The following is a 288,358-nucleotide window of genomic DNA, read 5'->3' on the forward strand; positions in this document are numbered from 1 at the left end:
TACTCACAATGATCCTCTTCTTTCCTGCTTCAGATGGTTGAACTCATGTACTATCTGTTTGATTTTAACTAGTGTCCAAAATCTTTTCGTTATCGCTTTCTTTTTTTTAATTGAAATAGTTCCTATTTTTTCTTTTAATTATTATTGTTTTTCTCTATGTTAACGATTGATTAATTGATGTTGAAATTAACTTTTTTTCTCCATATTATTTCATTTTTTTCATTTGTCCATGAGGTTACCTGAATACCTCAATTTTGTATTGGACTCCAGGTGGCCTCTAATTGACTGCAGATGGGTTTTCAGGTCGGATTTTGTTTATTTGTTTCATCAGTCCTATATCTGAGGCTTGAACCCATAATGGGCATGTTGTTAGGTCACTCGAGTTGACGACCATACCATGGAACCAGTCTTTATGCAAAACATTAACGTGCATATAATAAGATTGTCTCGCCGACGTTGCGAGGCGTCCAAAGGAATACTGGAGTAAATATAGCAATTGTTGCGAAATTTGCACTTGAGCTACTATGAAGCTAAATAGAACTGTAAAGAAGATACATATAACATGCAAGTATTGAACGTGATTATACTAATCAAAATATATTTAAAAAAAACTGTTCTATGACTTTCGATTGAAGTTGAAGTACTAAGAATGTCTTAAAAGCACATCATTTGTCCTTACAATATCTTTAGTTATTTGTGAAATAAATCTTGGAGGATGGACGGAATGTGGTATTGATTTTCGGTTTGAATAACACCATTTTAATTTTAACACCGCATCAAGAGTTGTCATTTATTTTGCATATATTTACACCTCAAACTCCACCGTATATCTCGCTCAGCACAAAAGTCCAGGAATAATAAGATGATATTAATGTGATTTTGATGTTTTCCCAATCCCTAGTAAACACTAAGAGGATACATTATCCACACTATTGGGAGCAAAAGAATAAGAAGGATCGAAAGGATAATAAAGCAACACTCCAGACACTATTGCCGTTTACCCACAAGATTCAAAAGCTAGATATTAGCATTAATGTGGTAAGTTCCGGTGTGGTCAGCAGCGGAGACTTTGGACTGATTTATGCTACCGTGCCACAGTCGGTTTGGTGGGTGCAGTTTGACGCGTTTCACAAAAAGTTCTGCTGGCGGTACGGTGATGAAGTTGAAACGCTCGCCAACCCAGTGCGATGTTTATTATTTATTCATGCTGAGGATTATTTTCGCACGGGCAGCGTGCTTCGAACGAACATCATTAGACGAGTTTGCGTTGTGCGAACGAGGAAGGGGTAGTGATGTCACTGATGACAGTAATGCTGTTAGAGGATTAGCTGGTGCAGGTTCTGATTCTCGAGTGGTCAGTTAGCTCGCTTTGGGAGCCACTCAGCAGCCGATCAGTTTACTTGGAGCTGGGTTCGGTTGCATTTAATATCTTTTGTGGGTCGGCAATGTGCCGAGTGTAGGAAATTAATGTTGAAGGATCAAGGGATCCACATTATGATGAATGGAAATAAAATTCATGAGGTTTTCATAGATGGAATGTTGAGGGTTTTGTTTCTCGTATTTGTTTTTTATAAATTTCACTTTTGTTCAGCTTTCCTAGATTGATTCCGTTTGTAGTAGTGATGCACCGAGAGATATGCCATTTTGTCAGTTTTAATGAAATATCGTTTTCATAGTTGCATGTGTCAACGTATAAATTAATTATTACTTAAGTTTTTTTGTTTAATTAATATTAATTTGTTTTAGTTTAAATTGTTGAAGAATTCAGTTAAATATGTTTTGCATTATCAGTTTAGTAAACAGCTATTAGCATCCCACGTTATGTTATTTCTAGTAAATAAAATTATAACAATTTTATCGGATAAAATCCTCCAAATGCAAAATTTAATTGAAAGAAAAGCCAACATTTTCAACACTCGCTGATGGAGTAAATGACGCTGCAAAGAAGCATTCAAACTTTGCTGCTGAATATTTCATCAGCTTAAGCTCCTCCCTGCTCGCCGTGAAGTGGTGGTTGGGCTTGGAAAGAAAGCTTGCAAGTACTCTTCCACACCATACACACACATACTTTTACTTGATTGTGACGAAAATGTGAAAGTGAAAACTACTTCCTTTCAGCATTGGGCGCTCGCCTTGAAGCGCCTGCTCTTACTGACTGCACATTGACACATATAAAGACACCGTACTTCGCTTCACTCACCCGTGGTAAATAAACTACCAGCAGGGTGTAATTGAAAGGAGCAACAGTGCAACAGACAAAAATAAATCAGCAGCAACACACGTGCTACCACACAGCCAAAGACGTGGGGGAAGAAAAACGTTTGCAGAAATTCCATTACGGTTGCTTGACGCGGGCACACGGGCTGGCCCGGTGACGAAAGAGAACGCAGCAGAGAACGAACGAATGTTTTGAAGTCATTGTGTCCCGTTTCTTCCACATTGCAGTGACACATTCCATTTCCGGGGGGCGGGGAGGGACACACAGCATCCGAGCCGAGCTGGCGAGCGCTGAAATGGTTGATTGAAGTGCCAACTGAATGCACCGTGTAAGTGCATATGCATTATTCGGTCGCTGTTTTTCACAACGACTCTCACGCCAATTGCGCCAGCGTCTGTGCTGTCCGGGGGCTCATCCCTTCACATTAGCACTGGAGAAGTTCGCGTGAACAGTGTACGCCGCACTGAAGGATGCATCAGGGAACGCTGCTCGTACGGCTGGATGGCATCGGCAAGTGTTAAGCATTCAATTTGAATATGAATATTTAATAATGCCGCTCCGTGTTACATTATTCAGCAAGTGCTCTTCGCTCCGGAGAGAATATGGGGACACGTTAAAAGTGGACGAAAATTGTAAACTGCTAAACCTTAAAAAAAAAGAGCATGAAAAGCGTGCGTGAGATGGGGACATGGTTGGCTTTTACAATTTACAACCATTACAACTGGCCACTTGGTCAAATAAGTTTTGGCAGGATGTGAGAAACAATTTTAGCTTTTCAACCGGCAAGCTGAGGAAAATAATGGTTGTTGTGGTTACTTTCTGGTGAATAATTTAACTGCTTCGAGTGCAATCTGCTACGCGACGGAGTTTTCGGCTTCGGCTTATCTAATGGATCTTTGATTATTCTAAAAAAAATGGCATTTTTTTACATGTTCCAAAACTAATTACACGTTACTTAAAATAGTGTCTGTGGGTAAATCAACTGAAAGTTGCTTAAAGCATCTCTTAAAACAGCAAAGAAAAATAAAAATACTAAAATAAGTGAGTGCTTCTAAATGCTTTGTTACACCATGACAAAGGAACGGCAGAAAACAAAAATTCGCAGTCGTTGCGTCGTCGTCCTGTCGATCATGGTGTGGCTACAGCTTCCGGCTGTAGTGCTGCAAAACATGCACATAATTTTCACCAACTTTGCGCCTGCATTCGACGTACCAGCGCTCACTTTATGGTTTCCGGCCGAGACCGAGCTGAAAGCTTAGTCGAGCAGGACGAGCTAGAAAAGTGGTGTTGTTTCTTGCGTTTCTGCTCATATGCATGGACTGCTCAAGAGTTGGTGGTAAGGCGTAGCCGAGTAGGGGGTGGGTGGGGTTTCTTTCTTTTCTTCTTTTACAATCCCTGCGAATAACAGCATAAATTCGAGCTGCAGATGAAACAGTTGCATAGCGAGGAAGTGAAAGTTTGATCATCATTTCAATATAAAGAATGGCATGGAGAGAATTGATTCGTAAAGTTCTTACAAACGGCGTCATAATTTTCCAATTAGTGAGGATTTGTGCGTATGAGAGTGTTATATTATGGAATTGATGCATGTTTTGTTAGATAGTGCTTAAAAACTGAGTGGTACTAATAAGAAAACATTATAGTTCAAAAATCTAAATAGGAAATCTAATATATATGTGATGTATATGTATCAAAGATAATTGAACGATTAACATAATAAAAACTTGAAGATTGGTAAATAACAATGCAAAAACAACCTCTTCAATAAGAAAATACGAAAAGTAGTGCAATATACAGTCGAATTTAGAAATAAGCCTTCTAAATACTGTAATTAGAAAAAGAGACATGTAAGCGTAATTAAAGCACAATCGAAACGGCAAATAATAATTCATAATCGTGAGAAGTATAACATTGTGTTTGACGGAAGCTGACTATCGTGAAATAGACCACAGAAAACTAAATCTAGTAGATTTTGTCATTCACAAAACAATAAACTGCCCAATATTCTCAGATATTCCTAGTGAGAAAACAACGAACCTTGCACAGCTCCAGTAAGCTTGAAGCTAAGAAAGCTGAGAGTGGCAAAGGGTTGGAGGCCACTCTAGAAGTTTCCCAACCATAAGAAAGGCACAAACAAAAGAAGAAGAAAAGAGAAACCCAACCTGAATGACCCTTTGTGCCGTTTCAATAGCATTCCTTCAGATGCAAAACGAAGCCGGCTGGTTCGGGAAATGGGTCCACTTAAGGGACATGCGGGATGCACAAATGTTGCAGTTTTGAAATCGAGTGCACTCGCTGCCAACACCATCCAAGCGGCACCATCCAATCCCGAACTGAAGTGTGTCAGTTGCAGAGTGCAGTGCCATCAAACGGCGGTACGGATTTTTGCGGGGAGCACGGGACGAATCGAGTTGCATCCTTTCCGGTCGGGTTGGTCCTGTTCGCTGTTCCTGTCGTTTGAGTGGACGCATCGATGCATGTTTTCGATTGTCGTCAATGTTCGTTGGTGTGGGTGTTTATGTGTGTGTGTGTGCTTCTATGCTGGTGAACGTGCACGTTCAAGCTTGACAGCATTATATGTAGATTTCTATGTTACAAAGTCAGCAGTATGAATTTGCAATGGTTCAATAATTTTAGTAACTGATTGGTAAAAAGGGAGTTCGCTCGAGAGGATTCCTATTCGATACAACTGTGCAATCTTGTAGTTATCTTTTATTGATAACTGCAACAGGAACTCGTTTGAATGATATTGTTTTCAAAGATAATGGTATCGTGTTAGGGTTAAAGCGGTGATTGGACATTTTTTTAAACCTAAACCTCTTTATTATAACATTTTGATGTGAATGTTTTACTCAAATGTTGGACCATCACCGTGGACCCCTCATTGAGCTTTATACTTTTTTTAGGCAAAGGTTGTTTAACGTTGGTGTGTATTGGGGGTGTATACAAAAATATATAATTTTAATTTCACTTGTATATGCATCAATAGCTCCTGTGTAATCAATACCTCACGAAATAATGCATTTTTATTGCTGAAGAATTAATACTGTATCATGAAAGGTGAAACGTAGTTTGGATTGATTATTTTAAGTTTAATAAAAGTTACTCATTACCAACAGAAAAAAAACAACAAAAAAATGAATTGGAAAAGCACTTTTTTCTACACAAATGATATGATACAATGTGGCGGACCGTAACTGTCAAATGGATACAATCTGGAAGATAAATACTGTTCCAATACTGTAAATACTGTTGTTTGTTTGAAAGCTAAATATAAATAAATAAATGGAAAAAAGAGAATAAGTAAATAAATAAATTATTATTTAAATAAATAAAAAAATAAATAAATACGGAAGTAAATAGCTAAATAAATAAATACTTAAATAATAAATTAATGAATCAATTAATCATAAATAAATGATAAATAATAATAAAAAAGTACATTAATAAATAGAAAGATATAAATAAATAAACAAAAAATAATAAATTTAATTATTGATTAAAAACATAATAAAAGAAAAATAAAATAAATAAATAAGTAAATAAATAAATAGTGACACAAATGCATAAATAAATGAAACAATAAACGAAATAAAAGACTTAGTAATGTAGATAAATGCACTCCCTCTACAGTTTAAAGATTTTTAATACCTAGCATTTTGATTGTGATGCTTAGATATTTTTTTTTCTGTAATTAATTGGACTTTGTTGTTGAAAGCCATTTCTTCACATATATTAAAATAATTTATAAATGCCAGTATAGTTTCACTGTATGTGAGTGTATTTGTTTTTTGAGAAATCTTTTTGTAGGAAAATCCGGTGAAAAAGAAACAGCAATAAAAGCCATCTTTATCTTTCCTTCCCATTGGAGTAATATTGTTCCGGTCCGATGTTTAGCGGTCGAGTTTTCAGCAACCAGCAACCAGAACGCAATTACTCATTGTAAAATCCGATTAAATGGTTCCACGCTGTACCAAGCACGATCACTAAAGCCCGACCCGTCGACTTATTGAGAACGGTAGCAAGTAACAGTGCATCCTGTAGTTTGGTGTACTTGGGTTAGGAGAATGTTTTGGCGAAGGTCAAACCACCCTCTCGCCTTTCCATTCACCTTCCACTGATTTCCACCCCCGTGAATAGAAGAATAAATAAGCAGAAGAATTCAAAACGGGAACGGGTGCATGAAAAATGATTTCCGCAGCGTTTGCCATTTGCGTTGGTCCGTGCTGCCACAAAAGTGCGAATTTCGCTGTGTGGTGCGTTGTGTGCGTGTTGCGGTGGCACTTAATCATGCTGCAAACCCGGGGCGGGTGGTTTGCCCTTTAACTTTCCAGTTGTTGTTATCCGTTTCTGCACGCTGCTTAAGCAACGTTCCAAGCCCGACCCAACGCAAAATTACGTCCACAAAAAAAGAAGCTTGCAGGGGACGGGTGGAACTGCCAAAAATCGACTAAACCGCTAAGAGTACAATGAAATTGCCGGATATAGAATGGAGTGGAAGAAATTGAGTTTCTTACAGCCGTCGGTACACAAACGGTTGGAAAGAAATCTCTCGTAGAGATCGCTCGGTTGACGGTGTTTATGTTGACTGTTTGAGGGGTTTTCTTGCTTTCCCGTTCCGTTAATGCATAACAGGTTATAGGTTTGTTCAAACTCCCCCTTTGAAAAAGGTATGACGCAGCGGGAGCTCTGCATTTGGTGCGCGCGGCTGTCGTCAAACGGGCATCGTTTCATATCACTCCACGGGGAAACATCATAATCATCGCCGTCATCGTTTTCCAGCGGCGGTACGCTAAAGACTCTTAAGAGAGATGCTCACTCGCTTGCGTTGCGGATTAAAACGGACCGGTCTCGTAACTGCTCGACCCCATGGGTGTTTAAGTGATATTTTAAGACGTTTTAATGGTTTGCCAGCGCCGTGTGTGGGTGTGCGTTTCATCGTGACTGTGTGCACCCTTTAGCTTCGAGGCTAGGCGTCGGTACTTTTATCGCCACTTGAAGTGGAATTAAGGCGTACGAGCAATAATAATTTACGCATGATTATACAAGCGTGAACGATTATAACATTCAAATCGGTGAAAGGGAAGGGAAAAAAAGAACACCATCCATGTGGCAGCAAACCACAGCATTAAACTGCATGTCCAGGATTTTGTAGCATGGGGATTTGTGCAGGAGCTCATACCAATTAAAATGTAACCGCAGACGAGAAGATACAGCTGTAATTGGAAGCGGTTCTACTCAGGCGGGCCCACCGTACAAGTCAGGTTGGAATAGGACATTCCAGTTGGAAATGTTTTCCCAATCTTTATGTGATGGATGATTACTACTTTCTTGGAATTTGTTTGCGTCATTGGGAGGGAATATAATGAGGCACAGGTTAGTCGTGGTGGTGGTGGTGGCAGTAGCAGTAATCATAATCAACTTTAGCTTCCCGTTGTGGCGTAAGGGAATGAATTAAAAGTATTACCATGAAATCATTGCACCGTGCCAAGCGTGCGGTCAAACGGCACTGGGTGGGCGGTAAAAGGTTATCCCGGGTTTCCCGTTGCGGTTTCTCCTCGCGCTCTGGCAACTGGGGCTCAAACCGGCCAGGGAAAACAAATAACTTACCTTTGTTTATGGAGCACTCCGAGCAGTTCGGGCGTAGAAACGGCATCCGGTTTGGTTTCGAAGGATACCAAACATTCGCCCTCTGCCCGCTGAGGGATATCTATCTGTTTATTAGAAAATGTATCTGGCAACGAAAAGCGATATGTGCGCACTGTGTCTGCATATAAATTAAGTTTCACCCGGCCAGCGAAAACGAGGTGCACGGCACTGGCGGCACATTCGGGCCGCACGGGATCTCTGTGGAGTACGTGGCAGCGCCGGAGCGCATGCATTTTGTACGGGAGTTTTAAAAGAAAGTCATTCCTTTCCGGCTGTGCATGCTGGGAATATAGATATCGCGATGTAATGTGCAACGGAAATGGAGTGAAAATGTACGTGTACGTGTGTGTGTGAGAGAGAGGAGAAAAAAGTGGAGTACAGTGGTGCATAGAATCGAAAGATATATATTTAATGATGAAATGCATTTAATTTGAATAATTTAATTGAGTATAAAAAAAGTTATTTGAAAGTATTTTGTTGAAAGAAAGATATAAGTTTTGAAAAAGAAATCCTTGTAAACCCTTAAAAAAGAAAAGAAAACGATTTACATTAAATATTTGACAAAATAAAACATTTTGCTACGCGCATTGCATAACTGTAGGCGTTTAGTTCATTTTCATTTTTTTTGTTTTTACGCTTTTTTTGTTTTTGTGCATCACATCCTTGAAGATGCATTTGTCCGTCACTGTACTAGTAAAGAGATTGATTTTTTTTGGCACATTCTCACTACCCACGGTGGGTACAATGGTTCATTTGACTGGGAAGCACTTTATTTCTCCCGGGGCAAGCAGCATGTGCGGCGGTTAGGCACTGTCGCCACCGGTCGTCGATCGACCTACGGCGAGAAACATAACCTCATAAACACGACCGACTTATACCGGCGTCCCAGTCCCACCCGAGCGGCACCCTGTCGAACGGGAAAATAGAGTGGAGTTTCTTGGCAAAAGCAGCCCTAACCTTTCGCTGTAATTGCAATTGCACGCCGTTTGAAAAATGGCATCACGCTGCACGGTGCAATGTGCGATTTAATTTCGATTGCAGCGCTGCGCATCCAGCGGAGGGAAATTATGATAGTGCGCTTTTATGAACATGTACCGGGTACGTGTCGGTTTTTTTTTTTTGTATCCCTCCCATGCGGGGAAGCGTTCGGGGCTGAGTGGATGAAGCCGCGAACGTTGGCAGAATTAGAAACAGGGCAAGTGAGAGTCGCGGCTGTCGGCCATTAGCGGATGTACGGCCCATTGTTGTGCGAAAGCAAACGCCGGTCGTGGGAAGATACCCGCGAGGCTTTGGAGATTACGCTCCCCGCCCCACACAAGACACACGCTGTGCTACCCGTGGTTAGTTTTAATTACCAACACGCAAATTTATACGCCCTTGCCGCACGTAAAAGTATTAATTGTGCAACTGGCTTCTACCGCTTGAACGTGGGGCGCTTCTTCGCAGCAGAGGGCTCGGTTGGAGTTCGATTTTGCACCCAAGCTGTACAGCAAAACTTTTGCCCTGTCCTGTTTAAGTATTCCACGATCGCTGTGCTTCGGGGCTTTTGGCAGTATTTTGCGTATCGTAATTTAACTTTTGCGCGGCCAATTTACGATTCCTAAGGCGGTGTGGGTTGCGAAAGGAGGAATTGTTCCCCCAAAACGGCAAACAATCCAATCGAAACTGGGCCACAGCTGGAAGTGGATAATCTGTGCTTTTGTTACTGTTTGTGAAAAGTATAGCCATGGTATGAAAGTAAAGCTAAATTAGCTAAATTTTCGAGGATGATCTTGTCTAAAATTTATTGGTTTCGGTTTTATTGTTAAATGAAACAGAGCGCTTGGTATAACGCGAATAGAGAGCAAATGAATAAATATTGCATACCTTTAGGCGCTATGTAAGATCCAGCAAGGGGCTATAAAAAGCTTTTTACATAGTTTTATGATTTTAAACAAAAATCTTTTTTTTATTTACTTTAGCCCAATAATAAATATCGTGTTGAATTCGAATTTATGTAAAAATTAATAACAATAAAATAGAAATTATGTCAACAACATTTGTTAATCCTAAAATTGAATAAAAAAATGTTTAATTAATTTAAACATTTTTAAACATAAAAAAACATTATATAAAAATCGTACGATTGGAAATACGAACGGTCCATAGCAAAATAGAGAAATATTTTCTGATTTGTTAACTTCTTACTATTGTTTCCAATTTTCTATGAATTTTCGGGCGCCGCAGATATGTTTGATTCTCTGAAAATTGTAGGTTCACAATGAAGTTGTATTTGTATAAGAATGCATTTTTTTTACTTATGTTGTTAAGTAGAGAAAATAAGCCAAACCATTTTAAAATTATCACAAGACAAATTCATTTTCAAAACCAATTATTGATCGATGCCCCTACTTAGTCAAATGCTAATCAACTTCATTTTTCCTTGGTCGTCGGCTCCTGTCGGCACGAAAAAAAGTAATGGACATGATTAATTGTACCGTGATGGCACGTAATATTTATTGACAAAACCTATTACCCGCCATCAATCAGCAGACATTCCAGTTCCAGCGTTGCAAACCGTTCGCTTTCTTTGGTATTGTGGTGGGTTTTCCTTTAAAGCCGCCTACCAGATGTCCACCCAGCAGCAATAACGGTACAAAATTTCCATTTTTTAGCTACAAATAATATCCCCCGCTACGGTACGCTCAGTTGCCAGTTGAAATGCGAAGAGGCCTCAAACCTCCCGCGCGTGCGGCTAATCGTAAATCAAATCAAATCCCGTGCTTCATTTCCTTTCGCTGCCAAACGAGAAGGTACCGCAGAAAGCAAATAAAAACACAATGAAGGAATGCTCAATCTTGCGAGATAAAGAAACGAACAACCCGGTTTGCCCAGGTTGAGAGCAACAATCTTGTATCCGTTTCCCGGTCCTCTCGCTTTGATTTGTTCGAAACTTCACGATAGAGTGTTGCCTTCGTGTTCTTTCCCGCTTTCGTGTTTAAGCGGTGGTGGCGAGGTAGTAGCAGCAGCAGCGGTGGTTGCTGACAATTTCAATCAACCCTTCTGTATACAAAAAAACTCCTCCGAGCGCTAACAAATTGATTTCCAATTTATTTCACTCGCTCTATCCCTACCGCACGTTTCGGTAAGCGGTCGGAAAGTGTGCAATCGAGTCGTGGCTGGTGGTGCAAAAATGGTGGTAAAAAAACATATTTCGGAAAAGCAAAATCTTCACTCGTTCTTTGCATTATGCTCCCGTCTCGCTTACATTGATAACGGCCACGGATAACGGAATGATTTGGTTGGAAAAATGTGTTGCAATTTTTCCTACCATTGATCACCGTGCATTCCACAAACTGGGCGGCGTTTTTACGATTGTGTGTGTGTGTGTGTGTGTGTGTGTGTGTGTGTGTGTTGATATGCGCGCTTTCACGGCGGAAGCATGTGAACGATTTATGCACAGCTTCCGGCACAACAAACAGCGCAACCGGCTTGCCTTCGGGTACCCGGTTTCCGCTGAACCGGCTCGAGAAGTTTCACTCGGGCTGATAATCTTATCGATGAATATATATCTATATATCCTTTCGCGCGCTGTGTGTACGTGTGTTTTTTCCTCAATTTTGCTTACTGTTCACGCTTCCCCCCCCCCCCAAAACAGCGACTCACAAATGGAGGAAATTGCAAAGTTTGTCGTTTCGCGGGAGTTTTAAGCGATGATTTGCATCCGTTTTCAATTTGGGGCGTGCTGCTCCGGTGTGATGAACTGCTCCCGCACCGCTGCCTCACCGAATCAAGGTGACGAGTTTTGGGGCTGATTTCTTTTTGCTGCGGTGTGGTTGACAGTAGGCAGTGGGAAAAAACAATTTAAAATTCATTTTGATGATGTTTTCCACCTCATTTCCTGTGGTGGCAAAGAAATGCAAGGAAGCGATTCGCCCTAAGGCCTTGGAAATGACTGTTGGAACAAGGGTGGCAGAATGGGTGGAAAACAAAACATCCCACCTGGCAGAAACCATCTGTCGCGATGCCTGATTGTCCTACAGCCAACCAGATGCTGTGCTGGTGTGCTTCCGGAGAAGGAAAACAAAACTGCTCGAAGTTGTTTTTGAGCCGATTTGCACCTTGGCGCGCGTTGCATCCTGTTGCCGGAAGTGTGCGAATATGAGCGAACGAGGGAACGGGATTTGTGGCCGTAGGACAGATTGTAGTCATCCGATATCCGGGGTTTGGCTTTTGCCCCTCACTCAAGGAGTAAAAGCGCGTGCTCGAGATGTTTTCTGATTGGAGGAAAATATTGTCACGGCAGTGTGGGGTTCTGCTGTCGGAAAAGGAATAAATCTTATGGGAAAATGGTTGTGACATAAAATGGTGGCTGGTTAAGCATGATATAATTATTCAAAATAAAAGATAGATGTTTTATACTTTGCGCTGCGGCTAGGTCTATAATTTCAATACTATGTTTAAATTACTGCTTGAAAATGATTGATGATATAACTTGCTGATTTAAAATGTTTATTTAAAGATTTTTTTGCTATTACGATTGCATGTTTTGATATATTTCTAGACAACGTTAATTCATGAGTTATTTATTTTTCAACATCTGAAATGTATAACTATTAATGTATCAAGAGCAATTTGTAGCGGTACATATGTGTTTGAATGAATTTGGTAAGAAGATGCAGGGTTTCCAAGTCAGTTTAGAATGTAAACATTGTTATTTACCGCGTGCAAGATGTTCATCCACATTAATCTGATGTTTCATTGACATCACCATAAATTTCATCAGCATGATTTTCCACACGTCTCTTGCTAGATTGAGTTCGACAGATTTTTGTGGTCTGTTGAAACTCATGAGTAAAAACTGAAATTTCATTATGAAGCAAATATACCATTTGACAGCTGTTGAAAAACATATTGGAGGTGGAATTTCAAAAGTGACTTGGAAAACCATGTATGTTCTTGTATCTCAAATGTAATTTTAATAGGAATCTAATTGCGTTTACAGTTGTTTTGGACAATGTGTTGATAGTATTGTCATAATATAGAACTACGGTGTACATCAACCATCAGAAACGTATAATGATGAAATGTATAAAATGTAAAATGTAGTTGCCCCCAACAAATACAATGCTAGTGGCCTAAAACATCTTGAAACATCTCAAATTATTTGCTGAATTTATGCATATGGCCTCTAATACTCTTTCTAATATGGCATATTGTTCCATTGGAGCTTGTTTGATGTAGCTATAAGGGAATAAATGTTTTGCTCAGAGTTTTCCCAGCACGGGGCCACCTCACGGGACTACCCGCTGTAGACCAACTCTTCCCTCTAAATCGACCGTCCAGGCCGACTATCGTTAAATACGCCACTGGCTATCCATCAACCAGAACTCAAAACTATTCACGTGCTTAAATTATTTTCCACTTCGTTTTCTAATAGCATAATTATCTTCCAGCAATAACGTAGCAGCTTATTTGTAAAGTACAATGAAAAACCCACCCGTGTTCTACATTGTTGCCAGTCGATCGCTAACGCAACCACGAGCTGTCTATCGCAGACGCTAAACTTTTGATTGACTATCCCTGTCTAATTAGCGGCTGGACATTTCAATTTAATGCACCCGCTTGCCTGGCACCTTCACACAATCATCCTTCAACTAGTGCGCTATAATTTTTCGCACTGCATCGGTGCGTGAACTTTTCCATCTGCATATAAGCGGCCCACTAAACTCGCTCTAAACGCTCACGATGTGGGGTTCATGCAGCCCGACAATGCGCAGCACGGCTAACGAGTTGCAAACGCTGTGAACTTTCCTATCAGCCCCCCGTGTAGAGCGTTTTGTGGTGAGGGCGGTGGACAGAGTTTTGCATTTGCCAGTCGCAACAGAATGCCCTTACACCGCTAACTGTTATTAGTATTATTAGTTTGAAGTTGTCCGAACCAAACACGCCCAGATAGAATCAGTGACCATATACCGATGCACGATGCAACGTTGCCGCGAGGATCGCATTTACTCGCCACCCGGCCGGCTTACACCTGCACACTAGAAACGCTCATACACATGCGCCTTCAAGCCCTCGTTTCATCGCCAATACATACAGATTGGCTTGGGTTGAGTTAAAACCCAAGCAAAAGTTGTGGCAATCGGAAGTGTCGATCGTCGAGTTGAAGCATGTTTCTATTTCCACAGCACATCCTTCTCCTTCTTCGCCTATCAGCATCATTCGCTTGCTATCCTGCCACTGGCATTAGGTCAGTGAATTTTCATCGCGAGTTTATCTCGAGCTCGGTGTGGGAATAGTCGGGCAAATGCAAAAGTTGTCCGTCGGGAGCTGAGGGCACTCATTTGCTATTTTGCGAGATACCTTTGGACGAAACAATAGCACCAGGAGGTGATGTTTGGTGGTGACTAGTTAGGATTTTATTCCACTCTCCTGCCGGTTGTGAGCAAAAGCGTAGGATGGTGGTAAAAATGGCCAACTGTTAGCGGGAACCGAGAACTGCATCCCAAGCTGCGTTGTTCTCACGGTGTGTCTGTTTTTTTTGGTTGCTTCTCTACGTTATCCACCCCATTTTCAATTCAATCCCACCGGTACTCGGGCAAACTCAAGAAAACTAATCCTAGTTTTGGTTTGTAGATGTGTGAACGAAAGCCGGGAAGGGGATGCATTTTATTTAATTTATATTTCATCAGGGGATTATGGTGATGCACAAAATGGCAAATGCTAAATAAGGCAATTTGTATTTATGAGCAAGGAACGGCTGGGCGGTGGCTGGGAGTTTGAGAAAGCGTTATTTCCATTGTTCCCACTGAATCGAAGCGTCCGCCCGCGTGTACCGGTTGTCCAGCGTTTGGGCGAGCGTTTGGGATCAACAGGACCCAGCGGACCAATCGCGTGGAAAAAAGTTATCACGAGTGTGAAGTGAGAAAAATTGCTTATGCCAGGGGTAGGCAAACTATGTTAGCTGTAAGGAGGCTTTAAAGTCAGAAAGGTTTAATAAAAGCTTTACGTGTAATGTTGCTTATCCGGCGCTACAACCGCTTTGCGGTCTTGGCCTGCTTAAAGAGTGTCCATTATTCATGACTTTTTTTTAACTGTGTACAAAATACCACTGACATAGCCATGACTAATTCCGACTGAAACAAAATCATGTCAGCGTTATGAACTCAGAGGCGAAACTCAAATAATTGGTAAGTAATTGACTGACCAAGCGTTGGATGCTTAAATGTTATCAAGCATGTATTGGTCACACTAACTGTTTGAGCATCACCTCTGATGATCACAATTAAGTATATGACGCTGACATGGATTGTTTTTCAGACAATTTTTTGTGTGACATTTATCACTCTTTAAAGGATATGTAAAGTGTCTAATGGTATGCAAGTCGTTAGTAAAAATGTTGTTTTTTTTTAAATAAATTATAGTGAAAAATATACAGTTGCAATGAATGGAATAATGCTGATTATAATGGAATGGAATTGAGACAAAAGAAAAAGAAAGAAAGAAAGAAAAGACATTTATAAACAAACCGCAGTCACAACTAGATCCTGCTGGATCATTATAAACGCCAAAAACATTATTATGTATCATAGTTGCATAACTTGAGGCGTTTTGTAGACCGCTATAGGAGAAATGTTTACCTTCGTCAGCAACAGGTGATATGAATTCAGAGATTGTGTTAATAAATCAATTCAATAGGTTCAAATCAATGAATAAATGAATTGAGTGCCTTCCAGTTGTCCACCACTGCATCAAGTACAACGCAAACGGTGCGACATGATGCTACATTCCCTGACCAGCAGCTACTGACGCCCATCACTGTGTCAACTGGTAAGTGTTGAATGGAAAATAAATAAAACTCGTCGCACGGATATTCATAAACGTCATATCTTCTGCCGGATGGTCTACTGGGATGGTTGGGAGGGCGTTTCGGCAAGTGTCCCAACAAAGGAATTTTATTTTACTTTCCCATTGCCACCGTAGTAGATTAGCAGCAGCAGCAGCAGCAACGGCAGCAGCAACAAGCGCTTGTCCAGTTCACGTTCCCACTGCGCGGTACATCTCCATCAATCCAGCCCAACGGGGCCAGCATTCGATGGTGAAAGGCTGTGCGCCCAAACAACTCCCAGTGAAACTAGTTTCAAATTCAATTTACTACTATTTCCTTCCTACCTCGCCCGTGGCTCGACCCCGAGCTTCCGGCCTGTTTCGTGTTTTCAGCCGCAGCGCGCTCCTGTGTTGCATGAAAAGCGTTGGAAACCCGGTGAGAACTTTCCCAAAAAGCTCATCTTAAACGTACCGGCATTGTCTGCAAGGTTTTGTGTTACGTTTCGTGTAAAAATGGGAGGGTATTATTGAAATTTGCATTATTTTCCATTTGTGCGAGGTAAGTTTTACGGTAACGGTTGCTTTCCTGTTTGCTGCTCGGCGTTCTTACTGCCTAATGGGAGGGAAAGTGAGTGAGCAAGACATGGACAGCAGAAATGGAAGGAAAGGCGATGTTTTGTTTGAGGGGGGAATTGTTGCTTGCTTGGTCGAAGTATGAATGTAGAATTAGTTAAGTTTCGTGGGCAGTTCCCGGGAGGTTTTGATTGGAATTAAGTATAAATTAATTCGTCGGCAGGCTAACGTAAACTTGTTAGTTTGTAAGTTTCCAGGTAGGTTGTGCTATTGTTTGCGGTAGTTTATTTATTTATTGTATTGTTTACATATTTGTTCACTGAAAAGAAAAGGGAATGGAAGCTCAGAGGGTTTATTAAATAAATAACGTAAGGTAATTCATGGAAATTGAATGTTATTGAGCTCCATTATTTGAGAAAATATTTCAGCAGCACACATTTTCGCTCAAAGGTAGATTCAGACGTAAAACATCTTCATCCTAACTATTATCAAAACTAGATGGTCAAATAACCACCTCCAGCCTGAACAATTCCGACCATCTAACCTTCATTTGAGGTGGATTAAGAAGGTTCTGCGCAATTTCGTTTCACCCCAATGATAAAGGCATCCCCGTGCGTGTCGGTGCTCGTGCTTTCACCTTTAACGTTCGTCCAAATTGTCCAAAAAATGTCGGCGTATCCATCTTACGACGGTGAGGGATAGGAAAACAGATGGACGGTTGGTTTCTTCCCTACTGCTTCCCTGTCATGACGTGAAGGATGCTTGTTAAGCTTTTTTTGTTTTGGTGTTGTTATTTCCTAGTCCTCCGGGTAGAGAAATTGTTACTAGAAATTGCTTTTATCCCGCTTTCATCGATCCGGTCCGATCCGGTGGGAAAACGCCCAAACAGTTGACCGGTTCGGAAGACGGTATTTTTGGGACGACCGTTAGACCTGCAACAGTGTGCGGCTTTTCTATCCCAAGTCTGACCCTATTGTTTTGCACAAAAAACTTTGGTTGGTTTCGGTACCATTCGGACGACGGCCCTTTAAGCGACTGCCCTGGTGAGCTGTGCCTACCTTCAACCGGGTTGCAGCGTCAGAGATAAGGCAGCTTCGAAACTGCTGTCGTTTGTTTACACTCACATTATTCTTCGTTAATAAAATGTCAATCATTTCTGCCATCGGTTCGGTTTGGTGGCGTAACGGACGCAACGTGCGAATCGTCTTCGTAGGCTTGATTGAAGCGTCTAATGGAATCCTGAAAGACGTTCACTTTCTCCAGGAGTGCGGCGTGCCTGAACGTGCGGGAATGTGATGGCATATTCTGTGAAGCGACCAATCTGATATTGCTGATCCGGATGCCTTGGAAGACGTACACCACCGGTGACATTGAATTGCCATCACGGTACTGTTGAGATGATTACTAGGAAGAAAAGGGTCGTATTGAACGGTATTGAAATAGACGAGAGAGGTGAGAAGGCAAAAGTGAACCATCGTTTAAACAAAATACAGGGTTTCCCACGATTTATTGGTCAGTTCCCATGATTTTTTGGTGTGTTCCCACGGTTTTTTGGTCGTATCCCATAAATTTTTGGTTCGTTCCCATAATTTATTGGTATTTTCTGATTGGATATCAATACAATTGGACCAAAAAATTCTGGGAAACGACCAAAAAATCATGGGAACGCACCAAAAAAATATGGGAACCCACCAAAAATTGATGAGAACCAACCAATAAATCGTGGGAAACCCTGTAAGACCAATAAGCAAACAGGAACGAATGAAAATCAACCACAGGCGGATAAGGTGAGTAAATGGCTTGTAGAGATGGAATTGTTTGTTTTCCTAAGCGTGTAAAATTAAATCATTTATTTACGTTGGTTGATGTACTGAGAAGTATCATTGGTTATATTCTTGGAGCTATTTAAAAGCTCTTTTTAATGTGTTTTTGTGCTGTAAACATATCTTAGATTATATTTACTAAACATCGCCAGCAAACAAACCGAAACGAGACCGATCTTAAGATTGTATACTGCTGTAAGTAAGTGGCTTACGGAACACTTGCAGACACGCAGTGCAGATAACACCGGATCGGCCGGTGCGTGTGAAAGCTTTTGACTGTAAACATCGGGCTTGCTGTTGGGCCGTGGTCACGCGCGCACGATGAAAGCTGCACATAAATTGCATACTTTCCGGCGCCACACCATTCGAAAGCGGGCGAGGGGAATGTTTTTAACGTATCTTTTCCGTAAAGAAAGACAGAGCTAGACAGTGCTAGAGATAGTGAGTAGAAACTGGGCAATAGTGTGCTAAGAATGTTTTGCGTTGGAAGTGCGATAAACCCTTTGCCTTTCCGCTTGGCTCCTACCATTTCAAAAGGTATGCGTTTGCTTTTTCCTTTCTTGCCCTCAAGAGCTGGGCGATGCTTACGGGATGGGATTTGTTTTTCCGGAAGCACTCGGTAACTTCTGGATATTGTGTGCGTTCCCGCAAATCGATAGCCAAGTAAAAAGCGCGAGGTTTCCGGATGAGGAAATGGAAAAGCGATGTTTTGCGCTAAGGAAGGGATGGCTTTCGATGGGGTAGGATCAAGTGCGCTCACAATAATATAGCTTGAAAGTGTATTTGAAAGCGATTAGAATGCGGATGGAGAGAGAAAGAGAGAGAAAGAGAGCAAAGGTAAGTGGATTAGCAAAGGCAGAGCGATGTAAGCCAATGGTTTGAAAGTAATCTTCACGATTAGTGTACTTGTAGGTGTGAAAAGTTGTTCAGAAGATAAAACCTATGCTTTCAAGGGACTTTTTCTGCTCGGTATTCTTTGTTGCCAAATAGTTGAGGCCGTACAGCACTGGATAACGAGAGATAGTGACCACATTTGTATAAAAATACATACCTTTAGGGGTTTTACTTGTAATTTTTTTAAGCGCCTGAAGTTATGCAATCGAATATGAGAAACATATACACACTTTTATTCTAATTACAAACTTTTTTTGTTTATAATGGAGAAGAAGTTTATAATTGAGTTTATAATTGAATTTGAAATTATTTATTATATTACCAAGATAACATAAAGTTCAACAAACGCCACGGCGTTCCTTCTAAAATTAAAAGTCTTTCGCTTCCCCCTTAAATCATAATAACGCCGGTGATGCTGCACTGACTAATGTTTACCGCTCTCTGCGTTCCAACTATTAAAAGCACTTCACCACTTCAAACCACACACGCTGACTTTCCTATTCCAGTCATGCACACTGCACACTCTACTACATTGCATTATCCACGGTGGCTCCAAGTTTGACTACCGGCAAGGTCTCGTCTGCTGCAGCCGCACACGCAAACAAACACGAACGGTCTCGCACACGGTCTCGGAAACCCCTTGTCGATGAAGCGTAAAAGTCGTCAAAGCCGTGATCCTTATTGAAGCCGGGCATTAGCGTCACATGCGGAAGCGCACCGGTTTTGTTGACGAAAGTGATGAAAAGTACCGACGCGGTGGTAAACAAAGTGCTTAGAACGGGCACTCGTTCGGTGCGCGCTGTTTTATCCTTTCACCCAACGCCGTTTGTTGCGAGATGTTGCGAAAACTTTGCACAAAACTTTCACACTCTTTGAGCCAGGGGAGATGCAGCTGGGCATTGTTGCCATTACTTTGGGGCGATGGTTTTGGAAGGTTGAGGCCCATACCCGGTTGACGAAGTGATGACTTAAGCTGAGCTCGATCGATGCTACCGTACAGGAGTCGGTGGTGTCCGCTGGTGTTGCGGGTTTGTTTTCTTCGGCTTGAAGAGTTTGGTACACTAATTACTATTTCGCCGTCAAGCAGGCAGACCCGTCGAGGGGGCATAAGTCTTCTGGGAATGTTGAGTATGTTATGGTTGGGGTTATTTCAAGATGCAAGAGATTAATAATTTTGTTACCAAATAATGAATTATGACAAACATGAACGAAATTTGAATTTCATATTTTACACATGACATAATGTGTTTTAGCTCATGGAATGGTACATGCTTAATCAGTTGTACAAACATATATCAGTTCAGTGCAATGCATAGTTGGGAAATTAATTTTGTCTACTTGTAATCGGATACATTCTAGAAAAGTTAGCGCCTAAAGCTATGCAAGAAATGTAACAAAAAGGATTTGTCTAGAAAATATGTGCTTATGGAAAGGAAACTTGCATCAATTATGCCGTTTTTATTTTTAAGTTTTTTGCCCTGCTGGTGTTGACTTGTTTACTTAAACTATATTTCGCATCTAAACGCAAAAACATGAAAATGTGCCAGAAATCAATTTGCATAGATCTAGGCGCTTTTTTGCAGGGTGCCTGAGATAACACATTTAATAAGATTTTATTAAAATAATCTTAAAAATGTAATGTTTGGAAATTTGACTTTTCATTCCAGGAAAACAAGGTTTAGATAAGCTTGAGTGAAATGTAAAACAAAAAATATGGTTTGCTGCATTGCTATTTCAACGCAGCATACAACTATGAATGTTTATTTATGTACGTTCCGCTTCACGAATGAATAAAGCACCGTTTAAATCAACGGAAATAAATTAGATCAAACAAACGAGGTTTCAGGGGGCCATATCATTCACGCCCGAAATAATCCCGAAACGCGCTCGCTGCTGCTTAACGACCCATCCACGGCGAGCAGCACACAAAGCACAAGCCTTAACTCATTGCCATTGTCATTCGTCATCCTTTGCGGGGTTTTCGCATTTCGGTTCGGTTTGTCTTAAAACCGAACGACCGGCCCCGTGTCTCCATCGGGCACCAGGGCATCGCAATGTTGATGGCATTTAAAATTTATCATACATTCCCGGTGGTAGTTTACCGTGCCCGGGAGCCGTTTTCCCCCATTTGCTCCTCCACTTAGCTCGCATGGCACAAACGGGTCGTTCAAATGTGGTTTGTTCTATTTGGAGCTTTGCAAAGGAGGCAGAAAAATAAAACAAGAAGCACAACGCACAAAGAATCGAGCGTACCGGAAGTGTCCGCGTGGGTTTTTGCCTCCGCACGCTGGCACACTCGACGGATGGTAATGAAAATAAATATTTATCACCAACACCACCAACCATCATCATACGCAGGACGTAAGCATTGCCGTGAAATATGACATCCGGGAGGCAGGCGGAAGTGAACGAGGTTAAGCCTTGAACGGTGTAAGAGCCCCGTTCCAGGTACGGCTGTTAGGGCCATTTTGATGGTCGTATTTTCATCACCGGGCAGGTAAATGGTGGTGGGAAATGGTTGATGGTTTACCGATTGTGTGCTGGCTGGCTGCCTGCCTGTAGAAAACCCGGACCACTATCTCTCTTTATCTGGTAGATCGGTTAGGTCCAGGCCCTCGGCAGACTAGAGGCTTGTTTTTGTTTGCACCCGAGCTTGACTGATGCTAAAAATTAAATTTTATATCCTTTTGCCAGTGCCAAAAACGGTTTGTTGTTGAGCTTTTTAGATTTTTAGATGAGCGCACCCACCGCACAAAGGCACCGAGCGTTGACAGGAGCTCGAAACAAGGGCATCATCGTGTGATAGTAGCACCGCATCAGCCGGCTTCCGGGTTTTCCCCCTTCACTTGGGGTTGAGATGTAAGCCTTTCGCACAATTTGAATAGACAACGGGGAGCGGGAGAGCCAGAGCGTGACAGCTGCTGGTGGTGGCGTAGCGTAAAGTAGTGCTCTTTAATAATAAATATGATAATTTAATGATTATTTTATGACCCGAGCCAAATTTGCATACAAACGAGATAGTGGGCTTTGCGATAATAACAATAATAATAACAATAATGGCAATCAAAACCGAATTAAGCAGCGGGCCGGCCGGGCGCAGAAGGGTAGGGCATGAATAAGAGACAGCCCATGCAGTCGGGACGAAGGGGCACATCACTTGAATGTCACTTCCACATGATTGAGAAGGGGGGGGGGGGGGGCGGGAATGTGAGGCAAGCAGGCAGGCAAGCAAGCGAGTTGATGATACCATCAAACGGAATCTTCAAACCCATATCGTCTCGCATAGTTATATGCAAGCGTTCGCCTTGAAATGGCGCTTTGAAAGATATGATTTTCATGCTCTGTTTCTGACGCCTAATGGCCGGTCGTTCCGGGGCTGGTACGATTTGGCTGGGAAACGGTTTTGCAACGGTGCAGCCTCGTTGCATTTCAACCTCATAGCTGCACCACCATCGTACACTTTAAACCGGCGCTATCATTTAATGGAAATGTTTATGGTTCGGTCGGCTGCATCAAACGGCTGGGTTTGGCTGTATGGGATGCTCGGATGGTATTAGGATCTGTGAAATGGAGAGCGTTTAGCAGATTTTGTCATGAATGTGTTTTTGGTGATGTTTTAGTCCTCAGCCTGCGGTTATGTTTTTTGAGGGGCACTGGTGTAGGCAGTGCAGTTTAGAAGTTAATGAGAAGAACGTTTGGTATGACGTGAGTGTATAAAAGTAAAATTAAACAGTACACTTCTAAAGAATACAGCGTTTGTAGTCCACGAGTTGAGTGAGGTTTCAAAATATATATGTACTACATTTCGTTAAATGAATAACTGTTATTTTATGATAACTAATAAAAATGTTTTTTTGAATATTGCATACATTCGGGCGTTTTCGAACACTGCACATGGTAAAGAAGGCCCCTTTTATATTTTATAAAAGCTGATATTTCAGTCCGTTAGTGGAACATTATTCATCATACTTTAAATAAATAAATAAATCGATTCAGACAGTTTGAACCTTTTAAGAATAAATGTTTTTGATTCGAAAAAAAAAAAACATAAAATCAATTATTCATGAGCAGATGTAATCGAACTTAAAATACACCTGGCTTGTTCTGTAAATTTCCCGATATTTGTGTTTTTAAATCATCTGGCTGCAACGAGACTTCATAACTATACATGCCAAATGAAAAGTAAAAAAATAGCCAAAATTAACATGGTTGACACATTTCACGCCTAAATGTATGTACCCACATGCGATGACATTCGATGACGTCACGTGCCCACACATGGTTTGAAAATATTCGAAGTGAAACTGATTGTTTTTGTACGGACTTGTCATCGAATATCATTGATTTTCATCGAATTTGTCTTCACGTTAAAATAGTCTTGTAAATTAATTTTCAAATTAACTCTTTCGCCATCATCTAATGTTATGGCAACATGTTACTTATAAAATAACATGTATTGCATATTTGCAAACTATAAACTCATCCTCCTAAATAAAATCTAGTAGAACGATGCTATATAACTTATATTGTGAGGGTAATGCAATTTTCGGATAGCTTCTTTGGACCTTATTCTGAAAGTTATGATAGACCGACAAAAAGCCAAAAAATTATACAAGAAACCACCATTTCCATTAAAGATATAGGATAGGATATTTAAAAAAATGAATTTGCAGAACACCGCTAGGCTAATTTCTCATATTTAAATGAATAAAAAAAATTGGTAAATTGCATCCGTTACAGCAAAAATGTAGCAAATGAAAACCAATTCGGCCTAAAACATTCCTCGTGCCAATTGGCCAATCGCTCGTACGGTCATCAGCAACTGCGATCAAAAGACGCTGACTTTAGCCACACCTTGCCACATCATCAATGGGATCAATCAAATGCCACTTAAAACATTACCTGCCGTAGTAGCCGCACCATACTAACCATGGGCATGGGCACCACCAGGGTACGCAAACATCCGCTCCCAAAATCGGTAATCTTTCAAATGCCGAGGTTGGAAAATTCCTGCCAATCATAGTACCGGCAAAACGGTATTCACCCTGCATTTGTAAAATTCACCCCCCCCCCCCCCCCCCCCCGGTTTCATGCAAATGCTCAAGTTCAATCGTAAAATCGTTCGGTGTTGGAATGTGCTGGGGGTTGGAGAAATTTTGACTCTGATCAAAGATTTTGCCGCCCGGTTGAAGGGAATTGCACAACGGCGATGGAGCTGCGGTGGTGCGCAATCAACATACGATTTGCTTTTTCGCCTCGCTTTCCCCACATACGCTAGCCCTAGTGCAGTGCGGGAGAACACACAGGAAGGATTTCACATTTCTTTGTGTAAACTTGGAAGCCCCCTTCAGTTGAATTGTTTGTGGGTGTGTGTGTCTGTTAGCTTCTGATGCGCTAGGGCGAGCTGCATTCGCATACCGGTACGTCGTTACGACGATTGCGAACACTCTCCGTCTCCGTGCAACTACATGTAACGAGTGCCTTCGCTTGAAACAATGAAGCTGCCTCGTACGAGAGGAAAACTAACTTCCGATTAGGATCGTTAAATCTAGCGCCCGGCTGAAAATCGACTCCTCTGCAAAAGTCTTGAGTTTGTAATCAAAATTACGCTTCACGCGAACGCATCGCAACCTCGCGTCAGTCGACGTTAGACTAACGGGCAGCCCTTGATTCTAGACAGGAAGCGCAAAGTCGAACCGGCTTTGAGCTAGCACTTCACATTCACCGACGTTTTCGGGACTTTTCCAGCTGCTTGCGTACTCCAATCACCAGGGGTGCCAAGGGGTCCAAGAGCCGGAAAAGAGTTCGCCGGCGGGGGGTGGAATCGGTTTAAAAAGGTGCACAAATATTTGCATAACATATTTCAAACTTCTCGTATTTAACTTTGTTTCTACAGTCGGTGCGTTTTTATCAACCCTTGAGAAACACTCCTTCTCACACGTGCACTACCGGTGTGTGTGTCCGAGTACGCTGTCGAGCCGGTATTGACTGTCTGCGCTCCAGTCCAATCAGTGGAGATCCGTTTCCGGCAAAATTCGGAGTGGCCGAAAGATTCGGTCTGATAGCAGCCGAGAGTGGCAGCCCCCAAAAATGTGACCATCTGGCACTTCGCCCGGAAGGTAGCGTGATGGATTAGCCAGCGGATTCTAGCCACTGAGACGTATCAATCACTCGAATCACCCCGGGTCGTAGGTCGGTCCGTCTAGGACCGGAGTGTACTCGAGTTCAATAAATCAAGTACCAGCCGCGAGGCGGCAGCACAGCAGATCAAAGGAAAGACGAGTGGAGGTGAAAGCACCGGCCACCGCCATTTGTTGCTACCCCTCGGTGCAAGTGCAAGGGCCAAAGGGGAATTTTTGATTGGGTTAGAGTTTCTGTCTGGCGTCCGGAAGTTGTTGAACATTGATTGTTTGTGGAAGTAAGTAAGGTGCGTCTAAATTGAAGGTACGTTGCGATACAGATAGATGGGCGAAAGTATGATTCTAGAATGAAGAAGAAGATAACTTGCAATCGTGGCACACTATAGGATGTAGCAATGAACGTGAAATGCAAAACTGGCATTAGATGTGATGTTTAGGGTAAGAGTTTTTCTTCTTTCCTGTCGTCTTTCTACAGTCGTTGAAGCAGTATCGGTATGTCAGCGGTATAAATACAGTTCTATGTAATCAGCACACGAGTACTATAGTGCTATTCGAGAAGCCAGATATTGACTCTGGGATCAATTCTTAAATATTGGATCATCTTTTTAAATTTTTCAATAACTGTTATCTTCAATTGAACTTTGAGCATTGTTGACGGATGGTTTAGTTTAGTCATGAAACACATCAGCAATTCAGGTTATTAACAATTAAGGGGCTCATTCTATTATTTTACTACCTTTGAGAAGAGTCGAGAAATTGGACTTAATTGCTTACGGAAATATGCTTGTTGTTTTAGAAGTCTGGAGAAGAAAATCAATGGAGATGGGTATCCCATCAAATACGGCGAAAGAGCCGACATTTTCAACGCTAAAACAAGAGCAACTTCTCTAAAAAAAAAACGTGTAATAATTATAATAATAATAGTATGTCTTGCACCAAATTATTAACATAGTTATTGGAAAACATATCCATGAGTTGGTCTGGCAATTCTTTAATTATTGCCATTTTTAAGACCCATTGATACCCATCCTCTTCTATTTTAAGAGAATGGTTGTATCCTCCTATGTTGCTCAAACGTTTGTTTGAAACGGCATATTCAGAGGCTTACTCTCTCTTTAATAGACTTCGACTGTCTAGAGTCATATGTGTTGTAATTCGGATTACCGAGCAACTATATTTGGTAATACTTCCAGTAGGATGAGTCTGATTACCGAAATATCAAACAAAATAATTAAAAATTACAATACAAAAATTAAAAAAAAATTGAAACACGTTTTTTATTTCGACCCACTTAATTACTTTCAAAGACATTGATGATATTCTCCTACTTACCATTCACAATAACTTTGTATTGACATATTTAGTAGTTGAAATTTTTACGGCCGCGAAAGGGTCAAAATGTACACGTGCAGGGTGCAATGAATTTCATTATAATTTTAATGATGCTCCCCCATGTGGGGCACCTTTTGGACATGCAGTGGCATTTGTTTACTGCAACCGGCATACGGAATGCGGCACGTATCGTACGGTGGTACCGTTGATTGCACGGCAAATGTCTGTTCTCGTTCGATGGAATGAGAACACCTCGCCGTCGATGCGTGCTGCTAAATAAGGCTCGATTCTTGTGGGAAAACATGTCGATGGGATGCAGTGCTGTTTTTTATGTTTTCCTTTGATTGCAATCATGATTTATGTACATTGTTCTTACCTTTCGGCTGCCCCTTCACGCGTTTCCTACAGTTTTGGTGCAGTTGCAATCGCAATCGTTAATCATTTGCCCGGTCAATTATGCAATGCAAACGATTGTCGATGCCGATTATCATAGGTCAACAGATAATGCTATAAGTAAATGAGGAATGTGGTACGAGAAAAAAAGATGCGTGAAATTGTTGGCAATATGATGGATTTGAATGCTTAATTGGAATTTAATGCACACATATTTGTCACTTCACGTGAGTCTCAGCTGCGCGAGGAATGTTCAGCTGCCTGCACGATGCGTGTGATCGTATTCAACGAAACTGGAGCAAGAATTAATTGGAACATTGGATTAAAAACCACTGGAAACAGGATTCGGTGTTTGATATGGAAACTAGTGATATGTGATGTTGTTCAAAACAGGCTTAATGTGAAACAAATATCTAAAAAATTCAACATAAATACTTTCATAGTACCAGCGTTTTAAAATTAGTATACATTTAGGCGTTGCACAACCCAACGATTTCGTAATAATGAAAAAAGACAGTTTACGGCCCTTGGCAAACAAAATGTTCGAACACGAGCTAAAATCTAACAAACTACAGTGACTTCACTTTCAGAATGATAAATCTTAATATAATTTTAGAAGTTTGAAATACCCACTTTACAGCAAGCAATTTACAGTAGGGTCATGTTTTCTCTTCAATGAACTCGTTTGTTCCACGATTTCAACAACATCTTATCCACGCTAAATCGTGATGGATGACTATTTTTGATTTTGACAATTCATACTTTGCTGTCAGTTTATATTATTGTCAACAAGTTTAAAGGTTAAATGCCAAGGTTAAATTATCACAATACAGACATGGGTCATGGTCGGTCTCGTGGTACAGTCGTCTACTTGCGCGACTTAACATCATTTCCGTCATGGGTTCAAGGCCGTAATGGATCGTGCCTCCATACGTAGAGACTAACTATTCTGGCTACAGGTAATCAATAAGTCACAGAAAGCCAAGCGCACTAGTGGTACAGGCAGCAGGCCTTGATCGACACCGGTTGATTGTGCCAAAGAGCAGAAGAGAATAGACATGCGTCTACCAGACGATCACGCAATACAGATGTTAATTGATAGTATTTATTTTTCGCTTAATGGTAAGTATGTTTCTAGTGTGGTTTAAAGCGTCCATTTCATTTGTTTCATATTCCAATGTCTCTTGCTGCTTGGCAGGGATCCACAATACGGGGTCGCATTATGAAGATGCTGTTGTTTTGTTCGTTAATGTTGCCCTACAAACATCCACTTGTCGCCTGCAAACGTACACTTCATAACCATGCACGATCTTCACGGCAATTATGCTGTCGTCGGAGCAGCCCGTGGCCTTCGCACAGCTGCTCGCGAGTAAGACTACATCCTGTTTGGCTGTGCTGTTGCAGGCTTATCCAACAGCAGTGTGCGCACGTCACACATGAAATTAAATAAAATCATATGGATCGTTTCATTGCGCTGTTTCGGTATGGTTTTGAGTTGACGTCACTGCACCCTGCAAGGACCTTGAAGACACCCGGCACTAAATGGTGACTAAACTCGCTTCGCTTCACATTTTATAAGCTTATGGTAGGGACTTTCCTTGCGGCAACCGGTGGTTGGCAGCGTGTTGATGTACACTCGCAACTCGTTTTCCCAGCCCGGACGGTATGTCCGAAGAATAAAACTAAAATTCAATTAAAGCCACCACTGTATCTTCTTAATTATAGTTTATTATGTGGGTAGCCTTGCAAGCGACGAACCTGCTTGCAACAGGGCCAAAGAACAATGGGTGATGATGGTTGATGGTTGGTGGCTTCGGCAAAACAAACGCTGCATTATTTTCCACTTTTCACAGCTGGAGCGTGCGAAAAACGGGACAAGGCAAGGAGGTTCAGTTTTGTCCGCAGGATAGGCGAAGAATTAAATTTGCCACTGCATACATTCAGGCGTCGGAGGTGGTGCGACGGATTGCATGTGCATCGTCCGGACGCTTCCGGGTCGGACGATAAATTACGACGACAATCATCGTCTCAATATTGCCCTTTTGGCTTAACACAGCGGATCACTTCCTTCCTGGGGATGCGTCGGCCCGAAGTACGTACGGTGTCGAGACATGTGGTTTCACGCTGCTTCGGGTTTTCCCCGCAGCCGCTTGCTTTTGTCGCCGAGCATCGGATATTCAATTTATAAAGCTTATAAATGTTTTATAGCCTTATGACTATTTCATTATAAGCCGTCTTCCATATCGCGCGAGTGAGTGTGTGTGCGGTATGTTGGTTTGTCGTTTTGCTTGCCGTTAGCTGCTGCGGAAGGCCAGTCCAGTGGGCCCGTTAATTGGTGAAAAGCAACGTGAAAAGGAAAACAAAATACTGCCGCCAGAGTGACAGAGGATATCTTTATGGAGCGATCATAAAACCCGAAATGTGTCACATTCGGTTCTCCCCTGGTTGTCTCGCCATTGTTTTCCCAGGAGCGTATTAATTTCATTGCACGACGCCCGTGTTTAGCCTTGAGCCGTCCTCAACTGTCGACGACCGTACCGTGCTTAACGTTTCGACGACGACGATTTTCTTCAAGCTTTCAAGCGCTGACGAGTGCCGGCGCTGTGGCTCGATCTTGCTCGAGAGCCATGATAGCCGATGGCAATTTCCTATGCTTCACTCCTGCCGGGTTGGCATGTCCTTTTGCATAGCGCACGGGGAGAACAGGGAGAAAAAGCAGCAAGCACTCACTCGTTCAAGCTCGCTTGTCGGTTTCCTCACAGCACCACAACTCCGCCCGAACAATGAGTGCCGGTTTCGGTCCATTAAAACAATAGTCTCGTGTCTTAAGGGGGGGGGGGGGGGGGGGAAGCCCACCTCTTGCTCGCGGGGCTGGTGAAGTAGCGCTGGCTCATAACCAATATCAGCGACAACGGAGATAATGATGAGCTTTGATAATGAACAACAATGATGCTTGTGATGAGCGCAGAATGGAGGCCGATAGCAGGGCGAAAGCACACTGCTTGACGATGACAATCACGCCAACGAAAGTAAAGCGCTGCGAGCATAGTACCGACTCTACGGAAGGGAAAATTCAGTATGTTTTCCTTTTTTTGTTGCTTCTTTTCTTGATAATGAGAATAATGAAAGACGACGGATGGAAAACAAAGATGATTTCTATTTTTCGCTTCGTTTCTCCCTCTCCTACGCGTCTCTTTTTGCTTGTCCTGTCTTTTACGTTGTCGGGGGGTGCTGGAAGTTATTTGGAAAACCTCACGCTGAAATAATTACGTTTGAAGCTCACCTTGCTGTTTGTTTTGGGAACGGCTGCCTTGCCGGGAGTCGGATGCTGTTGTGAGGATAATTAAGCGATGAAAAATAAATCATCGCAACGATTGGCCGTGGCGTGTAGCGCGATACCTGCGGGCATTATTTTTATTAGGCCGAGAGTAGCAGCCATATGTTGTGCTGTGTTGTTTCTCGAGGTGTCATTTTAAGCTTGTTATTTTCCTGTTGTTGCTACTGCTTATGCAATTACCTTTAGTGTAGCGGAAGGTAGGTAACTACGGACACTTAATATGGGAAAGATGAACACTAGGAAAATTAAAATAGAAACACATAAAAAACGTTGAACATAGAAATGGTCAACTAAATTTTAAAATCATCTTTTTGCTTTTCACTTCGTGATACGAGCATAAGACATTATTTGCCATTAACATCGATGGTACACATGGTAGAATGCAGAATCTAAAGCATCATTGAAATATCGAAGAATAACAGCTGACGTTGCTAGAGCATACAAAATAATAGTTTGAAAATTCCTATTGGAAAATTACACGATTCTGCGACCTCAGCAAGTCCATTTTTTCACCAATTCCACAGTGTTGTCATACCTTTTGTTTGGATGCTACATTGTTGAGTCATTCAATAATTACTTTCATCATATATTTGTGAGAAGTGTCCATCTTTCCCACAGTGTCTGTCTCTATCTGTTTCTCCTAATGTGTGTGTGTGTGTGTGATTAAACAGCTTTAATATCATGCTTTGATTATGTTTGCAAGGTATTCTATTTGTTAATTCACTTGCTATGAAAAACCGAAACGGGCTCCCCATTCATCATCCCGAACAGAACAGATAGTGTTCATGCTATGTCGTTTACACTTCCTTGTCTTAGAAGTAATATAGACTATTTTCTTCATTAGACCGACCGTAAAGTAGGCCCTTCCCCTGTACCGTTGCCATAGTTTCGCTGTCTTTGATGAATGTTCTTTCGACGTGAGGAATTCCAACATTGCAAAATATTGTAAACAGAAAATAAAACTCTCCGGACCCTATGTCTCATGAGCTCGCGAGCTAAACCGCCGCTGCCACAAATTCTCGAACCATACGGTGCTGACGCCAGGCTGCCACATTCTGCCCGGATTCGGATCATTAAAGGCAAATGATGTACAGCCGACAAAGAGTGGGCCGGCTGGCATGAAACAACCTTCAAAGAGCGTGATAAAAAAATGCGGAGAATAGAACGCAACCCCGTTCCGTTTTACAAAAAAAAAAAGCCTACCAGCGTGGTTAGGAAGCAGATAATAAAAGTTGGCAAATCCACGGTCGGCCGGGAGAAGACACCAAACCCCGGAAGTTATTTCGCTTACGGTTTCGATAAAAGATCCAGCACGACCAGCGGGGATTGAAAGCAGCGAAAGGGCAGGAGCGCATAGTTGTCGAGTAGGCCGTAGTGGTCGGCATTCCGCGTTTCGGTGCGTGCTCCGTTTCCGGACGGAAATAAACCGGAAAATGTCATCAACTCAACCAAACGGGCTGAGGGTAAGGGGTGCTTGCCGGGAGCATTTAGTCCTGTTGTAGAAACATTCATGATTGTGCATGACTGCTTGCAGAGGCTTGTGTCGTTTTAGCGAAGTGCTGGGAAGGAAATTGGAAAACAATTTTAATAAAGTGCTCCTTAAATCATCCGCTGACCACGTTAGTCAGCGGACAGGATCCGGATGGTACTGGCAGGATCCAGCAGGCACGAATAACGTTGGGATATCTTTCGTAAACTAATGCACTATTTGCAAACACGAAGAATTTGCCGGTTGATTCCCCTTTTTTTTGTTCCTTTATCTGAAAAGAGAACCTTACTGTTTGGGAACAATCGGCCGTCGAGATTGAACTTTCTGAGCTGCGCAGCAATTTCTGTAATCTGAAATAACTTTTGTCGCCAAAGAATGCCCGTTTTCTAGCCCCTTAGCCGGAAGTGGAAATTGTAAGGCCTCTCTCTGTGCATGTCTGTAGGAACTGTGCAAGCGTCGGAACTTGTACGAGAAAATCATTCGAAAGTTTTCACTTGCATGGACCACGTGCCAGCCGTCGTTAAGGAAGTTGATGCTGGTTTGCGCGTGGTTTGCCGAACAGTGCGTACTAAACCATTAGCATTGACAATTTAGAGGAGTAATGTTGAACCATTGCATACCTTTGGGCGTTTTCGTAGCCAATGTGTGCAACTTTTCATGAACGTGTAGCTAGGGGTCTATTCAACGATATTTGCGATAATAAATGAATGGCCAAATACTGAACTAACAAATTATTATCTAAATGTGTAACATTTCTTTTTCTTCATTTTTAATTTGAAATTGTTTACTAATTTTTAGAAATAAAAATATTTCATGAGAAATCGTTAAGATTGCAAAAGCGACCCGGATTAATGAATCGGATTGCTTAAACTCTGTACTTTGGTCATTTAATTAATGTGGTTGATTTTGTACCTAACTGTTATTCGACTCAAATATGAAAAATGTATTTTTTATAGAATGGCTAGTTCTGCAAGCGTTTACTTAGAAAACCAAATGATCTACAGTAAAAGTTTGAGAGCATTCGCTCACATTTCGGCTTACGGTTTCGTTGAAGAACTATCAGTTGCTGTTACGTGCTATCGTATCGTAACTTTGCGTCTAATGGGGTAGTTCTTAAAACTACATAACGATGAATAGCGCCTTTGTACATCGAAGAGGATATTGTTTGTATAACAAGGTGTAAAAAATCGGGTACATATTGAACAAAAAAAAATCTAATGAAACATCTAGTAGAGTCATTTTAATATTCTTAAAACTAGGGTTCTAAGTTTAAGTTATTTATCACGTACATAGAATATGAATGCAGTGTATAAGGCTTACGATGTGGAATTACACCTTCAAAAATTCTATTGATTCCTTCTTATGACTCTTAACTATAATTTCTGAGCCATGATGGTAAGCTGGGTGATTTTTATAGAGACAGTGATTTTTCCTGTTTCCAAAGAACCTTACAAACTTCATTCATCTTTTAGATATCTACAAAGTTTTCCTAGATTGTTTAATACATCAGTTTGTCCGGCATAGCTTAAGAGGACTCTCAAAACTGTGATACATGATTTAAGGAAATATCCAGAAAGCCACAGATGCTGAAAATAAAGCACTGTTTCTTTGGAGTTCGGATACAGGTCACTTATCACAGGCCATAAAACGATACATTTTCAACATAAAATAAGTTTTTTGTGTCATATGGAAGATAATACATCTTCATTTCATTAAAAAAATATTTACAAAATTTAATGTTGATGTATAAATTAATGCAAAGACCCTTCGATGCCACTCATTACATTCCGCACACACGATATATCGTCGTTTTTTCAGTAGTAAGCAATTGGTAAGGCTCTTCTCTATCTTTGTAGTTTCCTCTGTCTTTTTCAATTTCTTTGAATTATTGACCAAACTTTAACCTAAGGATAGAATTCTGAACAATTATTCTGCTGTATATAACAGTACTTTATAACTTCTTCCTACTGTAGTGACGGCTGACCAAGTCTGGTAAATGGTTTTCTGAGCAATTACGAGGCTTGATGGTTAGCAACATACATTTTTCGTGGCATTTTATTTATTTATCTGTTTGTTGCAAAATTCGATAGTTTACTCCAATTCATAACTATCAAAAGGTTCTATAGAACATCACCAGTGAACCCATGTAGCACCATTAGTGAACCTACTACAAATAAAACTAAATATCTGAGATTCAGACAAACAGCTTTATTGAGTGTAGCCTTTAATTTTATAAAAGTGAAGCCTTGTAAAGGTACTACGCTGTGTTTAATGTGCATACCTAACATCCCTATAACTGCAATACAGCTTTTGGGTGCGATAAGTAATACAATAACATTTCTTACTGATGATATGTTGATGTTGATGTTGATGAACGGTTGTAAAAAAGGCTTTTAAGCTGGAGTTGCTTAATCAATGTAAATGTTTTTGTGCAACTGGAGGGACGTCAGAAATGCGAAAATGTCCTTTCGTTAAACGAACGTGGTCAGTCGTTTTGTGGAACATCTTAGTTTTGCTGCCAACCCAATCGCTCTGTAAACCCTGCTTAATACCACTAACAGTTTGAATTTTTCTAATCCTTTCCCCAGCATGGGAGCGTAGAGTGTCCATTCATTTGGAAAAGGTATTTCAACCCATTCAATCCAAAAGCGGTAAACGGGGTGGAATTAAATTTTTGGACCGGCCATCCGCACCCAGACGAGCGAGCGCTTCCGGGTGCTCTATTAATCAAAAAGTCAAAGATTCGGTTGTCTTCACGGACGATTACCGCCGAGTTCGGGGCTCTGCGGGAAAGTAGATGTAGCATTTTTCAGACCCGTAGCGCGTTAGGAGAGCTGAAAGGGGAAATAATTAAGTTTCGGCTGCTGCCGGTCGAGCTGAAAGCATTCGTGGTTGACAATCGTTGGTTGACTGGTTGGCTCCGTAACCGGTCTGATCGACCCTAAATAAGCTGTCAGCGGGAAAAGAACGTTGGAAAGATTTGAAATTAGAATGGTTGACGTTCAGTCACAAAGACACGCTCAGCTAAATGGTTCGGGGGAGTGTTTATGCGTTTGTGTAATGAAAGTTTTAAATGTCAGTATCCGGATGTTGATACTTTATTCCACTTGTGCAAGATGAACTTTCGACAGTTCTTCAACATTCGGCTCCAATGGAAAAGGGCGTAGACAGCTTGAGAGGCGTTTTCGCTTTCTGGAGCAACAATGCCAAAAAAACAAACAAACAATCAATTGAAAACTTTATCAAATCCACCGTTTTGTAATGGAAGTTAGAAAAGCTCATTTACTGGCTCAAGCTCAACCATCGTGTGGTAGCGTTTCGATCTCTAGACAGAACCCCTCCGGCAATAGATTGCAATTGTGTTGAGTTTCTCGCGACAGCTTCCGCTGAAGTAGTTTGAACAAGTTTTAACATGGCAGTGGCATACGGAGGATCTAGTCGCCGCTACACGGTACCGTTTGTTCACGCCCAACCGTCTCCTCGTCGCAAGCAATTGATGCCTAGCATCTGTGTGCTTAAGTGGGAAGCAAAGATTGAGCGACGTTTCATCAAATATTCTCTACCGAACGCGGCTAGCACATTGTACCGCTTCACATGCTTCAGTGCGAGAAACAATTTGTGTCGATGAATATTGTGTTAAAATGGAGTGTGTGTGACACGAATACGGTATTGCTTTAGAGAGCCCACCCCAGCTCCCCACATTTGACAGCTGTCAGTGCGAACGAAAAGCGCTCTGCTCGGCTTCTCCGTGCGCCAGAAGAATCCAAAAAGGCGACATCAATTAGCACACCGGCTTACACATCTGATAAACGTTAATTACACTCTAAACACCGAGTCACCGATCGGTGCTCGGTGTCGAAGGACGGTCCTCGGAAGAATCGGTCCATTCTCGGCCATCCCCGTTCAAACGCTCAACGTTTGTTTCATTAGCAACGAAATCAGCCCATCCGTACCCGGGACGATGAAGATCCGCATGCAATGTGTCGCACCGTCGTTGGACGTTGGAAAAATCTAATTCCTTCCAATCGACATTCCCCGCCACCGACGACGACGTGAGGCGTCCTGGAGACCTGGCCGCTTTCGTGCCAGTCTTGTGTGTCACCGTACCGAGGCACAATTAATTCCCGGCACAGGCCACTCGGCACAGGCGGGCGCTTTAAATCATCCGCCGGGCTGGCTGGCAAGATGGCTGGCCGGCGGGAAAAACTGTCACACGCATTGGCCAGGAGGGGGCTCTGTACCCCCGCGCGGGCTGGCAATGATGGCAAACGATGCCAGGTTGACACGCGCAAGCAAAATAGGGAAGCTGCACTGTCGTCTGATGGCGCGGATGGCGTAGCGAAAGGCGCTCCGAAATTCACAACACGTTCTCCCGGGACGCCCGGGCAGGACGGAAATGATTAAAAAACGAAATTAAAATCTGTTTTCCTTTCCCACCGCTTCAAGGATCTGCCGCTCGATGCCGTTCCGGCCATGGCTGTGCGTGTCTGTCAGTCGGTGTGGCAAGCGGGGTGGTAAAATATTGAAGGATGTGTCAAGAAAGGCCGTCGGACGACGCTGGCGCCCAGGAAGCGCCCAAAGGGACCAAGCCCACCACGTCTCGGGCGAGCACAGATACAAACACAGACACACAGAGCAGCATACATGCTGGGAGCCTCGATCTGTCGAAACCTGGGAAGGAGAGGAAATAACATCCAGTCTCGTTTGCGTGCCAACCATTTCTCATCGGGCAGGAAAGGCGTCCGGGCCTCTTGAGGACGAGTGTGCCGAGCCTCCTTCCATTTACTGCTGCTACTACTGCTGCTGCCCCTCCGGGAGATCACGGGCAAGCGGGAATGCGAATTCGAACATTCGAATGCGAAATCATCATCAGCGTTCCGGTTGCGTCCTTTATCAAAATCATCACCATCTGTCTGATGTGCGTTTCGGGCTGTGGGCGAAACTCCCCCAAGAGCTGCGAAAACTACATATGCATAGAAATTGGATGTTTGAACCAGGTTTGGCAGGGAAGGTTGGGTTGGGTATCTCATACCAGCCAACGGACGAAAAGCGGAACCCGAGCATCTTTCTATCGACTCGCACGAAATGCAACCTTGCAATGTGAGCTACGCAAACAGCACCCGGTAGCACCCGGTACCATATTTACCCCCGCTCTGCGGTCGAAGAGAATGGAATATTTTAGCAGCTTCTTTTGGGACTTTTCAGGGCAGGGTTGGGGGAAAGTAGTTTTTCGGTGTCGAAAATTGTGTGTGCAAGAAGTTGAGCAAACACGAAACACAAAGTTGCCAGATCGATGTTGCTGCTGCTGCTGCTGCTCTGTTTCTTTAGCACGACGGACTGGCACGACGGACTGGACCGAGTATGTACAGCTTGGTTTTTTGTTTGCTCCCCCCTTCATCTAACTAATCAAAAACATCATCCAGTTGAGATGGTTCAAAAATGGGGCGTTCGAAGATTGGAGGTCAAACCCGGAGCAGTTAAAGAGGCAAGCGTAATCTGCAATTTGTAGACAGTTTAAGTCTGGGCCTGCAGCTCAAACACTGCCGAGTGTGGTTTGGAAGTTTTGGGGTTTGGATTTGTCGTCATCAGTGCGATTCGATGCGGCAAGTAAAGGGAAGGGAAGCGCACATGCATGGAATGGGAATGTTTCTTGACTGTGACGATACTACTGCACTTCCTGGCTGCAGCGATTCCTCACCTTCGGACGGGTTGACATCTGTTCGACACGAATGCTTTTCGCATCTGTAAGGGACAGTTGGCATTCGCTTGTATGTCCTTTTTTTGGTATTCTTTCACAAAATTGTGCATCGCTTTGGGTTGGGAAAGCATTCTGGCCAGTACTCTTCGGCTTCAGGGGGATGAGATTTGATTTCATGCAGGCTTTCGGTTTAATGTTTATTTGCCCTGTCTGGTCAATGTTTGCATAGGAAATTGAGTTTGCTATGAGAGGAATCGATTGACTTTGTGGAAAGGTTAGATTTTTTAGATGACATTGCTATTTATCCGAATTGATAGTCTTAAAACTTGTTTGTTCAACTTCATGGAAATCATTGAAACAAACATGTCGTGGAAATACGTTTCTGAATTGAGTCTAACATTTACCGGAACTGTCTCAACTGTCCATACAAACTAGCCTCCGAGTCTCATCCAAAATTAATTCAACCTCAAAAAATTAATATCATTTTGGCCTGCTTTCAACAAATTTCATCAAAGGTCCATCATCCATATTTCAAAGTGTTATTTAAAAAACGATGAAGAAAAAGAATATATATAATTGCTGATTCTTCTTGAGTATGCAAAACATTTGTTAATAAAATATATTAACAAAAAACCAAGATAAAGAAGAAGAAATTCGATGAAAAAATTAAAACCTGTTTCACAAATTGTTCACTCATAAACATGTAAATCGAGTAAACTAGTTATCATAAATTTGTTTTACTCTAATTTTTATAAGTTTTATAGTTCTCTGTTTGACTGAAATGTGTTTTTTGGTATGTTTCTGGATAAATTTAACTTGTTGATCATGGGAAATAAAATTTGGTCTCTAAGGAGGAATATTCAACCAATGAATATTGTTTGATTTTTTATCTTGCTTCTGTGATACTTTTCGGCTCAAATTTAAGAGAATATAAAATATTCTTCTAATTCAAAAACGCATGCAATACCTAGATAGTTTGTCAGGTACTTACTTACTTATCCAGCGCTACAACCGCTTTGCGGTCTTGGCCTGCCTCAGGAGTGTCCGAAACCGCTCACGGTCTCGCGCCTTCGTCTGCCAGTCCGTTATTCCGGCCTTAATGGCGGACGCCTCCACGCCATCTTGCCACCTCAATTAGGGCCTACCACGCCTCCTCTGTCCTTGTGGACGGCCTAAAAAGACTTTAGTTTATCAGTAAATGACATCAAACTTTTCAGTTTAACTTAAGAGTTATACAGAATATAAAAAAAAAACTTACGAAAATATTGGCAAGTATCATTACGATTAGCTTTGGAAAACTTGATTGTGGGGCAAAATACTTCAGTAGTTTAGAGAGTAACATGATTTGAACGATAAATAACAATAAATTAGTAAACAATCTATACATCAAATACATTTTAAGGCCAATATTACACTTAAAAGACTTTACGAAACATTCCACCACCGATTCGTTCCCTGATTTGGTTTACTCCGACACAAATTTCAGCACAAAATCAATTGATTTGCTCTGTGTGCACGCCTCAGCACGCATGCTGGCAAATTGGAATAACATTTCACGGGGGCGGGGAGATGTATAGCGTTTGAAGGGTTTTATGAAACTCTTACCCTGACTGATTACCCTTATCGTGTACACCCCTCACGAGCGTTGTCTGTGAAACTTGTTATGCGCGGTCCGTATTGCAGCGGTTTAGAATGATAATTAAAATGTGGTTCCTCGTTTTCGGTGAACTGCATCATTACACACCCGCTGGCGGTACAGGCAGTGCAACCAATCGGTAGGTGGTCACATTACCGCACTGTGGATGTGTGAAGGCACACCCACATGTTGGAGAAAGGGCCCCGTTGGGTGATTATTTAAGCGAGAGTCAAAAAAAAAAACCAGGCAGCACTGGTTCCTCCGCCAGACCTCACTGTGTGTGCAAAATATTTTAATAGATTCTGCAACGAGCAGCATAAAATGCATTTAATTGCGCGATAAGCAACGCAAAATTGATGCGTAATTATGGCGCGTGCTTAGCGCTGCAAGGTGGTCAAAAATTTGCACCCTGCTTCCGGCTACTGGGCGCTTTGCGCGGTTTATGTATGCGTGCGCGGAGATGTGAGGGCAAAGGTAATTGCATGTGATTAAATACATGTTGGGTAGGGCGAATTTAGCATGTGCCGTGCGTTAAATTCTTAAATAATATTAACAGCGTGGTGCGGCGAGCAGTTTTGTTTGGCATAATCATTACAATTGACAATAAAGGTAATAAAATTAAATTATTGTAAACAATCTAAAAGACTGATTTGAAGCAGTTGTTATGATGACTTGCATTTGTTACAGTAACTTTGTTAAAAGTTTTCAAAATATCAAGGTGTTGTACTTAGTAGCTGGCAAAATAATGTTATAAATTACATTATGTTCGATTATTTCTTGTTTGAATAAGAATGAACCACTGGCAATAATGTTTCAATGTCTTAAGTGCTAAAACCAAAATAAGACAACACCAGACGGCACGCGATCATAACCAAGTAGTATGAGATTAAATAGTAGCTTCAAAAAGGATTCCTACAAATATAATTCCTTTCATACCCGATCAATTATATGCATGTAAAAATGATTTTATGCTCTTGCAGCTCTAAAAATGTGTAAATTTGAAAATACTGCAAATTTAGCGTTACGTAATCAATGGATGAAGCCTTATCGCTCAGAAGCTGGAGCAACAAATCTTTCCATAGAAATTAATGAAAAATCAATTCCTAAAAATCAACTCATCAATTTACCATTCCAAGCTGATGTGCAGCGTTGCACACATGATAAGCCGGCTAACAAACTAACGCTTACCTTCTGAGTGCCATTTTACAGCAATACTGTAACGTTGATTACCCTTACACAGAGTGGTCAAGATCATCCGAATCCAACCATTTCCAGTTTATCTAAAATATCTTCCCGACCCGATCATCATTCCCGACCTGCGTTGCGCTCGGCTAGCAATAAAATCACGACAATCAAATTTATTTTCCTATTTACCACTGCCTACCGCCTACCATCGCTGGCCGATTGCTCTACAACCATTTGACCCACATGAGGTGGGCCAACTCAATTCTGTGCCGCTTGGGCTGGAATGCTGCAAGTACCGCTGGGTCATAACTCTCCGCTGCACGAACCGCAAAAGCTTTCTTCGAAATTGCAGCCCGGGCGATAGCGAATCACTTCCGACATGGTCAGTTAACGGGTTGGCGAGCGTTGCGCCGGCAGAAACGGGACGATGGACGATGGTAGACCTGGTAGACAGTAGTTCGGCCCGGGCAGTTACCAATCCGGAAAAGCGTTCCCGAAACCGCTCAATGAACCGTAGCGAAAACCGTTGAGTGTTGTGCTGCTGTGGGAACTGAAATTTATGCTAGCTTTCCTGCATTTTGCGAGTGTTCGCAAGCTGAATAGGGGAAGGATGGAATAAAGGGGGTCGTTTGGGGCGCGTTAGTGCATTTCGGAGGGCTGTGCTGGTTGGTAGGGTTGTGCTGGCAGCGTGCGGTGGAAAGGGGAAACGAATAGCCGACGGGTAGTATATTTTCCTTACTTTCCAATCGACAGAAGCTGCGATTGAGGACAGGATAGGGGAAGGCTTTGGACGCCCATCCGAAGATGCCGACACTTTTCCAGCATCGTCTTTAGTGTATTTTTTTTGTTCGCCAAGTTGCATTTTCTTTATGTTGTTTTGCACGCCACGGCCCATTGGCGTCCACTTTTTATCTCTTTCTGTCTTTTCGGTTTTATTTTTCCTGGTACGGGGGTAAAGTGTTGTGATTTGTGGTGTGGCTAGGGGTGTTGGCGAGAAGAATCAATATCCTTTTGCGCTTCAGCAGCCCCGAGAGCTCAGTGTGCGCTGTTCCGGCTGCACTTCTAGGATGGCTTTGATGTATAGCATACCTTTAGGCGCTTCGGTTGAAGCGTGCTTTGGAGTAGCTTTCGACATTGTCGTAACGGGCTTCGAGCATCGAACGGTAAATGGGAACGATTGTACAAGCACTTTGCTACCATCTGCTCCGTGAGGATGCTATTCCGGATCAGTGTCATGCGACCAAAAGCTAGAACGTTCGTATTACAACCAAAGTTTAGCAAAATGTTTGATAGCAAACTCGGAACAGATCCCCTTTTCCCCGAAGCCCAAAGAACCGAACCATTGTTGTGCCGTTCCGTCCGTCCCCCGAGGGGATCCCGCTACAAAACTCAACAACCGACCAAATATGTCCAATAAGACAACACAACACCGCAGCTAGTCCTCCGTGCAAAACTGCACCTTCTTCGCCGTCGCCTTCAACATAAATAATTGAGGCGCCAGCCTGATTGGTAAATAGATGAAAATTTATTGAAGATGAAATCGAGCCGATCGTCTTGGGGTTTGTTCGATGGGGCCGTTCGTTTTGTCTGGAGAATTGGACCCACCGAATCGTTGGATATTCTAGGCCACAACCACGTCTGTCAGCCCCTATAATGTAGTGGTTGTGGAAATGGGCCGGGAGCCGGAGGCTGGGATCTGTAGTTAGTAATTTATATGTTTTAGAGTGCTCAACCCGGCTGACCCGGCATACGAGCATCCGTAAACATTCGCAGGAACGGTACGCCTTCTTGTTTGAGTTCTTGAGCTGTTTCCGCTGCATTCCAGCTCGATCGGGAATCGAAAGCACCAAGTAGATCCTGCAGGTCAACGTAGAGTAGTATACTTTGCCGCCATTTTGCTGCCAAACAGTCGATGATCTGTAGCTTCATCCATATTCTGGCCAATTGAGCCAACTCGGTGGAAAGGTGTCCAAATGCGGGATTCCTGGACGCCTTCGGTGGGAAGCAAAACAACGGCCGGTCGGAGAGAAAAACGGAAAACAAAAAAATGTGGATAGAAAATATTATCTTGCATTCGTACGTGACCAGATTTACTACCGGATGTGGTTACGGGTGGGTTTAGCCCTTTTTCCGGATGGTATGAGTTGGAGAGCGGAGAAGAGAATGTAAGATAGGAGCAAAAAAAGGTGAAGATACAACACGGGCAGCTCGTTGTGGAATGGCAAAATGAATCCTGACAGGCTCAGAAAGATTAGGATGGATTAGGATCGTTTTTCAGTTGGTATGTTTCTTGTATTGGAAGATGGTTATGTGAGGTTGGTGAAAGAATACCACGAAAACAGTTTGATTGAAGGCTATAGTTTTTCATACGGATGTTTGCTTCGAGTTGTTTTTGATATACTGTTTTTTTGCGGAATTTGTATTGATTCTATTAACCTGTAAAGTCGTTTTAAAGGCTTTAACAATTTTTAGTTTGTGTTCTAGTTTATGTATAACAATTTTTACTTTTAAGTTAAAGTTAAAGGTGGATTTTAAAAACTGCAAAGGCCAGGGGACACTGTCCGTACTCGCTAGTGTAATTTTGATTTTCACTAGCGCATCTGGCGGCGACTGGTGAAAGCTTTTTTTGGTCATCGAGGCAATGGTCATGCCGGATCTCAAAATTAAGTAGTTTTTGCATCATTTTTTTTTGTCATTAAAATGGATTCAATACGTGCAGGACATGTGCATCTAGCTATTAAAAAAAATCTGAAGCGGCTCCAAATTGTTTGTCAAAATGCTTCGGTTAGCCGCCGCCAGATGCGCTAGTGAAAATTGAAATCACACTAGCGAGTACAGACAATATACCCCGGCTTTAAGATATTTTATATTTTTAGTCAATAAAAACAAACGTTTGACAAAAGTTTTAACAAAATAGGTTTCTTAACGATGACTTGGAGGAATCGTTTATCTTCAGTACAATTGCTACTATTAAGGCCGGGCTACATTGATCGTACTCGCAAGCGTAATTTTGATTTTCACTAGCGCATCTGGCGGCGGCTGACCGAAGCATTTTGCCAAACAATTTGGAGCCACTCCAGAAAATACGTTATTTTTTATGTTTTTCCTTAAACCAGGCAGGAAATGTATTGTAATTGATAGATAAGTATGTTGTGCAAATATTTCAGCCATTTTTGCATCAAAAACGGTTAAAAAAACTACTTAAATTTGAGATCCAGCATGACCATTCCCTCGACGACCAAAAAAAGCTTCCACCAGCTTCCGCCAGATGCGCTAGTGAAAATCAAAATTACACTACGGAGTACGGTCAATGTAGCCCGGCCTTTAGTTGGTAACATAAAAGCATAAAGGCCGGGCTACATTGATCGTACTCCGTAGTGTAATTTTGATTTTCACTAGCGCATCTGGCGGCGGCTGGTGGAAACTTTTTTTGGTCATCGAGGGAATGGTCGTGCCGGATCTCAAAATTAAGTAGTTTTTTTCATCGTTTTTTGATGCGAAAACGGCTGAAATACTTGCACAATATGTTTATCTATCAATTACAAAGCTTTTCCAGTCCAGTTAAAGTAAAAAACATGGAAAAATAACATATTTTCTGGAGCGGCTCCAAATTGTTTGGTAAAATGCTTCGGTCAGCCGCCGCCAGATGCGCTAGTGAAAATTGAAATTACACTTGCGAGTACGATCAATGTAGCCCGGCCTTAAAGGCCGGGCTACATTGATCGTACTCTCTGGTGTAATTTTAATTTTCACTAGCGCACCTGGCGGCGGCTGACCGAAGCATTTGGAAAGTACGATACGCTTTAAAAGAGGTACATTTTTGCCTGTCAAATGGTTTAGAAGGAAAACTCCAATTTGGAGCCGTTTTAGAAAATATGTAATTTTTCCATGTTTTTAACCTAATTTGGACAAGAAAAGTTTTGTAAAAGATAGATGCACATGTCCTATAAGCATTGCATCGATTTTCATGGCAAAAAACGATGGAAAAACAACTTAAATTTGAGATCCGGCACGACCATTCCCTCGACGACCAAAAAAAGCTTCCACCAGCCGCCGCCAGATGCGCTAGTGAAAATCGAAATTACACTTGGGAGTACGATCAATGTAGCCCGGCCTTAAAGGAATGGTCGTACCGGATCTTAAATTTAAGTTGTTTTTTCCTCGTTTTTTATGCGAAAACGACTGAAATACATGCACAACATATTTATCTATCAATTGCACAGCTTTTCCAGTCCAGTCAAAGTGAAAACCATGGAATAATAACGTATTTTCTGAAGCGTCTCCAAATTGTTTGGCAAAATGCTTCAGTCAGCCGCCGCCAGATGCGCTAGTGAAAATCAAAATTACACTTGCGAGTACGATCAATGTAGCCCGGCCTTAAGTGTTGAGATTCAGACCAAACTGAAAATATATCATTTTGTGCATATTTACATTGAAAAAGTAAGCATTCTTGGCAAGATTCAAAACAACATTGATTTATTGCCATTAAACCTATGTGCAGAGAAACTTAATTAATACATAAATAAGGCATACAACAACATCAAATGTATTCTGTTTTTAATCAAAAACTGCGACAAAAATTTTTTTTGTGTCAACTGGTGTCACTGATCCATGTCTACGAAGACAAAAATGGCAAAGGTAACACATTAACACATAGTTTTATTTTACGTACATATTTTTCTACTATCTTTTTTCTTTCCTCTTCTCATCGACGTGACGAGTTTCTGATGCAGAGAATGATTCACTGGAACGGATCAAACTGTACGAACAAACAAACTGTTTACTTTGCTTTATACTTCACGCGTAACAGCCAACCAGTGTATCGCTTATGTAGCATGAGTTAAGATGACAAATTGTACTCTTTTTTCAGTTCACCTGAAATCAAATAATCTGAGTATATTAATACAAGCATATTCAAATAAGGATTCAAATATTATTGATTTATAAATAATGCAAAAACACACAAACACAGTACAGAATAATACATCTTGAATAACCTGTATGTTTATCGGTAATGGACACATATTTTTCTATAAAAAGCTTACAGCTCGTTGATAAATTATTTTTATGAGGAAAACAAAACCCATAAAAAACGAAAAAAAAAGTTTACAGTTGAATTTAAAAAAAGATTACAGTGTGACTGTGTTGGTCGGGCTGGCACTGGCAGTCCACTCCGGGACGCGATCCCACTACTGCTTGCCGCGGAGACTCTTAGCTGCTGGTTTTCACCCCTCGCTCGGTGTGTCTCTCCTTAGCCAACCTGAATGTCTCGGACTCCTCCGTGACACCCATATTGACGGCCAGCTTAGTGCGGACGCCCCGTCAACATGGCCTGGTCCGGTGCACAGTTGGTCCCGCCCTCAAATCAGTCCGTAATCCGACCCACGGGTAGCCGCGTTACAGGAGGCGCCACGCTCCCAGTCGAAAGAGGTGAAGTCGGTAAGCGTGCATACTGCGATAATCGGCCAGAGCTTTCCATCGTTCGCGGCGTATCGATGCGTGACGCTGTGGTTGCGTGTGTTATTTATAGCTTAAGCTTTGCTAGCGCCATCTGGTGTTCGGTGCTGATGGGTTTCTTGCAATTGCATACTTTTGTTAAAAAAGTATAATATTTTAGCGTGTATAACGACACCCCTTTTGGGTCCAAATTGGGCAAATTCAGATTAAGGGCGTCGTTATACATGCTAAAATACGGTAATTTGATATTTGTAAAACTCGTTTACGCATAAATAACGATGGCCTGAATGATACAAAGTTGTCCATAGGCTTGCTGAATGTTTGGACAGTGTTAATGAGATTGATCAAAATTCATCAATATTGAACATCAGAACAGCACATCTGTACCAAAACCCAAATTTTCGCTTTATTGTCTTTCTAGGAAGTACGCTCGAATTGCACTAAATTTGCCTATCACATGTTGCATACATGCAATACTGAGCGTTGAGCAAACTCACGCCATCTGGTTGGCTCGGCTGACACTATCGATTGAAGAGTATGAATAGCAACATAGTGTACGGTTTGCGGCAAATTATTTCACCTCCCAGTGGCCGCTGTCATAATCCACCGCTTCCAGCACCCAAATGTAATGCACCAAATGTATGCAGAAGCCAGAGCGTTTCGTTTCGAGGAAGTAAAATTATGCATAACTTACTGCATTACTGCCTATTGATCTGCGCTAGATCCCCGCCTCTGAAATGTAAAACCAAGCTCATCTCCATTCGGGGTGCGTTTTCGGGCGAATGAACCGTTTCGTGGAAGCTTGATAGGCTACATTTGACGTATACATATGACATGGCCTGTTTAGGCGAGACGGTAGGAAAAAGTAGGTCCTCCCATCCAACCAACAATTGGCTCCAAAAGCGTTACGTATTGCTAAGATTGGGAACAATTGCACATCAAATCGAAGGGAAATCATACCTTGCCAGTATGCAAAATGCGTATGAAAACGCCTGAATGTCACGCAACTCGCTCGATATTTACGCTCTCGGTTTGCTGACAGCTTTTCAATCGCTCTTTATTAGGGTTTGAGCTTTCGGGAGGGTAGGAGTGAGTGCAAAATGTGGAAGATAATCTATTTACATCGTCAGATTCCTCTATGTTGCCCAGAGATTGGTCCTGCAGTATCTGATTGCTGTCATCCTCCCAGTGCAGAGTGTGCTGGCTGCTGCCGGCAGTACGTTGGAAGTAATAAAATGATGAGCCCGGGGAACAACAAACCCAAGGAATAATGGGCTCCGAAGCCGGACTGAATGGTCGGTACCCGTGGCACCCGGATATCCTAGGGAACACATTTCATTTGTCTTTTTAATCAACCTCATCAGAGATGTTGCGCAATGTTTAACATTTCCCATGTCCGGTGGTTTTGGCGTGCACTCATCCCGCATTGTCCCGGCCACGCTGTGTGGAGCCCGGTGCCGTGTTCGTCTTTGCCTGGTGGGTTCCGGTCGCACAACCCGATTCCTGCACCGATGTGGAGCCAATATGCTGCCCGCCCTTGTCTCTCGTGTTTCTCGAATGTACACAAAATGTAATTAATCAATCACAATCAGGTGGAGCAGGTGCGACTGCTGGGGTTTCTGCAACCATACCACCCGTACCATTATCAACACGCTTTCCCTATCGCATCCATCGCAGGACACCCGGGTGCTGCTTCGGTTTTGTGTGTTAACGCACGCACGCAATGCAACCATAGGGACCACAACTCACGTTACTCGGGTTTTTGCATTTCCTTCCCCTTATTCTCGCAACTGAATGAGAGATGGAATATAATTTTCCCACCCAGCGCCAACCAAAAAGGGGGTAGCATGTGTTGTCGGGCACTTTCCGCCGCTCCAGCAACAGCTCTACCCTGTATGCATAATTTCTTCACCATCCGGTGCGCACTTGATGGAAAATGCATCGAGTTGATTGACGCATTGCAAACGGGTTGCCGCCCGGGCAAGTGTCTGGGCGAGATGAGGGTTTGCATCGCGGGAGTGCGCTTTGCCCTGTCCATCATGGTATGTAATTTCGTTTCATGATTTTACAATTATGGCACCACGGAGGAGGCACCACACACGTATTCCGATGATGCATTGCGAGAAGACGACGCGCATGCAACTACTGGCTAATGAACTAGTCCCAAAAACTGACCAACATAATGCGAAATCAACAATTGGCCGGTATCACTTTGCCAGCCTGCCCGGGTTGGGATTTTATGTTGCAGCTTTTGCTGCAGTTTTGAGTGCAGCATCCTTTTCCGGATGGATTGCAATCGCAATCGATCCTCGACAGCACTCCATGGTGCAGCACAAATTTATGCACGCACGCAAGCTAATTGGGATGCGGTATGAATATTTCTTTAATGCTTGCCGCTTTTGACCCGCGCCACACAACCGCCCGTCGCAGAAGAGTGCTTTTGATGTAATGAATTCATTGCGAGTCAAATGTATGTATGGGTGTGTGTGTGTGTTTTTTTTAAGCAATCAAAAGAATGATTGTTCAATCAGTATCGGTTCGAGTGGTTGATGCATTTGTTATGCGCGACTGATACGGCACACATGCTGGGCAGCAAAAAAGAGTGTTCTTTTTCGCAGACAAAAACAATGCTGTAGTGTAGGGGATGTTTGGAGTACTGAATAGTAAATGCAATGTTTGTTTTGTTTTTTGTTTTCAATAGAAGAAGCTTTTCACGAATACTCTATGCATATTGAACGAGCAATTGATGCGTAATTTGGATGCAAATATTGCTTTGAATGAAGTTTTTAGTTTATTCGAAACATATGTTTTGAAATACTGTGAACCGCAAAATGCATTTTTATTACATGTTGAGTTTTATTGTCATAATAAAACATGACAAAGAAAATAAAAAGAAGGTACGATTGACAAATAATCTAAAAGGCTTAACTTCATGCTGAAAATTACGTATTCAATACAAGTTTGGACTAGCCTTCGATAGACTTTGAAGCGCCTACAAGTTTCCAATCTGAACATTTTTTGGATGAATTCAAGCCAAAAACCCATTGAGAGATATTGAGACAATGACCTGAGAAAAGCAACGATGGACCTCAATAAATTTACTACACTAGGGCCAAGGGTTTTAAGCATAACGGATCTAAGAAATCGAATAACTCGTTTGTAAAATACAAAAAGCCCTTCGATATTTGCAGATTGAGTGATCCATCAAGAAGGAAATTTTTAAACAACGCCTTATGCTGAACTTGGAGTCGCTGTGGTTAATCCTTCTCCTCCAAAATTCATGCTCGAACACACAGCCAAAGATGGTCCGGAGGACTGGAGGATGCGTCGCTGAAACACATCCTCCGCATTGAACATTGCATCCTTCGCTCGGATTGTCCAGGAATCGTGTCCGTAGAGGACCACCGGGCGAATCGATGTGCGATATATCTCACATTTCGTGTGGACTCGAAGTCTCCTGGATCTTAGTAGTCGGTGAAGCCTTAGTTCGCTGCTGATGTCGTTGTCCGAAGTAACGACCGTCCCGAGATAGCAGAACTTCTTCACTACTTCGAAATTCCCAGAGAGGCTGACTCTCCGGCAAGCAGGTACTTCGTCTTCGTCGCATTGATTCTTAATCCAATTCTTGCTGCTTCGCGTTTGAGTCGGGTGTACGCCTCACACACCTTCGCTGTCATCTTGCCGATGATGTCGATGTCATCCGCGAAGCCAAGAAAATGGAGAGACCGGTAGAGCATCGTGCCATGGATGTCGTTGTCTCGCTCAACACTTCTAATGACACCTTGCAGTGCGATGTTGAACAGCAGACAGGAGTGTCCGTCACCTTGCCTCAGACCCCTGTGAGATTCGAACGATTACGACATCAAGTTCGACACTATCTCCTTGCAGTGCACCCCGTTCATGGTGGCCTATAACAGCTGGATCAATTTCCCAGGGAAATGGTCCCACTGCATAATGTTCCATAGCTCACTCCGGTCTATGGTGTCGTAGCCCGCCATGAAGTCGATGAACAGGTGCGTAGGATTCTGACGCTTTCGATACTTCTAAAGGACCTGCCATAGAGTAAAAATTTGATCAGTGGTGGATTTCCCTCCTACAAACTCAGCCTGGTAGTTGCCGACAAAATTTGCAAAAAGGGGCACAAGTTTGAACAACAGCATCTGGGACAGAATCTTGTGGACGGCATTGAGGACTGTGATGGCTCGAAGTTCGAGCCTGTCGTCCTTTTTGTAGACTAGGTGAATGACACTCAGCTTTCACTCCTCCGGTAGTTCCTCCTGTTCCCAAATTTTCACGATTAGCTGATGTATTTCGACGCAAATCCGGTTAGCCATGCAACCCATTACCGAGAGGTTTTGGATTTCCCCGTATACCCCCCGTATTGTGTAGGGGATAGAGAGCCTATGTTAATCTTCTAGAGGTTTCGGATCCACTCCATAAGCGAAGTATGGGTACAACACAGCCAACAGAACTCAACTCAGAACAGAGCAAGTAACTCTTACAAACATCTTAAATTTAAAACATTAGAGTTGGACATTAAATTTAATTTAAATTTTAATAACAATAACAGGCTCTTTTACTACAAAGCAGTAAAGCGATGCAAATCAGAATAATCAGTCCAATAAGATCGTTCGTTCCATACAGTGTACATCTTGGGCCGGAGCATATATGTTAAGTTAAGAAGCAGCCAAAAATGCATTTTATTATAGTTAATAGTAAAAAACACGGCCGAAATCAGTATAAGGTACACCAAGTGTAGAAACTGATTCGAAGTTGGATGACTTACGATTGACAATATACATGAGATTCGTGGTAGTAGATTTATTGAGAGTTGAAACACAACTTGCTGTTGTAGGGTAGTAGTGGAACGAGAGTTTTTAAGTCTGAGCATGGCTAACCGTTTCAAAGATACTAGAAGGTGCACATAACACATTAAAAAAAATACTTTTCTATGGAAAGAAACAAGTCAAGCATGTTTCAATGAATCTGGGAAACAACATGTAGTTAGCACGAGTCTATGTTGAGAAATGTAGATTAAAGTTTAAAATAATTAGAATTTTAATTAAACTAATGTAATTCATTGCAATATATTGAAAAAAATCAGGAAAAACAAAACTTTAAAAAGCCTCATAAGAGCTGTTAAACAAAGTTGTATTGCAAAATCAATAATTTCATTAAAATATTTTTTCATTATTTATTAAATCATCATTTTTACATGGAAACACAATGAAAGTTCCATAATGGAAGCTTTTATTAAATCAGTTATTTAAGAGCAAACTCGTTTGGTAGCGTTACAGTACTAAGAGGCGTAGTGTTGCGCAAAAGAAGCACTCACCTCCTATATCTTTATTCACACAAAAGCCACAAAAAGGTCAAATAAAACACTAAAATGAAAAGGAATGCTACACCGAATCGCACAAAATATAGCTCAAAGTAGAAAGGAAAGCCACCGTAGAACCGTGTATGATACACACTACGAGCCGTTCCTAGTCACATCGGTACGCTCTTTCGTTGCTTTGGCCACCGATTTGTTTGATGTCCACCAGTGTGCTGCCGCCATAGTTTGCGCTCTTTGATTTGCTTTCGCTCGAACGGTAGCCGGGATGAGTGCATTGTTTCGTGCTCACTGCAACTGGCCAAAGTGCGATAAAAGCGAAGATGAAAGCAATATGATATTCTTTCTTAGCATTCCACAACCATCGGGTAGGACGATTGTTGGGCGACGTTTGCGTCTTGAGCTCTCTTGAGCTTCCCTCGAGTGGTGTCAAGTGTCTGGGTATGTTCTTTGCGGGTTTTCTTGCGGGTTTTTTTTGCCGAAGACATTCGGCGTGAAGTGGAAGCATGCAGTCGGAAAAGAAATTCAGCGACACTGCAATACAGTGCTTCGAACCGTTCAAGCTATGCTCCTTCGCTTCCGGAGTGGATGGGTAAAGTAATGGTTGAGTAAATTTTGATCCACCGGTAGATACTTTGGCTGTGGTCGTAAAAAGCAAAGCTTCTGTGGCGAAAATATTTACTACGGAAACAAAAGCACGTTACGCAAAGCAAAACAAAATTGTATTTAGTGGGGGGGGGGGGGAGGCAAACGTTGTAAAAAATCAAACGGTCAACGGGATGCGACTTTTTGGTGGACAAAGACAGCATCAGTTAAGATGGAGCTGTCAGGAACAACTTTCTGGGATTTCAGGGCCATTTTGTTCGTGAGCGTGGACAACATATTTTTGTATTCTGCTCTTTTTTACAGTCTACTTACATTGGTAGAAAATAGAGTTTAAAAAAAACCAATTCATTGTTTGAGGCAAAAAAGTAACAATCCTGCTGTTCTCGACTAATACAAAAACAAACTTTTCTTGCAACAGCCCGAATGAATAGTCCCGTGCCGAAAGACTGTCTCATTTTTTGCCGCATTTCCTTTAATGAAATTCAATATTCTCTTCTTCTTTCGAAAACATTCCCCCTCACACACCCTCACTCCTTAGCGAGTACTCGCGCAAGACTATGCAAATTTATTTTACATCCGGTTTCAAGCATCTATTTCCCGCATTTGCTTGGGTGTGCACTTCCATGTACACTTCTGTTATTACTTAGTTGACATTACATTCCATTCCGACAGTTCCCGGTCGTCTGTGGAGTAGGAGAAGGAGGTAGAGGGGAGGTAGTGCTGTCTGTTGTGACAATAGCGTTCGGAATAATTTGCCCTAACTGTAGCCGACAGGGCAAATATCCTTGAAATTGAACCATGAGAGGGGAAACCGAACCGTGCCGAAGTGCGGCTCAGCGGTTCGGTTTCCCATCGAAACCGGCTGGCCAAGCCAGGGGCGTCTGGAAAACGATCAAGAAATTGTGCCGCTGGGTAAGGATGAGTGGACTTAAATCGAATCAATTTTGCAAATTGAATCAAACGAGAACGTCCTTACCGCGGTGAAAAGAGAAAGCCCTCGCTGGGGCTGTTTGTTTTCATATGTTGTTGAACTGCTTGCCACAATGTGAGAGCAATGTTTGAGGAAACACAGAAAAATGTCAGGTTATTTTGCCACAATAACGTGATGCTCAAATTTTTGAGTGAAGAGAAGCAATATGAACAGCTAATTAAGGAAAATAAAGGGTGGGAGTTTTTAAAACAATCTGCAGAAGGTTTTTGGCAAGCGCCTAAATGTATGCAAATGAAAAATTAATTTAAATGTTTTACGAAATTGTTACTTATCAATGAAAACATAGGTCTATTGGTTACTGCGGATGGCTTTTAATGTTGCCTAGAAGAAGATTTAAGGATTATTACGTTAAATAGTTTTCAAATAAATCATTCAGCAACATTTGTAATGCATTTAACATACTTTAAGGAGTTTATACAACGCTAAGTAGCTCATGATGATCAAGCTTTTGATACCGTCAATCGCCCAGTGCCTTTCTTTAATTTGTCTTTGCGCAGATTTATTCTGTATTGCATCGAACTACAGTGTTTTTTACTGTTTTAGAAACACCCAAAAACTCTCCCCCACACACATTAACGAGATGCTTAATTACCTTCACAAATGCTAATGGCGTTCCACCATCGATTGAAAGCTGTTCTGTAATTTGTTCGACACAATTCCATTTTACTGCTGCTTTGCTGCCAATTGAAACAAACGAGTTTGCTAACCAGTTCTTCAATCAGCAGCATTCCTTCACCCTCAGTGTGAAGAACGGAACTGGCACCGTACAAGCAAAGAACAATTAGAGCACAATCGGAGGGAGGGCACAAATCGATGTGGAAGTGCAGTGGCAAGCAGTGTTCCATTACAATCGACGCTTTTCTTCATTCTCGCAAAGACGTAACGTTAAATGTAATTACTGCTTGCTACGAGCTTGCTTTCACTGCTTAGAGCTGGCATGCAGTAGCCGTTTGAGATATGCTTCCGGACGGTGCGCTAGCTGGCCTTGAGCCGAAAAAGGGTTCATTTTCTTTGTTTTGTGGTGCTTCGGGTGAATGTTTTAAAGAAATAAAACAAAACACAAAAAGAGGTTTTGAATTTGCTGGTTTTCTTTACCCTTGTAGCAAATGGCTTTTGTGTTGTTGTGTGCTTTTCAATTTTCCTTTCGATCAAACGGCAAAATCGAACTGCATTCTCCAATTCCAGTTTGAAACGGGGATAGAAAATGATGTGATTTTAATCTTGGAATGATCGCACTTAATTTATTTTCAATCAACTCGCCTTCATCCAGCGGTGCATTAAACTGGGTTTCAGCAGCAACAGCAGCAGTTCTTACACTTCGTCAAAACACTCCATCACATTGACCTCAATCCCCGTTTTGAGTATACCTTGCCGTACGCTCGCATACCGTACGTGCAACTCGTGTTTATTCGATTGCATTTTCTCACTGTACCAGCAAGAAAAGGAATGTCGTTTTTTTTTGGTTTACTTGGAATTGGTTGGCATTATTTTTACGTTCCCTTTCCTTCGATTTGTTTTCCCAAGACGTGATCCTGACTGTAGCAGCAGCACTCAAGGGTTGATTTTTTATTGTTTTGTTTGAAAACATGAACTTTTTCCTTGCGCAGTTGCAACTAATGGAACGCGAAATAGAAATGCGAAACAATCAGGCGGAGTGAAAATGCAACCGAACAAAACAAACGACGAACGGCAGCGTGCAGAAGGGATCTATTACGCGCCCGTTACACCAGCAAGTTAATGGGGGGACACCGGTACGGTGACAGCTTGCTTTATCTACCTTACGATGGAAAGCTTTCTGCTGCTAATGACGGCTGACGGAGGGGGCTTTGCTTCAATATTTTACATAGGGAACCGTTTCTGGCCTGCCGGCACCAGGCGTAACGGCAGAAAAGAATGTTCCGAACTTGCAGTGCATATTTTTATATGCCGTTTTGCAAACGAGCAAGCCTTACCCGCTCCGTTGTCCGCACCACTATGGCTCGTTTCCCTGCCTGTACGTCACTCTGGCCATACGATTTCGATGCGTGCAAGTCATATTTCGCCTTTCCTGCCTGCCGCTTTGTCCGGGTCCGGGTGGTTGATAAAAGCGAAAAGTTTGTCGATGGAACAATTGCTGTCCCCCGGTTTGACGACGACCAGGACGACCAAACAGCAAGACGACGACGATCAAACCGACAGACGGTTGACGGTGATGACAGGCGATTTCTTTCGTGTTCCGTGCCGTGGCAAAAATAAACGGGAAAATGTTTTTTTCTGCTCCTACCGCTGCCACGAGCATACCTTGCCGCCCTTGCTGTCCCTAGGAAACTTTTCACTAAAGCAATAATCCGAAAATTTTACCCAACATTAACTGCCTCGGCACGGTACTGTGCCCGTTTTTCTGGCCGTTTATGGTTTGTCTAGGAGTTTTTTTTTGTTACTTCTTTTTTCGTTTCTCCTCGAACGAATGTTTTAGTTTGGGCCTGATTTAGCGCACGGTGGGTAGTATGATGGATGTTTTTGGATATTAATTCTGTATAAGTTATCATGTGAAAATCATGTGAAGCTTATTTTCAATAGAATGTTATAATTTCTTAAATTGTATGACATTTTTTTTCTTTTTGATTGCTACAGAGCTGATTTAGTGACTATATTTCCTTGTTAATTTACCCAAAGCTCCACCAGCTACTTTCAAATTTTGTTAGAATGGATCTCATCACCATCAATTGAAATTGTCTCAATAAATTTCGATCAAATGATCGAATATAACTAGGACAAAACTTAAAAATCAGAAGAAAAAAAAAATAAATAGTGTTGAAAAAATGGAAAATAAAAAAACGGATACACCATTAATCCTCAAAGCAGTGCATATTTACATATTGGCTTAACATAATTTCGAGACCATGGATTTACTGTTTTTAATTATATTATGTTATTTTTACAAATGAGATTGATAATGTCCGCTTCTACAATTGCAGCCTAATAGCTGGAATTTCAGCCTGTCTGTGGAACAATAATTATCTCCTGTGTTGTATCTATGTTTTTTTTTTAATGTATCCGCAGTTTATTTGTCAAAAAATTTACATAGTTAACATACAACTGCGCGCACCTTCCGATGGGGGTTACCCGTTAGGGATTTACCCACCGGATAAGACCGTCCGATTGGACCTTCCTTTTTTATTATTAGTATTATTATTATTACGAATTTATACACTATTGTGCCTTCATCCTTTATGAGAAAAAAAACCTTTTGACCTAGCTTAAGCCCTTCCGTTACTCGCGTGGGAGTCATCCTCTGTGCCTTGAGCAGCTCTCTTAGCGCCCTGATGTTACTTGAGCGGTAACGGCTGCTTCTTCTTCTGGTGTTAGGCCAGTACGCCTCTCCTGTCTCTCGCCCGATGGTGGCGGTGACGATGGTGTCACCGTAGCTTGGCGCTGGTCCATTTCCACAGTAAGTTGCGCTGTGTGACCCTGCAGCCGACTGTCGGATAGTTGTTGTTGTCCGACCCTTCTCTGCGTTCGCCTCCGGTTGCGTTGTGGTGTCGGTGGTGCTACTGCTGCTGTTACTGGTGCTGGTGTGGCTTCGGCTGGTGCTGCATCGCTGGCTGCTGGCATGTACAAAAGTCGTAACGCGGACGCCAGTTCCATGTCGCCAAGCTGCTCCGCGCGTAGCCGAGCTCTACGGGCCCTTGTTTGGCGGTTTCGGGCCGCTCGTCGTACTGCAGCCTCGTCCTGCGCCTGCTCTGCGTTGACTGTCGCCTCTTCGGAGGCGGAACTGATAAGCGCGTTCATCGCTGCCTCATCCTCTCTCCAGCGCAGTTGCAGAACTGTGGTTATGCGTTGTGCCGCTTCCTTGATTCGGGTCCAAGAATCTGAACTTTGCAGCAACCTCCGCCCGATGTTCTCCTCGGTAATGGGACCGTCCGTTCCCAGCTCCAGTAGGTCGCGCCGGACTTCTACAAATCTCGGACATTGGAACAGCACGTGAGCCACTGACTCGACCGAGCCTGTGCATTCCGGGCATTCTGGAGATGGAGCGAAGCCGCAGACGTGCAGAAACTCTCGGAAAAATCCATGTCCCGAGAGTATCTGGGCAAGATGAAAATCCACCTCACCCCGCTTCTGTACCATCCATGAATGCACATCGGGAATCAGGCGGTGTGCCCAACGTGCATAGCGGCTGGCTCCTGGATTTGCAGCGTTCGCGTCCCACTCCCGTTGCCATGCCGCAAGTGTCACAGCACGTTCCTCGCGTCGGATGACCATTCGACTCGCCTCTGTGTCGGCGAGGTATCGCTGGTGGCATCGAGCATCCTCCCTTATCAGATGGTGATGTGGAATGAGCCCGGCCATGAGTACAGCAACGCTGTAGCTCATGGAGCGAAATCCGCTCACCACTCGCTGCGCCAGGTGTCGTTGGGCACTTGCTAACATCCGCCGGCACCACTGGCGTTCCGTGGCCTCAGCCCAGATGGGTGCACCGTAGCGGATGATTGACTCCGATACCCCGGCGAGCAATCTCCGCTTGGCTACCTGGGGCCCGCTGTGATTTCTCATGACGTTGGTCACTACCCTCACCACGCGACTGGCCTTGTCCACGACCATTTTCACGTGCGGTCGCCACAAAAGGTGGTCATGAATCATCACCCCCAGGTAGCGAATCGCCTGCTTGGAGCGAATCTCAACTCCACCCACTCGCATTGATATCTCAGGATGCCCTCGGCGGAGGCTGGATATCATAACGCATTCCGTCTTTTCTGGAGCCAGCTGCAGATGGTGTTGCCTCATCCACGCGTGCACTAATTCCACTGCTTCCTCTGCAATTCTCGCCGCGTGTTCTGGCGTTGTTCCTGCCGCTAGAATCGCCAAGTCATCGGCGAACCCAACTATCTGAGCCCCTTCAGGGAAGTCCAACCGCAGCACGCCGTCGTATCCGACGTTCCATAGTGTGGGACCCAGAATAGATCCTTGCGGACAGCCGGCCGAGACTCGACGCGTCACGGGACCTTCTGCAGTGTCGTAAGTCAATTCCCTGTTGGTGAAATAGTCCTGCAGAATGCTGCGCAGCTGCAGAGGAACTCCTTTCTCTCTCAGCGCCTCCGCGATGCATTGCCAGTTGGCGGTGTTGAACGCGTTGCGTACGTCGAGTGCAACAACCATGAGACATCGCCTGTCGCGGTTGTTTGTGCGCCCAAACGACATGGCTCGTCGACCCGCGTTCACCACCTGTTGGATAGCCAGCAATGTTGATCGTCCGCGCCGAAATCCGTACTGATGCTCAGACAGTTTTGGGTTCTCCGGATTCTCCAGGTGCTCGTTCAAGCGGTTCAGCAGCAACCTCTCGAACGCCTTGCCCGCGTTGTCCAGAAGGCAAAGCGGACGGAAGGATGATGGGTCGCCCGGTGGTTTGCCCGGCTTAGGCAGGAGTACCAATCGCTGCTTTTTCCACTGTTGTGGGAAGCAGGACGTGTTCAGGCACTCCTGGTACACCTGTCGGAATGGGCCAGGGTATTTCGTTATGGCCACTGCAAGAGCGGCATTTGGCACCCCATCAAGACCCGGGGCCTTCTTAGGATGCATGCTACTAGCGATGGTTTGCAACTCCGGATCGGTAATCTCACGAAGCGGCACCATGTTGCCAGCTTCGTTTCCGTCTATAGTGGGCCACTCTGCTGGGGGATGCTCCGGGAACAACGTGGAGACCACTCTCTCCAACACCGCTGGATCGCGCTCCTGTGCCGTACGTGTGGGTTTCATACGATAAAGGACCTTACGGAAAAGTTGCCCCGTCTCATCGTTGTGCATCGCTAGCACCATACATTCGAAGAATTGCTTTTTGCTAGCTTTAATTGCAGTCTTTAATTCATTTCTCGTCTGCTGGACCTCGGCTGCCACTCCCAGATGGTTGGGTGATATGTTGCGCAGCTGATCTGCCTCGCGGCAAGCCTCTACCAGGTTCGCGATTTCCGGGGTCCACCAGTATGCTGGCCGGCCTGTATATTCCTGCGAAGGGAACACGCGTGACATAGTCTCGTCACAGGCCCGTGTCAATGCCTCCACCAAGCTTTCTGCACTCGTGCCTCGCTCCTCAAACTGGGAAGCCCGCAGCGATGACTCGAATAACTCGGAGTTGAACTGTCGCGTGTTCCATCGTGTCCCAGTCAAACGCGCTGATGCTGAGCGTTGTCCCCGTGGTATCCCTCGTCGATCCGTCGTTGGAAGCTCGCCGATTGTATAGCGGATGTACACATGGTCGGAGTAAGAGTAGCTCCGCAAGATCCGCCAGCAAGTGGCCGGGTTTGTCGCCAGGTCCGGACGGCAGATAGACGGGCTAGCAAACGCCACGTCAATTCTACTGGGCCGCGCTACTCCACAGCCCCGGAAAGTGGGTTCGGTTCCGACGTTAAGGACTTCGAGCTGGAGACTGTTGGCCAGCTGGAGAAGCGCCTCACCTTTCTGGTTGGTACGCTCGCTCCCCCAAGCGTTATGCCAGGCGTTGAAATCGCCTGCCAGCAGCACCCGTGGATGGCCTTGGGCCAATACGAAGATCCGGTCTAAGATCCCCTCAAACTCCGCCACTCCGATGTGAGGTTGAACGTAGCAGTTCACAATCGTTACCCCATTGACGTCTGCTACCACGACGCCCGGAACTCGGACACTTCGGATGCGCTGGATAGGGTATCGCACTCCGCTGGTTACTATGGCCACCTTTTTGTCGCAGTCAACCACCCAGTTGCCGTTATTTTGGGGAACTCCGTAGATTTCCGACAACAGCATAACGTCCACTTTTTCTACCCGCATCGTATTGAGCGCAAGATCTTGCGCAGTCCTGCTCTTGTTGAGATTTATTTGTAAAATATTCATCAACAAGTCCGTGTTGTTATCGCACAGGAGGCGGCGGCGATACGATGCGGGCCGCCGCAGATCATGCATTTTAGGTCGTTATTGCAGTTGGCTGCCTTGTGGTCAATCGCTCCACAGCGCAGGCACATGCCGGATCTGTCGATCCCCTGGCAGTCGCTGGACATGTGGCCGCGTTCCAGGCACCGGAAACAACGGCGCGAATTTGGCAACGGTTTCGGTGCTTCTCGTACCATGCAGCAAGAGTAGCCAATTAGGAGCCGCTTATCTATCAGATGGTTGGCGTCGCTGCGTGGCAATCGCACTCGGACACGCTGTGAACCATCGCGCCGCTCCCAGATGTTGATAGTGGCCAGCGTCGCCTCCTTCTCTAACACTGTCTGGAATGTCTTACGGATGTCCTCCTCCGTGGCCAACATGTCAATATTGGTGATAATTATCTCCGCCATCTCAGTGACAACCCGCGCAGTACCCATCTCACCTAACTCTTCCTGTATTTTTCTCATGAGGGCTACAGCGTCAGCGTTGCGCTCCAGTTTAAGGCGCAGGTGGTCGCGCGCCGTTCGATGTCCCCTTCGAATCTGGCGATTTTCCTCAGCCAGATTCGGGTTCAAACGAACTTTTTCGTACAGCGTTTGATAGGTTTGACCCGTACCCGGTGCCACGAATATTTCATCTGGCCTCTTCCGAGCAGAGCGTCTCTGCAGGTTTTCGCACCGTTGATGTTGCTGACCAGCTGCGTCTGTTGTCTGCAGACCCGCCCTCGGCTGCTCCTGCTGGTGTTGTTGTTGTTTCCGCCGCTCCGTCCGCAGCTCCTGCCAACGACGCGACTTTCGCTGGACAACTTCTGCGAAGGAATCCTCGAGTGTCCCCGCTGACGATGAGGCTTCTTCTATCAATTCACTTTCCTGGTGCTGTCGTTGGAGCTGACGTAGTGACGGTTGCAACTCTTGCGACTGTCGCACAGTTAGTGACTGCCGTGATGGTTGTCGGTGTTGTTTTCGCTGCTGCTGCTGCTGCTGCTGTTGCTGGTTGCCTCTTGAATGGCTGGGTTTGGAACTGTTTCCCATAAGCAATGAGATCAGCTCCCGATCGCGCTGGGCCTCTTCGCATAACGCCTTCGTGCGTTTTTCGGCTTCCTCTCTGAGGGTGTCCTCGCGACGCCTGGCATCTTCCCGCGCCTCCTGTGCTGCGCGTTCTACCCGTTCAGAGCTTTCTGCAAGCTGCTGCCGCATAAGCCCGAGCTCGACTTGGAGCTGGGTAATCACAGCCTGCAGCTCCGTTTTCTCTCTGCGTGACTCCTCAAGCAGTTCCGCTTTTTCCCTGCGCGATTCTTCGAGCAGCAAGCGCAATTCGCTCACATCGCTTGAGCGTTTCGTGAGGCCCGTGTCAATGCGAGCCTTTGTAGCTACAGCCATAGCATTTGGCTTTTTTGGAATCGCCCCGCTGCTACAATCCATTGGGATTGTTCTCGTTCGGAGCGTCTTCGCGGTTCCATTCATGCTGTTGCCGCTATCATATCGTCTTTTTTTTTTTTGGTATGTACCGCTGTAAACTTTCTGAGCCGCTGTACTGCTGCTGCGTGCCGCTCCGCCGTCTGGATCCTCGGATCCGGCCGTCTAACCGCGCTGACACGAGTTTTAGCTGTTTTCAATCCTTGAATCCTACCCTATATCCCCCCTTTTTTGTTTGTTGTCACGCTTCCCTCTGCTTGTGCGAATTGCGATTGTGTGTGAGACTGTGAGCCGACGACAATAATTTTCGCTTATTTCCGCTGTGGTTCCTGTGGTATTCGAGAAAACTTCACTAAATCCTTGTGCAAATCACCCACTCCTCTCGATGTGTGCATCTGAATTCCGTAAACTTTGTCAATATCAACTATTTTATGACCGATCCGAGCTTGAAGCTACACGAACACATCCGATCACGCTGAACACACACACAGCCTCTTGTTGTATCTATGTGACAGTTCCGGTCCGCCAAATTGCATTTCAGAAATAGTGTACACACAATGATGCATTGGAAACACGATTTGTTTTCTTTTATTTTCCTTTTTTCATGGAGTTTTACTACTTTATTTTAATTATTTATGTTTATCAGTTTCATTTAATAATATTTGATTATATAATCAATTATAAGATTTAATTTTTCACCTTTCTTGACACAATATTTAACCTTGCTCAAAAAATCGTATCCTTCATGAGCTAACCTGATCGATTCTACGACAAATCGGCGTTTGTTTACATCTTATTTAGGCTAAAATAATCTCGGCTTAAATACTTTTGTAAGTTTTGCTTAAGGTTTGTATGGATTATTGACATGATTTCAGCAGCCAAGTGTCAAATTCCACGTAAAACAATTGGCTGATATTATAAAAGCTCCGAATATCTGATAATTTTTAAATCCATTTTCTATAACAATATCTGCCGAATTTGTCCACCTCTTGCTACACTGTGTTCTATTAGTGGCGAGCGACAAGAAATGCCTTGTGCCAGCTGCAATTCCATCCGAACACTTGTGCCTGTGTGTCCTGGGCATCACGAATCCGTATACTATAGTCCTTCCCCTCCGATCTCCAACGCGAAGCGAGAGAGAGAGAGAGTGAGGGTAAAATTGGTTTTTTATGACAAATTTTCCATTTCACCATTGCTGATGACGGTAGTTTTTCATTTACTTGCCACTTTTGCGCTGCGTGGGTACGGCCTGTTCGCAGCAGCGAGCAAGCAAAGCGTCTTGAAGCGTTTGTTTATCGTTTAGCCTCAGCGGTTGTTGGCGGGGACACGAAAGACGATTTCTGCTCGGCGGGTACGCAAGTTTCGTACGAGACGCTGGGCAAAAACAAAAAGGAAAGCTTGAGTTAGCACAAGAAAGAGAGAATGTCGTATTTCACTTTAACTTTGCCGTACCTGCCTGCACGCACACCGACCGACCGACCCACCGACAGCTCGTGAAACCGTCCACACAAAGTACACACGTGTGTAGTTGCATAAGATTCCGTTTTTCCGGCCGACCGACAGATTTGTGCAGCTGAGCCACATATGGGTTCGAGTGTGTGTGCGTGTGTGTGTTTAGGCTGATGAAAGGCAAAAGTAGGTGAATAAATTATAAGGCTTACTTAAGCTCGGCTGGTACGTTTGGTTTGTTCTGAGTAAGTTTTTTTTTCTCCTTTTTGCTACTGCTCGCTTTGCTTTCGCTGCAAAGGAAAATGTCTTTCGCATTTGAAGCGCTCAAGCAACTCACACAAGATGGATGAAGACATCTAGTGAGATTGAGTTTGTTAGCAATCTGTTTTTTGTTGTGCCTCTTCCTTTACTTCTTAACCAACGGCTGGTGTTAATCTCATAACGTCGGTGACACATGGAGAAATTGTTGGCTGTTTTTGTTTGTATATATTTTTCCATTCAAATCATAAACCTAACTACAACACGGTGAAATGGGTTCGAATAAAATTGCCAATTTCACACCAGCTCCAGCGCCAAATGGAGAATTGCGCTACAAATGTAAAACGAGATAGCATACACGCTCGGGTAGGCACCTAGCACCTGGCTTGATATTGGGCAAATGAAATGATAAAGAACATCGGTCGTTAGGGTTTTTGATTTGTTTGCCATGATTAATGTTTCCAGCAGCGGTGGCGAATGTAAACCTTTGTTAGCGTGCGGTTTCACCCTCCCCACACTCCCATGATAGATGTGACACCATTTGGTACCCTTTATCATTCATTTTTGATAGTCTCTGCCGCTTCACCGCGTATTCCCGGAACGCGACTAGATCGAAGGTTAATGAAGTTCCCACCGGTGTGCGGTTGTTGGATGCGGAAAAGAATTGCGCAGTTGATTTGATCGATTAAGCGCGTGGCTGCTTTTGTTACGGTATAGGAAGGCTGCTGCAAAATAATGTAGTATTAAATGGGTGCTATTAATTTGGCTCAAAATAAGATAGGAGGTTATTAAATGAAGCATTTAATGGGTTTGAAAAATTGGTAAAGATAGAGCAACGATTTCTATGTTAATGGGGTCCTTCGCGATTCTAGTCAGATTTTTATACGGAGTTTGACAGTTGGAGGCTGAAATCATATTAACACTCTACACAAAAACCGCACACAAGACTAGGCTGCGATTTTCAGATTAGATTATTTTAACCTAAAAGCTAGAATTAGATTCGAGTTCGATAAAATGACAAAATCCCAAGGTTCAATAAAAAGACCTGTTCAGGCTTAGGCACGGAAGCCCTGCCAGTTGATTCGTGTTTAACGAAACACGAAGATCATTCGTTGAGTTCGGAGCGTTCGGGCATGATCGATTAGTTTATAAGTATAAGTGAATTGCGTGAAATAAACTCTCTTCTAATTGTGCAATACAAGGAACAACACCCGGTAATTATAAAACGCTAGAAAAAGTTACACCGAAACGCGAAAGAACATTATCCGAAATCGTAAGATTGAACATTGGTGCCGTGACCAGGATAACGACGGATTCTGGTTGAACTAGTTTTACGGATTCTCGCGATATTTGTGATTATTGTGCGTGTAACTTTGCTTTAGTCGCAACACCGTCGACCGAGCTCACTGTGTTCGTGAAATTTAGCGTCATCCTAAAACCGAACTATGGCAACCCAACAACGCATCCTATCGTCCAGAAGGACAGCGTTGCTAGCGATGTTACCGGATTACGAAAAGTTTCTCATAAACTTTTACCCAGAACGGGATGCAATGCAGATCGACCCTCTCATTGCAAAAATCGAACTGCTTTCCATCGACTTGGAAACTGTGCAATGCCAATTAGAAGACGCAGCAGTCACACACGACGAAATTGTGCATAATGCCGTTTTACGCGATGATTACTATGACCGTTTGATACGCATAGAAGCCGTGTTAAAATCAAACAAAATGCATCTGCCGCGAAATGAAAGCGCAGGCATAATTTCTTTGGCAGGGACAAAACAGCCCACCATCGCGCTTCCCGGGTTAGCTTGTGGTTACACTCGTGTAAACAATACCGCGGCGACACCTAGCGGAAAACAAATGTCCTACCAGCATAAAAAGGCTAAACCTTTACGCGAAGCTAATTCTCCGGCTACGACTTACGCACACTCACGCACATGCCCTATATGCTATTCGCAACACTCTATAGCGCAATGCCCGCAATTCATGCTCATGAATTCGGATGAACGATATCAGAACGCAAATACACTCAAGCTCTGCCTAAATTGATTGCACGACAATCACCACACGCGTGATTGCTCGTCGCAACACAAGTGTAAGCACTGTAGTTCAGCACACCACACACTGATACACACACCGCACTACACCAGCACATTTGCCACTGCACCGAAGCCAGCTGTGCCAAATGCTCCTGCGTGTAATACACAAAACACCGACACATTTTCCACTGCACCGACGCCAGCTGCGCAAAATGTTCCCGCGTGTTACACACATAAAATCGGTGCATTTTCCACTGCAACCAAGCCAGCTGCGCAAAATGCTCCGGTGACACACACACACAACACTGACGATCACACGGCAAGCACTCAAACAAACAGCGAGGCAGCACTGAGACAAACTTCTGAGAAAGTTCTGTCTCAAACTGCGGTTATGCATGCTAGCGATGCACATAGTATAATGCATCCTACAAGCATACAGTTAGATGGTGTAACTCAGCTTATTCCAATCATCGATCGATTCGCTTATACATCAAATACAAAACATAATTCGATCGACATCACTCTGATTAGTGCGGATCAATTTTCCATCCCGGTGCAAAACACGGTGCTTGCGAAGTTTGCGTCCAAAGCCACCCACTACGAGCTGGATGTTGATGTTTTGATGATCCCCAAATTGTTCGAAATCTTTTACATGCCATCGGTAGCATGCATGACATCCCGAAATGAATCCACCGAGCGATTCTGTAAAGAAGAAGAAGCACATGTTAATGATAGATATTCACTCAAAGTACGAAAGCACGAAAAGTTTCACGAAGTGACAAAACACCAAGCTGTTCACTTACCTATTGAGCTACATTTAGATAAAACGTATGACGTATCCAATTCACTTAATGCACTTTCGCACCAGCGATCGTGGAAGCATTTATCCTGCGCGTATTATCCTGCAGATTTCGTTTCTCACGGTATGTCAGCAGAATTCCTGAAAAGTAAGCTGCGGAGCTTCGGTCCGGATTGGTTTTGTCTACCCGCTTCCATCTGGCCCAACTCTAACCCTGAACCAACCGAAGAAACAAATCTTGAGATTCGTATGGTGAGTGCTACCGTAATGATAACGCCTACTAATTTTCCTTTGTTTACGTGTTACAGCTACATGCGATTGTCGCGTATCGTTGCATACTGCATTCACTGCGCACGTAACACTAAGGAAAGGTCACGCACTCAACGAACAGCAGCACACCACCACGCACCTTTAATCATCACTACCGAGCGCATGAAAACTGCAAACACTGTGCTACACCATACAGCGCAGCTGGATGCATTTTCAATGGATCTCGGGCAGCCCGAAAAAGGCAACGTGGTGACGAAACAAACACCCTGGCGAACACTAGCTTCACTCCTAGACCCTCTAGGAATCATTCGAGTAGGAGAAATATTACGGCATACTCAGCTGCCCTACCATGCAAAGCATCCTGTCCTGCCTCCTAAAATACAGCCGTTTACGCACATGATCGACAAGTGCCGTTACACGGAGCATCAGCGAGAAGGAAGATCATTGCTCACGACGGTACGGGATGAGCATTGGCCGTTAGATGGAAGGCAAATTCTGTGTGGTTTTGTTGTGAAAGATTCCCCTCGATGTATACGCAAGCAACCAACACTTTGGCATTAACAACTTTCATCACTACCACGATTGACTGCGCGACGCGGTTTACCAGCACACAACGCGAGTGCTGCAAGCGAGCTGCATGAGCTAGTTAATCTGTTCCGCGGCGAACAACTATACTTATTCGTTACAGATTGCAACCGAATTTGCACTTGGCACTTTCCTCTACCCACACCACCACCCTCTTGCGGATTGTGGAAGGCAGCAGCGAAGACCGTCAAGCGATAACCACCTACACTGCAGCTTTCACCTGCACTACCGGTCTAAACTTAATCGAAGCAGCGACGCGTTCGCGTCCTCTTCTATCGATGCCTGATGACCCTATCGATTAGTCGTCACTTACACTTAGCGCATATCCTAGTCGGCACATAGGTTCAGCATTTGTCGACGGCTTGCCTACAAGAAGTACAACGCGTTTATTCTATGGCGATGATGAACAACAGCTTAGCTTACCTGGCAGACAGATTATCCCGGAGATCGGTTTGCTCCTTCGCAACACCACACGGCATGCGCACACCGAAGACGATAAGCTGGCACGGGTAGTAAAGCTGAAAATAACGAAAGGTATCGTAACATGCCCCCTCTTAAGAATTTGTATCTTACCTGCATCTGAACGCGAAGGCACATACTTTTAACTTCCGTTATCTTTATTTGTTATTATTTTGATTATTGACTTGCGTCAAGGGGGGGAGGATGTTCAGGCTTAGGCACGGAAGCCCTGCCAGTTGATTCGTGTTTAACGAAACACGAAGATCATTCGTTGAGTTCGGAGCGTTCGGGCACGATCGATTAGTTTATAAGTATAAGTGAATTGCGTGAAATAAACTCTCTTCTAATTGTGCAATACAAGGAACAACACCCGGTAATTATAAAACGCTAGAAAAAGTTACACCGAAACGCGAAAGAACATTATCCGAAATCGTAAGATTGAACAAGACCAGATGGTGGAATCAGAATCGAAGTGTATGTAGACCAGGTAGAGCCAGGTCTCGTTTCATGTTTTAAATAAACAAATTTGAACGTCACTTTTAGACAGGACGGGTGGAAACTTTTTCTCGAACAGACTTTCTGGTAGCTTGACGATTACACAAAACACTCTTAAAATCTTCATTCAGAAGCAGAAGCGACAAAAATCAGCCTTCTAAATAAACACACCTTGGGATAAGCCCACCTGTATATTATACCCACTTTGATAGCTGCTCGAAAGCTGCTATATAATGCAAACAGCTGACAGTCTGAAATTTCAGCCTACAGTCTTAAAACGGAAAGGGATTTCAGCCCAATATCACATAACTGCTTGACTAGCGTATTATTGTATTACGCCTGAAAGTATGCAATATTTATAAATCATTAGTTTAATGTAATTGTTTCGAATTATTTTTTAAAACTATTATTCTGGGATAGTTTTAGTTGTTTCCTAGAGTTTGATTGGTTGATTTACTATTTAAAAGTTACTAGAGCTTGCTAGCAACGTTGGATTTCAAATGTATTTTATAGGAACACATTTACTATACATAGCTATACATAGCTTTTGATGATAATTTTTAGATAATTGTCTTTTTTTAATAAACACAACCGATGAGTATGCTTATCGCTATGTGAAGACGGTATTCCAATACACAATTTATTCAAAACTATCCAGGAAGCCTCAAAGTTACCATATATCTAGAATAATGCTTAAGAAAAATTAGGTAACCGATTTAAGATGAGCGTCATTGCACTCACTTTCTCAGCAAAAAAAAAAGGCTTCAATTGACTTCATTTTCATACCACTCCTCTACAAATGCACCAGTAAGTCATCTTTCTTATCCTATCGAACCAAATGTTCTTTCCGATTCCAAACCAATCAAGCCAAGACTTCCCGTACGGATGTGAATGATTTTACTGTCTTTTCATAAATCCATCGATCCATAAGCAACTTGCCCGAAGAGCTGCAGAAAAGATTACGATACAACGCTCTGGCCCAGCCAGTAGCGTACTCGAGCGGCCGACAGCATATGGTGCATGGTCGGAAGACATCCGCTGGAAGAACCTAAAATGGTTCGGCACCAAAAATTACAAATCATCCTCAACACCCCAAAAAATTGCACCGGAACCGGAACAGATACAAACACACGCACACGCACAGGAGCACAGTCAAAGGCATGCAAAGTTGGAGACTGATTGAAGCGCTTGCCTCATCAACCCTTCCGTGTCGGCAAGCGCCATCGAAAAGGAAGCTGCCGTAGGAGCGCACCCGGCTAAAGTTTTATCAGATCTTGGCTCCCATTTTCGGCATATGGCGCTTCTTGTGCGGTATGCAGAGCGTATGCGTTTGGCGCTCGTACGCCGCGCTAGGGCGTAGATGGGTTGCGTCATGTTGAGGTGCCTGTGTTTTTTTTTCGACACTCGGTGACAATTTCCAATTTGCATATCATACGCCATCCATCTTTTAAGGTTTGGGGGCCTTGCGCTTTTTGCGCCTCGCCACGGGTAGAACGGGACAGGAATGCTTCTACGTGGGGTGGTCTTTTTTGCTGTATTTTTGGTAGTAGTTTGCTCGTTAAGAGCAAGCTCTTCCGGGGTTTTGGGGCTCATATTCGCGCTGCTCGCTGTTCCTTTCATATCCTGAATAAGTCGTTGATTTTGTGTTGTTAATTTAGAATAAATGATCGTCGGATGATAAGAAAATGACGGTTTTAAAGACAAATCGGTCACTAAATTAATTACACTAATCATAGGTAATAAACTAAGTTTTAGTTCAATTCAAAGTTTTGTAAAATATAACGAAGAAGCATTGAAAAAAATGTATATTTTTTGTCTAATTGGAATAATATCCTAAATAATATTGCATCACTCCAAAATATTCTTAATAAAATACGTTTAAAATTATTTGAAGACTTCGTATGATCTGTAAAAATGCTTTCAAACCTTGTTCATAGCTTAAAACTTCATGCAAAACAAAATTGAACCTGACAATCCAAGCTACGCATAACAATTGTGTTATAATATCAGAAAATAATTAAGAGCTTTGGAAAATTTTAATAATATTGTTTAGGTAAAGTAATGAAACTCGAAACCAAAGTAAAATATCTCATATGCAGCAGTTTTAATGTTGCTTCGCTTTTTTTCTCTAATTCTTCAAGCTGTTTTAACTAAATTTAGCTCTCATAGCTACAGTAAAGTGTAGCATTTCCTTGAATTTCGCGAAACCAAATCGCGAGCCAAAAACACAAGAATGCACCACCACGCAGCAAAAGTGGTGCGTGATTTGCTGTCACGATCTTTGCTTCGCCAACATTTCCTCCCAGCCAACAACCACATCTGAAATGGAGATCTCGAGCCCCGGAAGCCAGATCCATCGTTTCCGCGCGAAGTGTGCTTCACGCGAGCGAGCGAGTGAGCAATGTGTAAATAAATTAAGCCACCCGAATTGTATTTGCGAAATGTAATTTCCTATGCAGATGTTGTTGATGCGGGCGAGTTTTTCCTAGGTGCCACCACCGGAAGCACACCGCCGGGCGCGCGAAAGGCATCGTGGTGCTTGCAATTGCAGCACCCTACCTCTCCGCGGTAGGATGATAGCGATGGTTGCTCACTTCTTCGACGGTCTAAAATTCTTCAGCCTCAAAAACACATCTCGCCAAGCAGTGCCACGCTGCCGACAAAACTGTGCACCCGCACACCCGCGAGCGAATGAGTAAAGTGACTGCAAAGTTTTTTGATTTAGTTGTAAACAAAATTTGCGGCACTGAAGCCACCACTTCACTCGGTTTTCGCGCGAGTCGAGGTGCCTGTTTTATCCCCCAGCGTTGTTCTCGCGCCGCACCGAGCGATGAGTTTTATTTAATTTATGCAAGCAAAATAACAAGGGCGAGTGGGAGAGAGGACGGGTAAGAAGATCGAAATAGCACAGGGTACGGGGTAGGCCTTTTCTGCAAGCAACCCAAGCGAAAAGCACCGAAAACGTTGAGTGTCTTTTATTTAATTTTTAAATTCTATTCCACATCGACGGAAGCATGTGCGTTTGGCTGTTTCTTTTTTTGTATTTTTGGCTGTTTTGAGTGAATAAGTGGTAATTTAATACAAGGGAAAACAGCTCGATGCTGGGTTTTTTTTCGGGTTTCGGAGCAAAAAAGATCCTTAAATAGATGTTTGGCAAAGCGGCAAACAATAACAACATGGAAAGGGTTGGACGAGTGTGAAAAAAGTTGAGGTGTTTTTCTCACCCGGTGTACTGTAGGTGTGGACAAACGAAGGAATTATCCATGAGATTAATGCAAAAAGCATTTTCGTCCTTAACCACACTAGGTGACGAACTGGAATGGACTGAAAAAGAATTAAATAGGGGCAGCAAACTCTTCGCTGTAATGAAATTATTAGCTGGTGGATTATAAAAGGAGGATAAAGATAACATACACAATACATGCGGATATCATCACATTAAGATTGAATGACTAATTTTACTATAGTTTAAACATTGATAATTTGTATGAAGAATGCGTGTTTGAAAGTAATTTTGGAATCATTTTGTAACAGCCATAAGCAAAGGCTTACATTTTTCTTATATAAAAATCTAATATGATTCCTTTAAATTAAAACCATGGTAGGAATTGTAGTAAAATCCTTGTACAATAGGAAAACAAAACTGATGTTTCCCACAGATTTGGGAACTTTTCTTGGGTTTTTTGTTGAGTTGGTGATATTTAGTAACTATAGTAACTAACTCGTATGCTTAAGTTAGTCCCAAGAGTTAAAACCTGTACAAAACAGAATGAGTGAAGCACCTCATTTTATCGCCAAAAACACATATAACCAATGGCTCTAAAAAGAACCCTCCTGGCCTATGGAAATTGGTAATTATTAAGAAGACATGAAACATAAATCTCTGCAAAATCTTTAAACAAAAATAAGTTATATAGAAAGACTAAAGGATTTTGAAACCTAAGCAATGAAAGAAACTCGATTCATTCTCAGGAAGGAAGGTACATCCTTCATTTGCATAAAACAAAAGATGAAAGCCAACCTACATATACACACACCCAAAGAGGATAAAGGGAAACAATCCGTATGCGATGTTGCGAAAGCCTACGGGTGTACATCGTTTAAGAAGATTGATTGGATTTTGTGCGCATAGTTGGATGCATATTAAAACATGATAAACCACTCCTTGCAAGACCGGTGCGCACCGATCCCTTGCCCCAAAGCAATAGAAAATATTGTCTTTTACGCTGAGAAACCCTCGCCCGGAAAAATGGTAATCCACACAAGATGGGACAAGGTAAATCGTTGCCCAGCCCAGAACCTTGCGATAAAATCTGTCCCGAAGATGCATTGTAAATTCTGCATCAAATTTACACTCACCTGTACTGTACAGTGCATTTGTATTGCCGGTGGAAGTGTGTACACTGTGTCACACAGCCCTTGCTGTGTTCGAACGTTACAACCTATAAATTCAATCGCTGTATAATATATGTACACACACATACTTTTCGCTTAAGGCTAGTCGCTTGAAATGAATGCACTGCAATCTGATCTAATCTTTTTTATTCATGGTGCTCGTGTGCTTAGCTTTAACGCCTTCCGTTTGCGAAAGAATGCGGAAAGTCGAGCAGCGGTGCAGGGAGCGGACAATCTTAGCCCGGAGCAGTTTGATTCTTGCAACGCTTGTTTAATACTCAACTGTATGGCTGTGTGCCTTCCGTCACGGCAAGCACACGGAGGCCGACTTCAAACTGTTCAAAGTCCTCGGCTGTTCAGGACCTATTTCCCAAGGGAAATTTAAATATGTGTTTTGCATAAAAGTGTTGGTCACAGAAGTACCCAGGTACCACCCGTGAACATAATTAAAATGCTGATAGCATTAAAATTTAAATTGAACGCTAACGTGGCGAACGGGGTACTGGTTGCAAAGTTATCCTTTGGGAACGTCTGATGACGTGTGGTTAACCCATTTGCAGAAAAAAAACGAACAGCTTCGCTCTGCAACGTGTAGCAAATCTAGTTGGATAAAGTGTACCACATCGCTAGCAGCAGTTGCACTTCAAGGTGTACACAATCTTGGACTGACGTGTCTAGTTGACGTAAGTTTAGGATATATCGGGCCTTTGGAATCGTTGCCGGTTCAAAATAGCAGCAAACATTAATGACAGTTTAAAGAAAACTACTTTTGAACACACAGCTGTCCAGGGACTTCAACGACACAGCCCAACATTGCAGAGCCCTATGCGAATGGCTCGAGTCAACCGCACCGATATCACGGTTAATATCCTGATTAGCCACCAAGGACCGCTCATTTATTACTTCCGCCCTTCGTTGCAGGATTTATGTACACGGCATACATTTTGAGGCGGTAAAGTTAAATTTAAACTTCCTTCATAACGATCCACACACTCGATAAGGAAACGGCAACCATCGGGAAGATCGATGGATGCCCCGGTGGAAGTTTCACCCGTTCGTGGTAGTGCATCGACTTTGCTTAAACTTAAACCCGGAGCGAAAGCAAGCTTCCTTAGGTGCGAAAAGGCTTGCGGATAAAATTATCCGATGTGATGGTTTAGATCGGGTGGAGTTTTTCCCACCAGCGAACGGGGGAGGTGCAGCTGGTGAAGGATACGTTTTGAGACTTCAGCAACATCCGGAGCGGCGACACGGTTGTAAAGGGAGCGTTGCGATACCCATCGGGGGTGTTAGTGGTGACTTGTTCTGCACCAAAACTTTCCCGCAGCCGGAAATTAATGGTCTCCATTTCGCTTCCCAGGAACTCCACCGTACCCGGTGATTTCGATCTCGAGTCGAACGGGTAAGCTTGATTTGAATATTATGTGTGGAAATTATTATTGGAAGGATAGAAGAACGGCGATAGGGAGGAGCCGTAGTTTTGTTAATATCTTTGGGAGTGAGTTTAAGGGGTATGCGATCAACCTGGGAATGCTGCAAGTCATCGTAGTTCGGGAAGCTGATGAGTAGTAAGCAGTTGAAGTAAACTAGTTTGATATGTGCTAAATTTATGTTATAAATAATATAAAAATTACATTTCATAACAGTTGTACGTCGCTGAAAGCTCAGCTTATGTTTATATTACTTAGTCTTCTTTGTGTGATTGTTCGTGACGTACAAATGTGTTGTTTATCACGGTTTCCAATAGAGATGTCGCGAGGATATGTGAACCATTGTTTCTAACGTGTATTTTGAATGAAACCTGTAGGATCTAACACAAAATGGCTTCTAGGATGGGCAAATGATTCAAATTAAAATTTCAAAATTTCAATTTATAAATCTAGTTTGTAGAGATGAGCTCCGATGGGAGGCCTAGGTAGAATATTGTTCAATAATGTGCGTATAATTAGACATACCCAGTTATAAATAAATCTCTTATTATAGAATATATTGCTGTCAATTCTTAAATTGAAACTGAAATTGCTGAAGACATCCATGACTGAATTCAAAGAACGATCAAATGAAAAACAGGAGTACTCTAAAGATGGTGTGTACTGAATTTAGTTGTACTAAGAATAAAACAGATGGGATTTTCACAACACAATGTAAACTATAGATTGTATGTAAGCAGATTTAAGAAAAAGCCATCTACATAAACTACAAACATTTGACTCATTAAATAACATAAACTAGGCAAAAATCAATGCATAACTTGCTGCATTGTTGAGATAATCCATCTTTCAAGTTTAGCTCTTCGAGTACCTGTGAATTACAAGAGGACTCTTATGCAGCAACACTTCACTCGAATTCACAATAAATACCTTTCAGTGATTAAGTGTGACAGCAGCAAACGAACTTCTCAAACGTTCAAGCATACAGCAACGCATGTATAAACTATTTCCTACCAACTCGTTCAAACGTACCAAGTGAAGAATCGTTCTACGAGCCACTCTATCCTTTGCATGTCTCAAGTCTTGTGCTGCCTTTCCCTAGACGCTTGTATGGTGTATGTTTTATGATTGCTTTTAGCATTTTATTGCACCTCACATGGCGCTGCAATGGAAGGAGAAGCACGATTGGGCTAGAGCTGCACGCTGAGACAACGGTTCACACGCACGAGGTCCTACCTAAGCCATGGATTTTCTGTGCCTAAAGATGCATGCGGAGGAAAATGGAACGTTTTTTTCCTCCGTTTTTCGCCAAATCGCCAATGTTTTAAACCATGCTGCCGAATCAGCACCATTTGCTCCAGTTTTATAGCCGATCACTATGTACGTGTGGACACATGTTTTGTTTTCCGGGTGATTGAAGTACCAGTACCACGGGCTGGCATCAAATTTCGACAAGTGTCGTACTGTGAACGGTATTATTGAAGGGAAGCTCGTCAAACGCTCCGACTCCGGAGCACATGTGCTGAATGTGCAAGGGCGCGCAAACATTTTACGCGTCATGTCGGCTCTACACTATATCTGATGAGTACGAGCAATTTAGTTTGTTTTTTTTTTCCTAATCAGTTTTATTCTTACCCTCATCGAATGGAATGCGCTGAGTTGTGCTAGAGTCACCGGGGCCGGGAGGACGGGGAGCGCTTAAAAGGATTTTAGGAATGTAAAATGAAACGAAGCGGAACATTGCAAGTGTAATAGTCGAAACGGTGCCCGTGGGTTGGAGTAGATTGAGTCGTTTTGCTACTTTGGGCGTGATTTCAGGATTGCTGGCCCATTTTATGGATCAGCAGGGAGTGAAGCTTTGTGCACTCGTTACGTCCATTTCGTCTTCTAAGCTTCTAAGGAGCGGAGTGGAATTACTGTTCGCCTGAAATAGGACAACAGTGATGGTTTAAGGTTTGAGTCACCGAGTAATGGCCTTCGTATCAACGTTGATAATGACTGCTGATAGGAGGATGCTTTTTAAAAGCTTAAAGACGTTTCACGAACGAACCAGCAATCCCGCCGAATCATCTGTTAAAGATTAGTTTATTTAACGAATCGTCTATGCTTTTACTCTTTCATCTCTGAGACAAGAATAAACTAAAGCTTCTTAGAGATCAGTTGCTTCTCGGGGGTTTCTCTCTCAATATTCACGCTTCTGGTGTATCACGCTGGACAATCTTCGCACCGCATCCCGGCCAGGATCTTAGGGCAAACACTTTCTCAACCAGACGCCAGAAACTGTCCAAGAATAATGTGACTTGTTTTTAGTTTGGGGACAAAAAAAAACTAAAACCACCAAGTGCTCCATTTTGTCCGTGAGGCGTGTGCGGCCAAACGAAGAAGACGACAGGCCATCGGACGTGCTCTAGTTGTGAAACTAGTTTTCCAATTGACCACCAGAGCTCCCCGAACCCACCAGAACGGGGAGACGTGTCCGTGGCATTCAACTTGTGTTGCCCGTGATGTTTCGTGTGCACACAGTCCAAATAGCGCACGACACCAACCAAAAAAAAAAACAAAAAAGAACGAATCCAGACTGAACCTAAAACTGTCCACTGTGGTGGTATTGGCGACGACGAGCAAAAAAGAAATACCAAAATAACTTCAAGCCATCGCCCAACAAACACGATAAGAGGAAACCAAGTCTGACAAACTCTTTCCCCCCTCTTAACAAGCCTTCTGGGTTCGTTTGAGGGGAAAAATTGTGTGACTTCTCTGTGTGTGCGCCTGCTGTCCAGCGCTTCAGATTGGGACCGTTGTCGCCAACGGTAAAAGGGTGGAGAAAAAAAAAACGAAGCAAAAACTACGCGCCTACGTACATCGAGATGTACGGGTTTTGTACGGTGTGACTTTACGCGTGAGGGCTGGAAAGTACGGAAGCAAACAGTAGGGCAAAAAAAAAAAGAAGGCAACAGCTAGCAATCCACTAGGCAGGTAGTGGGGACGACTTTCCCAACAAACTACCGAGCGATAAACTAGCAGCAAAATGGATAAAACAAGAGACAGACAGGCTGGCTTGAAGCAAGGAAAGAGGGGGAGTAAAAGTAGCAGAAAATGGTTTGTTTCATTTTTTGTGTGTGTGTGTGTATGTATCACCCATCCACAATCTTGTTTCAACATTGCTGGGGGCCAATCGTGGTTCAAAAGTTTGGTTTGGTCCCCATTGCCTTGCACAAGGGAGGAGGCAGAGCATAACGATTGGAAAGCAATTTTCAACTACTCAATACAAGCTTTGCCAAGAAATCGGAAGCGGGAAGGCATAGGGAAGCGATAGTGGCAGAGAATTACATCGATTATAAGCTATCTCAGACGTGTTTCCTGTGTGTACGAGTCTAGGGAGCTAAAACTTTAAAAGTCTGCATACAGCGTCACACGGGAAGAGAAGTGTTTTTTTTTCTCTCTTTTGGCTGATCACCTTTGTTTTAGTTCCTTTCCTCCGATAAAGGAATAGTCGGAAAAGCTGTTGATAAGAGGATCAGATCAAACGAGAACTAATCGTGCATGGGAAAGTGTTGAGAAAGACGATTAGAGCTAGTTTGTTGGTAGTTGGAACAAACCATAAAGGAACTTTACACCCTTTTTTAGCTTAGTTTGTGTTTCTCTTCCATTTTGAGGTTCTTATAATTGGCTTTTAATGTACTGTGAGCTGTAGAAGTAAAAACTAATATGTATTGTATCGACAATTATTTTGAATACTTTCATGATAACTATCTAAAACATCTTAAACATTATCTCATTCCCTTTCATGCTGGATTTTATCTAAAGCTTGTGTTAAAATATCCTTTCAACTGATGTGTTGAATAGTTTTTTATGTTGTTAAAGTATGTGTCTACGTATATAGATTATAATTCAATCGTATTTTAACCTTAAACATTGAAGTAAGGAACAAAAAGGTGTTGTATTTCATGGGTATTTCAAAGCAAGGAAGAAATCCAAAACTGAAGGAAAAAAACTTGATGACCTGACTAGTGAATCCCTTTAGTGCTGAAGATATGCAATTATGTACTGTAAATGGGCTTCATCGCTAAGCGTTTAATTTTATCTAATTTTCTAGAACGTGGGGCAGCTTCATTTGTTTTCCACAAATTTAATGGCAGTGGAATAGGGCCGAATAAAGTATTTCGATTTGTTTTTGTACCTCATTTGCTGGTATAATTTTGTATTGTTTAAAGTTTTACAGATACTGACTATTCAGTTATGGATATTCGATAAGTCACTCAAAGTCAAGCCTATTAGTGGTACCGACAGATCTTGATCGACAACGGTAGTTGTGCCAAAGAAGAAGAACAAGAAGAAGAACAAGAAGAAGAAGAAGAAGAAGAAGAAGAAAAAGAAGAAGAAGAAGAAAAAGAAGAAGAAGAAGAAGAAGAAGAAGAAGAAGAAGAAGAAGAAGAAGAAGAAGAAGAAGAAGAAAAAGATATTAGGCTTTCATAAAACAAAACAAATTAATGATTTGACTCATATTTATCGCCGAAAATGAACTCTTATATTTTTTTAAGATGTCATCAAATTTTCCTGTTGAAATGATTATTTTATTGAATAGTGTTTCAAGTACTGTATATATCCTCTATAGATAAATGCAAAAGCTCAATTGGCTACATAAGAATAAAAACAGTGTAGTATTAGATTCATTAGCCGGCGTTGTCACCATCTAGGTAGTATTATTTATGAAGCTAACCAAATCCAGGCAGGTTGTGCTTTGGGAGTTTTTTGTCCAGCTTTTTACTTTCATTTTGTCTAAATCCCTATTTTTGCAGTTTTTTCTTTGCCATGTAGTGTGTGTTTTTTTTCCTTTTCATTTGATTCTATTTTTTTCCCACTTCCTGTTCTATGCTCTCTAGTTTCCTACCCAATGTTCTGCGGCTCTTTTTACCATTCAGCTGAAGCAATAAATAATGCGCAGCCGGCCATATCTCTAGGGTTTTGGGATAATTTTTGCGGCCAAACACTTAAACTTCATCCATCGTTTTTTTCCCCTGCTTTTTCCGTATTATCTACGCCCACCCACCGGAATGACCCATTCAAATTAGCTCCCGGGTAAACAGAGGCAAAACGGGAACACACATAGTAACGGAAAGGGTGGAAGAGTAAACTACCTTCACCTTTGCCATAGCTCGGAACAATAATTCAGTGTTTCGTGAAATGAAATAATGCTTTATTTCATTTCGGTTTCTCCTATGGTCTGTCTCGTGGGACCTGACCTCAGCCCGTGGAGGCGCCCGGTGTTCCGTTTTTAGTGCTTGGACTTTCTTCGTTGCGTTTGCGTTGGATACTGCTCGTTTTTTTTTGGCTACGCTTGCCAAAAGCAGGGCCATTCACTGAAACTATTCCATTTCCTTTACACGACGTTAAGCTTTCATCGGCAATTTTGCTGCACAGGGTGGTGCGTTTTCGGGCGGTCTAGGACTAGGATGATTGATTGGTATTTTCGTTTTCTATGGCAGGAGCGGTTTAGAGATAAAATTTAGAAATTAGTATTAAGGAATGATATACCATAAAGTATCAGTTTTGTTACAACAAGGCAATAGGACTTTTCCTTTTAAAAGTGATAACTATCATTGGAAACTGAACAGAGTCACTATCTCTTTTGCAGCTAGAATCCTTTTTGTAGCTAGAAAGCTACAATACTGCAATGCTCAAATAAATTCAGCCAATTCACAAGCCTCATGCTGCGTACTGACCTATCTTTATGGGATTCATGCTCAACTCGTGGTTGGATTAATTCCACCACTCCTGGCCCAACATGCTCTCTAATACATTGGTGCATGAACAAAAAAAACCTTGAATTGCTCACATAACAAGCAGCCCGAACGCCGATAGCAAACGTACAAGGATACAAATGTTTGAGTTTATACTTTGAAGATTAAGCGAAACGAGGGCAGGAAAAGAAAACAAAAGCGAAACCCGGCAGCAATCGTCACGGGTGCCGGCTTTGCCTTCGTCGTGAGCGTGACTCTTCGCGAGATCATGTGTAGGATGCGAACTTTTCCTCCATCTTCCCGCTCATCCCAGGCAAGTTTCTTTACCGAAGTCTTTATCGTTCTTCTTCGTCGACCAGCATATCGCTGTCGTGCGCTATGTTCCACGAAGGATCAGTCCAAGTTTGGAGGCTCGCTTGACCATATGGTCGATGCTTTGCAAATTGGAGAAATTGAACGAAGGAAAACTTTCTCTCTCTCTCTCTCTCTCTCTCTCTCTCTCTCTCTCTCTCTCTTTCTCTCTCTCTCTCTCTCTCTCTCTCTCTTTCCAGCAGCATCCGTCTAACGTCTCGGAAGCACACTGGTAGATTTTATGTAAACATTGCTGGGAAGCGTTGCATAAATCATGATAAGCACAGTAATAAAGATAAAGAGCAATCGGGAAGCCGGCGTTTGTGCGGCAGATTTCCGGGCAATTCCCTTCTGCCAAGCCACACTCAAAAACACAAAACAACCACAGACTGTTCCGAGATTCGCATCTTTTTGTTTGTCGTTGCATGTGTGCGCTGGACCTTCCTTTTACGATTACTTGCGGTTAGCTTCTAATCGTGCCAAAGGGAATTTGTTCGCCACCTATTGGAAATATTATAAATTCTTCATTCATTCTTATGGGGATGGAATTTCTGGTGTATTTGTTGTAGTGTGGCAAATGAGTAAGCTTAAATTAATCATACTTTAAAATTTACTGCGAATAATTTTTGTTAAATCAATGATAAAAAAATAGTTTTTCTTAACTTTTCTTTAAAACTGTCTTAGGTTCTATTTGTTTAAGTATTAAACAATAATTAAATTACAAAACTTGTTTGAAGCTGTTTGCAACTGTTGGTTTTTTCTTTTAGATTTTTAGATATTTATAAAAGGATTTTATTTTAATTTAAAAAATATACATAAATATTAAATATCATTTAACGTAGCAAAATATTGTGACTATGGCTCATTGTGCTTCTCTTCTATGATATGATAAAATACGTGTTGGCACGAAAAAAGGCTTTCGAACTTACAGAAGCACACTGTAACTTTATCCTCAGTTTAACAAACGTTGCAATCACATGCAACGTTTTATTCTATAACCATCCCCATACGAATTCACCATTTTACCCAGACCTAGACAATCCGGATGACTTTTGGCTGCACAACAAAACTCTACAAAAAAAAAACTGGCCCCAAAACCGAGTGAAATACGACCGGCTATCAGTTGTGCGAAAAACGGAAACTTTTCACTGTCATTTGCGATTGTTTAATTTTTGATTGACGAATATTTATGGTGCACTTGTTGCGATCGATCCAAACAGGACGGCCAGCTGCAATCCTTGCCGTGATGCCTGTTTCTGATTCTTCCTGGCCATTCGGGCACCAGTCCCTTCGCATCACAATCACGTTGTTTACTATCCAGCGCGCAGGGTAGGCGAAAGTTCACGTCAACCCAGGGCACACTAGGGCGAGGATCATCCCCCGACCCAGCTGAGCCAACTGAAGCGTACGCGAATGTGTCAGGAAAAATGAGCGTTCATCCATTACGCCAAATCGGTTAGGAAAGATTTTACGCACTCATTTTTCTCGCCAGTGCTGTTGTTGTTGGTGCTGTTGTTTTGCAACCATTTCTTAAAGCAGTTCCGGCACGCTAGGCACTCTCGCAATTTGGTCGTTCCAGATCCGACCAAATCCACCTTCCGTAAAACCTCGAGCAACCTCATTTAAGGATAATCCTACACTCATTTTCAGCGTCGCCAGGCACCAGCTTGGCTTGAACTGGACCGAGAAATAAATGTATCATGAAGTGGGTCGTGCATCGGCGCAGAAAAGCAGAGAGACGACAACGGGACAGCAACAAAAAAAATGCACCACACAAAATTAGATTTATTTCCGGCTTATCTTTATAGAGTGCCGGACATCATTCTCGAAGGGTGGGCGAAAGCACCCAAAACAAAACGGGGCTGGAATTTCATCAACTGGCCAGCTGGCCGTTTAGGGTGACATTTTGGGTGTTAACTGTTTTCGTTTTTTTTTGGGAATAGGTTTACGGATTGTGAATGAGAATTTCACGCAAAGTGTTGAGCTCTCTATTGATGTTCAACTTGTCAGGGAATGTACAATTGATGCGCTGTTGGTGGATATTTATCATAAGGGAATCATTTCAACTAAGCAAAGCAAAGCATTTTTTCGAAAGTCGTTTGTTTACCTTATGATGAGAATGATCCAAGCTGCAGTCCAAGGTGTGCGGAAGTGACTGCTCTACAGAATCGCCGAACATGTCTATAAATAGTCTAGAAAGTAGACTTGAAAATTCTGTAAATTTGAATTCTTACACAATTTGTCATCTCTAGTTGTAACAGTAGTGTCAATATGTCGGGAATAATATGTCAAACCTTTACGAACAGCTTGGTATTACATTATTCCATACCGATGCATTTTAAATCAGACAAAGGGGCCCTTCACGATACTAGCCAGCTTTTTTAAATGTAGTTTGACAGCTGGCGGTTGAAATCTTGTAAACACACCACACCCAAAACTAGCCTGCGATTATCAGGCTAGATTATTTCAGCCTCAAAGCTAGAATGAGAATCGAGTACCTGCTCGAAAAAATGTCAAAACAAGGTCGTGTTTACATTTATCCCAAGGTGCATTGAAGAGACCAGGTGGTGGAATCTATAAACAAAGTGTATGTAGACCAGGTGGTCTCATAGTCTGTTTTTTTATAACCCAATTTAATTTAATATAACCCAATTTTTTTACAGAACGGCTGAAAACTGTTGCTTTGTGGTAATTTGACGAATACACAAAACACTCTTATAATCTTCATTCGGAAGCAGAAGCTATAAAAATCAACCTTCGAAATACATACACCTTGGGATAATCCCATCTGTATATTATACCCACTTTGATAGCTGCTCGAAAACTGCTGTGCAATGCAAACAGCTTACAGGCTGAAAAAGAAAAAGGGCCCAAATTTGGGAAACCATTTCTTCAATATGTTAAAGCAAACATAAGATTTATGTATGCTTCTGAAAATTAATTGTAAACTTAACACTTTACAGCAATATGCGTCACTTTTAATTAAGACAAAATTGACAATTTTATCTGTCCTCTAACATGACATAAGAAACTCAAAGATTCATTAATTTACTCATTTAACAATAATTTGAACATGATTCAAAAGAATGAATCCAATAATAAACATGCGTGCTTTGGGACAGAATGATCAAAATTGTTTTTTAAACAGTACATTTGCTCCATTTGCTTCTCCACTTGCATGCTACAATTTTTATTAATTTTCCAAAATGTAGCCCTTACAACAAGCCTGTAATCTTGTTTGGATAAAGTGTAAGAACAGCTTTGAAAAAAAAAACAAACTTCTGCACACACATACCACAACAAACCATGACGTTCCGGGAAAACACTCCAATTTATCGTGGCATCGGAATCGATTACTCGAATGAAAGTTTCCAGCAAAAAGCACCGATGGAAGTTACGTGAAGCCATGGTGCACTTTTTTATTCATAGTTTAACACTTCCCGCTCAGCCCGCTTGCCGGCGGGCATACATGGAAAAGCTGTTCAGGCAGACACGGACACACACCCAGACACATATAAACCGAGAACCGAGGTGTTTGTTTTCCATCAAAACGACCATGGTGACGTGGAGGCCATGGTGTAGCGAGAAATCTCTAGCTCACTGCCAAAGAGAAAGTTTATGCCGTATGAAAAATCAGCGTGAGAAAATGGATGGTAAAAAAGTGGACAGTTTTTTTGTACATTCAGACATGCACAATAAAAAAAAAAAAAACAAAAAAAAAAACGAAATCTCAAATGTCACGAGGACGCGGTTGAGTGGGACTGATTGATGTGACCCGGTACCTGTAACGGCGAGACGGTACGTTTTTTTGCGTTGTTGCGCCATTATTAGCCTTGGTCAGCAGTGCTGGCATGGAACCGAACCGAAAAAAAGACGATCGCTTGTCGTGCTCGTGTGGATGGTACGGGAAAAAAGTAAGCAGCAGGTCCTTCCCCGAAAGCCAAAACCCAACCCGGAAACGGGCGCTTAGGAAACGTAACCTGTTCACGCACTTGGCGGCGCTGGTCTCACGCGTCCCACCGGAGTTCAGGGGAGGTGAATGGACCGGCCAACCAGTACGTCATGTTGAGGGTTAAACTTTTCTCATTAAACGGGTCGGTGCCATCGGTTTGGTAGGACTGTTACCCTCTTTTTTTAACTCTGTCAGTCTCTCTCTCTCTCTCTCTCTCTCTGTCCTCTGTGCTGATGATCCATCGTGCAAAAGATGAATAGAATAGATATATACGTGTGTGTGTGTATACGTGGTGGAGGATGTGGGATGCGGGAGTTTTTATTCCATCCGTGTGTCTACGTTTCCGGTGGGCTTTTCGCTCGTTACGCCGAAGGTTGGCTATCGGTTTACCGGAACTGTGTGGCCAAAGTGTGTGGTCTGCGAGAAGGTCGGTTTTGCTAGCTGTTCCGGGTAGTTATAGAGGTAAAAAAATGAAATATGAGCATGATGGATTTTTTTTTTCAAACTGATTCATTGGCCCTATAATATGAAAGGTTCAATTTGTGTAATTTAATTACAATATCTATGGCGAGTTCAGCAGTTAAAGTTAGCTTGCAAAGCTGTGGAAGTAATGTGAAACCATTTAATGCATAGCTAGATAATATCTTATTTGAAATAAAAAAAGACAATTATCCAATAAAAACACAAATCCAGTTGTAATATTTCAGTTTTAATCCATTGGCACCAACATGATAGGAAAAATCAACAAATTTGACAACTTGCATACCTTTAGGCGCTTTAAAATACTGGCAAGGATTAATATTTATTTTTTTATCATGCTTGCCTATTCTTGACGTGTTTAGCACCTGTTTTTTTTTCTCACCTTAGTGTGTAACATCCGCTTTTCATTAACCACAGTCCTTTCCCTTTCCCTTTCCACCCAACTGATGAATGCATCTCAATCCCTACCGGAGCCGGTTGCGCTTGACATCATCATTCGTTTGCCGTTGAGGCCTCTTCTGCCTATAGGCCTAAAGCTCCTATAGAACAAAACAAAAAGGCATACCATCGTGTAATGAGAAAACGTGGTTGTAAATGTGGCGAGAAATTCATCGTGTGAAAAAACCCACAACACACGAGCACAACATTTCGAACGAATTACCAACACGCTTCAGCGTAACTGCGTTTCAACATGTGAAAAGTGAAGCGCAAAAAAAAAACGTACCTTTCATATGATGTGTTGCAACAGAAAAAAACGACCTTCCCACCAACAGCCACAGTAAGCAAATTGTGTAAGCATCGCTTGTTTCATTTTATTTCCCCATTTTGCCATGGATGGAGCCTCACCGGGCGGCACGTGGCGGCACACGGTTTTTCGGCGTGTGTAAAAGTTTCCCACTTTTACATTGCCACAGCCGCCGGTTCGATGGTGTATCCTATGCCACACCCTGGGAATGATGAGGTATGGTTACAACGGGAGGTCAGCTCTCAACTCGCACAGAGCACCTTCTCTCGCGAATTTCCAAAAAACGGCAGAAAGGTCGCGATGCGGTGTGGTTTGCTGTGGATGCTGAACCGAGGGGGGATTATGGGGAGGGAAGCTCTGTCTAGGCACCGTTACGTCCGGGCGTTGCTGAATGGCAGCGAGAAGAGCATTAACGAGTTATAAATTATACATAAAGCATTAAAACTTTTCATAAAACATCAACCGTCGCCTCCGTTCGTGGGGTTGAAAGGTGCCTTACGCTGTTGTGGATTGGGCGGGCGCGCGAGTGCACCCTCAAGTTTAAAGAAGCGCTGCGTTGGGGAAGGGTTATATTTTCCTGGTCCACTGCAAACCAACCACCCGAGCCCGAAAAGCGGGAGCGTACGCCTTGCCACGCGACGACTCTCTCTGGACTGGATGCTGGCTCAGGACTCGTCGGACCGACTTTAAGACTTTGGCTGGGTTGGGATCCCTTCCCGTTTCTTCCGGGTGTGGCCGTTGAGTGCACGGCCGGCCTTGTGATGGGGTTTTTCGATCAATTATTAAGCGAATGATTGGAGGTTTCCAAATGTATCGGGTCCGAGTCCAGTGGGCGGAGGGACGTATTTTAGTGAGTGCTAAACAGATTACGAATCGCCGTTGAGCGGCGATGAAAAGTTGCCTGCTATTAAGCGCTAGTGATTGAGCTGTTTATGGCAAACCGCGATGGGACGAGGTAACAGTTACGCTTGAGTCATTTTTAATTTAGCTGAAGCTCGCTTTAGTTTAGTAGCTCGCTGTAGAAAGAATATTAATTTGGTGCTGGTATCAGAACTATTTAATGTTTTATATTTTCTGAATGTTTTAAATACGATATTTCGTTGCGAACGATAATTTTGAATTAATATTTCGAACACTGTTTTGAATATTTTGAAAGTGTTTCGGTATTTTGTATACGTTTCTTCAGTTTATTCTCCGATGAAATTTGGGTAAAGTTTACAATAAATTATACATGCGATGGAGTGTTTAGAGAGTAATTTCCCTTCATTGGGGCCCTTTCCGTTTGAAGCTCGTAGACTGAAATTTCAGCCTGTCAGCTGTTTGCATTGTATAGCAGTTTTCGAGCAGCTATCTAAGTGAGTATAATATACAGGTGGGCTTATCCCAAGGTGTATGAATTTAGAAGGCTGATTTTTATCGCTTCTGCTTCTGAATGAAGATTGTAAGAGTGTTTTGAGTATTCGTCAAGCCTCCAGAAAGCTCGTTGCAGCAAAAGTTTTCACTCGTTCTGTCAAAAAGTGATATTCAAATTTGGTTATAAAAAATGCTATGAGACCACCTGGACTACATACACTTTGATTCCAGATTCGATCACCTGATTTCTTTAATGCACCTTGGGATAAATGTAAACAAAACCGTGTTTTCGAGCAGGTACTCGAATCTTATTCTAGCTTTGTGGCTAGAATAATCTGGACTGAAAATTGCAGGCTAGTTTTTTGTGTGGTTTTGAATGGAGTGTTTAGATGATTTCAGCCTCCAATTGTCAAACTCCATACAAAAAACTAACTAGAATCGTGAAGGCCCCCATTATTAGTATTCAATTTAGTTTTTGTTGAAATAGTATACAGCTTCATCGTACATTTTCAAAAAATTACAACTTTAGTAGAATTTTGATTAATATAACCAAATTATTGGTTATAAGCATGAAATTCACGAAACAACATTGAAGGAAACATACAAAAGTTGGTACTTTAATAATGACAATAATTGATTAAAGTGTAGTAAAAAATTATTCTATTTGCAGTGGTTGAAGATATCGTGAAAATAAAAATATCCATTTCTATTACAGGGGTTTGCAGAGGTTCTCATAGTTGTGGGACACTTCATTGACTCTTTCTTATCGGAAGTGAATTTCATATGATGAAAATTGGATTCTATGGCACCCTTTTCAGACAGGCGCCTTGTAAATTCCTATTGGATTTGTCCAACAAGGATGATATGGAGTCCAATTTCCATTACATTAAATTCATTTCACGTAAGAAAGAGTCAATAAAATGTCCCATAGCTATGAGAACTCCTGGAAAACGCTGTAAACATATAAATTTTTATTCCAAATTATTATCAAAATCGGAAGTTTGCTTGAAGAAAAAATAATTATCCAATATTTGTCAAAATCACGCTCATTAAGTCTTCAGTTTAACCGTTTCAAAGAATTTTTGAATAAAAAAATATAAAAAAATATAAAAATGTACCCCTCTATCATTCTCTAAAATGATAAAGTCAAATAACTGTAATGAAAAAATGACAAGGTAAGATAACTAACCCATTGAAAGTCATTGAAAGCCAACCCTATATGTGGTACAGACAGGCCTTGGCCGACAACGGTCGTTGAGCCAAAAGAAGAAGAAGAAGATACCTAAACACACACATAACTTACTGATCAAAATGTTTATACGGCGTTGTGTTTATTTGAAGTTATTGAAAGTTTTACAATTTCATGAACATGATAAAAAAAAAACCAAAATTAAAGACAAATGTCATATTATTTTTGTGTGTTGTTGTAAAACAAATCGAGACGTTTTAAGACAAGCACACATTACATATTTGTGTTTCGATTGCTAAACACAGCCACAGTCCAAAACCGAATGTCCTTTTCATGCGTTGTTTTTACAAAAAAAACGTCACCCTTTCAAAAATGGCCCCCTATTTTCACCCTGCAAAGCTTGTAAAGGATCGAGCAAAGCTGGGGAAAAAGCTACGCTTTCCACATTCGAGAGCAGTACTCCATGCCAGCAGCGGGACGATTTGCTTGTGTGTTGTGGCAATATTTGCAAACTATTCGCGTAATCACATCGCAACCAACCAGCAGCTTCTGTACAGATGTTACGCTTGGCGGAGTGGAAAAAATACAGCGTCCCGCGTGCATAGTATCCTTTGTTGTGTGTGTCCCGGGGCTATGATCGCGTAGTTGCGCTTAAAATCACATGCAGATAGTCAAAACTGAGGCCCGGAATGTTGTTTCTGCTATACCGAGCATGGCCTGTTTATTACATAAATGGTCTTAACATATTTTTGTGTTTTTTTTTTAATATTGGAGCCTGATAAATAACTTTAACCTCAAATGATATTTTAGGCGGTTGATATTTGAAAGCTTGATTATTGGTTTTGATGGAATTTTTAGGAAAAAAGCTCTTAACATCGCTACAAAAAAGCACGCTTATCAAACGATACGGTTGGATAACTTTTCGGAAGCAGCAAACCTGTGTACCGGAAAGAGCGGAAGCGACTGTACGGGGATCAGTGAATTTTACGGTACAACACACGTGCTTCCGCTGCACGCCGTATTAGTTCATTTTTTGATATCTATTTTATTCTCTATTTCTCTGTTCGCTTTCCACTGTCGTCCCCGTAGTTCTGCCATCATTGTAGCGAAATTGTTGAACCCGAACAACCCGCGACAAACACTGCGGAGCATAAAAATGGTAATGTTCATCGACGCATATCGATGCGCTCGTCGTAATACTCACCACACCCTACCCCTACCACTACCCAATAAAAAAGGGGGAACAGAGGAGAATTCCTTCTACAAACCAAGAGGGCGCACCAAAAATAGACTGCCGCGCAATCATATCGTTATCGTGCGCAACATCGCCACATGTTCCGCATGCGGCGTGCGCGTGGACGATTCTATGTTTTTAGCACGATGACAGCGTTCAAACTTGAACGGTTCTAAACTGAGCATGGGTGTGCGTGTGTGTGCTCGTGCTGATGGTGATCGTAGTGCCACGGGCGTGTTTGAATTACAAATTCAAATGAGCAGCTGGTTGCATCTTCTTTGCCTCGGCAGAGTGGGTGCCGTACTTTGTTGTGTTCTGTAAGACTTAAGAATGCGGTGTAGCGTTTGCCTTTTCGTTAATCCTTTGAGTGTAAAATTGTGAAGAAATGTTATTATGTTCTTTTTTGTAGTTTGATTTCAGTATACAGTTTACAGACAACGCATAGAATATACTAGTCAATATCAATATTATAAGAACATCACAGGTTAAGGTTTATTATAACAATTGTTAGCTTAGTACAGTCAGATTTACAGTCAGATATGTCATGTTGCAAGCGAAACTAAATCCACTGCTTCAAGGGTTTACGTATATGCAAAATTCTGGCTTCTTTCCCCACGCCACTCTGGCTCTTTTTAAATAGGCAACTCTCGACTGGTGTTACAACGGGTGCGATTAAGACCGCCGGACGATATCGTGAGTCAGCATAACGCATTCGTGTTTGTACACTTCCGGTCCCAGCCGACAGTTTGTCGCACAAACACTCGCGAAATGGTTATAGAATGCGCTTTTTTTGGTTTTATTGTCGCAAACTGGCCATGGTTCCAGTTTTGGACAAAGCGACATTCGTGCATTTTGCCTTTTGCTACTTCAGTGGTGGTAAATTTCGGAATTTGAGCAGTGTGCAATAATTGCGAAATTTAAATAGCATTATGATTATGATTGTTGATGATCGTTTCCGTGAGTCATCGTTTGAATTGATTGCACTGGAGATAAGAAGGGTTTAACAGACATGAGCTGACATGGGAAGCAGTTTTATTGGAGGCAACACAACAGGAAATATAAAATAAAACATGTAAAATGATGCACACATAGACCAAAAAAAAAAGAAACAATAAATGTGATATAATTCAGAAATATCCTTCAATTCCACACTTTTCCAGCATTATTCATATACATCTTTGTTAAGCTCGACATACTAGATAAAGTTGTGCTGTTGTGTAGAGGTCGGCATAATTACAGGGTTTTCTAGGGGTTTTCATTAGTGATGGGAAAAATGAAGATTTCGTCGGAATCAATTCCGGCTAGCTCCGAAGTTTTCTGGAATCGATTCCGGGTAGTAGGTCCGGAATCAGTTTCCGAAATCGATTCCGGAATCAGCTCTGGAAATGGTTCCGAAATCGGCTCCGGAATTGTTTCCGGAATCGGCTCCAGAATTGGTTCTGGAATCGGCTCCGGAATCGGCTTCAGAATCGGAATCGGCTCTGGAATCGAATTTGGCTCCGGAATCAGATTCAACTCCGGAATCGGAATCGGTTCCGGAATTGGCTCCGGAATCAAAATCGGCTCCTACCTCGGAATTTGCTTCGAAACGGAGTGGGTTTCGGCATCTTATAGGCGTTTGGGTCCAATGATGCTACGTGTTGATAGCGGCAAAGAATCAAAATTTACTTGTAAATGAATTCAAATGGAGATTCCCGGATACATTTCGCTTCCCACACGTATTATTTCAATTCAAAAGCAAATTCTCATTCCGGAGCTAACTCCATTTCTGGAGTCAAGCCCTACTGATTCCGTTACCGGCGCAAATTGCGATTCCCAGGTCGATTCCGATTCCGGAGACGATTCTGATTTCGGAACCGATTCCGATCCTGGAATCGATTCCATATCCGATCCCGGAATCGATTCCGATCCTGAAATCGATTCCGGAGCCGATCCCGGAAACGATTCTGGAGTCGACTCCGGAATCGGCCCCAGAACCAACTCCGAAATCGGCTCCGGATTCAACTCCGGAATCGGCTCCGGAACCAACTCCGGAATCGGATCCGGAACCAACTCCGGAATCGGCTCCGGAGTCGACTCCGGAATCAGCTCCGGAGTCGACTTCGGAATCGGAATCGATTCCAGAATCGGAATCGGCTCCGGAATTGATTCCGAACACGGAATAGGAATCGGGTAGGTCCGATTCCGAGCTCCCACCACTAGTTCTCATAGTTGTGCGACACTTCCTTGACTCTATTTAATAGGAAATGAACTTCGTATGTTGGAAATTGGACTCTATGGCACCCTTTTTGGATAGGCGCCTTGGAAATTCCTATTGGATTTGTCCAACAAGGATGCGACAGGGTCCAATTTCCATAACATTAAGTTCATTTCACTTAAGAAGGAGTAAATAAAGTGTCCCACAGCTTTGAGAACTCCTGCAAAACCCTGTAAAGGCGTTTTTTTATTCAGGTTGAACGGCGTTTATATTTTTTCAAATTCACTTTGTTTGCTAGTTTAGTGTGTTAATAGTATAAATATTAATGAGTGAATAGCTAAGGAATAGTACTTTATGTTATAGTATTATCATGAAAAAAATATTTAAGTTTTTTTCTTACCTTTTCAAAAAGGTGATGAAAATACTTTAAAAAGGAAAGCAGATATTTGATCGTTTTGCTAAGCGCCTGAATGTTTGCTTCATGTAAAGAATTTCAATTGAAATATATTTTTATTGAAATTACAATTTCAATAATTATAGCTGATAATTATACGCGTAATGTTGGACATTGATTGATAGTTTAATAAAAAAAAGGTAAACTCCACTTTCCAATATTACTCTTTTAAGATTAAAAAAAAATTTGCAGTAATTTATAGGGTTTTTTAAATATATATATTTTTTATGTGACTCCATTTTATGTGACTCCATGTTCGGGTTGAAACAACATGTTAATGTTTGCCTTCTGCCTATGTAATTGCTTTTCGATAACAATCAATTAAACGCCATGAATCAATCTAAAATAACCCTTCCCAATTATGGTTATGACAATTATCTTCATCGAACCTCAAGTTAATTAACCAAAACAATAATCCTCAGTGCGAGACATGGCAAATGAAAAACCCAAACCATTTGAGCGTTCATTTCTCCCCCGTCCTCTCCTCTTTCCCTGCCGACGGAAGTTCACTCGAGGGAACACCGATCAGGAAGCTACAGTGACAAACAAATTCCCCCTTTATTATGCCACCTCTTCCAGCCCGTTCCAAAGCATTGCATTCCCGCAAGCGCAAGAAAGTCATTAGAATTCATTGCACTGCCGGCTAGCCGCTGTTCGTCTAGCCATGTATAATTACGAGAAGGAAGCTGATTTCCGGTCCGGTTGCACTAGCGCAGCGCCTGTCATCGTAGTCCAAAAGCCCCGTCCGTCCCGTTTCAACCACACGTCCCCGGGTGTGTGCATGTATGCATCGGGTCGCGTGACCGCAGATCGTCGCGATCTTTGACTCACCCTAAACACAAACACACACACACACGTACACGCGTCCCCATGTTGCTGCCACATGTGTGTGCCTTCCGCTGGCCGGTCATGGCCATCATTCAAATTAATGCTCCTTCACTCTAAATTAATTTATGATTCGCCGCGTTGGTCGCTCCACTGGCCGCCGGGTGGGGTCAGTTTTTGCCCAAAGGACCGTTTGCCCCGACTCCCTGCCCGCCTAGCTGGTGGTGGTTTGGGGGAGCCATACTCTCACAGTTGTGGTTGAGAAACCGCGAAATTAGCCGCGAACACACATGCACGATGTGATTCTACCGTCCGGCGTTCTGCGAAAAGCGAACGTTTTCGGTGCTGTACCAAGCGAAAAGCGCCTCAGCGATAACGGCATAAGCTTTACTTCCGCCTTTTTTCTCGGCAGTGGGAAAAAGGGCGAGCAAAAGCAATACAATTTGAAGCGGCTGGGGGGGGGGGGGGGAACAAAGGAGCGAAGCGAACAAAGGGGGAACAAACACATGCTGACGGGCATGCAAAATGGCAATTAACATTTAGCTCAAACAAAACATTTATCGCGAATCTTTAACACGACCAGCGGCTTCTTGGTGAGCGTTATTATACACCTCAAACACTGGGTGGGGTAGCAGGGAGGGAAAACATTATCATCAAGCAGTTGACGGGGTTCGGTGTGTGTGTCGTGTGTTGTGATGAAATACCTTTTACAGTGCATTTTGTGTGACTTTCTTACCAGCCCGGACTTGCTTATCGGTAGCATCAACATGCAACAAAATACATACAAATTTGGACGTGCAAAAATGGCATTTTATTTGCAGCATGAAACGCTGCGCATGAGTAATTGTGAGCATTTAGTTTATTGAAACCAAATACATTATTTGCATGGTGCGATAATGTAGGTTGTAAATACACATTACCTATTTTTTGGGTTTAAAATTGAAATTTATGTAAGCAATACAAATATTGCTATTAAATTGTTCATTTTTCCTGAAGAATGAGAGGAAGCAGAAAAAGAAGATCTTTTTTCATACAATCAAAGAGATTCAAGCAAAACGATTTAAACAAAATCTAAAATGCTTAGCACAGAACTTTCTGTGACAGCGCATGAAAACCCTCAGCAGCAACTTTCCTACAAGCTGTTCGTAGATAAAGTGCAGTACACTTTAAATAATTAAAAAATACACAAAGCAAAGACAGAAACCATTGCACCACCGTGTATGCATGATTGCAAATATTTAAACAAACGAACTTATCGGCCCTCGTATGGCACCGGCAATTGACAGGCAGCAGAAAAGTTTTGCAGTTGATGTATTATTCATCGTATTTGCCTCAGTTTACGCGAATCGCTTACCCCGACTGTACTGGTTGCCACCCTTCCTAACTCACCACTTCGGTTCGCTGGCGAGAGAGAAACAAATGCTGACAAATGCACTGCAAAGCTGAAACGCCGGCACTTTTACCCCCCACCAGCTTTGAAGAGTGTTTGTGCATGTGCGGAAGAAGCTTTCACTGAGGACGCGCTACGTGGAACGCTTCCAAAAAGGGGAGGGGAGCGCAAAGAAGCGTATAAAGTAACGAAATTTCTGCACAACACACACATTGCGATGTCACGAAGCTGCTGCTGACACGCGCCTTCAGGAAAATGGCATGCATTTGTAACAGGGTCATAGTTGCCATGGTGAAGAGAAAAAAAAACAACAACAACGACCCCGGGTCGTGCAAAGGACGAAATGAGGAAGTAAGAAAGTGAAGCGATCCTTCCCATTCTTTACGACAGCGCGACTGGAACGCGAGCCAGCAATGGGGCAGGATTGAAAAAATAAAACCCCACGGATAGTGTGACGTTACCTCATCGGTGCGATATTCACACCGCGAAGTCATCCTTCAGCAGCGGGTGAGCAGGGTGAAATGAGATGGCGAAAAATCTAGCAGTCACGCAACGCTGCACTTGGTATGCAGCGGCGATGGCATGCAGCTGCTTTGTCAGGAACTTTTGGGGGCACCGTTTGCCGGCTAGTGCGACGCCGTTGTACCGAAGTCCTTTTGGGTTTCGGAGGGTTACCGATCGATCGCTCGGTGATGTATTGTATTGAATTGAATTGGACACTTTCGGGCAAAACGTTTTCTAGTTGACAGCTGTACAACGGTGGCACAACAAAGCGCTTTCTGCGCGGGTGATTGCATGATTTCAGGCGTTTTGTCGGTTGGTGTTTTTTTTCTAAGCTTTTGCCTGAATGTATGCAATATGTCATGCTTATTCTATTTTTGTAATCGAGATGACTCGACGTCATGTTGAATATTGCTAAGAAAATCAGGTTTAATCTGCAACTGAACTATCTTGTTTCTAATTGCGGTTTCGGGGCTTCCATAGAAATAAATTCAAAGCCGATTTAAGCCTATCGCTCTCGACATCAAACCTCTATTCGGAAATGGATCAAAATCAATGTTTTGAGAGTTTTAAAATAAATTTATTTCAGTTTTTCTGCTACGAAAAATTATTTGATCATATGTGTTAACATTAAATCAAGGACATCATTTCATAATCTCTAGTATAACCAAATGTGATGGGATAACATGAAAACAAACGATAATGCAATGAAATTAGATCATAATAAATCATTTGTTTTGATTCTCAATAAGGAAATTCCTTATATTGTTGGATAACATTTTAATATTGTAAGCGTATTTTAAAGTCAAATCCAATAATTGGTATGGATAGTTGTCGCCTACTGTGTTGTGGGCTTTCAGTCTCGAGTGATTTGTTCTTGTCCCTGCGTTAACAATGTTCGTAAAGCTAGGTTGTTCCATTCTGTGGGATGACTCAAAGACTAAAATACGTTAAGCGACAGGTTTAGGTTTGGCAGGTTTGGGATGAAGAATATTATTCGTATGAGATGTTAATTAATTAATTATCCGCTTTATGCAAAGTAGTTTCTTATTAGAAAATAGGATACATTGTTTCAAAAATACCTGAAAAAGTTCAAATAAACATTTTACCTGAGTTTTAAGTAAGAATAACTCCAATGTGTCCTTCACAGTTGGAAAAGAATTTATTTTCTTTTTGCGGCTATATTTTTTACAATTCGTGTTAGTTTGCTTCTGCTAAAAGATATATTCATTTCAAAACTAAACCTGCAGCAATTGTTATTTATTACATATCTTAAACAATGTGTACATACATATTCTGATGAAAAAAATATTGAAACATTCTCAAACTAGGTGAAGTTTATTACGCTTTACTGTTTTTCTACTAATTTTCATCTAAAGCTCTGGAATTATCGCTTATCAGCCACGGTACAGTTTCCTAGAATTTCCTCAAACGACCAATTTGATCATCAAATAAAAACAGCTTAAATGCCATTATTGACATTCCTTTTACAAAAGCGAAGTGTATAACCCAGAAGAAGGAAAAAAAACTCCTGCAATTGTTGAATATACCCTGCAAATGATCACTGCTCTGCTTAAGAGCGGCGTTTTATCTACAGCACTCACACTCAGGTTAGGTGTAATGGAAAGAACGCAAGCCACTGTTACTCGGGCCGAGCTTTACAATTCGCACGCGCCACCGGGATAAGAACCCGGAAGCCCGCGAACTGCGCAACATTGTCGCTGCCGTGGTAAGTTATTTGTTTGGCGTGAAAGGGAAAATTATCTTTCCCACCTTTATGCTACTGCTGCTGCATCACGCTCCACAGCCAGCGCAGACGTTTCGCTACCGATTTACTGCGCTTTGCTTTCTTACCGCGAAACTACAGGGAAGCTGTGTAAGCAAGCTGCAACCGCGTGTGGCTAAACGAAACGGGGCTGTATCTTGCACTTATCATAAATCCTCCCGAAAGCAGGCAGGGGAGGCTTCACCGTGCCCGCGAACACTGCCCGGCGAATGCACCGAAGCTCGACGAATGAGCTGAGAGAGTTTGTCCACCGGGGATAGGTTCTTGCTGGGGGGGAGGGGTGAAGACATGTGAAGAAAGAGTGGAAGCGAAACGAAAGACAGCAAGTTTCTCCCGAAGGTAGATGCTCACTGCAGGTACAAAAGAAATGACAGCGGGAAAGAAAGACATCTTCCTGCAGTGGGAGTGGGGTTTCCGCGCGGTAGAAGGACAGATGAAAATTCCCACCGGTTCCCACTCACGGTGTACTGGGTTTCTGGGATTTTGCAAAACCAGAAGCCGCAAGCATTCCATTGCCGTGTCACTTTCCGGCGTGTAGGAGAGAAGTCTAGCGGCTAGGACACTTTGACCAGGGAGCGAAAAGGAAAGGTGAGAGTTTCTCAAGCAAGAAATGTGGAACAAAATGAGCCCGTCGGTGTCGTGTGATAGTGGCGGTGGCCGGGTTTAGCCTGCTGTTAAATTTATGGAAAGATTATGGAAATTATTGTCGAGCCAGGAAAATTAAGTTTTTAATTCCATTAAGTTCACTCTACCGGTTTCACACGTCGAATGATTAGGGGTGGAAGTGCAGGGTAGCAGCATGGGATGCGGCAAGAATCACAGTGAAGGTAGCCTTCTTTTCGAGCTCCTTTGCGAAATTGTTTCACTAGGTAAAGGGGTGTTCGCTCGACGTAGTTTAGCAACGACATTGTTTCAATTCAGTTCTAACGAATTGTTAATTATGCATGTAGCAAAGTGCATTGCTATGAGATTGTGCAAAACGTGAGAAAATAATTATAGTATATTCACATTTCTACCTTTTGAGTAGTGAGTATTTGAGATCAATGTATCTTGTAAACTGTAATTGGTTTATTACTGTATTGTGTTTTGTTAGGTTCCTTCATGTTGAGGGAACAATGATATAATATTCCTATTTGATTTTTAAAGCAGGAATATTTTAAGCCACATTTACAAACCAAAACGGTTATTAAGTAATCTTATCGGATTGTTTTATCATTCTTACGAGTAAACAGCTGCACAGTGTTTGCAATAAATATAAAAATCTGAAAATGTTGCCATTGCCATGTTAACATAATATATTCATAAATCATTAACTTAAATTAGTGTATAATGGTGAAGAAGAGAATTACCGCACAAAGAACGAATACAACTTTCATACAAAGAATGCAGCATGTTTAATCATGTCAACAAGTCAACATGTTGGTAAAAACCCTGATTGAATCTTCCGACTCATTAAAAGAAATGAATCAGATGAGCTAAAATGTGTGGCGCGCTTCTCTATATTGAGTAATGCTTTAGCGCGGAGCGATATCGGTGGTATTTACAGTCCGACAAGCAACCGGATATCAATATTTTTAGTCAAGTCTTGATGTAAGAAACAGTCGCTGTGCGTTACAGTTGTGTTACTTTAGCGATTTTATACGCAGTAGCACGCAGCGGCAAACATAAATGGAATATTTGGAGTATCTAGGACTCCAGTAAGAGAGCATGCTGATCTAAGCCGTAGTATGGTGAATATTGGAAGCTTGATGGTTTAGTAGGCTGATCTGATGATTTTCCTAGAGATGATGCACTCATGCTGGTAATGGAAGCTTAAATGTTCATCAAGGAGCCTCTTAAGGCCGGAATACATTGTCCGTACTCGCTAGTGCAATTTCGATTTTCTTGGAAGCTTGTTTTGGTCATCGAGAGAATGGTCCATCCGGATCTCAAACTAAAGAATTATTTTCATCGATTTTGGCCACGAAAATGGATGCATTTCAATCCAGAATATGTGTATCCATCAATTCAAAATCATTTCCAGTCCAGTTCAAATAAAAAACTTGGAAAAATAACATATTTTTGGAAGCTGCTCCAAATTGTTTGGCAAAATGCTTCGGACAGCCGCCGCCAGATGCACTATTGAAGATCGAAATTACACTATCGAATACGGACAATGAACCCAGGCCTTTAGATCCAGATTGCCGCTGTTGCACTCAAGGAAGGAGTTGTCAAGTAAATGATCATATCTTAGTGCGGTGAATCTTGACACGGTGAATCGTGACATAGCACACCGTAAGATGTTCAGTTTATACATTTAAAGAACTCGAAAAAACTTTTAATATTCAGTATCTTTTAATGCGTTAATGGAATTGAGAATCAGCCCCTGCAAAAGGGAAAGGACATTAAAAAGGCGTGCGATACACCTTACAGATACAGATAGAACCTGCGAGTTAAGAACTCCAGTAACGAACTATCTGCTAAGCTGAACGTGATTACATCCACCGCACAATGCCGACCGTTTTTCAGCGTACCTTTCAAGGAAAACGGCACTATTCCCACCATTCCGATTTGCCCATTTGTTTCCTCGATTTCAGTGCTGCTGTACCAACAAGTGCACTCTACCTGGTAATGGTTGCACACCACACGCTTGTGCGCTGGTACACTAGCAATTCATCACAGCGACTACTATTCATTTGTGTGCAGGCTACTGTCCGAACAGGCTGGCCTCCTGTGGGGTCGGATGCACCCGTGCCAAACATCCTGTTTACATATCGCTGTCAATTACAGGGGCCTAATTCAATTATGCAGCTCGAGCGGGTTTTCCTGCATTCGCCTGCCCGCGCCGAAGGAAGTAGAAGTGGGCAAAATTTATTGGCCGGGCAGGTTGGTGGAATTTCCATCCCACAGCAGGCCAACCGTTAAGCCGTCGATCTAAATTCGCTTTTTAGAGCGTTGTTACATCAATCATTCGGTTCGCGGTCGGAGGTTCGGTGTGGTGCAGGGCGCAATGTGGCAAAATGGGAAGCGAGAGCGAAGGGAACGGAGGGTTTCATCAAATGTTCACATTAATTCTAATTTGATTGATGGAAAGGCATCAATTCCAAATGCAGACCATCGGCCGGGTCGGGCTGTACTGTTGTGGGCAGGTAGTTGCGTTATGGTGTCTGTTTCAATTGCCTCCACCCATCCGCTCGGTACCGGTCCGGTGGCTGAGCAGCGCTCAACGTGTTCCACAATGGTCATAAAAATTGCTCGCCAATAAAAGAAATACCAAAAACATGATTACAAGTAGTGACGGGTATGACAACGATCCTTAGGCATAATGATTATGATGATGGCTTTAGCATACAATCTAACTGAGCGCACACACGCACACACACACCACATGTACGTATCGACAAAAACAAACTGTGATCGATGCGACTAAGCAAAAGGTTTTTGTTTTGAATCATAAATACATCCCACCGGTGTATGCGGTTTGCCAATCGGTTGCAGCGATGCAGGGGAAAGATACGTACACAGTGTATAATTCACCTGTCAATCAATCAAACCGGAACATGCTACGCACTTATTCAACAGATTATCATTCCCACGGTACTAACCCACCGTTAGGAAAGCGTTGGTGTGGCGGAAAGGCCTTTTTTGCGGTAAAGCACTTGTGCACGGACTCTCCCGCTAATGGATTGATTGGATGGAATGCAAATGCATTTTCCAAGAAAAGGCTCACCGGGTTGCTCATCCGATTAGCATAGCTTTGGCGTGGAATGGAGTTAATTAAACGATGAAATAAGTGGAGTAAAGGTGTAAAAAGAAAGTGTCAATCGATTCGAGACGAGGTGGGATGAATGTTACAACAATCCTGGCATTTTCATTGTTTTATAATAGATTTACAATTTGGCGAGTTTTTGCAAAACGGTTGCTACGACAAATAGAATCTCTTGAATGATAGGCTTTAAACAGAGATAAAAGAACTCTCAAAATGTTACACCAGATACTCGCTTATGATATCAAAAAATCCAAAAGGAAAAACGTATTAGTTTTTCACCATAATCTCACGCAGCAATAATGACAGTGATTAATAAAGTAGTTAATTTTAAATGATCAATTTATTGAAAAAAAAAAACTATTTGTCAAGAAATATCCGAGCCAGCGTGACTCCTTGATTCATATGCCTTTATGCCCCGGTAGCAAATGCGATTAAACGTTTCTAACGGTTGCAAACCACGAAAGCGACAAAAGAAATGCACCAACAAAGAAAGTCAAACAAAAGTGACCTTACATCGCAAAACGTCCTTATTGCCTCAGATTGTCCGCAGCGTACAAACCAGACGCCACGCCACAAGAAAAGGGGCTCGTGCCAAGCGTCCGGATCGAACCGACCAGCTGCTACAGTTTCCATCCATCGCTCCTTCCTTGCTGTGGTGCATCTTCGGGCCCGCTTCGTTCTTTCGACGTTCTCCCTTGTGTTGCTTGTTCCTTTTTCCAATCCAATCCCTCCCATTGATTTCGTTCGTTAGCGGGACCTGTGTGTGTTTCATTTACGCATCGTTGCACCGCTGCCTGCGGGAGGAACTATGCATGCAGAAGAACTAACGGCCCTCAACCGGAACCGGTGTCGGCCGGAGGTGGATAAAGCGGTTGGTCACGTGCTTCGGCTTCGTACGCGCGCACATCCTTTACGCATTCCCTTACACGTACATACACACACACATGTACATATCAGTTGGCTTATGAGTTGTATGAGTGACGAGGGTGGTACGTTTCATCAAGCAGAACGTGGCCTGTTTGCGGGAGGACACAGCAAAGCCGTCGCTTTTATGAGGGGCTGTTTGTAATTTCCATATCACGCAACTAGTTTTTAATCGCTCAACTGGAAGCACTATAATGTACCCGCACTCACGCACAAACTATTCTCTTTGCGTAACCGTTCTTTTTTGCAGGAAATAAAGTAAGTATGCATTCTTGGCGAAACGAAGCATAATGGTTTTCGATTGCGACTATAAGCAAAGTTAAAAAATATAATTAAAATTCTAAAATAACTTTGCAACGTTTCACACATTTTTAAAATAATTAAAACGTTAAAATCGATGAATAAATTATAAAAAAATATATTTTACAAAAATCTTCTTCTTCTTCTTTTGGCTCAACAACCGTTGTCGGTCAAGGCCTGCCTCTGTACCACTTACTTGTGGAGTTGGCTTTCAGTGACTATTTAATCCCCCGATAGCAGGATAGTCAGTCCTACGTATGGCGGCACGGTCCATTTGGGGCTTGAACCCATGACGGGCATGTTGTTAAGTCGTACGAGTTGACGACTTTACTACGAGACCGGCTCAATTTAACAAAAATACACAATAATAATTCTTAAATTGGACAAGAAATTTAATAAATATTTATCGTCTATCATCTGATTTATTATAGTTTTTTATAAATGTATTCATCATTTTCGTTTAACATTCGAAATCATCCTCATATTTATTCCTTACTAAGAATTATTGCATTACTGCAAGCTCAACTTTTGAACACATTAATCTATACCTATAGATTATTTCTAGGAAGAGGTATTAAAACAGGCAAGAATTCACAATAATATTCTCTAAGAAATGTTAAGGATAGTAGACAAACAGTAAAACGTGGATCAATAAACAAGTAATGAGAAAGATACCAAAAATAGAATGTATTGTACCTTTCACTCCTAGAAAGTAGACTGACCAAATCAAAACTATTATCTATACCTAAACCAAAACCGGTTTGTACAGAAATTAATTGCATTTTTTTTAGCATAGACTTGTAGTCGATACTAGCAATATATTTGGAACTTTCATTGAAACAGCCGTTCCTAAGAACTCATGAATAATAATTGGAGCAACCGTTCCTGAGAATTATTATTTAGAGCAGGGGTCTCCAAACTTTTCAGTTTCGCGGGCCGCATTGCCTTACATGTAATGGTGTTGAGGGCCATTTTTCCGTTGCCTGTATCTAATACGAACGTTTCAATTTCATCTTTATAAGAAAATACTAGCATAATGTTCAAAACTCCTACAGCTTTCTATTATATAAGCTTGGTCTACGTCTAAAAAGCAACAATAACATTTTCTTTAAAAATAGTTACAATAATTAACTATTTATTTTAACCATCACAAAGTTGCCACGGGCCGCATAATAAGCTCTTGAGGACCGCATGCGGCCCGCGGGCCGTAGTTTGGAGACCCCTGATTAAGAGTGATTTGTTGTGGGCTCGACAATAGAGACATGTAAGAGACGAATGAGGCCAATTGGCTTAACGTCCTCTTAAAAATAAAGAAGAAAAAAATAGAGATATGTTATTCTGTTGGCAAGAAATTTAGAATAATGAGTATCGTTTCTACAAATGGTATTTTCAAGTGTCATCGGGTTTACTCCATCAAATGTATCTTTGAGTAACGCTTTGAGTGTTATGCTCTTGCATTCATTAGCTAAACAGTCACCTTTCACAGCCAAGAAATCATCAACTTTTTTGGAGAATATTCTGAAGAATATTCTAACTCTCCTACCATTACAAAACCTCCACACCGATAGCAAATATTCATGAGTATGAATTTTCATGAGCCGCTAGGCTTTCGGGACAAATTTTACAGCAAAGTTCAACACCGCCCTTAGCTGCGACAAGTTGCATATAATTTACGGTTCTGCAGCGAAAAGTAACACTTTTACCTGCTTCACGTTACGCGTTAAGCCCCTTTAGTTGTAGATGGCCCTTATCCGTGGATCCTTGGATCAAATTTGCTGTCGTTAAGAAGAAGCAGGCCTAACTGGCTGCTCCTTGGAGCTTTCTTGTTGGTTGTGTTTTTGTTTATTTTATTCAAAAAAAATCCTTTGAAAGGATCAAAATTAATTCTGCGAAGGTAACAGCCTTTCAAGAGTTAGCCTTGCCAAACAGTTGAGAAATTATATTCTGCTTTGCTGTACATCAAAACGAACAAATGTGAAGTTTTGAAAACCTCCATCGTTGAAGAATGAATTTGAAAAAAAAAAATAAAGCATCTCTTAGTATTTACAAATACGATCCTTTTGTATTGCAAAAAATGCACCTACTGAAATAAACTTCCTCACCTAATCGATCGTTTTATTGCGCTCGTTTATCCAGTCTCACCCCAAACAAAGGCCAAACAAATTGAGCAATCATAACATCCAACCCGGTACGGCAGCGCACCAAACAAACGCTTCTACCCTTCCCTTTCAAATCAAACTCGTCTACCCGACCCGGTAACCAAATCCGTTAAAGGATCGGTTAAATCCAACCAATTAATCACCGGTACCGACGAAACGGACGGCGCGTTCCAGTAAAGGACGAATGGGACCCGGCCGAACGTAATCAATTTGCGGTTAATGTTCAATAACGAAAGCAATCTAATAAATTCCACCTTCGCACGGGCGCAGCTTAAAGCACGCACTGGCAGTAGTACTTCCGCGTACCGCTCAAAAGGTTCGTGCGTTCGTAGTAGAGCGCCTTTTTCCATTGCTAAGCTGCTTGAAGCTGTTTGCCTTTTTTTCCGCCCCGATTCCATACTATCCTTGACGTGATGGGTTTGGGTGGGTGTGTGTGTGTGTGTGTGTGTGTGCGTATGTGTTTTATTTGAAGAGAAAAGCATAAATATCGACCGGGAAGCATCGGGCTGCGACCGGGTGGGCTTGCGATTTAGGTTCGGTGTTATCAGTGTGACCTTGAGATGGTGGGTGTTTTCTTTTCCGAGTTTTACCAAGACTTCCAAGACGGAAGGTGAAAATGTGTGGTTGACTTTTTGGAGGCGGTGAATACATTGAATTTCTTTGACAAATTTGTATTGTCAATCGTTGTATCCTTTTTTTTGTACATTGATTTTGTTAAAGGAAGGGAGTAGAGAGTTTTTAGTACAAATTCAAGGAAATATCTTTAAATAATGCATAAATACAAAATGCAGATAAAACTAAAAATTATTTCGGGAGCATATAAAATCTATTCGAGGAGATAAAGCAAATTTTATGTCGAAGAACTACCACAAATAAAATAAAATTCATCACGATATCTCGTCCCTGTTTATCATGTTATTGCAAATAATCTTTCATATCCTTTTCCCCCAACCAACAACATAAAAAAAAGCAAACCGTTGCTTATGCTAACCTCACCAACGCCCTAGACCTTGCGTGTCCATGTTCACGGCGTCGTTCGCCGTCCAAGGGTGCTTTAACCTCTAACACGCTTTCCAGCAGAGTGCGAAAGGATGAAAATAGAAGTGGATCCCGCAAAAGCAAAAAGCAACAACGGACGCCGGTTAATGTCCGGTCGGATGGTTCCTTTTTGCTCCCACGTTCGTAGCTGCCCTCTCACACTCTCACTCGAGCTCACTTCAAGCTGCGAGCCCGAAACCCCCGAACACGGAAGGGCGCACGTGAACTTCCTCAACATACAATCGCCTGACCCAGTGACGGTCGGTCGTTGCATGACGTTCTTTCGTGGGGGTTCATGTTTACGGATGCGTGTAGCGGCGAGCGCGTTCTCCGAGCGATGTTGTTGTGTGAGAGTAGGTTATTCTGTTTGCTCAACTCACTTCCTGGTGTACGGTTGTGAGAGAGAGGTTTTGTTTGATGGTGAGAAGAGAGGTCGATTACAAACATAGGAAAAAGGAAACGTAAATCCAAACGTACAGCTAGTGTGTAAACACTTTCTCTCGCATTAATTTCACTCGGGTCCTGTTCGGAACGTCGCGCAACAAAGCTAAGTTTAGAGTTTATTTTCACGTCAAATTCAAAGATGCTATAAAAATGCAGATGCTATAAAATGGTTCTTGATGGTTCACTAGAATCATCTCAAGTTAGCAAATTTTGTAAAAGTATCTTTAGTAACTGATCTTGCATAGTTTTAGGCGTTTTCATTTATATTATTTAAGCATTTGCCTAAGTTAAGGCGAAACAAATAATCCCTGACAAAGCATAAGCAATCCAAGACAAAGCACATTTTAGCTGAAAATTTCAAAAAAAGTAAAATAAATCTAAAAAATATAAAAACCAAACAATCAAAACAAATTAAAAACAAAATATTTTTATTATTCCCAAAACCGTTTTTTTTAAATTATGCTTTCCTTCAGCATCATTCTCGTGTTGCATGGCTTGCGACGTGCACCGTTCTCCCGTCCATACCCCACATACCGTGCTCGGGCTCGGTTCGGGTCGATGTTGTGTCACGGCCGCTTTGTTGCAGCGGCCGCCTTCACCCGCAAAGAACACGCTCGCGTGCTGCTCAGAGAAACGGGCCCGCAGCGTGCAGTCATTCGCGTGCCGACTCTCAGAGCCGACGGTTCGAAACTACCGCCATCGTTTGTCGCGCGTTCGTGTTCGTCGTCTGTTGTCACCTTTCGCTGTTTTGGGTGCACTGGGTCTATGTGTGTGAGTGTGTGAGTGTTTTTAGCAAACGAATCCTTCTTCCAAGCGTGAAAGCGAGCGCTTCTTGCCGTCTAAGTGCGACATATTTCCCAAAAGCAATTGCAAATAAAATGTGAAACCAAGTTGGTTGGTCGCGATCGATCGGCGAATCCGGTTCCGGAAGTGTTGTAAAGTAACTGTGGCAAGTGGCAGATAAAGCAAAGTGCTAGAAAAGGTGAAGATTTAATCCAATTTCCTCCGCTTGTGGTTACGTTGGCCGCTGACCATAATAAAACAGTAATAAAAAGTGAACGTAAGCCGAACGATATCAAACCCAACCGTCCACCACCATCCACGGAAGCGGTCCTGAGGTTGCTGCTGCTGCTGCTGCAGGCGGGGACCGAAGGGATTTGGAGCAGAAAGGCAAGACTCTTCCGCTAACACGGGAAAATTCCTTCAGCAAGAGAGCAACCGTGGGTTGAGCGAGAATGAGCAAAATCGTCTGCTCGGTGAGAAGTGCCGTGAGCTTTTCCGTACCGATGGGTATAGGTACTATTTTTTGCGTTTTCCGTCCCTGATTTGTGGGTCCTGCCCAGACTGTCCAAGGGCCGACTTTAAGTATGCTTTGGCCGGTGATGTTGTAAGCGAATCTAGCAGCGTTTGAAATCTACCAGCCAGTTACACCGGGTTGAGTGTGTGCAGGGCCGGAGCGAGATACAACACGGGGCGTAATAATTCCGCATGAAAATAAACACAATCTAGGGCACGGAAGAAAACGATGCGAGAGAGTGAGATACAAACAAAACAGCAGGAGAGAGAGAGAGAGCGGAATGGGAAACGAGAACGAAGACGGCCGTTCGAGTTAGATTAATCACGTCGACGGCGGGACATTGAGTTGTAGTGGTTTCAAAAATAGACGCATTCGTAATGAAATTACGAAGCTCGTCTTCCCTTCGCCGCTGTACCACGTGGAAAACTCGAAAGGGAAAATCGGTCGGCAGTGAAAACAGGTTGTAACTGTGCCCGAGCCATAGTACGCTCTCTCGCCAAAACTGTTCGGGGTCGATGTTGGGAAAAATTGTGAATGAGAGCGATAAATAAGCAGTTAAGCAGATGTGTAGAAACTTTTCCAGAAATTGTGGGTTTCAATTTGTATTTTTTTAGTGATTTTAGTGCTTTACGTGTAATAGTGAGCAATTTAAAGTGGCACAAAAGTGTTTAGAATTCAATCAGAATCAAATCAAATCAAATCAAATAGAATCAAATAAGAAAAGGCATTAAAAGAGGTTTTATTAATATTTTAAAAGTTTTTTCCCCCTTTCCAATCATTTCAAATTTAATTTTCTAGTTTCATTCTTTGATTGTTATTTCACAGCATTAAAGTGTGTGTGTATGTGTGTGTGTCTGTGCCGTGGTTAGATAAAATCCCTTCGCAAACCCGCGTGCTGTAGCAGCATCCGTGTGTGCTCCCGATGTGGTCCAGGTGATTCTGGTACACCTTGTCTGTGTGTACGTGCGTGTGTGTGTTTCTTCCTCCTCCTTTTTGCTTGTAAAATTTCCTCCACCCACCCCCCACCATCTTTAAAATTTTCCCGCAAGGGAAAAGGCGGCGAAAACAAAACCCTATCACAGTGCCCAACAGTGGGAAGTGTTGCAGGAGTGAGTGTGTGTGTGTTCATGTGCTTGTCTCGTGTTTTTTCTCCCCACTTTCCACCATCTCGTGAAGCGTGTTTCTCGACAAGTTTCCCTCACTCAGCTGATTTGATTCCGGTTGAAAAGGCAGCTTAGTAGCAGCAGCAGCAGCAGCAGCAACAACGCTTCCGCACACCTACTTTACACCGATAGCAACAACGCGAAGACTCCCCGCAGGAACAGAGTGCGTGAAATCATAAAAATGGATAAACGAACGGGCATGAAAATTGGATTACTCTGCGTGCTGCTTGGAGGTGAGTGAGCGTGTTCTCGAACACTCCGTTTTTTTTCGTTTTTTAGACCATAAGAAAAGTGGAAAGCGCAATTTTCGCAGTTATTTTAAAACAGGAATATCATAAAAAAGATAAGCACGTGCCTCGAGATTTCGGGGGCACGCGAAATTGAAATATTGACCAATTGTCACATGATTTTTGATCAGCTTTTTATGGTACACCCCGTTTGCTGGTTTTACATCCTGCAAGCTAAGCCGTTACCAATGGAAATGTGTGTGCTTGGAGTGCTCGTTCGTGCCGCACCGCGACTGCGACTGTTTGTTTTTGGTTTTATATTTGTTCACACTTTATTTCCCGCGGCTTGTCGCGTCGTTCGGCGTGGGAAGGCAGGGATGAAATGAAATAAATTGTTTCCTTGTGCGTCTTATCTGCTTGCTCCGGTAGCATCCCTGTGTGTCGGTCGTGACGGGCTAAAAGTAAGCAGCAGCAGAAGAGGCCACCATGAAAATGGTAATAAAAATCCTACCAAGACGCTCACCGTGCAAGGATCGCCTTGGTAACGGCTTGGTCAGCTTTGTGGCCGGAGCCTTGAGTAGGAGCTTTGTTCGCTTTGCTTGCACACAGTGAGCGCCCCGTGGCGGGTGGCATCGGAGCGGCTCGCGGAAACCGAACACGGTAAACATTATTACGCTTTTGTCATACGCGTTTGCGGTGCGCATTACACTAATGTAATGGGAATTTATGGTATTCGAACCATTACAAATTCATGAACGTGTACGTGAGCGTGGTCCCCGTGTAGCCGCCGTGTGGTGGTGTGTACTTTTTGATGACTTCTGTTGCCCCGGGAAACGCGGGTAACAGGTTGCAGTCGCGGCAATCTCCTTTACGATCGCTCGGGGGGAAGCCGATGCCGGGGTCAAATTTCCGACCAGCGAAAGACGCCGTTTGTCTGACCATTTTGTGACTCCATGCGGAGGCGCGCCCGGCTTCGCGACTAGTGCCCGCCAGCAAATGAAGATTTATACGATGTGTTTTAGCGTGAGTGTGTTTGTTTGTGTGTGTTTTTTTTTGCTTAGTTTGCAAGTATGTTTATCTCGCAAGAACGCACGCGTAAAGGCATTGGGATTGCTCTGGACCAACGGCTCCCCTAACGGCTCTGAAGTGCCAGCGGGAGTTTTTGGTTGATGTGGACAGAAAAAAAAAAAGGTTTCTTAAAAGCATCCCTTTTACATCGTTCAGCCGTGGGTGTGGGTGATAAAAGGACATTAAATTGGATTCACGCGCACACAAAGTAAGTGTGAAACAATTTCTTATAGCGTTAATGGAGTAAGCGGCGTCACCCTAACCCTAGTGTGTGTGCTGTGGTCGATGGGGAGATTTTAAGTTGGCGAGTAGAATACAAAGGCCAGGAAGTGTTGCAATATTTTCTTTGCCTGCTGTTTTAACTGGTATCAAAAAGTAGGTTCAACAAATTGTACAAGTCATTTGTTTCTACCAACGAAATTTAAAGATTTTTTTCAGATTGTAGCACATGCTTGAAAATATATGTAATTGTAATAAGGAATCCATAAAAGTTAAAGTTTATTCGTAAGTACTGCCTTGAAGAACGATTATGATTTGTTCCTCAATAGTTTCAGTCGTCATTAGAACCTTTACAGTTCTTAAATTGGAATAAAATAGGAATGAATGTAAGAACTAAGTAAAAATTGATAATACTTTTGGAAGGTCGGTAAAGGATTGGAATCAATTCCAGGACTGCTTATGGTTCAGAACCAATTTCGGAACCGGTGTGAGTTCTTGAAACTGGAATACAGATTCCAGTATCGTTGTGGGTTCTGGATTAGTTTCAACATCTGAGCAATATACATCTGTCCATTGGTTAACTTATAACCTGTAGATCAAAAACCCGGTTTAATTCAGGCCACCCTCGTGGTACAGTCATCAACTCGTAACGGCCAAGCTACACGTACCGGACGACATCGGACGATGCCATAAATCCGTTAACGCCAACTGTCAAATCTCATACAAAATCGGCCCGCTGTGATCCGACACGGCCCGGCCCGACGCGAATCTCTTGTCTGCGGTCCTACATTTTATGGCATCGTCCGATGTCGTCCGGTACGTGTAGCTTGGCCGTAAGACTTAACAACATGCTCGTCTTGGGTTCAAGCCCCGAATGGTCGTAGGATTGAGATCCTATTTATATCTAATCAAAAAGTCAATAAAAGCATAGCCTCCTAGTGGTACGAGCGAGCAGGCCTAGAGTGACAACAGTTTTGTGTCAAAAAAGAAGAAGATCTTTATGGTTATAATTTTTATAAACTATATGCTAGAAGTATAATATTTTTGATTTATTTTAATGAATCGGTTCAAATATTTTTATACAATAAATAAAATTCATATCACCTAATTTTTTAAAAGCAATACAAATTTGATAGACATTGAAAAATCTAAACTTTACTGTACGAAAACAAGTTGATCGCCTATCGCCTTAAGGTATGCAATTCGCTTGACAACATTGCATTATTCAGTTAACCAAATTTCCTAACCTTAGTATTATGACAATTTTTCAACTCTATTCTGCAACACTGTATATTCTCATCCACTCTATCAGCCCACTCTATGAACCCACTGGCATTCCAACTAGGGAAGGCTTCACGTATTGCACCCAATTTATGTGGGCAGTTCGATCGACCTCAGCATCGTACCAAAGAGAATACACTGTAACAAAAATCACAGCACAGGGGGAAAAAAGAAAGTAAAGCAAAAATCAAACACACACACACCCACATACGTTCACCCAACTTCACTGCGATAAATTGTGTTTACTTGGCTAACATTGGCCGCTTCTAGCGGCCGGGAACATCCGTAGCATCATCACGGAAAGACTGCATTATTTCTAGCCTTCCCCAATCCCGTCCACACCACGACGCTAGTTCCACCAGCAAATCGATTTCATCTTCAAGTTCATCCTATTTTCACTCCCTCCACGCAAAACCACTGTCCCCGGTCGGAGGAAAGCTCTACGGCGAGAAGCAGTTCGGAGCAGCGTTCGGAGATGAAGAACCGAGCGGGAAGTACTCCAATTGTCCTAGATTTCTCGTGGAAGTGCTTTCATTACCAGAAACCAGGGCAATTGCTTTAAACCGGCTGGCCGAAAGTAGAAACACATACACATACATACGGAAACAGAACAGCAATCCTAGCCCAACTCCTTCCCAGCGTTACAACCACTCCCAGGAGCCTCATGTTCGGGCAAATCAGGGTGAGTGTGTATGTGCATGCTGTACGTTATCTTAAAATATGAATCTGTCTTCCTTTAGCAGACAGGAAACCGGTGCTAAAGTTTGGCGCTGCAGGAAGATCCCTCTTTATTGACACATCGGCCAGAAGCGATAGGGGGGGCATGTGAGGACACTGGTGCTTCGAGAAAACTTTCCCACAAAAAGCGGTTTCGCTTGGGCAGAAGCTAACCATAGCCAGCACACACATACCCAGGGCAACCGAAACCTAAATGCAGTTGCAGTGCAGTTGCTTGCTTTCGGCTTCCGCTCACCATGTGTTTCAATTTCCAATCGGAATCGATACAGCATACACACCCCGGGTCCGTCTGTAGTTGACCGGAAATTGCCCATCCCCGATTTACGGAACGTTTTGTGGGCTGAGCAGTGCAGTGGGCTCCCTCGTAGCGGTACACCCCGAAACGGTCAGCATTGATTCTGTTGGGCCAAGGAGACCCAACTCTTTCATACCCCAAAAGTTAGTTACTTAATCGAGCTCGAGATCGTCGTTGCGGGATAGGGTGAAATAAGTGGAGCAAGGAGCTTTCGTTTGATAGTTTTCTATTGCCAGCTGGCCTCAAATCAGCAATCGAGCTGTCTTTGGCCGATGGTGAAATTTCTGATTCTACCGATCGAAACCGATACTGGTGGACTGGTTGATTGTGTTTCCTTTCCTTTTGCTGTTGTTGCTTTACGGAAAGCTCCTTGTTATTCAGTTTGATACAGTGTACTCGTCCCCTGTCCGGTCATACCAGACGTACCATGGTTTTGAAAGCTTTTCCAGTTGAAAAGACCCACCCACTCAGTGATGCTGGGTGGATGGGAAACAAGAGCTTGGAATTGTTTTTGATGTTTCTTCCACTCACTCCAGCTGGCGTAATGAAATGGAAAACTTTAAGGCCCTTGGAAAACACTCAGACAACGACCAGCCAGTATCGAATTTGTGAACGATCCGGTTCGAAGGACCAAAAACGTTTTCGAACAGACTTTCCTGCTGGTTTCGCCCTTCCAAACTGGATAGTTTAGTTTTTAATCTTACCTTTTAAACTCACTCATTGGTTGGACCTATTGTGATGTTTTTTTTCTTTCGATGATGCCTCAACTCATTCCCACAGTTCACCTACCGAAACCTCCCGGTGCACAGAACCCTGAAAATCCATTTCCAAACCCGGTTGGGGGCAGAAAATTCTGCTTAATCGAAACATTTCGTAAAACTAGCGCCGGCCGGGAGATGGAGGGTGTTTCTTTTACCGCTTTTAGATATCGAACGGAAGGGATCTTTTTAATTAAATTTCCGGATAACGGAACGGAAGAGGTAAAAACCTCCCTCGCACCTCTTGCTTCCGCGTTGTTTCCGGCACGGTTTGTTCAAACCTTCCAATTCCATGCTGGAAGACAGTTTTGAGGGTTTAAAAATGGATTATGTGAGAAATTAGTCACCACTGGGGGAGAAGCGATGGTATGAGTTGATGGGGAAGGAGGCCAGGGAAAATGCCATAAATGGAATTAGGATAAACTTCGGCAGAAGAGATGAGCTGGTGCGATAAGGTAATATGTTGTAATGAGGAGGCGACTTTCACACTTTTCAGGATTTCAGGTTGATGATATTCGTTTGAAGTTTGGGAGATAAGGCATTTACGGCAGCTGCTGAATGCAGAAACACTGGATAGATTTGGTTTCCCAGTTACAGTAACACTTTTTGGGACCTCTCTTTAGAGCTATCTTGTTTGAGGAGCTCTCTAGCAAAACATAAACAAACAATCCCATTTAAAGCTCACATTAAAAATGCTCAAAGCCACACAATGATAAGCCAGAAATTGAAATCCTTCCATTAAAAAAGATATTAATTTTAATTCCACCCGCGTCTCCAACACACTCCAAGCACTTTAACTTTACATTATAAACAGCTCACCATCGCTTGATTGCAGCTGGCCACCGCAACTACCCCAAGGAAACTCCTTAAGCAACGAATAAAAGTTACAACTTTGTGTTGACAACTGTCATTAACCGCTCATCGCCTTTGACACTGCCCATCCCCTCGGTGAGTGTTCTGCGGAGTTCGCCCAGCCCGGGCGCGGTTTTGTCAACGTCAACACTCTCGACTAATCTTGTCCGGGCGAAAGCTCCCGGGCGAAGAGCGTCCAGCTCTGAGACTAATCTGAGACATTTAATCACCACTTTCAAGCAAACCTGTGACCTGTGGCACAGGGTCAATGGTTGTAGTGTACAGCTCGAGAAAGCCGTGTACCGTTTCGAGTGACAAAACCGCACAAATTCGCTTGCCAGTCTTCACCCGGGTGGCTCGGGTCCATCCACCTTTATTTGTCTTAATACGTCCGGCAGTGTAATTAAATAGCGGCCTGGAAAATATCACCCGGGAATGTTTCAGAACGAAAGGTGGCGGCAAAAGGGGCACTAATCCTTGGGCGTGATCATTATGGACCAGGTTGGACTGTAAGCAGCTAAGCCGCAACGTTGATGACGCTCGCATCTTCCCGAGTGTCAAGTATTGTACTTCTTGTGTGCTAGCCTTTACCGGAAGTGGTTAAGCAGGAAGCTTCTAACTCACACACCGCTGTGTGTCGTGTGCAAACTTGTGTAGTCCTTCAACCGGCCCCCCTTTCTTCCCTCGGGTTGGTAAACGCTCCAGCTCTCTTAAGTAAGGGGCGAAGAAAACAACGTACAAAAAAGCTGACGGTGAAAGAAAGTTAGGTGTTCTTAAAAACCGTTTTGCATGTCAAGCGGCATTATGCTTGCCCTGCAGGATTTCAACTTAGTCGCACGTCGCACGGCGGGCAAAACGCGACGGACAGAGCGCTTGCATGACTGCAGGTCACCAGGAGCAAGCCTGGGCCTACTGCTCCGAGACAGTACGGTGAAAGCACGAAACAAAAGGAAGAAGCAGGACGCACAACTTGCGCTTTTTTGTTTGCTCCTTTCCTTACTCGTGCACTCGTCCTTGACAAAATGTGCTATAACTTCAGAGCTTCAAGATGGTGCGAGAAGCGGGCGTTAGCGCGCGGCGTAACAGTCGTAGGTCCTGCTTTGCCGGAAGCGGCCGCCCTGCCCTGTGTGCACTGCACACGAGTCACACGAGTTTTGGTGTTCGAGGCACGTTCCGCTTGGAATCTTGTCGAGATTTCTGTATGCTCACCTTGGGGTCGCGCCGTATCGCCTGCAGACATGGGAAGGAAGAAAGGAACAAGCGGCAAGTTGGCTGCTTGCTGTGCTTTGTGCCGTACTGTGTCTTCTTCCTTCTCTCGGGTGGTCCAAAAACGTGGTCCAGCAAATTATGATGGTCCACAAAGAAAACCAGCCGCCCGGCGGGAAATACGGTGAAATTATGATGAAAATTGCAAAATTGATTTTGCCACTCCGTGGCGCATTGGTGGCTGAGCCGCATGGGAGTGCTTCCGTCCACCACAGGAGACGTTGCTCTTGAGGTACACCGCAAAACGCCACACCGCCGGCCACCACATTCGGCAAACATTGGACGGTCATTGGGCAGGACGGGAAGCCTCCAGCGAGGTCCAAGGGAGGGAGCAAGAGCATCACAGACACAGAAACTGTTGCTCTTGGCCATCGAGTGGTGACTGTTTTCAGGATGCTAAACGTTTAATGTGCGCGATCTGAAGCGAGGCGCGATAAGGCACAGATTGCAGGCACTGGGGAGTTTAATTTGGTTGTTTTCAAACGAAACATTCTCTCGTTGAATCGCACCGTTTCGTTGGTTGCAGTACATTTGCACTCTGGGGCAGCTGTGGCTCTGCCACTGTTGTCCCAAACTGGCACGTAATAGATTGGGGTTTCCTGATGACATCCACCTGATGAGCTGTTTGCCGAAATCTCTTTCAATGTCTGTGAGTTTAGGCTTCAGAACTTGCTCGAATGGTTTTAAACTACGTTTTTGAGGGATGAGCCTTCATTGAAAGACTATCCAGTAGAAGAGTTGATAGAAAGGCCAATCTTTACCAAACTTGAAGCACATCCACCAACATGGCCACCAACAGTTTGACGTCACATGCGCATCGCTTAGGAGCGTAAGCAACCACAAAAGCTGCCTGCCAAAGCCTAACCCCTCCAAAAAAAAAGCCGCTCGTTCGAAAGGGCGAAAAACAGGCGTCGTAACCTTCATGTCCTGCTCGTTAACGCCCCTGCCCCCCTCTGAAAGCGTTGGACAAAGAAGACCATCGAAATGGCAGCGTCATTTTCACCTTCCGCTCTGCAGAAAATGGCCAAACCAACCGCACTGTAATGCTCGCTCAGGGCCAACCCCTTGTTCGCCGCTTGTTCGGTGTTGGCTCGGGAGGCGGTTTTTCTGACGAGCTTGCGTGTGCGAGTGGACAAACCCCACTCTTTCCATGCCCTCTTACCCATAACTCTGCTCTGCGAGGCCCATCCAATCCTTTTCACGGGGCTTTTCGTCGAGGGAGTCTTGCCCGTCGGGGCAGAAAGGATTCCTTCGTGTGCCGCGTCACATCCTGGTGCTGAAAGTTTGATATAAAAATACCGTCCACATATCTCTTTTGTCCCGCTGTCACTCTGTTCGAGGTGGGAGGTGGGGGAGGGTTCGCTTCCTATTCCAATACCATTCCCTGCAACACGCTCCGGGGTGGGATGGTTCTATTTTCCCTCTGTATTTGTGTGTGTGTGTCATTCTACATTCTTCCGTTGCTCACTGTCTTCCGTTTTTTTTGTGGAGCCTATGAACCGTTTTATGCTCTGGCCGCGTCCTCGTCCGGTTGGGGGTCTCCTCGCACGTCAGCGGCTTTTATTATCTGCTCCAATCATCAACCTTAAACCATCCTTCCGCACAGCCCAACCGAAAAAGAATAAGACTACTAGTATGGTATGATGCTTTTTTCTGGTAGTTGTTGCTGCTATCACACGATTCAGTTGGTCCGGGACCGGGCTGCTACTGACGTGTGTTGGGTGGGCCGTGTCTCTTGGCACGGTCTCGGGGACGGAACTACTAATAATAGTTTTCGCTCGCGGACTATTCGACGTAGCGCAGAGACCGGCCCAAACTGACAAACGGAGGAACCCCCACGCCGTCGCGTTTATGATGTTTGCCTCGAATAATCGTCCCTATTTTGATGACATCTGTTGTACTCGGGCTTGTTTCGTTGACTCATTCTTTCGTTCTGTTTATTTTTTATTTTATTTTTTTTATTCCCCGTTTTAACTCCCACAGAAGCGATTGTGTGACATAGTTGGCACAGCGGGCATTGGTAGTGACACACGGTTAAAGCTAGCGCAGAGGCATAGTTAAAGCCGCACTAGCCAGAGTTGCCGTTTGCGAATAATGCAATAGTTCCATACCGACCAGGTTCATCCATATTGAACGAATGATTTTAACATACTATTACCGTTTTGCAACACACGGGAAGGCACGGGCAGCTTGGTCGTTTATTTTATTGATTGCACACCGGTACTACAATCGCCGCCTGCAATGGATGGTAATTTAACTGCTTTAAAATAGTTTATGGCCACGTTAGGGTAAATAATTGAACGCCGGAAATGTATGGCTTGCTATTTAATTGGCGTTATTTTCCAATCCAATGCCAGTCATCAAATTTCCATAATTTATCTTCAAAAGGCAGGATCATTTGTACGAGCTTTACCTCTGTTTTTTTATGATACATTGAGAAAATTATTGGCATTTTGTAATTGTAAAATCAATCGAATTATGACATGAAAGAGGTTTGAAGTTTGCCGTTCTAGAGTGAATGTCGTTATGATAACGATATGAAAATTCAGTGAGCAATTTGGCACACAATACTTTAGATATAGAATATAAATATAAGGCATTACGTAGAGCAAACACATTGGATATGGATCAAATCGTAAGCCTTCATATACCAATTAAACCAGCAAACTTAAAAAAGCGACGTAAAATAATGATTATAATGCTAGATCAGTGACTGTTTCAGCTAAACAGAGGTAAAAAAAATACACCATTTTCAGCAACCATGTCCAGCTGTAATGCATGGCTTACATGTTGTAATAAACGTGAAAAATTGAATGATGTAAAATTCTTATTTACTTGTAAAAGCTTGTCAACAAATAGTGCAGTTACTTGTAAAAATTTTTTTCTTTGTTTTGCTGGAGGAAATCCTCAATGTGTGTCCAAAAAGCAAAGCAAAACGATAAACATAACTTCATATCAAAACTGTGTCATTTTTCATCAAAAACTATTTGCATACCTTAAGGCGTTTTTTTCAAAATCCTAATCAGCCTCTGCCAGTTTAAAAGCGGTTATACGCTAAAGCCTTTCTATGAAACTCATATGAAAATGTAACCCGTTAAATTGTTAGCTGATGGCCACTAACTTGAACTAACACTTAAATTCCATATTCATCGAGATGCACTAGCAACCCCCATCACACATTCACACCGACCCAGCATGCACTCCCAGCAAAGTGATTCCCATTAGCACATGACGAATCAACGTTTTGCTTTCCTGGAAACGTTTTGTATAATATGTAAAGTGACAGCAAACTTTACACTTCCCACATCCTCACGGCTGTGTATAATTGTTCACTACCCGGATCGACCTGTCTGCCAGCATGCGACCCGTATGCGCGCATAGATAGTTGCTGAGAGGCAAGGACGAGGGCATTGATTTAAATATAGAACGAAATCGGCGATGAAGTTGCTTCCAAGCGTTGACCATACATGCTACCCGGGCAATTGATATGCCATCATCATGTCACCAAACTCATGCACTTTTCCATGGCAATCGACCGATTTTGAATCAGCGCTCTCGACCCTCCTAGCAACCCTTCTTTAGTGGACAAGAGTTGTGTGCTAATGGCTGTCTTGTTCAATTTCATCATTCAGTTTTTAGATTTCTCCCCCTCTTACAGAGTAATACAACCGTGCAGGACACAGGTTGATCTTCCTTCCGGCTTTTTCGCTCCATCACACGTGTCTTGCCACTGAGTGTAAAATCCTACACACAACCAAGGTGAAAGAATCGTTGCAAAACGTCACCATCGAATGAAACCAGACAGTGTCTGTCTTTTTTTTTGTACCTTTATCTCGATTTTACTAAGAAATGTTGACACTCACACATACATCGGTACGACCTGAATTTGCGTCTGAAACCGTTCGAGCTACATGCAAATGAAATGCAGTTTGTGTCACCTACCAGGACACCAACTGAGGCATCCCTCCGTTTGGACTCAACATTCGCACCGGCGGACAGCGATGGACGCTCACCAGCCGGGGCGAATGTTTTATTCAGTCGAACAATGTGATATTCATAATCCTTCCCCGTTGAAGAAGGAAGCCGAACAATCCCACCCAGTTGAATGGTTCACTGGTACTACAAGACAGGTGCATCACAGCCCCGCGCCCGAAGTGGTTCGGGTCGTTGAGTTCGTTTGGCTGAATATTCATAAGAACGATTGCAATTGTAGCAATGGTACGGAGTTGCTGTTGCTGGTATGGTGGTTTCGATTTTTTGTTTTGTTTTTGAAGGGATTTGTGAACGTCAATAAGAACGAGCTAAGCAGAGCGGTACGTGACGCGGTCTGTGACTCCGAAGACAGATCCGATTTGATGTTGTCAAGTCAATTTTTGACCTCAAAATCGTCTGCCTGTTGTGGTTATTTTACTGTCGTTGCCAGGATGCCTTTAAAATGACGATTGACGGAATGGAAAAAATAGAAAAAACCTCCTTTGGGCATCTACTGAATGCTAATGATCTGTGGTAATTGAGGGAATGCCAAAACATCACAAACAAGGACTTAAAATAACAATTTAATTAATTTCTCATACCTCATTTCTCATTAGCTCCTTCACGAATGAAATCAGCCCGAAAGTATGCAATATATTTTTTACAAAGCATTTACTTAATCCATATTTAGGTAAATATAGGGTCGAAGATTTGCGATCGATACAAAAAATCATTTGTAGTAAAATAACTTAAAACGTGACGCAATCGTTAACTCAAGTTTTACATAGACGCCTAAAAGTATACTTGCAAATGCTAAAACCCGTGGTACTGGGCTTAACAAGGTGCTATAAAAAGATTCTATTGCATACCCGTATATCATGCTTGATTGCAACCATTAACCACACCGCCCGTTCGCATCGGTTTCGATGGTTGATTTAAAAAAGCGTAAAATCAATTTCATGCACATTTCCCCCCGATTGCTATTACCCACCATTCATTCATAATTCCCGTATCCCGCAGCAACCGGGATACGCAAATCACTAAATTTCCCTACGCAGCGTACATTCACATACATACACTGCGGCGTGTGTGTGTGTTTTTCCCCCCTTGTGGCTTGCGTATTGAGGTGTGAAATTGATGTATCCTGGTGGGCATTATATGTTTCATCACCTTTTAGCCGAAAAAAATATACATACACCTAGGGTAAAGCAAACCAAATTCAACGCACAGGTGTGTTTGTGTGTGCCACATTCAGGCCGGTGGTTAAATCGCTTTTCACACGATATTAGTTAATCATCCGCTTCGGGTCGCAACCTTTAGCAGCGCTGCACAAGTATGTCAGCTTATTTTTGCGCCAAATTTGCCCACTTTTTCCACTCCGTGTGGTTTGTGTGGAATTAATTTTGCCAACCCTGCGGACTTGCTACTGCCCTCCCTTCTTTCCTGGGACAGCCTGCTGTACCGGTAATCAAATTTATGCTAATCTTGGGCCCCCTCCCAATTTCACTAGATGAATCCGGTGCTTGTGATTTTGGGGTGTTCCGTTAAAGCCTTGCTAGTTTTTTTTCTCTGTCTCTTTTCTCTCATACACTGAAAAGACACCACGTGCAACTCATCCTAAGAAAAGGGAAGGAAGGATTTATGTAGACTTTAAGAAATGAAGGAAATTATGTAAATCCTATCCCAATGGATTGATTCATCGAATTTCGGATGATTACATTACAGCACAGCACAACGTCACCGCTTTCTTGGTCCCCAGAACCGGCAATTTGTTGATTTGTTCTTTCTTCTAGGGTAGAAAGGGTAGAAAGTGGGAGTGAATCGTAAAAGCCGGAAACACTGTTTAATTATGCAATGCTAGAGGAAAAAGTTACCCGAGCTCTACCCGGTTGGCGGAAAAGGGACACTCTTCGGGTTGGTTCGGTTGGTTTTGTCGCGGATTGACAGCGAGTGACTGGCTAGATAAATAAGAATTTCATTTTTTTCCTTTCTGCTCGGTGCAAAATTCATTTACTGTCAAACAGAAAAGAGGCGGAGACGGGGGAAAACAGCGGTTGCTGGCCGGTCAAAAAGTCGTAAAACGGAGAAGGTTTTTGTGTGAACCACGTAATGGTGGAAATATTATGTTTCGGCAGGCAAAAGTCAAAGCCATAAAAATGAAGCTCCTAAAGCGGCACGGTTGGAGCGGTAAAGGTCACTAGCTTGTGTTTGGGTTGTTAGAAAGTTGGTGAATGTTTCACTATATTTTCAGTTACAATAAGTTCAACAGAGACTGGCGAACCAAAGTAAAGTTCCACTCATTGTATTTCACAACCCTGCATGAAATTAAAAACACATCGATTACACTCAAACTAAAAGCTCAATTGCATACCTGAAGGCGCATTTCATTTAATAACATAAATTTGTCGCACATGTTGCATACTTTTAGGCGAAAGTAATTGCTTCTGTTTCATGAGGGATTCGTGATTCCTTCAACATTGAATTCATTGATGTCATCATTCCATAGCATTCCAAATAATCAAAATTATTATTTTTTTTACCTTTGCCATCCTTTGTTCCATTTGAATGTAATAATAATCGTGATGTTTTTCCCAACTCAATGATTTCGCTTCAAAATATCACAAAGCTACACGTTGTCAAGAAAAGCACTTGACGTTCTTCGCTGAGTAGTGCTTAACCCAATTGAAGGTTCATTCTTCGACCCAAGTTCAAAAAGCATGACTTTAAGTACGCGCTTGGCCTCGCCAGTCAGTCCGACTGCTGACTGAAATTTGTGTGGTTGGAATCGAAATGTTTATGACTCGCTTGGATGCGTTCCGGTAGCGGTTCCATCCTCTCGCATCTCACTCCGTGTCCGTGGTTCATCTTAAAGCATCTGGGTCATTTTTCCCAGTTTCTTCGCAATACACACGCTCCACTATCGCTCGTAAAGATGTTTTACTGCGGATGGGAAAACTTTTACAGTTGCTGCATACTGTGCCCGGGCAAAGGGAAATAAAGTGTCGAAAGAAAGGCAAGATTCATTGCACTCATTTCGATGGGCGGGAGTCGACGGTACTGTGATGACGCCATGTCGCCATACATGGGTATGCGAGTTCTTCATTCTTTATCTCGTTAGCGTTGCTGTTTTGCTTTCCGTTTTTCGGCTTGGCTTTCAGCGTCCCACATCTTACTCACTGTTTGTTGAGCATCAAAATTCTTATGACAGTCTTAGCCGCAGTCCGCCAAAGGGATGCTTTTGCTCCGCCGCACACAAGCTAATGTTCGCATCCATTACCTTGGCCGGGCGCCATTAGCCCGATGTGTGGGTTTGAAAGTTGGTACACCCGAACGCGATGCGAAACGATCCTGTGGGGGGGGTGGGAGTGAAACATTTGAGAGCCAAGTTAAGGATGAAAAATATCCTCAGCATGCGGCACACGCATGCCAAATGTGAAAGTGTGTGGCAGGACCGTGTGAGCGCGCGCGCGTTCGATGCCGGCAGTACTGATCCTTTTAATAAATCACTCCGCACGCGTTGGAAACGCACACGGTACTGAACATTCGGTAACTATGTTTGTAGCAAACAAATCAAATCATTCTGCACCGTTTGGTAGCGAGTGCGTGATGCAGTGCTGGCTGTCATTGGTTGGTCGTGGACCGTCACAGCATGAGGAAGCGAAGCGTAGGTGATGTTATAGAAGAGGCAAAGCAATATTTGTTCATTTTTTAACAGCTTCAGAGCTGCACCATATCATCATGATCGATTGGGGGAAATATGATCAGTGGAAGCTTTAAAATTTAATGCTATTTAAAGCAGGTTTTATACAGCGCTGTAGCCAGCTGATGAGTGATTGCTTCGGTATTAGATTAATCTTCCGAACCATAAGCTACGTGCAGTAAAATTGTACACAGCATGAAATTTATATGATGATAACGTTTTCAAGATTGATTTTCGATAATGTTTTAAAGCAATTTTGTAAAAAAAAATAGGACGATAAGATTTTTTTTTTGTTGTTTTACAGAGTTTCCCTCGACTTATTGGTCAGTTCCCATGATTTTTTGGCGCGTTCCCATGATTTTTTATCGTACCAAATAGATTTTGATTCATTCCCATAATTTATTGTTATTTTCCAATTGGATATCAATACAGTTGGACCAACCCACCACAAATGGTGGGAATCATAAAAAAAATCGTATGCAACCCTGTATAGAGGCTTTAGGCCTTTTGCCTAAGCTACTATAAAAAAGTGATGTTTTAGGCAGCGCTATTTTTGTACACCTTCAAATGGAATTTGAACACATTTGTGTTCTTACCTGCAAGCTTCATTTGACACAAACATTGAATTCGTTTAGTTAAAAAAATAATTTAATAGCATACATAATAAAATATTTAAATTGAATACGTTTTTGAATATGAAAGTGTTGTTGAAAGTGTTTCAAACGCCACCAATACACTTTATTTCCATACCCAAAAGTGAATCGTTGAAAAAGGTTTTATCTGATCTTAAATTCATCTAATCTTAAAGTTACACAATTTCGTCCCAGATACAAAGACAAAGTTTAGCCAAACAACCATTCAACAGGGCTAGCAAATATCCTCTTAGTCGTTCGTCGCTTGCCGTAAACTATGCAAAAACAAACAAAAAAATCTCCAAGCACTGCTATACCCATGCAGCTGTTATTGGAAAATTATCATTTACGAACAGGTGTGCGGGCGAGCTGCAGACAAAAACTTTTCCATCTCCTTTTTGGCACAAAACACGAGACGGCCTGCCGTTTGGCGAAACAGACCCAAGCAGTAGCAAGGACAGCACTCATGGATTTGATGACGGACAGAACGTGGAGCGTGCTTTAACCGTGAAAGCTACCGAATTGAAGCGTTGCTTTGTGTGCCGGTGAGTGAATGCAAAACAAACAACGACACAGAAAACTTTTCCATCGCCTCGTGAAGATGTCAAGGGCATCCGTTTTTTTGTGTGTTGCACAAATGGAAGGCACAAATTCGTCAACAGGCCGGGTGTCCGTGTGTCGGGAGAGTGTTATTAAAATTCAATACAATTTTCCACTTTTCCATCAACTGCACTGCACGACCGGTACGGAAATCGAACGACCGTCTGACTGTCACGTACTGATAATCGTGTATAGTGTATATGTGTGTGTGTGTGTGTTGGTAACGGATACGACGAAAAGCGAGTTGAGAACGGCGCAATACAACATCGGGACGGGGGCGCAAAGCCCTGTCAACTTATTTACAACTCCCCGAACGATATCGTTCCCACCCACACCTTGTCCTTAGATGAACGATTCACGCGTGATAGGAACGTGATATATGTGTGTAACGCTCCAAGCTTCCCTGTAGCCACTTATGCGCCCCCTCGCCACATTCCAAAGCGCGCTACGACCTGAATGCCTTCGATTGCCGCACCGGTAAAGCGCACCGGTTCCTCGCTCCTCCCAGGCACAAAACGCGTGTGCGCATAACTTTCCCGAACCCGGGCGCCCGATTGAAGTGGCAATAGGTTCATCAAATATTCCATTCGATTTCTTTCGCTTTCGTCGCCTCGGGACTGGAGCGCCCAGCCGGGAGCGGTTCGCGGTGCGAAACTTTGAAAATACACCGGTTGAGAGGGCACGGACGCCAGCGACGCAGGCAGGAAACTTTGCTCCAATTTCGCTAACGAATGAAATCGATTGCAAGAGTGCCGCGAGTACGGTCGGAGGGGGGGCAGACACATTTCTCGCCAGGATATGATAAGCGGCACGGACACGTGAAGCCTGTGAGACTGCGGAAGGAAGCTGTGCGTGTATTTCATCGTGCAAGTGTTTCGGTATAAGCGAGACCGAACCTGGCAGCGCTCACCGGTGTGTATTGCGCTCCCTAACTTTATTGCCCTATCGGGAGCGACACCACTCGTCATAGCCCAGATGGTGATTTGTCCACGCAGAATGTGTGTGTGTGTGTGTGTGTGTGCGCGCTTGCTAGACATTTTCCTCGCCTTCCCCCGGAAGATTCGGTAAGTGGAAAGCCAATCGATAGCGGATAGGATGATGATGTTCTCCCTCAAGCGTTGTTGCGAAACGGCTACCCCACGGCAAGCGCGCCAAGCTGGACGGGAAGAAAGGCTCGGGGCCTACGATTCGCATTATTATGCCAAGTTTATCTTCGCACGGTTGGAGGAATGGAGCCCAACAGTGCGAGGGGGAGGAAAGTTCGGCAAATAAGCAAACCACCGGGAACGCATAAACATCACAAGTCGATGGGGGTGCGTTTTGCTGGAGCAACCCTGGGACACAGGGACGGGATAATGATTATCAAATTAGTAGGTGACAGGTAGGACATTTTTCTTCCTGCGAATCATATCCGCTTCGGTAGCGCGTTGTGGCTGGATGGGACACCATTGCCGCCGTTATTGCCGAAAGGGGACACCCATCTAATAAGGAGGGAAAGAGGGCTCGTAAAGATGGGTAACATTATGGTGTAATCAGCACGGAGGAAAAAAGGGAATGAAGCGCAACAGGAGTGGAAGGGGGACGGCATTGTTTTGTTTGTACATTATACGCCAAAACACCCGTTCTTTTGCTTACTTTATCGGTCAGTGTGTTTGTTATGGTTTGCCGAGATTGCCTACACGCACACGTACGTACAACAAATGGCATGGTTACCGTTTCTGATTTTGTTGTAATTGTATAGTGCAAATAAGCAAGAGGACAAGAACTCTATTGAATATAGGCTTTTGTTGTTTTAAATATTTTTCTAGCACATTGTTTTTGTTGTTCAAGCAGCACAACATTGACATTATAGTTAAATTTGTTTTGAAATTATGGTTACATAGTTATTTTTATTCATATTTGTTTCTCCTGTTACCAATCTTTACGTCAAACTTAACTCTCTCATTACTAGTTACCAGTTTTCTGAAATTCATCTGAGACAGTTTGAGTAACAAATTATCGGAAAAGCACTTTGAACGTTCTTCAGAATCAAATAGATTGAAGATTGTTTACTTATTGGAGCACAGTTTTCCTCTAAATATTATGTTTTATATAGGGGAAGGTAGGTAAACACGGAAACTACGGATAAGATGTACACTTGTCATAAGTACATGGTAAAGTAGTTATTGAAAAGCATCCAGACTAAAAATAAAACAAAATATTTCAGAAGATTTTTGGTATGATAATTGCAAAATGGGCTAAATAAAAAAGCAAAACAAATTCCCAATCCGGCGCACCCTTCTGGATCTTATTTGACTGCTATGGATCTAGAGCTTTATAACTTTTTTATTTAATTTATAGTTTTGACAGTGTTATTCAATGAATAAGTTGTCGTAATTATTAGGCTAAAACTTCGTGTAGGAAAGGTATTTAAAGCAATAATAATATGTGTTGGTCAGTGGATTAGAAATTTGACACCAAAATGAAGAAGGGCGGTCGTACGACACTCTTTTGTAGGGTAAGATTTTTGTTTATTTTTGTAGAGACTTTAAGCCATTTGAACTCATTCCCCTATTAAAAAAGACTTTCCCATCATTCAGGGATATATAAGAGAGTGTGTGAGACTGCGCGTGTCTCCTATTCAACCTGGCGCTAGAGAGGTCCGCGACTCGAGGGTGGAGACTACGGGAACCATCTTCTATAAGTCAACCCAGATCCTGGCATACGCTGATGATATAGACATGATTGGTCTGCGGCTCTCCTATGTAGCAGAAGCCTACCAAGCGATCGAGCAGGCGGCAGAGAGCCTCGGATTGCAGATAAACGAGACAAAGACCAAACTGATGGTGGCAACATCAGCGGGGCCACCAATAAATAATCCGAATCTACGTAGGCGTGATGTACAGATAGGTGAACGCACTTATGAAGTCGTCCCAGAATTCACCTATCTTGGGTCAAAGGTCAGCAACGACAACAGTATGGAAGCTGAGTTGCGCGCAAGGATGCTGGCTGCCAGCCGGTCATTCTACAGCCTGAAAAAGCAGTTCACCTCAAAGAACCTGTCGCGACGGACGAAGCTGGGACTATATAGTACCTATATAGTACCAGTACTCACATACGCCTCTGAGACATGGACACTGTCCAAATCTGACGAAACCCTCTTAGCCGCGTTCGAGAGGATGATGCTCAGAAGGATACTTGGCCCCGTATGTGTGGAAGGACAATGGAGGAGCCGCTATAATGACGAGCTATACGAGATGTACGGCGACCTCACTGTCGTACAGCGTATTAAGCTCGCCAGGCTCCGGTGGGCTGGCCATGTTGTACGCATGGAAACGGACGACCCAGCCCGTAAAGTCTTTTTAGGCCGTCCACAAGGACAGAGGAGGCGTGGTAGGCCCAAATTGAGGTGGCAAGATGGCGTGGAGGCGTCCGCCATTAAGGCCGGGATAACGGACTGGCAGACGAAGGCGCGAGACCGTGAGTGGTTTCGGACACTCCTGAGGCAGACCAAGACTGCAAAGCGGTTGTAGCGCCGGATAAGTAAGTAAGTAAGTGTAAGACTACAAAGATAAAACAATAATTTTAACTAGGTGAAAAATGGCCTGAAGGTCAATGTGCCACCTAACATGCTGGTGTTGTGGAGTTCAGTAATTTTCTAAAGGGAAGTCCTAAACTATTCTTTTATAAGCTAGAACAACGCCAGCTATAAGTCGTCGATATTTCAATAATGCTTTCGATTGAGCATTCTTGGAGGTGTTAGAAGAGGCGCATTTAGAATTCCTAAATTCACGGCTGAATTGAACGTCGTTGCAATTGACCAAGACTTAGTTTATGTACGTACCAGTATGGGGTAAGCAATAGAGATGTCCATCTTATCCTTCATGATGTCCATCTTTCTCATATCAGTAATTTCCCGGAACTCAATTTCCAAGAATGTTAAGTGTGCCACCTACGACGCCATTTATACCTTAATACCAACATCCTTTTAAAGCCTTTTTGCATCGTTTTAAATAATTCAGACAAAACATTGTATTCGCTATCATAAGCATATTCACTCCCACAGGCATTATCGATTTTTATGCTCCCGTCCCATCCAAAATCGATAAAAATACCGCGCAAATCCAGTTGAACGCGCCTTCCTTGTTCTCAGCCAGCGTTTTTTGGACGTGAAATTTTCTCAGCTTCATCCGTCCCGTGTGCACTTCCTTGCCCCTTTATTTACGATCCATTGCGCTCGCCTCGATAAGGATGCGCAATTCTACCGGCATCCGGTCGGCCAGCTGACCAGTTCCTTGGTCCTCCCGAGACACTCCTCTGTGTAGTTTCTCAAAAGAAAAAAAAAATATGAATTTCAGATTCCAAAGACCCCGTCACAGCACGTACTGCACGTAGCGGTTCGTAGTCTCCACCAGTTCCCTTCGCAAGTAAATCGTGAGCTCAATCATGACGAACCTTTTCCGCCCAAGAGCCGTACACGAATCGAAGCAATTTTCCTGCGTTTTATTATTCATTCAAACAGAATACGTTGTCAGCGGCACGAAAGCAACAACAACGCAAAGTGCAAAGGCATCAGGAATCAGGCGAGTTACGAAGGCAAATGGAAGATAAAATTGGCCGAGTACTTTGGCGGGCGGCGGGCCCGAAAGCGGGAATTTGATCGTCGTTGCCTAGTATTATTGTCCTTTTAAGGATATTTCACCACTGGCCCACTGCCCGTTGTGCGTGAGTCACAGGAGCAGAGACCAGGATATAGGGAGGCAATTTGCATGAGGAGAGCTTTCCTGGCCATAAATCATCGCCTGCTGGCGCAACCCACAGTAGTATCCCGGTCTGGATGTTTGGTTACTTCCAGCGGGGCACGAAAAAGGCACGCAAAAATCCACCCTCCCCTTTCAGTGCAAGCTCTTTACCTTTACCGAGCGATGTTTATCGCACAGTGGAAAACGGGTTTCCTTAGCACATACTTACGGCAGTCGCAGCTTTCTTCACTGCGGTTCAGTCCCGTTCGAATTTATGCCTTTTTAGATTCCTAAACAATACGGCACTCAAGAAACAGGATAGAGGGAGGGAAGGGTAAAAGTGAAGTCGGAAAGGGAGTTGTAATACTGGTTTGGTTCCCTGCAGCCCACAATCTACCACCATCAACGTCAAATTGCGTTTGATGGCGCACTAAAACACTCCTTTCGCACTTCTGCGAAAAAAGGGTCACCAGAGGAGCCGGAAAGGCTTTCTTCATATTTTTGCTCCCCCTTTTCATGGTTCCACAGTCATTGCGCTTTTTTGTTGTTGTAGATGACTGCCCCTTCCCCGAAAAGGAAAACGATCCAACTTTAAGCGATAGCTCTTGCTCCACCATCGGCGGTAAAAAGGGATGCAATTTTGTGGCGAATAATGACCGCCAAGATCGTTTCCGAGCCTGTACTGCCGGGCGAAAGTCCTCCCCTCCACAATCCTTTTTTTCCGAGCGCGCGGCTGCAGCCTTCCGCAAATGGCCGTCAAAGATGACGATCGGGTTCGGGGGTTTGTTTTATTGTGTATTTGGATGGCGTCCTTCTTGGAAAGCCCTTCAGTGTGCCCTCTCCCCCCCCCCCCCCTCTCTCCGGACGTAAGTGTTCGTAAAGCACTTTTGTGGCCGGGGATCGTTTCACTATAAAGCTGTCAGCTTTCCACTGACAGCAATGGGCTAGCGGTACACGGTACTTTATGCCGTGTGGCTAAATTGTGGCGAAATGAGTCAATTTGGTTGCACTTTACGCGGTTGTTGTTATTGCGCTGGGATTATGCAGTGGGACTGTTGGGGCTGTTTGATCTAGCCGCGCCCGTCATATTTTTCCGGGAAGGAAAAGCAATAGGCCGTTGGTGCGGTGTTGATGGTAGAAAAGCAATATATTGTATAGGAATAAAAGAGGACGTAAAAAGCTTGCTTGCGTCATAATTTCTGCACTTTTGCTCTTGCGACGAATGGTGCATGAATTTCTGGTTTTGATGAGGTAATAAAAGCTTGTAGTTTAAGGAAGGCATTGTGAACAGCGTAAACGAATTTAAATGTGGCTACATTTAGGTTGTTCGTCAAATGTCTGGAATATCAGGAAGATCTATACGGATATGCTATTTACTTTTATTAAATTATGTTTATGGCATGAAAAACTGCTAAAATGAACCAATTTATTGTATAATCCGTTACGTTTCGACGACATAAGCATTTTATTTATTGTAAAAAAGTAATTAAATACAATTAACAAATGTGTTTCAGCGTCTCCAATCAGGAAAAATGAACTCAGAAATGATAAAGTGCGTTGAAATGGTGCATTTGAATCAATGATCATAAAATATTGCCTATTGTCATTATGTCATACACAACTTCAAGCAGAAAAATAGTAATTTATTTGTTAATGTCTTTAACTTTTTTAGGAAATGAAAATTTCATTATAAAAAAAAGTCACATTAGAGGGGTTTCCTAATCAGTCTCCAGAGTGAACAGCATTATTCATTACTTGCAAAATTATTTCCAACAGCACGTCACGTGTTGTATTTGTATCGCAAGAAAATTTCAATTATTTCACATTACAAAGAACTGTCAAACTCACTCCAGCTTGTGGCGTGTTGAAAATAATGCGAAAGAACTGAAAAATGTTTATAGTGCCAATAGACATCTGTTGAAAAACATCTCGCAAGCAGTGAACAACGTTGTTGACATTGGAAATTGATTTGGAAACCCTCGTAATAATTTTTCAGCATGAATTTCAACACTTCAACGGTCAAAGAGCAATGATATCCGGCTTCAAAACCCATGTCATAAAATTATGGAAAAAGACTCATGAAGAATTGAAAAGCAGGCTGAAGAAATTAAAAATTATTATGACGAAAATGCAATATCAGAAAGACCGAGAATAAATTATTGCACCCGGAACAATATTTACATTCAAAAGTGAGTTGGAAAACCCTATAAATAATGATTTATAAACTATAAAACAGAATTTCTCAATCATATCACATTCATACTTCATATTATTTTGGCTCTTTTGTTTAAATCATGTTTATAACTCATGTTCAGATTCCAGATTTTTCTTCTTTGGCTTAAAACAAATCGTACCTCTTTAAACGTATGCAACCTACAGGCCAAAATCATGCTCAAACATTGTGTTTCCTTTTGATTTTGTTGAACAATCTGAAATAAATTGTTTACATGGCTCTGTTGTACAGACTTCCGAACCCAAAAAAAAAAACCTGTAAAATGTCTTTTTTTTCTTTTCCAGTTAATCATATTAATAATCTCCATCGCAAGCGTGGGGGACTTTTCTGAAATCTGTTTTAAAGATAACCAACCCTACGAGTTGTTTTTCTTTTCTTCTCAAACTCAACCCGCCCCAAGTTTCGTTCATTTGTTCGTGGAAAATAAAATCAAATTCAAAGTACGCCACCAAACGGAAAATATCCTTCTCTAGACAAGTTCATAAATTCAAGTTGCTGCGAACAAATCCACCAAGAACGATGTGTCACCACGTCGCAGCATTGTAAGCGTCAACGATGATGATGATGATGATGATGATATCACAATGAGATCCTTAGGGAGTTTTGTCAGACGACATCTTAAGAATGAGGAATGGGAACGGGTTTCCGTTTGAAAGAGATTGAAATGTTCCACACAATAGCAACGCCCCAGGGCAAAATGGTGGTTATTTAATGTTGCCAACGAAGCACCACTTGAAATAGGTCACATACAAAAGGAAGCTCTCTTTGCAGCATCACACAGCTGGCGCAAAGATCAAACTTCCTGTTCCATGTGGCATGGTGCAACACTGTCGGTGCTCATTAAAGAGATGGTGCAGCAGCACCCAAACGGCGCCTTCGGTGAGATCGTAACCCTCAAAAGCTTCTACACGCGCAAGAATTTCTTCGGCACTAGACACTTTGTGCCTGGAAGGCAGTTTCCCCCTTTACATTGCATGCGAAAATTATCATAATTCCACATTGCCAACCCTGCTCCACAGTCGAAAACATCTCACTCCCGATTCGGTTCCAGTCGGTGATGGAAACCCCTTTCTCTAGCCCCAACCCTGTACCCAAAACCACCACGTTTGTAAGCACATTGTTTCGTTACGCTCTGCACCGTTTAGCTTTAATGTGGTGTATTTCACTCCCGCAGCACCGTAGCAAAAGGATCACGGTGTGTACCTAGGGGGGCGAGAACGTGCGGTAAATGTATTCCAAAAATTTGCGAAAAGGGTCCTTAATTTGTTTATACACCCTTTCCCAACAAAACTCCTTGCTGTTTTGTTCAATTGCTACAATGTTTCTTCGCATCCCGTTCCTTTCCATTTCGATCGGCGCGGCTGGGCCGGGCAAAGGCAAACTGTAACATGGCGCACTTGGTAATGAGTGCGTTTCCGGCCCGTGGTGGTACTATTTTTTGTTTCCCACTTCCGTCGGGATTATTCTAACCAAAGGCAAGCCCATTGGATTGTTTGGCGAGCGAACCCAAAGGTAGTAGCCGAAAACTAGCAAGCGAATAAAAAAGCAATTCACCCGACCTGAACTTATTGTACCGAGGGGAACAAATTTTACGACGTCAGTTATTTCGTTCGGAAATGTTTATGATTCGTTTCAAACATTGCGAGGTTCCATTTCGGGGGGGAGCGAGGCCCGTACCAAAAGCAGCGCGAGCACTTTTGCGACGCAAATGTCTACGGGGCTAGTCAAACAAATCGCTCCAGACGGCACTTCCGGTACTGGCCGGCCGAAAAAGCTGACGGCATAGTGTGTGACTCTGTGTTTGTGTTGGAGCAACTACGGTCAGAATTGATTACTTCCTTCACTCATCGCACTGTGCCCCAATGGAGCATGGACGTCTGTCGAACTCGTCAGCTCCAATTTCAAGTACGACAACAAAGACGTGGTACCTATGGATGGTGGTGCTTAGGTTTTGAGGTCCTTTTTATTCTCCCATCGGAAAGGATCCAATCGGAAAGGCCTTGGAAGGCTAGCTAATTTCCCCTCGGAGTGCTCAGGCAAACAAGTTTTGTGCCCTTCCCCCTTTCGGTGGCGTTGAAACGAAATGGAAAGTCGCTGCAGTCACGACTGCAGCCGGAAATGTCGGAGGTTTGGCAGTGCGTTCAATGTCACGGTGCAAGGAGACGTAGAGACGGAGTTTTCCCGGTTTTGTCGGCCGCGTATTCGCCTCATTGGACACCCCCGACGACGGTGGCAGTCAATTAATTCCGTATAATTAGTCGGAATCGAATTCGCAAAACGGATGGTTAATTAAAGAGAATTAAATTATCTTTTCAGGCATTCGGCTTTGCTGCTGCTGATGATGATGATGATGGTGTTGAGGTGTGCCTATGTTTGTGCCAGCACGTTCTGTCGCTAACCAACACCGACGAAGCTTCAAGTTTCTCCAGCGTAGTGTGCTCTTCCTTTCCCAGGTTTTTGTGGTTGCGCGTTGGGGTAGAGTCATCCTTCCATGGCTTCTGGTCCAAGGTGGTTTGGTTCGACTGGTTTTGTCTGGTTTTGTCTGCTGACTCCAGCTACCACCTACCAACTTTACCATGCAAGTGGAATATGCTGATGGCAGATTGTGGTTTTGCTGGTAGGACACTCACACCTTTTGCCGAAGTTTTCAGTACCAGCAAGAACACGTCCAGAGCAAGAGCTCCAATGGGAGCGTTGAATGCGAAAAAAAAAACAAAAATAACATGCTGAGTGAAACATCTGCCCCTGGAGCAGCACTAATCGGCCCATGCTCCGTACACTTTGCTGGTAGATCCGGTTCGAAGGACCAAAAACAGTGGTGCTATGGTGACAACGCAACTGTTACGAAGTATCCCAGCGACTTGCTTGGCCAGGAAAACGATAGCAGCGACGTTAAAGTACCAACCACGCGAGTTGGATGGTGAGAAGAGATGAGAATTGGAGAATAGTTTTTGCTGTGAAGGTTGGTTTTTCCTTTCCAAACTCTCCCAATGGAATGGCTGTAAATGAAGCTAAAGCACAGCATGTCAGTCGTCGAGGCACAAGAACAAACCATTGTTTACAGTCTTTTCTAGTGAGTGAAGCATTTACGAAACCTTGAAATTCCCATGTAAAGCAAATGATCATACCACACACGTGCTACGAAATAGTATCAGAAGTTTCCACACACAAAAACTGTCAGTTACCAAGAAAATATCCTTCAAAATGTTGCGTTTCGATGAACAGGAATGTTTCAATTATGATCCGTAATGTACTCCAACTCCAACGGAGAAAGGCAGAACACGTGAACAGACAGCAAGCTCATTCAAAGCCTGCACAGCACCTGGATACTTGTCACCTTTCTTGAAGGATTGTTCACTTTCTGTCTGGCTTCTTTTGTTTTTCCTTGAAGATTGACTTTTTCTGGATGCAATTCGTTCTTCTTTTTTTTTTTTGCTGTCACAAAAGTACCAAAGGATTTGTGTTTTTCTCATCCTGTTCTTCCCAGCAATGTTTCACTCTTGTGGACGTGAAAACGGCTTCCATCCCTGCGCTACACGGTTGCGGTTATGTGTACCAGTTTCTCAACTGCCGTTTGTACTCCATGCCGTAAGTGTGCTCGTGAACATGTCGCTTCTTTGTGCGTGTTCTCTTCCCCGTTTTTACACACTCGTACGGAACAAGTTCGTGGTGGTGTAATATTGAAATTTTTCACCTCACTTCCCGCCTTAGGAAGGGAAATAGCTGCAAGACTGCAAGAAAAACACACACCTGTGCACATGCTCTTGCTAAGGGCCGTGCTATGAGACTTTTCACAGATGTCTTTCCAGAGGGTGTTCCTTTTCCTTTACTTTTACTTCTTTTTTTTATTTTTGATACTGGTTGAGTTTGTGAAAATAGCAACAGTGGCAGTTTCCACTCCTCTTCCGCCGGCAACAACCGGGAGGACAATCTGCAAGCTACCATCCAAAGCTGACAGGCACATAATACAGGCCTCCCAGCCTATCACACACACACACACACACACACACACACACACACACACACACACACACACACACACACACACACACACACACACACACACACACACACACACACACACACACACACACACTGTGTGGGAAGAATGTCAACGAGAGATGGCAAGTAACTGCGGTTGACAATTGTGCCCTGTGCCGGTCGGCGAGGTAAAGTTGGTCCTTAAGGGCAACGGTTCCAGGTGGGAATATTCACACGTCTTCTACGCTTCGCTTCCACCGCTCCACCGCTCATACACCGCACCACCTGCACCTAATCTAGCAAGGTGCCTTTTCGTGGCGAGATGCGAGCCTTCAAGCAAAGGGATAGACAACACACACACTCCCACCCATTTTCCCTTACACCTTGGTCTTGGCTTGCAAAGCGTTTGGGAATGTCTTCTTCATACTGCTCCCAAAATGGTACTACAAAACAATTGCTAGAATTGTCACTTCATTGAGCCGGTTATCTTGAGCTGGATGCTGGAGTGTGTTATTTTACGGCGCGTTAAGTTGCTGTGGCCCAGGTGGATAAGATGTGTCGGCAGTTGAGTGAATTTGGCCCAAGGTACAGTTTTTCTATAAAGGTTGCATTATTTAGAGATGAGGGCTCTTCGACATAGCTACTTCTTGATTTTCTTCCACCAAAACGGCTTGTTACGAAGAATTAAAGCTTATGCCTTCCATTGTTTGTGAAAAATATAATACTTTTTTTTTGTTTGCTGTAATGTTTTGTCGCTGCTGTTTTATGTTAGTTTTGGCGATTCTTTCTTAAACAATTGCTATACTCATTACAAACAAATTCGGATAGGGCGTCATCCATTAATTACAAAACTTAAGTACAAAACCGTGGCAACAAAGAGGAGTAATAAGAATACTTGAGATTCCGTAATTTTCTAAGAGAGGATTCATTCAGCGCTATATGGTACTAAAACAGAAAAGAGAAGAGTAAAATTATGCAATTGGAGCGTTACGTAATTCATGGATAATGTCTAACTATTTATCTCGCCGTACACTTTGCCAAATAAAGACGTTAAACCTGAACCAATTAGAGTGAAACAGGTAGTTTTGTGTATCTTCTTCCTTAAAGCGTAATAGCACTAGCGAACCTGCCCATAATGTTGGTCAGTTTGAACATTTTCTGTGGAAATCGTCTCACTACTCTCCTGGGTAGCCCTTCGTCGAAAATCTCCAAAAACCCCTGCCGAGCAACATTTTCTTCATTTTCCTTCTCGATAAGATCAATATTAAAGTCAACCGCTTGCTGCTGTGCCTGTATCTGTATGTTTCTTATGCCTCCCAGCAGTATACCGGGCTGGGGTTCGGGTTTACCTTTTTTAAGGAATAATTTATTACGCAACTGCTGTCGAGCTTCCGATTCGCACCCTGCCCCAAATCCGCCCCGGGGCAGGAAATTACCTTTCCGAAATCGAAATCGATTGTGAAGGACGCCGGAATTGGGTGTTTCTTTTTGTGTGCTGCTGGGTGTTTCTGGGTGTGTGTGTGTGTGTGTGTGTGTGTGTGTGTGTGTGTGTGTGTGTAAACGTAACTCCCACGAGGATGGTCCGAGCATTTCAAGCTGCTTGTATCTCACTCGTTTGCTCTCCTGTTTCACTTCACCTTATTAGACACACTCGGTGAGAACCTCGGCTCGGACGGCTGACGAGGGCAGAATTTAAATTGACACCTGCCGGTTATGGTTTGCACCCCGCTCGGTTCGAAACCGAACCCGTCTCGGGGGACCGCTGGAACGGCTGGATTGAGATTGGGGAGGGTGTATTATGTTCGCTAGCGGGTGATGTATGATAACTGGGTTAGAGCGTTGTTTCGACAAGAAGTTCCGATGCGTTCGCATGCCTTGAGCTGTTGAGGCAGTGTAACGTTTGTTTGTTTTTTCTTCCATTGTTCCTATTATCTTCCAATTTCAACCTTTGGCATTGTTTTTTTTTATTTTTCTCATGTGGCATACTTTGAAAGGGAACACAACGAACACGGGCGTTCGATTCGATTTGTGTCATATCTGATATTGGAAAGGAAAATGTTACTTCTCTGTGCGCTATTTTTTTGCCTTTCTCTCTTCACCCCTAACACCAGTGGATCATTCCTGGAACTGTTTCCAATATGGTCGATAGCGGACCTGACGTTTGCGTCCTGTCCGACCTCTCTACTGTTGCAAACCAAAAAGGCAAACAGTAACACACACAACGAATTCCGTTCCCAAAAAAAAACTGAAGAAAATAACCAGAAGCATGTTTAATATAAACTGCTGCGTATTGTGGGCGTGCTGGGCGGCCTGTAGACTATAAAATAGCCCCTCAAAAAAGGGCAAAAGTTTTCTCTCCCACAGAAAAACCACCAAAACCACCCTCAAACAATGGTTTCTTGGGTGGGTCGTGTTTACATAAAGTAACTTCTTGCTGGTATGCAAACTGGGGCGGGGCTTTTTGTTTGGTTGTTCTTAATATTCCGGTCTATTTTATTGCGCACCAACGCCACGTGTCAAGAGAGGCTTAAAAACTGTATCTATTTTGGTGAAAACAATCGAAATACATCTCCAATCGCAATCGGATGCGATATTTATTATTTGCTTATTTGCAAAACATTCTACAATTCCCGACTGGATGGCTAAGACGTTTTCAACCTCCGTGTGTGTGTGTGTGTGTGTGCGTTTCGGTTTGGATTGTGTAGGTAAAATGTTATCATTGCTCAATGTTGGAAATCTGGTTATTTTCTTTACCCCTTGTCCCCCTTGCATGGCAGCGGGCTGACTTGTTGGTTCTGTCTCTTTTCGACCTTTTGCCCCTGTGCACGGATTATTATCATTTCCTACACCACATCGCCGCTTCCATACACAGACACAGCCACACGAACGCAATAAAGGCATCCACAACATCCGGGTTGATACCAAAAATAATCACAACCGGTACACGCAACCGTCACGGAGTCGAGTTTGAAATCGCGAGCGCCTGCCGAAAAGTAAATAAAGCTCGTTCGTTCGATTACAATTGGAGTGCACGCTCGCTGATAGAAAGAGCACCTACATGTTGACAAAAAAGCGGGATAACTTGGCACAAAGAAGCAAATCGTTTCTATTGCTTCTAGGCCGCGCTGTGCAGCATCTTGGATGTACGTAGAATCGTCAAAATACTGTTACCGGCTACAGTCGGAAGTATTACCTGGATAGGGCTTAAGCATATCATCGAGTCACCGATACAAGGCGGGTGATGCATCAAACAGAACACGAACGAGAAGGGGAAACGGCAAGAGAAGATGATAACAACACACACACACACGCACATGACAGTAACGTATTTCGGAAGATTCATCCATCACCGGTGTGCGTCTTACTTGTTCGTTGCGATTCCTAAGCTAAGGATTCCGGATCATCCAGCTAATATTAGGGCATCATGTACTCGATGTGCTCGTACTTCCTGCTACGATACACAGTTTAGTATCTATTTCATACATTATTTTTTCGTTGTTCAATGTTGCGTTCTCGCTCACAAAGGGCTTTCTTTCGTAGAACGGGGAAAGGGGGAAGAGATCACGACGCCTGGTTTCGCGAGGCTGTGTTGACGTTTGGAGCAAATCAAATTGCTATTGAAATTTGCTCCAGGGCTTTACAGCGGAAGGAATCAGGGTATCATCCGTGCTGTAGCGTGCCACGTACGTCATGGTGGGAATTTCGTGGAACTTTGAACGGTTTTGGCGATGGTTTGGCTTCTTTAAATCTGCTTTCTTGCCAAAAATAGGGACACGGGCGATGAAAGTTGGTTGGATGGCGGTGTGCAACAGAGATTTTTTTTTAAATTTTCTGGGTTATTTTTGCATTTACATTTGAGTCATGATTATTGAATATTGTTTTTTTATTTATTTTCTCAATTTTTGCTTCCTGCACTACAACCTTTCCATATTAGAATTACTGTAAAATAAACGACTTATAGGAAAAAATGTATTTTGTAGGTGAAGCTTTTCTCATCTATTAAAAACGCCCATTAAATAACTAATTTCATGGCTCTAAGGATGACGCCTAAAACTATGCAATATAACATTTGAGGTATCCTTTGGACTTTATGGGAAAATATACAAAAACATATTTTAAAATTTTAACTTAAAACCGTATGAAACATGTTAAAGACTGTTAATGAAATATTTAAAAGAATATGACACAAATAAAAAACACACATTTAAAGACATGGTTAAAAACAATATAACAACAATAATTAAAAGAAAACTAATGTGTGTAATATGTACAGTGTTTCAGTCTTCTATATTGTCCAAAGCCAACTTGTCATGCGACTCGGATTAATTGAATTTAAAATCCCTCTTTTTTTCTTTTTTTTTAACATTATTGATTTCTTATTTCTTGCAATAAAGAAGAAAAGAGACCTGTCAAACACAGCGCTGACAAGCGACAGCCGATTGAGAACCAATTATAATGGACGTTCTGTAGATCGTTTTTTTTTTTACTTCAGTTTCGCTGTAGCTTGGTTCTGCGTTTGATATTTTCAATGCCTCGCAGGCGAAGAAGCTCAACACACCATAAACGCATAAAGTTTTGTGCGCCGGTGTGCGTACCTTATTAGCTTGCACGTTAATAATGCCGCTTTTGACCTTCAATTTCTTGCTCCTCAAGGTCGCTTCGAGGCAAGCAAATGGAATAGAAAACATCGCTTGTAGCAATAAAAAAAAGTTTTGTTCATTTTTTTTGTGTATTATCTTCATACAAACGAGCCGAATTGGAAATGTTCTCTCACCCTCCCACTCTCTGAACAAACCCGAAATAAACCGTAACCGCAAACTGAAACTTGGTGAAGCACAGTGCCTGCCAAAACCGCACCGCACGAACGCAGAGCAAACTGAGCGTGCGGAGTCGGCAAACATTGAAACATCAAACCTCAAGCGTACAAGTACCGCTTGGCGTGTTTTGATGTTTCACTTGAGGTGAGGTGAACACGAGTACATACGACAGTGCTCGATTGTCTTTGCGGCCCTCATCCAAGAGTGCGACCCGGAAAATTGGTGCAAGCACCTCGGGAGAAAATTATCGTGAACGTTTCCCATTCGTTACGCTGCAAAACATGACAAAACCGGAGAGTTGAGCATCCCCTTTCCCATACTTTGAACATCGAAAACAACGCCCAGTGATAAGCAATATGTGTCCCCGAAGCCATCAACGGAACGAAGATTGCCACCACAAAGACAGAAAAGAAGGACGGCAAGGGTTTTGTTTGCGTGCGAAGTGCTGCCCGGTATGGTTGGAAGGAAATATGAACAAATAATGTGTCCCCGTGGCAGGGCTTGATCTACACTTCGAGCAACGAAGAACGGTGGGAACAAAATAAACCAAAACACCACCCAAAATGCCAGCTGCTTACGTTTGCATTCTTTGCCATACCTTTCTCGGGCCAACTTTTGATTGCCAATGCAAAAAAAGTCATCAGCCAGTGGGGAATGCTGAGGCTTTGATTGTCGTACGGAATGACTTTTGCTAACACACACTCACACAATTGGTTGTGTTCAGTCAGAAAGGCCTTTTCTGATAAGTTCGTGAAGAAATACACACCCAAACCAAGCTTATGTGTAATTTTTCCACAACGAAAAGTTTTACCACACCTTTGGGCCTACACATATGACGCTACCGCTGGCTGATTGTCTGCGTGTAGGTAATATAAGTTCCAGATTGACAACGATAGATAAGAATGAGACAGTGGTACGGTTTAGAAAGGGTTAGATTGGCATGAAATTGTCAAAAGTTGCAGAACGATTTTGTCATACATTAACGTGTATTGAAAAATACAATATTTCAAATTTATAATACAAAAGTGTTTTTTAGTTGCCTCGTGTGTTTAACGCTTCAGAGTAAAATTAAATAAAATGATTGAAACATGTGTCGTATATATGTAAAAAAACTTATTGATTTAAAACTTTAATAAACCTAAAGGCCGGGCTACATTGATCGTACTCTTTGGTGTAATTTTGATTTTCACTAGCGCACCTGGTGGCGGCTGACCGAAGCTTTTTTTGGACATCGAGAGAATGGTCGTGCCGGATCTCAAAATTAAGTTGTTTTTCCATCGTTTTTTGCCATGAAAATGGATGCAATTCGTACAGGACATGTGCATCTACCTTTTACAAAACTTTTCTTGTCCAAATTAGGTTAAAACATGGAAAAATTACATATTTTCTGAAGCGGCTACAAATTGTTTGGAAAAATGCTTCGGTCAGCCGCCGCCAGATGCGCTAGTGAAAATCGAAATTATACTTGCGACTACGATCAATGTAGCCCGGCCTTAAGACTGAGTTGGATTGGAAAATATATATTGTTACTTTTTTTAAAGTTTGCATCAAATACATTCAGCACATAAAATCATTTAACAGATTTAACCTTAAGACGGTCCAGTTAAATCAACATTGTGCTGCATATTGCATACATTTAGGCGGATATACGTAAACTTCCATGCAATGTCACCATTTTATATCGAACACATCTTAAGGTGGCAGACAGTAAGCAAATCATTCTAGCTCATTGTTATCACTCAACTAGAGAGCTAATTCTATATGCAAAACAATAAAATGCGTTCTTTCACCTGGCACCAGCACACAACACATAGTTCGATAGTTGCTTGGTGTCGTTCGGATGCATCCCGTTCGGCAAGCAACTCGCAGCCTGATGGAATGCAAATATGAAATAAATCGCTCGTCTGCTGGGAATGGTTCTGCTGGGTGAAGTGTCCCTTGCACCGAACCACCACCATTCACATTTTCCATTCAAAATTCCGTATCGCATTCGACGCAGAAACGCCACATCAATATGCATCTCGATTGCATCTTAACGAGAAATTGCTGTTGATTTGTCCCGGTCACAAGTGGTCCGGTGTAGCCTTATCTGCCTTCGTGTTCTCTGTCTCTCGTGCGCACTTTCCCGTTCTCCCTCTCAAGTTCCCCCCCCCCCACTACCTATTGCCTTCCCTTGCGCAGGGACATCCGAAAGTGTGCAGTCGAGTGAGATGATTTTGCAATGCATCCATAATGCACACAAATGGCCAATTTTGCGTTGGTACGTTCCGGGGTAATGTACTATTACACTTCCAGCAATTGTGCGCGTGTGTGTGTTTGCGTGTGTATGCGTAGTGTGTTGTTTTATTGTTGCTCTGTTTGAGTGCCGTGTATGACTCACAGATTGGCACTGGGAATTGATTTCCAGCCGTGGTACACTGTTGCGTCGTTGGAAAGACAATTGCGCTTTCCATCTTGTGGTTCGATCTTTATGCTGCCCGCTTTCTACGGCTGCACACCAGCAATGTACGGCAAGAGAAGCATCATAATCCTTCAGATTTGTAGCTGAATGTTACGGCTTCGCTTTCCGAAAGTCAATCGACTGGAAGTGGCCCGTTAGAGAATTCAATACCTAATGCAGTAAGGTAAACAATCGTACACTCAAGCTACTACAATCGATTTCTGCTACTACTGAAGAGTCGATAAAGTGGACATTGTTCTAGCACATGGCAACAGCCCAATGGTGCTGCAGCTTCGAGTGAGCTTTTCCGAATCAGAATCGGTGAAATGTATTACACTTTCTTGTTCTGTGATTATTAGCACGTGTGAACGGGCAAAAGGAGACGCCTAGTAGCTCAGCCTATGAGTTACGCCTAAATGTATACACCTGTATCGCGCGCCTGAATCGAACGGTCTACTTAGGCTGATAGTACACGAGTCTCCTTCAATCTCAATGAGTTGCTCAATGTTGCAAGCGATCCTGCACCCAAACCCAAACTTTGATTAGATGGCGTTTCCGTACCGAAACACATTGAGCACCGTTTTTTGTTGATTTTTGATGAGCAAAAGCCCGGTTCCCAGCTGGGTTTGCGATGAATTATGCTGATCAATAGACAGCACACTGGCACGTAGCGTGCTGGATCCGGCCGCTGATTGGTTCCATAACCGTCAGTTCCGGCTCGTTCACACACGCACACACACACACACATTGGCGTTACTGTGCGCGATTTCTTCGAATCACTCCACTCCCATCGTGTTGGTAAGTTTACGTGCACGAGTCTATGTGGAAATCAGCAGGATGCAAGCTCACGCTGACGATGGTGATGATGATACAGCTAATCAATCAAACTGTTACGCGGTTCGGGTACGCGGTAGGCATTGAATAGGTTGAACCTGTGCTGCTCGACGCTGTAAGAAAGGCTTTTTGCCGGAAGCGTAGCGTGGAAAGTGGGAACGCTAACCCTAACAAGCCGACGGACTAGTTTGTGCGCAGCATCGAGTTCCACTTGTTTCGCACAGTTGCTAGACGCTGAAGTGGCTTTTACCACCAATCGGATCAAATTTCCTAGCGTGTCGATTAATGTCTATGTCCTACATGTGTGAGAAGAAGTAAGTAGCCATTATGGAACGGTAGGGTTTCATATTGTGGGTTGGTCTAATTGTTGAAATCATTTGCGGGTTTGAGCAAATTACTGGAATGAGGTTATCGATGCGATGAAGCATTACAAACACACTACGGAATGCTACCGTATTGGAATGGAAATGAATCGTTATTGTACAGTCAATCAGTGTATAAAATATAACAGTGCATTATAAGTGCACGATTTCTAGAATATTTAAATGTTTATATAATGAATCACACTAGGCGTTTCAAGGTATACAAATACACTAGCAAATGTTTTTGCAATTGCAGGATCTGTTTCATGCTTTTTGTAATCAAAAACTCTTAGCGATTTTTTGTTGTTTAAAATAAATTTTATTTTAAGAATATAAACACTTTTGCTTCAATGATTTTCATTGGTTTACAGTAAATTTACTTGACAAAATTAGCATACCAACTGCGGGGCGCAAAACAATACATAAAAGAATGGACATATATTACAGGCTTTACTTCAGAAGAGTTGTTGTGTTACTATTATTTTTTTTTATAAATTATACTTTCATAATAACAATCAACAAACTAAGATACTAGGAACAAAAGCAAAACAATATAATAAAATATTTTTGAGGATTTTAAAACTCCTTCCAAAAGCATAGGCTAAAGCCTCAAAAATGCATTACCATGTAAAATAGAGTGACATTCCGCGAAAAAGTGCTAAAATGTATTATATTTGCCTTACTCAAAACAAACAATTGAGCATTCAGTAATTCTTGAGCAAATGTTGGTTACATATATTTTTTTTCATTTTAAAAAGCACCGTTTCGATGAACCATTTACTTTTTAATGAAGAGACGAAATCGGAAATATAAAAAAATTAAATCAGATTCTTCGAACACAGCAAAACCACTTTAAATGACATTCAATCAATTTCTACCGTCCCTGGAATCCCCGACCATTCCACGGTACAAAACAAACCCAAATCGAAAACGTTCCGTTCCGTGCCATTCCTCCTCCTAAACTGCTGTTGCGTAAATCCAGTTTCACACGCACTTCTCACTGACAGTTCGATGCGATAACGTCCAATTCGGCGTGTCGGTAAGCATAATCTTTTCACTATCAAGTCTAGTGAAGCAACAGACTCACACACACACACACATACAGAGATCCAAATCAAACCACATTAAAACACATCCTCCCCCATCCCGACAGCCTAACCTTTAACGTGCCGGTAAGTCCGATAATCGAACCGCAGGAAGAAAAACAATCATTTCTCGGCGAGAAAAATGAGCTCAGCAGCCGAAAATATCTACCGGAATTCGCTAGTACAATCTCGCCCGCACTGCGACGGGGAAATGGGAAAGCAAGAAATACACACATCTGGCATTAATCGCATCTACTGACCTACGCATATTGGTTTCACGGTGCGAGAAACAACTCTAACCAGACGTGCAGAGTACAGGGGAAGAAAAAAAAAAGCTGGATGGTAATGGATGCGAGAGAGAAAAACGCTCACAGCCGTCGAAAAGGACAACACACGAAAACTCGAAACGCAATAAAGATGCAACCCATCCTGCTTGCGCTAGTTTTTTTTTTTTGTTTTTTTTTTTTTGTGCACCTTCCCCAGTCCGCCATGACTTTCTTTCAAGCGAAAAAACAACCGCCAAAACTCCCGAAACAAGATTTATTTATTTACCTTCATTTTTTTGGTGCTGTTTTCTTCTGTTATGCCTTGCCCAAAACCACAACGCTGCGAACAAAAACAACTAAACATCTCCCGTCCGGGTCGTGTCCGGGTGCGGCCGTGGTTGAATTAATCGTGCACGTGTCTTCGAGCTCGGAGCTATATTTTTCTTCCCAACTACAACAGCAGATCGATCGATCGATTTTCTATCGTTCGGTTTATCGCCACCGGTCTGTTTCGTTGGCATGAGTGGAAATGCTTTTTGCTCCACCACCGACAGTATTGAGTACTGCCGACAGTGACGAACGCCTCACCCCTGGCCCCTCCCAGCCCAATGGGCGAACACAAGATAAATCTGCTGGTTCGTTTGCGCGAGAGTCAGATTCCTGTTGTCGGGTGAACGATTTAAAGCTCGTTATTTATGCTACCGCTGCCACCGAGTGGTCAGTACGATCGCAAACCAACTGCCGAAAAGTGATCAGCCGAGAATTGAACGGTTTCGGTGTGATTTAATTTTATTACCACTCACCACCAGAGCACCGACCAGTGCGGCTCCCTACGACGTTCGGCGGCCGTAAAGTCAGCCAAACAAGCTCCAAGATGACTCCAATTTTCGGAAGCTACAAATGTGACGCAAAACGCGGGATACTTTAGAGCGCCAATCATGCCCCGGAGGCGGCACAGAGTGGTTTTGCCAGGGAAGTGAAATGTAAAAATAAACATCGCCAACGCAATTGTGGAATGAACGAAGCAGGGAGTGTCATTTATGCGTAATTCTATCAAAACAAGACGCCGAATGAAGCTGTTGTGTAGTCTTGTGATCGAACGTCTTTCGATCGGACCGAGTTTGAGTATTTGTTTTGCATTTGTTGTTCCTCTGTTTCGTCGTCTATTCTAAATCGATCAAATGTCACTAGCTGAGTTCCATTCCATTTTGGGTTGCAATAGAAACAAGTTTTAAATAAACCAAAAACACTCACTCTCCTGTTTTCCGTTCAAAACCGACTTATGAACCCGCCTGCGTAGTGCTCGGGATATTAAATTTACAGTTCATTAGCGATGGGTTTCGGCAACGTACCAGGCTCAAGCGCATGATAACGGTCCACTTTCAACGGTTTGCCTTCTGTAATACACATAAAAAACCCCTCTTAAGTGTTAGGGTGAGTTTGTGTGGGAGAAAACTTCTTGACCCTTTCTTGAACGGTCACGCTCGGTGCCAGCAGTGGCACGGTCAAGGTCCGGCCCTCGGAAGGTTCATTTTGCAGCAAACCCCGATATTTTCTTGACCCTTTGCGAAGGGCCCACTTCTCGCACGGGGTTCGTTATGCGAAGTGCTTTCACTGCAGCATTATGACGCCGAGCAAAACGTTTGATGTACGTTTGGGGTGGGCTGGAGAACCCTTAACCTGATGATTGATTTTAGTGAATTATTCATCGACAATAATTATCGTTTTAATTGGTCAATTACAGTGCGAGTATCGTGTTGTTAAAATGTTCCACGAAACAGGCACCGGCAAGTAGTGTTTTACATGGAAGGGCATGTAAAGGTCCATTTAATGATCGAGTGAAAGGAGAAGCTGAAATATCTTTTTGTTTTATTGATTTTTTGTTTTATTGATTTTTTGTTTTGGTAAAATTTTGTAAACTCCATAACCGAAAAATAAGATTTTCTGTGAAATTTCAATTTATTTTTGACAAATTATATATACGGCTATTATTAATCTTTGTTTGTTATGTTTGTGTAAGCAGATGAAACATTTGGATTCTGATAGAAATCGTACGGTATTCGGTACCGGTTCGGTTCGGTTCGGTAGAAATCGGTTTTTTCCGCTTTTGTTTGATAGGATCAGTTTTTAACCTTTATTTACTGAATTGATAAGGCTCTCATAGCAATTTAAAAATATTTTTGTAAACATTTTTACATATTTACATTACATGTAAATAGCTTTTAAAGCATTTAAAAAAAATTTAATCAATTTTATTCATAAGATATCATTACACAACTCTAAAACCCTTTAAATAAAGTTATAAAAATACTTTAAAAAATCGTAAAACATATTTCTGTAAAACCTCTTTAAAGCATGTTATTTATATTTTCGGATAATTTTCAAATGCATTAGTTTGCCCCAATAACCTATCTTTGAATGTGTCTGTATAGTAATGGTACTTCGATTTTTTCTAAATAGGTCGTGTAAAATTGGCTTGAAAAAATTGCAAAAATATATAAAAATAAATGAATATAATATATTTTTTCAGGTAGTAAAAGATTTAAATTTTAGATTTAAGATATAAATAATTATTTCTTTTCTCTTAAAAAACAGTTTAAAAGCCGAATTAAATATTATTTTTATTTAATTACATAGCTTTATGACACAGCATGTAACTTAACCATACAAATCACAATAAATGGTACATAAATCGGAATAGCTAAACTCTCCATCCTTGTTCCTTAATGCGCTCTAACTAACGATATCACATGCACAAAAAGTCCCATTTTTGCACCACCATCCAACAGACCAACACACTTTGCAAATCTCATTCGTCTGTTCCAACTGGGACCACCACACACAAAAACAAAACAACCGAAAACTTTCCCCAACAAGCCGTGCCTGGGCACGTTGAGGTCAAGCTACAGCACCAGCAGCCACCACACTGGTAGCCCATTTTATCGCCAGCATCTCTATATCGTAGCCGTATGAAAAAAAGAAAAAAAACACAGAACTGCCCGTTTGGCAGGATGCCACCGGCCCCACAAAAAGACGGCGTTCCTGGAAGATGCGTTTCGCGGTGGCTGAAATTTACGGTCACACACCCACTGTGGTACACTCACTGGGTGTGACTGGTCGTGGAAATGTATGCACCCCATCGGCCCCCGCCCGAGGCTACCTGGTCGCGGTTTGCTGTTTATTTTCGTTTTGCCGAACAGCGTAACGCCAGCTGAAATAACGCTTGCCGTGGGCAGCGGAAGGGAACCGTCAGTGTACTTCAGGGATCTCGTACACCAGTCCCTTGTGCAGTGATGACTGTCGTCACCTAATGGCAATAATTATGGCTGCAAAGTCACCGAAACCGAGCACCGTACCAACTCGGCTCGGTGTCCAACGATGGTCCAACGCCCAGCACAAACACGCAATCATCGGGTTGTATCGCATCGCGTTCCCTTATCATCATAAACGTCATCCCGGTTGACGGTGGGCGTAAAAGAACAGCCAAAGCGCCCCCGGGTCAAAAGGGTCAGTACACCGATCTGCACTTTTCGCATCCGACACCGGGGAGGTTTCTCGTCCTCGTTTCCTGGGCCGGCACCCTCTCACCCGCGTCCAGTGAAATGCCGTACCGCGTGCGTAATTTCGTGTTTGAATTTAATAAATTTGAACGATCCCGCTGCAACCGGTCTAGCTCGGCCGGCAGAGTGCAGAGGCCATACGCAAGCAATAGGGAATTCCGCGTCAGAATTGAATCGCGCTCTTGTTCGCCCACACCACCCGTGAGTGCCGTGATTCGGCGCTGGTCGATATATTTTAATTATATGAATCGCACGATGAGGTGAGAAGGTGCCAGATCGGACGGTACCGTACCGCCTACGTTGGGGTGTGTTTTGTTTTTTCTACATCCCGATGAGTCCAGCCACATTTGTGTTGGCCTATGGGTACCGATGTTGCTGCACTTCCGGATGTTGCTGACAGCAAAAACACGCTGTACATGCTACACGCATCCAGCACAGACTGCTTGCGAGATTTGCGAGGCTGTGGGCGAAAATTAAGACCCGATACCGACACAGGCGACACGTTGCTGTGCGGCCACCGTACAGAGACACTTTTTTATGGGGGTAATTAACGGTCCCGGGGCAATTCCGCTCTGTGGAGGTGGTTCGGGCGGTATGTTTTCGCTTCTATTTATTCGCGGACTTTGCTCAAGCGGGGACGCTTTGGTACGGGGCTTTTTTGGGGCATTTGAGCGCGAGCCAGATAGGAGGCAGCTGGCTGCTACTTTTTTGAATGTTTGAGGGTGATGGTTTATGGAACGACATAGCTTTGGTAAATGAAGGTAGCCATTAATTAATGAAAATTTGTTGTTCTTTCTCATTGCAGGTATGTTGGCGGGCGCTTCGATATAAGGGAGTGGATGCAAAACATTTCCGTGTAAAATAGAGCGTCGTGAGTGATTCGAATATTGTGTAAAACGTTGTTTAAATTGTATAAATACTATGCATCAACTCATGTTAAGATGAAACGGCTTTGCAACCGCAAGTTGCCCATTTTGAGTTTCTAATGATGCTTAAAATTTATCTAAATCCTGTCTTTACAATATGACAACTATTATTAATCTACATTGAGCTTTTCAAGAAGGTACATATTTTTTAAAGACAGTTCAGAAAGTTCAGAGATAGCTATCTGGGATCTAATGCGATCATGACAATCTTAGATGGTTATAAAACAGGTTCCTTAATGATTTATACTTAGAAGATTTACAATTAAATATCCTACTGTCTTTCAAGGACATATTTTGGTAATACAATACTGATACGAATTAATTTGAGGCATTCATTTTGAGATCAAACCCTAAACATAAATCTGATCTAATTCAACATTTAAAGCACTTTAATGTGACAGCGACTTTTTCCAATTTTTTAAACGTATTGAGACTTAAAATTGATTTAAACAAGAAGAACTTGAAATTTTGCTTTATGAACGAAAATTCATTGGTTTTAAAATTCAGTTTCCGTTTTTTCCTCAAATATAAAGTACATCTCAATATTCATTAGGTTGATTATTTAACATCCTCTTGCTATACCTTCTTTCAAAATAACCTTTGAGATATTCCTAATCGTTTTGAATATCTAAGTCATCGTAGAAATTAGGTGAGATCTGATTGCTAGAAGGAAATTCTATAAAATAATTCAACATATCTTTATTACACCCTGATTTTCAAATAACATATCTCTTTCCTGTTAAAAATTTCCATTTCAAGTATCATGTCCTACATGATTTAAATTCATCTGCATAAAGAGCAAACAAGTGAATCCCGTTTTTCTCAAACTCAAACTCGTTTTTCTCCAGAAAAGTATCAATTTCTGATGATTCAGTCGTCACACTGCACACAAAAACGATTTCTAATGCGATGACACACACTCGCAGAGGCCATATTCCCCCTCATAGATCATCCCTTTCCCGTACGGCACAACAATCGAACGAAATGATTAATTCCACAAATATGTTTCCTATACAAACAACTATTCGTGGAAGATGAATACGATTATCTGTGGCACTGCAGAGTTGTCGGCAAAGACACCACCCCAGTCACCGAAACGAGCCAGAAAGCTGCTGACTCATCTCTCCACTTCGTCAGCTTGTCCTCGTGTACTGTTCCCGGGAAGATTACGATTACTCGCCGCCCAATGTCAGACTCCTTGGCGGTGTGGTTCTGGGAAAAGATCTGGGGAAGGAAAAACCCCATGTACCTATGTACGCAGTAGGGTTAGTGGTGGTAGTACACACACAAAAAACCGTCCCACGAAATGCCTCACCGCCAGTGGAACCTCATTACTCATAACGTCATGGAAAAGCAATTTTTCGCTCGTTTTGACGTTGTTTTCTTTAACCCGCCCGGGCGATGATAGCAAAAACACAACGCTCTATCTCCCTCGCTGTCCCTAACTGTCCGAGGAATGCGTAATCGTCTTACGAGGATGGCTCTCGCAGATGATGAGAGTTTGCACGCATATCAGAATCCCGCGTGAAAGGGAAGCCGGGAAGCGCGTAATCCAATTTTGCGGGTACCAATTTTTCTCCTGCCTATCGTTACGGTGGACGCGCGCTTACATCACCAGCTCACCAGCGTTGAAAGAGCCCTGGGAAACGAGTTTTCGCTCACTAAGCCTATCGTTACTCCAGCCAACGTATTCGTCAGCAGCGTGAGGATATATGCACCCCGCCGGGTGCCACCGTAGCCGACCGTTAAGCCTTTGTCTCTTACGTTCGCTTTGAGTGTGGAAAGTGTTGTGGACAAGGGAACGCCTTTCCTCGAAGAGCTTATCCGGTTTTCGGTACAGATGAAGGATCTGGAGGGCTAGCAGTATTCTCTCTCTCTCTCGCTATCCCTTCTTTTCTGGACCAACGGATCGGGAAAAGCGGCGATAAACAAGAGTATTACTGTTTATCAAATTAAGCTCCATTTGTAACGTTTCTTCCCCAGTAGTTGGGGTGGTAAGGGGAATACATACGTGGGGAATATCATCAGCACTGATGTAGTCTGCCGTTGCCAACCAGCAACAGACTTGCAAAACGCAACGAGATCCACAACAAGAACTACCAAAGAGCGCTGAAACAGATTGGTTTCCTGCTGCGTTGTGAACAAATTTATTCCAATCGCATACGACATAAGGCTCCCACTGTCTGCTGCACACCGTAATGCTGCAGAGTGGTGTAACAGTGGTGCTGTTGCACTATGCCTCTCCCAAAACTGCAAGCTCGAGGCACCCGCCCGGGGTTGAAGAAATTCGGGACGAAAATGTAACCCGACTCGACACGGTGCATATGTCCAACGCGTTATCCTAGCGATGATATCTTCACCGAGGCGTAATTGAGACTCGATTGCGGCTGCACCAAGCAATACCAAGCCGATGCGGCCAAGCGCTGTTAAAGCCTGTCAACCTCAGGCCGTCTGGAACGTTGCGTGGAACAACTGTGCAAGCGGACAGCAATACCACCACTACCGGGTGTGCTTGTGTGTATGCACTCGGAAGAATGGAAAACGGCAATTCATCCTTAACAGTTGGAAGTTCTTGATAAGAGCTCGTTCTAGCTTTTAGTGGATGCGCTCGGAATGGAAAATCAGTTTCTTCCCCTTTTCCCTACCGGGGAGTTTTTTTTGCTTGTTTGCTTGCCAGTTTGTAGCCCGGTAACCGCGAGTCATCTTGTTTGTAGAAGATGATTGTTGTCTATCGTCCAGACAACCGTGCCCGCTTAACCAGACGACTAGATGCTACGCGATTCACTGCACGAACGCGATGGTAAGCACTAGCACGGCAAGAGAAGAGAGGAAATAAGGCCAGAGCAAAAGAAGAAAGGAAAAACAACTAGTCATTGCACCGAAAACCGGGCATGCTTGCCGCACACTAACCTCACTCATAATGTCATGCCATTCGTTTTGGGAGGCATCTCTCAATGTAGTTTGTAGAAAGCGAACGTCGCCATGGTGCTATCGGGAACACGTGTTCAACATTCATATTTTAAAGTAGATTCAACCTATTAAGCAGTCAGACTCGGCCGTCAGAGTCCGAAAAAGAATGGAACACAAGAATGAAACGCAAGAACAGTGTTGATGATGAACGAAGAAAAAAATAGTTTGTTTCCATTCCGCTTCTCATAACAAATGTTTTTCATTTCTTACATGTGTTAATATGACATATAGTTTATAAAACTATTCTTTTCCTGTTCTTTTGTGAGTCCTTTTCTTGCATTTTCATGTTTCAATATTTTCTTCTACTCATAATTGTAAGGCCCTATTTACACTGCAGAATGTATCTTGTTAAGATATTGCGAATCCAGAATGCATACAGTTTCAGCTGATTGTTTAGTTGTTCCTCAAAGTATGCAGCGGATGTTAAGTGACAGACTTAAATGAAGTTGCCGAAAATGCAAGAATAAAAACATCAATATCGTGTTAATTTGTTTCCTGTAAACTGTCGCATGGTCTCAACAACATGTGAACACAATTTTCGTTCATCCAAAAGCTGCCAATTCCACACGCTCCTGAGAAAGAGCGGAATAATTTCAGCTGGTATCTTGACACATGCTCAGAGAAAGTCATTCCATGCAATGGTTTGCTCAGACCAACACACGCCGTACGGTCAATCGGTGTTGCAAATGACATTTTTCCAACACCCATCAACGGGAACACTTTGACAGTCACTGGAACTACTTCGCAGCTCTTTACTAGCGCGTGTTGTTGAGCCGTATGCAAGTGTTTTGCAACAGCGCCACTACGCACACCGTATCGCACGTCATCTGTCAATCCATCAGCGTGCGCGACTCATAATCAAACGTGGCGTTGCGTGATAGAGAAACGCAACAAGCGCTCGAACCGTAGCAGGCAACTTTCTGGGAAACTGATCGCACAGTAAACGGTACATTTTAAAAGCCTTTGAAGGTTCTCGGTAACAACTCAATGGTACAGAAAGCAAATCACGTGTCATGAACAGCAGATTTGTGTGAACAATTCGCTTTTACCAATCTTGGACAAAATGCACTACAAAAAGGTCTGCTTTTAGCGAATCAACAACGTCATGTCAACCGCTTCAAACTTTTGCAAAATATTGCAGCACATGGTTGCCGAAAATTGATCCTATTTATAAAACAAATAGCTTCAATCACAAAACCTAAAGTTCATCCACACAAACCAAACTCGTCTTGGTGGAGATGTTGACCAGCATTTTATACCGAACGTCTACAGCCAACAGGAACTTGGTCAGCTTTTAGAAGATCAATCAAAAAGTCGCCCAACGTCCAGTAGAAAAACGAGGAATTGCTTATTGCTGCTCTACGACGAAACGTTTATAAGCAAGAACACGGTTACGTCAGAACAGGACTCAATTTAGGCTAGGTTCAGTATAACCATTCCTTCACCACTTGATCACCTTCTTCGACTCTTCCAACGGTCGTTGTTATGCGCTCCTTTTCTCTTCCTCTTTTATCTAATATGCTGCTGAAATTTCAGTTTATTTGCATCATGTGATGCACGCTGATGCCCGCACTGCACTGACCACAAACCTCAGCCAGAGCTTTAAAAGTTCAGACGTTCTAAAAGCTCCGTGTGTGTGTGTGTGTGTGTGTGCAGTTTTGCTACTCGTCTCGTCTACCCCAACAATACAGCACCACAACGAAACGACGAACGTCAACAATCTCATTTCCCTCCACAACAATGGCTTCAAAATTGCCCTCCCCGTGTATACGTGCAGGGTGAAACTTTTCATCTTTCTGGGATTTTTGGAGCTGCTGCTAGTGTGCATCACCCTCGGTGACCAGTAGTGCGTCCTTTGGTGAGTGTCAGAACATGAGGCGTCAACTGAATCGAGGCCAAGCGGCGGTACTCCTGTGGTGAGCAAAACTTTATTTCTATGCAAATCCTAACCTTCCGTCCGTCACTGGTGAGCTTCGCCAACGTTGTCTGGCAATCATGGGTGCAAGCAAGACGCTGCACGATGTGACTTGCAGCACAAAACCCGACGTGTGGTGAGCAAATGGCGCCCGAAAACTGAACCCATTATTATGATTCTCATCATCGGCGGTATGTGATTTCTTGGACGTCTTGGGTGCCGCCGCGTGGCATACGGGTCGGATGTCTGCAGCAGTTTGAAGTTTGAGCACTCCCGTGCACTCATCGTGTGCTCCAAGCGCTGGCCGTACTGAATAGTGTTGATTTGATTTTTTTGTGCATTTTTGCTTTCTTGCAAAGTGTTCATGCAGCCAACTTCAAACATTCTTGCCGAGCGATAGCACTCCCGCCAAACCCGGGAAGCATTCCACACCGTTACCGCTTCACAGCCAAAGCTACCGAAAGCAGCGACAACAAGGTGTACCGAGCTTAAACGATAACAGATTGCTAAGGTAACCTTCGTGGATGCTATGAGGACAGGGACAGAACCGCACCTGCTCAACGATGTGTCCCTCCATCATTTATGGAGCATCACGTGCGGAGCACTCATTTGGGTAAAATGATTTTCCCTGCCATCGTCGTGGCGGCGGCGATACGATCGTGACATCGGCGCAGGACGCAGGACAGCAAACACATACAGTGAAGCGCGGAAATCAAACGACAAAACGTCGGACTGTCTATCCTGTATGTTTGCGTTGCTCTCCCGTTGCTCTCCCGTTTGCCCAAACATCTGTCACCCCCACTGCCCGGTACGTGGATGAGTGATGTCGAGCATGGCCATTAAATTAATTAAAATTGACATTTATACTAACGACCCCCAGGAGGTTGGAGGGCAAGTGCAGTGCGAGGAGCAGGTGGCCTTGATCCAAACAACCCGTGTATCCGTGGACAGGTACTGCGCGGGTTTGGGGGTGTCCTTTTCACCCTCGGGGAAATGGGGCCGTTACTTGGGCCGATGGCGTCCTACAAACACCTACTCAACGCATAAGTATGTGTGTAGTAAATCGTATCAGCATGTCCTTCTAATATCTCGACACCGTGTTCCTCCACCCCCCGTTGTCTAGTCGATTTACATGGGACGTGTTTGATTGATTGCGATGCCTTGTGTACAACCCCTTGTTTACGGCTGACAGGGAGAAAATCCCATTTTTCATCCACGCCACTGTTTCCCGTGTGAGCAACATGTGGAACAAAAACACTATAATTTTGCCGTGACAGTTCGGTGCGGGAAAGGAAGGCAAGCATCGATTTGTCCTGCGGACGCAAAATGAAAGGAATAAGGTCCATCCTCGCATACTTTTGGTGCACGCGCGCAGGACACAGTTGTGCGACGGGAAAGCAACAAACAAACCCCTCCGTGGTGGAAGAGGGCTCGAGAAGATAAAGAAGATAACCCACTTGTACCAGAAAGGTATGTCAATAGTTGTGCATAATTTATGCGACGATACCATCGGCCATCCGCCTCGCTTCACGATGGCAGGATGATGTTACAGTAAGTTACAGCAAGCGTTCCGGTTACCAACGGCTGCGACGAAGGTAAACCTCTCATCATTTTTTTTTTTTTTTTTGTAACGGAAAATACTCCTTCGAAAACCCACCCACAGTGTTTGATGATGGGTTGATGAAAGTTGCGTGCATACCGCAACCAGTATAGGGTGGAGCGGATGGTGGAGCATTCTTCCACAAGTACACACAAACAAACACACACACACACTTACAGTAGGTTTGCTCGCTTCGGTTACACGGGCTGCGCGTTTGAAGTGGTTTGATGTGTAATTTTAACCCGAACAAAGTAAACCATGATATCATGGTACAAAGTGTAAGTAACTCTAATCCGAACACATTCCAACCCTTCAACACACCCACAGACATTTGTAGCCACCCAGACACTGTGTACAGTGTAATCTTTAGTGCGAAAGGTTAATAATTCGAGAGGGTATTGTAAGGCGAGGATCAGTTTAAACTTGTTGATTGCAATTGCTATTTATTAATTGCCTTGTTGTTTCACAGAACATGTTCCTCATTTCTTGTTTATTGGAGGTAGTTGAACGAGTCAAAGCTTCAAAATTCTTCCAGAGAAGCTCAAAACTAAGTTGAAATACCTAGAACTCCTTCCATTTAACATTCTTTCTGGACATCAAGTTATACACTCTTGTTAGATTTTTATGTTGACTCTTAAAACTATCAAGTCACCGTAAATTCAGAACATTTGCAAACAGGAGCCATTGCTTTATAAGATTCTAGTAGGGTCTTGTAGGAAAATCAATTCTACAAGTAAGTGGGCTCAGTTTATGTTGGATTTTAGCCTATGGCAGGCGTTTTGTTGGGTTTAGCTGATAGTGAGGCGCTTCACGATTCTAGTCAGTTTTTTGTATGGAGTTTGACAGTTGGAGGCTGAAATCATGTAAACACTCCATACAAAACCACACAAAAAACTAGCCTGCAATTTTCAGTCTAGATTATTCTAGCCTCAAAGCTAGAATTAGATTCGAGTACCTGCTCGAAAACAAGGTGTTGTTTACATTTATCCGAAGGCGCATTAAAGAGATCAGGTGATGGAATATAGAATCTAAGTGTATGTAGTCCAGGTGGTATCATAGCATGTTTTTTATAACCAAATTTGAATATCACTCTTTGACAGGATGGGTGAAACTTTTGTTCAAAAAAGCTTTCTGGAGGCTTGACGAATACACAAAACACTCTTAAAATCTCCATTCAGAAACAGAAGCGATAAAAATCAGTCTTCTTAATTCATACACCTTGGGATTAGCCCACCTGTATTAGGGATTAGCCCACCGACTTAGATAACTGCTCGAAAACTGCTATACTATACAAACAGCTGACAGGCTGAAATTTCAGCCTAAGAACTTACAACGGAATGGGCCCTAGTACCAGATTATTATTATTATTATTTTATCTTTATTCAATGGACAGTTACAGTCCTGATGAATTTTCATAGGTATAAACTTAACTTAAGCGGTTTCGGACACTCCTGAGGCAGGTCTAGTTAAAAGCCCTGCATGTAGAGATTATAGGCTCTCCTGAATTATAGTTCGTTTGACGACGAGGGACATTAAGCAGAGGTCGCGGGCGTAGAGGGGCCTGCCGATGTTCCTCGTTAGGAGACCTCCAACAAACATTTGCTGCGCTATACGATGTATATAGCGCCTGTCACTGAGTGTTTTCAATCCAAGAAGCTTTAGACGTGCTTCATAGGATGGATATTGACTGCCTGGTTGCCAAGAGGGAAGACGCAAAGCATAACGGGTGAGTTTGCGCTGTATTTACTCGATGCAGATGCAGATAAGCACTGAAAAGATGGCTTCCAAACAACCTGCGCATAATTAATCACTGAACGGACTATACTGCAATACACAGCCTTTACACGCATTGGGTCCCTAAAATCTCTAACCACTCGTTCTAATCCTAGAAGCTGGTTGCCACTGCTTATAATTTCCTCTGCCTGTTGGTTTAAGTACAGTTGTGCGTCAAGGATGCTCTACTAAATGATAAGCCTCGGCATTTATCGATCACAATCACAATACAATACAATGTCCCTGGATTGATTTTGTAAGTGACTGAGCTTTTTAAGGATTCATACTCTTGATATCATTAATATGGAACCAATGAAATAACAGATATCAAATCAACTGTCACCAAACTTAACTTAAAGATACAAAAGATTTAACAAATTTGGTATGTTTGATCTATTAACTACCAATAAATCAGTAAACAAATTCATTCTACAAATAATCCTTTTGTAACTTTTGTTCAAATCCACAAGATATTTATCTGTGAAGTTAAACAACTTCGTAGAAAAACAATAGCAAAGACAAAAGATAAATTATTGTTCAAATACCATCGATTTCAGGGAAAATTCTTCCCACCGATCTTTTTGCATTCCCCCGGGTAAGCAAAATACCCGTTCGCAGCCACTTCACGAGATGCTTCCACAAAGCCGATCAATACTTCTCCCTATCCCATCGTCAAGGTGGCTTTCGAAAGCATGTTGTGGCATTTCCTGCTGACAGCACACTGTGTGTATGGAATCAATTAAACACCGCACCCAACAGAATGGTCGCACCCCACTGGATAGCTGCGTCCATTCTTCCCAAGCACGCTGACAATCCGTGTCCATCTTCGGCAGTGGTTGTTCAGTGTTGGCATATTAGCACAACACTGAGACCAGGGAGCACGGTCGTCGAAGCCTAACCGCAAAACAGCTCGTGCAATAGTTCTGGCTCTCGGGCGGTAATGAAATAATCACATTCGGAACCAACCCGTTTCGCATTGCTCACTCGCCCGTACGCACAAAGTCGCCGGAGTGGTTCGAGATTCCGCTTCGAGAACCGGCCACTTAAGACCCGCACTGCCACCCGAGGTCGGTGGCAAATCTCGGCCATCAACCTAACAACGCACCTAGCTCATTCGGGGATCGGCGACGGCGGTTACCGCACGACAACAATAACATTACGCAACGGACACGGCCAATTGGAGCTGATTGAATTTAACTCATGAAGTGCGTCCAGCAATACCGGGACTGGGGCGCATACGATGGGATTCGCCTTCAACGGCGTTCCACAGCGCAAATTGTTTGATTTCCGGAGTTCTCTGTCTAAGACCGGTAGCTGGAGTTGACGGACCCGAGCAGACCCTTCGCCTGGCCACGACGTAATGTGATAAGCTGATTACGCTTTTGGTGGACATCTTTCAGCATCATCCTCCCCCATGGTTGAAAATGAAGCAGCCCGGTGTAAAATGAATCACAACACCTTCGAGAACTCACCCAGCCCGGGGATGGGGATGAACCAGCTTCGATCGAAGCTATCTGACCGTTTGTTCAGGGTGCAGACCCGGATACGCCTTCTCCATTTGGCGTACAAATTCTCTGCGGAGAAATCAATTAGCAGGATTATACGCGGGACGAATGTTCGCCACGAAGGAACCGTCCCTGTCAAGTGGACATCGCCCACCCAGCGGGCCAAGGAAGCGACCCTACAGCCGTCGAATAATTGGGATGGGACGGCCCACGGCTAACGGAGGACGGATTCGGTTTGAATTTTTAATTAACTTAAATCCCTTGCTGACAAGACACCAGGCTGTGGAGATAATTTGAAAGCAGAAAGACGCTTAATGAAGCAAAACTGGAGCAGACCGCACCATCTTTTTCGGCCAAGGGTTTCGGGTCACTTTATGGGTGAGCGGGCATAATTGAAGTCGCTAGCCGCTACACGCTTTAGTGTCCCAATTTATGAAGCGTGCCCCGCACCGGACACTTAGCGCAAGCTTAGCAGCGACGAAAAGGGATTTTATTACTTCGTCCGTTCCTGATGTTTCCGGCCACTCCGGGTATTCACCGGCTGCATTTGATTGATTTTTAATGCCATCAATTATAGCCTTACCTCCCCCGGACCGTGCCAGGGGAAGAATTTTGTGCTTTCAATTTTCATTTCTTTGTGGTTCTTGAAATAATTTTCACTCCAACGTCTCGTAGCAACCCTCCCCGTACGATTGGCGTCACTCGTTGAAATTGATGAGGTTCCGCCATACACATTTCCTTATCACATCCAGGCGCATTCAGGGAAAGCTGGGCGGAACGTGTGGGGTGATGTCTGTCTGTAAAAACAGTAATTTAAATTGAAACATGACAACGTTCATTTGTATTTTGTCCAATTTATAATCGTTGGCTTGAACACCCCCCCGCCCTCCCCTCCCTCCTTTCCCTTCTATTTGGTTCGTTACGTTGGCGAATCCTGGTCACGACACCAGCATATAAAGTCACTGCGTTTTTAAACGCCATACTGTACAATGGGCACTATGTGCGGATAAAAGCTCAAAATTATGGATATTTGGCCATTAGTTTTTCGTCATTTTATTTTTGGAATACAACTAGAGTGTTAAGGCACGTTTCACATTTCTGAACAATTTTTGGTTATGCTGGCACAAGATGGAACCTAATTACAAACTTTAGTATCAATTCCTAGTTTTCTTTGATTAACTCAAAAACGCTATAGGCGTCTCTTACATACGTCATTGGTCTTTCGAACCGGATAATGTAAACGCCTAGATGTAGGCAAATTAATTGCTACAGGAACTACACATTTTAAAAGTTTATAATTGCTCTCATATCATTACTGGACAACTGTATTAGGATTTTGAATACAAATGATGTCTTACCGGTAATTAACTAAAAAACCTTTTAATACAAAAAACTAAAATTAACTTTATAAAGTCACATTTCACGATTCAAAACATGTATTTCGTACGTAAATTGTATTACATTATGTACGTTTTTAGCCACTTAGTCGCACTGAGTATGCTTTAAAATGCACAGTGTGCATTATTTTCCCTTCAGCTCTGTTGGTGATGTTGATTTGCCCATTTTCCAGAGCACGGAGACCACGCAGGGCCCCAGCCAATGTGTGGATGTGATTATGCATGCAATGGCTTCTGCCGAGTGTGATCTTTTCGCCTCTCCTCTTGAAGTAAAAAGAGCGAAACAAGCGTGTCGTCGTGCTTGGGTACTGTAAAACCGTACCGTTTTGTTACCGGACGACACGTTCACATTTGCTCTGCTAGCTGCTGCCTGGCTCGCTTATGCAACATTAAACCTGTTCCGAAAATTATCCTTACTCCCCCGACTAGTAGGATGTGGACGAGGATGCTTTCGCCGGTGTGGAATGGCATGGCAGATGGCTGCGGTTGTGGTGTCTGTACCGTGTTGTGGACGACAGGACAGTTGGAACAATTGCAATTCACTCGTAATGGGTAATGCCACATTGACTGGTGTTTCGGATGCCAGTCCGTCGCTCGGCTCTTCGGCCACACCGCCGCACTTTTTGCACCGGACGGTTGTCGGTGTATTTATGTAACATGCATTTTAATCGTTTCGTCAGGGATGCACACCCCCACCCCCTCCGTGTATGTGTTTCGGGCAAACATTGCAAAAAGCTTACCGAATCCAATTCCTAGAGCGTGTGTGTGTGAGAGTGTTTGAATCACTTTTTCCAAATACCATCACGATCAACCCAACTGCTGCTGCATCAGGATGTCTGTTACATTCAAAAGAGTGCTCGACAAAAAGAGAGAGAAAGAATGAGAGAAAGAGAGAGAGATAACCCAAAACATAACAACATTGGAGCCTTTTCAATCCCAGGAAATTGCAGCAAACGTAAGAGCCACAGCCACCGGGCAAAAAGGCAACAGCGATAAAACAACACCCGATCGAAGGTGGGAAGTGGTCCTTTCCCCCTTCCCTCATAACACGTAATGGCTACTTCGACATTGCTTCGAGATTACTGGACACCCGTTACGAAATGAAACATTGTGCGGCCCGGGCTGCCGCTCCATGGGAATACACGTGGTACAGGCAATTGGATTTATAGATAGTGAAGTAAAGCAGCATTCGAGACAGACTGAGGGTCAAACAGGGAAAGAAAAGAAGAGGGAAATGGAGAGGAGAAAAGTGGAAATGATTTTACACGGATCCTTTCAGGGGTTGAGAAGAATTTAATTTTGTCCGCCCGTAAAGCCCGATGGGTTTGTGTGGACGTCAAATTTGATAAATCTGTTGGCCGGGTTGTACTTTAATTTAATTCCATTTTGCATTTTTTTTTCCTACCGAGAAGTGGCTGGACAATTTATCATTTTTCCTCGACAAAGGGTTTGCTCTTGTGTAAAGCTGTGGAGCGCATCCATGCAAAAAGTAGTGCAAGAGCAAATATGATCTACCAATAAGGGAAAGCCTCTCAAGGGGAGTCCTATGTGGAAGCGAATAAAAGGTTCTAGTTTTATTATTTCAAATACTTCTTATAACTGTCTGTTACCGTCACAAACAATATTGTTTACTGCCCAAAACAAGCAAACAGTCAACCAACAAAAAGGCTGTGTCTCGCAATTCGTGTATTACGAAAAACAAAACACACACAAACGTTATTACCATTCCTCCAATGCGTGTTTTCACGCATTTTTTTTTTCTTTTATTTGCGCCCACAGTTCTGGCAACCCCCAAATCCGGCACTCTCGACTGGATGCAGATGGAATCCAAATAGATTGAGTAGCGGAATGTTCCGCTACCAGAATCGCTATCGAAAATATGTTTACTCAACGGGGCGTTTTTTACCCCCTCCCGTTGCTGTTTTTGTTGCCTACTGGCACAACCCGAAAACGCACCAATGTTTGCGTACGGATTCGTTCGGCCCGTGCGCACCGGATCGGGTGGAACAATTAAAAGGTGGTAGGTGCCCCACGGAGCACAGCTGTGTTGCTGTCGCTCGCCGCCGTATAATCTTTTGAATCGCTGGCATGCTGGTAGGTAGAGATTTAGAATAGAGTTGAGGAATAAAATGGAGCGGATTATTTGGGCAATTGGGATTCCAGTTCGTTCTCCCTGTTTTTTTTCTGCGTTGGTGCGTTTTCATGCAGCTCTGTTCGCCTGCAATTTGGTGAGGTGTCAGGTTCGTTGTTTTGCGGTTGTTGTGGTTTGAACGGTGGTTTGATGAAGATTATTGGGAAACGTGATTTCTTTGGCAACAAATTACAGTTTGAGCATGTTAAGGAAGGGTTGTGTTTGTGGTTGAGCGTTCAATGTCCATTCATTGTTGAAACTAATCCTATTTTCCAATTAAAGCCTATTGACTCTAGGTGTTTATTAACCAGGTGCTCCCACACGACCTTCCTCAGTCAATCCAATCAAGTGTAAAAGCATGTAATGTAAAAGTTTTTCTTATTTTTGTTATAACAATATACACTATGTAATATTGTAAACATTTCTAAGGAGTTAAGTTATACAGACAGCGCAAATTTGTGGTTACAGTCTTATGAAATATTTTACATATATTTAGGCGCTCCTCCTACAATACTGGCAACTGTACTGCAAAATGTCATTCGCAATGTCATAAAAATATTCTAATTGATACAACATCCGTGTTAGCGTCACGTACTTAATTGTGATAATTAGAGGTAATGCTCAAACAGTTGGTATGTCCAATATATGATTGATGACAGTATAGAAACCAACGTTTGATCAGTCACTTTGTCATGATTTTTTTTTAATGTGTGATTAGTTCTGCAAAATGTCTTTGACACAATCATGACAAATTCCGGATGAAACAACATCATGTCAGCGTCACGAGCTCTACTATCATGATAAGCGGTGAGACTCAAAACAGTTTGAGCAACCATCACATGTTTGGTGACATGTATGCAATAAAACTCTTGATCAGTCACTTAGTAGTGACCTTTTCTGTTGGTGAACATCACGATAGTCATGGGAGATATGCGGTGCCAGCAAGTGGTCACAAGCCATGGAATAAGCATTCTTTCTCGCTCATGCTTATTTTGTTGATTGGGGCCCTTCGCCAAGTATGTTCTAAGAATGTCATCAATACGGAGAAAATGTCATCACCAAGTGAGTGACCAAGCATTTGGATGCTACAAAAAAGGTCACCAAGCATGAGATTAGTCCACCAATTGTTTGAGTCTCACCCCTGATTAGACAAACTCACGATTACGTATGCGACGTCATTAAACTCAGCATGTTGGTCAGAGTATCGTGTTTGACTCAAGCATTCGCATGTCGCTTTCGACATGTCTAGATGCATTTTCATTAAGTATCGGAGTTCAGTAAGTAAGCAACAGACATCAATATATTATTGTTTTCGGTGGTGATCGTCAAGTGATGTTCATGACATTTTGCTGCACTGGTTACCAACATTGGCAATTTCATCACAATGAAAATAGAGTAGCAAGTTAAGATCCACATTAATGACTTTATGTGTTTTCGGCACAAAATATATCCATGCTCAGCTACATTGGTTGCTACATAGTGCTTCATACTTAAATTTTTTGATGCGTATGTACAAAACACAACAAACTATCCCAAATCTTTTTCTTTGCAAAAATTATACCAAAGACATTCCATCGATAGTCTAACTTTAGGCTGATATGCTAACATGCATACGTGCTATGCCACACCGCCAACATTGCTGCAGCCTCTAAACAAATGCAAACACGTGCTTTGCAGACCTGCCACAAACCCAAATCGGCGAACAGCGAACACATCAATAATGAAAGGCGATTTACAAACAGGCACGCCACACCCGTTCGTAAAACGGGACACGCGTTTCGTGCAAAGTGGTGTTGACATGACGTGACAGTTGCTAATAATCGAACTTCCCAGACAGTGCCGAAAAGTAAACAATGGATAGCACAAATTTGCATACCACTTTTCAATGTACCGGCCCTCACCGTGCACCGTTCCTACCGGCAGCACCCGGACGTGCTGTCTAGCGTGTTTGGAGGCCGTGCGAGACAAGCTATACAGACGACTGGTCTGTCTAGTCATGGGAGGGCAGGGTGCTGGTACACCCAATGTCTAATCCTTGGAAAATATACCACGGCATGGTGTGATATTGGCTCACATTTTCCAAGTCACTCCGATCCTCCCCTCCTGCTCTCCTGCCCTCGAACGGCAAATGGAAAATCTTGTTATGTTTTTTTCAGTCCATTTTTCCTATCCACCTCTCTTTGTATGCAAGCGCTCAATCCTCCATGGTGATGCAGAGGGCCAGATTTTGCTATTGGATTATCGATTTTGTCGAGACAGCGGGCCAGAGTGTCCAGTGGACGATGCGTGGTACCTGATGGTGCTGATGGTGGTAATGAACTAGAAATTTTCCCACCCAGTGTTTGCCTGAAACGAAACAGAAAAGCTGTGACTTCTTTTTTTCTGCAGCATCACGATTTCTATTCACCCAGCCCTTAAATCCGATAACGGAGTCGATGATAACGTGCTACTGCTGTTTCTTTTTTTTGTTTTGCTTCTCTATTTTACCTTTCAACAGTTTGCCTGTTTCGAAACTCGGTGCGGCATGACAGGCTGTGGAACGTGAACGCAGCCAAACGAACGAAACTATGTATGGCTGTAAATTTTTCCCCTTGTTTTGCTCGCTATCGTTGCAGGGCTAACTTTGAAAACTAACTTCGATGCTAAACGAGCATTCCCGTTTTCGATAGAGCGTAAACAGTGAGCTGCCTGCTAGCCGTAGTAGAGCGGACTAGTTTGGTAGGTGGAAGTTTTTATGCCTGCAGCCGGGTCTACGGTTGGCCTCATTGTTGCTTTCCATGGCTCTTTAATTTGCATCGAGCAGTAAAAAAGGGCATTTGCATCAACAAGTAAATGAACAATTCCTCGGGTGCAGGATGAAGCGGGGGGATAGGTTTATGCCTTTGGGATAAAATATTCTAACACTATCTTTCATCGCCAGCACTCACTAGTACTGATGTGACCGATGTGGTGTGATAGTTTGATATCATGTTAAGTTGATACCATACGATGAAATGTTTAAAAAGCCTTTCATTTTTGTTGCTATCGTCTCAACCATCTAAAGACATTAGTGAAGTATGATGAAGGAATACAGTAGTGAAATTATAATATCTCTTTAAACTGGTTTAAAAAGATAAAAATGTACCATATTGCATACCTTCAGGCGCTTCCATGGAAAATTTAGTATTTCGATTGCATACTTTCTGGCGCAATCATGTGTCAGTTTCTTTATGGAAGCTCAATTTAAACCTATTGATTATCGACAGCTTGAACATTTTCAAATAATTTTTCTAGCTAATTTATGCATCGTACTTTTTAATGAATAAAAAAATAAAAAATTAAAATATTTTTTTTTATTTTTTTTATTAAATCACAACTTTAACACGGCTGACTTTGAGTAACATATATTGAGTATGATTGAAATCCCAACCTGCCTTTTTTATGCGTCCTTTAGGTAAAGTTAACAAATTTAACAGCTACGTCGAAGGAACTTAAAGGAAGCTACAATGGTTCCACATTCCACTGCGTCATACCGACCAACCTCACAACACAATCGAATTATGGAATTAATTTGTTAAAAGTTTCCAGCTAACTTAGCAAAGCAGCAGCTAGCTGTTGCGGCTCGAATAGTACAAATACCTGCTGTAACAAACGAAGGAGACCTGTTCTCTTTGCCTCAGCAGCACGCACACACACGCACACACACACATACAGATTAAATTTATATCCAACAGGAGACAAAAGTAAAAATAAAATCCTTAAAGCTTTTTTGCTGCCTTACGGCATTTCACCGCACGATTGTTGATCGCCGTTTCGGGCGCGAACATTACACCGGCTGACTGTTGAACCACCGAATGCGTAACCAAACCGAACATTTCACGCCTTTTACGTAAGGTTCAATTTAGTCAAATGGGAAGAAAATACTTCCAGAGTGGGCTCACAGAACGCCTCCGGTCTAGGGGGTCGCCCACCGTAACCGAAACTTGCAGTGTGCGCGAAAAGTCATTTGCTGGAAATAATGTTCCATTTTAACAGTCAAACTTTTTCGACCAACCACCACACTGGCACCAAAGCAGCAGCGAAAAAAGAAGCAAAAAATACACACAATTACCTTTTCCGCCATGCCACTTGCGCCAAAACGCGCAAAAGTTCTATCGAGCTTTCGGGGCTAGGTTCCGGGGCGGTAATTTGGGTGATTGTGTGGCAAAAATCGTGAACGGGAGACACATGTTCGTACTTATTGTACTGCGCGGAAGCAAACGCTGCCAGCAACCGCCACCAGCGGGGAGTTTGGTAAATTCAGGTAAATTTCCCTCCCACAAAAAGGCCTACCACACGGTGCGAGAGGACGGTTGTGACGGACGTGTATGTGTGTGTGTGTGTGGATGCAAAAGGAAGTGTGATCGTAACGCTTCGGTGAGGTGGAAAATTGTGCCTGCACACTCCAGCGTTGGGCACACCGGTTCCCGGCTTGGATGCGGAAACCACATGCAAAGGGCTGCTGCAAGGGAAAGAACCGCACCAAAAAAATAAAAACCCCACACGGGAACGAAGGGAATTAATTTGTCAGCCTATTGTTGGAATTTCAGCTGCCTTTTGTTACCGACCGTATCCTTGTGTGGGCAAATGTATGGGAGCGTTTTTGGCCGGAGGCGCTTCTTGGGACAATTTTCACTCTCAATGGGGCTTTTGTTTCCTTAAACTGGGCAAATTACTGCTAGTGTGAATGTTGTAATTTTGATGTGAAAGAACGTTATGAATTTTTAACAAAAACTCTCGATCTAGTGATTAAAGCGGATACGTTTAAAAAAACTATACTTTTTTATATTACTTGAAGTTTACAATTAAAGCCAATCACCATCTTAAATGTATCCTATGACGAATAGTTGTAATGTATTAATAAAATCCAAGGTTCCAAAACGAACCTTGTTCTTAAACTTTTGCTATAACAAACTCCAAAGCTCGACTGTCTACACTTTAAAATTAGATTCTGTTACATAACTCTCACTCCCAACGCTTTTGGTTTGAGCAAATAAATTAATAAATTCATAGCACATTGCTGGTCTCCCAATTTAACAACAAAGTCCTTCGTCTACCTTCATTAGGTAAACAACCAAGTACAAAACAAAGCTAGACAGTAACAACCACAACATAAAAAAAACAACCCTACGCCCTACGCACGTTTGTGTGACAGTGCCTTACATGAATCGAAACATTGGACTCTTGCTGTACCGACTTCAATGAACTGCGGGCACCAGATAGCCAATAAAAATTGCAAATCCGCTTAGGAAAGGAAACCGTACCCGCCTTTATTCTGAAGAATGCGGCTGGTATGAGTGGGAAGCATGGTTTTTGGAGCGTGTACACGAGCTGCGTACGTTTATTGGGCGTTGTGAAACGGTCCGGCTCTTATCGTAAAGATGTGTATAGAATTTATGAGTTTTTTTTAGCCAAAATGGAGGAACATTTTTTAAATGTTTTTATTGCCTTATATTATTATGAAAAAATAAGCTTCTTTTTTACTCAACTGATAACATATAAATATCAAATTGAAGAAAAGTTGTTGACCTAATGTATTGACGTTTTTAATAAAAACGAATCTCTGAGAAAATATTACGTTCCTAGAAGGTTAAATAGTATCTCCACGAAACAGTGTCTCCTTCAGAGTCTACCTTTACTGTGATGCAACACTCTTCACTAACTTTACCGGCGACCAATGACGACTCTTTTGATCGAAAGTTCATAACGCATTTGCTCACGTTTTTCATAAACCGCGCAATTTTCTCCTTCCCCAATGTGCGTGTGGCTCTTCACAGCAGCTTCAAAAGCCAGCACGCGACATTATTGTGCGTGCGAAGGATAGCATCATTAATTAGAAGCAAAATTATTCATTGCCTGTTTTCCATCGCGATTCGCCAACTCATGGCCCTAGTAGTTGACTGTATGTGTGTGTGTTTTATTGTGTGTGTGTGTGTTATAAGACGACCTTTTACGATTACGGGTTTGGCATTATGAGTGATTTTTTTGTTGCTATGTGCTGAGCCTAGCATTTTCATTGTGAAGCGTTTTGGTTGTACTTAAGTACAATATTGCGTTTTTTTTGCATCAGGAATTAATGACCGCACGTGTACAAGAGTTCTACGGTTGATTGATCCACGTCGGATTGTTGGATTATATACTTAAGAAATCTCAGGAAAGATAAATAGGATCAAGAAGTCATTAATGCACACGTTTTTAGCTCCGAAATCCACTTGGCTGCCTCATATTGTAGTTCCAACGTCTACCTCACATTTCCAAAAATATCTCCACAAATTAGTAGCACGTCCTAAAACAAATCAGCAACAAACAGCTACCGGGAAATGGGATTCCAATTAATCGTTACTAATCGGTTTATTTTTAACAGACCGGACCAAACCCTCCTTCCAAAGGCTCCCAGCTGCTCACTGCTGCACTCACATGCTTGCACCATCCTTCTTATCAAACTTCTCGACTAATAATAAACATGTAGCCTTGCTCCGGCCACTGCTAACGCCACTAGAAACGATCCAACCGCGTATGGTGCATAAAATGGCAAAAGTTAGCTGCCTCTTAATGAAAAGCAATGTGCAAATAACGCGCTGCGCTGCCAGCAGGAAGGCGACGCTTCCACTTGGGTGTAGGAACGCCCGGTCTTTACTTGCAATTCTTCACGGCACAGAGGCGAATAGCGAGCTGGTGAATAACACTGTAACCCTGGCTGGCATAGAATCCAACGGGCTTCGAGCAAAGAGAGTGTACGAGAAACATACAGTAACCATTTTGCACGCCTGCACGGTACGAAGGAGCAGGGTTGATTAGGAGACGTGCAAAAAAACAGCTGCACCACCGTAGTTTGAAGAGCACCGGGCGAGCGTGTTGGTTTAATTTTCAGTGAACATTAAATTTAATACTTTTTTAATGAAAAAAACGAGCACCGTCGACTTACTGCACGGAGCAGTAGGTAGTATATTAATTAAGTGTTCATTTCCTGAATAGAACGGAAATATAAAATAATTGCTTTGCAGCGAACGATTTCTACCCTGTGCCTGTGCCTCTATATAGTAACTTTGTTGAGTTGAATTAAGCCTTTAATAAGTACCAATTTTTACTTATGATTATCAATTCAAAATCTTTGACAGTTATAATTAAAACAAAAGATCTTTTCATATTCATATTCATATTCATATTTATTTGTCTACCTTTTGGTTACACAAATGCTTAAATAATACTTATTACCTATGTTCCTAACCTAACAAAAATTAACACGAATTATCAAAAATTTGAGAAAAAAATTTTTTTTTTAGAAAATTAGAATCAAAAATTTAAAAATTAAAAATTAAAAATTAAAAATTAAAAATTAAGGCAGCACGGGATTATGGAGGGTTCTGATGCGGGATCGGAAAGAGGATAAGGGAAGGTTGAAATCAAACATAGAATATACACAGTTAAATCGACGAATTGCACGAAGAAGGGGGTCATTACGGCCCACTGCAGTTCGGCGGGAAGGGATCACTAGGGGAGGGCGGTTTCGAAGAACACGGTTAGGGGCGTAGAAAGGGATAGAAGAAAGAAGGGAAGGAGAATCAATATTACCAAGGAGTAATGCGGCAATAAAGGAGGATTGGGCATGGGAACGGCGGTTTTCCAACCGCCAAGCTGACGACACCTGTCCTCGTAAGGAGGTATGGGGGAGGACAATCTACCCAGGATTTTACATATAGCAAACCTGGTGAACGATCGCTGCACCCGCTCGATACGTTCCACGTGGGTTCGAGCTGTAGGGGACCAGACTACTGAGCAGTACTCCAAAATCGATCTGACCAGAGAGCAGAACAGAGTCTTCAGGCACATTGGGTCGGAGAAATCGCACGCAATTTTCTTTAGGAGACCCAATGTTTTCCGCGCCTGATTGACAATTGAGTCAATGTGGTGGCTGAATCTTTTGATCATATATCCACACCAAATGTTGATTTATTTGTATAAAAAAGAATTGACGCTTTTATGCGTACTTGTTCGTCCTAACAGCAGATGAAATATTGCCCACTAAAAGTAGTTTCACCGGCTGAACGAAACAATACTATTGATGTTAATAAATAATTAAACATAAATTTCCATCCATTATCCACTGTACACTGCAGCAAGCGCGAAAATCAATTTCCACTCCTTTTGTGCATGGCGACAGAGCGAACGGCAGGGTCGTCTTCTCAAACCCGTACCCAAGAGGTGCAAAAAGCAAACAGCACGATCATTTCTTAAACGCTATAATGTTGCTTGGGCGATGTAATTTTCACCGGCACCATGCGGTAATCGCTCGACATAATTTGCCACCGGCTAACGATCGCTTACAGACACAGCCCGGGCTGCTTCTTACACCAATCGGCAGGCATTCTCGGTCTCGATCCATGCAACCTTGCAACCGTTGCAATTATAGGCCGCTGCCTTTCGGTCCGCCGCACACTGCTTCGATTATATTTCATCGTTTGTGTGGGTGGGTGGCTAGCTCCATTATTATTCTGCCGTCTACGGCTTACGAGAGAGAGCCAGTGACTTCCCCTGCTACTAGAAGGCCCATTCATTCTTGGTGGCCCTGTTGTGCGTCTTTTCGGGTAGGCAAATTTTAATATACACTACAGGCCTGTGTGCTGTGCATCTTTGCGCACAACACGGAGGCTTCCAATTTTCACTCAGCACACCAAGCTCAGTAACAATGGTAGCATAACCCGGCGGATATGCTGATGCACCTTTTCTGAGGTGCAAATGGTTGCGACAGTATTGAAAGCGTCCTAAAGCAAGACAGAGCGGAACAAAGAGAAGGAGAAAAGGACAGAGCGAGCGTTTCCTTCTGTTTCATTGTCCTTGCGAGGCCGCTCAAGCAAGGTCAGCGAGGTTAGGACGGAAAAGCTGCAGGAAGGTTCTACTGCATAGTCACAAAATATTTACTGTAACGTGAATTTACCCTCCGTGCAGTTTGCATGCAGCCTTGCCTTTTCCCCCAACGCTTCATGGGTGCATGGGTGTCGCCGGAACAGCGAGCTTATCCGTAAGGAACGACTGCTCCCTGTTAATGCTCCACCTTTTCTGCAACATCCCCAAAATAGCTCATCTTTTTGGGGGGGGGGGGGGGGGGGGCGAAGGACGGCAAAGACACACTCCCTCCCCCCGTGGCGGTATGATCTATTTCGGGGGAAACCCGTTCTTGGCCCCGACACAGACACTCCCAGAAGGAAAGTTTCTCGCGCGAATCGTTTGGCTCGTTAGCTGCCGTTAGCACGCCAGCCCCGAGGTCAGACCCACCCGTAAATGATGGTACAAACCAGCGCCAGGCACCGAACCGGCCTGCAGATGCCGTGCCTCTCCCCACCCTTTTCAGTGGTACGTAATATATTCAATATAATCTGCATACGGCACACGCTGCAGCTTTTGCCCAGGCTGCCGATGCACAACTCTTCAGCAAGAAGGAGTGCCTCTTTTTCTTTTTTTTAGTTATTTGCTCTATTTCTTCGAACGGTGATGATGCCATTACTTGCAGCGGCAACACACCAGTCCGCAGCAGTTCGGTTCGTGTTTCCGTTTGCAGTTTTGGTTGGGTGGGTGAGTGTTGTGTAAACAAAATTTCCAGTCGCTCGCACTTATGATCTGAACGAGACTGTTTGGGATGGGCGTGAAGAGTGTTGGCAGGGAGTGCTAGGAAGAGTTGTACCGAATGTAACTGACGGAATATTTTAGGACGTTTTTTTTTTGTAATGATTTGTGCGATGACTTCCTTTCGAATGTTACTGGAACTTTCAGAAGGAAAAATCGATCTATCGTAAATAACTGTCAGATAAGATTCGGACGAACTCATAAAACCATTCTAGAAATCTGTTGCTATTAATTTGTTGTAATTATGATGCGTTAAAGTTTAAATAAAATGTTTATTTTACAATCTGTTTAAAAAGTATGTTTTTAAATTAAGAAATCCTCAACAAGTTTTGAACATTATTATATTTGGTTTGAATATTGTGCAGAGTTTTGTTTCCTTTCTTAGAGAGTCTTAATTTGTAGCCTAATCAAGGGCAATAACGACCTTTTAGCTTTCTTGTCTACATTTGCATACTTTTAGGCGACAGGCAAAAATATATAAAGAGGATCAAAAAAGCTAGACACCGGTTAGCCATTGCGATTTATGAAAGAGTTAGACTTTTTGGACCCTTCTCTCTTTTAAGACCGTAGGCTTTCGGCCTGTCAGCTGATTGCATTGTACAGCAGTTTTCGAGCAGCTATCAAAGTGGGTATAATAGACAGGTGGGCCTATCCCAAGATGTATCTATTTAGAAGGTTGATTTTTATTGCTTCTACTGGGCGACCTCGTCAATTCCAAAATCAAAACTTAACGACTTAACATCCATTTTTGTGTTGATTCATCATTTTCGGTGAGAAGACCTATGCCTGTTACGTATGAGCTGATATGAAAAACAATCCGTTTCTACGGAAATTCATTACACCCGTTCTGTCAAATTAAGCTTTTTTGGATTCAGAAATTAGTTGTCAAACTATATGGGACGAGGCAACCTGGACTACACATACTTAGATTCTAGATTCCACCGTCTGATCTCTTTTTCGAACAGGCTCTCGAATCTTATTCTATTATTCAACTGTCAAACTTCATATAAAATAAACCGGCTAAAACCGGCTAAAACTGTCAGACTGCATATAAATAAATAAACCGGATAAATCCAATAAAACTGATGCCGCACTAGTTAATCGACTGAAATATTTTTCAGTAGTTATTAACGTTCAAAACGCTGGTATAGCAAATTTATAAGCATTGAAAAACAAATGCGCTTTATAGCTGAGCCTGACACATTTCAAGCCTCGTGCTGTAACGCACCGAGTGCCACCAAGTGAACAGACAGGCCAGAGAATAAGCCGTTCTTTTAAGCATAAAAAAGCATGTTAAAGCAGAAACAAAGGAAAAAGCTTGTCTGGAAATGAAGGCACAAAGCATTCTCTTGCCATATAACAACTTTCTATATACATTGATTTTTTCAACCAATGGTTCAGCTAATGGTTTTTACCAAAGATAAAACGATCGTCTATACGTCAAATAATGCTTCCAGCTTTGCGTACCTGCACTACAACATTGCACAAAAATCCTTTGACACGCTCACAGACTTTCACCCTGCCCTGTTCCACCGTTTGGCGCCACACAGTCCCACGTTCACGGATCGCCGAGCGTCACTGCAAACGGTGTATGCCATAAAACTGCATCGCATACCATACCGGCGGGGATGAGCTACGGAATGTGCCATCCACCAGGATGAGCGCGTTGCTTACGGCCATTAAGCCCGCATAACGACCCGATTCGCATTCGATCGGTTAGGATCAACCCAGCCGACCGTACACACCGGGGAACAGTCGCGTAACAGTTAACATAAATATGAAAACAATTGCACCGTGTAATGCAACCCCGCGCGTGCTGTTGGATGTTTTCCTGCTCCAACCGGTGCAGCTAAATTGTGCACGCGCGTGTTTTATGAAAATCGCGCTCTCAAAACAAACCCAAAGCTGCCCAGTGCTTTCAGCAAACCTTCAGCATACGCGGGCGCGCTCTGTGGTGTAGCGTTGCATTTCGCGTTCGGCATTATCTCGATCGAGGGGGAGCGGCTTACGGAAGCACGCTCGTTATGCTCGTACGGTGGTACCGTATGTTTTGCGCACACACACATCGCTCCCACATCGGACCGCCAAAGCCTGTGCCTGGGTATGATAAAAGTGTCCCATTGTTTGTGCAGGAGTGCGGGAACGGTAAGTCCTCGACCTCTATATTGCACGCTGCTGGCGCTACTGGTTCGCTAAAGGCGGTCGGTCGTTAGTTTTCATTGCGCCTGGAATATTCATGACATTGTCACCCGGGACCTGGCGCTCCCGACAGGCCGGTCGATCGGTTCAGCCGATGGATCGCGGGGAGTAGGGGGTGGGGAAGAAGCGTGTAGGGACAGGGAAGAAAAATAAGATTTCCCCACGCAGCCTCAGGCAGCTTGGGTTGGTTGGGTATCCCTTTATTTCTGCTTCAAATTGACACAGTTAGCAAGTATTCTCATATTTCTCTTCCTTCTCTCTCTCTCTCTCTCTTTTTCTCTTCCACAGGTACGTACACCATGGAACGGCGGGATGAACCAGGCAGGACGAAATAGATAGCTTAACGCACCTTTTTCACGGTAGCACACGGGAATGAAAATTGCCACACTTTGGCAGGTGCACACGGCGAAGGGCGAAGACGGAACAAAGCTTAATAGAATCACCCGGCCTGGCAAGGTTTTGGCCTCGTTTTATCTACCGTCGCGCTGTCATCTGCCAGCCCTTGCTCCGGCGGTCCCCAAGAAACGGGTCGTGACGGCTCACCCACGTAGCTGCGAACGGTCCTGCAGGAAAAATCAAGAACAATCGTCGCTCGACCCTCGGTGACTGCAATTACGCCGCTATTGGCGGGGATGGGGTGGGACTTTCCCTATCCCCAGTGACTCATTGCCATTAAATGGGGCACGTTTTGGCATGAATCACTTATTGCGTGCCTAATGCGTTCCTAGCTGCCCGTAGCGTTGGCCCTTTTGTTGCCGAAAGATTTCACCTCCGCTGTGCGTTGACTCTTCGTAATAGCGTTTTATGATTCCGTCTTTGATGCTGCTGCCTTGGAACAAAGGGATTATTTTAAGCAACAGTAATGTTATGTTGCATTTTTAAACGTTTTGCTTTGTAATAAAGAGGACCCCGCGCATATTTTATTTTTTAGGTATGAATAGGCCATTGAGTTCAGCAAAGAAAATGTCTTTTCATTTTCATTTAAAACTCACACTCGCAGATTTGTTAATAGCACAAAGAAGAAGAACAGTACAAGGTTAGATTTTTTTAAATTTGGGATAAAAAAAAGTCAGTATCGCACTGCGAATTGGTTTGGCAACATTTAGAAATATTAAGTTCACATTTTATATTAATTGAATATTACAGGCGGCTTTTTCCCTTTCAACGCGATTCTTAAAACTTTTAAAATTGTTCGTACAAACCTGCCACACTTTTGCCAGCAACTCAGCATCAAGCAATGAAATTGGCATAATTTAAATCATCATTATTAGAAATGAAAGAATGAAATCTAAATCGGAATCATCATCATTTCAAATTTGCAATAAAAATCTGTCACATTCAACCTTATGGAAGCAGCTCACACAAGACAACCGTCAAGATGATTCTTGACAATTTCAGCGGCGTAAAACAACATCCACTTGCTCTCGAACCCCCGACACTAAATTTACGGCACGCTCCATTAATGACGCCGCGCAATGATTGATTAATATAACGCTGGGGAAGAAACATTTATCATCTTCTTCCTGCGTTTTGCACGCTATCAGCCCTTCTACGATCAATCTCACGCCTAGCGTTCACTCCCAATTGAATCGCAGCAACGCAGCAGTACAGCGAGACGGAAAAGTTTTCGATGGACTCGAAATTATCATTGTTAATTTATGTCAAACAGCATCCCCAGCACTGCCGCTGTATACGTAGCACCGCGCAACGGTCCATTGCTCAATGTCTGCCAGTGTCCGTAGGGGGCGGTGGGGCGATGTGGTGCCAACCATTTAGCTACCCGTAGCACGTAATCGAAACTTTTCTTCCCTCCTTGGGGCCGAAGTTGGGGTCAGTTCGAATGCTTGACATTATCAGCGGCATTGGGATACGGTCTCCGGGCGTCGTCGTGCCATTTGTCCTCCAAAACCGTTCGATTTGGTTTAGTGCTTTCTTTCGGTGCTTTTTGGGGAAAGGGAAAGTGTGCTATTTGGTGCAGAAAAGTTTATGAACGGTTGGAACGATCTGTGCTGTTATCAATTTATTCCCATCACATCATGTCACAAACACTGTTGTACTTTATCATGACACTTTCGGGCGATACGGTTTGGAGGTTGGTTTTGATCAGAGTTGGTGTATTTGTGCGAATGCCCAACTATGAGGCTTATTTACGAAAGGACGCTAAGAAGTAAGCAATTTTTTGGTGCCTAAAAACGCCTAACGTTATGCAATCCATGTACCAAAGTGTGCTTATTATATTCAGATGGTCAAATCTTTCAGCTAACATTATTATGTTCATGTATTGTACAACTCAAAATAATGGTATATTAAGATAAAGACATAAGAAACCTCTTGCTTCTTATTTCACCCATTTGAAAGATGACCATTGCCTAACTTCCTGGCTGTAAAGTTATTCAATCTACCCAAACGTGCGGCGTCCGTACCGTAGAACCATTAAGTTTGTTCGGAGTTTTCGAAGCAGCCAAACAAAGTTAGGCTGATGTTATGTTTTACGTTTCGCAACGGGTCATTTCCAACCTTCCAGTTCCAGGGTCTTCCAGTTTCCACTGCCGCACACGATCAACCGTGTCAACCGAAATGTTTATCGATAACGGAAAGTTTTGTTGCCCGGAAAAATTTGCACCTTTGCCGGTGTTTGCGAAAGTTTGTGATATTTCATTTCACCCTCAGGGGATGGTCCAACCCGAGCCGTGGTGCGTGGTGCTTACGGAGAATGTTTGGGGATGGTGTGCGGTGTGAAAATTAATGACGTCCATCAGGGAAATTGATTCGCTTTGGGGCTAGGGTTGTTGGGATTTTGCGTTGTCTTTTTTCCAATAAACTTCTTCCTTAACGTCCCAACAACTAAGGGGAGAGCAAAACATACTTCACTTCACCAAGATCAAATTAGTGACAGTGACAGTAAGAAAAAGGGGAGCGTTAGGAAGGAACATTATGTTCACAAAACAATTTCCAGCGGGATGATAAACCGTCTTACCTAACTCTCTGTCAATTCTTATCGCAACGCAGCATCACCGTAAGCAAGCAATCATTCTCATCGGACATCCGGCTCACCGGTACCGAATTTTCTGGCTCCTTGCTCCCGGGCATGAGTCAAAATCGAAAACTTTTAATGATAAACATGATGACGATATTGGCGGATGACACACAATCAAGTAGTAATTTCCTGGTCTCGCTGGTCTTGACGCGGAACGAAACGGCCACCGAACAAGCGTACTCCGTTAAAGACCGGCAAACTTTTTGTTGTTTTTTTTTGTTTTGTGCTACTCACACACCCGTGACTTTATTTTCTTTCCTTTCGCTTTAACTTTATAGTCCCTTGGCTTAACAATCCCGCCAGCCACGGGACACGGTGGACGGAAATATCATCTTCATCATAATGATTATTATTTTCCGCCTTTCGGAAGCGAAGTGGCGCTGCCATTATAATCAGGCGTTAAATGGCGCTATTTAATTGTCTGTGGAGGACAAATTGTTTCTTTTTCCCTGCTCTTTGGAATGGTTTTTTCTCTTTTCTTAATCCCAAAATTGTGTCCACCGCTCGTAACAGTGGGCTCTGTGAAATGTGATCGAAACATTCTGCTTTCGGCTGCTTTTTTCCCCCCGTTTGTCTCATATGAGAGTTTAACGTTGCTTCCTTTCAATGTTTGGGAAGTTCTCTTCATCATTTCGCCTTCGACTGTCCACAAAACCGCAAGTTTCAGTTTCTTTACCATTACGCCTCTCGGGCGCAGCGTTTATGGCGATCGACTAATATTTTATTACACGTTTTTATTGATCGAAAGCGTGCCGGGCAGCGGCTATCGACCTATCAAGCGAGCAAGCTTTTATCGGGGCCAGTAACATTTCGCACCATTTGCACGTTCTAACAAGCTTACCGCGTTTTATGCCGCTCCTGCCGACAAGTGGAGCGCGTTTAGGAATGAAAGGTTGAAGTTGATGATTTTTTATATCGTAGCGGCCTTTTTTCGTTTTTTTATTACTATTTGGCACACTTAAATGGGGTGTCAAAACGGAAGGCAAGCGTGTTCGGGAGCGTTTTCTAAATTCGATTGGTTCAGGGTTTGAGTGGCTATTTGATTGGATGAGATACTATTGATCGAATTAAAGCGTTTTCCAATGCTGGATGGTCTTTTTGCTCAAAGAAAATCGAACAGAGATGAACCGGGAAAGCATTTTCGTCGAACTTTATGTTTGTTAAATACAGTCTTTTTTTTATTTAATTATTCAAGTAAAATTTCAATCAGAGTTTTAACCTTTCTAATAAAAATGATATTTTTGACAATTTCTAATTTGAAATACTCCTATATTTTAAACAATTTCTAATTTGCAATACTTCAAACTGAAGTTTTTCCCATTGCATAAACATACTTAATTAACCAAATTGAAACCATGCGAGTAGACCAACAAATTTGATACCCAAATATGTTGAAATGTAAACCAATTCGAGGAAGAAAACTACTTCAAACTGATTGGTAGTAACTTTCTGGCCACTGTTGCAACGGGTCTTTTTCAGACTAAAACCGATATGTAAAATTAGTATGCATACTTTTTTGTGCTGATTTTGATTTAGAAAATTGATTTCTGCTCATGTTCAACGAGTTCAACGAAGCTCTACAAAGCAACCACCCGTTTTGACCGGTGAAGTAAACCCCCTCCAACCTTTAGGTTTGATTGCTCAGGGTATTTTGATTTTTTTTCCAACCAAACTCCCAGTATGAACCAATGCTTCCCGTTCGTCGAAGCAAATGGAATACAGAGAAGAAGGAAAAAACACTGCCAACTATCAATCAAACTTGCTTGTAAAAAGTACGCCATGCTTGACACAAGCTACTGTTCCCATTTTTTTAACATACATACACACGTAGCCCTCCCATCACCAGCACATGGTGCAATATGGTACTGTCACTTGTACGCTATCAAAGAGCGTTTGGGTGGATTTTTTGCCACCCTTTAGACAGGCGGAAAAAAATACAGTCCAGTCCATACCCGCACGAACAGCAAAACAAGCAGCAACACGAAACATAACTCATCAAAACATTCTGGCAGTTCCCCTCACCCGAAACCGGGAGTTAACTAACTCATGCGCTCATGCTCCAGAAAACATTCCACCATTCGTTCGATTAAATACTTCGAATCCTTGGGGAGTTTTGCTGTTATTCAATGTGCTGTGCCCTCCCCAAAAAAAAAGACAAGGTTTGGGATAGGAAATGTAAAAGATAAAAAAAGAACGAGCCAAAGAAAGCGATAAAAAGCGAGATTGAAGACGAAAGAAAAAATAATAATTAAATTCAGCAAAGCAACAAAAAAATGCACTTGCTGTCAGTTACAGAAATGTAGTGAAACTTGTTAAACTAAATCGACAAAAATAGATTTTATATTTACTTATTTTTTATTTCTAAATGACACACAGGATTTTAATATAATTTAGATAGTTTCTAGACATATTTCTGGAAAACGAAGGAACTCAGATCTTTGTTTTCATGAATCTTCCAAAATAACATTTAATACATTTTAAAAATGGTTATCTTTCTTGATCACAAAATCATCGACCAATTTTAACTCATTTAATGTATTTTGTTCTCAAATCAAGTTAAACCAATTCCCCCCCCCCCCCCCCCTATCTTTTATTATTTTTACCTAATTTTGCTTCACATTGTACTGAGAATGTCTCTTTTATGCAGCATTAATAAAATATTTAACTCCAAAACTATCGATTGCAATACCCTGCAATTATGTTATATTCAGCACAATGTTATGATGCACACAGCCCAATTTATCCTATACGATAAGTATTACAAATCGAGACAAAAAACAGGACAACGAACGGACGCATTGCTGCTTTACTTCATTCAAACGCGTTCGTTATCGTCATGAATAGTGTGCCGGGCTCTCCACTCAATAATCCCTCCACATGACGGACGAGCAGATTCCTATTATGTCCCCGGGTGTCCCGCGTCACATCTTCCAACTCCCATGCCGTACGATTTATGTTCGGCTCATCTGCTCATCGCTCCGCAAAAAAAAACAGGCGAGTAGATGATTTTGTTATTTTTATACGAGCCCTCCGGCACTTTGGCCTAGTCCTCCACGGACACGAGATGGTCTCCCGCTCTCTCTCCCACACACACATAAGACCCTTTATCCCCAACATACACATGTGTGTGTGTTTGTTTGTACATCGATATTGAGTAGCGTTCCTATCGGGAAGGACAGTGTCGTCCGATGAACGATGCTCGGCCAAAACGCAAGCATGTGGCAAAAATGAAATTAATATCCAACACCTCGTGTCATGTCCCTTGCGAACATGCCGGGAGTAAAAAAAAAGAAGAAAGCAACGCTCATGCGAGTGAAGCAAGAAGACGAAACGAGCGAGTGTGGAGAGAGGGAGACACATTTTTACTGTCGCCTATTGCGTACCCCGTCATGGCGCACCACGTTTGCCCTCCATTGCTTGACCACATGCTGCGTTTTGGAACGTTTAGGTTGGGAGGAAGAGCACAGAAACACACTCACACACACACACACACAAGAACAAAAAATAAAGCAACTTCATGACGACAGACTGTTGCTCCGAAACCCCGGGAAGTGTCACTAAAAACGCTCCCCAAGGGGCATTATGTGTGTGGTGGCGAACGAGCGCAGACCATAGCGGACGGCAAGTTCCGCCACATGCCCAAGTCAAGAAAGCAAACAAACCATAAACGTTCCACTCGATATTAGGGCGGGACGGGTTGGGGTGAGCTATGGATGGCACCGTATGAATCGTACCGAGGCGTAATTGATCTGACCTCGTGAAGCTACCCCGGGAAGGAAACCGAACGCAGCGCACAAACGATCTGACCCCTCGCTTCTTCGCCGTAGTTAATCAGTGTACCTCCCCAGCAAACCTGGGCGACAATGTGTCCGACCTTCGGCCACATTGACATTCGATCCGTGGGTGAACGGGTCAGGCTGGCTCCCCACGACAGGGATCGATTTCTGTGCCCTTTCAGGCGGTGGCAGATCAAATGTCCGGAATCTTTTGCCCGCACGTGTCGAATTACTCGGCACCAGCAGTAATGGCCACGCGCCCAGGACGCCGGGGCAACGTGAGCAGGGATTGTGTGTAAATCCATATTACCTTCTGCCTGTCTCGATCAACTAACTTTTCATTTCCGGCGGACGGAGGACATCACTGTGAAATCAATAGGTACGGGCTGCATCCACGTGGACATTTGGCAAGCTTCCTTGCCGACGAGGGCCACAACGACGGGCAACGAGCAGTGATTGCACAGGCGGCATATGGTTGGTGCTTTGCAGCAGTTAGCAGTTCATCTAACTTGCAACTTTCCTCCGTCGATTGATTGCTTCCGTGTAGATTAGGCTTCTGCTTATCTTTCCACTGTCCAGCTCAGTGACGAACAGTGAAAGGCGAACGTACTTGGTGTCTTTGATTAACTTTACCCAGCAGAAGGGCTGATTTTGGGCAAGGGTGTGCAAGGGCGAGGGTTTTCAACCGGGAAGGAAATTAAAGTTGCATTCCGTGTGCGTATGGGGGTTGCCGAATCGAACGACAGATGCTAAGCGATGATTCGTGCAGCTTTTGTTTGACTTACAATGTAAAATTGGTAATCATGTGATTCGGAATAACTGAATTGCTGAAAATATTTAATATACTAGATTCTTTGGAAAGTTATTTATTAACAAGTTTTAGATACACTTCAAATGATTTTGAATGAAGGTTGTTCAATGTTTCACAATTCTCCGAATTGATATGGAATTTAGAGGGTATTTTTCCAAATTTGGTTTTTAGAGCTCTCCAACTCCAAGTTGACTTTACTACAATTGTTATTCTTAAACAAGTTCAATAACTTGATTGGTTTTGTTGAACTTTGGCAAACTTTTTTTATCGGTAAATAAAATATCCTTTATGTTCAAAGTATATTATCGTTTTAGTAGTATCAGCTACAAAACTTACAATCAAATATAATGCATCCAACAAGTTTAAACTTATCCAGAATAACAAAAATAACTTCATGGAAGAGCGTAATTGAGTAACGTATAGCACTCACCCGGAATTCTGGGGATAGCAACACATTTCATGTGCGCGGTCCTACAACGCCGCGGTATATTACTATGGCAACCACCGTCTAGTAAGTCAAAAAAAATTAGTGAAAATGAGTGTCGGGACTTACGCCGCCATTACGAACGAATTCATTGATACCACCCATTATCACACGACGGTTTATGGTTCTATACTGAAACTAATCATGCCAATGATATCCGAGCTCATGAGCTAAATTTACCTCAAAGAATAATAATTCTACTTTCACAAACAACATTTTTAAACCAGATCAACTATATTAGCCAACGGTATTCTAAAACTTTCTATCTTCGAAAGAAAAGAAAGCTTTTCAAGCAAAACATAAATCATACTGAGATAAATCGCGACCTACGCAGTTTTTTAGTTAAGCCAAAGCAGCAAACAACTATTATTACTTACATGTTCCAATTTTTTGGAAACTCACTTTAATATTTCTTATTAAAGGTAACTGTAGCTCACTGTAGTTCTATAAGTAATCCGCATTCCTTTTCAACCTCTATCCTGTTACAGCGACAGAATCATGCTTCACAACATCGTTCCTATCTTCATAAAATACGATCCAGACTTTGTTCCCCATCCCGTCGCAAAGTGTGGGAAAAGTGCTTCTTCTTCATAAATCTCCCAAATACTTCACCCTCAGGGTGTGTGTGTGTGTGTGCTGGCAAGGTCACAAGATGATAAAATATGCAGACTATGCTGAAACTTATTCGCCTTCTTCTCCAATGACGCCTACATACAGCATCCAAAAGCTGACCCATTCGGTAGGCATCGAACCTGTGAACTGTTTTCGGGACATCTGAGAGCGAGAGAGAGAGAGAGAGAGTAAAAGACCAAAGAGCTTACCAGATAGCCACAGGGCGTGATTTTTTTCCTTTCCCTTTTTTGACTGCCTCCCAAACCCCGGCTCAGGAACGTGTTCGATAATTGGTAGCACGTGTCGCCCGCGAAAGGAACGAAAAGTTCGGAAAGTTTCAAGCTTTTAGTCAATAAAGAGGGAAGGATGGCTCAAATTGTTGCCCAGTTCCAGTTTTGTTCAAATTAGGCACACGGGGAAGGGCTGCACGCTGTGAAAACCTTTTTCGCTAAGGAGCCGCATCGATGAACCATTTCCGCTTCCGGTGGAGTTGGCGAGATTGGGGCTGCAGTGGCAGTGCCGGAAAGTTCGTCCACTTTGTGACACATCCATCGATAGTAATCGTCTTCGGTTCCACGTGCAGCATTGTGGTTGTAGGTGGGAGTTATCGGTCGATCCCCAGGCTCCCAATCCCCCTTTGTGGGTAAGCCTCCAACGGAGAAGGGCAAACCTGATGCGGCAGCAAAACATGACGCCCGAAGATAGGGAAAATCCTAATGATCATCATTATTCTTGTCGGCGTGTTTTGCCACTTCACAAAAATTGTCTGCTTCTTCCTGGGTCTGTTTCGTTCGTGCTTCAACTTCCTCCTGCCCGCTGGCAACATCCTTGAACCATGGGTGGTTGGGCCTTGGTTCCCTGTACGTTTGGGTTTGTGCAAGCCAACCCCCCAATTTATCAAAACCAAAAGCAACCCCCTGGTTCGTAGGTTGAATACCGTGCAGCGGCAACAAAAAAAAAAGTGAAGAAAGAAAAAGGAACGCACCGGAAATGGGCAAAGTAAATCGATACCCGAAATCGACCGCACACGGTGTGTGCGCTTCCGCGCGGTAGTTGCGGTAGCGTGACTTTACGCGAACGGTCCCGGGTGCGTGAGATGCGCAAGATAGCGCAACTTTAAGGACTGATTTCGCTGACAAAGGTGAATCCTTTTTCGAGGTCACGCTCGACCCATCTTCCCGTTAAAGCACACTTGCGGCCAGGCCCGGATTCGAGGGAAAACTTTTGCTTATGGTAATCGGAGCGACAAAGGTGGAAGGACCGGTAAGCGTACAGTAATGTTGGCTCATCGGTGTAGATACCAGCTAAGAGCGATTATGTTACCTGCTCGTTCGTTGCAAAGGAATCAAGTTTTGTGCCGGCCCATTAATAGGACTTTAGCCCTGCAAAGGTGAGGGTGAAGCACGGTGCTCTCAAGCGGAACATGTAAATAATAAATATTTACCACTGCTTAATTGCGAGGCACAGAGTTTGTTGTAACACTTTACAATGTTAAGCTTTGTGTTTTGTTTACCAATGTGACGGATTTCAAATAGATAGCTAAGTAGTGTTTCGGTGGAAATAAAACAGCACATCGCCAGCTTACGAACCGTACAACAGCGATTCAAGCAAGTTTCAAACTAATTTGGGTACTCTGTTGGATTCCTATTCGATTCATCAATTCATATTTTCTGAGTAATCTACAGCTGTGTAAAAAGAATAACTTGTCAATTTAATACTCCATAATACTATATTTCAATAAAACATCTAAAACACTCGATAACACACATACACATACTGCCCCAAAGTGTGAAAACATCATTCATGGGAAGTTGATTCCAGCCTCACTCATTCGGCTAATCGTCAACCGGGCTCGGCTACGATTTGAATAATTCCATCAATTTAGCTCCCTCTATTGACCTATCATACCGCGCATACCGGTCAACAAAACATGCATATGCAAATGAGGCCCATAATGCCCGCCGCGCAAATAAACCATATCCGATCGATCGAAAAGCTATTTATTTAATTACCCCAAACCGCACGCGATTGTTGCGCTGCTGCAATTGGGGGAGTTTTCGGTTAATACACCTCCGCGTGGCCTGGCGGGGGCCAATGTATGGACAGGAACCTAATGATGGTTTACGCTTTATGATTTAATTTTTCCATCTCGCGGTTTTGGTTGTTTGATTTGGCGCAGATCGGATAGCACGCCCAAATCGAAAGCGCTCACAATTTCGCCCCCAATTGTTTGAATTGTGCACAGACGTATGAATGCGCGCAAAACACATCTCATCGCCAGGAAAATAATGGTATTTGTCAACTGCATTAATAATTGAAGCTAGCTGAAAATGTCAAACCACTCCAAAAACGTATGCGTGAAAAGCAAATGATGTTCCAAAAATGTCTGTATCATGCATTTTCGGCTTGCTTGCTGCCAGTATCGATGGAAATTCATGCCATACAGGCAACCATTGTATTATTGTTGTTCTTAATTGGGAGCTCGGATATACTCCACACACACACACACACACACACACACACACACACACACACACACACACACACACACACACACACACACACACACACACACACTCGAAACATGGCTACCAATATTAACGTGTTTATTCCATGTTTGGCACCGTGGCAGCAGCTGGGAGCGCCAACGAACTGCTCCGCTCTGTTGATCCTGTCGATGGTGACGTGCTTTTGGTGTCGGTGGCTTTTCCAACACGAGACTGTGTGAAGTAGAGTGCACCCAAAGTGTGCACGCTGCGCTACATAAATCATAGCCAAACTTCTCCCGAATCTGCTGGCTACGCTTTTCACACGGTAAAGGGTAATTTTATTCTTTCTTTTCTTTTTCCCGATGTCATGCACAACCCCCAACACCAACACCAAGCTAGCTCTAATCGTCGAAAGTCGGTTGTCAAACATTCAATTTGTGCTATTCACTTTTGTAGAAATAAACAAGAAAACAAGGGTGTCTCGTTTGGCTCTTCACATAAACACACACACACACACACAACACGACCAGCGACAAACAGGATATGAAAGCAATCCCGTGGCCATAATGGGATCATCATAATTTGTGGTGAGCTAGATGCAAAAATAGCTACAGGGAGTTGAAAGGAGCTGAAAATTTCAAGTGGTTTTAATGAACTATGGTAAATTTGCAGCACACAAGGAAGTGAATCTCATTAAAGTGAAACAATTGTGATGATTATAGCCTATTTGCAGGAATGACTGAAGTTTGCAATTCTCGTTTTTATGATATTTTCATTTTCCTATTAGAAACATTCTGTATCTAATTATGGTCTCGAATATTCCTAGCTGCTTACGTTGAGGCTAACAGCGCCTAAATGTATGCACAAAAAACAAGCTGTATATGTAACTTCTTAATATCAGCAACAAACATGAGCTATTCATAAAAAAAATAAAAAAAACGTTTAAAACATTCAAAAAATTATAAATTATAAATTATAAACATTATAAAGAACCATTAAGGAAATTCAAATGAAAATATTTTAACCAAATTGAACCCCACCCAAGACCACAATGCTTGAGCAAGTTTTCGCATACTGCCCCGGCCCGTGAATGCATGTATTAGGCTAACTCGAATCCGGTACACAAAGCCGAACAGCGGTATGATCCTACGCGACGCTCCACAAACCATAAGCGAAAGTTTATTCCACTCATTTATTATTTGGTTAAAACGGACGCGTCGCCACGCTACGAGCACACCGATCGCGACACAGAGACAGCCCCGGGGGGAGCCGGCTAGAGCGCCCGGGCCTTCAAACAGTCGGCCCAGGCCAGCTTTAGCTGGAAAAACACAACACAACCACTGTGCAAAGCAAATGAGGACATATATTTCCACACGCAGCGGGCAAAGACCGACGGGCGGAAGGTGGAGAACGACGGCCACGACGGTTTGTTTATTGCCACGTGCAACATTGCACCTACCGGAAAATTCCCCTGCAACCCCGGCTGCGGACGGCAAGCGGACGGGTCGCTGTGCATGTTTTCCTCCGTAAACCTTGTGCAAAAATCTCAACCACCCACACACAACCTGTTTTCAGCCGGCTGTTTGGGGATGGTTGTGGGAGGGAGACCTCGTTGGGGCAATCGTTGACACGCTGCCAAACTGGGGATGAAATGTTTTGGAGGTACTCAAAATTTCATTCCGTTCCGTTTGGTGATGGTGCCGCGTCGCAAGGAACGAACGAGCTGAAGCGCGGGTAGTGTACGGTATGGATATGAATTCCATAGGTTGCTGTGACACTCGCCCCCGAACCGGCCACTTGCTTCTGGCTAAATAATAAAGCACTTGTGCGTGGAACACATTTTCCGAGGCTGTGTGTTGTTGAATGTCTGTGCCGCTGCTTGCTTGTTTTCCTCCACTGTCGCACTCGCCGTTTTTGGTCACTTGCCTGCATCATGCCCCATCCAGCATGTGTAGGCTGTGTGTATGTCACACTGCATGAAATAACAACAGCAGCAAAACAACAACAACAACAAAAAGCTCACAGCTCTTTCAATAAAACAAAATGCAAACACACACTCAGAGGGAAAGAAAACGCCTACCCTGGATCAAGGTGTGCTTATTCATATTAAATACGCACCTCGCAATGAAATAAACCCCGGTGTACTATTTGTTGATGAAATTTATTTATTAAATTGCAAAGAAAACGCAACGTCCCGAGTAATTGGAGGGAAAAAGAGCAAAGGAAGTATGTGTCATTGATGGTTTGGGAACAGGAAATTGTGCCATGTTTGGGAGCTTCTGAATGGATGGGACAAAGAGAAATGATTGTAGAAGATGAGAGATGTGATTGTTTCGACAAAATCCGTCATAAACTTACGGGACTTAAACAAAACTTTTTTCAAGTTTTTTTTATTTATGCCTAACTTTTTTATCATAATTTCACTACATTATTGTTAATTAATCCATTTTTCAAGTTCCTTTGTTTGATTATAAGAGTTTAATTATTAGTTCATTTCGGTTTTTTTATATCTTTTACCATTTTTAAGATTTTTATATCAATATTTTTATTATAACAAGATGATGTTTGAAAGGCATTCTAATTTATTTTTAAATGACTCATTGCATCTGAAAAATCGTTAAAATTTCAACGTTGGAATTGGAATTACAATTGGAAAACACTATTGGGGGTGCACACAGTAAGAATCATCCTGAAACCACAAGCACAGTAAACCGACCAACCTGCGCCAATACAACATGATCTTATTGGTGTTATTCGCTGAGAAACACACAACTGCGGCACACGACACGGCTCATTGATGAGACATATTTGTTCCTCAAATTATCACTGTCCCGACGTGAGGCGGTCACAAATTTGTAAATTGAAATTCCTCCTCACAGCACGCCCCATCGGGAGCGACACACAAACATAAAAGCAAGCAAAAGCACACATATTTTATTTTTATTTTATTTTTTATAGTGCTTTTTGGTGTCTCTTTGCACAACGTTCGTGTGGCTTCGATCGCTTGCCTTTGCCTGAACTTTTGCTGTACGCGAGTTTGTATGTGTTTTTTTTTTCTTTCTCGTGTCACATTCACAAGCATACCGACGATACGGTTTATCTTAATTAAAAATGAACTATGAATGCAATTATTTGCTCTCACGCTGGGCCGTATACTGTGAGCAGGTATAAAAATAATTAAAACATGTAAAATCATTAAACACAACAAAAAAAAACCATTGCAGCGAGGAGGGGACGCATAAAATAAAATGATCATCAGCGTGTCGTCTGATAATGTTGCTGGGCATTGAGCGTGTGTCAGTGTTTTTTTTCGGAAATTAAATTGTATGTGCAGCAATATTGTTGTTTTTCCCCTATAAAGTTGAACACACATTTGGTAAAGAGACAATGCCTCCTTTCAATTAATGATTGTCCTTGCTTTATTGAACGATAATAAATATCTACTGAAATGAAACGCTTTTGCTAAACAAAAATTTTAAATTTGGTAAACTTCTACATTTCCTCGTTTCCTTTTGCCAACAGATCTAAAGTTCAAAAGATCTCATTATCTACCCACAACACTACAACATATACTGAACCGATAACAACACAACCTCTCTGTGTTCCGCCTCTAGCAACAGTTTATCGAGCATGTTGTTGCAACATTAAAGCAAAAAAAACCCTCTAAACATGCTCGTTTGCTTTGCCGGCTCTGCAGGGCATTTGGGAGGGGTGGAGCAAAAATCCTTTCATCTCTTTACCGAACGACGAACGACGATTGGTATTGATTTGCAAGGGTACAACTAGTGCTGTGTTGCTGTACGTACCCTGCGCTACTAACTATATCAATGATCATGCCTACTTCAAACCAACCAGTTTGGAACCAGGAACACTTCAAAAAAGCAATGGGAATCGTCCTTCAGGGACTAGATAATCACCATCGACATCATCATCATGCCAGTTCCATTACAGCAACGTTTTTGCTGTCGTTTGGAGTTCGTTTTATCGCCCTTAGGCTCTGCAATGCATGTAGTATGTTGTGTCTTTCCCTAGCGAACGGTTAAAAAAAGACTTCCAATTTCCATATCGTTCACCTGTGATTGAACGAATAATTTCCTTTTTTTCGTTTTAGGTACGTTACAGCTCTTACGAGAAAGGATATGTACGGTGTGCAGCCTACATTTAGGCGCATAAGTTCATTTTCAGACAAAAATAGCATTAAACCAACGTAACAAATCGATGGTTTAGACTTTTTTTGCTTACAGCACAGACAAATAGCTGGAAGGTAATAAATGCCATCAATTCAGAATTCGTGCTAATCACTATCCAGTAACATGCAATCCATCAGTCGCATGTTGGTATTGTGTAGTAAAATCTATCTATGCACAGGAACTCATCGAAATATAAAATATACCGGAATACTTAACTCTCCCATTCCCAACGAGCCATTCTAGTTGATTGGCTCTGTCAGCGTAAAATATTGCCCGAAGCTTCACACAGTGTTGACAAAATATTGATCTAAACCGAGTGTTGCTTGTTAACCGACAAAAACGAAAAAAAAAATCCAAACCCAGGTATGGAGAAAAGGTATGAGTCCGGTCTAATGTCCCATGGACAGTCCTAAACAAACATAGGTATAAATCACAAACACAACTAGGCTTCTCTCTCCACTGCAGTGTATACTGCCCGACCTGTAGCCACCTATTGGGGGGGTAATCTATCTTCGATTAGTTTTGTTTTATGGACCATCGATCGTCGCCCATCTGCAATGGTAAGTGAGAGAAAAATGAATGAGGAAATTTTTATTTACCACCTGCCAGACATGTTGAAGCCAATCGCCCACCTCTTCGTCGATTTAGGAATAGGCCTGTCAACCGAATTCATTGTTTGCCCATTCTTTCTATTATCCCCCCTCGATGCACTACATTGGAAAAAAAAACAAGCGGGTAGCTTAGCCGTTTGGGAACTGTTTGGGAGCGTCCAGGAAAAATAATCCTCACACACACACACAAACTCACGACAGGCGTGGTTTATTTATATTGAAAAAAATGTGCATTTAGAAATCGGTGAAAACACCTCTGCCCACACCTTCCTCGCCAAAGTTCACATTCAGGTCAAACACACAAAACAACGACAAAATGCCACCACACGCCAATAGGAAACACACACACAGCGTTGCTGTAGCAGGAGATTCCAAAATGGGCGAACGTGAATTCTTCTCCCCCTTTCCCCTAAGTGGAGGCACAATTTATGGCTATCGACGTATTGGATTTCCTTCCCTGGCCCGACCAACTCGACTCGACTTCCGTGCAGCCGGTGAAACCGTTTGGTGAAACGGTGAGCTTATTTTTTCCCGCCTGTATATGGTAACAAAAGTCCTTTTTTTCTTCTCTCATTCTCTCTCTTTCTCTCAGGAGTGAAATGTGAAAGAAATGGGTAAAAAATGCTTTCCCGGAGCCTACGGTGGGATAAAACCGGGAACCGTTTGCCCTACCGGTGCCGTTGATTTATGAAAGCTGGACAGATTTATGGGATTATTTACCACGCTCGTTTTGTGTGTTTGTATGAGTGTGTGTGTATGTTTCTGAGTGTGGAAAGGACATATCACCATTGCCCCCTTAACGATCGGCACTGGATGTGGCTGTCTTCGTGGTGGATGTAGATTTATTTTTATTTGCTTCAAGTAAACCACCTAGGTGACATCTAGGTTTTGGATTTCTTCTCCTTTAAGTTTGGCTGGCAACAAAGGGGTTTTTGCAGTGGTTTTCCATTTCTATACACGAAGGTTGTCATTTTAAAGTGTAAAACATACTAACACCATATTCTGCTTGAATTATCAAAAACCGCCTGAAGGTATGCAATGTGTGGAAACATACTTCGCTTAAAAGGCACATTTCCTTTCATTAGTGTTTCTTTTTCTTTGTAAACAGTTTTGGGGGTAAACGATTAACTGCAGATTTGTATTTTCCACTTTTTAAGTTTGAGCCTTCAAGTAAGACATTAATTAACACTGAAATCTTACCTTTATGCGTTTATGGTACCCTCAAATCATTGCTATTCCTCTGTACAGCATCATGGCTTATTCAACATTTTTTGTGACAAAAAATCAAACTTTAATTTCAAGCTAATAGTAATATACCAATCATAGAAATGTTGCGGAAAAAAAATAATGATAATGTCCAAAATGGCTTTTCTTGGAAAAGTTTCTCAAAAATCACGCAACCAGCACCTGACGGAAACACTCAACGCTTGCGTATGAAATGGGGTTCATTAATTTAATAATTAAAATTTATCCTCATCCAGCAAAACGGCACCGTACCAAACAGTTCCGAAAAAACTGTATAAACACACAAAAACAATTGGCCCCAATGGGGACGGTTGTGGCTGGGCAGAAAATCTTAAAACCACTCATCAAAAGATGAAGATGCACTGTGGCGCTACCGTCAGCAAGCTACACAAAAAAACCCTTTCTTTTCAACTGTTACAACGGAGCGTTTACACACACACATTCTCTCTCACAAAAAAACGCAAAAGGATTATTCAGTTTCCCGGTTTTTGGCGTAAAAACGGCCTCCCCACCGTTTCGATTCGACTTTTGTGTTTGCGCACTGCTCAGTTTGAAGCTTTTGCCCACAAAATGGGATGAAATTCGTTTCTCCCCATTTTTTCCTTTCACAGCACAAAGCGTAGTAAAACATTACAGCAAAAATAATTACGAAATAGCTTTTCCCGGCCACGGGGAAAAATGGGCTTTTTGCACACTTCCAGCGTGAGCGTGGCCAAAGGCGCTGGCCGAGCGCGTGAAAAGGTGGAGCTAATTAAAACCGAATCGCTGCTTTTTTTGACCATTAATTCGCACAAGGAGTCATTTTTCTTGCACAGAAGGGGGGGGGGGGGGTAGGAAATGGCCGAAGAGGATGTACAAATAAGGGTTTTGAAAAATAGACCAATAGGCGGTAGAAAAGGCTAGACCATTGAGAAATTTGTACCAATGTAGCTGGTAGTGATGGTTGCGATAGGGGGCCGATGTTTTGCTTCCCCTGCCCTGAAATGGGCTGTTGCGGTATGTTTGCAAAACCCAATTTGAGGCCCCCTAATTTGATTGGGTTGTTTTGTATTAATGTTTTTCGGTTAATTGTTTGCGCATTCCCCGCCGCTCGGGGCTTCACACTTCTTCCGTGTTTCGGTGCTTTAACGAGGTGCAGTTTTTTCTTCCACCGTCTGTTGGATGGTTTTCCATTGTGTTTTGTTTTTAATTTGCGTGCCAGCTTTTTTGTTTGCTACTTTTTTGTGTTATGCTCTGCAAAAGGTTGTAAAATTTATTTATTTCATCTTTCTTTCCATCTTTCCCCAACCGAGCTTGCAAGATTTTCTAGTCAACTTTTGACTTTGTTTGTCCCGTTGCTACCGTACCACCCGTACCGGGGTCGTTTGGTTTTCTGCAGCCGAAGCAATCAGAATTGAACATAATTTCTGCGAAAAAGTTTATTGCAATCATCTTGCGCCCACCCCCATTCGGATAACATTACGACGACAGGGCTGTTAAAGTTTGCATCCGTGCCAACCACGGGGAAAGGAACGGCCCCGGCAGCATCAAACTCAAACTTGCCACAAACTCTTTCATCACCATCGCCATCATCATCATCATCATCATCTTCATTATTAGCTCTTCGTCTTTTCCCTGCCTTCCCTGCCTTTGCAAAGAACAAGTTTTTCCTGTAAATTTACCAATGAATCACGTCAGCGCCGGCAAGCATCAAGTGCAGCGCCGTAAAAAGGACGTGATGTTTGGACGGCAAGTTGGGATTAAAATTTTACCTTCAAAATAAATCGCCCAAGTTTGTCCGCCCAGCTGCTGCACGGAGCCCGGATTGCCCGGAACCATTCAATTGCGCCGCCTGTATGCTTTCCAGATTAACGGTAATTGAGGGTGTGCGGTAATGGTGGTGATGGTGGATTGTTGAATTTTTGCAGAAAAAGGTAGTCCACAATGGCTGCAAGGGATGGTTCTGGGGAGTGCTCTGGTGGTGTTGAGCCGCAACATTGCTGACTCTTTTGCTGTGCTTTAGCAATTCAATTGTAAGCTATATATTAATGCAAAAGATATAAATTTGATACGATGTTGCATGTAGTAGACAGAAGACTCCTTTTGAAGCTTTTGGAGGCCATTCGAAAAAAAAAGAAATGAAAAGAAAAAAAAATAATTACTGTATGATATAACGCATTTTGCATGAGATGAAAGGTGCAAAATTGATGCTATGATCATTTGGCGTAATGCGCATAGTATATCTTTAGGCGCTTTATACCTTTGTTTGGGTTATTTTGGTCTTAATCTGTTTCTAGTATCTCTTTCATCTAGCTTTATTGCTCGTTTTGCTGTAAAATTGACGGATATAATAATAAGTTACAATAACTTTATAATAATAATAATTATAATAACTTTATAATAAGTTGTCAGTATTTATATTTTTATGCATCTTATCAAGTTTTATTCATTCTTACATCTTTCATTTTTGCATCCGGTTTCAAATCAAATGAAGAAATGCAGCTCTACGAAACATTAAATTTCAGTACTTGACGTGACTAGGTATCATGTCCTCTAGTGAAACATATATTCCACTATCTCTAGGTAACCCTGCCCTTCGTAAGAAGCTTATAATAAAAAAGCAACCTAAGCATGTCCAGAAGATTGGCAGAAATCACTGTCATTTCGTCAGACTAATGCTGCTCTTTGCGTAACGTAACATTGTAATGCACGAAACATGGTACCTTGTGTGGTGAAAGTAAAGTGCAACGAATTGCACCTCTTCCGTAAAGGTTGCACTTAATACTGGAGTCGTACATCGCGATGGCTCTGATGGGAAAATAACATTTTTGCTTTTCTGAAGATGTTTCCTGGAAGCGGTAGTATTCGTGCATTGCAAGATGGTTCACTTTTTTGTTTGTTCCTCTTATACACATGATCGTTGGAAGGATTTTCCCCCGCCTTCCATGGCTCTGTGGCTTTCTAACTGTAGCCAGAAGCCAGAACTTGTGCTCATATCACGGCAATAACGCAACGGAAGAGGAAATGATTTTAAAAACATACAGCAAAGAGAAAGACAAGCTTGCTTCTTTATGTTGCAGTAGCAGACAACTTCGTCCTGCCAGTGAGGATGTGCAAAGAATGAAGCGGTTTTTTTACTTTCGTTGCAGATAGTTGTTCAGTCCAAACTTGTTTCCAGCACCTTTGCTTGGCTTTTGACAGGTGATTGTTTTTATCGCCTTCAGCTGTTCTGCTATTTTGATGCAACTGAAACTCACGCAAACCCAACCTGGGCACACATACCTGCACGCAGCAGAGTGAAACCTGACAAAGGTTGACTTAAATTTTCGCGATTCGTTCACCTTCCAGGAAGATCTCACCATTTACCCTAAGTGTAGGTTGGCCTATGGCACAAAAAAACGCCAAAAGGAACCAGAAAAACGTGTTCTTACCGACTTGCAATTTTTTGTAGGAATCTGATTTATTTCTTTAATCTTATTACTTATAAGAGATATTTCAAATGTTAAGGCTAACTCGTGTTAAAAGAGTACTTTAAAAGGATCTAAATGCTTTAAAGCATATCTTGTAATCCAAATAAAGCAATTCTTAGGTTCATTCCGCTTAACCTTGAACGTAATGCATAACTTTGTCCGAAATGTGACAAACTTTTTCTCCTCCTAACAACACTTACCTTCATTAGTACCGTTTTTGTTATGGCCCTTGCAATGTCACCGCGCCAACGTATCACTTCAAATGTTGTGTTCTTATAATTATAAATATAAAGCCGCGAACGAACCCGACAACCTGTCAGCGTTAATTTCTGCCTGCAAGTAAATTACAAAACCCAGAAGACCGGCAAAAGGAGCCGAAAGTATCTCCCCGCTTATACCATTTCCCGGGACTCACCACAAAGTAACTTGTGAGCGGCAAATTTGAGGCAAACATTGCATTGATGTCTTTTTCCTGCTCTACTTTCCATAAAAGCCATGCAGACGAGAGCGTAACAAAAGCTAAAAACTTTAACAGAACCGCACCATAGAAAAGCAACAACTTCCAACGCTGGATGCTGACTTAAACACACATCCCATTCCATCCGTTTGAAGATCCTCACGGTCCAAGTTGGGATTAATTTTTATTTACGACTCCCGGTCACCTTTTCGGTTCGGACAACCACAACCCGAACCCAATTATGAAGTGTCCGGCAGGCCCCCCGGATGCGTGTGTGTGTGTGTGTTGCGAGCCGTGGCGTGGAAGGACCGGACTTGACTGGGACCGACTCTGGCTGGGCTTAGCGCTTAGGCACCGCTTTTATGAAAGTCGGACCATAGGAAATGCTCATTTATCACCGGACAGTGGTCCGACATCCCTTTTCGGCCCCTCCCTCCCCTTTTCGGCCGGTTACAGTGACAAGCGAACAGCGTCTCCGTTCACGCTAACACGTCCGCCCCCCGTTTCCTGGTCACGGCACCACGATTATGGGCGTTCCAAACCCCGGATACCCGCGCGCGTTACGAAACCGAACTAACCGCAGCAGGAACCTTCAGTTTTCTTTCCTCACGGTTGTGCAGCATTTTCGCTGATCAAGAAAAGGAAAAAAAAGGTAATCGCTTTTGGAATGATTTAATAAGCTGCGTCGCACGCCTGCCAGCCGCCTGCCGCTGCAAACGCCCGAAAACAGACGCGCTTAATAACGATGGTTCATAATAATGTGTGATATTTTTATTTTTACGTTCTCACTTGCCTTTCTCTTGTGGAGTGTCACGACGCAAAAAAAACACGAAAATACATCTCGTTGGGGTGGCCGTTTTATCGGTGCGTTGAAATCTGCGTTTTCCACCAGCCCTATCCCAAAGGGCAACAAATCGGGCTCGTCTGGGGGTGCTGCAGGCGCCGAGCCGACGGTCCAAGCTGCTCTAGAGCGGTAGGCTGGTATTAGCATAATCGTGAATGAAGCACGATTACGCACGTTTTCCTCTGACGCACTGGGAAAAAATGCCTTCGGGCGGTAATTTAGTACGCCTGCAGGGTGCCTGCTTCTTATCATCCATTCGCCTGGGCAGCCTAAGTTGACAGCGCTAAGAGTTCGAGGGAAAGAGCTGAACTGATGGGGGAAAAAGAATGTAAGCATTTTTTTAATTTTATTTAATTTATTCAACAACTTTCTCTCCACGGACCGACCTTAATATAGAGGTTTAAATAATTAAACTTTGCTTTGGAGGTGTCCTTTTTGATAGCGCTTGAAAGAGGATCACACTGAATGACATCGTATCAACTCACACATACAATCACGGACCTTTCTGTAAGCGTAAACCGATCGTAAACACAATCCAATACCGGATACACAATTAATAGAAATGGATGGAATGCGAATTTTCCCTGATTTATGGATGTATATTGATGGCTTTATGCCTTTTATTCTGGAAAAAAACATATTGAACAGCACATGTATAGGGTTTCAGGACCCGTCTCTCCCCATCCCTTTCACCTTTCACTTTTTCTTCCGTCACGAATGCACATCGATCAGTTTCCACACATCGGCACGGGTTCGATTGCCGAAACCATATGGAGGAGGTAAATGAAAATTCCAAAACGAACCTTTTTACGCTTCCACAAAGGGCCGTCGATCGAGGTGCCGAGGTGGGTAACGGGTCACATTTAATTTGCTGCTCTGCGCCCTCCTCTCCGCCTGTCTGTGTTTGTATATGCCATCGGGTTTCGGAAGAAAACTCATTTCCTCCACAGTCTCATGTCGCATTTCCGGCAATCGAACACCGGGTTGACCGAACGGTACCGTTTTGCTTGTGGAACGAGTCTCATTTTAACCCCTCTATCCCCTTCCCTATCCTGCCAGCGTGCACCAAAAAACCAGTGCCCGGTGCTTGGTGCGAATGAAAAGTGGGTCGAAATTTGTCACCGATGCCTCCGATCCCACCTTGACACTCCGACCAACAGCCGGCCTGTCACTGCGGAGCCTTTCAGTAGCAAATGGGCGATCCCGTTCGGGTACAGGGAAAGCGTACGAAATAAATCCAATTTGAATATGATCGGCAGCATTCCAATGCTGCCCTCTGCTTAAAAGGATACACTCCCGGTCTAAGGTCTACGGACCATAGCAAGAACAACACACAGCGGGGAGGGATATAATTTCCTCTTTTCTTACCCCTTCGCCTGCTGGTGGAAAGTTTTTTGAATCGAGATAGGAATACAAAATACGGTCCCTTTTACGAAATCCCCACTTGCGAAACCTGCACAGCATAGAAATGTCCTACAATAAGCACGAGCACAAAGGTTAACGAAAGCTTACCGATGCCGAAGCACACTTCTCTAGGTGGGACAGTGAACTGTTTAAACAGAGAATTGTGATCTAATTTTGACGGAGAAAACATCAGACTGCAGTTTTTGACAGCAACACACGTTTGGGGAGATTTCTGACAGTGGGCAAATTACGTTATCGATATGAAGACAATTTCGACAATCGTGTTACCGATTAGTATGGATTATTAGCTTCATAGTTTGGTAGTTTTTACCCTTGAGGATAGAGTGGTTGCTTTGTCGAGGGAAATCAAGCGAAGTAGCATAACAAAACTGTGGCCAATAGGAATTCAAGTGAAGTGGAAAAATAGTTTTATTCCAATAGTGAAATTAAACGTTACATATTCTACAGGAAATTAATAAAAAGAACTCCATTGGATTCTCAATTAGTTTTAGTACAAGTTAAAAGATTACATCCTGTCCGTAGGATCTTTTAAAGGTTCAATTACACAATTGGTTACTTACTACTACTTGACTTAACGTCCGGACGTATGCGGACATGCCAGGCCTTATACAGGTTTGCGAGACTTTATTCAGTACCACGGAGACGGATAGTCCAAACTTGTTACGTGGGTCATATTAGATATGAACCCACGACGGGCTAGTTGAAAGATATGAACCCACGACGGGCATGTTTATACGTCGTGCTAGTTGAAAAATGTGCCCTGTGGTACATTTTTGGCCCCAATTTGGTTTCAATTGGATACAAACACGTTTTTGGTGATAAATGTTATCCCGAAATATGGCAGGCGGTTGACTTTGCTTTTGTCGAAAAACGCCTAAAGGTATACCTCAAGAAGCGCTTTATTGATAGTTGGCTGACAGTTCAATAGCCGCGTTCACACACGGCATATTATGCTACAAAATATCTGTCAAACATACATTTTCACTGAGGTAAGGGAAGTCTAGCAGTCTGTGGCGAATCTTTTCCGAGCAATCCAAGCTATCCATCGCTGGACTGATAACATCAATATTTGCTTGCATTCTTTTGACAGACCGAGAAAAATATCATGTTTTTATTCGTAGTTAACTTTTTTTTATTTCGATCGCTCCTAAGTCATAAGTGTTCTAACGGTTGTATATTATATTTTTCTTACAACAAGAACCCGTGTTTTACGAATTATTTTATTTTATTTGCGAGAGCTGTCTACAGCGAAGATTTGTGGTGTTTGAACGCAAAAGAAAGGGAAAAAATTCGCGAAGAAAGATATGGCTTGTGAAAACGTACCTAACAGATGGCAGGGAATCGAAGTTCAGTCAGTAAGTTCAGGCTGTGTTTTAGCTCAAAACGCCCAAAGTTATACTATTTATTTGGTCATTTGAACTTCCTGAAGAGTATAACGAACGATTCTGAAATATTTCTTCAATCATTTTCAGCCTATCTTTCAGATAATTCCTATCACAGGCTATTCCATTATATACCCGAACAAATCCCACCCGTTTCTTGAAACACATCAGGCACGTACCACCTTGCAAGGTTCAATTGCTTTCCGAAACAACAATTAGCATACATCAAAACCTTTGCAGCGTCCACGTGTCCGTGACATTTACCGAAGCAAACGAGAAGAAGCCGAAAACTTTTTCACAACCATCCTGGGAATAGGTCATTTCCATTGGATCAATTACGGTAAATTGGTTTTGCAGGTCACACAGAAACCCCTTTTCTTGCCCTTTTCTTTTTAACAATTGTTCCGGGTCTTGGGAGCGGTTTTCTCTTCCTGTTTTCTTTTCCAATGCTTTACAATAAACGAGCAAAAGTAACAGTAAAATGTCGCTTACGATGAGCATAAGACGACGGGCACGGTTGTGCACAACGTAACATCAAGTTTACTTTGAAGGTGATTCCTGATTGGCTGAAACGTTACTTTAACATCGCTCACTAAAGCGTTCCACCGTGTCCCGGTGGGACACTTTCAACTCTTCCTCTACTCTGTTTTGTTTTTGTACGTTTTCTTCCCAGAAAAATTGGGCAAACTCCAACAACTAGGAAAGTGTGTTTTGTTCGCCAATTACGCCACCAAACATTTCCTTTTCGGGAGGCAGCACTGGCACCACAACGGAGTAGCAAAGCAAAAAAAATATACTGCTCCCTCGACAACGGCGGACGCGCAGTACGCGGGTGGAATAGAAATGATTCTTCACGAACTTGTCATACCGATGTTTGACTTCCTATAGCTGTCACCCGGTGGACAGATTTTTTAGCGTCGCTCCCTTTTCAGTTTAAAAACATTTTTAAGTGAGTTACAAAGTACAACGAAAAGGAAGGAAGGCAAGGGAAAACGAGTTTAAAAACATGAACAGCAAAACAAAAAAACGCACACAGACTTCCCCAAACTGGTCCCAAGCTCGAACCGTTGAATCAACTTTCATCAAAATTCAACCAACGACATTCCACGGACAGTCAAACTCATAAAGGGTAGTGGTTTGGGCAACGAAGAAAGCACGTGGACGTGCGAGCGAGTGAAAGAAAGTAACTGCAATTCCTCGTCCAACATTGCTGCCCGTTGGCCCGCGCCAGCTGCTTTATGCGCTTGAGGGAGGGGGGGAGCTTTTCATTCCCGTTGCTTTCACCATCCCGACGCCGCATGACTCTCCTGTCCAAAGTTTAAAGACGAGTTGCGAAGCGATGCTTTTTGAATGTTCTTTCGACAGCTTCACTTTATGTTTTTATGCCACAACTCTTTCCCTCGGACGGATAAAAGTGGTTCATTTTAACCCTCTGTTTGGACGCGATTCGGCTCTATTCCCAACCCCGTTTTCTTCCGTGCCTTGTGCTGTGATGCTGTAATGCAGTAATGCTGCCAGCGTCACTGATCGAATTTAGAAGCGACTTTTAGTAGCAAGTGAAACTGACACACAGAAAACGGCGCGGTGCAAAGAACAGAACAACACACTCCCGCCGGATTCTGCTGACAACAGTGCGGGCTGCATTTTGCTCCAAACCGTAGTCATAGTTTTGCGGTTGTGAAAACTTTGCCCTTTTATCCTCCAACCCTTCCCCTGTCCCTCGGCATTAATCCATTTTTCATGAAAACCACATTTATGGAACCGATATAGCTGAAAGCGGACGAGGAAAATGTGAGAGCGCTCGTGCACCGTTTTTTTCCATCCCCACGTTGTCCAACAGTGCGAGATTGCAAAAGCACACCAAACAAAAAATAAAACACGCCAAGGACAGGAATGGAATGGGTAAAACTGGAAGGGCTTGTTCCCTATTGGCTGACTGACAAACTGAATTTAATCTCCACGTCACTGCGCAGCTCGCGCGCGCGCACGTTCTTCCACCAGCCACCGGGGGTTTCCCGGGTGTGTGTCTGTGTCGGTTTTAATAGAGAAAATCTCCCCGCTGTGGAGTGGATTTTTATTAAAAGTTTGGTCCGCGAAAGCGAACGACAGCGTTCGTTGTTACTGGTGGCAAGGCAACAAGCACCGACATGCATTAAAAAGGGCCCAGTTTTTCCCCTCCAGGATCATTACATACATGCCTTTCAACGACGGTTACACGCCTTTCAACGACGGCGGGACATAGTTTGAAGCGATGTTGATGCTTTATGGGCTTAAATCGCATTGTTGATCTGGCTTTAATGCTTTATTTTTAGTGTATGCTTTTTATAAAATTATGTGTTTTCTATATTTGTGCATAAAACATTGCTCAAGGGTAGGAGCAAAAGTAGACTTTCCAACAACTTTCTCTACAACAAATATAATCAATAGCTACTGAAGTCAGATTTCAATAGTTGAACGAGTTTTAGCTAGCATGCTTTTTAGTTGAACGCACGATAGTTGGCTGACAGTTTAATTAAAACGCTAACATTTGTTTAAAAAATCTCTAAAATATCAAAAATATTAACGACCTGCAAAGAAAAACTTCAGATTTTTTTCTAGAAAAACGTACCAACTAAAACGCACATATTCAATAGTTGGCGAAGAATCGAAGTTCAATCAGTGAGAACAGACTGTATTTTTACCATTTTGTCATACAAATCAACCAAGTTTAAAATAAACTCTTGTGTGTTTTTATTGAATAATAAAAATCCGAAAGATTTGTAAACTTTTCTTCACTTTAACTTAAAATGTTTTTTTTTATTTTAATAACAATAACAGTAATTATTATAATTTTATTTTTTTATTATTGTTATTATTATTATCATTATAATTATTATCATTATTATTATTATTATTATTATTATTATTATTATTATTATTATTATTATTATTATTATTATTATTATTATTATTATTATTATTATTATTATTATTATTATTATTCTTACTATCATTATATTATCATTATTATTATTATTATTATTAATATTATTATTATTATTTTTATTATTATTATTATTATTATTATTATTTTTATTATTATTATTATTATTATTATTATTATTATTATTATTATTATTATTATTATTATTATTTTTATTATTATTATTATTATTATTATTATTATTATTATTATTATTATTATTATTATTATTATTTTTATTATTATTATTATTTTATAATAATAATAAGAGTAATTATTATTATTATTACTCTAATTACTCTAATTATTATTATTATTATTATTATTATTGTTATTATTAATTATTATTATTATTTTTATTTGTATTATTATTATTATTTATAATTTTTATTATTATTATTATGATTATAAAAATAAAACGATATTAAAAATAGTAATATCATGATGAATAAAGGGCAAACAATTTTTAAATCCTACTGAAATAGTTCAAACAGCCAATTTCAATTTCAAGCTCAAAATATTTTTCCAATTTTTAAAGCCAATTCTATTCCCTTTCCGAACTTGTTCTCGCGTACGAAATGCAAACACGTTTGGGACATTTTCAAACGCAGCATTTTCAATTTACACCACGTCACTCGTTGGTATTTGCCATTTGACCTCGACCCCATCGCAGAGACGCCCATCTCATGTCACGGCGCAGTCACACGGTGGTTCAATATTCGTTCGTAGTTCTAAAGGATGTGGCTGTATTGTGTGTGTGTGTGTGTGTGTGTGTGTGTGTGTGTGTGTGTGTGTGTGTGTGTGTGTGTGTGTGTGTGTGTGTGTGTGTGTGTGTTGTGTTTGTGTGTCTACGAGTTAGAGCTTGCAATGTTTTGCAACGTTACACTTCCGCACAATTCCATTTTTCTTCCACGCTCTTTTTATCTCCCCTTCGTGCGAAGGCATTCAACGCGAGCCGTGTAACGGGGGAAAAAAATCAGCTGTAAAAAAAACTTAATTCCTGAAACTCGCTAGCTTTGCACACCACGGTTCACATTACGTTTTGCCTTCCAAGCCACCAACTTGTGATAAAAAAATAAAACAAAGTAAGACGATCGTTCCCCAACGAAACCATCCGACAACAAAAAAGACGAACTAGAAGTGAAGAGAAAACATCATCTAACACCCTCTAACATCCCTCGCTGGATACGTACCCTATGGGAATGCTTTTCACACCACCCAGCACCCCCTGATCGCCCCGTTCGTGGCGTGAACCCATAAAACACCCACAAAGGGCTCCGAAAACATTGAAAGTTTTAAGCGCCCGTCGCTAACCAGGCAAATCTGTTCCGAAATCTGTTCCCGGTGTTTTCCCCGGCCACGGGAGTTTGCAGCTGAATTTTGCTCAACACGGTGCACAAACAGCACGAGCGGAATGGGGACAAGAAAAATGATATTTTGAAGCAGTCCGACCGATTTGACACGCACAGCAGAGCAGCGCTAGCGGCAAGCGTGCGGAAGTACGGAACTCACTCTTGATGGAGACGCCCGGTGCCCCACAAGCAGACCACGCTGCCGAGCCTTCAACACAGGGTTGAGATGTTAAAACGATGGCAGGGCTGACAAATTCAAAGTTTACATGTTTTTCCCGTTAGTAGAGGTGTGTTTTTAAAATCTCAAACAATTGCCGTACGGTGCTGGTGACCGTGTGTTTGTGCGTCGTTGAAGCCGAGCTCGGATACTTTCAGGAGAAAGTTTTGTTTTCCGCAATATCGTCCTGCCAAACCTTCTACGGCTTTCAAACGAATCAACTGTGCAGGAAAAATAAAAGAACGATACGATCCGAATCCCCCACACCATCCCTCGCCCCTCCGCTTAAAAGTTAGATCGCTACGCCTAGAGTGAAACATAAAACGAGAATTAGAAAATGGCAAATGGGGCTGCATGTCTTTGTTGTTGTTTTTTTCTCTCCCCCAAAAGCCTTGAAACGATTTTGAACATACAAAGAATACGGCAACTTTTGGACGAGAGAGAAGAAGAGAAAAGAAAGAACTTTTCCCCTCAAGTCCCGTTTCTCTCTCCCAATCAAAACAACAAGCACAACAGACCGAAAACATCGGTCACACTGTTGCGACAAAACTTAAAATCTCGATGAAAAGAGCGGGATAAGGACAAGGGGAAAGAGTGCTCACCTCCTCCCTCCCCAGCCACAAAAGGATTAAAGTTTGGAAAACATTTCAATTGCGCTCCAGCGCTACAGTGAAGACATATCGTTTCTAATCGAAAAAGAAAATTGGTAGAAAGCACTGGCATGGGACGGGGAAAGGCTCGTAAAACAAAAACCCAACCCGGAAGGAGCAGCAATCTTAACGACGATCCGAAACGTCCCCGAAATCACTTCGCTACGCTCGATTGCAATTCAATTGACTTTCACTTCAGGGCTGCTCGCTTTGTTTATCCTTCCGCTTAGCGGTCCTTTCGGTTCGCTATTAATTTGTCAACGAAAGACGTCGAAACGATGTGTTGAACAAAACGCTGCTGCTTAAGTGGATTTTTACTTTTAATTGTACTTCGTGTAGTGGTAGGGTGGCGTAACACGTTTTCTGGGAAAGTGTTTCAAGAACGGCAAGATCAAATGTCTTTTCCATAACGTTCATTAAGGTTAGATGGCAATGGCCAAAGGTCAATAATCAACGTTTCAAACATGAATAGATATGTTAAACTTATTCAACTAATATTGTTGCACCTTTTCGTAATTTTATGCTTTTGTTGCCAATATAACTCCATTATGTTAAAAATACTCTGATCATATTCTAATAGAGCATATATTGTAATGAGAATTGCATAGTTTTGGGGGTTTTGTATAAAACCCATCCTAATCAATGTTGAATTTAAAAAGGTTTTCAAATATTTCAATCGTTTTCTTGTTAATATCAATATGGCACGCAAAAGATTTCTTGTGTAAAGCAAAATATAGTACACACACAAAAAATATAGCTTTTTTGTGTGTGCCGGCAAACATTTTTTTTCAATCCCGAACATGCAACAAAAACAACATCAAACCAACACCGTTGACAGTGTCAAAATTGTGCCAAAGCCATGCCTACAGGTTCCAGTACTGCCGCTTAGCCCCACTTTCGCTCTCCCACTCTTCCGCACAGTCCCATAAATTTATCCACTTGAGTGTTTCCGCTATAAACCTTTCATCTCGGCACATCCGGTTTCCGGGGCTGTGGGAGTAGCAGCACGGAATCAAACGTTTCGAGACGTGCATCGCAGGATGCAGGAGAGTTTTTGAACATTCGAACCACACACTCGCTAAAGCTTGCGATGTTTGAACGAGGCAATCGTTTACTCACCTTGTAGGTTGCGCTTTCTTTTTTTTTTCGATACAGAATATGCACAAAGGCAGTTGGCCTCTTTTCGAACGACACAAGTGGCATATGGTTCAGGGTTTTTTTTTGTGCTGTTAAAAACTACGTAATGTGTCTACCACTTGAGCCAGTTTCTTTCGCTCGCTTCCGTCATGTGTGCTTTCGTCCATAAAAAGAAAACTCTTTCCCATTCCTCGCTGGTGAAAAAAAGAATATAGTATCTGCCACTGAAAATTGATTGGAACATTTTAGGTTATTTTTATAATACACACAAGACAACTCCACATACTATTAGAATCCTGCAGGGTGAGCTCAAAGCGACAACCATAAACACTTGCCATACTATTCTGATCAGAAATGAAAATCGTAACTGAAGGAAATTTCATTTCAATTACTTTTTTTTTAAATCGAAATAATACACCAGAGGACGTTTATTGTAGTCATGACAGAGCCCCGCTTAATCTGCGCCTAATATTTTAATGTCATTTAAAGGATTATAGATGCAGGCCAAAAACATGATGCACCAAGGAAACACTATGCATTCTATGCATGCGATGGAAACAGTGACCAAGCCGGCCCTGTTGATCCACTTCACTAATGTAGATGCTCACAACGTGAATCCCCAAAATAAAACGTTCCGTGCAGCTTTATGGGGCAAGAGAGAAAAACAACTGACCATAACAAGCGAGAGGAAATATGTTGCTGCTTTTAAGGACTCAACACAAAATTATGTGTTGCATCGCACAATTGTTGCAAAGAATTAGGAGAGCATAAACTTGAGAAAGGGAAATAAAGCTCTCCGTAAACCTTCCCAGTATCGCTCAGGGCAATGCATTTAGATAACCGGTTTGGGATCGAAAATCGACTCCTAACCACTAACACCACCACCGTACGGTCAGCTGATGCAGAGGTGCAGTGAATGATTCATGGCCCTAAGGAGTAGAAACTGCATCCAGCATCCAGCGCTCCGGGTGGGAAAACAAATCCAACAAACGCTTGCTTCCCCGAAACGATAAAATAAATGAATACAGCTATCCACCACCTATCAGCTGCCAAATAATGGATGGCCTGTGGAGCTGGGAAAGAGTCGAGAAATTGGAAACAATTTATATTGAATGAGCTGTGTGCATTCGCTATGCACTCGCTCACACTTGCTTGCCTTCCGTTGTTATTTTGTTCATCGAAGAGTATTTCCATTTAAAAAAAATTCTAAAATCGAACATTCAATTAGACTTTTACTAAAATACAATTGTTTCCTGAAGTGTATATTTTTTTTATTTCTGTCGTGTTTTACCTAAATTGGTTGAAATAACTTTTTTTTTGATGAAAATTCCTGTTAAAACATAAATACATAAATATTGCATACCTTCAGGCTCTTCGCTCACTTGTATTACTCCCAGCTCCTAAAGGTATGCAAAAGAGTAATTATGCATGCACTTCATCTGTGTAAAAAGCTAATCTTCTTTTTAAAAAATCGTTAAAACTTACATTAGCAACTTTTTTTTTGTTAAATAGTAAATATGTAGATATGTAGTTAACATAGCAACCTCTGGCACTGGTGAAAAAAAACCTACCTCAAAACGTACTAATCTACGGTGAAATCATTATCCGTGTCTTTTGTCACTCCCCGGGGAACCGGCCACACGACACGGACCCTCTCCAAAATCCGCCACCTTCATCCCAAACTGCAAATTGCACTTCGCGTCTCTAATGCACTAAGTGAATAATGAACGGTTTTACCATTCTCACGGGCTACCTATACATGTGTGTGTGTGTGTGTGTGTGAGTGTGGAAAGGAACAAACGCGAGGAATGGCGAAACAACGTTTTCAAACATTTCTTTTATTTATTTTTCTCCATGCTGTATCCCGCACATTTGTCCCCGTGAGCGTGATAAGCGCGGTTCCGGAGCTTTCTGCGAAGCACCGGGATGAATAAAATATTAAACGTCACCGTCGCCCGTAAAAGTTGCTGCTCGCAGGTGGGAAAAGTGGGAAAAACAATCCGGGAGGGCCGGAGGAAAAAACAGTAGAAGCGTTGCGGGAATTTTGTCATCCGTGATCCTTGAGTTTTAGAAGGATGTATATACATATGCACGCTACAGTCATCTCACTGTGTCGCTTATTCCATTTTTTTTTTTTTTGTACATATCTACCGCCCTTTTGCATAAACGTGAGTGTGAAATGAATATTTCAAGCACGAGGAACCCCACCAGAATGGGTTGAGTTATCAGCGTTTTTTTGCTTTTGCGTAGTACCGTTTTGCATTTCAAACTGGATGAACCTCAAACTGGTTTTGAGCATATTGGTAAAAAAAAAGTGTCCCGCCACACTGAGCGTACACATCAAACCCAATGCGACTGAACGATGTCGGCAGTCAAGGTGCAGTGGTGGATGGGAGGATAGGGTTTTATTTGATAAATAAATGAATAATAAATTCGCGCACTAATGCGCGACGAATTACACCAAACAGGATGGAGGTAGAAAACAAAAACTGTGAAGCATAAAAAAAAAACAGGAAAGCGGTGCGCAACAGTGAATGAAAATAGGATACTTTTTTTTGCTGCTCCATTTGTTTGTTTGTAATTCGCAAATTATTTTATTTTATGCACGAGACCGACGAATTAGCAAGTCATTTTTATGAATGCATAAGCAGCCCTTCCCAAAACGTGGACGCGCTAATAAAATGCATTAAACATTGAAGACAAGCCATTTAAAAACATTTTCACTTTTCATTTTCGTATTCAAAATTGATGCTTTAAAGTGAATAGTATTTATGGAGAAATTAAATTGCGTTAAAGCTACCTTTATCGAACCAATTCTCAACTAGTGCAAGCTATTTCGTCAAGTCCTTTATTCGATTTGTATCACAAAAATTAATTGTTACTTTTTTATCTCTCTTTCTTTCTCGCACAGTGTGTTCGGCGGTGAAAATCATCAACCTGAAAGTTCCCTCCACCTACCTGCTAGATCAGACGTCCAAAACGCCAGACCCGCTAATACTGGACTGCGAGTACGAGGTGGACGAAAGCGAGAAGGGATTCGTGTTAAAATGGCTCCTGGACGGTCAACCGGTCTACCAGTGGATACCGTCGAAAAATCCTTTCCCCTTCGTAAGTACATACGCCACTAGCTGGGTTTAAACCCTAGCAGGAGGATGTTTCAAGCAGGAAATGAAACGTGTCTTGTTTTATTTCTATTTTTTTTTTGTGTCACCCACCCCAATCACCCAATCCGCAACAGCAATCTTTTAAGAACCGTGTCGACACCAGCTACGTCGTGTCGCAGGAGCATCTGCACAAGCATCGGGCGATGGCGATCATCAAACCGCTCGCCAACTTTACCGGCGAGTACATGTGCATCGTGCAAACGTACGCGTCCATCGACAGGAAGTCGGCGAAGCTGAAAATTATCGGTAAGAGAAGCTGCAATTGAGTTGTAAAGGGGTTTTCAATTAGCTTTTTTTTGGTACAATTGTATTGACAAGTGTGGGTTTTATGGTAAGGTAAGTGATTGCAATCACTCAGATGATTCCTAGCCTTTAAAATAGCAGATTCAGTATAATGACAATGTTTTGTTTTTTTGTCAGATTTGGTATAGGAATTGTTTTAAGCCTTTTCACTTAAACAATATTACAAACTAAAAAGTTCACTCGAACAATATCTCAAAGTCACTCCTGATATTTTTTATTGATTTTTTATTTTGCTATAGGCAGATCATTTAAATTATATCTATCGTACCAAATAACCTAATGATATTTCAAAATCGAGAAAAAAATATTAATTGAATTGCTTCAAACCTGATTTTTTTCTTAAATGTAATTTGAAGCCATGTTTTGGGAATATTCAATGAATGCGTCGTTATGGAACGTAGCTAGTTAACAAAAATAAATAAAATAAAATAAATTGAGCTCATTGAACGACAACCAAGGTCAGATTTGGCAAAAGTCAATGAAGGCAAGCCTAAAAAACTCATTCCATAAATGATTTTCAACGCCCAAAGGTATGCAATAAGTCAAATATTGTGCATTTATAAGCAATTTAAAACGAAAATTAAATAGTGACATTTGAATTATAACCCTGGCTTTATTCGATTAGGAATTTTTAATAAATAATACACGTAGGAACACATTTAACATTTAACATTTAACTTCTGTAGCTTAATATTGGTGCATAAAATTCAAGCAATGAGCAGTATATTCAATTTAACTAACCATCGTGAAGAATATGATCTCAAAGCATTCTATTCCACTGCTCTGGTTATATCAGAACCATTATCTAATATCAGTTTTGCTCATTCTTTCTTCCTTTCCAGTGCGGGAAAGTAAGTTCGATCTAAGCTACTACCTGAATGGCGACGGCTACATCACGGTTGATTGCCACGCACGAGACATTTCTCCGCTACCCGAGCTCCAGATACGGTAAGTAGAGGCGTCTAGCTCCCTTTCTGTAGGGGGGCTACACCGGGCTACACCTCTCGGTTCATGGTACACCTGCGGAAGAAAATCGAAAAATAACCTTCAGTTGATTGGGGCACGCGTTTGCCTTCCACTTTACAAAATGGATCTCTCACTGCGCCAATCAACCGAGTACGTGATCGAACCCATCGAACCTCCCAAAAAAGGGCTCGTCCTATACATACACACACACACGCACCGTTCACTGTGGGTCATGTTTGTGGGGTTAAAAGGGCTCCCGGTAGCTTTGCTGTCCGTTCGATTATATTTTCCAATTGAGCAATCCTTCACACACGCCCGCAGCAGCAACAAACCCCATTACCGGTCACGGTGACGCCGACCTATGGGCCATGGGACAGGAAATCATTCCCACTTTTCCCCGTCTGGCATCCTCTGGTTCAATTCCGTAGCAATATTTAACACGATTTCGACGCGATGATGGCACAAAGTATCATCCCAGTTTAATTTATGAAATAAATTATAAGTAAAATATTTGCATAATTCATTTTTCCACCCACATTACCGTCTTCATCGCCCTTCATCTGATCTGATTTACTCCCTGTTGGAACCGATGCTCGTAGTAGTGCAGGGGTTGGCAATCTTCCGGTGAACATTGTACATTTATTAAAGCAGTTGAACTAGCACTCGTGAAAAGGCGCCTAAATGTATACTTTCCATTTGCCTTTCGGAAGCTAAATTTTATGTTCTCTGTCATTTCATTTATAAATCATTTAGCTATAATGATGTCAACTTGAACTGCAAACCCCTGTCACTCTGTCCGCGGTTCAGCACCAACCTCTCTTCCCAGGTCACGGGGAACGGGTTAAGGGTTCGCTTCCGCTATTTGCACTCAGCCCAACGGTCGTGGGGGTGCGCATTTTTAAGGTTGAATGATAAATCAAACTCTCGGGCTGCCGGGTCACCGTCCCCCGTACCATAACAGCGGCCTCACACACATACACGCACAACCAATAACGAACCAGCCTTCGTTGAACGAGATGAAATCCCACAGAGAGAGAGTGAGAGAACGAATGAAAAAAATGGACGAAAAAATATGTTGTTATTTTTCCGCCTGCCTGCAACCTCGGGTTACCAGCACGGGCAAAAGGTTACGCTTGACCACATCGGTCATTTGTGTCCAGCTGGAGTTAAAATCGAACCACACCACCGCACCACCCGGATGTAGCGGGGTTGAAAAATGATAAAAGATCGCCCACGGCAAAGGTCAAACCACCGTGATGTTTTTTTTTTTCTTCTGCTGTTGCTCCATAACAAGCACCACACGAAAAAAATCCCCAAAGCTCCGGGACGCGCAGGGAGCACACATTTTGGCACCACCATCACTTCCCCCAGCACCGCTGGGTGTACGAAATTCAATCACTGAAAATCTGCTCCGGCCTCGCGTTTACGATCGACATCGATTTCCACCGGGTTGTGGCCCTGGTGGGCACCGGTGATTAAGGAAATGGTCCCTTCAACAATAATCAAACGCCCGGGCATTAATATATTTCTGGGGGAAGTAAAATATCTTCTGACCGTCCAGCTATTCCAGCCGCAAGCCCATTGAATCGGGGCTGGTGGTGGATGTTTCGGTACACCGGAACCTTCACGGGTTTCCATAAATCGTACATGCTGTTAAACATCAAGCTTACCGATGCTGCCTTAGCTGGCCGCGATGGGATGGAAAGATACTGGGCGGACGTTTTTTTATTATTTTGATTTTCATGTTACGCCTCTTGGTGGCGGTCAAGCGAGCCGTGGGAGCGAGCTTGGGATCATTTTTCATCTGCCCCTTAATCCCAAGCCGGACGCTACCGGTACCGTTTGCTGATTGATTGGACGGCAAATGAGCAGGCTCGGGTTTTTATTGGCGATTACATTATAGGCGAGCAAAACATCTATTCAAATATGAGTAAGCCGATTTGCATGCTACTTTGTTGTAGTTAGCGAACGGTGATGGTGTGATTTTAATGCGATTTGATAAAGGAGGGTTCATTGGACTTTAATTATTTCAATATTCACTTTTAAATCTGATTTACATCACAATGAATCAGTATGTTTTTGTTTTTGTGTATCCCAACATTCTACCTGTTTAAGCGCCTGAAGGTATGCACAATGATGTATTTAAACAAGCAATTTGAATATCATATCCGTTTGAACTACTTTTACGTAACAAAAACCTCATAGTAACACAGTCGTTCTTTTTGTAAAGAATGTAGTTAATTCAATAACAAAAATTTATATTTAACACTGAAATACAATTGAATCAACAAACAATCGCGTTAAGTGGCCTACATCGTCCCTCAACGTCAGAATATTTTGTTTTGTTTGTTGCTTCATTGAAAGACTATTTGAATAAATGAATAAAAAAAACTCTACGAAAAAAAGGTTCAGATCTTTACGTTATAAAGTTTATTTAATTTTTCGATATTTAGAATAAGCTTAAGACAAAAATTTCTACAAAATATTGCATACCTTTAGGCGTTAACCATAACTCGGAATCAACACACTATTTTTTACAACATAACTCGTCCTTTAATGCCCCATAAACACTCATCTTATAGTCTTTTCAGCAAAACCTTTAAATAAACCTTCGCTTCATTCTTCTCCCCCGTTACCACAGCATCAACTACGAGCTCTTCGAGACGGAAAACCTCAAATCCGTCCAGGGCGAGAACGGGCTGTACAACGTGTCCATCAGCGGCAGGATACGAAAGGATCAGCTCGAATCGCCAGCCATGATCGAGTGTCTGCTCTCGATACCGGAGACGAACTACAACAAACGCCGCTCGACGACGTACTACGGTAAGTCCCGGCGGGGATATATGTATTTGCCTCGTCACCGTCAGCTTTAACGCTTTCACCCGAACGCTCACACACACACACACATACACAAACATAAGATACAACAAGCAAGCTGTTTGCACGAGATCCATATGCATGACCGCCCTTCGCTCGCTTGCTCGCTGCAACCGCACGCTCACCATCAGCGTCAGTGTCTTCAGCGTGTTCACCTTTTTTCCACGACACCTAAACACAAACTCACCCTTCTTACACACTGCTTCCCATCCCTACCTGGCGCGTTGAACGTAACAAAACTTGACACCGGTTGAAAAGTCATTACCATTCAACCGCAGTCAACCGTGGCTGACATTCAGCTGGTGAAAAGAAATTCAGAGAGATAGGATCCTCCCGGGCGCACCGGCACGCCGGCAGCAGCAGGTCAAACGCTTCGGTCTGACTCGAGCTGCTCGAGGATTGATGCCTGTGTCCTGTTAGCTTTTAACCTTCCATGTGTCCCCTGTCGCATGTTTCTTTACGGGGAGGAAGCTGTCTTGGAACGTTGCCGGCTTTTCTTTTTTTTTATTTCGTATATGTTCTCGCGCCTTGTGTCGTTCTTTTTTGTTCGTCTTGGGCGTTTGATTTTTCTTTCCTAGCTGTGCTAACAGGCAGATGCCGATAGCGTTATCAATTTCATGCTTCACAGATAAGTCCTTCGCACGCTGTTTGCAAATAAAGATTTGTGCGTGTGAGGGAAACTGAGACGAAAAGTAGCACAGATACAGGGTTTCCCACGATTTATTGGTCAGTTCCCATGATTTTTTGGTGTGTTCCCACGGTTTTTTGGTCGTATCCCATAAATTTTTGGTTCGTTCCCATAATTTATTGGTATTTTCTGATTGGATATCAATACAATTGGACCAAAAAATTCTGGGAAACGACCAAAAAATCATGGGAACGCACCAAAAAAATATGGGAACCCACCAAAAATTGATGAGAACCAACCAATAAATCGTGGGAAACCCTGTAAACAGACAAAGAGAGAACAAGAGAAAGAGACAGAAAGAGATAGAAGAAAAAAGAAGAGTGTTGGAATCATTTATTATTATTTTCCATCACAAGGCATATGTTTTCTGTAAACAGTGGAAGGCAATGTTTTATTCAGTTGTAACTGCTAGTCCATATTACATTATATTATTAGAATTTTATTTTACAGGGTTTCCCACGATTTATTGGTTGGTTCCCACGATTTATTGGTGCGTTCCCACGATTTTTTGGTCATTTCCCATAATTTTTTGGTAGCAACCCACGATTTATTGGTCGGTTCCCAAATATTATTGGTCGGTTCCCAAATATTATTGGTCGTTTCCCAAATATTATTGGTCGGTTCCCAAATATAATATAATATAATACCGACCAATAATATTTGGGAAACGACCAATAATATTTGGGAACCGACCAATAATATTTGGGAACCGACCAATAAATCGTGGGTTGCTACCAAAAAATTATGGGAAATGACCAAAAAATCGTGGGAACGCACCAATAAATCGTGGGAACCAACCAATAAATCGTGGGAAACCCTGTAAGATCATGTTGAGTACGCTTTTCATTTCGGGTCTGAAGCAACCATTCAATTTGAGACTTTGTTGTTAATAATCTAATTGAGTCGTGTACAGTATCGAATTTTAGGCGTTCTGTTATGACGATTGCATACCTTCAGGGTAAATCGAAAATTAAATTAGTTTCAATGTAGAATAATCTATTTTTTAAATAACAATTTAAAACGTTTTAGTTTCTACAAACTCAAGTCAAACAATTTTAAATGTAGGTGCAAATATTCATCTAAGTATATTTTAAAATTTCTGCAGAAATGCTTGTTAAAACACACGTTCTTAGTTTTGTCATTGTATGACTAGAAGTACCCCATAATCTGATATATAATTTTTCCTTAATCCCTCTTCCTACATCTCCACGCCATCCGAACAGTGCCGAGAGTAAATAGAATTTCTCGGTGCTTCCCGTACCTCGTACCAAAAAAAAAAACCTATCCCTGCACTGAAACCCGAAAGTGTCAACAGATGTCAAATCGTTCCCGCGGAAGAAAGAAATCCCGAATCGGTGATTGGAAGTGATTTGTGTTTACGAAACTTCAACCGTCACCGTGTGTTTCCGTGTGTGTGTAATCTTTTTTTTTGTAGCCCTGAAAGGCCACACAGACAAAGAGCAGCGTTTGAAAGCGAAGAAAAACCATGTTCCAGTGAAAATGAGACAAGCTGGGGGGAAAGTTAAGCAGTAAGAAGCGTCTTGCATTAGATTTTCTTCTTCTACTGTGCCAGAATCTGGTGCTTTCGTAGGGCAATGAAAATCAAAAATAGGGGAAAAAACACCCACCATACAGTAGCGCTTAAAGTTTTTGCCATTCCCTTTTTACGAGACGTCAACGAGGATGGATGATTTGTAATGACGAAATGCTTGAAATAGGAAAGAAATCACAGACGCAAAAACGTCTCGGCAAAACTGTAATGCTGTAGCGTCTTGTTTTAATTAGTTTTTGTTTCTCTCCCTGTTGCTCTCTCTTGTTTTCTCTCTTTCTCTCTCATCCTCTTCCATTGCTGCCATTTATACCAGAATAGCAGTGTGGTGGGCACCATTTTCTATTCCAATTGCTTCAATATGCTGCCGCAGCAACCGGTCTGCTGCTTCTAGCTTGTTATTTCGATACGAAGACAAGCAAAAAAAACGTCTTTATACTTCACTCCACTCGATCATTCCAACTTTTTTGTTCCCTTTCATTGAATTCACCCGCCCCCCCCAACCCGCAGCCAATGAATCGTAATATTTTATCCACGGAAAAAGTAATAAGAAGGAGCTCCATCGTTCTCCGTTCTCCGTGTTTTTGTGTCGTTTCGCCCACCGCTGGTCCAGCGGACTGCAAGACAACGTGAGGGGGGGAATTTGCTCGAGCGCAATGTTTACTAATGAACGTTGAGGGCACGTTTTCCACTTCCCACTGTGGCTACGGTACGCACCAATGGCAGGGAGGTCGCTTATGGTCGAGAAAACAAAGCGTTGGGCAAAAACGACGATGATGAGGATGAAATATCATTCAGCGGAAATAAACACAGCTTGAGCGTGTTGCCGGGGGTGCTCCTCTGGAGCCAACACAAAACAAAACAAAAACCATCCCGAAATCCTCCCCACCGCTTCATAATCGTTCGCTTATCGCCAATTGTATCGAGCCAGAAAGCTCCGGCCAGGCCGCAAAGAAAGCAACGGGCGAAAGATAACAGCCAATGGGAAAACCGGTGAGAAATGGAAAATGATCCTGATTTGGTTGATGTGCACGGTGAGTGTGATGACTAGTTGTGCGGTGTAGGGAAGGTACAGCGACGAAAGCAGCCGGAATAGCTAATTTAAAAACAATGATCTCTGTTCGCCTTCCAATCAAGCGAATCTTGGGAGATGGGGCGTGGGGTTACAAAATCTGGAGACCCTATTAGTTTGGGGACCAGTAGGGATCAAAATGCCAAATGTTGCAGACAGCGAGATAATCCGTACTCGGTGATGGAGGTACTTGAGTGTCACGTTTCGCTTTTGTTAGCGACTGTTGCAAAAACTGTTCATTGCGGGGCTCGTCATATCATATGGGTGGATTTTCCGCAGAATTCTTAAATTTCTTTTTAACGAGATTTTTATGATGCAGCGTAGGGGAGATAGATTCGGTTGATGCAATGTTTTATGTATCTGTTGAACTGGAAAGGATCGAAGGTTATTGAAATATAATTTTGTTATCCTCTGTTAGTTACTAGACAAGATCCTCTGCGATATAATGATTCGCCTAAAGATATGCAATCTGAATAACGTTTTATTACGTTAAGATTTATTTTTAAGTTAGTTATTAGTTAGTTAAGTTTTTTTAACGCAATACTTTTGTAGCATCTAAAAAAACATATAAATTGCATACCTTCAGGCGGTCATCTCGCAATGCACCATTTTAACTATATAATTAGTCGCCTAAAGATATGCAATCTGAAAAACGTTTTGTTAATTTTACATATTTTTTAATTCATCTAGTCAGTAAAGCTTTTTTGGGTTGAAAATCTCACAAAAAATAATTTATTGACAAGTGCCAAACTACCATGCAGTAATGCAATAATTTTGTAGAATTGAAGACTCTTTGCCGTTTACATTGCTAACGTGCAACGGTTATAAAACTACTTACAAAAGTTCACCACTGCGAAAAACATGCAAACATTCTTGGAAAAACCTGCCACAGTAGTAGGCAAGAAGCATGAAAAAACCATGTGCTTCACTGCACAAGTTTGCTGCACGCTGCACAGCTGCAAATTACTTTCCCACCAAACTCATTTGTCATCCCGCTGCCATGGCAGAGCGCTAGATGACAGTTCCCAATTGAGCAGTTTGCCCCATTCCATCCAAGGCTGATAATTTCTGCTCACTCGCTGTCTGGCGCGCAAAATGCCTCCACTTTACGCGTTTTGCAATTTTCGCTCACGTGCACTAGACTGCACCGCAACCATTTCGCAACGGATCACATTGCAACGGGTCCTGTGCGCTGCGTTGTCCTTCCCCACACAGTCTGGCAAGCGGAAGCAAACAAGGAGAAGGGAGAAAAAAAACGTAATTACAGATATTTCCAACAGACGTCTTGCAGCTCGTTGCGAAAAAGGATCCGACAGGCGGTTTTGGCCTTACGATTTTCCTTCCCCCATCTCATTACCCGACAACGGTGCGAGCAGAAAATGAAAATTTTACCACAACGCTACGGGTGGAGTGAGCAGGAGTGCTTGGCAACGCTGAGAGCCAGCGCAGGCTAGTTGAAACCATCACGCGTTTGGTGTCCAGTTCAAGCGGATGGCTGACCATACGGTGAAGATCTGGTACGCGATCCGACAGGAGAAAAGGAGTGAAAGCTGAAGAAGAAAAGCAAAATTATAAATGTTTCACACTGCTCCTTATTTTCAGAGCAAGAGAGTTTTCAAGCCCCTTCAGGCTGCTACGCTACGCACAAACGATCCTAGCGCGGTTGCTTTTTGTGTCGAGAAAAATACACCTTCGAGTGCAAAACCACGCACCACAGTTTCGCTCGGTTCAGGCTTCCTATTTGAGAAACGAGCACAGAGTTGAATTATTGTTTCCATCTCCTTTATCTTTGTCTGAGCTTGCTTCCTGCCAGCGGTCAAGTTTGGTCAAGCCATTTCTCCAATTTTCACCACATTGCAGGAGGGCACAAGCACAAGAGTGTGTTGTTTTGTAACGCTACGGTTGCTGTTCAAAAGTTTCCATTTTCGTTTCGTTGTAACATTTGAAGTTATGTTTTTCTAAGAATCTCCTTCCGAAAAAGCCTCAACTGGCCAGTGGGTGGCGTTGAAGCGAAGAAAAAAAACCTCCTGAGCTTCAGCCGCCAAGACGCTTACCGTCCAGCACTGCTTGAGGCCTTGCTGGTCGGAGGTGGAGAAACATAGCAGCCCCGCTTGCAGGCCGTACAGATGAAATGAAAATTGTTTTCTCTCCGATGATGCTGCCGGGCGGTGGTGAGGCGGCCCGGTTTTGGCCGGGAAAGTTAATTAGCGCACCCTGCCCCCGGTAGGTTGAGGCCGGCGGTTGCACTTTCCACACCAGGGCGAAATGAAAATTTTCTCACCCACACTCACACCACCCGCCCGCTTCTCATTTGCACTTGGGTGCAGTAATAAGCAACAAAAAAAAAACAGACACACAAATAGGGAGGAAAGAAACGAGGAAAGAAATAAGGGAGGAGGAAAATATAAAATAATAAAAGCAAGCCCATTCGCAAACGGAGGATGAGGCTCGAGTGAAAATTAAAAACCAAAACACAATCTGAAAAACACAACCGAAGGGACGATAACAACCGAGGGCACAGGCCCGCGTGGCATGGTAAGGCGGGCGTCAGTTTCAAGGACTTAACAACAGTGGCTAATTAAAACATTCATCACTACTTATCTCAATTAGGGGCGTTCTCGTCTGCAATTCTCCCGGCTGGTACTGTTTGGCATTTGTTGAGACCAACGGTAGAGGACGGCATGGAAGTATTGTTGTTGATTTCTTTCACCTTTAAGAGCAAAATCAAAATTATTGTTCTTGGGAGCATACCGATTCTCTTTCTGCTCTGGCAAATATTGCACGGGTTGTTATCGCGTTGTAGAATGTTTTTGGAAATGTTTATTTTTATAATGTAAAATGTCTTATAGTCGGTATCTTAAAGTCAAGTCTTTGGCAATAAACTATATTTTTTTTTATTTTAGAAAGTTTGTGTAAAGATAGCACATTGATGGCCTTTTTTGCGCCTAACAGTATGCAATATGTTGATAGGTTGAAACGTTTAACTGGTAAAACATTCAGCCTGTGTCTTGGTATAGTTACCAACTCGCCACTCACTACAACTATTCAATACATATTTTACTCTACACTACTATACTCTGCATTACTTTCGGCTATCTATCGCTATAAATATCTATGGATATACTATCAATATAAATCCTAAAAAAATATCCACTATAACACCTAAAAGTATGCAATTTTCGTGACAAAATGTGGGTTTCAACTTGCAAATTATTGTTTTACTTGAAAAGTACATCATACATATGGCATAGTTCCCAAAACAAATTCTCTAGAGAGAAACTCTGAAAAACACTCAATTGAAGTGCATTAAACGATAACAGGACAGCTTAAATCGTTCTAATAAATTAATTTTCAACTGCAAACACTCAGCGCCCCGGTGCCGTACGCAAAGCATTGCTCCTTGCAGCCCCCAGTAGTACCATGGATCTTTATCCTACCCTATCGGAACCGTTAATGGTTGCCGCACTTCATTTCTCTACAAACACTGTCCACTCAACCATGCTGACCCTTAACCGTAAGCCCCTGCAGTAGAGGAATTAGTTGGCTGTTCTGTTGTTTCTTTTTTTTTTTTGGTCTGTTGTTTGTTATTTAGTTCTCGGCCCACACTACAGCCTTAGCGGACTAATTATGCCATTGCGGTTCTGGGTGCGGGCGCGAGACACTACCAATTTTGCCCGTGGGCAGTAGTCCAGCCGTCCGACTATCTTTTTACACCATCGGCCTAACCGATGGGCGCCCGGTGTGAGCTAGTCTGGAGAGGGGTGGTTGGATTTAGTACCAATATTAAGCTTTTTTTTTGTTGCGTATCCTCGGCCAGTTCACAGCCTATTTCACCCGGTCGCAAATGGTGCGGTCCATTTTTCGACTAAAGTACCACTGGAATGAAAGAAAAGAGAGAGAGAAAAACAACCATAGGCTCAACACTAACCAGCACACTGCGGACACTCGTGTTTGTTTGGTTTTTAGTGTGTGAGCGGTGCTTGATAGGGCCGTTTCTACACCCGATGCGCAATGTAAATATCTATCCCTTTTTTGCCATGAAAAGACGCGTGCTAGAATGGCAAAGAAAGTTGGACCTTTCACACAGAAGCTTCGCTATCGAAGAAAACAAAAACCTTAGTTTTCTAAAACGGTGTGTAATAAAACTCAACCATAACCGTAGTGATTACCATTACCAAACGGACTGGTGGAAAAGAAGGTGTTTTTTGGAGGACGGTTTTCCGTTTTTTTTTTTGCTCCCCTGGAGCCTTGGCCACAAACCGACACACATAAACACACAAACCCAAGAGGACCGCATGGCGCAGAAAGCCGGACGAAATGAATAAATGAGTAGGATGTCAGCCCCCTTTGTAACGTTTCAGATCATGATGATGATAATTTATTTAATGAATTACCCCCGATCCATTCTAGTAAATGAAAGCGAGCGCCGCGACGTCCAATGGTGCTCATCATGGTGTCCGTCAAGGCTTTCTTTTTTCGTTTTCGACTATGCGTGTGTATGTGTGTTACACGAAAAAAAAGAAGAAAAAAGCACCAAGCCATTCCGTTTGCCAAAATTGTTGCCCACCTCATTAAGGCTATGCATACACCGTTTGACGCGTTGGAGTTGAAGCTCCTGCCGAAAGAAAGAAAAAAGGTCCTGTACAGTTTTCAAAGCATACAATATGTGTGTGTTTTTTTTATCATGCCCCCTCCACACTGTCTCGCATCGTTTGTAAAGCAGCTGGTTTCCATGACGGAACAACTGTGGGGGAGCGGGAGGGGGAGTTTTATATAATTAATGGAAGCAAATCTGATGCTTCTGGCTCGCTGGTCAACAACAACGGTACGACGGCGGATCTGCCAGCGCCAGTGACACCGTGCGCCATTTTGGACACGACAAAATCAGTCAGTGTCACTGTCAGGAGGTTCAGCAGGCAGGCTAGCTTTTACGCTGCTTTCACGCCAGCCACCACTGCAAGCGCAAAAGGTTGTTGTCAATCGCAGCTAATTGAGCGATGCGAGTATGCACGTTCTGCACAGCTGCAACGTGACCAGATGGTGGTTTACCGTCCGGTGGACAAGAAAAAAAACGCTACGAAAAAAGCGACTCACTACATTTACGCACGTGTAATAATACTAAAATAACCTGAGGAATAAATATTTACAACCAACGAAAGATAAATCCTTGCAGACATCTATGAGATTTTTAACTTAATTTATTTTAATTTTTACTCGATATACATATGTATATATAGAATATACCAAAAGGAATGGTAGGATGTAAAAAGTAACAATATATAAACCAATTGCTAAATTCCGTACATTTTAATTTAGTCTAACCCTTTTTTCTGCACAATTTTGCCTTAACTGGTCTGAAAAATCGCCTAAGGGTATGCAATATGTATGCTTTTGTTTCTGTTTAAGCACTCTACGCACATTGAACGCCAAAAGGTATGCAATTATTATACAAATATATATATATGTATATATATCCATACGTTTGATAATCTACCAAAAAGTGGATAAATTCTTTTTAAGCACAATCAACAGCAGAAATACAAATAAATGTAATAAATATGCGATAGAAGTGCAAAAAAGAGCATGTATAGCACAAACGATTCCTTCCCAAACCTTTACAAATTGCCATTGTGCCACAAATCTTCTCTGCCATCCAAACACGTCAAAGGACAAACTAGGGCTCACGCATGAAAGCGTACCACGATTGACAGTGGCACCGACACGGCACCCCCGTACGTCACTTATCGGATTTCAATTTATCCAACCGACCAAACACGCTAACGAACGTGCAACATGAACCCCACGGCTCTGATTAGACATCTTTCGCCCGCCACCGGAGATGTCCACTTTCGCGCCGAAGATGTTTGTCAACCGTTGTGAAACCCCGATCCCCGTATGTATGATGCATCCCCTCTGTTGGCTGTCCGATGAAAGATGACAGCGAGTTAATCATCATATCGGGTAACCTTTCCCTGGTGCTTTTGTGTGGGCGGGTGTGTGTGTGTGTGTGTGTGTGACTGAGAAGCATTAACTCTAAACGCGCGACACAAACTCACTGGAGTGCACCGGACAGGACAGGACATTGGACTACGGGCTCGCGCAAAGAAACGATGTACTTCCAGGTGAAGCGTGGTGTATTTTTCACCACAGAGCACCCTATTTCGGTGTGGGAAGGAAAAGCCATTTATCAGCGCACAACACACAGACACACCTCGACCGTCCGCTCTGAACCGGGAAGATGACTTCATGACGTGAAACCTACGCACACGCCAATCGGGCGCACACTTCCCCGCGATGTTTGTGTGCGGCGGTTCGGGCGAGCGAAATGATTAATTGAGATGTCGCAGTCAATTCCGGGACTCGTGTGCGCATCGTGTGTGCAAGAGCATCCCGGTTCGCTCCCGCAAAAGGTTCAACTGTCACCGTGGCCGGACGGCAGGGCTTTGACCGTGGTGTCCGTACACACAATGATGACCACTTCCTGTGCAACCACGATTCCTTTAATGGACATCCGATTCGACCGGTGGCCGGTGTCGAGTGCGTGGGCCGTGTTGCGACACTGAACTCGAACGCATCATCATCATCATCATCAGCGACGTCTCATGAGCTCATTGCGAGCCGTCAGCCGCGGCAACATGCAAATGTGGCCCTTCACAGATACGTGACTGGGTATCGTACGGCCCCGCACAGTAATTGTTGGAGACGAGCTGGAATTAGCCGAGTGCGTGGCTGCCTCCTCCGACCTGAACCTACAAATGCACTGAGACAAAGCTTTAAGGCCCTTTGGAGTGGTACGTCCAACGAGGTCTTATATTGTCTTGGCATTAGCACGGACCTTGCGGGTGAAGATTCAATCGGACCAGTTGTTTTCAATTAGCTTCCTTCACGCCCGTCTCCTTAAGACTTATGACTCGCTGTCGCTGACAGTGCCGTCGACGCCAGCGCTTTCTGTCCAGACTTCACCGAGCGGGTCCGCCTCGGATGCTCTTTAGCCATTGTTTGCGTATCAAATGGGCAGTTTGACATGTGCGGCTCTCTCTCTATCTCTAGAGCAACTGGCTCGAATGTGTCCACTAAATCGGGAGTATGTACAACACGCACACCTGTCATACACGAGCAGATGAACGATCCCCGACACGTGCATATTTGAGGGTTTTGCCACAGCAGGATACAGAGGAAAGCAATTAGAAACACCCGGATGCTGAGCTGCTATCTAAGAGTGCGAGCCTTCATCATCGATTCTTGGAATAGTTCATTTCTTTTATGTCGTTCAGAACGTTCCGCAAGCAATGATGTGAAATAATCCTTCCGTTGCCGAACGGAAACGAGAAAGTTCTTCACTGTATCCCAAAGTAAACAGCGCCTTCAGCGGCGGCAGATTAGCTCAGCCTTTCCGGCAGCTTCCGGCACTAAGAACCGGAACCGTAAAACAATACCTAGCCAACCAGAGCTTGTCGACCAATCCTTAACTCAAACACACGACCACCAAGACGAACCTCTGATGCTTGTCTCGCCTTCTGCTAGATGATCCATCGGTCGGTCTATTTAACTGCCACCGTCGTCGCAAAGAGGGTCGCTATTCAGCAAAATCTTAAAGACCATCTGGACATTAGGGAATCTTCTGAAAAGAAACACCCTCCCCCACTGCCAACGCTTAATGCTTCGATAAGAGAGAAGCGCGCAAACAAAAACAACAGCGAAAAAAACCCATCCAAACCAATAAAATTCGCCTTATCCGATGGAATTGATTTCCCCGTTCCTCCATTGCCACACCGTGCAGACACTTTTGGTAGCAGATTTCGCTCAGCCCAGTTATGTCTCCTTTGGGAGCGGACAGTTCCAGCGGGCTCTCTGCTACCCACACCTTTTTTTTGCTGCACGGTGCGTGTATTCCGTTCCGTTTCCGAGAAATGAAAGCATCCGGGTGGAGAAATCCTCGTATCAAACACATTATCAATGTAGGAATGTTGCCACCTCGTTTACCTCGCTCAGAACGGTTCGAGATGGGAAAATGGAAATCGGCAACGAATCGGCGAGCAGGACTAAAAGAAGAGAAAAAAATTCACACGCACACACAAAATGAAGGTGCTTAAGAGGAAAACACAACATTTGCTCCGAGTAGGCTAATGACGAGACCGGCTGATGGTGATGATGCTGATGATGATGATTGAGCGGCTTGATAGTGGACAAACATGGAAAATGGAGTAGCGCTGAAGCAGTAAAAGGTTGTTTTTCTTCCAGGTTGATGCGCTGATACCACACAAAATGTTACCATTGACGTGAGAGTGTGTTGAAAATGGCACAGCAGCAACAGCCGCTTTTAACGCTTTGTTTTGATGGGCTTTATGCTAGAAATGGTATAATAGGTATCTTTATGCCTTCGAGATGCTTTCACTGTTAATCTCTTTGAAATGAAAATTTATGCATGAAAAAGATTGAGATGAGTGCAAACTTCCTAACACTGTTTACACAAGACAGTTTTTTTGAATAAAGTTTGAGAATTATTTGTATTTTAGGATACATGAAAAACAAGCGCTTTTATGTGTACTAGATGCAGCAGATATCCTCTCGAATGCGTTTTATCCTGAGATTCGGTTAATAATATTAAAACAAACCTTTCATTTTCTTCCAAAGTATTGGATTTGCGACTAAATACTCGCCTAACTGTATGCAATTTATGCAACATATCGTGCATTAACATGTGTATCAGGTTGCACTCAGCAAACTAGTTCGTTATTGCATAATTAACATTTTGCTGTTTAAAAGTTTATTTTCTATAAACCTAATATATATTTTGTATTGATAAGGTCTAAAAATTTTATTTAACTACTTACGAATACAATCTAAACTACGCCTAAGATAAAGTTATTGATAAAATGCATACATTTAGGCATTATGCAATATCGTACAAAAGAGAGCATATACTCTTTCTAAAAAATATTGTTCTAAAACGTTATCTAAGTAGAAAATAAATCATTAAACAAACAATGAAATAGTTATTAAAATGAAAAATATAGTAAAAATAATACAAATTATAACACTATTCAACTTTTCCTCAAATTTCAAAATTCACTGAATCGTTTATGCAATAAGATTTCTTAGATAGTCTGCTAAAAAGTTGATATTTACCAACACCAAACAATCAATGCTCGATTTTTACGATGAATGCTTGCAAATCTCAAATTTTAATTATTCATCAGTCTTTTGCAACTACGTCGACATAATCCACGCACCTAACTGCTCGCCCACAGAACGTCTGCTTCAGCTACGAGCGATGATGCACAGAACAGCTTAAGCTGCAGCTCATCAAAACACGTCTGGCTGACAGGACCACAGCAGCAAAAGCGTAATGATAGAAAACAATCTAGAAATCAATTTCAACCAGCAATAAAGCAGTGATCCCATTTTTATTTCCCGTTTTTTATCCCTCACCCACCACGACGAGCTGAATAATACGTTCAAAGAATGTGATCAACAACACGGCGGGGAAAAAGAAGCACTGTACCATAATCTCGAAACGCTCCCTCTCCCACTTGAAACAATGCGCCAAGTGCAATATAAGCTGCTGTACCGAACGCCACAGAAGATAATGAGGAAATGGGACTAATTAAGATAATGGGATCTTGGTACCGTTAGAATTGTTTCTTCCTCGATGGGAAACAACCCAAAGGTCTCAGACCTGGGTCGAGCGGGATATATACAATCAAATGCAATTCCAGCATCAGCCTCATTATGCTCATTTGCCCTTTCTCTCTCTCTCTCTCTCTCTCTCTCTCACTCATTCACACACACACACACTACCTTTCAGTCCCACTTCTGTCCTCCTTATGCAAAAGTGCATTCTATTCGAGTGCTTTGTTAGCGTTCGTAGTAAATCAGTAAATAATGTTGCTAAAGGCCCGATCCCCATTCCTGCCCGTGATTGCGCTATCCGGCAGCGATGTTCTGCTTAAGATTTGCAGATTAAGGAGCAGATGAGATAATGCTCATTGTCCATAAACGCTCTCGGAACCATTACCCGAGGTTCTTTCATTCCCTGGCCGGTGCCCGTTTATTGTGATTATGCTTTCGTTGAAGCAATAAATATTCCTTCCCTTTGATCGGCGAGCATAAACCAACCGAGAATGGCGGTGCGTTTTATTAACACACAGAACAACGCTAACAAACTAACGAACGGTCGGTTTCTGCGACGCAAACTGTCCTCCCACAATGGCTCTCATTTTATTGGATTGTGTTCTTCACAATAGTGAATGTTTTTAAGGGGCGTTGAAATGGTTTTTCTGCGCTATTTTATCTTTTCCAATGAATGATAAGAAGTTAAGAAATCACTGAAAAAATTTAGAGGTTATGTTAGAGTACAGTGGGAGATAATTCTATAATTAATTATATTTGTCAACCGGTGATGTATCAATAAATATATACATTCTACCGACGATTGCATTCTTAGGCAGTTAATCGCGATTTACAAAAGAAATCTTTGTTTTCTAGACGAACAACAAACTAGTTTGCTGTGAACAATTTGATACACATAATTATGCACGATATGTAATGTAAATTGCATACATTTCGGCGCCAATTTCCAACATAACGTATTTTTGCACAATTTCTCGTAATGATTTTATTAGGATTTAATGCGAGCTTTCAGAAACGCTGAAGCACATTTAATCTCTAGCATATCATTTGAGAAAGAGATTAATATCAAGAGCTCAACAGTTCTTGTAACGCAATTTTCGAGACATTCTACACTGCATTCTACATTCTACACGCAACATTCTAGACTGACAGACACACATTGTTACACTATTGCATGATTCAGATAATTTATTATATGAAACTTGAACACTCACAACACCTTTGGCCCACCTGCAAGCATGAAGCAAGCTTAAGCTGGTAGCGTTTTCTACTATGTAGATAATTTCTATTTGCTTTCCTTCCCTTCTCTATCCTTACTATCTGTGCTTTTCGCTAACATAAAACATCACAACCATCTAGAACCTAATCTAACTAACATTTTCTACTCATCTTTCCATCCACTAACGCATTCTTTCTCGTTCTCGCTCACACGCACATCCCTGCACATCCACCTCCGTGGCACTCGTATCGACACCACGACCACCTTCCAACCGCCCCCCCCCCCCCTCCCCATCCCTTTCTCATCTTTCCTTTCTTATCACAACCGGTACTTCTTCTTCTTCTTCTTCCTCCTCTTTTCTTCTTTCTAACAATTCCACCTCTTTCCTTTAAAGCGCGCAAAACTAAATCTAACAATAAACCGCTTCCAGAATCGCATCTCAAAACCACTACCACTACGGTGGCGACCACGACGACGGTCGAAATGCTGCAAGCGGCACCGGAAAACCTACAGAAGAAGGGTAAGGCACTCGCTCAGGCAGGTCTGCCGCTGCCGGGATGCTGCTTTTTCCGACTGCTTCGTTTCGTTGTTTGTTGTGAAAGCTTCCTTTTGGTTTCACTGTTTAGTTGTGCTTTTTGTTCGTACACATTTGCATTTCAAACCCTGCTGCAAATGGCAGTGGGTGAATTGGTTAAATCTTTTTTTTTTTGTTGTTGTTATGTTAACATCGCTTGATTTTCATTACCCTTGGCTTTATGGTTTCATCTATTCATTGTGCAGTTTCGTTGTTGTGATTGTTTGTGAGAAAAGAAAACGTATTAAAACGTATTCACCCTCACCCTAACCGGCTTTAGTTCGACTTCAACGACCACATTAAAGCTCATCATAACCATTGGTAAAACGTAAAAAGGCCATCGCTTGATGCTCTAAATTCATTTTAGTTTTAAAAAACCCATCAACGATACTGAATATCCAATGAATATGTTTCTTCTATCTAAATTTCCTTAAACATTCGTCGTTGCGTCACTCAGATCCCGACAGCCCCCCGATCGTATCCAGCGGAAGTGCGGGCAACGAAACGACCGGTATTGGCTACAGTATTGGTAGATTCGAAAACATTATAGTTAAGATAGTTTTAGTGTCACTTATTTTCGCAATGGTCGTCGCCGAACTGCGCGCGCGGGACCAACCGACTCACGGATGAGCTTTGGGCAGGTTAAATTGGTGTACTGAGTAATACCACTACTTCCAACACTAAACTAGACTAATTATTACGCCTAAATAGTCTCAAAACTCTTTAAAGATAAGCTACGAATTGTCTGAAACGTCAGGAATGTGTTTTTCTTTTATTTCCCTTCATCTTGTTAACATTTGCTAATCGTTTATTTTAATATTATTTTATTACATTTAGTTTGATTGGACCTATGTTTTGTAATTGATCTGTATGATTTTCTGTTTTATTATTCACTGCTTTCGTGATTCTAATCCGTCCTTTTTCTTCTACTTTCGTCTTCTTCCCGTGCTATGCAGGCTTTAACGCGACCGAAACGAACGGCGCTAGCAGCAGTCTTCCGGTGCCGCTACGAACGACCACAAGCGTGCTGGCGACCGTTGTGACGATTTTACTCATCTTCACCTCAACGCTCTTGTAGATGAGCTTGAAGCAGTACACCGACGTCGAGATCCGGAACCGCCGGCTGCACCTTAACTTCATACACAGCTAAGCAGGGCGGTTGGCTACCATCCACCAGATCGTGATGCTATCATACTGGCACCCAGCCGGTCGGTTTTTGTTGTTCTGTTGTGTTCTATTTTATTACAGTCAATCGAAAAAAAACCAAAACACAGAAGTAAGTTTACATCCGAGTACGTATGTGTGTCTGTGTGTATTTGTAAGTGTATGTGCGCGCAATTCGTCAACGTGATAGTCCAAACTCCAAAGCTGCTAAATGTGCGTGTAGGCTGGTAAGTTAGAACGATGGAACTATTAAAGTACCGAAGTGTGTCATACAACCCCTCAGTCGTAGTTATTCGTTTAGTTTAATGTGAGTGCAAGCTTTTAAACTTACTGCTACTCGTTGCAACCAATCAATGTTGTAGGGAAAGCGATAGGTTACGCTTGTGTTGCAATGTCTCTATTTTTAAGTACAACTTCGGTGGAAGAGTTTAAACCAGTTTAAACTCGCTGCACAATTTAAAGCTGTCAACTATGCAGATCAGTTCAGAGCTCGCAAAACAAGACCTTAGCCAACTTAGTTACCAACAAGCAGAGTCATTAACGTTTAACAAACACACACAACTGAGAATGATTTAGGGAACCAAAATGATAATTAACCGAAAATTTGGGATTCATGTTTTTTTCGTCAGCCATGCTTAGCAAACTTACTTAAAGGTTTAATCGTTTTTCCTGTTGCAAAATGGGAAAGTATAGAAATTTTTAAATATTTTTTTGTTCTATTTCAATTCTCAACACAAACAAAATGCTACTGATCAGGAATTAAACTAACGTTTATACATACACACAAACCTAACACCTACTTCAAAGATGTCCCGTATTCCATTTTTCACTGCAGCCCTTTCAATATGGCGAAACACGATTGATAAGTTGTTAACAATTACGTAAAAAGGCAATTTTTTATGTTGATTGCATAAATTTAGGCGCCATACCATGAAGTTTGCTTGGGTTTCCATTGCCTGGTTGGTCCCAACAGGACTACCGCTGTTGCCTTGGTACGTATTTGAAAACATCTTATTTATTCGATACTTGGTGCAGTGTTTAACAGCTTTTGTTCTATTTTGTTCATCAAAAAATCTTCTTCAAACTTTGAAACATCCGGATTGAACGCGTCGGTGTATGAAAATATACAGAGAGCGATAGGGAAAGCGCGAGGGAGAGAGAGTAGGAAGAAAAAAAAGTTGTAAAAAGTTCTTATGCATATGATCGAGTCGATATTTCAAGTAATAACAGAAAACCAAAACATAGATATTTAACTTGCAGTCGTGCACACAAAGTGGATGGCGTTTTCGGCACCGGTTCGAATGCAAATCGAACGACGAACAAACCGATAGGAAATTTAACTCTTAAGCAGCCCCAGCAAGAGGCAATCGAACGCGGAACTCAAACCATTGCACTGTAAAGATTAAACCATTATCCTCAAAACACAACCCCCAAATCCCAAATCCCTACGAAAGAGATAAACGATAAGGAAAACATTACTGACAGACAGTCACACACACACAGCTATTTTATACAACCAATTGTGAATAGGGAACTAAAAGGGAACCGTGTGATTGTGTTTTTTGCTATACAATCACACGTGCGACGTGCGTGTGCAATCTGTGTGCGAGTGAATGGAGAAACTTTGTGTGAATGGTGCATGCATGGAAAAATTTGATGCCTTATGAACACTTGAAGAAGAAGACGAAGAAGAAGAAGAAGAAGAAGAAGAAGAAGAAGAAACAATGTATGCATAAAAAATAAAAAAGAGAAGCAGAGAACTAAGCAAGTAAACACAAACAACCAGTTCCGCACATACTGGCAGGGGGGGTTGGGGAGATTTGAGCAAATGAAAACTACAGCACAACTCGTATAGTATAGATATACAATATATGTATATTGCAAATAGTGTTTTTTTAAGACATAAAACAAACCAAGCGTACTTTTGATCACGTTTCGTCAAACGAAACTGTGGCGAGTAAAGATATGAGAAAGGCGAGAATAAAGAAGCAGAGTTGGGAAACAATTTCACACTTCTATTGAAATGCACTGGTTTATTGAAGAGGATTTGAGGAGAAATGACAATTTAAGGGGGAAGAAAAAACAAACTACAGAAGCAAAACAGATACATTTAATCAGCAACCATCCCGAGCAGATTACCAAATCTTTCAACATACACCATAGTTCAACCGTGAACTGTGAATAGCTCTACTGCTAATAGAAAGGTAAAAAAAAATAATTTTCTAAAAACATCACACTCATCCTTAATCTCGGAACGGCGAGGAGGAGACAAAACACAACGTCAATGAAATAGAAAAGAAAAAAACTACACAGCCAATCTAACCAAACTGAACGCACAGAAGGAGCGTTTGCGAAATGAACGAAGCTTGTACGTCCAATGTATAGAAAAGAAAACTACAAGAAGAAGAAGAAGAAGAATAAAAACTAGTAAGAAACAAGCGTATAACATGTCGGGTGTTGCTTTGATGGTTACGTCTAAATGAAAGCTATAGATTTGTTTTAGAAACAAAACGTATAGATTCATCATTTCAGCAGCATGAACCACAAAACACGTTAAAAGCGGTAAGATGAAGAAAACAGTCAGTGTTAGTGTATGCTGGTGGAAGCTTGCAGGGTTTAGTTTCTATATTTTGCTTCGTTTAGATACAAAAAGCGCGCTGAAAGAAGCACAACCACCAGGAAAACAACTAAAATTTATTAAACTGTTGCGAACGAAACAATGCAATGGCACATGGGAAGAAAAAAAAAGAAGAAATATGAAGCTCAATTCAAACACTCGTCAAAACAAACAACAAGTTCTAAGAACAATTCATAGAATAAAAGCTACGATAACAGTCAACAAAGCGAAAGGAAACACCGGAAACGCACAAAGAGCGAACCGAACCAAGCACAGGAATATAAAAAAACACACATTCGAACCAATCAATACCACCAATAAGCACACGGAACCGGACCGGAAAGTGTAACCGTGCGTAGAAGACAAGAGACATAGTTGACTGGGCAAGCAAGCGGCAATGTCTTTCCCACATTACTCTTCTTCAGCTCGCCGAGCAGGCCCATTAACATTGTTTCCTGTTTTTAATGGAATGTTTTGTTTTATTTACATTTATACTTGTAACGTTTATATAAAACTGCTGTAAAGTGAACAAACCCCAAAGCGAATCGACAAAGCGAATTGACAAACAATCGTGAGAAAATAAAAGAAACAAAGGTCGTAATTATTGACTAAACGGCATTGTGTTTTGGAGTTTTTCTTTGGTAAGTGGATAGAAGAAATGAGAAAATTAAAAATAAATTTTAATATCTACTCTTTTGAGCGTTTGCTGCGCCCAGGAGCGATGCTGCAAAATGCCACTGTAAATCACATAAGAAAATTTGGCTAAAACATAATCCATGTCATCGTCATATTGTGATCATTAGAAGAGATGTTCAAACAGTCGGTGCGACCATCACATTTTGCGCAACCAACTCTTGGTCAATCACTTGGTTGCGACATTTTCTGTCTGACATCACTACAATAGTCGCAAGAATGTCGTAATTATCATAGGGAGAAAATGTCTTGACCAAGAGAGGGACCAGGAGTTGGGTGCTACAAAAAAAGTCCCCAAGCATGTGATTGGTCCACTAATTGTTTGAGTCTCACCTCTGATCATCACAGTTATGTACGTGAGCTGACTTGCACTTCGCTTGAGCCATGAGTGTTAGTGATTGAAATTAGTGATGGGTAAAGTTGGCAACAATCCGGAGTCGACTCCGATCCGACTCCGATAATTTCGGAATCGATACTTGTAACTGTGTACTTGTAATACTTGTTCGGAATCGTCCGGAGCCGTACGGAGTCGCCCGGAGTCGCCCAGAGTCGGAGGCGTCTGGAGTCGTCCGGAGTCGTTTGGAGTCGTTCGGAGTCGTTCGTAGTCGCCCGGAGTCGCGTGGAGTCGGAATCGTCCGGAGTCGTTCGGTGTCGTTCCGAGTCGTTCGGAGTCGTTTGGAGTCGTCCGGAGTCGTCGGAGTCGCCCGGAGTCGCCCGGAGTCGGAGTCCTCCTGAGTCGTTCGGAGTCGTTCGGAGTCGTTCGGAATCGTTCGGAGTCGTCCGGATTCGTTCGGAGTCGGAGTCGTTCGGATTCGTTCAGAGTCGTCGACTCCGGACGACTCCGGTCGACTCCGGACGACTCCGAACGACTCCGACTTCGGGCGAACCTAGTGGTTCCATTTTGCCGGAGTCGGAATCGAACTAACAATAGTCGGAGTCGGATCGGAGTCGTGGGTGCGCTCCATACAGCACATCACTAATTGAAATCATGGCACTTGGCAGCACTGATCAAGTGGTGTTCAAGTAGTAGACAGCGATGTTTATTCACAAAAAAACATGTAGATAATTGCTTTTTGGACTGAAACCCTGTTATTTGACACGTAATGACTAATGTTAAACACTTGTTTTTTAAAATAGGACATTTTGTTCATGCTTCAAATTATTTTCATTCGTTTTCCTCTACTTTTTCACATGAATCAGGTGAAATTCTAACGAAAACTTTATTCTTTTTTTCCCTTTGTCCTTGTTGGTTGTTGTTTCATTGTACCAATGTTGTATTCACTGAAGCGAGACGACAAATAGTGTGAAAGAAAGCCGAAATATGACGAAGTAAAATATGACGGGTACTTCTTTACAGGGTTTCCAGAGGAATTTGTTAAATCCATCGTAGGTTTTTTTTAATCATTTTTACATATTTTTGACTAGGTACCATGATTGATTTGATGGATTAGTTAATCAACAATCATTTGTTTTAAATATAAAGAGAAACGTAAAACTGACTAAACACATTTGAAAATAATTATTAAATCGTAATGCATTGAAAGAAAAAAAATAGGAAGCATTAAACGTTCATTGAAAACCAATCAAAATATCATGTAAAACACTGTAAACAATTATATTTAATTGTAGGTAGTGCCTTCTGACGTCAACATTTTAACATAAGGGTACTCTTACTGTCATTAAATGTATTACAAACGTAAGTAATTTAAAAAAAAAACTGACCACCAAAAACACAGCTATAACTCTTCTGTCATAATAGGGAACATCTTTGAGTAAAAAAAAGAAAAAAAAAGTATTCATTAATATCAACATTAATTTTCTCAGAACAAACCGTTAGTTTTTAATAAGATAATTTTAATCCACATTTAAAATGATTGATGACATTCCCCAACAACATGAGTTATTAAAAAGTTAAACAACCCTTCATCGCCTATTCGATGGCTCACAAACACTAATAGGAGACAAAAACCACTTGCCCGTAACCGTAAACACTACGAAACCCGAGGGAGGGGGGAACCCATAATAGCATGCCCGCTGTAATCGAAACCCACCGCACAGCGACTTAATATCCGAAAATATACGGCTTAATTACTTGCCTTTCCTTAAGCTTGCAGCGAGAACAGATTCAAACCGCAACACTTATCCACCCGGTTGGCCGGAGAACGTATTTTCCTCTCCGCAAAAAAACACACACTAATGCACACACACACAAGCGTGTCAGCACCGAATTAAAGCTATTTCAGCAATCCTCCCGCGTCCCCGCCGCACATCCACCGTGCGAAACCTCATTATGGTGCGAGAAGCAATTGGATCATTTTGCTTAATGATGGCAGAATACACCCCATGGCCCCCAGTTTGCCGGCATAGTGCCGTGTGGGTAGGTTATTTCCTGTTTTTTTTCCTTACCCACTCTGTCCGTTTGCCTTGCTCGCTTTCGCCCATCCCAATGCTGCAGCCGAAATGTGTAGCTTTGTGTGTGTGTGTGTGTGTGTATTCCGGACGGTATGGTAACTATTCGCAAGCTACCGCGGCCCCGAATGTGGCTCTGATAAAAATTATCATCACTTGATTAAGTAATTACGTAGTAAAACTCCAATAAAGGGCGCCCGTAATGAATGCTGTGAGCGAGCGAGCAGGAGGCTGACATTTGGTACGGTGCGGGCTTTCCGGGTTTTCGGTGCCGCGTCCTGCTGAATGTGGTTTATGCATTTCGGTTATTCGCGGCCACCGAAAATGCTGTTTTATAATTACCGTGCGGATACACCATATACACCATTCCATCACCGCACAGGCAGGGTGGTGTGTGTGTGTGTGCGCGCAGGGCTTTTGACATTTCACTCCGGGTGCTGGCTGGGTACTGGTTCAGATTTTTTTAGGATAAAATGGAGCTCCGGTGCACAGGCATACAAGGAAATGGGAGTCATTGTGCCAGCACTTATGAGCGTAATGGTTGGCGTTCCTTTGGTTCGCTCAATGGGTTTTGTCTGCAATTTGAACATCATTTTCCATTATGAGGTAAGTATGGGCCTGGTTTTGGGTCGTTTCATACGGCGTCATTTGGGGTCAGCGGTTTAAAGTGTCAGCCGGTTCAACACAAAGCTCAAACATAAGTGAGCCCTTTTATAGCTGCGCTAGGTTACATTCAAAAACGGTTGCGGTTTCTGCAAATCACTCATGTTGCCGCATATTCATGCCGATATTAATTATATCATTTGATGATTTATTTGATTTTTCAAATTTTATTAATTATATCATTTGCCCATTAAATATTGGGTATGTATGTAATAAAGAATTATGGTCAGTCACACAGAGCATATCTCCATAAATTACATTTATATTGTAAAACATTTTAAAACTCCATTTGTTTAATCGTGAAAGCATGATTTGAAGTTTGTAAAACAATGCTCACAACTTTGAAATCTTCTTTTCATGGATTTAATCGATTCGTAAGTCATCTGAAACTGCATCGTACAAGAATACCCCAGAAATTCGTCATACCCCAGTCATAACCCATTTTACTGAAGCAAACCTTCTACAATTGAATAAAAAAAAAAGATTTCCAATAATTTTACATGAAACACTGCAAAAACTCATTAATGAAGTGAAATTTAGAGGCTGCCCGGAATAGAAATCAAAATATCGTTGTAGTTTCATGATATTTTGCAATGATTCGAGTAAAATTTTTGGAAATCTTTATTCTTTTCTCTATTGTAGAAGGTTTGCTTTAGTTGAGTGAGTAATACATATGTTTGGCCGATTAAAATTGAATTAGTTAGAAAATATTAAACTCGAAAAACGTCTAAAATGGCCGTAATTCGGAGCAGTACGGTAGATATGAAGCAACTCAATAAAAACATGCCGAATGTCCGTAATTTGAAGCATAACGGTATATCTATTCGGCCTTTACATGCTTATCCAACATGTACAAACACGCTCTGGGCATGGTGACCTAAAAAAATCACAATCGAAGGATCGTCGGTTTGCTGATGTTCGCTGAACTACAAATATTTCGAGGTGGACTTTCCAGTTTCGTCGATTGATGATTCAGGCGATCGTGGATTCTGTAAGCAGTTTGCTTTGCTGTGAGCGTTGAACGTACCTCTATACTTACGAACTAACGTCTATTTCTTAATATGGCCGGTTGAATGGTTCATACTTAATAAAAAAAGCCTATCCTGACGATCCGAACGAATCTGACCCGCCATTATCGGTGGAGATTTTACTTACGTTCAACCAGAGTTATGGTTCTCTTTATTTGGTTTTAGATATATGCGTTTGTGCAGAAAGATGTTTATTTTCATTTATTTCATTTCTCATTCTTTAGTTATGCTTTCTGTTGGTAAAGTGTTTATTTCGCCTACGCTGTTGTTGGGGAGTGTATATATAAATAAGATGTTTATTTGCATGTCAGACTCAGCGTTGTTGTTAAGCAGATATGCTGCACTTGTTACTCTATAATACTATTGTATCCGTGAAAAGGTATGAACTGATTTACCGACTGACTCTGGATATATTTTCGGATATTATAACATTTATTTTCGGATTGTTTGGTGTGATACAGAGATATAACGTGTCTCAGATGAATTTTTACCTGGTTTGATTATGCCAAAATCACGTCTCATGCTTTATTTGCTCTATCGATTTAATCACTGTCGCTTCTTATTTGCGTACATTATATTAAACCACAAAACAAACAGAGCCCATTAGTCGTCAAAAATATAACAGAAAGGATTCCAAAATTGATCCAAATTACAACTTAGGACTATCTAACATAGCACTTCGTTTCGTTATTCTATTCCGCCTTCCAGAGTATGAAATATGCATTTAACATTTTTATTATTGCAATTTCTTCCTTAGATTGAAAACGTCCTGTGCTACAGGTGGGTTTGGTCCATCTTTAATTACCAAGAAATATAAAATAAACCAAGGAATAAACCCCAAAAGGCGCATTTGATTGCTTAGCACCCCAGAAGCTTAACAGTGCTAGATTAAAATGAGCAAACACACCAAACTACAACTTAAATAAACCCCTTTAACCAACAGCGTCACGGTGGAATGGCAGCAAAACGAAAAGACAATCCCATCACATGTAAACACATTCAATCTCTCGCTTCATCCTAGCGACCGACGCGGTTGACCATCACTTGCTTCGTTGGATAATGGTTTCATTTGCATTCGCTATTAAATAAAAACGAGCAAACAGTTACCCCATCCTTCGTCGCTTTGATGGGATTGCGTTTTTTCTTCATTTACCTTGTCCTGTTTGTATTCTTATTTAAATTCACACTCTTTTTTTGCAGAAAAGAGATTTGATTCATACCATAATCTGGCCCAGACTTACACACTAACACCAAAACTCAACCAAACATCTCTTTTTACGTCCAAATCTAACCACAAAACTGTCTAGCATTTAAACTGTCTTGTGGATTGTAAAAATAAACAGAAAAGATCTTTTTTCGGCCATCCTGGTGGCATAGTTGCACAGTGCCGGTGGTAACAAAAAATGGCGAATTTTTCTTTTATTACGGAACGCGCGCGTGCCCGTGTACGGCGACGACCAATGTCCCCCGAGTGACCAACCGCAATACCAGCATAAGCGGTTGTAATACACCAGCAGAGGAGTACATGGGAGAGGAATTGGATACACACGGGAAACAGGAATGAAACCCCGTTTTCCAAGCTTCAAAGCGCCCAACACAACACTTGGCACGACTTTTGGCCCGGTTGGCGCGTCACGAATCACGAAATGGTCTCATATATTGTATGCATGATGAAGTGAGTTTGCGATTTCTTTTCCAAAAACAACCTCATTCGCTTCATACTGTTTTCATTTGGCTGGGCGGGCTGTCTGTCGCCCGTTCATCGCGTACAGGCGGAAATGGAGAAGCCCGGTCGCTTATGAAGACGCGAGCAATGGAGACGCCCGGTCAGGCACATGACACGTGGCAAAGTGGGTGATGTTTTTTTTTTCTCTTTTTTGTAATTTTCTAACCGATAGCGAAAGGTAGATTGCAAAACCGGGCTTGCAATGGACTGACAGCCCCCGGGGTGGTTTGTTTGGGTGGAGAGAGACAGGGCAAGAGCTAAAAAATGTGCGACCCAAATCGCAAAATCCCAAAGCACAGCGGGCGGAACAGCAAAACGGCAAAGGCAAATGGGAAATATGCATAAAATGATCACCGCTTGGATGCAGATGAGCGAATCACGGTTAAGCTTTTACGTGGTGCAATCCCCCGGTACCGACTGGCCATGGAAATGGAACACATACACACACATATTAGCCTTCACGTTGCACACATCACGTAACGTGTTCATTACTTCTTGCTCAGCTCATGTGCCACGTGATTCCGCGCAGGGGGAAAAAGGCAATGGCTAAGCTTCACTTTTTTTCCACTTCCATTTCTTCATTCTGCTGACTCTCGGGGTTTCCATAATGCGAGCTGCATTTCGGAGATAAACGTGTTGGGTAAAGAGCGATACGCGGTTGCCGTTTTTTTCCCCCCATCTTGCCGTCCTTTGCACCAGGGAAATTCTGCAAAGTAAAGCGAAACAAGATTTACGTGTGAAAAATAAACACAACGCTCGTGGCTTGCATGCACCCTACCCGACTGTTGGAAGGATCATTATTTTGTGCAGATGCTTTAGTGAAATTATTGTTAGGGATAAAATATTTAAATCACGAAGAGAAAGAAACTGAAAGGTCTGGGTAGTTGTTTCACCAAATGATGTGGCAAAGGAATATGTGTCCTTATTTGTTACTTTTCTCTGAACACATATTGTTCAAGTTAACCTTTACGTCGAAGTCATCGGCATCATCGGGTGTCAACATATGATATTATGCCCGAATTATAAACACAAATTGTAAAGACAAGTTGTCAAAATCGGAAGATTTGTATTATGACACCCGTTTGTGTTGTGTGTTGGAAAAATAAAATTTGACGAAACACAAACTCACAAGCATACTGCCAAGATATGTATTATGAAACACAAACGGAAATCCAAAATTGTCAAACTGCTTTCCGTCAGCTTTTTGTCACGGAAAGGCGCCATTGTTTGCAATTGTTTGACCGACACAACACAACAACAGAGTTGTTGCTGTTGCTTTCACGATAAAATATAAGTATTTTATTTCAGAAAATAATCAAATTTTGTTATTTTAAACAAAACTTTGTGTACAAAATGCGATAGGCTGGAGATACTGGTAACGTGCTTCTGTTTTGGGTTAAGGAGCTGCTGTTATTTTCATCCTCTGTTGTTCTTCGATGGTAGTCGAAAGATGAAGGGCTCACGCACCCGTTTTGCGTTCAAACGCATTGAATTCCAGCAACTTCTTTAGTAAGTCCTCTCAACAACCAACAGCATAGGCACACGTAATTATCACATCTAATACTGCATACACTTTTAGGAATGACAAAGACTCGGAGGGCTTGATCTCCGCCAGAATGTCAAGGAAAATTTCCTTCGACACACGATTTTTTTTTTAATCTTAAATTAACAACCACGAAATGAAACATGTATAACACGGTTTGCACAAATGATCCGCATGCTTAACTCACGCTTGGTTAGAATAGGCCTGATTATTAAACACAAACGGAAATGACACAAGACAAGTGCGTCAAGACATACGGAAAATAGGCATGTATTTTGAAACCGTTCTTGTGACAGACAAGTATCGTTAAATTTTTTCTTTCGTTAAACCTGTGTCTAACCGTATTAATACACGATGCGCAATCTCAGTTTGCTTATATATTCGTTTTATCAAAACATATGTCATTTCGCGTAGCCAACCCTGAGCTATAAACGTCACTTCCATACATTTTCAGATTGCGCCAAGATTGCGCATAAATTTTCAAGATTATATGTCCGAGATATATAAATTTTTTTTGACAGATAAATATATCAAACCGACCCGTTTGACAGATAAATATATGCGCAATCTGAGATTGCGCATCGTCTATTGCTACGGTAACGGCCGTATCGGGGTGGTCGTTCGTTCCCGGGAACGTTCGCCGCGACGCTCATTTTCACTCATTTCATAGGCGTCTATGATCAAAAATTAGAAAACCGTCTAGGTTTTGTTCTGCCCAATCTAGTGGTACAACCCTGTCCACTCATGAGCGACGAACGTTCTTCGACGAACAACCACCCCGATACGGCCGATTGTTTATCGCTTTTAATCATTTTTTTAATACTGTTACAATCATAACAAATAGAGGAGAATCGGATAGTTGTGCCATCGAAGAAGATAAATGTGTTATTGAATTGGACAGAGTAACTTACACCAGCTAACGTCTGATCAAGTGGCAGACAGTGGTGTCTATTCAAAAAGACGATTGTCATAAATAAGTGGAAAGTGGGTTATTGGACTGGTAAACCTTGTAAAGACATTTCAAAAGAAAAGAACTGAAAACAAAGCTGTAAATAATAAGAATAAAATCATTCAACTCATTCAATGACAACCTATGACAAAAAACTATCAAACACCAGGGTTCAGGAATCTTGTTTTCCTGAAAATTAATCTTTTGGTTGCTGCTTTCGACGGTAGTTCATGTTTGTATAGTTCAAATTTTTGAGGACCTATATTGGCGTGTACTATATTTTATATAACTATACTATATTTTATTTACGTATGAGATTTGTATCATACAGCTCCTCGTTTCTTTATTTTTGTACTATGGGAGAAAGGTTCCAAATTCCAAACAAGAGACAGAAATATTGAGTTTGCAGAGACAGTATAGGAACTTGTTGATAGTGCCCATCATCACTGACATGAAAAAATCAAATTGATAATATATATAATTCCTAACTTCCAATTAGACATCAAACACGTTCCAATAACAACTCCGCAACATAATTGTACAAAAAATACAATCTCTGCACATTCAAACCGATTCAAACCGATTCAAACCATTCCATTAATTGAATACTCATCGAGCGTGATGCACGGATGTCATTAAAAATCGTGCTCGATTGCGATGCAAACCCCAGCAGTTTCACAGCAGTACCGACCAATCCAATCAAAGACGCTCCTAATGAAGCGTTAAGCAACATCGCTTTCAAACAAAAATCCTCAAAAGATATGACTCTTCAACTCAATCCGCCCGGACGGGACACAAACACTTCGCCCAGTGCGGGGATAAAACTTTCGATTGCAAAAATGTCATTAAAACGGAGCCACCCACCGAACCGGAGGCGAGCTGGATAGCATCTTTTAATTGCGCACAATTACAATGCCACTGGCACAAACGAGACACAGCGGAACGCGCTGCTGCCACTATGTTCGACTGCACGGAGGTTCCCGAAACTTTGGCAATTGGATTTTAAACTCCATCAGACGCGCGCGCGCGCCCTCACTGTCGATCGGTGTAACGGAGGACGGGTGCCTGTTACGGCGTGAATCAGAAGTGGCCATTAAATCTGTCTTCCGCTCGTTTGGGCGCACGTGGACGGGAAGAAATATTCAACAATTTCATTCTGCTACAGTTTTGCACCCAAAATAGCCAAGACTTTGCCGGCGATTGTCCTCCCGTTTATCCCAGAACCTGCTGCAGACACTTTGAAGACACTATCAATTTCGACCGTGCGACTTGTGTCCTCGGTGACGGGCTCGCTGAGCGATATCGCTTGAGTGCTTCTTCCAGCACCCAGTATGCCAGCCAAACTCATTTCAGTTGCCTCATTTACACCTACTCCCAGGCATTCCCGGCTCCGGGAACCATTACACAGCGGTGTTGTCCCTTTTTGTGTGCACTCCTGGCCAAATGGGTCGGGCGAAAGAAAGAGATCAACTGTGCTCAAGCTCACTGGCCCGGTGGCCAATGGGCGATAAATTTTCGAATGGGTTTAATGATTTTCATTCCATTAATCCCACCACTGTCGCTCGTTACACACGGTACCTTCGAGGTTGTGTCACGAGCGGCACCAGTTTGTTGAAAGGTTTTCCCCAGAAAGATGGGATGGGAAGGGTTACAGCAATCACACGAGCACACAAGAACACATGATCGAACCCGACGAACAGCTACGATGGTAGGTGATTACAACACCGAGCTGATATTTTACCTTGCCTTTTCTCTTCCGGCGTTGCCATTGTTCGATTCAAACATATCCATGCCGTCCAACAGCAGCTAGGAACAATTCATTTCACAATTCTTTTCACTCATTTTGCTTCTTGTTTTAAGATTAAGCTTGTCCATGCACTTTTTTCATTCGCTCAAGATATTTCTTTTTACTTTCCAACATTTTTCCCTTAACTCGAACTGAACACTAATTCAGTAAAGATGCTCTTTTCCTTAATCTTCACTCAGCACATCGCGGAAATAGCTCCCGTGTTGTGCCGGAAATGTGCCGGAAGCCGGAAAAATATCGTTCACGTGGCAATGCCGAGAGCCGTTTGCCCCATTTGCTCGTGCGAGATTAGTGCTACCGGTGTCTGCCATGCGATCGGAATTCAGTTAAAACTGACGTGCTCAAACAACTCCTGCAAGAATGTTACGCTTCTTTCCACCTGCTTCTGTTCCAGAGACGCTTTCCGGTGCGTTCAAACGCACGGAGAAAAAGTTCATTAAAACGATGCCTTCTTCCCACGAGCGAAGATTCCGTTCGATGTGCAGAGAGTTTTTGTTTTTTTTTTCTTTCCCTTTTCGATTCGTCTGCCCGTGTCGGAACGTGTCGTAGTTTTATGTAAGGCAGTTTAAAATGGGAAGCATTCATTTCGATTGCTCTCCTTAAGGTTCTTAGAACTGAATTTTGCGGATTTGGACGTTTTTAATATAATTAGACAAACTGAGTAAAATTAGCACTGCATTGAAGAACGCCTGCAGATTGCATAATTTTAGGCGTTCATGTGTCGCTTTAAAAAGGACATGTAAAAGGGCGCCTACAGGTACGCAATTTTGACTACATTATGTTCTAGTGAAAAAATTGTCATTCAGTGTGAATTTCTTGATGCAATTAATACAAAATATTAGAACGACAAGGTATTAACATCAACTCAATGATATAAAATTTAAAATAAACTTTGAAATTCAAAACGATTTTTTTTTATTTTATTGTTCATGCTTTATTCTATGCAAAACGATACGAGGATAGTTTTTGAGTTTCATTAATGATTAGTTAAATTGATTAAAAATTATTTACGGTATTTCATATTTTGAGGTAACTATTCTTCATTAGCAGATTTGTAACTGAGTTGGAGTATTTTTGGTACAAACAGCTGCCTAAGACGGAAAACTTACACAAAACCGCCACGATAATTAATCATGCTTCATGCTCACCACTCACAATCGCGCAAAAGTGATGTGGAAATTCTCAAGCAAAACTATTTTAAAAAATATTCCAAGAAGCATATTCTACCTTCAAACATGTGCTACGAAAAACTAAGTTAGCAAAAATCTGCTTCCCCACACATGCACGCGCCGCACGATAGGTGTGGAGAAAAAATGTTCCTCAGGTACTTATCACGCGTTCGTGTCTTCTACCTACTCACTTTCCCATTCGCTGCTTGCCAAGAATCTCCGCCCGTCTTGTGCAGACAAACTTCAGCAAACCTGGCATCAAGTTTCCGAGGTGTATCATACGTTCGTACACGCCACACTGTCTTCAGAAATATTTAAATTAGGAAAGTTGCTGCCCGCAGCACAAAAAAACGAAACCCGAGCGAACTCCATCTCCAGCCGTCCGGCAAACACGAAGCGCCGCGCAAAAGTACCTATGTCGCGCAAGCGAGCGCATACCTTCCATGGTGAGAAAACTGCAAACGTAAGCAATGTGGAAGTGCCGCGCAGAAAAATTACCACCGGAAGCGGAACACTCTCGCTCTGTGTGAATTAATCCCAACGCGCGACGTCCCACGGCCTGCCCGGGGTATGTTGAGCCCTTTGGAGTGTAGGAGCGCTGCAGCGCGAAAGACAGTGGGAATAAAAATCCCTCCTTCAGATTCAGCGGAGAGGAAACTGGGGGCTTTGCTTCGGTACGGATCCACCATACCACACAATGCTTCCAGCAGTGCTACCCAACGTCATTAACATTCCTGCACGCATGGGACCGGTTCCGAGAAGATGGCAGACACACGCCACCTTGCCGAGCAACGAATGCAAATGCCCATCGGGATTTACGATGAATTGTTCTGCAAATTTATTCATCACTTCGCGTTCGCCAGTGCCAATCGTTTGTACCGCCGGTTTGCTTTGATGTTGATGGTATTTTGGCGTTCCGTGCCGTTTCTTTGTGCTTTGTCCAAGAACAGAGCTTAAATTAAACACAGTTTAGATAATCAATAGTGCAAAAGCGTTAACGTTTCGATCGAAATGTTTTATTAATTATTGTTGATGATTCCCCACAATTTCAAACTCACTTGAACGAAACATATTTTTATGAAAAATTTTCAAAGAATTATTTTACAAACAAACAAGAAGATTGAAATTGTTTTTTATAACATTATAAAATTAGCTCTGTAGCATTGGGTCACATAATTACGTTTAAACTGTTAACATACCTTCGTTAAATCGTAGTAGAATTGTGATGTTATACTGTAACGCCTGAAGATATGCAATTTTACTATTTCATTTTGAACTTACACATACCTTCGTTAAATCATAGTAGGATTGTGATCTATTCGTGTAGCGCCTAAATTTATGCAATTTTACTTTTGTGGGAGTATTTCTCACCAAAAAAATCGTTCGATCGTTCGTTTGCACTCGAAAATTTATATGAAAATGATATTTTCATAGAATTGTTCAATTTGCATGCAATATCTAAAAGAATGCAACTACAGAGCTTAAATTAAACACAGTTTCGATAAATAGTGCAAAAGCTCTATAAGCTTTTTAACATATTTACTATCAGTACTTTATTAAGGTAAAATATGTAGCACAACAGTCCAGCAGAACCGGTGGGCATTGTAAATCGTTCAATTAAGGCACGTTAAAGCCAATGCGTTTATTGTCCACCGACCTTTCATCATTATTATGACATCATGAGCATGCAAAGCTCATGTAAATGCTCTGCAATGAAAATCAATTCAACAACATTTCATTATCCCACGCCTCTCCCTCTCTCTCTCTCTCTCTCTCTCTCTCTCTCTCTCTCTTTCTATCTCTCTCTCTTTCTCTCTCTCTTTCTCTCTCTCTCTTTTTAACTCTCCCTTCTCATTCAATCATCTATCAAAGCGCTAGCGTTCCGAAAGACGCCCTAATTTGAGGCGCGCCTGCCTATTTACCGGCATTAATCAACCGACCAGTCAGGAAAAGGGTCAGCAACCACCAAGGCATTTTGCCAATTTATGCAACATTGTAATTATTTATTACATTTTGTCACTTGATTGCAATTTAACACACAGCCACCGCAGCAGGGCGTGTGTGTTTGCTGCGATCATGTGTCCGTACCCTTCTGCCTTCGCGTAATGAGCGGGTTTCCACTTTCAAATCGTGCTTTATGGTGTTGTGTAATTTTGCACCGCACACGAAAAGCGCCCCCGTGCATGTGCAGGCACCATGCACCGGTCGAGGGCGATACTCACTCGGGTGCTTGGGCGAAAAATATTAAATAACATTCGACTTTGGCACATTTCACTGCACAGCAAAACTATGCCCACCACCGCGGTCCTGCCCAACCTTCCCAACGCGAAGCCCAACAGCATGCGGGGAGCAAATTAGAAATAATGCTTTGCTTTCGGTGAACCTATCCCTTTCCCGGTTCCCCTTGATGCCAACGTGGCAAACTTCAACCGCGCAAACTGGCGGCAGTTTGCATGCCAAACGCGCCCTGTATTGCGGGTTGCATCCATAAACGCCGTAATGGTGGCACGGGGTGGGTGCGTGTGTAGGTTAATCAAAAACAAAAAGTCCCAGAGCTAAATGACAAACACCGGCAGAATTGGAGGTGCGTGTTGCACACAATCATGCAAAATTTCGACTGACAGTCATGTTAAACCAGCGTCCATTGGAGAGGAAGATGGAGGCAGGCAGCGAGCGATTTACAAAATGCTTTTAATGTATTCCCGGGTTTTGCTGCCAACTCGGTGGCCACAGCTCAGCGACCACCGAATAGGATGGCGCTGTAAAACAGGGAATCATGTAGAACCCGATCCCGCTCGGTTTAGCGAACGCACGGACGCACGCACGCGGGCACAAATTATCCAGTTTAGGGCACGAAATTAAGGGCAACTTCCGGTGCGATGGGGATGCCGGGGTTGCCTGCATTCATTGAAATTCTGCATGTCATTTCCATACAAATTCCCAGCCACTCTCGTGTGCATCCGTCGCAGGGAGTGCCTGCGAAATTACTCATCAGCCGATGCCACCGACTCGTCCCTCCCGCTCTGGTTCAGCAATTTTCCAGGGCCAGTCGTCTGGTTTTTTCTTCTTTCTTTTTTTATGCTTCTGCCTGTCTCATCGCTTCAGCACACTAAGTGGTGTGGGTAGGCATTAGCCTACCGATCCGGAGCTTAAATTATGGTCACCGTTTAAACCACGGAGCGAACGGGGCGCGAATCTTATAATCGGTTTAAAGGTAACCTCCACTTTCGTATCCGTCTGTACGGTCCGGGAAAGGGAGAAAAACGGGTGTATAATTGTACCCGGATTCCTGATTGTGTGGTAGCGGTTCCCGTTGTACCCCCTAAAATTGGTGTATTCCAAAGTTGCTGAGCTTTAAAACGGCTGGCAAAAGGACACGCGGCCAGTTACGGCATAGTGCTCCGCGGCTGTGCTTCCGACGACCAACGACGACGGAAACTACCAAGCGGAAGGGAGGCGCTGGTGGCACCGGTTGCGGGAACGGGGAGGAAATAAATGGCATACAGCTCGAACTACTAAACTGAACATAATTCTCCACTAAAGGGCACGTAAATTACATTCGTTCGGAATGCATTCGCGCTTTACCGGTGAACAGCGGAAACGAACCGACGTAAACCTTTGCGGGAGTGAGAGTGAGGTAGGGTGTAAAGGAGAAGCGGAAATACGGTAGCATTCCAGCCGGCTGCCCTCATTGCCAGCTTTCAAGCGCACAAACAACATGTAACTGGACAACCAACTGTCTGCTCCCCAGTGCCCAGCCACAACCCGTGCCCGTGTCGGTTTGAGGTTAGGTTTCGTAGCGCAGACGATCAGAGCCACGGTTCGGTTGCTCCGTCCGCAAGAATGCACCTGCATATGCACATATTTATATGTTTTATAATCATCCTACAAGCTTCGCCTGCCCCGTTGAGACTCGTTCTACCTTATTCTTGTCTTACGATGGAGCAAGATTTTCTGATCACTGCCCAGAGTAAAGCGAGCGCTAATGAACACTGTGTAAATTCTGCTTCTCTCGCCCTCCGAAAGCTTCTAAAATCCGGAGATCTAGCATCGGCGAAGACCATCTTTCACCAACCAAAGACACGGCCCTCGCAAGCCGGGTACAGGTTTTGCAGTATTAATAATATTTACCAAATTCCGGTTGGGAAATGGTTGGGAAAATCCCGCTCCGACATTACATGGCGTAAGGCGAAACTTTCACCATTGGCTGCGGCACACAATGCTCATTCGCATTCGTTTCTGTGTGCTTTTCCTCGATGGTCGATGGTCGCACGAACAAAGGGACATTCCGGACCAGTACTATTTAGTGTTCCTGTTGGTGTTGGTGTCTCACCAAAAAGCACTACGTTCGATATTGCAAGGGAGTGGTGCCGATGGGTTCAAAAGTTACCCTGAAATTGATCATAATTGCACAACTTTCTTCTACGACTTCCATTTAAAGCGCCTTAATATATGCAAAATGTTATTAAGAGCGTGTTTTAGTTGTAAATGCAAACTTTGTTACTGTTTGCATACCTTAAGGCGCAAGCTTAAACTAACAATACCTGGTTTGCTATTTTTTGTTGAGACAAGTTGCATACTTTTAGGCGTGTAGATGGTTGCATTGGTACACATTTTTTTACCTAAAAATATTGCATACATTAAGGCGGTGTAAATAGCCATTATTTGATACCTTTAACTTTTGAAAGTTCTATATCTTTTCCCTCCAAGGATTTTGAGTTTACGGGATACTTTCATCCCTCATTTTTACAAAAAGTGTATTAAAATTGAATGTAAGTTAGGTTTCTCCACACTTCACCACTCTTATACACCGAAGCCAAGATACTTTTCTAATCATCTCCTACAATCTTCCATCTGCTTGTTTGTAATATCACCTGGCGAAAAGATAAAATGTTCTTATCTAGCCGCTTACCTGTAGTAAAATCGCAAGCCTAACATCCTGAGCAAAGGACGCTGGGGCCCAACCTAACTCGAACCTCCTTTTCCCACTGGGCGCTACGGTAGCATTTCAGCCCAAGATCTTAACCTATCCAGATGTTTCGCTAATAATTTCAACCGGGATGGTTATCTCCCGCTGGAAGGAATTCTGAACTGGCAAACGCAAGGCTGCTACTGCTTCTGTTTAAAATTTTCCCATCCCTTCTCGTGTAGGCATCAACCGCTCGTTACGGTGGAGCGAGTGGGGCACGATTATTATCAAGGTGTAAACAAGCTGTCTTACGATTGGCTGCCCGGCGACTGCACGGGGACAGTGTTTCATCTTCGCGCGCGCAATGGGCTAGATTGGCACGGCCGATTGCGTTACTTCCGCTATTAGAGCACCGGGGGTTCCAGGCGATGCCATCATTTATGATTTATAGCGTACGAGCGCGTACTACGGACCGTTGCCGTGCCGGGCCCGGCTTGAGCCGGCATCGAACGGGTAAGCTCTATCGAGAACACAGGCCACCCATCCGCCACCGGTTTTGCGCGTTAACGTGCATCTCGCCCTTTGAAAGTGTAATTAAATTTTAATCTTAAACAACGTTCGATGGCTTAGCAAATGTGTTAAGTGGAGCTTGGCCATCCGCTTTTGAAGCAGATGTGCCCACCCTGTTCCGCCTTCACCTGCATCCTCGGCCAGATTCAGTAAGTCATCAAAAAGCAATATAGCGAATCGGGAAGCGGAAAGCTTACCCGGTTTGATGTAAATCCATTTCATCCGCCTTAAGATCAATGTACACACACACATCGTTGAAGTATCGTCGAACGGTCGCCACAGGTCAAAATAGGGACCGCGTCCGTCCCCCCGTAAAGGGAGAAACGAGCGAGCGCGTATAATTAGTGTCATTTGGAGAAGGATTTGTCCGTAAGCTGCTTCACGAGGACCACACAAACGTGTGCTTCAAGTTTTAAGTAGGCTCGTGAGATATGACACTCCAACCACCACCACTGGCAAATGCTCAAAGAAATCCAATTATCATCCGAGAGACCGGAGTAAATCCTCTTTGCACGATTGCTGCAATCAAAGTGCAGCCGGCGGATACTGTGATAGCCACGCGGTTGCGGTTGTAAACTTGCTGACTCCGATCACGGTGTAATGGAGCATTATAAGCTGAAATGTATCATGCATACAGCGAGCGAGTGCGTACGCGTTGGCTGAGCGAAGGCGAGATGCAAATTTACAAAGAGAATCTCTTATAAGGACGGTCTACATTATCGATTGGTTCAAGAGCGAAGACAAGTCTAGCCAAAGAGGTAGAAGGATGAAAAGTAACACGAGGATGAAAAGTATCACTCAACTTCTTCTTTGATGATCCAGATTTGTATTTTTTTGGAAATAATTCGATGATTTTATTCTTCTTTTTCTACTGCGACAACCGTTGTCGGTTATTGCCTGTGGCTCTAATGGGGTGGACTATCGGTGACTTATTGATGACAGTCAGTCCAGTGTATGGAAGACATGGTCCATAGGGAGTTTTTAGCCACTGTCGGGTATGTAGTTAAGTTAAGGGATAAAATTATTCGTAATTTAACGATTTAATGAATGTAGCAAGCAAGTAGCAAGTATCCAATACTTACAAATTAACATTTGTTCCATTGTTTTTCATAAAAAATGAAGTTTACGTAATGCTTTAGTTTTTGAAACATTATTCGTTATATGCTTATGAGTTCCAAACCATGACAAAATAAAAAGTCTGGTTTAAGAAAAAGTTAGTTTTCCCAAATTGGTCAACTTAAAGACAAAATAAAATGCTGACTTTAGTCATTGTGAAGAGTTTTTTTGAGCAAATATAGTAGTGATGTGCTGTATGAAGCGCATCCACGACTTCGATCCAACTCCGACTATTGTTAGTCCAATTCCGGCAAAATGGAACCACTAGATCCGCCCGGAGTCCGAGTCGTCCGGAGTCGTTCAGAGTCGTTGGGAGTCGTCCGGATTCGTTCGGAGTCGTCTGAAGTCGTCTGGAGTCGTTCGGAGTCGTCCGGAGTCGTCCGGAGTCTCTTGGAGTCGCCCGGAGTCGGAGTCGTCCCGGGTCGTTCGGAGTCGTTCGGAGTCGTCCGGAGTCGTTCAAAGTCGTCCAGAGTCGTTAGGAATCGGAGTTGGTCGGAGTCAACAGGAGCCGTGTGGTTTAATGTGCTTGTGATCTTTCACTTTGCGCGTGCACTTCCTATACAAGCCGACCTCGACCATCTCCAGATGACGCCGGATGACTCCGTATTTTTTTTTTTCTAAGCGCTTTTTCAAAATATTTAGTTTTTAGTATTTCCGCCAAAATATTTCAATTCAATTGGTGCGTTTTGTCCCAGAGATGCATATTACCGCAGCAACCCATACTATTTGGTCAAAAGTGTGTTAAATGGATTTTAAAAACAATTTCAATCATAAATTTTCTATATTCTTTAATTATAGATAATTAAAAACAATTCCTCAGATATAATCGCTGAGAAGTTACCAAGAAGGAGAAGATTACAATAGAAAAGTAATAATTATATATGCTCAATTTCAATCCTTCGTTTTGACTTTCAAATGAAATTTCATAAAAAAGTAAAGCTATGAATAACATTAAATAGCTCATTTACTCTTTACTCACTTCAAAAAACACCTACCAACCAACAAACGCCCGCGTGTATAATTTTCAGTCATTAACTTTGGCTTTTATCCTGCCATTGTGTGTCCCATTCAATACGGCACACCTTTCATTGAATTGTTTTTAGTTTTACACATTGTAAATTACCGTACCCTGCTTCTAGCGTACACTTAATACGCTAATTCGCTCCCTAAACACAGTATTTAACTCGCCTGTTCCGCTGCGCACTGTAATTAGCTTTAAATGCACAGTTGTACCGTTGTGAAGCAAATTAAATCTCACTTTAGCGTTCATTAAAAACAAATTAAGCTTAAAAAGCGCGTGCAACTGTGGTTAGAACACAGAACAAAACCGAACCACAAAACAGACACGTACGTCACACTAGTGTGACACTTTGGTAGAGTGGAAAGTGAGCCGTGGAGCAAAAAAAAAAACAAGTATCTCCCCAGAACTAATACTCTGTCGCACTGCTCTTTTCTGCCCACCTGCATCATGATCTGTTGGTGAAGCGGATCCCTGGTAGCTTTATTTCACTCGCCACGCATCGCAGCAGCATAATGAGCTAATTAAATTTGTAAATTAAATTTAATTTCAGCTACAACTCAAAGTTAATGAAAACTAATCACTTGTTTGTTCACCCGGGGGGTTGTGGCTTTACGGCCGCGGGATGGTTCATCAATTGATCTACCTCCTGCATTGCCTCACCGCCGCTCAGCCCGCACTTGACTGACCGCCGTGAAATTGTCATCGCGGAAACAAAAAGAGATTACCACGGTCGTACCACGCCACGCTCGTCCCTGCAGAGCTTACCTTCCTGTACAATGCTATCCTCAACACCCTGTACACACCCACCCGACCGAGACCGAGACACATTTGACAAATGGAATCGAAAAAGCGTAATAAGTACCAGAAAACCGACACTGATTAATTAATTGATTGATTATAACTGTTGCACTGATATGATTGCCGATATTTATTGCTCCCGATGTCCGGAGTCGGGACCCCACTTCACCAACGCACCCCTACCCAGGCGAAGGCAGTATCGGGGTGCATCATACCGTTTGGAAAATTGTGGAAGGTGGCTTTTGTGACGCGTCGTTGCTGCACCCCCCAAGCGCAAAACGGTCAGAATTAATGATAACGATAAATTTAACGTCCCCTTAACGTCCCCTTATCGCAGAGGGGAGTGGGAAGGGAAAGGGCTGCAACAAATGAGCTCGCGTCACGCATGCAGCCTTGCGCACCACCGTTGCAGGCCCAATCTGTGTACCGGTTTTACGGTTCACGGGCAGGCTCGGAGGCTTTGTGTAAGTTTTTAATTTATTTTATCCACCAGAGCCGAGCTTTTAATCTCCGATCGAGTGATAGCTGGTGGTTGAGTTTTGGGGTTCGCTTTTGTGCTGAGGGTGGGTAGGGATGTATGTACTATGTACGGTGGCTCTTTTGCAGCCGAACTCTCAAGGGATAGAAAATTATTCACTCATCGGTGATTGAATATTCAATTATAAAGGTAACACTTGGCTGTTGGTGGCGCGGCCTTGTAAATCATTCATGGAAAAATAATTAACTTTTTTGTTTCAGTCTCCCCCGACAATCTCGTGGAATGATTATTGGGCATCAATTGCTGTAATTATTAGTCTGGAATGGTTTACAACTGTATGTGCGGTTTAACGGCATTGTATTCCAATAATTAACCGCCCAGTGCTTGGAAGCGATAAAATAAACAAGGCAGCGTTAATATAGCATAGAGAATTCCGAATTGTTTTCATAGACAGTCCTCTTTGAAGTGCCTATTAACGTAAAATTTGTAGGCCCGTTCACACCTGCAGCGTCCATGGACACCAAACAATTGCGAAAAAGTTCATTCACAAAATGTGGAAATGAGCAATGTTCGTAGAACTCGCGCAGATTCTCCCAGTTGGAAAATGCTTTTCGAAAGAAACACCAGTAATGTTCATATTGACTAGTATGGCAAATGGAAAAGGCAACAATTGCAGGCTCAGAATAGGCAATGATTCCAGTACCAGGATAGTTATACAATTAGTTCCATTATCAGGACATATTCAGTTATATTTCAAGCCCCGGACTCAAATCGGCTGTAGTTCTAGGATCGGTGCTAGTTCGATATTCGAGGACTGGAACAAGTTGATGATTAGGTACTGTACCTGTATAACTTCAGATGCAGCACCAGGACTGGGACATGCCCGATTGCGTACGAAAGTTGCCCGCTGATGGGATAGCTGATACGATCGGATAGCCAAATTCCAAGTGGATCCTATTGGTATTGCATATTCCTCAAGAGTAGCCTGAGGAGATCAAGGTTCGTTAGTCAAAGGGCCCCTACTTCCATCGTTCACGATCCACGAGACCCCAAAATCTACGAGGCACCGGGCAACCAATGGTGAATTCGCTACTGCATATTGTTAGAATAGATAAACACTTTTTACTTGAACGGCATGAATTTTAGTTGAACGCTCTATAGCTCAATTCAAAGACAAAAAAAGATAGACAGTTCAATAAAAACACTTCCGACCCCGATTTCAGGAAAAAAAATCCTAGGTCTATAAATTACTGTAGGGGTCCATTGAGTGTACTCGACAAATCTTCATTGAACAGTTAATGATTCAAAAGCTTCATACAAAGTCGTCACTAACCATAGAAATATATCTGCTAATCTTCATATAAATCTCCTACATCATGGCATCCAAAATCTGAAAAAAATCTTTGAGAGGCATCTAAAAATTTCAAGGCCAGTTTAACAATGTTTTTATGGCAAAACGTCCCACCAAAAAACGCACATATGTAATAATTGGCAGGCAATCGCAGTTGAATCAGTGAATTTAGACTATATATTTCTTGTAGGTTTTATTTTGGGTTGCAGCCACCAAAAGTTTTACATCTCATATTTTCACATATCATCTGATTTCTGAGGCATACTGAACAGTTACTTAGACCACATATTGATAATCTTTTACCCAACATTGACCCAATATTGGTGCATTAATTGAATAATTATAGTAATATGTCTCATAGTACAGTCGTCAACTCGTACGACTTAACAACATGCCCGTCATGGGTTCAAGCCCCAAATGGACCGTGCTGCCATACGTAGGACTGACTATCCGGCTATGGGGGGGATCCAATAAGTCACTGACAGCCATACCCCCAAGTAGTGGTACTGGCAGGCCTTGACCGACAACGGCTATTGAGCCAAAAGAAGAAGAAGAAGAAGTAATATGTCAATGATGTTGCCATCAATGAGCAGCTATTTATTGTCATAAATTAAATTTAATTCACTTCACTTGTTTCTCTACTCAATCACATAGATAACAATATTCACGAAATAAATTAATTGTTTTGAACATTAGCAAGAATTGTTTAAAACAAAAAGGATTAATATCCCCTCCTCTGGTTTAAATAATTTTGTTTTATAAGAAATTTGCTATTTTCGTGCAAAACATCCAAATTTATTTAGTTTTTTTATGGAACTTCAAATTATAGAGATTTTCTTTTCACAAAAAAGAAAGCATTTATTGCAGAAAAGGACAATCAAATTAATATTATTAATTCTAAATCATAAATTGTAACTTATTTTAAATTCCAATTGTACAAAAATTTCAAAAATATACAAAAATATGTTGCCTGTGTTCATCGTTAAACTCAAATTAATCGTCTGTACTGCCACAATTTGTTTTACTTCGAATCTCACCTCGCATACAAAGAACAAGCGAGTGTAACAAATGTTCGACAAAAAGCTAAATACACACTCACACATGCACAAGCTTATCGGAGCGTTTAGTTCTGTAAGCTTAAAGGTTTAACTCAGCGTCAAACCATTTAACCATCGCGTACAAACAAACCGAACCGAGGCAAAGGAAGGAAAGGTTAGCTTTGGACAATAAAAATCAGTCACACATACACAAATACACACTCATATGTAACAAACGAACAACATATTGAAGGTGTATGTTAAATTTACCCATACCCGAGCGTAATGGACAGGAACGGTTGCTCGACAGATGTTAAGGTAGAATTTAGAAATTAGAATTAGCAAAAGCATTATCCAACCCCATTGCTCGGTGCGCAATGAACCAGGGATGCTATTTCGTTTCGATGCAATCGACCTACTCACGACCAACGGTGGGTTGTAATTTTTGTGTTACCAAATCCCACCTCCCCTGTAATGTAACGTCTAGTTGCCATATGGTGCCGAGAGTGGATGGACGAAGGCGGGCGAAGGGTATAGAGTGCTTGAGTGCTTCTTTCCGGAAGATTTAATTTTGTTTATTGCTTTATTTGCTCAGGTGCTTTGCGAGCTGATCTGGTTTGCCGTTCGGTACAGCTTTACCCCTTTTCAGAGCTGCTGCTGCTGCTGCATGTGTACGAGTGTGTTTCGTTTTGTTTGAAAGGATTAAAAGTTCCAGTGGAAGGTGAAAGGTGCGCAGTGGACATGCGAGGCAACCGAGGTACCGCTGCCATTCATCGAGGTTTCCCTTCCCCCCCCCCCCCCCGCCCTCCGAATGAAGCTTACGCTTGAATGAAAAATGGAGTGTATCTCTTCGGATTATATGCCGTTTTTTTGTGGCGCTCTTCTTACGAGTGTTGTGGAGTTTTACAGGCGACTACCTTGAAATAAAAGAGAGGAAAAAGGGCTGAAACAAAGTTGATATGTGATGCTACGAGAGTGTGTGTTTTGTGCTGGTTTTTTTTTGCGAAGGACTCTAGCGGTTCGCCTGAAGTGCCCTCCTGCGGGCGATTATTCACTGCAGCTTTGAGGTATTCTTCTGGTTAGGATTGCTTTAAACACATGAACTGGCCGTATGTGCGGCACTTCAGCTAGGGCTGCATGCTCATCTGTCATGCATTATGCTGGAAATGAAGTGGGGAATGGGAGAGTGGAGCAAAAAAAGGTAGATATAAAAATATAGCTGGAGTGCAAGTGAGTTCAATTAATCAGTGTGACTGTAATGTTTTGTGTTTGGAGTATACATGAATTAGCTGTTGTTGGATATAAAAGTTTTTAATCTTGATATTGGACCAAGTAGGAAATATTGTAATTTAAAAAGAAAAATGCAAAATAATATAAATAAACATTTTGCAAATTTTTTTTTTGTTTTTATAGAGACTTTGAACCAATTGGCCTCATTCACCTCTTTTGCAAAATGTTCAGCAGTTTAGTATCACGAACTACTTAGCTTCGCCTGATTATTTTAATTTAATTATTACTTTATAAATAGTTGTTAAATTTCGTTAGTTGTCCTAAATCTTATCAAACATTGCGGATTTATTTTAAATTTCTACTAGTGTCAAACATTGTTGACTTATAGATGAAATTAGAGACGAGAGAGCCGGCCTATACAGGCTGTCAAATCTTTGCTTTGGGAAGATGGTCCAATCTAGGCTTGAACCCATGACGGGCATATTATTGAGTCGTTCGAATTGACGACTGTACCACGGAACCGCCCCTTAAAAACAACCTTAAATGCTCCTGTCAAATAAAATTAATATGATCTTTACAGAGGTTTCCAGTAGTTCTCATAGCCGTGGGACAGTTTTTTGACTCCTTCTTACGTAAAATGAACTTTATATAATGGGAATTGGACTCTATAGCATCCTTGTTGGACAAATCCAATAAGAAATTCCAAGGCGTCTGTCCCAAAAAGGGTTGCGTAGAGTCCAATTTCCATCATATGAAGTTCACTTCCCATAAGATAGAGTCAAGGAAGTGTGCCACAACAATGTGAACGCCTGGAAAACCCTGTATTGCCTTGCTTTACCAATCTTAAATACACATTATCTTCAGAACATCACTCATCATTCCATCACTTTACAATATTTACCAGTCATGTATTGGCTTTGTATAGGCTTTTTTGATAAATAACGAATTCCATATTTTGCGAAAAGATACAATACAGTTATTTGGCAGCGATCTTTAAAGGTACTGTTCTTCGTTATCTTAAACAAAACATTCATGGTTTTCTTTAAAAAAAAACATTACCACGTGTATGCATTCTACTGTCAAACGAAAAACTGCATTCTGTTCCCTTTGCTTATGCTTCAGAAGAAGAAGCAGTTCTTTTTGCTTATCGGTCGAAACCAATCGCCAACAGTATGCTCAGTCATCCTGTCCCGAACTGCACACTGCTCACCTCGTTGCACCAGCACAATCAATAGCAATTTGGACAATTGGCCGCAACATTAGGCACTTTCTGCCTGTGGAGACCCGACAAGACCTGCCCGAGCATGCAAATACAGCCGCACGTAGACGGAGATAGAGGTACAAGCCACGGCTTCCCAAGGATCGGTAACGTTCGGTACCCATGGTGACAAGTCTGTCTGGAAGCTTACCATTGTCTAATCTCAACCACGGTACAGGCTGGGAAATTTTTGTTCCGTTTTTTACTACCTCTCTCCCTACCTCAGCTATTGTGTGCTCAACATCACCGACCTGGTTGCCATGTTTACGAGACCGAGTGAGCTCGACACCGCTTTACACACTACCGACAAACGTGAGTGGTGATGTTACACATGTCCCGTAAATCCGAACATTGCTTTTTCGTCTCCACAACCGTTGCTTTTGCTGGCAAAAACACACACACACAACAGCACTACTTCCAGTGCTTCCAAGCTGGCAAGCGCCACAACACGCTGTCTTGCACGCCATCCTCTGCCACCTGTTCCCGGGCGGCAACACGGTGCGAAACACGTCCTTGTATCGCAGCGTCTCCGGAGGAGGTAATTTTTTGCATACCTTACCGTGGTGGCGCGTGCAAGCATTTTTCCTCCGACAGCGAGCCACGCGATCCAGCAGAGCCGTAAATTGAAATTCGGAGACCATGTAGATGCCCTTTCGCCCGGGTACGACACACATCCCGTGCACACGTCACGTTTCCGTACGGGGCGAGGCCGCCCCGAAAACGGAAGGAAAAACATGACCCCCAAAGGCGTAGCTACACCCTGCTAGAGAACCGTGGGTTTGAAAATGACTTCCAACCTAGGGACAGATTATCGGTATGCGATGTTGGAATGTCTACCGTATTACCTTTCGTTCCTGCCCCGTTCATCCCACCGCATACAACCTTGCCCCAGGCGGACGGGCTTCCACAGGGTGCTGCTTCCATTCCGCGATAAGGCGCATTTACGACGCTAACATGTGGTACGTTCGTGCCCGGAACACAACACCGCGCAATCGGAGACACGTCGTCATCCTTCCGTCCGCTTCCTGCCCTTTGCGGGTACGGCTGATCTCGTTCCATTCCAAACGGGGGTCGTCATTATCACCACCATCACCACCGCCCGCCGCCGCTAGGCAACGTCGTCTGATGGCCGGGGCTGTATATGCAGGGAAGCGCTCGGCGGGGAGTAAAATTACATTCCCTCGTTCCCTTGCATGAGCAGTCACGCTACACTACACCTTAAGCCGTTTATTTCTGGCTCCTGTTTTTCGTCCTCCTTTGCCCATTTTTTTTTCACAACCCGGCACAACCACCCAGAATGGCATGCTGAGAAGCAGACCAATCAAACCAAGATTTTCTTCACTGCCAGTGGTTTGCTGTCTGAATCGCGAATGAGAATAAAAAAAAGTGTTGTCCCATTTAAAACGGCTCCCAAGGTGCACCTGCACTAGGCCATTGCTCATGTATAAGGTTGGCTTGAAAGTGTTGATTGCTACACGGTTTTACAGGGTTTTCCAAGTCAGCTTCGAATGTAATCGTTGTAATGCACCGCGTGCAAGATGTTGATCCACATAAATCTGATATTTCATTTCCGTCATAATAATTTTTAATTTCTTCACCATGATTTTCAACACGACTTAAGCTGGATTGAGTTTGACAGTTCTTTGTAATATGTTTAAAATCATGTTTAAAAACTGAAATATCATTGTGAGGCAGATGCATCATTTGATAGCTGTTGAAAAACATCTTGGAGACAGTAATTATTCACCATATGTGCTGGAAGTCTTTAGCAGATTAGAATTAAGCTGTGCATGCTAAGTAAACCATGCGAAAAATTTTTTTTATCATCTTAATGCGTGTTGTTCTTCAGAAGTATGTATTAATCAAAATCTCCCCTAAACTGTTTGGATACCGATCAATTGGAATTCGTTTTTATACACTTTCATTTCATTTCAGGATTCAGTTTAAATGTTTCATGTTTATCTTTGCAATTGTTTTTAATCAAAACTCTTTTTTTCTTTCTTAAAACAAGTAACAGTTATGGTCGCTTTGACTACACGTTACCAATGATTTTCTCTAAGACAATTTTGTTCTATTTTATATTTTTTATTAGTTTCTGGAACTGTGTTTTATAGTTTTTGTGAATTAATGTCAGATAATTAATAACCGTTCATTTAATTTAATAAATTCATTGATAATTAAAATATTACATAAATTCAGCCAACTCTTCCTTGGCCTCCGTTCCGTTCTTCCTTTAAATAATAATCAATAAACAACAACGCAACAACAACTAAGACGTCAATGAAAATTTCGTTGAAATCTTGTAGGATACTACGTACTATTAGGTCCATTCATATTTAAATACTTTCATGAGCTTATCGTGAAAGAACAAAAGGAAACAATAAACTTTTTTACTTCTCATTAAAACTAACATTAAAGAGGATATACAATATATAACTCAACTCTTACTATTTTTGTCTCTGAAATCATAAATCAGCTTAAATACTTTGTAAATTTATTATAGTTTTTACAAGAGTAAAAACTGGTTCATATACAGGCAAAAATAGGTGAGTTAGAATCAAAAATTGATGTCTAAGAGGTCTAAATTGATGCACACTGTCAACAAATGATGCATTACAGCCAAATTTTGGCGGCAACGGCTGTATTGATTATCACTTTCACATCGTTACAATGATAGAATCTGCTTTATAGCTCGTTGCTGCTGCTTATTCCCATCTATATCTTAAATAAAACGAAGCAAATAACATATAACTGTCCACAACTACACTTCAACGTGCAAGTTGCTACTGTAAATAATGCTAAATCAATAGTTTTAGTAAATTTTAGTATTTCCACACTGGCCCTTCAAACTGTTGTAGCAAATTGGACAGTTCCTTCCAATTTCAGTTGGGCACAAATTTATGCGAAAACCTTACCGTTCCATGCCATTCACACCCCGATAGAGCAACCCCGTACCAATATACCTCTCACTTTATGCTCTATAGAATTCCGATTTTTCTTTCTTGCCCACCGTATTCCACTTCATTTCATTTTAGTTTTTCTCTCCCACCTCTGTAGGTATTCTACAACAACAACAACATCGGGAAGGAAAAAGGTCGCAACACCATTTTACAATGCCGCTCGATCACCGTTCGGTTCCGTGGTTGAACGGAACGGGCTTTCGAGCGTGCCATCAAATTAGTCAAACCGTCTGTGCAATGGAAAACCGATCACACCGCACTAGCACAGCGGTTTCTCCTTTTCCCCGTGGGACAAATAGCTGTAGTCGATCGGTTGCAGTGTATTTTTATTTTTTATTCGTGCTTGTGTGTGTATATACAAAGAGCAAAGAAATGTATGCCCTGGAAAAGAAACCCTAAGAGCGGTGCACAATATTTGCAAAGAAAGCTTCACACCCTGGCATAAAAAGAGCTCCGAAACCCACCCAAGGGTTGGGGGCATGGGTTCGGATGGCTTTTATGAAGCTGTTTCACTTCCCAGTCACCGTCATTCGTTGATTTGTTTTTGCACACTTTTCACACCGCAAATGGTGTAAGCAATTGTATAGAGAGGTGTGAGTGAAAACGGCTTTCCAATGTCAATCAACTTTGTAAACGAAAAGAATTGAAGGCAAACACACACACACACACACACACACACACACACACACACACACACACACACACACACACACACACACACACACACACACACTGGGTGAGCCTTTCCGGTTTTCTTATTAGCCATTTGACTCGCCTATTTTTATATTCACGCATTGTTCACGGGTTTGCTTCTGTGCGACGCTTTTGTTGATTAAATCTTCACACCTTCACGGCTTCACGGGACCTTGCGGCCAAGTGGCGCCACTCGTTTGGTGCTCATTCGTTAGCGGTGCCCGCTTTGCCACAGGTTTGACGCGCTTGATTGCGGATCATGATTGCGGTGGGCACGTGTTTACTATTTTATAGAAAAGCAATTTTACATCCCATTGACCCTGGAGGCGTTGGTTGGTCTTTTTTTATGATTTTATTTTTAATTTTTCGATTCGAATCACACCAATCGTGCAACACTGCTGGCCTGCACGCCATTCAAGGATGCCAGAAGGATTAGTTTGTCTATTTTTTTCGTTTATTTGTAATCATAAAATAGTATGCGTGACATGTGCCACTTGCAAGTCATTGGTTCGGTTTGGCCTTAACCTTATGTGAAAGCGGCAAAAAGTCGACCAACCAAAGAACACCAATATCGATGTCAATATATTCACCAAGGATACGGCATCACAAAGGACAAAGGATTACAAATTTCTTATAACATAGAAAATCAAATCAAACATAAAATGTGTATTTTATTGAAAGGCAATTTATGGTTGGCATGTGATAAGATAAACACTTAATTATAAATACAATAATTAAGTCAAAGCTTACCACTGCTCTCAGAAAATTCCTCTAAACTGTACATTCTTGGAAAATATTATTAATGTTGATAATTTGTTCAATTATTCGAGCTCAGGTTCAACCTTTTTATTTTCAATCAATTATAATTTGAAAAATTTGCTTATATTCAAGAAAATATTACAAAATAAAATGAACCTAAATTCATTTTCAAAAAAAAAATGTTAAAAGTACAAAATTCCAAACAATATGATTATAGGAAAACGCCGAGAACGATTAAATATAAACGTATCTAAAACTGCAGCATTGCCACTTAGCATTTGAACTTTGAGCTTTAACTCTTGAAATTAATTAATTAAAATTTCAAAAAAGCACTTTCAATAAAACAGCTTCAGTTTTGGTAACTGCTTCAAAATTGAAAATTGCATCCGATGTAAACTGAAACTGACCGTTTTCGGCCAACATTACACCGACAGCCGGGTAGGAAAAGCCAACAGTCAGCGAAACCCGACCAATGTTTCTTTCACCAAACACCAATCACCAGAAATGGGTTGCAGTGGCCCGAGCTGCATGATATTGGAGCACTTTGGGGAGACCAAAAAAATGCACAACAAGCGCCCAACACACCCAACAACAACAACAACAACAAAGATGATCAGTACAAAAGAAACGCACACACACATTCTTCCTGTGGCGATGAAAGCATTCGAAAGGGGGCCCTCCAGCTTTCTGCACGCTTTAATTTATGCAGTGGAAATTGAATTCAAACATACACATACATCATTCGGCGTGCTGGGTGTATGTTTACGTTCATATGCGTGTGTGCATGTGTTGGCATGTTTTGGGAAGGCGCAGTTTTTCTCCCGTTTTCTAAAAGTACAGATGCCCTGATTTTTTGTTTTGTTTGCTACGTTCACTTGGTCTCGTGTTGGTCTTGCACTGAACCACCAACCTGGTAACACGAGAGAAACTGTTTTCCAGGGGCCATCGGCCAGCCGGTGGCCTCTGTTGACTGAACAAGTTTGCCAAAAGGTCATCTCGTAAGTGTACCAGATGAAGAGAAGGAGAGAAAGGAGCAGGACAGAGTGCGTGTGTGGCAAATATTGTAGTGTTGCAACAGAATCTGTGGCCAGATGCAGCCCGTTACGGAACGGAGAACTATGCACGGGAAGCAATGGAAGAAAGCACCCGACCCGGGATGCTTTGTGTTTAGTATCACGGCCACAGCACGGTGCTCTTAATGAATTTATTCGTTTCTGATAGTGTTTGTTTTGTGTGGCGTGCTTTTAAATAATCGTTCCACCGTGCAGCACCGTGCATTGAGTTTGTTTTTGTAAGAATGTATGTTAGGTTTGAAGGCATGGTGAGATTGCATTTAAATTGCTATGAAGGAATAAAATTTGAACATTTGCATTTTATGATTTGTGTTTTAGTCAATGATAGGAAATTAATATTAATTAACGGTCGTTTGATATGAAAAAACAAGCTATTGATGCAATAATTTCCATTTAAAGTGAATATAACTTTTCTTCTATTTAACGTAAATATAAATATAAGACTAATTTTCTTGTTTTTTTTCCTGAAATAATCGTCTCTTCTCCATCTCTCCAAGTCTTATTTAATCCACCATACATCTCTTTGCAACATCATCAGCATCATTTTAAACACCTTCAAGAACAAACAACCAGGCAGCTCCACCGGCGTGGTATTTGCCGTTTTAAATCCACAAGTTCACACAATACCCACAGCTTGCTAACCCTTTCCTTGACCTTTGAATGGCTGTGTGTATGTGTTTTCTTGTTTTTGTACTCTTTTTTCATTCAAAAATCTTTTGTGTGTCTTCCCCTACCAGCGCTTTTCACATGAAAGCGCGAGCAATCGATGGACGGAGTGAAAAGGGCAGCGAACTGCAACATTGCCGACGCGAATGACCCCATTCAGTGGCATGGTACATGCATTCCTAGGGAGCTATGGTACATTGCGGCTCCCTTAAAAAAAGAAATGCAAACAAGAGACAAAGAATACAGCAAAAGAATAAAAAAAACCCCACTCAGAAACAAAACATGCCATTTTACACATAAATCAGTCGTGTATAAATGGATCGGAATGAACGGCAGAGAGAGAGAGAGAGAGAGAGAGCACAGCGAAAAAGAGAGTATGTGAAAGATTTCAGGCATAGCCATCTAGCCATAGCCACGAAAGTGAATAAGCGACAAAACAAAAAGTTCCCAACACACATACGAAGCTCTATGGCGTCGAATATTCTTTCCCGTGCTCATCCCGTCTGGGGAGTTGTCTTGGGCGCGACATGAAGCCAGAAAAACAACGGTCAGCTCACACGACAGCTCGCGCGCAAAGGAACAAAAGCGAAACACATGGAAAATGTGGAACGGGTTCTTTGTCGCGCCCAGCACGTTTTGCACACCTGGCACGCCATACGGGTCGCAAAGGGGTGTCATACCGACACCCGTGGTTGGTCAAGATTGAACAGCGCTAGGCCAGTGTAGGGCGCTGTGGGACTCTGTGGCGCAGGCAGGGTTTTACTAGAATTTCCGTGGAAAATTTATCACATCTCAGTGCCGTGCTGTGGCACCAGCGTGCGACCACGCTTCATTCAAACGCGATGCCTTCAATTTCACCCCAACGGAGCTGCACAGTGGACTGCAAACTTAACGTCATGTTTATATTTTTACTTTCTTTCTGCATTTTTCCATAGGTACTTGCGCAAAGTATACATTCTATTTCGACTCTATCAACAATTCATACTCAAGAATCAGTGGCAGAAATTTGATAATTAATTAGAAATGCAATTCCAATCAGGCTATTTCTTCTTCCTAAACAAATGATTTCCAATAAGCATGAAATGCATTTAGTGGCTCATGTTACAATTGTCCGTCCTACCTTAGAATTCGCTAGTATTATTTGGACTCCGACACAGCAATATTTAATAGATAGGCTAGAATCGGTTCAACGCAAGCTCACTCGTTCATTGTTTTACCGTCTCCCGTGGTCTCGTAATTCTGTTTGTCCCTCTTACCGTACAAGGTGCCTGCTATTTGGACTAGAACCTCTGCAACATAGAAGAAAGACGGCACAGTGCTTATTTATACACAAACTTGTTAGCGGATCTTTAGACGCCCCGTCAATTCTGAGTAAATTGAACTTTCAGGCCCCCAGTAGAATCATTTAACATAGAATTCAGATCGACTAATTTTGGATCTAACGATCCTTTATTAAAAATGATAAGTGCCTATAACTCGCTAGGAAACAATGTCGACTTGAACTCAAACTTAAACAATTTACGGACCTTTTTACATAGCTTAATATGACGCTTCCACAGTTTATGTTGTTTTTTGTTTTTATTTGGTTGATTGACAGTTAAACATGTTATGTTTTTTTATGCGTTTTTGTTAGCACTGTTCTTTAGCATTAACTATAGAAATAAGTATGTTATGTAAGCTTATGCCAGCTGGATAACTTTCGGAATAAATACTAATAATAATAATAATAATAATAATAATAATAATAATAATAATAATAATAATAAATAATTTTGTTGAATTACTTTAAAACATATTTTAGGTAAAAACGGCTGTAGCTCACATAAATTAATAAAGCGCCTAAAGGTATGCAAATTTCTTACAAAAGTGCATTTGTTTAAAAAAAAACTCTTTAACAACATCAAAGCTGGAACCATCACGAACATTGACCTGACACATTTTCGTAGTAATTATTTTACCTTTTTTATTATGATTGACAGAGATCATAAGGCTCATTATTAAGAAAACATAGTTTTTAAATAAATTCACGTATTTCGCTTCCGTTACTAATTCGTAAGTTTAAGTTTAAAATATCTGTACTATAAAGTTTATTACATTACTTTGTAACGTACTGTTTGTTACGATCACCTTTCCCGCACATCTTGCTGCATGTTTCCATGAAACCTAAAGCGACAAAAACGAACGCAAACATATTGTTAAAAACCCCTTTGAAGGAACAACAGTAAACTTGCTTTGCTGTGTGCCCTGTTTTTATTATCCTTCCTGCTTTTTCTCTGCATTCCCGAACAAAAGGCAGCAACGAACGCATCAAAAGAATTCCACCTCTAAGCGCGTTAATGCTGACCGACGTAACACCCGTTGGACGTGTTCGCCGTTTGGTCCGGCACCCTGCAGCCCAGTTAAAGGGTTGATGCAAACAATAAAGCGGAAATCGAGAAGTCTTATTTTGCACTCCTGCTGCTCTTGCAAGTCATTGTACCCGGGCAACATCAGAGCACCGTTTGACCTCGTTCTTATGCTCAAACCAATCTTTTGATACGTTTTCACCGGCACCGTACGGAAACGGTAGCGCTGCAAAGCGACGGCTGCATATTATTCTCGCCCGCGCATAGACACACGACATCACGACTTCTTCTGTCATCGCAGCAACGATGAAGCTGTAAGCTTACAGTCAGAACAAAGCTTCGTACTGGCTGCATAGAAGTTGCTTCCCGACGAGGGTGCCTATTTTTACCCCCTTCTCGTTCTAAAACACATACGCCCGAACAGCCAATGAAATGAGGATCATGCTCAACCTCCTGCCGAGCTGGCATGCTGCTGCTGATGATGCCCCAGGTTACGAAAAACCCTTTGACAGCAGCTTTGCCCTAAACCGGGGCTGGCGCGCTGAACCCGACACACCCGAAGCCGAAATTGAATCACTTTCGCGGTTTTGCTACCGCAACCTGTCGCGTTAATTACATCGAGTTGATCGAGTTAATGCTTTGGGATGTTGTTTACCGGAGGTGTCGCACCGAGAGACACCGGTAGCTTTGTGGATGGAGCTGAAACAGCTCGGTGCCGGGTAAGTGGCGAGTGGGTGTGGCGAAGGGTATTGGTATGATTATGATGCTACTTTGGTACTTTCCCGCCGGTAGCTGGGTGGAATATGTCAACGGGAAATTAAGCGCAAGAGCAGAGGGTTTAATAGAGGCGTACCTTCAAATCTCGCATGGAACGTACAAGCGTGAGGTGTTTATAAGCGTATAGATGAAATGTGTTGTATTTACGTTTATTTTTATTTAATTTATAAGAGCACAAAACATCAAAACAATATGATTAAAAATGTATAATGCAGTATTTTTTCTTTATTTTGTTTCAAACATACAAGAAACAGATTAAAAATAAATAAAACAGAGGAATAAATAACACAGAAGAGTACACAAAATGTCAAAATGTCAAACTAGATAAAAATGTAAAAAAAAAAAAACAAATCATAAGCTTTAGTCATAATTGATTAAATAAAAATTGTCTGAAAACAAAACCTCTAAATAAAAAAAAATAATAGTTTACAACGAATAATCATCGCAATTAAACAGTAACATGAGTTATGCATTATGCTTATGATAAAAAGTATAATCTAAAGCAGACAAATCAATAAAAAAATCATTTCAACAAGATTCACAAGGTATGTAGAAGAGAGATTGTACATCATTCCTACAGCCAAAAATAAGATCAAGAAAATACGTTCACAACGTAAAGTTTTGAAAAGTCTGGGAAATTTGCAAATAATCTAATTAAATTTATCACACTCGCCTTGCACATCTCTGCACAACCGCCGACGTGCTAACCGCTCAGTTGCTCGTAATGTGAGCCTTTATTTTTTACACCCCAAAACCGATCAGTGTCTGCTAGCAGTATGACTTCATTCTGTCGTTCGGTGAAACGTTTCGCTCAAAAACCCCTCTCCTGACACGCCCCCATTACAGCCCTTTTACAGCGAGATGGATGTGTGTGTGTGTGTTCCATGCGTATGGAAAAGTTTTTGTCTGCCGACACTCGGTGGAATACTAATTATGCTAGACCGGGCCAGGCCCGCCGGCAGCGCTCAATCTGCCATCGCCCTTGGAGTTCCTGAGTAGCTGGCGCACCCAGCGCCGGCCAACGTCACCGAACCGTTCCGGGCATTACGTTAAAAAGTAATTTCAACTCCACCAGCGTCACACAACCCGCCACACTTCCCCATCGCTTCCGGATGGTGCATCGAGCGTCGACAAAAACATCCTGCAGGCGCTAGGTTGACGCAAAAAGACCGCAACCTTCCATTAAGTGTAATTTTATCATCCGATTTGCCATCAAGCTGCCAGCGAGCAAATTGCAACCGACAGCAGCAGCAGCATTGGACCCGGGTGCGGTGGCTGCTTGCACTCGCGGCACCGGGCCTGATTGAAGAATGGCCCTCCCGGCTTGCCTAGGACGTGACGCTTTCGTCGGTCGCACACCCATCGAACGCGCACCGAACAGTGCGCGCGTTGTTGCTACGACACGGTTGTGATGGAGCTTTAATTTTAGAGCTTTCGGTGTTTTTTACCCTAAAAAAACAAAGTTGAAGTTAGGCAGGGGATGAAATTGGGTAGCTTTATTTGGATCGATAATTTGCTGCTGCACGCTGCGTAAAAAAATATATACATAAAAAATAATAAATAGCGTACGAGTGTTTTGTGTATGGTTCATCCATACATTATTAAGATAAAGTTTAAATACTAAAACCTGTAGTAAATAGATCATAAAACTTTGCTAAATATCCTAAACCTTTATGTTAATAATAGACGCAAAGAAGTAATCTGTTGCACGCCAAAGCTGGAAAAGAAATAATAAAACAAAATAGTAGTAAAAAAAATCCCAACGTTTACGTCCATATAACATAAATTTACAAAAAATACATTGATTGATTAATTTATTTATTTATTCGTTTAATTTTTATTGTTTACATCTTTATTTATTTATTTATTTTTCTTGTTAACTGATGCGGCAAATGTATGAATGCGTATGATTTTAAAATCCAATTTTAAAAATGGATAAAAATTTTTATCCATGTTGTTGGAGGTCTCCTAACGGGCAACATCGACTACCCAACCCTACTAAAACGACTGGACATCTATGCTCCAACGGCCCCTCTACGTCCGCGACCTCTGCTTAATGTCCCTCGTCGTCGAACGAACTATGGCTCAGGAGACCCTATAATCTGGACATCTATGCTCCAACAGCCCCTCTACGCCCGCGACCTCTGCTTAATGTGCCTCGTCGTCGAACGAACTATGGCTCAGGAGACCCTATAATCTCTATGTGCAGTGCTTACGTCTCTAAAGTCGTTTAAAGACAACATTTACGCCAGGATATAGTCGAGTTATGTTTGTAACCTAAGTTAAGTTTACACCTAAGAAAATTCATCAGGACTATAACTGTCCATTGAATAAAGATCTAATAATAATAATAAAGCTCTGCCTTATCAAATTAAAGTTAAATGTTTCAAAGTGAGCATTGCTTACCCATTGTCCATAAAGGGGTAATACTTTAAAGCAAGTGTTCTCCTAAATTAATTATGCAGGAATGTGCGTTGCCCATGCGATGTAGCTGGGTCGTAAATGATAATATTTTTTTAGAAACTCAGCTGCGTCAATTAAAAGAAAATAATATAAAAGAATCAAAATTTAAAAAAAAAAAACATTAAAAGAATACATTGATAGCAAACAATCAAAGATAGCAAGCAAGCAAAATAAGTGTTGACATCGTGTTGTGTCGTGGTAACTGAGTTAAATAATTAAAATAAAATCAAATGAAAGAAAACAATGGATGAAAAAAGATCAAAGATGACGAAATAATATAATAATGATAATAATCTCTATTATAAAATTCTAGTAAAGGCTGATCAGCGTTACTTTCCAGCGGATGCTTGGATGTTTTTTGCTTAGTTTACATCCATACAATGGCAACCGCTTTGGTTATGGAAATCGCAACGCCGACTTGATTTTGTAAGATTGAAAAAGTTAGGAGAAGAATAATGCAAATTACAGTCAGAATTCAATAGATTAGGCCTAATTTTTAGCTGAAATATAGCAAAAATGTGTCAGGCTTTCGAGAATTTAAAAATACCACACAGACGGATAAGTCAATCCTTGCTTAGTCCATACGAGGCTTAATCCCAGGACGGGCATGTTATTAAGTCTTCCGAGTTGACGATTATACAGCAGAACTCCCCAACAAAAGAAAAAAATACGAAAGCTACTAGACTGGATAGTTCCTTGGCTGAGATAGATGCTGGTACTATGTTTGGACCCAAATTAAAAATGAAGCAGTATCAGGGCCTGCAATTCGGGTAGGGTCTCTTTCAGGACCGATGTGGAATCTTAATCAGTTCTAGGACCGGTATGGGTATGGGATATTGTTCATTACCGGTAGGTACATGTTTCAGGATCTGTATGGGGACGGGATCAGTTCCAGTAGTACTGGTACAAGTACTGGTAATGGGTTATAATCAGTTCCAGGACCAGTGTGGGTTTATGGCTAATTCTAAGACCTGTGGGTTCAGGATTAGTTCCAGGATCGGTATGGGTTCTGAACCAGTTTCTCTTAATGTGTCCCTTGGAGTTAAAAAATCCGTTGCTCGCATCCTAAAGATATAAAAGTACTTAAAATATCTTGCATAACCCCGTAACCGGGCCAAATTAACTATTAATAAGAAAACAAAACATGACTAAGAATTTAACAATATGCCCCGTAATGTGTTGAATGAAGTAAAAACACAAATTCAAATATTATTCAGCGGAGTAAATCTATCTCAAGAATTTAAAAGCAACAATACATTTGCCAAAAATAAATCCTTCATTTGTTATTGAGGCGACCGTTACGAAAAACAGCAAACCACACATGAGCTCAATCACATAACAAACAACGTTCAATCAACCGATTGTTGGAGATGGTGTACCATTGTACACCAATCGACCAGTGAGTTCACCAAAGCACGAACGACAGTTTTATTTTAAACCCCATCCATTGTGCTGGAGCACTACAGTTGCTGCAGGCATCACACCTGCAAGGCAGTTCAAATACAACGCACACTGTGTTGATCAATTCTATTTTCTTCTCTTCTGTGCTGCTGTGCAATGACTTTTAGTACAAATCTGAATGGTGTTCTCTCTTGTTTAGTTAGAATTAAGCTTTGTTTGGTTTCGTGTTCCACTTTGTTCCATTTTTCATTTCGCTGCCTTCCTAGAGCTAGTATTTCCCCTTCTTTTATTTTTTACAAGCGAGTGATTTAACAGAGAGTTCATTTCATGCTAGTCTGTAGGCTATTTGTTAGGCTTTCCCGTTTGCTTTCTCCCCTTGGTTGCGATCGCCACAAAAATGTGGTAAACATTTTCAGCCTCATTCGTTTTGGGTTTTCTAATACTGTACCAGATGCAGAGCTGTTTCTATTAGCTCCACTTAATACTTTCCACCGCATGGGAGAAGCTATTCGCAATCGCTTTTGTTTTCTCTACTCTCTCGCTCTCTCCCTCTCTCTCTCTCGCGCTTGTACGATTTTTCCATTCATTTGTTTTCGGTTGGGAGGCTTTTTTGTGTGTTTTTTTTTTTTAGTTTTCTGTTTTGCTACAACACTCCATTCACCCTGTATGGAAATCTGGCATTCGCCCTGCAGCGCGCACGAGCGTGGCAGGAAAAGCCAATCATCGGTTTTCCCATCCGCCACACGCTCGCCACACGCTGCCACAAAAAAATGACTTTGATTTTCTGCTTACATTCTTGGTACTTTTTGCGTATTTTGATGCTTTTCCACCGCTCGGGCCGGGCTCCACACGGTTTTAAGCTGCTTCACACAAGCCTAAAGGCCTAAAGAGTTCGGCGTGGAGTGAACCTAGACAAAGCGCCACCGTGCACAAGGGTCGAATGGAGATGCATTCTTTTTGTTTTTTTTTTTTTTGGTTTTGTTCGATGGAATAAAGTCAACGTACCCCGTTTCCTCGAACCAGCTAGAGCTCTGTTCCACTGTACCGAGACACCTACCAACCATCATCATACCAGATTTCACCGTCGATGCAGGAGGATGCAGGAGAAAAGAATCAGGTTCCAGCTGTCATACGAGCTTTGAACACACTACATGAAAGCAACCGGTAAGCGTGATGTATGGTTCACCGTTGTCCATTCGGCTTGCGGTGGCGGCAGCAGCGACACTGCTACGGGCTTTAGCTCCAGAACGGAAACAAATGCCACAATTCCAGGTCGGGTGTTCCTATTGTTCCTGCAGGCGCTTTCCTGCGAAATTGCTCGGGGAACTGCGGGACCCCTTTTGGCTACCTGTGCTGCTTTTCACCTCCATGCACCTTTCCCCGTTTCCTATGGCTGCTAGCAGCGTCCGTGGTACCGAAAAACTCCTCCAAAAAACAAACGCCCGGCTTCAAACCGAACCGAAAACAACAAACCATACCACACATACTGGGCGTACTGAGCGAAAATGATAAATGATGAATTGACTTCAAAATGGTGGACGCGCTCATGCGATACCACTTCCCTTCACCCCGGGTCCGATCGTTGTCGGGATGGAAAATTGGTTGCCGGCGTAGTTTCTCTTGGCTCATACGCTCTTTCTTTCCGTCCAGCAGGGCTGCATTTCGACCGCTAACCGGTGGCCAACAAAACTGGACGCTAGATTGGTTTGTGGTTTGCCCCTTTCAGTATCATACGATACGTGGTTGTTTTTTTTTTTTTCTTTGGCAAGGAGGAACGTTTTTGAGGCAATCTGTTATAGCACGTGAGGTGTAATGCTGGTGCTTGGTTTGTGGAATCATCTAACTGCCGGGGAAGTCCGGTTAGGTCCGGTAATGAAATCACAGAGCAAGGATGATTACGTGTGAAGATGTGCTTAGAGAAGCGAGCACAAAATTAATGATGCTTAATTAAACCGTTTCTTCGCAAAGCAAAGCGAGCTGTCACCGCGCAGGATGATGAATTGTGTAAACGTGGGTTTAAGAGTTACTTATTCATCGGGAAGTAAGGTGAAAAATGAATCATATAATGAATGTTAAAAGAATGGCTTAGAACTAAATCTAAGGCAACAATTTCGTTACGTTTCAGTTAAACTTTGCGGGTTCTGGCACACTTGCAATATTTTATTATGGCACCGATGGCGACCCTAGTCTCTTAGACTCACGAACTTATTCATAAGAGCCATTAAGGGTGCATTTATAGCAAATTGAAAGTCTATCTTAGGTATTGCCAAACTACCGAATCTTACAAAGGATATTTGTGAAGCATGCAGCAAGCTCATCGTAAGGGGCACTCGTTATGAAAGGCTCGACTGTAGTGTTTAGGAAATTTACTGAAGATTTCATGGTCGGAATAAACATAAATATTTACTATTTTAATAAAAATAAACTATTTTTCGAACAAACGACTACTACCTTCTCGACATTCTTCAAACCAAATCAAACAAAATGCAGCTACGGTTAACAGAAGCTACATAGAGTGATGCTTCTTTGTCATCAAACGCATCAAAATGCTTCAACCGAGTGGTAACCCATCTTTGGTCAACTGCATATATTCGACTGTCCCTGCATCAAACACCCCTACTACCACCTTCTTTCAGCTTCTTCCCAACGCTTCAGAAAACTGAAAACTATTTCAGGCAAGCAAACTCATCCTTCCTGCTTCCGACTGCATGCGGAATGGTACCCATTCCACCTTTTCAGTTCGGTGCAAAAGTTTTGTTACATTTGTTACCGAATAAATTACCATTTCCGTGTGCACACATGCACCGCTACTCTCATTCATTTTATCCCAATTTTGTCCAAGCTACAATTTGCAATTTGCCGACCATTCAACAGTGCTCGGCAACAGCTCGATCCGTACCGTTGCGCAGCCGGTGGTCATCACACATGCGTTGGCATTTTTGTTCAACGTTCGACTTTCTTTTCCCGAATTGCTAATGCACTCGTAACTTTATTTGAACGAGCTTTTCTGCTTGGCACTTTGTGAGTCCTGTGTGTTCTATGCTATTCTGTGTGAGTTTTTTTTTAGGTTTTGTAAAGGTAACGTTCCGGTACCGAGATCAGTAAGGCGTAGCGGTAACCGCTACGGGACTAGCACAAGTTTGTCAAGCACTATTTACATTGGTCTTTACTAGCATGTGCTGTTTAAACAAGATCGTTGGTTGTTCTTTTAAGATATATGATTCTAATTCAATTTATGATTATGATTATGGTTTCGCTTTAGAAAAGGCTATTATCTGATGATAAATATTAGACGAACTTTAGCACTGATTACTCATGATCATAAGGCTTGTATTGTTTATTTGAACTTACTTTAAAAATTTAAGTTATTCAAAAAATTTAAATAAGAGCTTCTTATGTATTTAGTTTATTTTCTATCGCATTTTAATGATTGCCATCTTCCTGGAATAAAATAATTATAAAATGCATTTCTTTTATTATTTTATTTAATGTCGTATCCACCATCAAGGCTAAATTACGTAGACTTAAAACTGATGATTATTAAATAAATATCCAAAATGTTCAGTTATTTTAGTTAATTTTTTTTCAACAATATTCTATGTAACAAAATAAAAAAAACACATTGAAAAACATTATAAATTCGTATGATACAGTCGAAAAACAGCTGTTTTTCAAAACACATTTTTTGCCATTCTTATTATGCCATCACAGCAACGAATGAAATTGGGCTCTTCTCCACGTCATCGAGACAAATACCTGTTGGCACCTGTTGCTACAGCCCAATTCGGCACCGAACGATAGATGGCGCTAGCACACCTTAAGCTAAAAATAGCACAGCCATTTGAACCACTCAGCGTCACACGCATCGCGAACGTGTTGCGAACGATAGAAAGTTACGGGCGATAAGCGCTGTATGTACGCTCACCGACTTCACTTCTTTCGACTGGGAGCGTGGCGCCTCCTGTAACGCGGCTACCCGTGGGTCGGATTACGGACTGATTTGAGGGCGGGATCACTGTGCACCGGACCAGGCCATGTTGACGGGGCGTCCGCACTAAGCTGGCCGTCAATATGGGTGTCACGGAGGAGTCCGAGACATTCAGGTTGGCTAAGGAGAGACACACCGAGCGAGGGGTGAAAACCAGCAGCTAAGAGTCTCCGCGGCAAGCAGTAGTGGGATCGCGTCCCGGAGTGGACTGCCAGTGCCAGCCCGACCAACACAGTCACACTGTAATCTTTTTGCTGTCGGTTTTTTTACAACTAATGTGTCTATAAATATTTAAAAATTAAATAAATAATTTGATTGGATTATTTCTTATATGATTTATATTTTTTAATATTCTTTTAATTTACATTAGTTATTTATATTGCTCTAAGTTTTTATTCAATACAGTCGATGGTTAAAAGCTTTTTGTACAAATAATTTAAGAAATATCAACATACAAGATCTTACCACTGAGTCCCCTTTGGAAGTCTAACCACTGTCGGTCGCATTCTTGCTTTTGCTTTAACTAGCTGTTTAGCAAAACAATGTGTATCTGATGTGTATATTTATTGATGTATCTGAAACGCAAGATAGCTGAAATGATAAAACTCCGTAAACGTAATAAAAATAATGAATATGAGGCTATTTGGATAGTTAAACAAAAATATGTTTGTGTATTACAACTTTAAATGATTCTCATCAATATTCTACACTTAATACTTAGATTAAAACTTTTCTGTTAACTGCAACTTCTTATTCAATGATATTAATCAATTTTCTAATAATAAAGTTGTGTGGATACTTTGGAGTGCTTGATAGCGGAACATGGTCAAAATCTCAAAACATCTTAAATAACAGTAAAATACTTCAAATAAATTCATCTTCAGTCCAATATACACATTGCGATTTTTAACATTCCATGCAAGACTTGAACCCAAGACGGGCATGATGCTACAGCGGTCCATCTAACAGCGAAACCACGGGACTGGCCCAGAGCTTTGTGATGAAAAATACAGTTTGGTTATAAATTCGATTAAGGTTCCTGTCCTTAAACGAACAAGTTTCAATTGATGGAAGAAAAGAACGATGACAAAGCAAACAATGGGGGCCTTCACGATTCTAGTTAGTTTTTAGTATGGAGTTTGACAGTTGGAGGCTGAAATCGTGTAAACACTCCATACAAAATCACACAAAAAACTAGCCTGCAATTTTCAGTCTAGATTATTCTAGCCACAAAGCTAGAATTAGATTTGAGTACCTGCTCGAAAACACGGGTTTGTTTACATTTATCCCAAGGTGCATTAAAGAAATCAGGTGATCGAATCTGGAATCAAAGTGTATGTAGTCCAGGTGGTCTCATAGCATTTTTTTATAACCAAATTTGTATATCACTTTTTGACAGAACGAGTGAAAACTTTTGCTCCAACGAGCTTTCTGGAGGCTTGACGAATACTCAAAACACTCTTAAAATCTTCATTAAGAAGCAGAAGCGATAAAAATCAGTCTTCTGAATTCATACACCTTGGGATAAACCCACCTGTATATTATACTCACTTAGATAGCTGCTCGAAAACTGCTATACAATGCAAACAACTGACAGGCTGAAATTTCAGCCTACGAGCTTCAAACGGAAAGGGCCCCAATGTTGATAAACAACTTCTGTAATACATGTTGCAACTTAGGCGGCGCTCTGGGACCAATCGAACGAGACAAACAAACACGACTCTGTTCGATAGGTGCTCTGTCAGCTGTTCGATGTCTTATAGACCTGTCATGATGCACTGCAATACGCCTTTCTTTTCGTCTCGAAAATGAAGCATTTTCATAGTTTAAATGAATATCTACCTACAGGGGGAAGATTCAACTCATAATTTACTAGTTATTCACATCTATAATAACATAGAAATCATTCAAATTTAATATTGAAAAATGTAAACAAACGTCCATGCCAAAACATATACAGTGCATACACATGGATTATGTACACACAATAGTTTAATACGTTTCAATCCTTTATATTTGATGTTATAATTGATTGAAAAGTTTAACAATAATTATTGATAGCTTTTTTAAATATTTTGCACGCAATTTTAAGAAGAAAAAGAGACAAACTACAAACAAACAAACTTAAAAATGTCCCGAATTGAATTCTATCTACTGTAGCTGTGAAGCGTTTGACAGCCAAGGTACTCACAGCACAGGTGGGTATCGAACATCACAGACAGAATCAACTGACATGTTCGACTCGACGTTTGTCTTGTTTGTTTGTTTGTGTCTGACAGTGCACCTCCATATGATTATATGGGTTTGTTCGTGTCGGATGTCGTGTTCGATTGCTGCTAGAGCGCCGCCTTAATTGCACTATTTAGACATTTACATTGTGCAAAAATAATGCGATCAGGATAAATATTATACCTTAAATGGTAATGTGGTCTGTATTTACAGAAAAGAATTACTAAATCAAACTTTATAAAAAAGTGATTTAAAAGTAATTTATTTCATAATTAAACATATTAATAAAATCACCATGTGCATACAGCACATTTATTTATTATTCATATATTATTCTACAAACTATGTGGAACAAATGACTGTCTTTTTCTGTTTTTTTTTCTGTTGTTTTGCTAATTTTAATTTAAAAAAAAACATTGCTTTCAATCTCAGTTAAACCAAACAGCAAGCTTTCAAAACCGGTATTGCAGTTTTGAAAATTTCATTCAACCTTAAAACTTTCCATCAAAATTCTTTCTCCCATACTTTGTAGCTTACCCCACCCTGCCAGACACAGCACCGCATGTCAAAACGTTCACCATCACGCCGCCTAATTGTGCACAGTTCACTGCAAGCAAAGCGTACATATCGATACGAAAAACACGCATACACACTGACATCACGTTAAATGCTGCCCAGGTATGCTAGTATCGCGCAACTCAGCTGCATCTCACTGCACTATAGTTTGCTGCAATCAACACATCATACGATGCACACTTTCGCATGTTTAAACAATAAAAAAAATGGACGAAAAAACAACGTAGCTCAACCACACCTAAACCTCCACTACAATCTGTGTCTCGGAGACTCGGAGAATAGAAGCGAAAAATGATGAATGTCGGGCAAAAGTTTTCAATAATAAAAATTCCAACTTGAACCAACCGTTTTGCTCCGCGCTGCGTTTGTGTGTGTGTGTGTTTGTGCTGCACTGCGCACTGCATACAGACAGGGGCAGAAGACAGACCGCAACAAACCCAGCGGATCGCATACTTTTGCCCATATGTGTATGACGTTGCCCTGTTTCACCTTCCCTTTTCCCCCTCTAGGGCCCTCTAACAACCAAACGCCTCGAAAGCTTTCATCATGCAGACACACAAATAATGTGCAGTGCAATTTTGCAGCTTAATGTACTGTGATGAATTTGACTTATTTGATGAGATTTTGTCCCATGTCCCTCGCAAGTCTTCCCACCCACCCCTCTTCCAAAACTATGTCGATAGTGCTATGGTGTGGCTTTGTCATCCTTCAGTGGCCGGTCGATGTATTTGCTATCTGGTGGTGGTTCGGTTGTTAGAGTTTGTGATTTTTTTTTACCACCTCCCAACGTCACTACAAAAGCTTTCCCGACTCTTTTTTGGTGAGCGCGTTTGCTGGATTTGTTTGGCAGTGTGTGTTTGTGTGCTAAAGTAAAGCTTACGAAGGTAGCAACACCTGAAAGGGATTCTACACGCTCATGTTTCTGTTATTGCTTTTATCTGCAGTGCAGTTTCGATGATTGAAGCGAACCGCGGCTACAACCGTGCCCCCAACTGCATTGTTTAGCAGACAGCGATGAGGTGTGTTTTTTCCCTCATTTTTATTGCTCCTTCCTAAGCACGTGTGCGCGTACACTTAACCAGAGCACTTGCAGGGCGAGCCACAATCAAAATGTGCTTTCCGTATCCCCATAAATATTGGATTGTTTTGGGAACGGATTTTTCGACGCCGTTTGTGTGGTTGCGACACTAAATTTCCATTGCCACGCCAAATGGTGACAGTTTGTAGGTCTCCGGGATGTTGTTAAGATTATTTTCTTCCTGATCTGTAGATTTGTTGCTTATCTTGCCTGTTGGAGGTGGAAATACTAACTCAAACGATATATTCTTTTCTCACACCCTTAATAAAAACCATATCAAGAAAGATCATGTTTTATTTTATTCGTTTGGGAATAGCTAACGACGGGCCATAATGTGCAAAAATAAATGGAATAAATCACATTTTAGATGTGTCGGTTCTTGTTCTCTGGATACACTTTGTGAGTGGAGTATGGTTTTGTTTAAAATTTAATGCAAAGTATCATGAATTCAAATTTGATTCATTGGCGCTGATATAGTTCAAATTAATCGTTTAGGTTATTTCTTCATAACTAGGGGTTTTTTTTTAAGTTTTGAACCAATTCAACAATAACGTATGTTTAGAACGAATTCAATGCTAATATCATATAGCTTGTAGTAAATGGCCTGCGCTTTTCCTGCTTGTGCTAAGTAAAATTAAGTTTTTTTAAATGTGAGGGATATTTTCAGAAGATTAACTATTTGTTTTTTACTTCTTTAAAGCAATTTTTTGGCTTAAGCCGTTTTTCCTGATTAAAAAAAAATAAAATATTAATTGCATGCGGAAATTGGTAGGAAATAAGGAATATTCGGTTTCATAAAATCGTTCCAATCTTTTTTTTTAATTTGTTCAAATAATAAACAAATAAATAATCATCAAATGCATTATAAATAATTGCTTTCATAGAACCAACTACAAAACACTAACGTGTCACAAAGGCTTATGAATATGTAGCATATCTGCTATACAGAACTTATTATAATACACACTATCAGCTATAGACACATTGTAACACACGGAAAACCAAATCACACCATTGCAACACATTCATTATAACACATCAGCAAATCAATCCACTCCATAGCAACACACCCAGACCATACCGTTCATAGAAAAAACAATTGAGACACATTTATCGAAAACAACCGAAACGCGCAACATAAGCAATTTAAGCGTTACTGCGGCAAAGTGGACAAACAGAGACGCATAGCAACTTATTGCTAAAAAGCGCAGTGTAGACAAAGATCGACGAACGCACTCGTTCTTTGGCTAGAACAGTTGAAACTTTCCAGAACCTTTGTAAAAACACTTTCCAGAACCTTTGTAAAACACCAAGCGCAGCATAGGCACAAATTGACAGACACCTCACTCTAATACAATGTATGAATTGTACCTCATATCAATAACCTTTAATTAGGACAAAAACACATTCTAAAACCAAAATGTATGAAACCCATTGAGTATAAATAAAACCAATTCCGACCGTGGCAAGTCAGATTCGTTCGGACTGTCAGGATAGGACTATGCCCATCCAACATCTATCGACTTCTCATTTAAAGAGTTTAGTTATGTCCCCCTACCCAAGGTAAGGCCTCTAAACTCCAACGTTTCCAGTAAGGGAAATCTCCTAAAGGTTTCTATGATCGCCTGGACGATCAAGTGTCGAAAAGTCCGCTTCGAACAAAGTGTTATTCAACCTCGATACTTGTCAGCGAAACACTGACCTACCGCGATGGTACGCGTTGATCAGTTGTACCGTTGTACGCCCATCAGATTACATGGCAACCGTATCAAAAACCGAACATACTATATGGCGACCATAGCTATCTCCAAAGCTACTACAAATACAAAAAATATAAGATGTTTTTATTATTATTTCATCATTTGTTTTGTTTTTTAAAAACCCAACGATAAGTACCCCAACGAATACAGCAACTTTAAAATCGTTTGACTAGAAATCCGATTATTACATATTCATCACCGTCTGAAATTCAACACCCTTAAAGCAAAAAGAAATCGCATTTCCTATCACATTGTGAGGAGCGCTATTCGCGTCATCTGTTCTTGGTGTTTCCGCAGTAAGAGCACGCTAGCACGCTCTGCCTTTTCCAATCTCACCTATTTTCACACTCGTCCCACACTACCTCCAGAAGCAATTCGCCACCTTTAGCGTTGCAAATCAAAAACGAGAGCCACGGCACGACCCGACCCGTGTGCTTCTCTGCTCTCTGCCTCTGCGCGATGTGAGGTGTTTAATTTAACTTATTACCCATCATAATTTACATCGATTTTGCACCCAACCCGGTGCACATACACACACACACACGACCCGACCACGGTATGAAACCGAGAAGTTCGTACACGTGGCACATGCATGCTGCACACGCGGCAGACATCTCAATAAAGGGCAGGACGTTTGGGATCGATTCGTTTGAGAAAGCGGGCAAACTTCCTCCGTCCCCCCCTTTCGTCGTTGTTACTGTACCGGGATCATTATTTCTCCACAACGAACGAGCGTTCGGTAGCAATCAGCGCACAAGAAATGTTATTTCAGGGCGCAAACGAGCTTTCTCTCTTTCTTTGTGTGTGTGTGGCATCATTTCAATTTTTATTCTATATACATATTCCATCATCACGGACAAGCTGGATGGTACGGCCCGGGTGCAAAGCAGAGCGTCTCAGAGGAGAAAAATAACGCCCGAGGTTGAACGGAGTCAGACAGAGCGGGAGTATGCCGCAACAAGGAAGCCCTGGCTGTGTGGAGTAACCATAAATGGACATCCCATCGTACGGGGCACACCTGCCAGGGTGGGAAAACACACCTTTTTGTAGACTGGAAATTTAATGGATATTTCTAGCGGAAAAGTAATTGGAAATGGGAAAATGGAAGTCAGAAAATAAAAGCTACAGCTTGCGCAAAGTGAATGGAAAACATTCTTAACATTAAAGTGTATTAAAAATAAGCAAACCTTTGTATGTCTAAGTATGTAGATATTTTTGAGTACAAACTTAGATAAGATATAAACAGTAAATACAATATTTGGAATGGGTAATGAAAACGAACGTAAACTATTTTAGTTATTACATTGATTACCTGATCTACACATTCAAAAACAAGGTTGTTGAACACAAACAAAACTGTTTACAATAAATTATATTTTTTCCGCAAAGTGGTTTATAATATCGATAACTTATGAAAATGAATAATATCTAAAGACCCTAAACCACTGGGTTTTCAAACTACATCCCGCGAGGCACATGCAGCCCCCGAGAGCCTACAATGCGACCCTGGATAGACTTGTAGGTTGACTGGACTGGAGGTTCAAACAAAAAGGTTGAATTGTTTTTTGAATAAAAATTCTATATTTTCTTTTTAACGACAAGAATCAAACTTCAATAATGGAAAGCATTAAAAAATCTTATATAATTATTAAGTATTTTCACTCCAAACAAGACGTAAACACTCACATATGACGTCAAAAGGGATATTAACACCGTTATTGGCGAAGTTCATTATTTTTGAAGTGAAGCTTATAATTTAAAAATTCTAACCGTTTTTTATGGAGTAAACTGTTTTATTTGAACGTTTCAATCAACTTTAATAGCTTGATGACTTACCTAGGCTTTGAAGACTACTATTTTAAGCGAACCAGTCTCGTAGCACAGTCAACAACTAAGACTACCAACAGACTATCCTCTTATGGGTAATCTATAAGTAACTGAAAGCCAAGCCTACTAGTGGTACAGGCAAGCCTTGACCTAGAATGGTTGTTGTGCCAAAGAAGAAGAAGAAGAAGAAGAAGAAGAAGAAGTAGAAGAAGAAGAAGAAGAAGAAGAAGAAGAAGAAGAAGAAGAAGAAGAAGAAGAAGAAGAAGAAGAAGAAGAAGAAGAAGAAGAAGAAGAAGAACCCCATTCCAGTTTTGATACCGTACCCTCCAGGGACCCAAAACAGAACCAAAACCTGGAACTGTTATTGAAACCAAACTGGTAACGAGATTACCATATCGATCCGGAGACGTATACTGAACTCAAACTGGTCTTGGAACTTGAAGAGAAACCATACCGTTCTTGGAACTTATAGTGAACGCACTTGTAATTGATATACCAAATAAAATTGATTGATACTGTACCGACATCCGTTCAGTAACTGCTATTGAATCTAACCCGTAGCTGGAACTAACTGGAACTAACGTCTTCGAAGTGAACTCATACACGTCTTCGAAGTTATACTGAACCCATACAAATAATGAATCCTCACCAGTCTTGGAACTGATGTCGAACAGTTTAAGGCTTCAAACTGTTTATATTCATTCATAGTCAACAGTAGTCAATCAATAGTGCAGTATCTACGAAAGACAGAACAGAACGAAACATTATTCTCATGCTGATTCTAAATGCAGCGTGAATCAAGTTTCAGAAAACCCACAGTCCGAAAAAAGTTATTATATTCAGATTACAATGTGTATATGGTGTATATTCGCAAAATATTTAAAAAAAAGGAAAAGCTTTGAGTTTTTTTAACGATGAAAAATACTTCAAAATGCTCATCCTTCTATTCTTCCTACAGCAGCTCCATTTCCTTCATGCAAGAAAAGGTAAATCTTGCACGCGAAACGCAGCACCGTGACTTTAAGCCGAAGAAGCGACTGGAATTGAATCCCGTTGGCTTTGTGATAGACAAATAGCCGGTAAAGATGGTGAGTTATTCTAAGACTTTCCTCCCCACCCTCCGAGTGTATGCACATAACGGTGAGACTGCCACGTCGATAATCTTCCCGAACGGCCCCAACCAGGCTGAAGTGTTTGCGCATAATATGCATCAACATCAGCAAGTAGGGTTGGATGGTGCTGGCACCAACCAACAGAAGAAAAAAAAACTTTGCAAACGACCACTAGCGCTTACCTTCAACGCCACAACGCAGCGCACAATGCAAACACGTGCAAACCGGGTGGTGGTGGTGAGGGCCCGTGCCACTTGAAGCTTCACTCGAAGAAAGCGCGGAAAGTGGAGATTGGACCGAGCTCGCCGAGTTTGTTAAATCACTTCTCGTTTATTGTATACTTCTATTTCTTCCACGCCTCTTCCACGACTACAGGTTGGGGGATAGTTGCACCCCTTATCAATTTTGTTTTTATTTGTTCTCCCTATCTAGGAGCAAAATCCCACCCGGGCAACCGAAGCGTTTATGGACGTGAAAGCGGAAACCGTTTAGCGAAGAACGATTTGCCCATCATCATCCCCATCATCATAATCATCAGCAGCAGCGCATCATGATCATGGGGTGGCCGTAAATCCTGCCAGCCACCGTTAAAAGATTAGTTCCCAATGTGCTACGGTGCATAACGCGACCAGACCATTTTCCAGTGTAGTGGGGCATGAAGCGCAAAGAAAGAAGCAGGAACTCCTGCGGGCACTCATCCCCTACACAGCAAACGGTGTAACTCAATGCAACCGTGGTGCAATGGTGAAAAGCTGGACCCGTTCCGTGGCAAGTATTGATCAGCAATAAACACAGTGTTCCTTCGATGGTTTATCCATTGCAAACTAACAGAAAAAGTGACACGCGGAAGGAAATAGTACACACAAGAACGCAAATGGAAGGAGCGATCCACTCTAGCTTAACGGTTTGTTAATAAAGTCTTAATCCGCAGCAAATTGATGTGAGGGAAAAGGGATGTAATTGATCCACTTCGAGAAGAAGCGGCTCTGCTAATGCAATAAATCTTTCCTCCGTCCTCCGAAAAAGGCTGCTTAGATCAGCGCTGGAGCTTTGATGGGAGTTTAGCTGCACCAAAAGCCCAAATTCCTGCTCCGGTGTACTAATGTACTAAGAACCGTTTGCAGAAATATGATGACGCACATTTGGATCATTCTGATTTTTTTTTTTGCAAGAGTCCGCGCCCGTAAATCCTTCCATCTTCACCGCCGTAGCAGCATCAGCCCTTAATGGCACCGGTTGATCAATCGCAACAGCTCTCTCCCTCTCGGAATGGTGCCGATAGCGTTCACGTACGAGCAGTGTCAGTACCACAACCCTCCTCCATCCCGTACCTTGTGCTGCGAGCTGACAGATTTCGGAAGGAGCGAACTGAACCGGAATGTACCGAATTAGAAAGCCATTCATGTCAAAATTGAATTTTCAGCTCACTTCTGCTGAGAATATGTGGGCAGTGGGCACGTCACACACACACACACATCTACACGCTGGCATCACTGACCGTATTCGGGCCACCATGCACATGCTCAATTGGATGTGTAGTGTGTTGTGGTCTGCCGAGGAACCGAGGATGCTGCCCGAGGATGCTGGCTGGGCCCGTTTTTCATTGTGCGATTTAATTAAACGGTTGAATGATTTTAGCTGGCCAGTGGGTGTGTGTGTGTGTGTGTCTTTGTGGCTTTTCTGAAAGGAGCGAGATGCCGTCCCCTGAATCATTCCTTAGCAAAGGGTGTACATAGGTTTGTTTTCTTTGTGCGTTGTTTGCTGTTGAAGATAAGCGCCCACACCCTGTGTTGGCTTTCTGTAAAGCTTGCCTGCCCACATTTTATTGTTAGTATTCCCAATTGCAATTGTGGTTGGTGGTTTTTATTTCATTCCGGTTTTGTTATGCTTTTGTCTTCTGCTTTATTCTTTATCTTATTCTTCTTTATTTGCACACATCCACTTTAGAAGATTATTGTGCGGCTTTGTAGCAAAGCGCCCTGTGAAGCTTTGCCCTATAGGCTTGAGGGTACCCCACATTCGATAAGAATGTGGTCTCCCGTTTGAGTGCGTGTGTGTTTTATGCCGATTGTAATCTGTGTATGTGTTGAGGGCAACATACAAAAAAAAACAGACAAACATACGGAAAGCTGATACCGATTAAAATGGAATGGTTCTATATCAGCATCTTCCCACAAAACAGCACACAGAGGGCGCTGTTTCTTTTTGTTCCACTCCACTAAGCTACTAAGCAACGGGCAATAGCTGATAGAGCATTTCAACGCGCACAAACACACACACACACACACACACACACACGTCCCTTCACATGATCGCTTTCGAAAGGGTGTAAATTATGCTAATGTAAAAATTACCATCCCATGTCATCGTAAAACGTAAATCCCTACTGAGAAACGGCTTAGGGGTAGATCCGTTTCTATAAAGCTTGCTGGCAATGAGAATGTATGTGTGTGTGCATGGGTGCTTTTGTTTGTTTGTTTGGTTATACGATTTGCCGGCGCCGATGTAACGATGGATTACTCGTCATGGTCTGCTTGCGAAGCGGTGGGGTGACGTTACCCTTAATCCTAGCTTGAATTCACACCAGCCCCTTCGAAGAAACCCCGGCTCCTCGAGCACCCCCAAACGGGGGAGCACTAATTCCTGTGTGTCATAAAATTTTAAATGACACCGCCATTAAAATAAAATATCACGAAATAATTATACATGACACGCCAAGCGCCATTCGTACGTGGAGCTGCTTTAATGTACTCATTGCCTCGACGACCCGTTAGGATGAGGAATCTACCGTAAAAACTCCCTGCGCTTGCCTGCGCGTACCGATCCTTGCGTTGCAAAACGAAGACGGATGTGCTGGAACAGGAAATACGTCTTGGAGTGGAGTCGTAAATCGAAACGTAGAGAGACGCTCGTCGTCTACTGTCAAGACGTTCCAGCTCATCATTCGCCTCCATGGACTTCCTGCGCTCCAAAAAAAACCCCGATACAAAAACAAAACAAAGAAGGATAAAAACCAGACCCAGGGTGACGATAAACGGGAAATATATGGCCACCTTCCCCCTTATATCTTACCATTTGCTAGCGCCGGTAACGACTCTGCCTGTCACTTGCAGGACCATTTCAGGCCGTGCCAGACGCTCAGCGGCTGCGTTCTGCTCGGTCCAACTTCGTCCAAGGAGGCCATTTTTGTTGTAGTGCCCGAGCTACACAGCTACAGCTTACCTGAGGTGAAATAAATAACCTACCCCCACACACACACGTAATCACAATCCGGCCGTGCTTAGCCTACATTTAGGCGCACCTTCAGTCATACGGCATCCGCGCGTATATCTAGTGCCTCAGAGTAAATGTCCTGCTTCTTTTTATCTGCATATACATTCGACAGGTGGTTTCATAAGGATGTATACTCCCACGGTGCGAACCGAAAGGCGAAATTGTAGGAAATAAAACGTGCTGCACTCTATTACCGTGTACTTAACCGATTGATTGACAATCATAAACTCCCGGGACCGTTTATGAACCACTCAATCGCGTTCGCTCAATCACGGGAGACGATGCAATTGTCCTTCATTCAAGCGGGAATTATTCATTGTCAATAAAACTATTTAACAAACAATAAATACATTATTTGCGAGGAATAATTGTTAAAACGAGGCAAAAACAGAAGCAGAAATGCCAACGGCACAATGAAGCATTCATTTCGCATTTGTTTTAAAATCTCTCATAGTAAAATGAAAGCTCACCCACTCTTTAATGGCTTCCCTTTACGATCCGATTTGTACTAAAAACAAGACCAATTAAACATTTTACACAAACCCACACACACACACACTTCTCCCCGCTCACTTAAAATTCAAATAAAACGCACTTTCTGACACTCACACGCCCTGGTTTTTCCCACGCGTCTCTCCCCACTCCAACCTACCACTACCAAAACATCCAAGACACACCGGAAAAGGGAAAGCGATAGCGCTGCCACCGGTTTTGTGCGAAAAGCGATTAATCTTTCACACTTGTCATCGTTACCATCGCCACGAGGTACACCTCTGGCGGCCTTATTTACCCTGCCTTTAAGCCTGCCGTCACCAAGCAACTCCGTTTGCTGCAAGGAGTTGGCACCAAGACGCGGCGCGGTAGCGTACCCACCATTTTGGTCCTTCGAACCGGATGCCGCAGAGAAGCGTCTGTTGTTTGTATGGCTTGTAGCGCAGCGGCAGCAGCAGTCAACACAGCAGAGCGGTATCGCTTCGTGGCTGTCTTTTTGGAGATTAACGAGCGCGCTAAAGACGCTCGTACGGAACACCGGGTTGTGGAAGCGAACCACCGCGCATACCAGAAAAGCTCTTGTTTTTGGGGAGGGTTGGGGGTGATTAATCAAAGGGGGACGTAAATTAAAGGAATGGCGGTGCGCGGTGGTGTGTCGATATTTGCCAAACCTGGGACGAAGCAGCTTGTGAGCGAGGCACTGAAACCCTAACCGAAAATTGGGATCGGTGTTGATTTGCTCCTAGCAGCAATTACATTCATTCACACACATACACACAAACACGGTAACATATTGCTGCTTTCACCCCTTTCACACGGCACAGGTCGCTTGGCAGTGAGACGGATTAAATGGTTCACATTGTACCGTGGTTAAAGGCTCACGCACACACTCATCGGTCTTTATCGCTTCGCCGGACTATTACATGCACAATTACATTTGAAATGAAACATATCCCAAACACACACGCACAATAGGACACGCACACACACACACACACACACACACACACATGTTCACTCCGATTTGCTAGGCTCTAACGGTTAGCACACGTTACGCTTACTGCGGTAATGGCAGTGATGCGGTTATGAGCGGACCTTACGCCTACTGAGCAGGGCTCAAGTACACACACACACACACACACACACACACACACACCACCCGAGAAGGCTGTAACGTTTAGTTGCGTTTTTGTTGCGCATCGTTTGCTTCGAGTGGTTCCGATTTGTTGCGCCGGATAGGAAGGGCCGCAGCAGCAGCAGCATAACGTCATTTTATGGTTTGCTCCTTGCTCAATGTATGCTCCATGCGGCGAGGCTTGGATGGATGATTTTCCACATTTTGCCACCAAACGCAAACGCAATCGCAATCGTGCACATTGTGTTAACATATCTAGAGTGGCAACGGGGGTGGCGGTGGAAAGGGAAACAAACACATCCCGTACCTTTTGGGGCTTTGGGGGAACCCGGCGCCGGCACGTGGTGTAGCTTGGTTTATTTTCCTTTCATGGCGATAAATTATGCACAGCCAATTTCGAGTGCTATCATATCTCTCCTGCACCTCGGTTCGTGTCCAACCAGCAGCACACATCCACACCTCCATAGCCTGGCCAATAAAAGCCATACTAAAGAGGTGTGTACACGATTAGCTGCCTCCATTGCTTGGAATGCTGTGTTTATCTCGGCACACGTTCACAAGTGTGCACGAAGGCTCCAAGGCATAGGGCTCCAGCACGCGCCCAAGCGTTCGGAAGCGAGAACAGATTAGAAACGATCCTGGTAATTGCCAGACCGGCGAGGAGAGGCGCAAGGGAGTGCTTCCTGGACACAGCCAATGGAATCCGATTGGAGCTCGGGACCATCTCGTACTGCTCAATTGTATGACCCGGTGTGGCGAAACCACAAGGCAATCGGAAGGGCGCCGCTAGAGGCACAAGGTGAGGAGGTGCCGGAAGTCTCACTCCACATCGAAGGTACTGAACACGGAGCGGGTAAAAATTATTGACCACCAGTTCAGCATCGGGAACTGTCCGGAAGCAGAGGAGAGGACGTTACCAATCGAATCGATTCTTCTTTTAATTCTTTTTTTTTTGCATTCCATCCTGTGTATGTGTGTGTGTGGCCGGTTGTCGGATCCCTTTGTAGTCGGGTTTCCGGTACTGTCCGGTGGTGGTAGTGGTTGTTGTGGTCCTCCTTCAACTTTCCGACTTTTCTCCGAAACCTCTGCACCGACGGAGGCATCTTGATATATCGGCAGGCAAACCGGTGCCCTTGCGTATGCAAATTAAACCGTACGCAATTGGAAACCTAATTGAGAAAATATTCCATTTCATTAGCTTCATTCGCTTTGGACGCTTCTGGAAGGGAGCGGTGGTTTTTGTGCCCACAGAGCAGCAGAGAAGGTGAGGAATGGAAATAAAGATGCCAGAACCAGCACAAGCCAGGTGGTTCGGGTGTCAGGTGAACCGTTGTGTGTAGGCTTCCTTCGGCTTCTGGAATGCGATTTACCAGTCCGGTTGGGCTTGGTTTTGCACACTGGTAAATGGCAATCGATTTTAATACGTTACGCATCACAATGGACCTGTTTTGTCTGGCTTTCCCTTTTAGTCTGAACGGGAGTAGTAAATCAAAACTCCCAACAGATGGAGATGGCTGAAAGCGAGAAAGGAGAAAGAGGGAGAGCTAGGATTTGTTTAACATTATTACCGAGTGGAATAAGATACATTTTGTCCGGAGGTACGGACAGATAGCAGACGTTCTATGAGAGTCATCCGAGCTGGAAGCCGTACAGGCTTCGGGGGCAGATGCTACATCATCCGTACGCAACAACTGGCTTCTATCAAACGCGATAGACAATATGCATCAGGGTACACGACCCATTGGTTCTATGATTCATGGAAGCTCATTTTTTTCCTCTGTTCGTTCTGGCTTTTTTTTTCGTGTGTCCAGTTGGAAAACAACAGCAATAAATCATGGAATATTCTATCGTTGGGAAGGCCAATGTGAAACAAAGCACTACCGCAGGGTAGTAGCTACAGAGGGAAATGTACGAGACGGATGGGAGCTAATGATCCATTATGTTACTTTGTTTATTTGAGAGTTCTACAAAACAAATCGTATAAACGACCTGTATTTGTTACAGTTTAGTATAATAATATGATGCCCTGTTTACATGGTCATGAGTTCAAATCTCGTATGAACTGACTTTGTTTTGTCGCAACAATCTACGCAATCATGCAGACCTATATAGGCTTTCAAGACATCCGCTAGTCGTGAATCAGACAAAAATCTATAGGTAACTATAATTCCGAACATTTTGGAACCGACTTCGGCAAGTAGGTTCGACCAGCGATCATCATTCAGAGCTGTCTAGAATCGCCTCACTCCGGCCTACTCCGTATCCGGGCGGAACTAGTGATTCCGTATTCGCCGGAGCTGGAATCGGGCTAACGATAGCCGGAGTCTATTCCTGGATGCGCTCCAGACAGCCCATCACTACTTGATAGATTGCAATATACCATGTTGGTGCGCACTTCCGGTGAGAATCAACATAATGTCACATGGCAACAATGGTAACTCAACGCATGTTCTTAAATCGTGCGAGTTGACGACTGTAGCATGGGAACACACCAAGAATAAGAAAATGACAGAAGATCATAATTATACCAATATCTACACGCGAAACATGGCTTTCGAAATAGTTTGTCTCTCAAATTCTCTTGACATTGAAAGATATATCTTGAACTGCGTAAAGTTTATACAATCCATCCATTGTGTACAGTGGATTTGGGTTGTAGGATAGAACTCCAGACGGTTAGCACGGTGTGGGGCTTCATCTCAAGTGTTTTGTTCCGGCGCAAATCGTTACGTTCTTTAATTTTAATGGCCATGCGTGCCTTACTCTA

At 42.4% G+C, this 288,358-nt stretch overlaps 1 protein-coding gene across 11 annotated transcripts; it reads left to right on the plus strand.

Annotated features, from left to right (window-relative positions):
• The first annotated feature begins 104,480 nt into the window (after window positions 1–104,480).
• LOC1271183 (uncharacterized) lies at window positions 104,481–229,847 on the plus strand. Of its 11 annotated transcripts, none has more exons than XM_061656149.1 (8): window positions 104,481–104,630; window positions 105,974–106,544; window positions 206,315–206,511; window positions 206,642–206,813; window positions 207,713–207,818; window positions 210,478–210,659; window positions 225,269–225,394; window positions 226,405–229,847. In XM_061656149.1, exons 2-8 carry the CDS (start codon window positions 106,493–106,495, stop codon window positions 226,524–226,526), a joined length of 957 nt encoding a protein of 318 aa, XP_061512133.1. In that variant the 5' UTR covers window positions 104,481–104,630; window positions 105,974–106,492; the 3' UTR covers window positions 226,527–229,847. The 11 variants fall into 11 exon arrangements, with proteins under 11 accessions (XP_061512133.1, XP_061512131.1, XP_061512130.1 ...); XM_061656147.1 differs by having other exon boundaries at window positions 104,483–104,833; window positions 105,947–106,544; XM_061656146.1 differs by having other exon boundaries at window positions 104,483–104,833.
• The last annotated feature ends 58,511 nt before the right edge of the window (window positions 229,848–288,358 follow it).

The sequence above is a fragment of the Anopheles gambiae genome, chromosome 3 (genome assembly GCF_943734735.2).
Source record: "Anopheles gambiae chromosome 3, idAnoGambNW_F1_1, whole genome shotgun sequence".
Taxonomy (NCBI): Eukaryota; Metazoa; Arthropoda; class Insecta; order Diptera; family Culicidae; genus Anopheles; species Anopheles gambiae.

Coding starts and splice junctions, on each gene's coding strand:
- LOC1271183 (XM_061656149.1), top strand. CDS start 106,493: ATGGATAAACGAACGGGCATGAAAATTGGATTACTCTGCGTGCTGCTT. Junction 106,545..206,314: donor ACTCTGCGTGCTGCTTGGAG/GTGAGTGAGCGT, acceptor TTTCTCGCACAG/TGTGTTCGGCGGTGAAAATC. Junction 206,814..207,712: donor GGCGAAGCTGAAAATTATCG/GTAAGAGAAGCT, acceptor CTTCCTTTCCAG/TGCGGGAAAGTAAGTTCGAT.